Genomic DNA, 288,358 nt, shown 5'->3' on the forward strand with positions numbered 1-288,358 from the left:
TAAACCTTGAAAAATAGGTCAAGGTCACTCATCTTGGGTCAGTGAGTTTCTGTTGTCTGTGGCTACCAGCAGTTAAAATTTCATCCAAAACCAGAAACTTTTGGAAGAAAACAATAAACATCACCAAAAATACCAATCCAACAGTAACAGTTTGGGGGCTTCACCTGCAAAGGCACCATCTCCCCTGGGCTTCAACCTCGATTTTGGGACGCAACACCCAAAGCAACCGGTCAGTGACCTGAGTGACCTTGATGGGACATGTGGCTGTAAAAGGTCAGAGAGAGAGGGCGGAGCTCGCCCATTTAATGAGTTGTTTTTGGAAAATAAAAATGGATCCTAAACCCTACAGGGAGTCGGTGAAGGAAGGCCAGTACAGGACAAGTAAGAGCTGAAGCCCTCCAGAGCAGGAGCTTTAATGCCCACACAATGCTCCAGGCAGGAGATGAGGATGCTGTGGTCTACTGTGTCGAATGCAGCTGTGAGATGGAAAAGCATCAGAACGGCAGAATCCCTGGAGTCAGTAGCCAATAAAAGATGGTTCAAACTTTTAAAAGTGCAGATTCAGTGCTGTGAAGGACTTTAAAACCAGACTGGAACACCTCAAGAACGCCGTGTGGGTCTAAAAAAGATTGCAATTGTAAGAGCACAACTTTCTCCAGAATTTTTGAAAGTGAGTTTAGAAATTGGTGTAAAATCGGAGAGGACTGCGGAGTCCAGATGAGGTTTTGTGATCAGTGGTTGCACTACTGCAGGCTTCAAATGTACTGGAACAGCACCTGAGGAGAGACTGCTGTTCATAACCATTTGGATGTTTGGGCCAATAGTTTCCAAAATCTCTTGAAAAAGGCGAGGGGGGACAACATCTGTGGGACAAGCTGAAGATTTCATCTGACCAATAATTTCCTTTCAGAGAGAAAGAGACACAGGCTCAAAGTGGGTAAAAGCAGCAGAGCGAGTGACAGTGATAGACGGCTCATAAGAAGGGGGTGAGATGATGCTCTAAGGCTCGCAATCTTGTCCAAAAAGAAGTGGAGGAATTTTTCACAGGTTTCTGGGGAAACATCAGGACGAGCAGATTGGGGGGAATTAAGAACAGTGTTAATGGCACTAAAAAGAATGTGAGCTTTATGACAGTTATTTCAAATAATATCAGAAAAATATTTTGTCTTTTCAGCTTTGACAATTTTCTGGTATCTGCACCAGCTGTCCTTTAAAATCTCAAAACACACCTGCAACTCGTCTTTTTTCCGCCTGTGTTCAGCTCTCCTGTGAATGTTTTCCTGTACAGGTGCATCTCTCTCTCTCTCTCTCTCTGTGTGTGTGTGTGTGTGTGTGTGTGTCTCATGACCATGCTGCTCTCCTCTAACAGGAAGTCTCCTCTCTGAAGAACAGCATTCTGGGTATGAGCATGTGGATGATGAGCTTCTCTCAGGTAAAAAAGCCCAGAGTGTGAGTTTGTCGAACTCCATGAACTGAACGAGATTAGAATTGCAATTAAAAATCAGAAATGACTAAACGTGTCCTTTCTGAGACGTGATTATGATGTATTGTATGGAAGAATTACAGGAACTCCAGTGTTTTAATGCTGACACATGACATCTCACAATCAACCTGATCTTACTTTAAGCTTCTGAAATCCCTCTTATCAAATTGATCAAAGCTTCTTTGGATGAGGATTTTATTGAGTATAAATGTGTTTAAAAACCCCAAACAAACAAATGGTTCTTTTTACAGTCAAGTCTGGGATCAGAGAAAAGGCGGCGTATTATGATATCATCGACACCAGTGACTTCATAAGTGGGTGCAGTTGTGAACTGATCCCATAAATTTAGTGACTTGACATGAAACCATGAGGTCAGAATGTGATGGAGCTGTTTGTACAGACCCTCTGCTTTTATTTCATTTAGGTGATACAGGAAGAGTCGAAGTGACATTCCATGTCCCAACAGCTAGCCGCTGTGTTTGGGGATCAGGTCATCGAGGCCCCTGCCTTCAACTGCTGCCCAATCCACAAACCTTGGATCCAGGAGGAACAATGCGGTTTTTGTCCTGGTCGTGGAACACTGGACCAGCTCTGTACCCTTCATAGGGTGCTTGAGGGTTCATGGGAGTTTGCCCAACCAGTCCACATGTGCTTTGTGGATCTGGAGAAGGCATTTGACCGTGTTCCTCGTGGTATTCTGTGGGGGGTGCTTCGGGAGTATGGGGTTCGAGGCTCTTTGCTAAGGGCTGTCCAGTCCCTGTACGAACGAAGCAGGAGTCTGGTTCGCATTGCCGGCAGTAAGTCAGACCTGTTCCCAGTGCATGTTGGACTCCAGTAGGGCTGCCCTTTGTCACTGGTTCTGTTCATAATTTTTATGGACAGAATTTCTAGGCGCAGCCAGGGGCCGGAAGGAATCCTGTTTGGGAAACGCAGGATTTCATCTCTGCTTTTTGCGGATGATGTTGTCCTGTTGCTTTCTTCAAACCAGTACCTTCAGCATGCGCTGGGGCGGTTTGCAGTTGAGTGTGAAGTGGCTGGGATGAGAATCAGCACCTCCAAGTCTGAGGCCATGGTTCTCGACCGGAAAAGGGTGGCTTGCCCTCTCCAGGTTGGTGGAGAAGTCCTGCCTCAAGTGGAGGAGTTTAAGTATCTCGGGATCTTGTTCACGAGTGAGGGAAGGATAGAGCGTGAGATCGACAGGCAGATCGGTGCAGCCTCTGCAGTGATGTGATCACTTTACCTGTCCGTCCTGGTGAAGAAGGAGCTGAGCCAAAAGGCGAAGCTCTCAATTTACCGGTCGATCTACGTTCTGACTCTCACCTCTGGTCATGAGCTTGGGTAATGACCGAAAGAACAAGATCATGGATACAAGCGGCCGAAATGAGTTTCCTTCGCAGGGTGGCTGGGTGCTCCCTTAGAGATAGGGTGAGAAGCACAGTCACTCAGGAGGAGCTCGGAGTAGAGCCGCTGCTCCTCCACATCGAGAGGAATCAGCTGAGGTGGCTCGGGCATCTCTTTCAAATGCCTTCTGGATGCCTGCCTGGGGAGGTGTTCCAGGCATGTCCCCCCGGGAGGAGGCCCCAGGGAAGACCCAGGACACGCTGGAGGGACTGTGTCTCTCAGCTTGCCTGGGAACGCCTCGGTGTTCTTCCCGAGGAGCTGGCCGAGGTGTCTGGGGAGAAGGAAGTTTGGGCTTCCATGCTCAGACTGCTGCCTCCGCAACCCAGCCCCAGATCAAGTCAAGTCAAGTTTATTTGTATAGCGCTTTTAATAATAAAAATTGTTGCAAAGCAGCTTTACAGAATTTGAATGACTTAAAACTTAAGCTAATTTTGTCCCTAATCTATCCCCAATGAGCAAGCCTGTGGCGACAGTGGCAAGGAAAAACTCCCTCAGACGACACGAGGAAGAAACCTCGAGAGGAACCAGACTCAAAAGGGAACCCATCCTCATTTGGGCAACAACAGACAGCATGACTATAACATTAACAATTTTAACATGAAGACAGTTTCGTTGATGTTATAAACTCTTCATTGATGGAAACTTGAGTGCAAAACTGTTCATGATAACTGCAGTCCTAAAGTTAGCAAGTCAACTGTAGTCCTCAGCCATAAAAGCATTACTGTAAGAGTCCAGAGCGTCCTCCAGGTGTGACTTTCAACTGTCCTCATGGCCGTCCTCCACAGGAGCAATGTGATAAAAGATAAGCAGATAAAAATGAGACGAGGAAGAGTCGAGCCACCAGAGGACTACGATGATGCCGTCACTACTGGGCCGATCCCTGATAACGTGGAGGGTGTGGTTCTGTTTGGGGATTTGTTTTAGAAAGCAGTAGAAATTAAACACACACACTGCACATCAGTTTGTTTCTTGCTTTGTGTGTCGTGACATTTTTGACATGTATACGATGTCATTTTGCATCGCGTCATCAAATACACAGTGTACAAACTGCCACTTCAGTAAACTTTAACTCTCTTTAAATATCTGTGTTTTGGTGTAGAGGATGAAGCGGAGGATTATGATGACGCCATTCCAGCTGATCAGAAGTCAGTTATACTGACAGGTATGATAATAATGTGACAGTGTCGCATCCACAAGCATCCAAACCATCATTAATGACATTCATGTGGATTTAATAGCTTTTATCTCCACATTCTGACAGAGGACGTGTCCGAGAACTACGATGATGCGGTTACCATGGAAACAAACCCAATCATCATCACAGGTCAGTTTTTATCTGGAAATAAACAAAAAAGAAAAGAAAAGCTGCTGAGGGAACCACTGTTTATAGCTGCGATGACTTCAGTGAGCAAAGGAACAAACTTATTTTTCCAAAGATATACAACATTATCTGTAACTATAAATGGATGAAAAGTACAAGATCTAATTCTTTACTCAGTGAAAAACTGCAATTGTTGGCAAATTCCCATGGTCTAAGAGGAATAAACCACTTGGGGACATGCTGTTGTAGGTAAATGATCAACGTTAGGGTGGTAGCAGTAACTCAGCTTCATCACACCACCCTGTAACTCAGTATTTTACTAGAACAGCAACACACACAGGGGTTTATTACTGATTCATTGATTTCTTCAGGAGACGGTCCAGAAGATTATGATGATGTCATCACAGGATGGTGGAAAAACAGAAAGTGAGTGAGTTGTTTATTCTGGTAATGTACGTGAGTGCAAAGGCAGCGAAGTTAAAGCGTGACTCTATTCTATACCATATATAATATAAATATCAGCTTTCTGTTCTGTAATCTCCATTCTGTCATTGAACAAGTGCCGTCATATTTATTACACAGTTTAGATAAGACCTATATTTATGTCTCATTTACTTCCACATCTTATACACATGGCCTGTGTTCATATTAAGAAAGCTGAACTGATAAATCTCCTTTTTTCTCTTTTTTATTGATAGAATATTAAAGACATTCCCACATCGTGCATCACTGACTGTATTTTTAAGCTTTTACATCCCGATTAATACAATACACAGGATCTATTAAAGAGGTCGATGTATTTATTTTACAGAATATGATGACGTGGAGGAGAAATCTCAGAAAGACAGGGACCATGTGACTGAGACACGCCACCAAAGGCCTTTTCTCAGGAAATTACATTTCAACTTTTATAAACACAAAAAATGATTTTATTATCCTTCCAATAATGTCATGTTTCCTGAACTGTGTTCATTTTCCCCGAGTTATTAGCAAATAGAGGAGGAGAGTTAAATCACCTTTCATATTCCCTAATGCAATGTCTCCAGCTTTTCTTTTACAACACTTTTAATGCTATAAGTCAGCTTCAATATCACTGACACACCACACCTCATTTATCTCACCAATTATTTCAGCTCAACTCATATAATATTCATCTTCATCTTTTACATTTATCAACCTGTTATTCACTCTTTTACAAATGTCTTAGTAACTATAAGCCACTTGGCAAAAGAGCACAAATCTTTGGATTCCTTAAAACTGTGTGTTTTTACATTTTTAAAGACACATTTACCTTTATGTTCAATGCTGTGCTTTTAACTGTAAAACATCTCATTGAGACGGATTCGAGAATTCCTTTATGAAATATTCAGACCATGACGTGCTCATTAGATCGCTTGCTATATTGCGTTTTTGCTGTCATTTTTATTCGGTAGCTGGCGATGTTACAAGCCAGATATAGTCTATGCAAGTATCATAAATATATATACAGGTTTCATTACGCATTCTCAGATTCTCATTTTAAATTCTCAGGTTTGTTTCCTTATTCTCAGGATTTTGTTTTATATTCTCAGTTTTCATTGAATATTCTCAGATGTTTGTTTTATAATCTCAGCTTTAATTCAATATTCTCACTTTTTAAATGAGTGATGGCCAGTTCATTTTAATATTACATCTTCATCAACAATATACAAGTTAATGTGACTTTTTATCTTTCCACAATGAGAACAAGTCAATATTTTACATTCTGCAGAGTTTTATTGGCTCTTTTTCATATTGTGTAACAATCATCTATTTTTATCCATTCAATGAAATAAAAGTGCTTTGATTATTTTGAGTATAATGTGATGATGTGTGTTGGAGTTGAGTGAGCGGCTCTTGTAGTGATGAATCTGTGGTCGATGCCCTTATAGAGATCTTGCAGTCACGTGACCGGAAAGTACACAACCGCCATCTTGTCGGTCAAAAACACCGCTGAATACTGCTGCACTCATGTACAGAATGGATCAATTTCAACCGACGGACTACACGGCTCATTTTTCTAATGAACAGATAACTAGATATATGTCTAAAATAAACGATCTACAGATTGGTACCCTTATGGCTTACCGGACGGAGTTTTCACGACCGGATTTTGAACTGCCAGCAGAATACCCGGACGTGTATAATTACCTCATTAACTTTCCCTCGCTGTTCAGTGGTGAAGCACTGCGTGCTTATAAATCTCTGGACAGTTATCTTTACAGAAATTCAGGATTTGTCAGCGACTCAGATGTGGCATCTTGTAAACAAGAATCCTCATTGGATGGGTAAGTCACTTAAGTATTGAGTATAGCACTGACCAGCCGATTATAGAATAGAATAAGGTAATTCCAGCTGTAATTCCAAATCATCCGTCTTGTTTACATGGATCTGGCATTGGAGAGGTAAAGGCTTAGCAGTGGAGGTTTGAGTGGCTGTTTTCTGAGCTTAGTCAACAGGCCGGTGTACCCTCCTGGATTTCGCACATGCACAGTAGGCTTGGTAGGACAAATCCAAGAGATAGGATAACTTTACAGAACACCGGCTCTGCAGCCTCGCTTTTGCTTCCGCCCCCGGCGCCGCCTCCTTCGCTTTGCTTCCGATAACAATCCACGGAGACCCTGCTGGTCTCGCTATCTCGTCCGGAATGTTGTGCATGCGATGGAAATCGCTACAAACCATCATTTTCTGCTGGAAACCAATGTCCAGTAAGTCCATATGGTTGTAGTGGATATTGAAGTCTGGTACAGACGAACAACACGCAAAAATACACACAAAAAACATAAAAAACGTGCACAGGTAGGGAGAGCTTGTAGCCGCAGCCGTTGTAGTAGAATTGTATATAGTAGGGTTTTCCAGAAGAAAAGGTAGAAGTAAAAGCAGAAGTAGAAATAGAAGGCGGAATATGGCGTTTGACCGACAAGATGGCGTCTGTCACAATCTGGATCAGCTGTGACGTCACATGCAAGTGCTCCATAGAACATCTCAGGCAGTAAAAAATAAATCAGTATTTATCGACTGATCAGAAGGTTGTGAGTTCAAATCCCAGCACCACCTTGAGCTCGACCTTTAACCCTCGGCATCTCCACTGGATCATAAAAGCTTCAGCTAAATGAATAAATGTAAACACACACACACGCGTTAGTCTTCCTGTCCTTCTGAGGACCTTCCACTGACATCATTATTAATGCACTTAATTAATGCTGTGACTGCAGCTGAACCGAACCCCAACCTCAACCTCAAGAATGAAAAGGACACGTTTTGCCTCTTTGATTTATTTATTGTCCAAAACAACAACAACAACAACACTTTCCTTATGGGGACCATCGAGTTCTGATTTGACAGAAGTTGATGAAGTGCTGCTGTGGTTTGATTTGGACTGAAACCCGGCTGAAGCCCGTGATCCACGATTTTATTTTTATTATGATCTTTTGTTTTCTATAATATTTAAGTTTTGACAATAATAATAATAATAATAATGATAATAATAATAATAATAATAATAATAATAATAATCCAGCAGCATCCTAACAGCGCCCTCAGCAGGTCAGTTCAGAGAAAAACACATTTCACTCACCAGTAATCTCAGGTTGGAAGCGCTTTACTGCCATCTAGTGGACGGAAAAATTGTCCTGTTATTAATAATAACACTAATAATTTATTTTTAGTTATTAATGTGTATGAATCTGAAACATGTATCGAGTCTCTGTGTGTGCTGTAAAAATATCTAATAATTTATTTCAAAGCATTTCAGAGTCTCAATTCTCTAGCAATAAAAATCATGATGTGAGCAAATAATAAATTAACAATAAAAGCAAATGTAAATTGGTGTTTACATGTATTAAATATTATGAAAACAATTTAACTGAAATGAAGATTAGTATTCAAATAATAATAATAATAATAATAATAATAATAATAATGTTGTAAAAGTAATGTCTCTAGTCCAGTCTTGAAGGTTCCATCTGAATCAGCTTTATGAAGGAACTACAGGAGCTTATTCCACAGTCTTGGTCCAGCTGATGAAAATGCTCTATCACCGTAACTTTTGGTGTTGGTCCTTGGAGCAGCCAGGAGCTTCTTCCCATTCCACCTCAGTATGTGAGGTTTGGAATCTACGCACAACAGTTCCTCTCAGTATGTCAGAGTGACTCCATGTAATGATTTGTAGACCAGCATCAATAACTTATACTCGATGCAGGCATTATACTCGATGCAGGCATTATACTCGATGCGGCATTATACTCGATGCAGCATTATACTCGATGCAGGCATTAATTGGCAGCCAGTGTCGCCGCTTCAAGACATTGGTGACGTTTTCACCATGTTGAGGTCATGCTACACCTCTGGCAGCTGAATTTAGGACACATTGGAGTTTCTTGAGCTTGTACTCCACAGACTGTAAAGCAGGCTGTTACAGTAATCCAGCCTTGATGGAACAAAGGCATGGACCAACCTCTCAGCAGGTGGCTGATCCAGGCCCTTTTGAATCTTGCTAATTTGACTCAGAGCCAGAAAGGAGGACTTGCAGCAATTGTTGATTTGTTGTGTGTAGAACAAGTTGTGGTCAATCCAAGATTACCAGCTTCTGGTTTTAGTAATATTTCTGAGCCTCCCAATTGTACTTTCGAGATTGCAGAAACAGACGGTGAGAACTTAGAATAGATCAGTTGCAGTTCGGTTTTGTCATTGTTTAGAACTAGTTTATTGTTTAGGCACCAGGTCTTTATATCAGTGAAACAGTTCTGTAGCACATGAACAGTGTTATCCTCACAGTAAAATGCCATGATCACTGGTGTCAACGGCTGCCGAAAAATTGAAAAGTACAAGTAAAGCCTCAAAACCCTTGTCTACAGCTCTGAGCAGATCATCATGGACCTGAAGCAGTGCAGTCTCAGGTCTGTGGTGTTGACGAGAGGCTGATTTGTATCTTAGGATACAGACTGTTTACAGCAAAGTGGTGAGATAACTGAGGTGCAACAGCACGTTCCAGAACTTTTGATAGGAAGCTGAGATTGGGGTCTGGTCTATAATGGTTCAGAACATCCAGATCTAAAGATGATTTCTTTATAAGAGGTCTTAATTGGGCAGTCTTGAAGATACTAGGAACTGTCACAGACGAAAAGGACAGGTTAACAATGTTCATAATGACTGGAAGTAAGCAGTCGAGGCACTTCTTAAGTTGACCTGTTGGTATGGGATCAAAACTCTTTAGTTTGTGAAACATTGAGCTTCATATTGTTATTTGTTGTCCACTCACTGATCTTGTCAATTTCTTGCTGCAGAACTGAAAGTTCAGACGATGAGATCGATATTACCTCAAAAACAGTACAATCGTCCACATACTTGTACATGGGAAGCTCAGAGCGTAGATCATTAACCATAGTTAATGATAGTCGGCGTACAGGTCAGAGGTTAAACACCTTGCTGCTTGGTGTGCGGACAACAACCTGCTCCTTAACACCAACAAAACAAAAGAAATCATTGTGGACTTTAGGAAGGAGAAGGGAGGCACCCACACACCCCTCCACATCAATGGCATGGAGGTGGAACGTGTCTCCAGCTTCAAATTCCTGGGGACCCACATCTCAGAGAACCTGACCTGGTCTACCAACACCTCCCACCTCATCAAGAAGGCCCATCAGTGTCTCTTCTTCCTAAGAACACTGAAGAGAAACCACCTGTCTGCTGTCATCCTGGGCAACTTCTACCGCTGTGCAGTAGAGAGTATCCTGACTAACTGTGTTACAGTGTGGTATGGAAACTGCTCTGCTGCTAGACCGCAAAGCACTCCAGAAGGTGGTGAAAACTGCCCAATGCATTATAGGTGCTCCACTTCTGGACATTGAGGGAGTCTACAAGAAGAGATGCGTGCGCCGGGCACGTAGCATCCTCAGAGACTCTTCCCACCCAGCCAAAAGACTCTTTCAGCTCCTCCCGTCCAGGAGGCGATTCAGGAGTCTGCAGACCAAAACATGCAGATACAGCTGCATTCATCTATACATATTGCTTATCTGCACATACTGTATTTATTTGTATTATACTGCATTTCTGCTATTTGCACTTCTGATTAGATGCTAACTGCATTTCGTTACCCTGTATTTATACTGAGTAATGACAAAGTTTAATCTAATCTAATCTAATCTAATCTAATAACCAGGAAGAATAAAGGCTTTGTTCCTTGTGGTACGCTGGCATGAATCAGTTTCCAACTAGATGTAAAGTTACCAAGTTTAACACGTTGCTGGCGATTCTGCAGAAAATTAGCGACCAATTTAATAAAATTGGAGGAACATTAAGCAAACGAAGCTTACGTAACAAAATGTTATGGCCGATCCTGTCCAAGGCTTTCGAGAAATCAATCAGACAGGATCGAACCACAGTTCGAGGAGTTTCAGTTGCAGCGAGCCATTGGTGAATTAGATGGACCAGAGCATGCATAGGTGACTTCTTAACACAACCAAACTGGAAAGGATCAATGTATGGAATCACAATAGTAGCAAGCCAATCAAAAACAAAACCTTCAAGCACTTTGTTAAGAATGGCAGTCAAAGATATTGGCCTAAGGTCACTGTCAATAGAACGTGGTTGGGGAACTTTTGCCAAAGGAATGACATTAGCACACTTCCACAGCGAAGGAACATGACCTTGAGAAATAGAAGAATTGAAAATAGAACATACAGGACGGCTGATAACAGATGAAAAGTTCTTCAGTACCCGGTTAGGAATTTCATCCGGTCCATTTGACTTGTGTTCTTCGATGGCCAATAATGAGTGTTCGACGGCTTCTGGGCTGATGGGGTACTCATCCGGAGTATGGGTTACCGGGAAAGGTGCAAATTCCAGAGGTTGAAGATCGTTTGCAACTTGACTGAAGGAGTCGTTGATGGCCTCGACGAGATCGGTGTCCCTCAAAACTGATCCTTCTGCAGTAATACTTGATAAAGGGACTGATTTAGAGAGGCCAGACAAAAGTTTGATGTTATCCCACCACTTTTTTGGGTTGGTGACCCCTCACACACACACACACACACACACACACACACTACAGAAGATTAAAAAGTCACACTGAGGAGAGTTTAAGGAGAAATAATTTAAACACATGATCATATTCATTAATAACACATGAAATGCGTCCGTTTTCTTTTTGCATTTCACTAAATAATAAAGATGGTGATGAGGTCACGTAAAACCTGCTAATTATTTCATCTCATCACTGTCGATCACTTCCATGTGATTTCTCAATTACTGCAAAATCCGACATGCAGAACTCCAACTGCACACACGCTGCTGATTAGCACGACAAATTAATAAACACATTTTAGCAAAAATAAAACAGAATAAATACATAAGTGAAGCTGATGCTCTGTCAGGCCTACGAAGCCCCACCCATAACACTTCCTGACCACACCCACTTGGTCTTTACAGATCACAGCCACACCCACATGCTCATTAAATGCTATTGGCTCTCACACAATTGACAAAAAAGGTTTAAAAAAATAATTTAAAAATATATACAATCTTCAGTGCTTGGAGCCCTACATGCCACAATCTGAAGTAAACCTCAAGTCCCGCCTCCAAATAAGGACAGTTTCAAGCCACACCCATTCTCATTCTATCATGACTCTTCAAAAGCCACACCCACATTCCATGCCCACTTTCTCATCATTGTCTCCCTGCTGATGAGAAGCCACGCCCACATTCTCCTACACGGTGTTTTGTGTTTGAGCACAGACAGCTCACTTCCTGTCCATGCTGGCCACTTCCTGTCCATGCTGGCAACATGAACGAGGACAGCAGAGTTAAAGGGATGCGGTTTTCATCAAACTGGTGGCCAGAAACTTCCAGTAACTGTTAGCATTGATAATAATAATAATAATTTAATATTTATAATGCGCATATTTCATGTGAGGCGGCACGGTGGCGTAGTGGTTAGCGCTGTCGCCTCACAGCAAGAAGGTCCGGGTTCAAGCCCCGTGGCCGGCGAGGGCCTTTCTGTGCGGAGTTTGCATGTTCTCCCCGTGTCTGTGTGGGTTTCCTCCGGGTGCTCCGGTTTCCCCCACAGTCCAAAGACATGCAGGTTAGGTTAACTGGTGACTCTAAATTGAGCGTAGGTGTGAATGTGAGTGTGAATGGTTGTCTGTGTCTATGTGTCAGCCCTGTGATGACCTGGCGACTTGTCCAGGGTGAACCCCGCCTTTCACCCGTAGTCAGCTGGGATAGGCTCCAGCTTGCCTGCGACCCTGTAGAACAGGATAAAGCGGCTAGAGATAATGAGATGAGATGAATGAGATATTTCATGTGGATATGCTCACATGCGCACATGCTACTAAGATTAACAAATAAATAATAAGAACTAAATTTCACTATAACAAATACATATATAAAAATGGATAAAAACTAGATAAAAACTTGTAAAATATATATCCATATAAAAAATTCTAATCACGTTTATAAGCCAATTCAAAAAGATAAGTCTTAATATATGATTTAAACTTAGGTAAAGATTGTTCATTTCTGATTTCTATAGGAAGTGCATTCCAAAGCTTAGGGGCGGCAGACTGAAAAGCCCGATCACCCAATGTTAATTTACACTTTCCACTGGCTGGAACTAAGAAAGTACCCTTGTGATTACGTAGATTATATCCAGAAGCCTTAGAAACAGAAACTAATTCAGATAGACATTGTGGTGCCAGACCATGTAAACATTTAAAAGTTAACAATAAGATCTTAAAATGAATACGATACCTAATTGGCAGCCAGTATAGATCAAATAATCTCATCTCATTATCTCTAGCCGCTTTATCCTTCTACAGGGTCGCAGGCAAGCCGGAGCCTATCCCAGCTGACTACGGGCGAAAGGCGGGGTTCACCCTGGACAAGTCGCCAGGTCATCACAGGGCTGACACATAGACACAGACAACCATTCACACTCACATTCACACCTACGCTCAATTTAGAGTCACCAGTTAACCTAACCTGCATGTCTTTGGACTGTGGGGGAAACCGGAGCACCTGGAGGAAACCCACGCGGACACGGGGAGAACATGCAAACTCCACACAGAAAGGCCCTCGCCGGCCCTGGGGCTTGAATCCAGGACCTTCTTGCTGTGAGGCGACAGCGCTAACCACTACACCACCGTGCCGCCCTAGATCAAATAATATAGGTGTAATATGGCAAAAACGAGGAAGTCCAACAAGCCTGGCTGCAGCATTTTGTACTCTCTGTAATTTAGTAATATGTACATCAGGAAGGCCATATAATAAGCCATTGCAATAATCGAATTTACTTGTAATAAAAGCATGAACTAACGATTCTGTTGTATTACGAGATAAATACTTTCTAATTCTACGAATATTGTAGAGGTAGTAAAATGATGAACAACATGTTTTCTTGATATGTTCGTGCATGTTCAAGTGGGAGTCAAACCAGACTCCCAAGTTCTTTACAGCAGAAGATGAGTGGTCAATTATAGATTCTCCAATACACAGATTCGTGACAGTAACTTTCTCCAACTGAGGTTGAGTACCAATCAGCAAGAATTCTGTTTTATCAGTATTCAATTTGAGTTCATCAGACAACATCCATTTATGTATATCCAAAATACATGCTTCCATTGAAACTATAGCTGATTGTTCATCAGTGTCATCACCAGGCTTGAACGCCAGATACAACTGGGTATCATCTGCATATGAGTGGGCTCGAGGAAGATGGTTAGAAATGATTCTGAATAGTTTGCTTGAGTACAGTAGAAACAACAAAGGACCCAGGCAACTTCCTTGTGGAACGCCATACTTCAAGTCAAACATGTCAGAGAAGACACCTTCAGTGGTCACACATTGATGTCTATGTGAAAGATATGACTCAAACCAGCTTAATGCGATCTCTGATATGCCAAAGTCTGTTGAAAGGCGGTTAAGTAGAACACTGTGATCCACCGTGTCAAAGGCAGCACTAAGGTCTAGTAGAACCAATAAGGTAACACGTTGGTTATCCATGTTCATCAGAAGGTCATTCTTGACCTTGAGTAATGCAGTTTCCGTGCTATGTCTGGGACTGTAGGCAGATTGAAGAATTGGTAAAAACCCATTGTCCTCCATATAAATATACAGTTGATCAGCCACCGCTCGTTCAACAAGTTTTGATACAAACTGTAAGTTGCTGATTGGGCGGTAATTCTTGAAAACTGTATCAAGCCCATGCCGTTTCAAAGTTGGTGTAACGGCCAAAGTAGAATTCATATAGATGTGAATTACAATTTATGTTACATGGTATATATAATTTCATTTGAGTGTGTAATTTCATATAAGTAGTTTATTTCATGATTAAGATGATGAATAATATGTGGCAAGGTTAAAAGAATCAGAATTCATATGTTAAGAATTAGAACAAGAATTAGAACTGTCTCACACTTCTCAAGAATCAGAATTAGAAGTCATTCAGCTATATAAGAACGGTCTCGCGCTTCTCAGGGTAGATCTCGAGAAGCCGTGGAAGCGAACAGTTTTTCTTATCTGACACTCTGACACTCTGACTCTCTGACTCTCTGACTCTCTGACACTCTGATATTTACTCACCGACTCTCTGCATCTTAGAACCTTTGTAATAGTTAAACGAGGATTAAAGTTCAACTTTCAAGACGTTTCCAGTGGATTTATTGCAAGGCACACGGACACTGAGAGTGGAAACAGTTACTTTGGGACAGAGACTTCGTCAGCGTAAGCTATAGCACTTTTCTCAAGGTCTCACTACGAACGAGCCTCTACATTAGTAAGAAAAACTCGCTTGACATCAGATTACAAAACGCTGGAGAGGTTCGCTGAAACTGGAAAGAAGATTCATCGAGGGATTTACCGAGGGACTTCTGAACTTTCGCGATCGCGCGCTACACTCGTGGCTGGTGATTGACAAGTGGACGTGGCTGCAACGTGACTGTCGCAAGTGGAATCGGAACGAAAAACCGGACCGACGTTCAAAGCAACCATGACGGATGAAGAAGAAAAGACGGTAAGCCTTCCGAGGGAAAAACGTCAGCGTAAACCAACACCACGGTCATTGGAAAATAGTCTGCAGACAAGAATTGACTCCAGAAGAGCAAAGCTAAAGAAACTGACTGAGAAAAAAAATGAATTGCGTGAGTTGATGTATGATGATGCAAACGTGGAAAATATAACAAAGGAATTGTTAACCGAGTATGAAGAGCTGATAGAAGAATTCAGTAAGATAAATGCTGATGTCAAAGACCTGTACAGTCAACTTGGATACATAGAGAATATGAATACAGATCAAAGTGATTGGTTTCAGCCAAGATATGATAAGCAATGCAATTTTGTGCAAGAGGTTAGATCATGGATACAGGATGCAACGCATCGCATAGAAGAGTCTGAAAGAGTGAACAATGAGGTAAATCCTGAAGATAGCATTTCAGTTACATCCAGAAAGAGTAAAAAGACCAAGTCTGTCTCCTCTGCTTCTGTAGCATCATCGGTTCGCTCTGAGCGCTTAAAAGTTGAAATGGAGAAAGCCGCTTTGTTAACCGAGACAGCTGTGTTGAAACAGAAAAGGGCTTTGGAAAAGCAGGAGCTACGGCTCAAAGCTGAAAAGGAAGAGCAGGAGCTACGGCTCAAAGCTGAAAAGGAAGAGTTGGAGTTACAAGCAAAGCTCGCTGCATCGAATGCAAGATTAGCTGTGTTAAGAAAATATGGAGGCTCAGATGTGTCAAGCGGCTCTAAAGGCAGTAGGGTGGATTCACTGAGGGCTACTCGGAGACAACATGTCAGCTGCAATAGGAGCAGTGGGGCTAGTAATGTATCTCAGCATAGCCATAGTAGTGGAATAGCTGCCGATGCAACGCCTGTTGTGCGACAAGAGCCTGTTACTTCAAAGGGCAATTCTGCAAACACAGACAACCTGGCTTCTGTCATGCAACGCCAAAATGAGATAACTGAGAGTCTAATAAAGCAACAAAAGCTATCTACATTGCCTTCGCCGAATATTCCAGTTTTTAAAGGAGATCCAATGGAATACCATCTATTCATGAGAGCTTTCGAGCATCGCATAGAAAGCAAGACTGAAAACAGCAAAGATCGGCTTTATTATTTGGAACAGCACACATGTGGTCAGCCTAATGACTTAGTGCGCAGCTGTCTTCATATGGACCCTGAACGGGGCTACCCTCAAGCCAAGAAATTATTAAAGGAGCGCTTTGGTGACAAATATAAGATCTCGATGGCATACCTGGACAAGGCTTTAAATTGGCCTACTATCAAGTCGGACGACGCTAAGGCACTTGAAGCATATGCTCTGTTTCTGATCAACTGTAACAATGCAATGTCGGATCTAGAGTACTTGGATGAGATGGAGAATGCTGCGAACATGCGCACAGTCATCTCCAAGCTCCCATACAGGCTGAGGGAGAAATTCAGGAGCGTCGCCATTGACATTCAGAAGAAAGATCGGCGAACAAAGTTCCAAGACGTGGTGTCATTTGTAACCAAACAGGCTGAAATGGCAGCACACCCTGTGTTTGGTGAAATCTCAGGTCAAACAAAGCGCCAACCTGAAAAATCAGCTGGCAAGAAAACCATCATAACGCTAGCCACTGAAGCTAAAGAGCAGAAAGTAGTGAAAGATGTTGCTGGTGCCGAGAACAAGAAAGCTAAAGAGAAGAAACCAAACATGAACATGGCTTTCGTGAAACCGTGCATCTTCTGTCAGGGAGAGCATACCATGGAACAGTGCAAGAAACTTCAAAAAAGGCTGCACAAAGAAAAATTGGAATTCCTTAAGAGTAAAGGACTCTGCTACAGCTGTCTTATAGGAGGACACATGAGCAGTGCCTGTGAAGAAAAGAAGAGCTGTGAGATGTGTTCAGCTAAACACCCTACACTGTTACACATAAAGCAGAAACCTAAAGACATAACAAAAGAAGACACTTCAAGGGAGGAACCAAAAAAGGAGTCTTTACAGGAAGAACAAACTGTGGTCAGTGGATTCGTGGATGCAGGGGAAACTTGCTCTCAGATGGGGGCCGGGGGTGCAGGAACCGTCCTCGCCATTGTTCCAGTGAGAGTGAAGGCAAAGAAAGGCAACAAGGTGTTGACCTGTTATGCGTTTCTGGATCCAGGGAGCAACGCCTCCTTTTGCACTAACAAGCTAGCCAACAGCCTTAACCTGCAAGGAAAAAATGTGAACATCCTACTTACTACTATGGGAGACCAAAAGACCATCTCGTGCAAGGTGTTGCCAGACCTGGAAGTCAGCAGTCTGGAGGGGGATGACTTTGTCGGGCTCACTGGTGTGTTTACGCAAAGGGCCATACCTGCTAGTCAGGAGAATATCCCAACCCAAGAGGACGTGGATAGGTGGCCACACTTACGAGGTGTACGAATTCCATTGATCAAGGCGGATATCGATCTTCTTATTGGGACTGATGTCGCAAAGGCTTTAGAGCCAAAAGAGGTAATCTGCAGCGTGAAAGATGGACCGTATGCAGTACGTACAGTCTTGGGATGGACAGTGAACGGGCCGCTGCGTGAGAACATCGGAAGCTGGTCAAAGGACGGATACCCACAGATCCAAATTAATCGGATATCGGTGGCTCGACTTGAAGAATTGTGGACCCAGCAATTCAAATATGATTTTCCCGAGAATGCTCAAGGAGAGCAGCTTGAGATGTCAAAGGAAGATCAACTGTTTATGGACAGAGTCACCACATCCACAAAACTGGTTGACGGTCACTACTCTATCGGACTGCCATTGAAGAACAAAGATGTGAAAATGCCTAACAATAGAGCAATGACAGAGCAACGAGCGCTCAACATGAAAAAGAAGCTTCAGAGAAACCAGACGTTCCGAGAGGAATACGTCAGCTTCATGAACCAGGTCATAACCAAGGGATACGCCGTCAAGGTCCCAGACGAAGAGCTTAACAGGAGTGATGGAAAGGTGTGGTTTATTCCACATCATGCTGTCTACCACCCCAAGAAGCATAAACTTCGAGTGGTATTCGACTGCGGTGCTTCATATCAGGGAACCACACTTAACGAGCAACTACTGCAAGGGCCTGACATGACAAGCAATCTGGTTGGAGTCTTAACACGATTTCGTCAGGAGCCAATCGCAGTTATGGCAGATGTGGAGGCCATGTTCCACCAGGTCAAGGTCCCATCTGAAGACGCAGACCTTCTCAGGTTCTTATGGTGGCCTGATGGGGATATCTCAAAGGAGCTGCAGGAGTACAGAATGGAGGTACACTTGTTCGGAGCCACCTCTTCACCCAGCTGTGCGAACTATGCGCTGAGAAGATGTGCCGAGGACAACAGGAGTACTTTTGATGCGGCAGCTGTGGAGACAGTGTTGAACAATTTTTACGTCGACGATTGTCTAAAATCAGTTAACTCAGAACAGGAAGCGATCAAGCTACTCCACGACTTGACAGCCATTTGTCAAACAGGAGGCTTTAGACTGACAAAATGGACGACCAACAGTCGAAACGTGCTGTTAACCATTCCGCTTGAGGACCGAGCAACAGAAGTCAAAGATCTTGATCTCGACCAGGACTCACTCGCCATCAAGAGAGCTTTGGGAGTGCAATGGTGCATCCGGTCAGATCATTTCAAGTTTCAGGTGAACATCGAGCAAAAGCCTTTTACCAGGAGAGGAATCCTGTCTACAATGAGCTCTGTCTATGATCCACTAGGAATGTTGTCACCAGTCATACTACCTGCTAGAAACATCTTGCAAGAATTGTGTAGACTAAGAACAGCCTGGGATGACACTGTGCCAGAACACCTCGCACAACAATGGACCAAGTGGACTGAAGAACTCCAACAGCTCACTGATTTTGGAGTAACTCAATGCTTTAAGCCACCTGAATTTGGCAAAACTTCATCGATGAATCAGCCCCCAGAGGATCATGGCTAATGGGAAGAATCGTGAAGACTGTGGAAGACGAACATGGAGTCGTCCGCAAGGTTCGAGTCAAGACGAAGATGAATGAACTTGAGCGGCCGATCACCAAACTATGCCTGCTTCAAGAAGCAGAATGAAAAGGACTGTTAAGTACATTCAATGTTGTAATTGTTTCTAGGATAGAAAGCAATTAGGGGCCGGGTATGTAACGGCCAAAGTAGAATTCATATAGATGTGAATTACAATTTATGTTACATGGTATATATAATTTCATTTGAGTGTGTAATTTCATATAAGTAGTTTATTTCATGATTAAGATGATGAATAATATGTGGCAAGGTTAAAAGAATCAGAATTCATATGTTAAGAATTAGAACAAGAATTAGAACTGTCTCACACTTCTCAAGAATCAGAATTAGAAGTCATTCAGCTATATAAGAACGGTCTCGCGCTTCTCAGGGTAGATCTCGAGAAGCCGTGGAAGCGAACAGTTTTTCTTATCTGACACTCTGACACTCTGACTCTCTGACTCTCTGACTCTCTGACACTCTGATATTTACTCACCGACTCTCTGCATCTTAGAACCTTTGTAATAGTTAAACGAGGATTAAAGTTCAACTTTCAAGACGTTTCCAGTGGATTTATTGCAAGGCACACGGACACTGAGAGTGGAAACAGTTACTTTGGGACAGAGACTTCGTCAGCGTAAGCTATAGCACTTTTCTCAAGGTCTCACTACGAACGAGCCTCTACAGTTGGGTTGACAAGAGCCTCTTTCCATGAATCAGGAAATTCTCCAGTTTGTAAAGACAAGTTTAACATCTTAGTCAGAATTGGTAAAAGGTCTTCTAGACAGTCCTTCAATATAGATGTGGGTAGAGGATCAAGCCTTTGATAGCCATGCTAGCCTTGTAGCGCGAGTAGAACATTTTATTATTTCAATGACCAATCGTATCTTTACTCATGCTGATGGTGTTGATCTTTACTGAAACATAAATCACCCTCAGTATTGGTTAGCTTAGCTGTGCTAGCTAATACGCTAATGCTATGTCAGTAATGAGCTCCGTAACAACTGTAAAACATGAGTGAAGTGATAAAGGAATAAAGTGCAATAAAATTATTCTGTTCTGAAATTCACTGAAAAAAAATCACAATTTCAACGTAAAAGAAAATAACGGTATGTTTTAGCATTTAGCATGCAGCTCGCTCGCTCACACGTCACGTAATAAACCTCTTTCATTAAAGCACTGAGTGAATCTAAAACACAAGACTTCATAAACTCTCACTCAGGGAAAAGGTGATGAAACGATGCAGCACGAGATCACTGTATCGGCTCTAACAGCGCCTCACATTCCACAAATCATTCAGAAAGAAATACATTCAGGTCTAATCACATCTGTTGCGTCTGCGAAGCCCCGCCCCCAACTCATTTGAACACGTTTTCGCCACACCCTCTTCATCCGTGTTCCCTCCCTGCTCCTCATGAGACAAATCCTCATCATACCCATCTGTAGCCACGCCCACTTCATCATGGTTTTCCTTCATCTCCTCATCATACTCTGTAGCCACGCCCACTCCATCCTCAAGCTCCTCCTCCAGAGGCGGCATGCTGAGGTCGCTCTCCTGTCCACCGTCTCTCTGTCCAGCCGTCTGTGGTTTAGTGCTCGTTTCCATGGCGCTCAGTGACTCGATGAGGTTGTCAAGGTTATGCTCACACGATGCTTCTGAAAAACACAAACAGGACACAGGGTGATGTCTCGACCAATCAGTGGAATGGAGTTAAAGGCGGATCTGCAGTGTGTGATGACGATTTTAGTGTCTCTGAGTTTGGGCTGCACGTGATGCAGCAACACTTTGAGTTTTTCAATTCTAAAAGATGAAACCCAGTTTAACTCTGATGGAAGTGTATCAGTGCCACGCCCTAAAAAGAAAGCGGGCCGTATCACATTAGAGCAGGAGAAGGCTGACACGGTCGCATTATGAAATACAAACACTGCACTGTAACGAGAAATTTATCTTGTTATAACACTAACATCAGTTTCATCGAACAGACTTGCCGTGAGAACGATCCTGTTCCAGCAGGGAATCGCGTTAGAATCATTTATCAGCTTATAACACGATAAACAGAAAAGCTTTGTGTTAAAATGTGAAAAACGTCTCATTATCACGATAAACTTTTCATGTTATAAAGTGATTCTGATCCGTTTCTCTTTCTGCTGTCGCAGCAATTCACTTCTGTACAATACAGCACTAATACGTCTGCTCCTTTATTTCAACATGCTGATGTCGTTCTCTGGGGCCACGCCCACTCTGGGGCCACTCCCACTCTGGTGCCAGTCAACATCATCTCATGCGATTTGATTCAGTTTTTCTTTTCAGCTTTATCTGATTCCTTAACAAGCAGCTCGGTGTATTTCAGTGAGTCAGGAACTCAATCTCCGTGGCGTCTCATGGCAGACAATTGAAGAAGAAAAACAGCCATCGTCACTTTCATCGTTCTACTACAGCTCCATTAAACTCTGGAGAGTGTGTGTGTGTGTGTGTGTGTGTGTGTGTGTGTGTACCGCTTGGTGCATACTGCATCCCCCGTTTCTTCATCAGGTGTCGGATACACTGCAGCTGAGTCATGATCTCATTCTTCTGCTCCATTGCCACTGACTTCACACTACACACACACACACACACACACACACACACAATATCATCACTCACTGAACACACACTTATATGGCTGTGTGTGTGTGTGTGTGTGTGTGTGTGTGTGTGTGCACACTTACCAGTTAGTCAGAGGGTCGAGTTGTGTAAGGATGGAGTTCAGCATTTTCTCTGTCTGAGCCAAACGCTGTTCCAGCTCATTCAGCTGATTCTCTACACACACACACACACACACACACACACACACACACACACTCTTTGTGGGGACTCTCACTGCATAATGCATTCCTTCACTCCGTACCCGAACTGTAACCATCACAACTAAACACCTAACCCCGCCCCTTACCCTAACCCCGCCCCTTACCCTAATCTGAACCCTAAAACTGGGTCTTAACCCTCAAACAGCCCTCTGAGGAAGTGAGGACCAGATAAAATGTCCCCAACTCTGCTGGGAAAAACATATTCCAGTCCTCAATACGTAGCGCACACACACACCTGTCTCCTCAGACTTGCGGAGTCCTAGGGCGGTTCTCTCTTTCTGAGCGCGTGTGTCATCCGCAGACTGTTTATACACACACACACACACACACACACACACACACACACTATCAACACTGGTTTATCTTTCATTATTATTATTATTATTATTATTATTATTATGATGATGATGATGATGATGATGACCTCGCCCGGGACGGAGTCCACCAGGGGCCGAGGTAATATTTTCGGTTGCGTTTCTTTGTTTTTTTGTCAACAATGTTATGGGAAAACAGTTGGATCAATCTTCATGAATCTTTCAAGATAGATGCACATTGGTCTCAAATAGAAGCTCCAACATTTTGGAGGTCATCTGGCCAAAGTCAAGGTCATGGTGACCAAAAAGATAAATAAATAAATAAATAAATAAATGAGCATGCAAGCTCTGAGCTCAGACTGCAGGAGCGCTGCCTCGGAAAGACTCCTCCCACAAACACACTGATTGGATCACTACCTTCCTCATTTGCATACACAGAATTTTATACTGAATTGAATTGAATTGAATATAGAATTGAATTTTATACTGAATTTTACTTGAGGTGCCAGACCTCATACTTTTCATATAAATGCATCAAAAATAGCACTCACGAGTGAAAATTTAGTTTAAATTGGCATTTTTAAGATCAAATATTTGCCCAATGAATTTGTACATGTAACCTTGAAGAATATCCACATGATCTTTGGTACCCAAACAATAAATAACTGCATTTTCAAAGCTCTAGTTGCACTAATGACTATTTTAGGGCACTCTAAAGTTGTCAAAATCCTAGGCGAAAATTTGGTACAATATGTAAAATTATGATTTTTTTTAATTTTTGAATGCTTCATACAAGCTGTGAGTGTAAGCTAGAGGGTTGATTAAATTTTTGGGAGGTCTCTGGGTGCTAGTGAGTGGGTTTCTTTAGTTTCTCTGTTCTGTCTATAGTATTCACTGAGATACAAGGCCACAAAAACAAGAAAATCACAAGTTTGCCACTAAACTTGAATATTGTGAATTTTAAATTCCCTGTAGCTGGAAAACCACAAGAGATACACATCCAATATTTGGCACAGATATAGAGGGTTAGACACCCTTTCAGAATTTTGAAAGGGAGAAATGTAGATAAAACATTCGCAACAGCCTCTGGATGAGATCAGGAATTCTTTCCCAATTCTTGATTCAGTGAGATAGAAATGTTGCTTTATAAATCAATAAAAATGCATGTTGCTGTAATAAATAAATTCATATTTAAATAAAATGAAGAGCACAAAGCGTTAAGTAACCTGACACTATGTTTATTCCTCTTGGTAAAGATCATTGTGAACAGGACATGCAAACATAAAATAATTGCCTGTCCAAGTGTATCTTGAAGTTGTAAATGAGCACTAATGTCACACTGAACTTGACAAGTTTAAAATTGCACATACATTGAAATTTTAGGAACAAACTTGAACAGGCAAAACACTGGTTATGTGCCTCTTACAAATCTTGTAAAATGATTGTGACAAATGCATCCAAAAATGTCTTGAATTTGGATTATGTTGCACAACTCGTGCATTTTTCAAATGCATTTAAGGTCTTTGAATCAAAGAATTTAAGAATAAAACAATTGTAAAACTCCACCGCCTCTTGTTAACTGACATCCAACAATACCAAAAATGTATATTTCACAGGCAAACTGGAGTTGCATGCTTAAAATGACTGCACATACAAGATAGTGCATACACCAAAGTTTTACTTGCGCACTAACAACAAACATGAACAGTGGAAACACAGTATATGTACCTCTTGTGAACTGGCAGCTGACATCTCCAAAAGTTTCATGAATCTTTGTTTCAGAGGCAGAGATTTGCATGCTTAAAATGACTAGCTTACAGCAATAGCTTTGTTTTGAGAGACCTTATGCGCTGTGAGCATCGAGAGCCAAGCTCAAAAAAGATAGTCTGAAGTGCTTCAAAGGTAAATCTCATCTCCTTTGGATAATCAATGTTCATGGCATACAGAAGGCCAAAGAGATATGCAAAGGCAGTACTGAGGTTGAGTAGGTCATGGAGCACAATGGCCCCTTCCAACACAATAGCCACATCTCACACATTTGGTGAAATGGCAGCATCATTGTCAAGTATATTCATGCTTTCCTAATAATCCTGTTAGGACTAGGACTGTTTTGGCCTCTAGAGGCCGCTGTTATTTCCTTTTCATGTCGTGTTTATTTTGGCCTCTAGAGGCCGCCACTGTTCCTGTCTCGTCTCGTCTCGTCTCGTCTTCTTCCGCTTTATCCGGGACCGGGTCGCGGAGGCAGCAGTCTAAGCAGGGAAGCCCAAACTTCCCTTTCCCCAGACACCTCGGCCAGCTCCTCGGGAAGAACACCGAGGCGTTCCCAGGCCAGCCGAGAGACATAGTCCCTCCAGCGTGTCCTGGGTCTTCCCCGGGGCCTCCTCCCGGGGGGACATGCCTGGAACACCTCCCCAGGGAGGCGTCCAGGAGGCATCCGAAAAAGATGCCCGAGCCACCTCAGCTGATTCCTCTCGATGTGGAGCAGCAGCGGCTCTACTCCGAGCTCCTCCCGAGTGACTGTGCTTCTCACCCTATCTCTAAGGGAGCGCCCAGCCACCCTGCGAAGGAAACTCATTTCGGCCGCTTGTATCCGCGATCTTGTCCTTTCGGTCATTACCCAAAGCTCATGACCATAGGTGAGAGTCGGAACGTAGATCGACCGGTAAATTGAGAGCTTCGCCTTTTGGCTCAGCTCCTTCTTCACCACAACGGACCGGTAAAGCGACCGCATCACTGCGGAGGCTGCACCGATCCGCCTGTCGATCTCACGCTCCATCCTTCCCTCACTCGTGAACAAGATCCCGAGATACTTAAACTCCTCCACTTGAGGCAGAACTTCTCCACCAACCTGGAGAGGGCAAGCCACCCTTTTCCGGTCGAGAACCATGGCCTCGGACTTGGAGGTGCTGATTCTCATCCCAGCCGCTTCACACTCAACTGCAAACCGCCCCAGTGCATGCTGAAGGTCCTGGTTTGAAGAAGCCAACAGGACAACATCATCCGCAAAAAGCAGAGATGAAATCCTGTGGTTCCCAAACAGGATTCCTTCTGGCCCCTGGCTGCGCCTAGAAATTCTGTCCATAAAAATTATGAACAGAACCGGTGACAAAGGGCAGCCCTGCCGGAGTCCAACATGCACTGGGAACAGGTCTGACTTACTGCCGGCAATGCGAACCAGACTCCTGCTCCGTTCGTACAGGGACCGGACAGCCCTTAGCAAAGAGCCCCGAACCCCATACTCCCGAAGCACCCCCCACAGAATACTACGGGGGACACGGTCGAATGCCTTCTCCAGATCCACAAAGCACATGTGGACTGGTTGGGCAAACTCCCATGAACCCTCGAGCACCCTATGAAGGGTATAGAGCTGGTCCAGTGTTCCGCGACCAGGACGAAAACCGCATTGTTCCTCCTGGATCCGAGGTTCGACTATTGGTCGAATTCTCCTCTCCAGTACCCTGGAGTAAACCTTCCCTGGGAGGCTGAGAAGTGTGATTCCCCTATAATTGGGGCACACTCTCCGGTCCCCTTTCTTAAAAAGAGGGACCACCACCCCAGTCTGCCACTCCAGAGGCACTGTCCCTGACCGCCACGCGATGTTGCAGAGGCGTGTCAACCAAGACAGCCCCACAACATCCAGAGACTTGAGATACTCAGGGCGGATCTCATCCACCCCCGGTGCCTTGCCACCGAGGAGCTTGCAAACCACCTCAGTGACTTCGGCTTGGGTAATGGACGAGTCCACCTCTGAGTCATCAGCCTCAGTCTCCTCAGTGGAAGACATGACGGTGGGATTGAGGAGATCCTCAAAGTATTCCTTCCACCGCCCGACAATGTCCCCAGTCGAGGTCAACAGCTCCCCACCCGCACTGTAAACAGTGTTGGCAGAGTACTGCTTCCCCCTCCTGAGGCGCCGGACGGTTTGCCAGAATTTCTTTGAGGCCGACCGATAGTCCTTCTCCATGGCCTCCCCGAACTCCTCCCAGTTCCGAGTTTTTGCCTCCGCAACTGCCCGAGCTGCAGCACGCCTGGCCTGCCGATACCCGTCAGCTGCCTCGGGAGTCCTGGAGGTTAACATGGCCCGATAGGACTCCTTCTTCAGCTTGACGGCATCCCTTACTTCTGGTGTCCACCACCGGGTTCGGGGATTGCCGCCACGACAGGCACCGGAGACCTTGCGGCCACAGCTCTGAACAGCTGCGTCCACAATGGAGGTAGAGAACATGGTCCACTCAGACTCAATGTCCCCCGCCTCCCTCGGAAGCTGGGAAAAGCTCTCCCGGAGGTGGGAGTTGAAGACCTCCCCGACAGAGTGCTCGGCCAGACGTTCCCAGCAGACCCTCACCATACGTTTGGGCCTGCCAGGTCTGTCCAGCTTCCTCCTCCGCCAGCGGATCCAACTCACCACCAGGTGGTGATCAGTTGACAGCTCAGCCCCTCTCTTCACCCGAGTGTCCAAGACATAGGGCCGGAGATCAGATGAAACGACTACAAAGTCGATCATCGACCTCCGACCTAAGGTGTCCTGGTGCCACGTGCACTTATGGACACCCCTATGCTCGAACATGGTGTTCGTTATGGACAAACCGTGACTAGCACAGAAGTCCAATAACAAAACACCACTCGGGTTCAGATCGGGGAGGCCGTTCCTCCCAACCACGCCCCTCCAGGTGTCACTGTCATCTCCCACGTGAGCATTGAAGTCCCCCAGTAACACAATGGAGTCCCCAGTCTGAGCACTCCTCAGTACCTCTCCCAGGGACTCCAAGAAGGCCGGATACTCTATACTGCTATTTGGGCCATAGGCACAAACAACAGCAAGAGCCCTCTCCCCAATCCGAAGGCGCAGCGAGGCGACCCTCTCGTTCACTGGGGTAAACTCCAACACATGGCGGCTGAGCTGGGGAGCTATAAGCAAGCCCACACCAGCCCGCCGCCGCTCACCACGGGCGACTCCAGAGAAGTGGAGAGTCCAGCCCCTCTCGAGGAGCTGGGTTCCAGAGCCCAAGCTGTGCGTGGAGGTGAGCCCGACTATCTCTAGCCGGTACCTCTCAACCTCCCGCACAAGCTCAGGCTCTTTCCCCCCCAGCGAAGTGATATTCCATGTCCCAACAGCCAGCCGCTGTGTCCGGGGATCAGGTCGTCGAGGCCCCTGCCTTCGACTGCCACCCAATCCACATTGCACCAGTCCCCTACTGCTACCTCTGTGGGTGGTGAACCCACAGGAGGTCGGGCCCACGTCAGCTCTTCGGGCTGAGCCCGGCCGGGCCCCATGGGCAAAGGCCCGGCCACCAAGCGCTCGCATACGAGCCCCAACCCCGGGCCTGGCTCCAGGGTGGGGCCCCGGCTGCGTCATCCCGGGCGACGTCACGGTCCTCGGATTTCTCTCCATAGGGGTTTTGGTGAACTGCTCTTAGTCTGGCCTGTCACCTAGGACCTGTCTGCCTTGTTCCTGTGTTTTGTGTTTGTGTTAATTGCCTAATTATCTTCACCTGTGTCCTTAATTAGTTTGTCTATTTATACCCCTGAGTTCAGTCCTCTTGTCACGGAGTCTTTGTGCTGTTATGTTTATCTCCAGTTTCCTTTGTACTGTGTTTTTTGATCTTCTTAGCTTTTGAATTTTTGCACTTTGCTTTTCTTTTGGATTATACTCTTTGGTTTTTTTTTGTTTTTTGTTTTGCCCTGTATATAGTGTATATAGTTTAAATAAACCTTTTGATTCTTTTTCTACTTCCGCCTCACGCCTCTGCATTTGAGTCATCCCCCTGGTGGCCTAGTGGGGGTTTGCTGGATTATCACACCAACGAACCAGGTTCGAATCCCAGCAAAACCCTAACAAATCCTGGGCAAATATTTCATATTTTCAACAAAGGAAAGAGGCATGGATGGCCACGTCTTCTTTGGTTACTGAACACAGCAAGTGCTCAAGGTTTGCCAGTTGAAAAGCATGACAGGTTATTTTCCCTCAACTTATGAATGCTTTTAGCTTCAGGCACATCACTTACCTGTTCATCAAGGTTATCAAGGAGGTGTTCCATCTTCTGACCAAAGCCTCCCTGCCCTAGCCCGGTACAGTCTAAGCAGGCGAGGCGCACATTTGTCAAGGGATGTAGTGAAAGTCCCCAGGAGGTCTTTGCTGGTGATTCTATTAAATTCTTCAGATATATGAACACAAACAATAAAATAATATAATTGGACAATAATGATTCTGTTAGGGTTTTTTTCTTAACAGAAAATTCCTAGGAAGCTAGAATACAATTACTCTATAAAAATGTATATCATTTAGTTTTGGCAAAAAAGTTTCATTAAGTTTCACTGGCATCTGCAAAGACAAATCCCAAGGACTAACAATTAATTAACAATCTGACTATGACACATCAATTGTTTCCAATTTAAAAGTTGCATTAGGGGACCTGCTGTACTCCATGGGTGGACAAATTCTATGACGAATTGTGGGGCTGATAGTGTAGTGAGTTGGAGTGTGTGGAGTGGCCTGTAGTGGAGTGGTAGGGCAGGGTATAGTATAGCTTGCCAATATAGCTTATAACAGATTGCACATTTTGTCAGTTATAGTCAGTGTGGTAAAATTAGACCTACCCAATTACACACACTACATTGAGCATTTGAATAATAAAATGACTAAATAAATGAGCACAATCTTACCTCCTCAAAGGAAAACAGCGCAGGCCATCTCTCCTGGACCTCGGATACCATAGGCTGCCCCTCTACCACTGCTCTCCGCCTAAGGGAAAATATCAGCTCCATCTTGTGCCGCATCGTTGTCAGGTTATTTTTCTTCTTCTTCTTCATTTCATCAACCAGAGCAACTCGTTCTTCAAGAGTAAAATCATCAGGGTGTTGTGGATAATCTGGAACATGGTTGACCTCTCCATGTTTGGGCTTTTTCAGGGTGAACGGGCAGTCATCCTCATCTCCACCTTTTCTTTTCCTGTTCACATCCACCTCATTGCAGCCTGCCTGGTGCAGCTTTGACCTGTAGTTTCCAAGCTTGTACTGGATACTTGTTTTCCATCCTTCGTAGCCGGTGATGCTACCTGGCTCCTTAAGGCATGGATGCTTAAGAACCAGGGAAGAGGCAACTAATTGAAGTTCATCTTTGTCAGGGTAGCTTTTGATTTCAAAAACTGTCTGTGCAATTTTATCCAAAATGTCCATTTTAATGTCTCTTGTCACGTCAAGGCCCTTCTTTGACTTTTCGTACATCTCATTACCCTTACGCAATTTCAGATCAACATCATATGAGAACTTAGGAATCGGGAATGGAGAGGACCGCTCAGCAACATGCCTTAAATTGCTCTGGATAGAGTCTGAGCTAGATGTGAAATGCTCAGAGTGAACACTGGCTGTATCAAGAGAGGAGGCTGAACCAATTGAATGGTCACTGGATTGGTTAAGTAGAGATGAATTACAGTCCCACATAATCTGCAGGACGGCACACTCAGCTGGTAATTCAGACATTATTGTCAAGTTGCATAATGCATATTTCCAAAATCTGGATCATCAATCTGTAGTGAGAAATCACCTTCAAGTCCAAGTCTCTCTTTCAGTACATCAATCAGTTCACTGACAGATTCTGGTACAGCAAGCTGTATTCGTCTGGCTTCTTCGGAGGAGACAACCACCTGAAGTAACGAAGTCTGAAAATAAGAGCAAAATAAAGAGTGGGAAATAGTCAGACTTGGTTCAAAAACATTTGACAAAATAAAGCCAAAGTCTTAGGTGATCACAGCCCAGAGTGAGGTCTTCAAATTGCTTTCTTAATCTGAGCAGCAGCCAAAGTATTAATCTTATAATAAAAGGAAAAAAACCTTGACATCTCAGTGAAGCTAGTATAAGAAAATGTTTAGTATTTTAACTTGACAATTTTTATCAATTTTCAAAAGAATACATTAGTTTAATCTCAAATAATTGAGCAATTGCAGATACATGTATATGTATGAAAATATACATGTTCATGTTTTATCACTGATATGGTTCAGCATGAACTGAGAATGAAACATTTTTCCCACATGCATGGACAGTTAAATGGCTTAAATAAGACAATGTTCTGAGTAACTTAAATGGATTTCAATTTAAGCATAGTTTTGAACGATGAAAACAATCCTACAAAATCTTAAAATTTGGAATATTTTTCCTCACATTTCACACATGAAAAGGTTAAATAAGGTCTTTGTTGAATCAATCCTTTAGTGTAAACAGCTGGCACAAGGAAACATACCATTTTGAGTTACTTTAATGGAAATACTATCGATACTTTAGATCGATCCGCCCACCACTAGCATTTACATTCCTGCCGCAGCATCCATTCCGGAGGCACTGGGAAGACTGTGCTCTTCTCCTGGGCCAAAGTCTAACTACCTTCGAAGCCCCTTCACTTTAATCAGCGAGTTTCAAGCATGACACTATACATTGGGTTGGATCTTGCAGAATTGTAACATTTCTGACTGACAAATAGCCCAGCGTTTGCATTCACTGCGCGGCTACTGCTAACTGCATAACCAGGTCACCTGCCTCTCCCTCCACCGCACAATCCCTGCTCATGCAACAACTACTACCCCCCTCCCCTCCCGCCCCACCACGCCACGCCACGCCACCTTACCCAAGTGCTCATGTGGATCATTTTCTCCTCAAACAAAAGTACACCATAATTCAATTAAAAACACATTCTAAATACACACAGTGCATTACAACATATTAACATATTAACATTAACATAAAGTCGTGTTTGTGGAAGAATTCTTTTTAGGGTAACTAAGCTTGGAGTGCCGTCTGTAGCATAGCTAACAATGTTAACTTTGGTGGTCGGACAAAATGAACCCATATTTCATTTGAAACAGTAGACTGCGCTTAACTGTTAAAATTCCTAGTTTAGTAAAACAACACTTACCTGCTTAGCCAAATGTAAATGGTCAAAGTATTTTAAGAAACTCGCTTCCACATTGTCCCACAAGTTGAGTCGGAGTTCAAAATGTCCGACCAGCAAGTGACCCACACAGCTCATGTGGGCCACTATGGGGTTTCCATCAAGGGGCCAAATGAAACCTATCTCAACTCAGAAATCGTTGTTTACCTGTTATTAAAATGCATGTTAAGATAACAATAGGGAGAAGTTTGTTGGAGAGGCGAGTTTTTGGTAGTTGAAGATGCCAAGGCTTTATTTCTGAGTCAGATGAATTTGAAAACTTTTATGAGATCAACAATTAATAGTTATCATTTTTACAGTGTGGGGTAAAAAGCTGTTCCAGAACCTGGTGGTCCTGCACCGAATGCTGCAGAACCTCTTTCCAGAGGCCAGAGGGGAGAACAGTCCATAGTGAAGATGTGAGGGGTCACTGATGATGTTTCTGGCTCGGGACATGCAGCACCTAGGTGCAGTGTCCTGAATGGAGGGAAGAGAAGTCCCAATGATTTTCTCTGTTGTCCTCACCACTCTCCTCATAGTGTTCCAGTCAGAGGCACTGCAGCCTCCACACCACAAAGAGATGCAGCTGGTTAGAATGCTCTCTATGGTGCTTCTGTAGAATGTAGTGAGGATGGACAGGGGCAGGTGGGCTCTCCTCATCCTACACAGGAACTGCAGACATTGCTGTGCCTTCTTTACCAGTGACGCAGTGTTCACAGACCAGGTGAAGTTATCTGTGATGTGCACCCACAGGAACTTGGTGCTACTGACCACCTCCACGGCCGTGTTGTTGATGAGAATGGAGTGTGGCTGGGTTGGTTTTTCCTGAAGTCAACAATGATCTCTTTAGTTTTGTCCACATTCAGGATCAGGTTGTTTTCCCTGCACCAGCCCACCAGCTGCTCCACCTCCTCTCTATAGGCCAGGTCATTATCATCCCTGAGGAGGCCCACCACTGTTGCCTCTCAAAGCACTTCATCATAACGGGAGTGAGTGTGATGGGCCAGCAGTCATTGAGTGATGTGATGTCTTTTTGGCACTGGGATGATGGTGGCAGTCTTGAAGCATGATGGGACTTTGGCTTTATCCAGTGAGGTGTTGAAAATGTCCGTTAGAACATGAGCCAGCTGGTCTGCACATTCCCTGAGCACCCGACCAGGAATATTATCGGGGCCTGGGGCCTTCCATGTGTTGACTCTCCTCAGAGTCCTCTGCACTTCAGCTGTATCAAGACAGAGTGCCTTTTCATCTTGATAGGGAACAGCTTTCACTGCAGGAGTGTTATTTAGTGCCTCAAACCTCCCAAAGAAGTTATTAAGTTCATTGAGGAAGTCCGCATAATCATCACACTTGGGAGGGGCTATCCTGTAGGTTGTGATAGCCCATATGCCTTTCCACATATCCCTGGTGTTGGTGTCGTGGAAAAAGTCCTGGAGTTTTTGACTGTGAGCACGCTTTGCTAATCTGATGGCACAGTTCAAGTTGCCTCTCGCTGTTCTCAGTGCCTTCTCATCACCAGACTTGAAGGCTGAGTTCCGTGTCTTTAGCATTTTGCGTACTTCATATGGTAAGTCATCCAGGGCTTTTGGTTGGCCCGGGTGGTGATGATCTTTATATCGCTGACGTCCTCCATGCATTTGTTGATGTAGGCTGACACAGACATGGCATACTCATTCCCGTTAATCTAAGTGTCTGCTCTTTGTTGTTAAGGACATGAATTGTGACTGAATTCTAAAGTGAACATGAACCTCAATATGTTTGGCATACTTATACACAGCTGAACACACAATTTAACATTTTAACAAATTGTCAGTCATGCAGAGATGTTTAAGGTGTTAATTCCTCATACTGAATCCCTTGTTGCTGTGTTTACACAGGGGACTCCAGACAAGAAGCAGCAGTCCAGTGGTTTGGCCAGCTGTGCAGCAGAGGATGGAACAGAGAAGGTGAATGCCTGGGAGGTGCATCTCTCTAACCTGGAGAGTTATAGACTATGTGAGACCAAGTAATTGAATTGAAAATGCTGCTGATATTCAGAAACTTATTTCTTCCTTTGTAAAGCTGAGCAAATGTGTTCTGTGTACAGGAAGACCTGACCTGTCAATGTCCATCATCACCTCAGTACATACTGTCTGAAATTAGGTGTTTAATGATCATACCTTTTCCTTTGTTCCCCACAAGATTTCAACTGAGATCCTCAGCTAAGACTGACTGACAGTTGTCAACAGGTGAGTTATTGACCACTGAATGATACAGAAGTTAAAATTTGCCCACAGAAAAATATGGATACACAGTCCTCACAAAACCTGTACCTGAGAGCTCCAGACACACTGAGGACTGTGCATGTGTACTGAGGAGTGGGGATACACTGGATTGGATGGGTGTGTGTGTTTTTTGCTTAATCCGGTGAAATGTAATTTGATTTTCATAATATAATCTTATCACCATTATTTTTGTCAACAGAACTGTAAACATGCCGTGGTCTCCTCAGTAGTGTCAAGCTTGGATAAATGTGCCACCTGTAGTGGACCCTTTACTGGCTTTAGGTGGATTGCTGTGAGATGTAAGGGGATTTTATTTTGATAAACATGACATTTTTCCATAAATGGTTTTCCATATTAATTCAGATTATTACAGAAGTCTTTGTTTTTTCTGTTTCAATAAAGGTGGCAGTTTGACGTACCATTGTTTTGGTTCAATAATGTCCACTATTGGAATCTCTGCTCCAATATTACATCTACACAACGTAGAGAAACAAATAAACTTACTAAACTTGCATTCAAAGCAATTTCTACAAATGTATTATATTTAGAGGGCAACAACTGCCTTCTGGTGTTAATGGCTGCCTCTGAGACTCAAACATGTAATCACTTCACAGATTTTTAAGATAAGATATTTTATTTTTCAATAAAATGTTAAAAATCTGTCATTTTTCGGTTTTCTGAAACATATAATTTAAATGCATAAAATACTTGTAGAGGGAAGCACATGTACCAGCTTTAACTTTTCTGTACATAATATCCTCTGTCTAGTTTGCTCCTGCTTCTGGCACAGATCCTGTTCTGATAAAAATCTGAAGATCAGCCTTGAATCTCTACCATCAGTAAGTATATTTGTGGAATTAAGCTTAAAGTTATATACTCTTTGAAGACAAAATATAGCAATTACTTTTTTCTTTTTTAGAATTCTGAAGAACAAATTTAAAGTGAGGAGAGACGGTCAGATGTGGACTATGTACCTGATTCTTACAGTCATTCAAGCAGTTCAGAAGAAGACACATCAGAGCCTTCAGAATATGCTAACCATCTCTTACAAGTACAAGATATTGAAGAGCATTTCAATGAGTCGACCTCAGAAATTCAGAAAAGCAGACACTGCCAAGAAAGGCTCACTTGTAAAGCATCATCACCTAAAGATGCAGTCAGCACAGCACAGCTTGAAAAGCCCTGTAGGAAAGGGGAGGAAGTACAAGTACCAGAAGTCTCGTCTCGTCTCGTCTTCTTCCGCTTTATCCGGGACTGGGTCGTGGAGGCAGCAGTCTAAGCAGGGAAGCCCAAACTTCCCTTTCCCTAGACACCTCAGCCAGCTCCTCGGGAAGAACACCGAGGCGTTCCCAGGCCAGCCGAGAGACATAGTCCCTCCAGCGTGTCCTGGGTCTTCCCTGGGTCCTCCTCCCGGGGGGACATGCCTGGAACACCTCCCCAGGGAGGCGTCCAGGAGGCATCCGAAAAAGATGCCCGAGACACCTCAGCTGATTCCTCTCGATGTGGAGGAGCAGCAGCTCTACTCCGAGCTCCTCCTGAGTGACTGTGCTTCTCACCCTATCTCTAAGGGAGCGCCCAGCCACCCTGCGAAGGAAACTCATTTCGGCCGCTTGTATCCGCGATCTTGTTCTTTCGGTCATTACCCAAAGCTCATGACCATAGGTGAGAGTCAGAACGTAGATCGACTGGTAAATTGAGAGCTTCGCCTTTTGGCTCAGCTCCTTCTTCACCACAACGGACCGGTAAAGCGACCACACCACTGCGGAGGCTGCACCGATCCGCCTGTCGATCTCACGCTCCATCCTTCCCTCACTCGTGAACAAGATCCCGAGATACTTAAACTCCTCCACTTGAGGCAGGACTTCTCCACCAACCTGGAGAGGGCAAGCCACCCTTTTCCGGTCGAGAACCATGGCCTCGGACTTGGAGGTACTGATTCTCATCCCAGCCGCTTCACACTCGACTGCAAACTGCCCCAGTGCATGCTGAAGGTCCTGGTTTGAAGAAGCCAACAGGACAACATCATCCGCAAAAAGCAGAGATGAAATCCTGTGGTTCCCAAACAGGATTCCTTCTGGCCCCTGGCTGCACCTAGCAATTCTGTCCATAAAAATTATGAACAGAACCGGTGACAAAGGGCAGCCCTGCCAGAGTCCAACATGCACTGGGAACAGGTCTGACTTACTGCCGGCAATGCGAACCAGAATCCTGCTCCGTTCGTACAGGGACCGGACAGCCCTTAGCAAAGAGCCCCGAACCCCATACTCCCGAAGCACCCCCCACAGAATACCACAGGGGACACAGTCGAATGCCTTCTCCAGATCCACAAAGCACATGTGGACTGGTTGGGCAAACTCCCATGAACCCTCAAGCACCCTATGAAGGGTATAGAGCTGGTCCAGTGTTCCGCGACCAGGACGAAAACCGCATTGTTCCTCCTGGATCCGAGGTTCGACTATTGGTCGAATTCTCCTCTCCAGTACCCTGGAGTAAACCTTCCCTGGGAGGCTGAGAAGTGTGATTCCCCTATAATTGGAGCACATTCTCCGGTCCCCTTTCTTAAAAAGAGGGACCACCACCCCAGTCTGCCACTCCAGAGGCACTGTCCCCGACCGCCACACAATGTTGCAGAGGCATGTCAACCAAGACAGCCCCACAACATCCAGAGACTTGAGATACTCAGGGCGGATCTCATCCACCCCCGGTGCCTTGCCACCGAGGAGCTTGCAAACCACCTCAGTGACTTCGGCTTGGGTAATGGACGAGTCCACCTCTGAGTCATCAGCCTCAGTCTCCTCAGTGGAAGACATGACGGTGGGATTGAGGAGATCCTCAAAGTATTCCTTCCACCGCCCGACAATGTCCCCAGTTGAGGTCAACAGCTCCCCACCTGCACTGTAAACAGTGTTGGCAGAGTACTGCTTCCCCCTCCTGAGGCGCCGGACGGTTTGCCAGAATTTCTTCGAGGCCGACCGATAGTCCTTCTCCATGGCCTCCCCGAACTCCTCCCAGTTCCAAGTTTTTGCCTCCGCAACTGCCCGAGCTGCAGCACGCCTGGCCTGCCGATACCCGTCAGCTGCCTCAGGAGTCCTGGAGGTCAACATGGCCCGATAGGACTCCTTCTTCAGCTTGACGGCATCCCTTACTACTGGTGTCCACCACCGGGTTCGGGGATTGCCGCCACGACAGGCACCGGAGACCTTGCGGCCACAGTTCCGAACAGCTGCGTCCACAATGGAGGTAGAGAACATGGACCACTCAGACTCAATGTCCCCCGCCTCCCTCGGAAGCTGGGAAAAGCTCTCCCGGAGGTGGGAGTTAAAGACCTCCCCAACAGAGTGCTCGGCCAGACGTTCCCAGCAGACCCTCACCATACGTTTGGGCCTGCCAGGTCTGTCCAGCTTCCTCCTCTGCCAGTGGATCCAACTCACCACCAGATGGTGATCAGTTGACAGCTCAGCCCCTCTCTTCACCCGAGTGTCCAATACATAGGGCCGGAGATCAGATGAAACGACTACAAAGTCTATCATCGACCTCCGACCTAAGGTGTCCTGGTGCCACGTGCACTTATGGACACCCCATGCTCGAACATGGTGTTTGTTATGGACAAACCATGACTAGCACAGAAGTCCAATAACAAAACACCACTCGGGTTCAGATCGGGGAGGCCGTTCCTCCCAACCACGCCCCTCCAGGTGTCACTGTTGTCGCCCATGTGAGCATTGAAGTCCCCCAGTAGCACAATGCAGTCCCCAGTCTGAGCACCCCTCAGTACCTCTCCCAGGGACTCCAAGAAGGCTGGATACTCTATACTGCTATTTGGGCCGTAGGCACAAACAACAGCAAGAGCCCTCTCCCCAATCCGAAGGCACAGAGAGGCGACCCTCTCGTTCACTGGGGTAAACTCCAACACATGGCAGCTGAGCTGGGGAGCTATAAGCAAGCCCACACCAGCCCGCTGCCGCTCACCATGGGCGACTCCAGAGAAGTGGAGAGTCCAGCCCCTCTCGAGGAGCTGGGTTCCAGAGCCCAAGCTGTGCATGGAGGTGAGCCCGACTATCTCTAGCTGGTACCTCTCAACCTCCCACACAAGCTCAGGCTCTTTCCCCCCCCAGTGAAGTGACATTCCATGTCCCAACAGCCAGCCGCTGTGTCCGGGGATCAGGTCGTCGAGGCCCCTGCCTTTGACTGCCACCCAATCCACACTGCACCAGTCCCCTACTGCTACCTCTGTGGGTGGTGAACCTCCGACCTCCAAGTACCAGAAGTTCACGATAAAAATAGGATTGAGAGCACTGAAGACACATCTGTTAAGGACAGCGCAGGAGCTGGGGAAGATCCATGCATACAGTCTACAAACATATCCTCTTCAGTAAATAAGAAGAATTACTGCTACATTTGTGGAAAACCACAGTCAAAATTTACACATCACTTAAAAATCCATGAAAAGACTAATGTTGATGCTGCTCAGGTTTTTGCTCTTCCAAAACACTCCAAAGAATGCAAAAAAATGCGAGACAATCTACAGAACAAAGGCAACTACAAACACAATACAGATGTTTTAACAAGTGGGACTGGACTGCTAAAACCCAAACGCCAACCAAAGAAAAAGTATAGTTCAAAAGAGTATGTGCATTGTATGTATTGCCAGGCTCTGTATCTCCCGAGAGATGTTTGGCAAAAATGTCTCTCAAAATTAGTGGAAGTTGAAACAGTGGCAGGAAGAACTCGAGTCTTGTCTTTGGCCACAATGTCACAATCAGCACTGTCTCAGCAGATATCTCAGGGTGTTTGGAAGCTCTTAACTGGCTTGAAAGACGATGGCATCTCTGCTGCTGTGCACAGTGACTTCTGCATTCTTCAGCTGGCCCAGTCATTTTTCAATAAACATGGACAGGATCCCACCAAATATGAGTATATTCAACAGAAGCTCTGTGAAGTTGAAGACTTCTGCAGACACTACGCAAAGACTTTTCATTACATACCCTTGAGGATGCTGTAAAACCTGCAGATTTTCATGTGGTTATCCAAGCTATCAAGAAAGTGACACGGTTTGATGAAGAAAACCACTGCTTCCAAACTCCAAGCCTTGCTGTCAAGTTGGGCCACTCATTGCAAAAGATATGTGACATCATACACTGTAGAGCTCTAATGGCAGAAGATGATGAACTGATAAAGTCAACCCAGACTTTCAAAAAACTGTAAACTGCAAAGTGGTCTGAACTTGTTTCACACACAGCTTTGACCACTTTGAATGAAAGGCACTTTAACAAGCCATCCACCCTCCCTTTCACACAGGATGTGCAACGACTTCAACTGCATCTTGGAAAGATTGTAAGTTCAGCATTGGAGAACCTGAAAAAGATGCCATCAGCACAAGTCTATGGGGGAATTTTGCTGAGCAACTCTGGCAAAAATAATACTGTTCAACAGAAGATGTGGAGGAGAAGTTGCAAAGATGCCACTAAAAGTTTTCCTGGAGAGGGACAGGGCTGCCTTGCATAAGGATGTTGCAGTTGGCCTCTCAGAGTTTGAACAAAAACTTTGTGCTCATTTCAGTCGGGTGGAAATTAGAGGTAAAAGGGGACGGAAAGTTGCTGTTCTGCTATCAGCAGACATGGTTGATGCTTTAACACACCTCATAAGCAGAAGAAAAGAGTGTGGAGTCCCAGAGGAAAACACTTTCCTGTTTGCAAGACCCAACTGTTTGACTCCATACAGAGGACAGGACTGTCTGAGGATTTATGCAAATGAGCGTGGTGCTCAAAACCCTGAGCTCCTCAGATCAACACTGTTACGCAAACATGTTACAACTTTGTCACAGGTCCTGAATCTGAAAAACCATGAGATGGACCAAGTTGCTGACTTTCTGGGCCATGATATTCACATCCACAGAGAATTTTCCAGGCTTCCAGAGGCAACAGTCCAGCTGGCCAAAATATCTAAACTAGTTCTTGCAATGGAGAAAGAATCCCTTTCAAATCTCCTGGCAAAACACTTGAGATTGAAACTGAAGGTATTGCAGTATAAGACTGGAAAATCTGCTGTTTGGACTTGTCATGGCACGACCACAAAATCCATCTCTGAGTTATATCTTGAAAACTGAAACAACACATAAGAAAAGGACCAGCCAAATCACTTCAAAACATAATTATACAGCCTGCAGTTTTAAATGTCCCTCTGATGCTGAAAAGATCTTGCCAGCATTTGATAACATCTCCATAAGGGCATAGAACAGTTTGTATTTATGCAGGAATGAAGAGAGCTCGGCGACCTGTAGAGGAAGCTCCAGGAACCTCAGAAGGTCTGACCATCTACCTCAGTCCACCAGCATACCCATGGATGTTTGATTTATTACGTCTAAACCAAGCACTGCTACTGTTTGTTATGGTGTATTTCATATTTAATTTTCCATTCACAGATGATGACTCTGCCCTCGAAGGCAAATCTCAAGGTATGACAAGAAAAGCTTAACTATTAAGTTATATTTAAAGATATTTAATGTGAGTTAACATTTACAGCAAGTAATTGTGAAAGTAGAACGGGAACCATTAGTCATCATTATTTTTACAGTATCTTGTAGGATCTATAAAGTTTGATCTTCCTTCTTGGATGATTTCAAATATCTTCAGTCTCTAAAGCTATTAAATTGAAACGCAAGTTTAATAGTTCTGGGGATGTAGATTAATAATATCCTGTAAATGACATCACAATTGAAGTGAAGATTAAATATTAACTTTAATATTAAGATTGACGTTTTTTATTTTTTCCCTCTCAGCAATGAATGAAAAGACTGGTGGGAAGGACAGAGTGTGCAGCAGAGAGGAAGTGTGTGAACAATCTGGTAAAAGCACACACACACGCAAAGGAGATTCTACCACTGAATCATGTTTTCAGAATGGAGGCTTACCTCGTTGCAGATGTTGTAGGAATGGCATCAACAAAGTTTTATCCCTGCATGAGGCAGGCCACTGAAATGACGAGATAAGAGTTGCAAAGTGGTCGGAGCTTTTTCAGGCACCCGATTTCCTGAAGTAAAATTCCAGTTGTTTTCCCCATAGACAGTGTTAGTCACTGAAAGGTCGAGCACTTTTATGACTTGGATTGGCATCAAATTGAATCAGCACATTAAAAGAGGAACAACTCTGTTAGACAGTATCTAGTGCTGTAAGAAAAAGCCTGTGGACATAAAGGCTTTGGTGTAGAAGTTGGCTATGAAGCGTTCGTTTTTAATTTTCCATTCACAGATGCTGACTCTGTACTAGAAGACACATCTCAAGGTAAGAAATAAGGGTTTTAACTATCAAGCTTCAGAAATATTCAGATCAACTTGATCCAGGCTGATAGGAAGTGAAAGAGGGTAATGTCATGTATCTTTAACAGATCAAGTAAAACACATTTTGTGTTTCCTCCAAATACAGGAATGAGTCCAGGTCTTGGATCACATTTTAAATGCAAAGAAGGGAAAGAATTGGCATCTGATCAGCACATTGAATGCAGAGCCATGACTTGGGATATCACAATCAGTATCAGGAGGAAAAAAAGTCGAACTTGTGTATCTGTTTACATTTCTTTGAAATTGTGAATTCAGTAAGTAACAGAACAGATGTAAAGACAATAAAATGTTGACTCTTTGGTTTTGGGAACGTTTTCCTCTTTTGTAGCGTTTCTTGAAAATGCTGTTGAAAGGGACAATACTAGGAGGAAACAAAAATGCCAGTGGCCTCCAACAGAGGTCAAAGCAGTGATGAGACATTTCAGAAACCACATTGTCAAGGGAAAACAAGACACAAAGACTGAATACCAACAGTGTTAAACTGCTGAGCATCCTGCGCTGGCTAGTCGTTCTCTTCAAAACATAAGAGACTTTGTCAGGAATCGCAGCTTAATGCTAAAAAAAAGGACAGCCACTGAATACTGAATCACTGTCTTTTTCTTGTTTATGTTCTTGTGTTGTCGGTTTTTTCTTCACATGACGTTAAACTGTTGCAATTGAAAAGTGAAGAATTAAACTTTGTTCCTTGTTCACCGACTTTGTAAAAACAGTCATATCACATCAATACCAGGTTCTTAAATGCACAGTATAAAGGAGTGGGTGCTCATTAGCATCACTTACAAAAATACTAACATTGCCTTTTAGCAAATACATACAGGAGTTCGCTATATTGTCTGATAGTCTGTCCCCATAGATAAGGTCTGTCTTTGAAATACACAATGCTGATATACTTTGTATTGTGTAGAACAATGTGTCCTCATATACAACCCTGATTCCAAAAAAGTTGGGACAAAGTACAAATTGTAAATAAAAATGGAATGCAATAATTTACAAATCTCAAAAACTGATATTGTATTCACAATAGAACATAGACAACATATCAAATGTCGAAAGTGAGACATTTTGAAATTTCATGCCAAATATTGGCTCATTTGAAATTTCATGACAACAACACATCTCAAAAAAGTTGGGACAGGGACAATAAGAGGCTGGAAAAGTTAAAGGTACAAAAAAGGAACAGCTGGAGGACCAAATTGCAACTCATTAGGTCAATTGGCAATAGGTCATTAACATGACTGGGTATAAAAAGAGCATCTTGGAGTGGCAGCGGCTCTCAGAAGTAAAGATGGGAAGAGGATCACCAATCCCCCTAATTCTGCGCCGACAAATAGTGGAGCAATATCAGAAAGGAGTTTGACAGTGTAAAATTGCAAAGAGTTTGAACATATCATCATCTACAGTGCATAATATCATCAAAAGATTCAGAGAATCTGGAAGAATCTCTGTGCGTAAGGGTCAAGGCCGGAAAACCATACCGGGTGCCCGTGATCTTCGGGCCCTTAGACGGCACTGCATCACATACAGGCATGCTTCTGTATTGGAAATCACAGAATGGGCTCAGGAATATTTCCAGAGAGCATTATCTGTGAACACAATTCACAGTGCCATCTGCCGTTGCCAGCTAAAACTCTATAGTTCAAAGTTCAAAGAAGAAGCCATATCTAAACATGATCCAGAAGCGCAGATGTCTTCTCTGGGCCAAGGCTCATTTAAAATGGACTGTGGCAAAGTGGAAAACTGTTCTGTGGTCAGACGAATCAAAATTTGAATGAAGTTCTTTATGGAAATCAGGGACGCCGTGTCATTCGGACTAAAGAGGAGAAGGACGACCCAAGTTGTTATCAGCGCTCAGTTCAGAAGCCTGCATCTCTGATGGTATGGGGTTGCATTAGTGCGTGTGGCATGGGCAGCTTACACATCTGGAAAGACACCATCAATGCTGAAAGGTATATCCAGGTTCTAGAGCAACATATGCTCCCATCCAGATGACGTCTCTTTCAGGGAAGACCTTGCATTTTCCAACATGACAATGCCAAACCACATACTGCATCAATTACAGCATCATGGCTGCGTAGAAGAAGGGTCCGGGTACTGAACTGGCCAGCCTGCAGTCCAGATCTTTCACCCACAGAAAACATTTGGCGCATCATAAAACGGAAGATACGACAAAAAAGACCTAAGACAGTTGAGCAACTAGAATCCTACATTAGACAAGAATGGGTTAACATTCCTCTCCCTAAACTTGAGCAACTTGTCTCCTCAGCCCCCAGACGTTTACAGACTGTTGTAAAGAGAAAAGGGGATGTCTCACAGTGGGAAACATGGCCTTGTCCCAACTTTTTTGAGATGTGTTGTCATGAAATTTAAAATCACCTAATTTTTCTCTTTAAAATGATACATTTTCTCAGTTTAAACATTTGATATGTCATCTATGTTCTATTCTGAATAAAATATGGAATTTTGAAACTTCCACATCATTGCATTCCGTTTTTATTTACAATTTGTACTTTGTCCCAACTTTTTTGGAATCGGGGTTGTATTAGGTGTGCCCTTTTAGTGCACAATGCATTCACTTTAGTGTGTGTGTGTGTGTGTGTGTGTTTAGCTATGTTCCATTTATTCATGTTTGACCCTTTAATACACATAAGTGACATTTTTGTGTGTTGTATAGCTGCTGTCCTTACAAATCATGTTAGTCCTTAGAATATGTTTTTGTGTCATGGGTGGGGTTTAGGTATCTAATTATCTATTGTCCTCCTAATGACGAATATTGTCAGGTTGTTAAATTTTGTGGTGTGTGTGTGTGTGTGTGTGTGTGTAAAAACTCTGAAGTGAGATCTGTGTTTGTGGCTCAAAAGAGATTTTTTTTTGTATCTACCATACCTCTGTAGAACATGTGGAAAGGGGTGTCCCCCTAATACACCAACAGACTGGTTTGGGGAAGAGTGTCCTTGTAGTACACAAAAAAGTGTGTGTGTGTGTGTGTGTGTGTGTGTGTGTGTGTGTGTGTGTGTGTGTGTGGTTGCATGCTCTAAAATCTCAGTTTAAAATGGCTCAATCATGTCCCATAATTATGGAGATCAGAGTTTTTAACAAAAACTCTAGTATATCTGTTTTCATTTGAAAAGTCGCGGGAAATGTTTTAGCCAAACAGAATTCTGTGTTTCAAATAAAGAAAGTCCTTTTCCAATTATTTTAATAAGAGCCACCATTTTGTTTTGGGGCAGTCCTGGGATGGTCCTCGGGCAGGTCTCCCAAAAAGGGACCTGACTTAAAAACTAATGGAAGAAATTCAAACCTCAGCGTTCTCCCGGGATTCACTCACTTGGATTGAGTCTGTGCAATAAAACCATTTAAGGCAACTTCTTTCATGTCAGTATATTTTTGGGCTACATTTGAGTTTCAGACTTCCATGACAGCAGCAAGCCTTTCCACTCCTTTGGCTCGAAAGGGGAGATTAGAGAAAGGTCTATAGTTGGAGAGAGAAGTTGGATTGAGCTCAGGTTTTTGAAGGGTAGGGGTTACTGCAGCAGTTTACAGGGCAGTCGGAACAAAGCCAGAGGAGAGACATGAATTTACAGCAATGGCAATAGGAGTGTTCAATACAGTTAAACAGGCCTTACGTAACGGAGTGGGGGCGGGGTCAAGCTGACAGGAGGAGAGATTACACAGAGAGATCAGAAATGGAGGAAGAGTCCACAGGAGTGAAACAGGTAAGTTTTGTGACTGAGGAAGGGAAATTAATAGGGCAGAGTGAATGAGAAGAGGAAGAAAAAGAGCGATAAATTTGGCTGATTTTGGATTCAAAGCAGTGCAGCGAAGAAGAAGAAGAAGCCTTTTATTTGTCACACATCCACTCAAGCACAGACTTCAGCACAGAGTAAAATTCCTCCTCTGCATTTAACCCATCTGAAGCAGTGAACACACACATGCACACACAAGTGAGCAATGAGCACACACACACACACAAACACACACACACACACACACACACACACACACACACACACACACACACACACACACAGAGCGGTGGGCAGCTATGCCTCAGTGCTTGGGGAACAGTTGGGGGTTAGGGGCCTTGCTCAAGGGCACCTCAGCCCAACATCATGCCATGGCTGCCCCAAGTTGTGCCACCTGGTGACACTGACAGAGTGAAAAGCCTGACACTGCTCAGCTGTCTTAGAGCAGGCTGGCACAGGAGCTTTAAGGAATTTGTTCGTCGTCCTGAAAAATGATTTTTGCCTCGATTTCAAAACATTTGGAGGAACAGTGGAACAGTTGGAGCAGGCAGCATTTAGGGCGTCCCTATACCCTCAGTGCTCAGTGTAAAGTAATAAGTGGAAAGTAAGGCCAGTTTTCTTATAAAGGTGCTCAAGACGCCAGCCAGTGGTCTTCATTACCCTAAGTTCAGGGGTGGACCAGGGACAGGAGCAAGTGGCTGGGACAGTCCAATGTTTTAGAGGAACAGCATCATGAAGCAAACCAGAGATTGTATCATTGTAAAGGGAAACCATACTGTCAGGGGAAGAAAGTTTATGGAGGTCAGACAGGGATGAGGACTGAAGAGAAGCAGCCAAAAGATTGTGATCAACAGAACTAACATCATGATAGGTGACAGACATTTTCCCGAAGGCTGGAGGAGGAGTTAAATAAAAACTGCACTCAATGAGCTTCTGATCAGAAATACCAGACATTAAGGTGGTGTTTACATTAGACCGTATCCGTCTCGTTTTCGTCGCGGATGCACTGTCCATTCACATTAAAATGCTGGGAAACGACTCCACAGGCGGAACAACTTGAATCCGCCAGGGCCCACGCATTCAATCCATTACGTATCTGATCCGGTGCTGTGTAAACATTGAGGAACGTGGATGCGCTGTGCTGAGCTCTAGCTGACGTCGTCATTGGACAACGTCACTGTGACATCCACCTTCCTGATTCGCTGGCGTTGGTCATGCCACGTTGGTCATGTGACGTGACTGCTGAAAAATGGCGCGGACTTTCACTTCCTGCTATTTGTCTCGAATCACTGCTCGTGCGCTTCACTTGTGCGCTCTGTGAGCTGCGCAGGGCCGGAGTGCGCACCCTCCAGAGGGCACTCGCTGTTCAGGGCGGAGTGATTTGGAGTGCAGGATGCCTGCGGAGCCGAGGGTATCCGTGTATTGGCGTTGCTGTGTGCACACGAATCATGTATTGGCGTTGCTGTGTGCACGCGAATCATTTTAAAAATGTTAATCTGATGATCCGCTGATACGGTCTAATGTAAACACCACCTACGACATCATTCAAACCAGTAGAACAGAGTCAATTAAGTGTATGACCATGAATGTGAGACAGAAAATCACCATGCTGTGTCATGTTAAAACATTCTAACGCTAAGATGAACTCAGATGTGTTAGATCACTTTATATCAACACCAACGTTAAAGTCACCAAGTACCGTTATGTTAGTGCAGAGGGATGAGATCATTTTGAGACGTTCATTAAATTCAGACAAGAAGCTCGCGGCAGGTTTAGGAGAACAATAGGTTAACAACAACAGCAGAGGAGGGGAGGAGGCAACCTTCAAGGCAACATATTCAAAGGTCATAACCTTGAATAATGAGAGTTGTTTGACAGTTAAATCAGAGTGGTAAACCACAGCCAGACCACCTCCTCTCCCTTGAACAGCACCATCTTCCTCCTGATCAACAACCTCTTCGCCGAGGGCCCATTTAGTGATGCCTTCAAGAAAGGTTCTGAAGTAAATCAATTTGGGCTTGTACCAGTCGAAGTGATCAGCTTCCCGTTCATATTGATCTTTTAATAAACACTGAACTGAGACTTGTCAATTCATAAACTCAGTCAGAAATCCATCAAATAACTTAATTTGTTTCATTACAGTTTCCTTCTCCTGTCCGGCTTCTATAAGGCTCTTAATTTCATTTCAGTTTCATGTTAAAACACCAAGCTTCCCCCTACGAGTAGCAATGAACTCAAACAGTTCCCTTTCTTCTGTAACTGCCTGCTCTTCAGGTTGTTCATCGGACATTTTCACATTTAACTCAAAAACTTATACACAAGAGTTTTGTTAAAACTAATTTCATTGACTTCCTTATGAGCTCCTCTTCCTCCATTTCAGAAAAAAAACCCTGTCATAATTGTTGGTAATGTGCTGGTGACACGCACCGGTAGGGCAGGTGGAATGGTCTCTCATCAGTGAGCCTGATGTGATGCATGAAATCTTTTACTTCGCCACAGTCTAATGCATGTTTGGAGAAAACTTCTTTGTACTTTTTGAGCAGCACAATCAACTTTTCTTTCCCCACTAGTCCAGTGTGGCACTAATCAGTATGAATGCCAGTGAGCCCGACCTGTTGTAACTGTTGCTGGAGATCTGCAGGATGAGCATGATCATGCTTTTTCTCCTGCTTGACATTTTCAGATTGGCTGGTCCCTTGGAAAACCCCAAAATCTTCCATTCCCAAGCAGGGAGACAAATCTGCTCGCTTACTGTTTCTCTTCAGGGTGATGGGCCAGCTTGGCATATTAATGACTTTCACTGGGACACACCTATCTCCCCACAATGGTGTGATGACACAACCTACCATGATGTTACGAGGCATTGCTTTGGATGAAGTGGGTTCGATGTGTTCGATGATGACTGTGTTGCCTGGTGACATGAGAACATTATTTAGCACTTCATCCCAGAGAGACCAGATGTTCTTGCCTCGCCAACAGAGTCACTGACTGCTGAAGCTGATCTTCTCTGGAAGCTCCTCACCCCTCCATCGAGATGAACTTGCCAGGATGTAAAGAACCTGTTCACACTCTGGAAGAAGATTGCCACTGAAACCAAGATGCTGATAGTCACTGACGCTTTTCAAGTCAAGTCAAGTGAACTTGGTTGTAAATTCTGCCATATGTACAGGACAGACAGGATTGAAATATAATTTCTCCCACACCCTCGGTGTAAACACAAATAAAGCAAGTATGTCTGTGTGTGTGTGTGTGTGTGTGTGTGTATATATATACAGAGAGAGAGAGAGAGAGAGAGAGAGTTCTGTACAAAACTTTTAGGCATCCTATTTTTTAATGAAATCTTTGTGATATATTTTTATTTTATGACTTCTGCATGATCCAGTCAGCATTTCTTTACACATGCCTACGACTTTTGCACAGTAGTGTGTGTGTGTGTGTGTGTGTGTGTGTGTGTGTACACTTCTGGTGACATCTAGAGCTGATTGTTACCAGTTGAACATGTTGGGGAAAAGGCGATATTTTACTTGTAATTTTACTGATTTCCCACCAGAAAAACAGAAATAAACCCCAATAGTAGTCGCCCTGATGTGGGTGGAGTCCTGAAGCACGACAGGCAGGAGATGATGTTCACACACACTTTATTTTTAAGACTATCACTTTTCAGCTTCATTCAGACAGACACACACACACACACACACACACACACACACACACACACACACAACATTAATTGACAACAGGTGCATTGACTTTGTCACTCACCTTCCCTGACCCCGCCCTCCATTCCCAAACTGATGCTTGGCCACGCCCCCACTGTGTTACAGGAGCTCTTCTGTGTGATGGGACGAGATGGTCTAGTCTTCGCTCCCCTCGTGCATCAGTGACCCTTGGGTGCCCATGACCCTCTCACCAGTTCACCAGTTTCCTTCTTTGGACCCCTTTTGGGAGAGACTCACCACTGCACACTGGGAACACCCCACAAGACCTGCCATTGTGGACATGCTCTGACCCAGTCATCCAGTAATCATAATTTTTGTGGCAAAAAAAGAAAGAAAAAAACGTGTATTATTTAAAAAAAATGTTTTCAAATATTTTTTAAAAATATTTTTTGTTTGAGAAAAAAATTAGTGGGTGGGGATTGATGGGGGAGGGGTGTGTGTTTGCCCAGGGTGCCATATATAGCCACACTGCCACTGCCTAATATACCCCGCCCCTTTACAGTTGCCATTGTTACAAGATAATGTTCTTCATTTCACCTCTCATCATCATCATCATCCAGCAACATTCTAACAGCGCCCTCAGCAGGTCAGTTCAGAGAAAAATACATTTCATGAAACACAATGTCAGTTTGAAAGTGTTTTACTGCCATCTAGTGGATGGAAAATTATAATAAATAATCAAACTAAAATGGGTTTTTATTATTCATAATATTAATCAGTGTGTGTGTGTGTGTGTGTGTGTGTGTGTGTGTGTGTGTGTATGTGCGCTCTGTAAAAATCTCACTGAAAATGGAACAATTTTTTTAAACATGCAAATCTGTCTAATATGTGTAATAATACTGAGTAAAAAAAATAAACTTCAGTTAAAAGTTTAGAAATTGTGAAATCATGGAATAATAATGTTATAATAGTGTAATACTTAAATTATTAAATATTTAATGTTTGGTCAGTTCCCACCCCAAGACAGGTCTCCTCTATCACATGACAGCTACCAATCAGGGACAGCAAAGACTCTCATGCGTGTCCTCCAAGGAACGTGACACCAGCCGACTGCATCTTTTTGATGCGGCTGCTGATGTAACATTAGGGGGCGGAGTAACACACTTAGAGGGAAACGGTCTCCGCCCATGAGCACAAGCTCACAGATGCCCATGATTGGCTATCGTCACTGTAATCAAATCAAATCAAATCAAATCAAGTTTATTTGTACAGCGCTTTTAACAATAAACATTGTCGCAAAGCAGCTTTACAGAATTTGAATGACTTAAAACATGAGCTAATTTTATCCCTAATCTATCCCCAATGAGCAAGCCTGTGGCGACGGTGGCAAGGAAAAACTCCCTCAGATGACATGAGGAAGAAACCTCGAGAGGAACCAGACTCAAAAGGGAACCCATCCTCATTTGGGCAACAACAGACAGCCTGACTATAATATTAACAGTTTTAACAGGTATAACCCTCAACTGTCCTCATGGGGCCGTCCTTCACAGGAGTGGGGCGATAAAACTCCGACCAGACACAGGGCACCAGGATGGATCAAGCAGGTCTGAGGGGCAGAAGAGGCCAGCATCTCAATCCCAGGATCAACATGTAACTCAGAGGGACAGATGGGGGGGGAAGAGAGAGAGAAAGAAAACACATTGTTAGGTATGCCCTAAAAATGACAAGTATTAAATCTGTGTGGTAGGCTCGCAGAGACGAGAGTCTTTACATCAGGCATAACACACAATGGCATGTTAATATGGTAAAAAAATATATCATGACCTGCTCTGGCTGGATGCTTGATTGGGTGATGGGAGCACACTCCTCAGCAATGATGAGATGCAGATGGGACCCTTTGGGCCTGGCCAAGACAATTTAGTTACATTTCACCAGGTCTGGGACATGCGACAGAATGTCTGACGGCCAATTCCCTGCAGGCTACGATAGCCAGTCGAGGTCCCCACCGTCTCCACCAAAAGATTTCCTGTTGACTCCATGTAACTCAGAGGGACAGATTTGGGGTGGGGGGGAGGGAAAGAAAACACAGGTGGTTAGGTATGCCCAATGTCACCTGAATAAGTAGGAACAGTATACATATTGCACCGAGTACAAGCAGGGACTCCGGCAGCTAACTATGACAGCATAACTAAAAGGAGAGAGCCAGAAGGTAACACAGGCATGAGGGAGCCCCGGGACATAAAGCAGCCAGCCACTACACCGTCAACAAACTCGAGTGAGCAAGCGAGTGGGGACTGACAGCATCCATACATCCCAGTTTACCAAAACACTCTATGTCTGAGGACCCTCCAGATCTACTCCTTTACCTCATAAACACCATTAACAAAAGGCTTGACTAAACAGATATGTTTTCAGCCTAGACTTAAATGCTGAGACTGTGTCTGATTCCCGAACATTACTTGGAAGGCTGTTCCATAACAGTGGGGCTTTGTAAGAAAAGGCTCTGCCCCCTGATGTAGCCTTCACTATACGAGGTACCAGCAGATAGCCTGCACCTTTTGATCTAAGTAGGCGTGGCGGATCATAGAGGAGCAGAAACGTCTAACTGGCAGAGGAGGAGGCGTTGCGGTTATTTATAACGATTATCTAGGTGTAGTAATAGACAGGGGTCAGAGAGTACACCACCCCTCCCTCCCTGAGAGCACGGAGCTCTTGGGCTTCCGGCCACAGATGGCTATGACATCATCAGGATCTGAACTAGTGACCTCCAGATGACGGGGCAAATACTTTTCTGTTGTGGCCCTCAGGAGCCCAGTTAATTATCATTATTTGGAATGTCGCCAAAAAGAGTCTTCAGTTGAAAGAGAAAAAAAGGCCAAAATGTGGCCCTAAAAGATGAAATGGGCCGACAGTGACGTGTCAGATCTAATGAATAATGTTAATGGTGATGTGAATGAGAAAGGGATTTATTTTTGCTGTTTTTGTGCCTGTGTTGTGCTGAATTCTGACTCCCTGCAGAATCTGACTCCCCTTCATGTGCACATGCAGACGGACCTGATTTCTGCTGTTTCTCTTCTCTTGGTAGATTGCAGTTCATTTTTAATTGTCCTCCACAGTAACCACCAGAATAACGCAAAACATCCCAACAAAGAGCCTCACAGTGAAACTAAATGCATCTAATGACCTGAAGACTTTGTGAGTGCGCTGTTCAGAATCCAACTTCCCTTCACATGCATGCAGGCCTCATAGTGTCCTTTTCCTCACATCGCATGTTCTCAACAGAAACTGGAGGAAATATGCAGCTTCACTATACGGATTCTGTAACACACATGAAGAGCAGTCTGATTCTGCCAGGAGTCTGAATTGGACACGACACCGGCAAGCAATTCCCAAGCTCATGAATCAGCCATCAGGTCAGGATGATTATATCGTTTATCTCCAGATTTTAAAATCTCAATCACGGACAAGGAATAAATCAATATTGCACAAGCTGATACTGCACTATTGCCCTTTCACCTGCCCCTGACTACCTCTATAAGCTGCTGTACTGTTCTACAGCCCACATTCTCATCATTATATACATCCATATTTTTATTTCTAATTCTGGAAATTTTAGGACTTTTTTTTACTGCAACCCAAATGTGACTGTACCTGTACGATAACAATAAAGATTCTATTCTCAGGGACACAAACATCATCAATCATGAGTTTATACACATACATCATCTAATTTAGCCATGCCCACATCTCCACTACACTACTTGAATAAGATGGAGATAAATACATTTACATCATTTTAAAGAGAATGAGCCGTGTTCAGAGTTGAGTTAAATCCACAGAATGATGACTTCAGACTGAAATTACACACATCAGAACTCCACACACATACACTATTCACAAGGGGCACTGGGATTAGTTTTATTTGTTATATATATATATATATATATATATATATATATATATATATATATATATATATACACACACACACAATATATATATATATATATATATATATATATATATATATATATATATAAATCCCTTTTTTCATTTAATATTTTTATAATACTTTTTTGTATGTGTGTGTGTGTGTGTGTGTATAGCTGATGTATTTGCAGTGTGCTGCAGTGGTTTATCAGTGTGTGTATCTGATCTGTGCAGCTGTCAGGAATTAATGCTGTATGAGAGCCGAGTGCTTCCTCTCTCTGAAATCAGTGTGTGATGTGGTTGATTCTCATCAGTCACATGGCTCAGAGCCGGGAGGAGGAGCTCTGTTCATCAGTCACACCCCTCAGAGCCAGGAGGAGGAGCTCTGTTCATCAGTCACACCCCTCAGAGCCAGGAGGAGGAGCTCTGTTCATCAGTCACACACCTCAGAGCCGGGAGGAGGAGCTCTGTTCATCAGTCACACACCGCAGAGCCGGGAGGAGGAGCTCTGTTCATCAGTCTCACACCTCAGAGCTGGGAGGAGGAGCTCTGTTCATCAGTCTCACACCTCAGACCCAGGAGGAGGAGCTCTGTTCATCAGCGCTGATGTTATTTTGATATATATGGAGAAAGTGAAAGATGCCTCATCTGATTTGTTCTTGAGGCTGTGTGATGATTTCCTCTCATCTTTCTAATAAGGTAACAGTGAGTGTGATTGGTCTCTCTCTCTCTCTCTCTCTCTCTCTCTAGGGGCTGAGTGAGGGGACACACTTCTCTCAGTCTCTCTGGGTGAGTGGATGTGAACACATCGTGTACAGTGAGGAGGGAGATGGAAATCTGTCTTAGTTTTATGATTCTCTCTTCCACAATCAGTCTCTCCGCTGCAGGTAAGAACACACTGATTATTCACACTAAAACATCACACACTTCTCACTTTAACAGGAGGGATGATTTTTAATCATGAAATCTGAGAAAGTTTCCTGGAGCCATCATAACTTTATAAGCAGTGAAACTTTCATTGTTATAGAATTTAAAAAGCTGTAAATGAGCAAACACACACCATCCTCAGGGTTTTTTCTGAGGCATCAGTTATAAAATCAGCTCCAGATTAATGTTTAGAGTTTACACATGATTTATTGTGAGTAAAAACACCTGAACTAACACAAGGCTGTGTTCATGCATGAGTCTGAGAGAAGGAGTGTGTGTGTGAGAGAGAGAGAATTTTGAATTTCTTTATTCCCAAAAGTTTAAACACGACAGACATAAAAGAATCTCACTTTGTCATTTTGTTAAAAAAGATGTTTTTAAATAAACAAATAAATCAGCAAGTAAGTAAATAAAGAAATAACAGAGGAAACGAAACATGAATCAGTCGGTACAGAAAACTCTAATAAGTTCTGAAATTGTGCCTCATCTTCTATGATGATACACACAGCTCTTTTCTGAAACTAGATATTCTTGAAGGTTTCAAGGTCTTTCATTTCTTTATAGAGATGAAAATCAGTGAAAATCCTTGATTTTATCCAGGTTGTAAACACCATTACTCTGCTGTACCCTGAACTGGGCTCCACTTTGTTCCTCCTGCTAACATATACAGCCATCTTAGCCTGCCCAATGATGGAATTCATCAGCTGACACTTATACCATAATTTCTCTCAATATTTACAACCAAAGATCAAAGTTTCCATTGAGACATTTTCATTAAAAAGACCAATCAGTTTCCGTAAAATGGAAAATAAAGGCTTCAGTCATACACACTGCATGAAAGCATGAAACACAGTTTCCCTTAGTGTGCAAAAAGGGCCTTCCTGCCTCACATCACAATTTACAACACTAATAAAAGAATTAACAGCAACTGCACCATGTAAAATCCTCCACTGTAAATCCCCAACCTTTTTAATGAATGGTGACTTGTAGAAACTCCCCACTGTGGTTTGACCACAGCACGCCAAGGTGTGTCAGCTCTGTTCTCAAGACACTTCTTATTTAGCGATTTCACACAATTTGTAAAGAGCCTTTCCAGAGGCTAAATTGGGACCCACAAAAGCTAAATGCTCTTTCTTCAAAAACCAAAAGAAACTTTTGAAGACACACTAACATTAGGTCCTGGATCTCACTCATTTGGATGGATTTAGACCCCTTGAATAATGAACCAACATTCTTAAACCCCCTTCTGTCAAAAAAGAATGCAATTCCTAACGGAACTTTGTGACCCCACAGATGGATCTGGTCCTGCTAACTTCAGGAGGACCATGACCATGACTCCAGCCTTGGAAAACACTTCTGTAAGTGCAGGAAAATGCTTCTCTCATGTGAGATCCAGGATTGAACCATAGATCAGTGGCTCCCACAGGAGCCAATAGAGAGAACTTATGTTCTGAACTCTCGATACTGTTAAAAGAGTCCATCCTTTAAAAAACATTGTGATAAAACACAGGGAGTTTGTTAAGGTTCATTAGAGTTGGATTCATCCAGAAAAGGGTCCTATCCAGACACAAGCCCATGAAGGTCCTGAGACTAGCACATGCCACAGCTTTCCAGCTGGAGTCTACAGGTCTGTTCAAAAGATGAAAAGCTGCTATCATATCTGTGAAGATACTCAGTCAACCAGGTACATAGTAATCTGTGGTTGGTAGAAGAGAGCAACTGGACTTGCTTGAAAAGTCTTGAAGAGACTTCCAGAAAACTGGCAGACATCTTAGCCAGAGAGGATCGTTCATTTTTGTCAACCTGGAACGACCATCACTGAACAGAGGTGGGTGTCTATGACATCTATCAGCCACCTACAATGCAGCCATCAGCATTCTGATTCGGATTCTATGATGATCCATGAGAGGATAAATACTTGATACTCCCTATTAGACAGACAGAACTGAGGATGCCTTTCGGATGAGAGGCGAAACGTCTTCAAGACTTTTCAAGCAAGTCCAGTTGCTCTCTTCTACCAACCATAAAAGCTGCTATCCTACTCAGCAGGTGAACCAGGTGTCCACCTTCATCTTTGGGCAGGGAAGGGACACTCTGTGGGACCCAGTGCAGACTGTCCCAAAAGAATTAAACTCATACTCTTTGTATTTTGAACAATACATGTGCTGGAGGGGCGGCATGGTGGTTTAGTGGTTTGCATTGTTGCATCACAGCAAGAAGGTTCTGGGTTCGAGCCCAATGGCTGATGGGGGCCTTTCTGTGTGGAGTTTGCATGTTCTCCCCATGTCCACGTGGGTTTCTTCTGGGTGCTCCGGTTTCCCCCACAGTCCAAAGACATGCAGGTTAGGTTAACTGGTGACTCTAAATTGAGTGTAGGTGTGAATGTGAGTGTGAATGGTTGTCTGTGTCTATGTGTCAGCCCTGTGATGACCTGGTGACTTGTCCAGGGTGAACTCGCCTCTCACCCATAGTCAGCTGGGATAGGCTCCAGCCTGTGACCCTGTACAGGATAATTGCTTATGGATATTGGATGAATGGATGGATGGATGGATGTGCTTGATGGTCGATATAGGCAAGTCTGTGCCAAAGGGATGATGCCATCAAGTTATTGATTATAAGAACACCCCCCCCCCCCGTAGGACATATTTTTAACTAAAAAACTCTATTTGTCAAGATGGCCCTTAAGCTTCTCAATGATCCTCTCAAAATTTTTCTGTATAAAATTCTTATCCCCAAGGAAAAAAACAAACAAATATTTAAAACCCTCCCTGGACCAAATTAAACCACCTGGGAGGCTTGGTGTTCCATCGGACCAGTTTCCAACTAACAAAGCCACACTTTTTCCCCAGTTAACCTTGGCAGAGGATAAAAAATTAAAATCATTAAACACTTCCAACATGATGTCCACATCCCTTTGGCTTCCAATGAGTATGGCCATGTCATCCGCATAAGCCGATAACTTGAAAGAGGATTTACATTCTGGAAGAGTTACACCTTGCAATTTAGCTCTCAGTCGCACTAAAAGAGGCTCAATAACTAAGGAGTATAACATACCAGACAAGGGGCATCATTATCGAATCCCCCGATTAACCTTAAAGGGAGCACACAAATCACCATTCATTTTCAGAATACTCTCATTGTCACGGTACAGAGCTCTTATTTTATTTATAACATCAGGATTCAAACCAAAAGCAGTCAAGACGCTCCAAAGATAATTATCCTCAACCCTATCAAACACCTTTTCTTGATGAACTGAGACAAGGCCAAGACACAAATGTAAAAGTTCTCCAGTTTCTACACTGTGTGTAATAAATAAGAAATATGATCATGGCTGAGCCTGCCCACACACAATAGGTCTGGTCAGGATGGATCACTTCTCATAAATGCCCCTAAGCAATCTTATGCCTGGTGGCATTTACACAAAAAGTGCAAAGTGCCATACTGTGATCAGAGAACCCTACTGGTAGGATAAAACAACTTCTAAAGGAACTGAGCTGATGTTTAAAACCATAAAATCTGTCTAGTCTTGCCAAAGATAACATATTATTATTGAAATGAACCCATGCATATTGTTTTTGGTTCAAATGAAAATTTCTCCATCAGTCAGCAAGATGATGGGAATTAATGAACTCAGTGAGTCTTCTGCGTGATGGTGTATGAGGCTCGACATGATTTCTATCTAAACCCAGCTCAGTACAATTCAAATCCCCAGCAGAAATCAAATCTCTTCAGAATCACACTTTAACACATCATCCAAGATATTTAAAAAATCATTCAGGGGAGAGAGAGAGAGAGAGAGAGAGAGAGAGAGTGTCCTCATAAACCATACCATCAAATAAAACCTCTCTCTCTCTCTCTCTCTCTCTCTCTCTCAGGCAGTGTGAGGTTGGTGAATGGTGGGAGTCGCTGTGCTGGGAGAGTGGAGGTTCTTCAGGATGCTCAGTGGGGAACAGTGTGTGGTGATGACTGGGATCTGGTCGATGCTGCAGTGGTGTGTAGAGAGCTGCGCTGTGGGGACGCTGTAAATGCACTGCCTGCTGCTTATTTTGGAGAAGGATCAGGACCAATCTGGATGGATGAAGTGGCGTGTGGAGGATCAGAGTCGACACTGAAGAACTGTACATCAGATGGGTGGGGTGTAAATGACTGTGATCATAGAGAAGATGCTGGAGTCACCTGCTCAGGTAAACTCATTTATTTACAAAATAGATTCCAATATTTTTGTAATTATATTTTTAACATCATTAATTTCACTTATTTAATTACATAATTACATTGATTTTAATTAAATGTTGAGAGAGTCCTTATAAAACATAAAATAAAACCTCTCTCTCTCTCTCTCTCTCTCTCTCTCTCTCACACACACACACACACACACACACACACACACACTCTCTCTCTCTCTCTCTCACTCACACACACACACACACACACACACACACACACACACACTCTCTCTCACACACACACACACACACACACACACACACACACACACACACACACACACACACACTCTCTCTCTCTCACACACACACACACACACACACACACACACACACACACACACTCTCTCTCTCTCTCTCTCTCTCTCTCTCTCTCTCTCTCTCAGGCAGTGTGAGTGTGAGGTTGGTGAATGGTGGGAGTCGCTGTGCTGGGAGAGTGGAGCTTCTTCAGGATGCTCAGTGGGGAACAGTGTGTGGTGTTAGCTGGGATCTGGTCGATGCTGCAGTGGTGTGTAGAGAGCTGCGCTGTGGGGACGCTGTAGATGCACCACAATATGGTCACTTTGGAGAAGGATCAGGACCAATCTGGATGGCTGGTGTGGAGTGTAATGGATCAGAGTCGACACTGAAGAACTGTACATCAGGAGGAAGGGGGAAACATAACTGTAGTCATGGTGAAGATGCTGGAGTCACCTGCTCAGGTAAACTCATTTATTTACAAAAAAATGGATTACAGCTCATGAAATTATTAATATGATTAATTTCAGTAAGTATGTCATAACATTAAGTTTAATCAAATGTTGAGAGAGAGAGAGAGAGAGAGAGTGTGTGTGTGTGTGTGTGTGTGTGTGTGTGTGTGTATGAGAGAGAAAGAGAGAGAGAGAGAGAGTATGTGTGTGTGAGAGAGAGAAAGAGAGAGTGTGTGTGTGTGAGAGAGTGTGTGTGTATGAGAGAGAAAGAGAGAGAGTGTGTGTGTGTGTGTGTGTGTGTGTGTGTGTGTGAGAGAGAGACACACACACACACACACACACACACACACACACACACACACACACACACACTCTCTCTCTGAGAGAGAGAGAGAGAGAGAGTGTGTGTGTGTGTGTCTCTCTCTCTCTCTCTCTCTCTCTCTCACACACACACACACACACACACTCTCTCACACTCTCTCTCTCTCTCTCTCTCTCTCTCTCTCAGGCAGTGTGAGGTTGGTGAATGGTGGGAGTCGCTGTGCTGGGAGAGTGGAGCTTCTTCAGGATGCTCAGTGGGGAACAGTGTGTGGTGGTGGCTGGGATCTGAAAGATGCTGCAGTGGTGTGTAGAGAGCTGCGCTGTGGGGACGCTGTAAGTGCACCAAAATATGGTCATTTTGGCCCGGGATCAGGACCAATCTGGATGGTTGGTGTGGCGTGTAGAGGATCAGAGTCGACACTGAAGATCTGTCGATCAGATGGGAGGGGGGAACAATACTGTAATCACGGTAATGATGCTGGAGTCACCTGTTCAGGTAAACTGCTGTATTTATGAAAAAATATTACAAATAGTAAAATTATTATTTTTATTGATTCAACTAATTTAAATTATACAAATAATTTATCTCAATTAATTTTAAATTTTATTTGATTGAAAAATTTTGCAACTCCATTGAAATGATTTATTGATATTCTGACTGAAAATGTGTCCAATATTTACACACTGAAATCAAACCCAGGTCACAGAAAGCCGAGACTCTCTGCTGGTCCTCACCGGTGCTCTGGGAGAGTGGAGGTGCTTCATGGAGGTTCCTGGTCCACAGTGTGTGATGCTGACTTTGACCAGCAGGATGCAGAGGTTGTGTGCAGAGAGCTGGGCTGTGGGATTCCTGTGGAGGTGCTGGGATCAGCTGCTTTTGGCCGAGGGGAGGGTCAGGTGTGGACAGAGGAGCGTCAGTGTAGAGGAACCGAATCTGAGATTTACTTCTGTCCAACAGCATCTTCACTCAAACACTCAACCTGCTCCCATGACAACGATGTGGGATTAAAATGTTCTGGTTAAGTATCATGATTTAACTTCTGTTTAAATAGAGACCACAAACCTGTCAATCAAACTTTAAGCTGCCTTTGTTAATTTTCCTCTTTCACCGAGCTCTCGGCTGTTTGTTCAGCTCACACAGGGGCGCGGCTGGTGAACGGATCGGACTCCTGTTCCGGTCGAGTGGAGCTCCAGTACCTCAGTGAGTGGGGCACAGTTTGTGCTGTAAGCTGGGATAGGAGAGCTGCAGATGTTCTCTGTGCACAGCTGGATTGTGGGAGTGCTGTGGCTGTGGTGGAGGTCGACTGGTTTGGGGAGGGGCGTGGCCACATCTGGGCTGATGTGTTTGATTGTCAGGGGAATGAGACACACCTCTCACAATGTGGCGTCTCATCATGGAGTCGAGCTGCATGCTCTCATCAACACGATGCTGGAGTCATCTGTAATGGTGAGATATTAACGTCACGTACACCACGTTAGTGAATAAAGTCAGTGTTCATTAGAATATTTAAACCATGTTCTTCTGCTTCAGGCTCATCCGTGGCGTTTCATGAGGGGCGAGTGCGGTTGTCTGGAGGGAGCGAGTGTCAGGGGGAGGTGGAGATTTATTTCAGGCAGGACTGGAGGAGAGTTCTCCTGGACTCGTGGAGTCTGTCTGAGGCGTCTGTGCTCTGCAGACAGCTGGGCTGTGGCTCCGTGCTGAACTACCGCTCCTCTCCATCCACCACTGAACACAAACACATGTGTGTAACGGGTTTCAGCTGCTCTGGGACTGAAGCTCATCTGGGGAACTGCAGCAGAGCACAAAATGTCAGCTGCAGCTCCGGGGAACAGCTGTACATCACCTGCTCAGGTAAGCAGCACAACACCGACCAATGAGCAGCGATTAACAACAGGAATCAATGTTTTATCATTCTAAAGTGTTCCATTAAATACACAGAATAATCACATAGTCTACAAAAGTCTAAAAATTAAATAAATCTTTAACTCAGACCCCAGGTCCATCAGGCTGGTTGGTTCTGGTGGAGACTGTGCAGGAAGGCTGGAGGTTTTCCACAGCGGCTCATGGGGGACAGTGTGTGATGACTCGTGGGATATTGAGGATGCGCAGGTGGTGTGCAGACAGCTGCAGTGTGGAGAGGCCCTCAGTACCCGCATACCAGCCTGGTTTGGTCCTGGAACTGGGTCCATATGGCTGAATGAGGTGGAGTGTGAGGGGAACGAGACGTCCCTGTGGAACTGCAGATTTCAGCGGTGTGAAGAGGGTGAATGTGGACACCAGGAGGACGTAGGAGTCGTGTGCTCAGGTACAGTGTGATGACTGAGATTAAACCTGTTAAATATGGACATGTCTGTGTTTCAAAACTCAGCTCCAAAGTTCCTGAAATTCAACATGAGAGTATGGAGCTGTTTATAAATGTCATCCATGTTGAATATCTTTTTACAGAAAGATAATATTACACATCTTTAACTGAGTCAATAAAACAGGATTTTTACAAATGAAGTCGAAGTCGTTCTTCTTCCAGCAGAGTTTAAAGAGATCCGACTCACGGAGGGCTGTGAGGGGAATCTGGAAGTGTTCTACAATGGAACCTGGGGTAATGTGTGTCACAATCAGATGGAGCAGGAGTTCGAAACAGCAGACATGGTGTGTCGAGAGCTGAACTGTGGAAGACGTGGCAGTCTGTCAAACACTGCAGCGAGAATAAAATCTGCTCCGAACTGGCTGGATCATATGAAGTGTAGGAAACACGACTCTAATCTGTTGCAGTGTCCATCTTCACCCTGGGGACAGAACAGCTGTGATAATGATGATGAGGTGGTTCATATTACCTGTACAGGTGGGTGGATTCAGACTTTTCTGCTTCTGTCCGTTGCCATAAACTGCAGTGTGTCATTGTGAATAGTGTATAACTAATGTTGCTGAAATATAAAGTGTATTTGGTAAAAAATCCTGTGAAAAGTCTGAGGAAAGTCTGCTCTGAGAGATAAACCTGCATGTGAAACCTTTTCATTAATGCATGGATTTTAATCCTGCAGATGATGGAAAGTCTCTCCATCCACGAGAAAAGTGCTCTTCATTTCCCTCTCAGAAACATTGCTCAAGTAAGGATGGATAAGGAAAAGCTTTTTGTACTGTTCTTCATTTGCATTTGTTCGTGACAGAAGATATTTCCTCATGTGTTTATAAAATCATTTTCTGAGGACTTGAATGGATTTCCTCATAGAACCATCCTGAGGGCATCAGTCTTCCTCACACTTCATGAAAATTCAACCAAAAGAGATCAAATCAGGAAACAGAACCCAAAGCTGATCTTACTGCTTTACACGATTTCATTCAGCAGCAATTCATTCCTTTATTTATGAATAACACATCAAAGTAAACACCTGGATATGGAGTTGGTCTGAGATTCTTTTTCAGAAGACCTCAGAAAGTGTTTTTGGTAAACGAGCCCATGTTGAGTGTAATATAAGGTTGTATTATCATTGTGTTGTAGTGAGCTGTGTGACTGGAGCTGTTCTTCAGCGTGGGTGTGTTTCCTCATGTGTGATGTGTGTGATGTAGAGCGCTGGTCTCTCAGGCTGAGGGGAGATAAGGGAAGCTGCTCTGGGAGGTTGGAGGTGTATCATAACGCTACGTGGGGCTCCGTTTGTGATGATCAGTGGAACATCAGGAACGCTCAGGTGGTGTGCAGACAGCTGGGCTGTGGGTCGGCGCTGAGAGCTGAGAGGAATGTTCCTGGTCCTGGTGAAGGGACGATCTGGCTGAACAGAGTGAAGTGTCGAGGGGATGAGATTCACCTGTGGGACTGTCATCATTCCCTGAAGAAACACACTGACTGCTCTCATGCTGGAGTCACCTGTGCAGGTCAGAGGGGTGCACTAACTTTTCAGCTTTCTGTCTCCGCTCATTACACTTTTCTCCCAGTGTTAAAACTTGCTGACTTTTATTTATAATCTTCGATGGAATCTTGAAAGCTCAGATCTGAAACAATAATTCACTCATCAGCATCTCATAAACCTTATTGAGTGAGAGTTTATTTTTATTGGAGGATAGAAATGTTTTTTTCTTTTTGTAAATACAGACATATCCACTGTGTCCACGGCGACACCCACCACCACCACCACCACCACCACCGCCGCCGCCACCACCACATCAGGTCTGTATATTTGTTCCAGTACAATAATTGCTCCTGTTCAGTATTTTTCTAAATATTTATGATTACAGTGTCGTATTGAGATCCTCTTCTGTGTTTCTGACTTCAGTAACAGCCACTCCAACTCCTCCATCCATCCCTCCACTGGTTCTCTTTGTGTTGGGAACGCTGCTCTTCCTGGCCTTAGTGCTTCTGCTGCTCCTGTTTTACCAGAACAGAGCGCTCAGGAGAGGTACGGCACATTCACACATTTTCTTTTCTCTACAACACCAACTCTATTGTTGGATTATATTATTTACAATCGCTCACTTTATTCAAAATTGGTATTCAGAATTATTCACAAATACAAACTCATTATTATTATTATTATTATTATTCTCCACTCCCAGATGTCTCTAAGACGAGGCGTAAGACTCAGCCTGAGGCAGTCTATGAGGAGATCAACCACAGATCCATCACTAGAAGAAGCAGGAGCTCCACTCAAAGAAGTGAGTGAGATGTGAACTGATCTCCATCACACTGAGGGCCCGGTCCCACAACACCCATAACTATAACTCTACCTATAACTCCAACTCTGACTCTCCCTCTGCCTGAGTTTAGTTCCAGTCTGGAGCAGAAACACCACAACTATAATCCCCACTATAATATCGCTTGGTCCTGACCCTCAGGGAAATAAATATTCATGATTGTTGGTTTAAACAATGAGCTGATTGGTCAGATGTTTGATGGGATCAGGTCCAGGCCTGGAAACATCGCTCCAGAAGCAGCGATACGGATAAACCCAGGCCTGGGCTATAGGGATCCATATCGCTCTGGTGTGAGCACCGACCACATACACTGCAGGGGACCCAGTTATTTATAGTTAGAGTTAGAGTTATTGTGGGAGCGGCCCTTCAAACAATATTTTCCCCCAAATCCACTGAGATTTATTTCTTTACAACAAATCAATAAAAATGAATAAAAATAAGTGTGTGAGAGGAAGTGTGCAGTTGGAGTCCATGTGGTGTCGAGACAGAATTCTGCTGATAAACATCAATTAAAGCTTCTGATTTAGTGCAAGTGTGTGTGTGTGTGTGTGTGTGTGTGTTCCTGTACAGGTGCATTACTCTCTCCCTCCGTGTGTGTGTGTGTGTGTGTGTGTGTGTGTGTGTGTGTGTGTGTGTGTGTGTGTGATTTACCAAAAATGAATAAAAATAAGTGTGTGTGAGAGGAAGTGTGCAGTTGGAGTCCATGTGGTGTCGAGACAGAATTCTGCTGATAAACATCTATTAAAGCTTCTGATTTGCTGCGTTTGAACATCGAGTCGAGTCAAATTTATTTATAAAGCAAATTTAAAAACACCAGCAGTTGAGCAAAGTGCTGTACAATCATCACAACACACACCATAAAACACCACAATAACACACAAACACCAAGTTAAGAGACAAATCACACCATCAAATAATAATAATAATAATAATAATAATAATCTGAAAATGTCACTGATAATTTCGAATCTTCATCTGTTTCAAACGTAAACTGACAATGTTAATGTTAACAGTCTCGCACCATTTGCTTCACACCGAGCGACATTCACCTCGCGGCTCACTCCAGACAGTTCCCCCCCCCCCCCCCCCCCCACACACACACACACACACAGAGTTGTGTAATGTGACTCTTCTTACGATGCATTTACACTCCATCCAATCTACACTTTCACTGCACTGTTCACCAGTTACACTTTTTAAAAGCCTGACGATGATTTCTCTTCTTACACACTGACACACAAACCTCATCCACTTCTCTTTTTAAACACAACTTTCCTCTTCTGGATCATTTTATACAAACTCCATCTGTTTGTGTTTTATTTCCATTACAATCTGCACTGAAGATTGTGTTTACTCCCTAAAGTATCTGTCCATGGAAACAGCTGACGCAATTAGTGCATTAAAAACTGAACATCACCGACCCGACCTCGCAAAGGAGCTCAAAGGGCAAATCTGACAGTTGATTCAGGGAGAATGGGTGGATATTTGGGGTCGTTTACTGTCACATGTTCTCAGCGAAAAACTTTATTTCATGGTGAAAATGACATTTTTGTCTCTTTTGATAGATTTCAGACTTTAGAGCTGAAAATATCAGAGAAACCTGTGATTTGACAGAACAAACAGAAAGAGCAGATGTAAATTATACACAGTGAATAATACATTTCATTTATGTCGAGGTCAGAGTTTCGGGTAAAAGTGGAGAAAACACCGACGCAAAGTTTTCAGTGATCACCATCACACTGGGGAATTTCTGCCATTTTTATCTCCAGCTTTTGATAAAATATATCAGTTTGTCAATAATCTACAAAAGAATCTGCACTAAAGAAAAAATACAAGGTCATTGTCTGTAAATATGAAACTATTTTTATGATTTTTTGAAAATAGTACAGTCAGAAACAGAAAATGACCTTTTTGACCTCTCACAGTAGGTCAAAGGTCAGATTAGACACTTGATTCTGGTAGAACGGGTCGGTGTTTGGGGTCGTTTACTGGAACATATTAGAAGCCAAAATCAATATTTCATGGTGAAATGGCGAGAGTGACCATTTTTGCGAACGCCAAAATACATTAAATTCAATTTTTCAAAAACTGATAAAGAATTCTTGACCAAAGAAGAACCTGCACTGGTCCAGAGCAAATCATAACTTTTGGCACCATTGGTGTTTATGAACATGTTGTGGTTTTGGCTGTTGAGGAACCCCTCCTAGAACTGCCACCTTATTGTGGTGGAGGGGTTTGTGTGCTTGAATGATCCTAGGAGCTATGTTGTCGGGGGCATTATGCCCCTGTCAGGGTTTCCCAAGGCAGACAGGTCCTAGGTGACAGGTCAGACCAAGAGCAGTTCACCAAAACCCCTATGGAAAAAAAATCAAGGACCGTGATGTCGCCTGGTATGATGCAGCCGGGGCCCCACCCTGGAGCCAGGCCTGGGGTTGGGGCTCATATGCGAGCGCTTGGTGGCCGGGCCTTTGCCCATGGGGCCCGGCCGGGCTCAGCCCGAAGAGGTGATGTGGGCCTAACCTCCTGTGGGTTCACCACCCACAGAGGTAGCAGTAGGGGATTGGTGCAGTGTGGATTGGGTGGCAGTCGAAGGCAGGGGCCTCAACGACCTGATCCCCGGACACAGCAGCTGGCTGTTGGGACATGGAATGTCACTTCGCTGGGGGGGAAGAGCCTGAGCTTGTGCGGGAGGTTCAGAGGTACTGGCTAGAGATAGTCGGGCTCACCTCCACGCACAGCTTGGGCTCTGGAACCCAGCTCCTTGAGAGGGGCTGGACTCTCCACTTCTCTGGAGTTGCCCGTGGTGAGCGGTGGCGGGCTGGTGTGGGCTTGCTTATAGCTCCCCAGCTCAGCCGCCATGTGTTGAAGTTTACCCCAGTGAACGAGAGGGCCTTTTCTGCGCCTTCGGATTGGGGAGAGGGCTCTTGCTGTTGTTTGTGCCTACGGCCCAAATAGCAGTATAGAGTATCCAGCCTTCTTGGAGTCCCTGGGAGAGGTACTGACGGGTGCTCAGACTGGGGACTCCATTGTGCTACTGGGGGACTTCAATGCTCATGTGGGCGATGACAGTGACACCTGGAGGGGCGTGGTTGGGAGGAACGGCCTCCCCGATCTGAACCCGAGTGGTGTTTTGTTATTGGACTTCTGTGCTAGTCACGGTTTGTCCATAATGAACACCATGTTCGAGCATAGGGGTGTCCATAAGTGCACGTGGCACCAGGACACCTTAGGTCGGAGGTCAATGATAGACTTTGTAGTCGTTTCATCTGATCTCCGGCCCTATGTCTTGGACACTCGGGTGAAGAGAGGGACTGAGCTGTCAACTGATCACCACCTGGTGGTGAGTTGGATCTGCTGGCAGAGGAGGAAGCTGGACAGACCTGGCAGGCCCAAACGTGTGGTGAGGGTCTGCTGGGAATGTCTGGCCGAGCACTCTGTTGGGGAGGTCTTTAACTCCCACCTCCGGGAGAGCTTTTCCCAGCTTCCGAGGGAGGCGGGGGACATTGAGTCTGAGTGGACCATGTTCTCTACCTCCATTGTGGACGCAGCTGTTCGGAGCTGTGGCCGCAAGGTCTCCGGTGCCTGTCGTGGCGGCAATCCCCGAACCCGGTGGTGGACACCAGAAGTAAGGGATGCCATCAAGCTGAAGAAGGAGTCCTATCAGGCCATGTTGACCTCCGGGACTCCTGAGGCAGCTGACGGGTATTGGCAGGCCAGGCGTGCTGCAGCTCGGGCAGTTGCGGAGGCAAAAACTCGGAACTGGGAGGAGTTTGGGGAGGCCATGGAGAAGGACTATCGGTCGGCCTCGAAGAAATTCTGGCAAACCATCCAGCACCTCAGGAGGGGGAAGCAGTACTCTGCCAACACTGTTTACAGTGCGGGTGGGGAGCTGTTGACCTCGACTGGGGACATTGTCGGGCGGTGGAAGGAATACTTTGAGGATCTCCTCAATCCCACCGTCATGTCTTCCACTGAGGAGACTGAGGCTGATGACTCAGAGGTGGACTCGTCCATTACCCAAGCCGAAGTCACTGAGGTGGTTTGCAAGCTCCTCGGTGGCAAGGCACCGGGGGTGGATGAGATCTGCCCTGAGTATCTCAAGTCTCTGGATGTTGTGGGGCTGTCTTGGTTGACACGCCTCTGCAACATTGCATGGCGGTCGGGGACAGTGCCTCTGGAGTGGCAGACTGGGGTGGTGGTCCCTCTTTTTAAGAAAGGGGACCGGAGAATGTGCTCCAATTATAGGGGAATCACACTTCTCAGCCTCCCAGGGAAGGTTTACTCCAGGGTACTGGAGAGGAGAATTCGACCAATAGTCAAACCTCGGATCCAGGAGGAACAATGCGGTTTTTGTCCTGGTCGTGGAACACTGGACCAGCTCTATACCCTTCATAGGGTGCTTGAGGGTTCATGGGAGTTTGCCCAACCAGTCCACATGTGATTTGTGGATCTGGAGAAGGCATTCGACCGTGTCCCCTGTGGTATTCTGTGGGGGGTGCTTCGGGAGTATGGGGTTCGGGGCTCTTTGCTAAGGGCTGTCCAGTCCCTGTACGAATGGAGCAGGAGTCTGGTTCGCATTGCTGGCAGTAAGTCAGACCTGTTCCCAGTGCATGTTGGACTCCGGCAGGGCTGCCCTTTGTCACTGGTTCTGTTCATAATTTTTATGGACAGAATTTCTAGGCGCAGCCAGGGGCTGGAAGGAATCCTGTTTGGGAACCACAGGATTTCATCTCTGCTTTTTGCGGATGATGTTGTCCTTTTGGCTTCTTCAAACCAGGACCTTCAGCATGCACTGGGGTGGTTTGCAGTCGAGTGTGAAGTGGCTGGGATGAGAATCAGCACCTCCATGTCCAAGGCCATGGTTCTCGACCGGAAAAGGGTGGCTTGCCCTCTCCAGGTTGGTGGAGAAGTCCTGCCTCAAGTGGAGGAGTTTAAGTATCTCAGGATCTTGTTCATGAGTGAGGGAAGGATGGAGCGTGAGACCGACAGGCGGATCGGTGCAGCCTCCGCAGTGATGCGGTCGCTTTAACAGTCCGTCGTGGTGAAGAAGGAGCTGAGCCAAAAGGCGAAGCTCTCAATTTACCGGTCGATCTACGTTCCGACTCTCACCTATGGTCATGAGCTTTGGGTAATGACCGAAAGAACAAGATCGCGGATACAAGCGGCCGAAATGAGTTTCCTTCGCAGGGTGGCTGGGCGCTCCCTTAGAGATAGGGTGAGAAGCACAGTCACTCGAGAGGAGCTCGGAGTACAGCCGCTGCTCCTCCACATCGAGAGGAATCAGCTGAGGTGGCTCGGGCATCTTTTTCGGATGCCTCCTGGACGCCTCCCTGGGGAGGTGTTCCAGGCATGTCCCCCTGGGAGGAGGCCCCGGGGAAGACCCAGGACACGCTGGAGGGACTATGTCTCTCGGCTGGCCTGGGAACGCCTCGGTGTTCATCCCGAGGAGCTGGCCGAGGTGTCTGGGGAAAGGGAAGTTTGGGCTTCCATGCTTAGACTGCTGCCTCCACGACCCGGTCCCGGATAAGTGGAAGAAGACGAGATGAGACGAGACGAGGGGAAACAAACTGTTTTCGAACGCAGTCCAGAAGCGTCGAAGCTTTTTGCGCAGGAAATGATCTCATCATTTATTTACATAAAATCCAGGGGGAAATCCTGATATCTTTAGGAGAAACTGGAATAAATAAAATGACATTTTCAACAAAAAACACATAAAATGTGCTCTGTGACCTTGAAAAATAGGTCAAGGTCACTCATCTTGGGTCAGTGAGTTTCCATTGTCTGTGGCTACCAGCAGTTAAAATTTCATCGAAAACCAAAAACTTTTGGAAGAAAACAATAAACATCACCAAAAATACCAATCCAACGGTAACAGTTTGGGGGCGACAACTGCAAAGGCACCATCTCCCCTGGGCTTCAACCTCGATTTTGGGACACGACACCCAAAGCAACCGGTCAGTGACCTGAGTGACCTTGATGGGACGTGTGGTTGTAAAAGGTCAGAGAGAGAGGGCGGAGCTAGCACATTTAATGAGTTGTTTTTGGAAAATAAAAATGGATCCTAAACCCTACAGGGAGTCAGTGAAGGAAGGCCAGTACAGGACAAGTAAGAGCTGAAGCCCTCCAGAGCAGGAGCTTTAATGCCCACACAATGCTCCAGGCAGGAGATGAGGATGCTGTGGTCTACTGTGTCGAATGCAGCTGTGAGATGGAAAAGCATCAGAACGGCAGAATCCCTGGAGTCAGTAGCCAATAAAAGATGGTTCAAACGTTTAAAAGTGCAGATTCAGTGCTGTGAAGGACTTTAAAACCAGACTGGAACACCTCAAGAACGCCGTGTGGGTCTAAAAAAGATTGCAATTGTAAGAGCACAACTTTCTCCAGAATTTTTGAAAGCCAGTTTAGAAATTGGTGTAAAATCGGAGAGGACTGCGGAGTCCAGATGAGGTTTTGTGATCAGTGGTTGCACTACTGCAGGCTTCAAATGTACTGGAACAGCACCTGAGGAGAGACTGCTGTTCATAACCATTTGGATGTTTGGGCCAATAGTTTCCAAAATCTCTTGAAAAAGGCGAGGGGGGACAACATCTGTGGGACAAGCTGAAGATTTCATCTGACCAATAATTTGCTTTCAGAGAGAAAGAGACACAGGCTCAAAGTGGGTAAAAGCAGCAGAGCGAGTGACAGTGATAGACGGCTCATAAGAAGGGGGTGAGATGATGCTCTAAGGCTCGCAATCTTGTCCACAAAGAAGTGGAGGAATTTTTCACAGGTTTCTGGGGAAACATCAGGACGAGCAGATTGGGGGGAATTAAGAACAGTGTTAATGGCACTAAAAAGAACGTGAGCTTTATGACAGTTATTTCAAATAATATCAGAAAAATATTTTGTCTTTTCAGCTTTGACAATTTTCTGGTATCTGCACCAGCTGTCCTTTAAAATCTCAAAACACACCTGCAACTCGTCTTTTTTCCGCCTGTGTTCAGCTCTCCTGTGAATGTTTTCCTGTACAGGTGCATCTCTCTCTCTCTCTCTCTGTGTGTGTGTGTCTCATGACCGTGCTGCTCTCCTCTAACAGGAAGTCTCCTCTCTGAAGAACAGCATTCTGGGTATGAGCATGTGGATGATGAGCTTCTCTCAGGTAAAAAAGCCCAGAGTGTGAGTTTGTCGAACTCCATGAACTGAACGAGATTAGAATTGCAATTAAAAATCAGAAATGACTAAACGTGTCCTTTCTGAGACGTGATTATGATGTATTGTATCGAAGAATTACAGGAACTCCAGTGTTTTAATGCTGACACATGACATCTCACAATCAACCTGATCTTACTTTAAGCTTCTGAAATCCCTCTTATCAAATTGATCAAAGCTTCTTTGGATGAGGATTTTATTGAGTATAAATGTGTTTAAAAACCCCAAACAAACAAATGGTTCTTTTTACAGTCAAGTCTGGGATCGGAGAAAAGGCGGCGTATTATGATGACGTCATCGACACCAGTGACTTCATAAGTGGGTGCAGTTGTGAACTGATCCCATAAATTTAGTGACTTGACATGAAACCATGAGGTCAGAATGTGATGGAGCTGTTTGTACAGACCCTCTGCTTTTATTTCATTTAGGTGATGCAGGAAGAGTCGAGCCACCAGAGGACTACGATGATGCCGTCACTGCTGGACCAATCCCTGATAACGTGGAGGGTGTGGTTCTGTTTGGGGATTTGTTTTAGAAAGCAGTAGAAATTAAACACACACACTGCACATCAGTTTGTTTCTTGCTTTGTGTGTCGTGACATTTTTGACATGTATACGATGTCATTTTGCATTGCGTCATCAAATACACAGTGTACAAACTGCCACTTCAGTAAACTTTAACTCTCTTTAAATATCTGTGTTTTGGTGTAGAGGATGAAGCAGAGAATTATGATGACGCCATTCCAGCTGATCAGAAGTCAGTTATACTGACAGGTATGATAATAATGTGACAGTGTCGCATCCATAAGCATCCAAACCATCATTAATGACATTCATGTGGATTTAATAGCTTTTATCTCCACATTCTGACAGAGGACGTGTCCGAGAACTACGATGATGCGGTTACCACGGAAACAAACCCAATCATCGTAACAGGTCAGTTTTTTTTTTCTGGAAATAAACAAAAAAGAAAAGAAAAGCTGCTGAGGGAACCACTGTTTATAGCTGCGATGACATCAGTGAGCAAAGGAACAAACTTATTTTTCCAAAGATATACAACATTATCTGTAACTATAAATGGATGAAAAGTACAAGATCTAATTCTTTACTCAGTGAAAAACTGCAATTGTTGGCAAATTCCCATGGTCTAAGAGGAATAAACCACTTGGGGACATGCTGTTGTAGGTAAATGATCAACGTTAGGGTGGTAGCAGTAACTCAGCTTCATCACACCACCCTGTAACTCAGTATTTTACTAGAACAGCAACACACACAGGGGTTTATTACTGATTCATTGATTTCTTCAGGAGACGGTCCAGAAGATTATGATGATGTCATCACTGAGGAACAGGATGGAGGAGAGACAGAAAGTGAGTGAGTTGTTTATTCTGGTAATGTACGTGAGTGCAAAGGCAGCAAAGTTAAAGCGTGACTCTATTCTATACCATATATAATATAAATATCAGCTTTCTGTTCTGTAATCTCCATTCTGTCATTGAACAAGTGCCGTCATATTTATTACACAGTTTAGATAAGACCTATATTTATGTCTCATTTACTTCCACATCTTATACACATGGCCTGTGTTCATATTAAGAAAGCTGAACTGATAAATCTCCTTTTTTCTCTTTTTTATTGATAGAATATTAAAGACATTCCCACATCGTGCATCACTGACTGTATTTTTAAGCTTTTACATCCTGATTAATACAATACACAGGATCTATTAAAGAGGTCGATGTATTTATTTTACAGAATATGATGACGTGGAGGAGAAATCTCAGAAAGACAGGGACCATGTGACTGAGACACGCCACCAAAGGCCTTTTCTCAGGAAATTACATTTCAACTTTTATAAACACACAAAATGATTTTATTATCCTTCCAATAATGTCATGTTTCCTGAGCTGTGTTCATTTTCCCCGAGTTATTAGCAAATAGAGGAGGAGAGTTAAATCACCTTTCATATTCCCTAATGCAATGTCTCCAGCTTTTCTTTTACAACACTTTTAATGCTATAAGTCAGCTTCAATATCACTGACACACCACACCTCATTTATCTCACCAATTATTTCAGCTCAACTCATATAATATTCATCTTCATCTTTTACATTTATCAACCTGTTATTCACTCTTTTACAAATGTCTTAGTAACTATAAGCCACTTGGCAAAAGAACACAAATCTTTGGATTCCTTAAAACAATGTGTGTTTTTACATTTTTAAAGACACATTTACCTTTATGTTCAATGCTGTGCTTTTAACTGTAAAACATCTCATTGAGACGGATTCGAGAATTCCTTTATGAAATATTCAGACCATGACGTGCTCATTAGATCGCTTGCTATATTGCGTTTTTGCTGTCATTTTTATTCGGTAGCTGGCGATGTTACAAGCCAGATATAGTCTATGCAAGTATCATAAATATATATACAGGTTTCATTACGCATTCTCAGATTTTCATTTTAAATTCTCAGGTTTGTTTCCTTATTCTCAGGATTTTGTTTTATATTCTCAGTTTTCATTGAATATTCTCAGATGTTTGTTTTATAATCTCAGCTTTAATTCAATATTCTCACTTTTTAAATGAGTGATGGCCAGTTCATTTTAATATTACGTCTTCATCAACAATATACAAGTTAATGTGACTTTTTATCTTTAGACAATGAGAACAAGTCAATATTTTACATTCTGCAGAGTTTTATTGGCTCTTTTTCATATTGTGTAACAATCATCTATTTTTATCCATTCAATGAAATAAAAGTGCTTTGATTATTTTGAGTATAATGTGATGATGTGTGTTGGAGTTGAGTGAGCGGCTCTTGTAGTGATGAATCTGTGGTCGATGCCCTTATAGAACATCTCAGGCAGTAAAAAATAAATCAGTATTTATCGACTGATCAGAAGGTTGTGAGTTCAAATCCCAGCACCACCTTGAGCTCGACCCTTAACCCTCGGCATCTCCACTGGATCATAAAAGCTTCAGCTAAATGAATAAATGTAAACACACACACACACACACATTAGTCTTCCTGTCCTTCTGAGGACCTTCCACTGACATCATTATTAATGCACTTAATTAATGCTGTGACTGCAGCTGAACCGAACCCCAACCCCAACCTCAGGAATGAAAAGGACACGTTTTGCCTCTTTGATTTATTTATTGTCCAAAACAACAACAACAACAACAACACTTTCCTTATGGGGACCATCGAGTTCTGATTTGACAGAAGTTGATGAAGTGCTGCTGTGGTTTGATTTGGACTGAAACCCGGCTGAAGCCCGTGATCCCCGATTTCATTTTTATTATGATCTTTTGTTTTCTATAATATTTAGGTTTTGATAATAATAATAATAATAATAATAATAATAATAATAATAATCCAGCAAGCCCTGTGATGACCTGGCGACTTGTCCAGGGTGTACCCCGCCTTTCGCCCGTAGTCAGCTGGGATAGGCTCCAGCTTGCCTGCGACCCTGTAGAACAGGATAAAGCGGCTAGAGATAATGAGATGAGATGAGATAATCCAGCAGCATCCTAACAGCGCCCTCAGCAGGACAGTTCAGAGAAAAACACATTTCACTCAACAGTAATCTCAGGTTGGAAGCGCTTTACTGCCATCTAGTGGAGGGAAAAATTGTCCTGTTATTAATAATAACACTAATAATTTATTTTTAGTTATTAATGTGTATGAATCTGAAACATGTATCGAGTCTCTGTGTGTGCTGTAAAAATATCTAATTTATTTCAAAGCATTTTAGAGTCTCAATTCTCTAACAATAAAAATCATGATGTGAGCAAATAATAAATTAACAATAAAAGCAAATGTAAATTAGTGTTTACATGTATTAAATATTATGAAAACAATTTAAATGAAATGAAGATTAGTATTCAAATCATAGGTAATAATAATAATAATAATAATAATAATAATAATAATAATAATAATAATGTTGTAAAAGTAATGTATCTAGCTCAGTCTTGAAGGTTCCATCTGAATCAGCTTTATGAAGGAACTACAGGAGCTTATTCCACAGTCTTGGTCCAGCTGATGAAAATGCTCCATCACCGTAACTTTTGTTGTTGGTCCTTGGAGCAGCCAGGAGCTTCTTCCCATTCGACCTCAGTCTGTGAGGTTTGGAATCTACGCACAACAGTTCCTCTCAGTATGTCAGAGTGAGTCCATGTAATGTTTTGTAGACCAGCATCAATAACTTAATTCAGTTCAATTCAATTCAAAACACTTTATTTGTCCCCTTGGGGCAGTTTAAAGGCACACAGAGAAGCACAGTTAAACTAATAATAATAATAATAATAATAATCATGCATTAAACATAAAAATATGACAGTATGCAAGGTGGCAGTATGTGGATAAATAACTACAGTATGTATAAATATGATCATTTTAAAACAGTGGCGGCTGGTAGTCTTTCAAACAGGGGAGGCTGGTCGGTTACGATATTCCCAGATTTTAAAAGAAAGAAAAAACACATCAATTTTGCCCATACTCTTGCCTCTGATCTGGCTGATTGTTGGCAGCGTCACAAACTGAAATAACAGGTTCTTTTGGCCCATTAGCCTACTGTCCAATATACATGATGGTGGTGTTGGGGGGGAGGGGTATATTTTAACATTTTATATTTTAAAATTGTGGCATGTTGTTTAAAAATTGATCATTATTGAAAGCAGCTCTTTGTCAGGAACCTCAGCAGTAACAGCAGAGTGTTCTGGAATAGGCACAAGCACTGACCTTGGGGAGCCAAACATAGAGCTGGGTGCCACACATTTCATTCAATGACTCTTTCCCTATATTTTACTTATTTTGACTGAGAAATGTTTTATTGACAATTTTGATAACCCTTCACTTTTAATCCAGGTCTGTAGTGTGAAATGTTTTCGGCTGTGTTTTTGTTTAAAAATGTTTTCCAAATTGTAGCTGTGTTTAATTCATATCCAGAAAAATATATATTCCAATATAATATACTCAGCATAAACATTTTAAATAGATTCTATATTTTTGGTCCATCCATGACATATTACTAAAGTAGCCTATTTACTGTTGTTGATGTGGGTCACTTGCTGTTAGCCAATTCACTTTCTCGTACCAGGAGAGCTGAAAGGAACGAGTATTATTCCCGACCTTTTTTACCAAGTCAATTTGAGGCGTTGGTCTACCCTGCTCTTTAATTTTAATTTTTTCCTCGAAAGGAAGACTGGCAAATGGCTTCGCCAAAATTAAATCAGCAATGCTTGGCATCCGTGCGCAGCTTTCTTGCTAGCTGACTAGCCCCCTCAAGTTCAAGTTCAGCCACTCAAATAAACGAAATTTCTGGAACTAAGATAGCAAACTTGACAACACTATATTTACACTTTATTTACAATGAAAATATAAACAAATTAAAAAAGCTGGTAGAAACCGTATGTAATGAATGAAATCGAAATGTAAGCTGATCTCTTACAATACACCACAGCACTAGCGAATCCGCATGGGACTGAACTGAAATTCACCGCTGCCTGTCTATATTTGAAACGAGCTGTCAATCAAAGAAAATATCCAGCCGCTTTCACCAATCACCAGTCTCCTCGCGGAAAGCTTTGCCATATCCCTCCCACTGTGAGGCTGGGAGTCCAGTGGGCGGGCGTTTTCGCAGTATTTGTCCAATAACCGTCTTGCATTTTGATATTGAAAGCGCATCACTCCCAAATGCCATTGAAGTCCACTGAGGCTGGGAGTCCGTGAGACTCCGTGGGCGGGCGTTTTCACAGAATGTGTCCAATAACTGTCTTGCATTTTAAGATTGACAAGCGCATAGCTCCCAAATGCCATTGAAGTCCACTGAGGCTGGGAGTCCGTGAGACTCCGTGGGCGGGCGTTTTCACAGTATTTGTCCAATAATCGTCTTGCATTTTGATATTGAAAAGCGCATAGCTCCCAAATGCCATTGAAGTGCACTGAGGCTGGGAGTCCGTGAGACTCCGTGGGCGGGCGTTGTCGCAGTATTTGTCCAATAATCGTCTTGCATTTTGAGATTGAAAAGCGCAGAGCTCCCAAATGCCATTGAAGTGCACTGAGGCTGGGCTGCATCGCGCTGTCACGAGGGGGAAAAACTCACGCGCACACTAGGCGAACTGGGGAAAGTTATAACGGAATGATTTCGCACTGTAGTTGGGTTGAGCACATATATTTCTATGATTCTTGATCTGAAATAGCAAATGTTATAAGGTTGGCTATAACATAAGCCTAGCGCAATTCATCCTACACGATGTTCGTCATTTTTAGAGGAGGCTGAGCCTCCCTCGTTGTCTTAGAGTAATCGCCCATGTTTTAAAATCAGTATCTACAAAAATATGGTGTGGTGCAATCTGCTTGTGAGGGAGAAGGATCAATCGCAGCAGAGACGATATTTAAAGTGGTGTGTGTACAGAGGGGGTGGTTAATGCACCAGACAGGTTCGAGTGCATGTGAAGAAGGGGGAAGGGGCTGGAGGGGTGAGGAGAGGGACAAGGATGGCAGAGAGTTGAGGAGCTGAACCTCTCTGGGGACAAAGTTTGCTCTTCTCCTCTGTGTTCATCAGCTCAGACAACGCAGCCGGCGTCCTGAGGGGACGCACTCAAATGCAGGGAACTGGACATGTGAAGGGTCCTGAAGAATCCTGCTCACTGAGTTTACTGTCTGCTGCTCACAAGTGTCCTTACTAGGACTAGAAAATGTGACCACATCACGCCTGTCTTATCCACACTGCATTGGCTCCCAATCAAATTTCGTATTGATTATAAAATACTACTATTGACCTTTAAAGCACTAAATGGTCTCGCACCACAGTACCTGAGTGAACTTCTGCTCCTCTATGACCCGCCACGCCTACTTAGATCAAAAGGTGCAGGCTATCTGCTGGTACCTCGTATAGTGAAGGCTACATCAGGGGGCAGAGCCTTTTCTTACAAAGCCCCACAGTTATGGAACAGCCTTCCAAGTAATGTTCGGGAATCAGACACAGTCTCAGCATTTAAGTCTAGGCTGAAAACATATCTGTTTAGTCAAGCCTTTTGTTAATGGTGTTTATGAGGTAAAGGAGTAGATCTGGAGGGTCCTCAGACATAGAGTGTTTTGGTAAACTGGGATGTATGGATGCTGTCAGTCCCCACTCGCTTGCTCACTCGAGTTTGTTGACGGTGCAGTGGCTGGCTGCTTTATGTCCCGGGGCTCCCTCATGCCTGTGTTACCTTCTGGCTCTCTCCTTTTAGTTATGCTGTCATAGTTAGTTGACGGAGTCCCTGCTTGTACTCGGTGCAATATGTATACTGTTCCTACTTATTCAGGTGACATTGGGCATACCTAACCACCTGTGTTTTCTTTCTCTCCCCCCCCACCCCAAATCTGTCCCTCTGAGTTACATGGAGTCAACAAGAAATCTTTTGGTGGAGACGGTGGGGACCTCGACTGGCTATCGTAGCCTGCAGGGAAACGGCCGTCAGACATTCTGTCGCATGTCCCAGACCCAGTGAAATGTAACTGAATTGTCTTGGCCAGGCCTAAGGGTCCCATCTGCATCTCATCATTGCTGACGAGTGTGCTCCCATCACCCAATCAAGCATCCAGCCAGAGCAGGTCATGATATATTTTTTTACCATATTAACATGCCATTGTGTGTCATGCCTGATGTAAAGACTCCGTCTCTGCGAGCCTACCACACAGATTTAATACTTGTCATTTTTAGGGCATACCTAACAACATGTTTTCTTTCTCTCTCTCTCTCTCTTCCCCCCCATCTGTCCCTCTGAGTTACATGTTGATCCTGGGATTGAGATGCTGGCCTCTTCTGCCCCTCGGACCTGCTTGATCCATCCTGGTGCCCTGTGTCTGGTCGGAGTTTTATCGCCCCACTCCTGTGAAGGACGGCCCCATGAGGACAGTTGAGGGTTATACCTGTTAAAACTGTTAATATTATAGTCAGGCTGTCTGTTGTTGCCCAAATGAGGATGGGTTCCCTTTTGAGTCTGGTTCCTCTCGAGGTTTCTTCCTCATGTCGTCTGAGGGAGTTTTTCCTTGCCACCGTCGCCACAGGCTTGCTCATTGGGGATAGATTAGGGATAAAATTAGCTCATATTTTAAGTCGTTCAAATTCTGTAAAGCTGCTTTGCGACAATGTTTATTGTTAAAAGCGCTGTACAAATAAACTTGATTTGATTTGATTTGAAGTGTTGAGAGTGACCTGGGGGGGGGGGGAATAATTTTAGAGCACACCTTGACTGTGCTCTGCATTTTTGTACTGAAGGCTAAGGGAGTGGAATGAGCAGGTTATGGGAAACGACATTCTACTCTCAATGAAGGAGTAGTAGAAAGTAGTCAGAATGTCCTTGCTGACCCCAAAGGACTTAAACTTCCTCAGGAGGTACTGTCGCTGTTGGCACTTTCTGAGGATCTCCTCTGGGTTGGAGGAAAATCTGAGTTTATTATCAAAGATTGTGCCCAAGTACTTGTACTCCTCAACCATCTCCACTGCCTTCCCATGAATGGTGGTGATGACAGCAGCATTATACTCGATGCAGGCATTAATTGGCAGCCAGTGTCGCCTCTTCAAGACATTGGTGACATCATCATGTTGCGGTCATGCTACACCTCTGGCGGCTGAATTTAGGACACGTTGGAGTTTCTTGAGCTTGTACTCCAGCAGAATGTAAAGCAGGCTGTTACAGTAATCCAGCCTTAATGGAACAAAGGCATGGACCAACCTCTCAGCAGGTGGCTGATCCAGGCCCTTTTGAATCTTGCTAATTTGACTCTGAGCCAGAAAGGAGGACTTGCAGCAACTGTTGATCTGTTGAGTGAAGGACAAGTTGTGGTCAAAAAATAAACAAAGATTATGAGCTTCAGGCATTGGTGAGATTTCTGAGCCTCCAAATCGTACTTTGGAGATTGCAGAAACAGACGGCAAGAACTTGGACTGGATCAGTCGCAGTTCGGTTCTGTCATTGTTTAGAACTAGTTTATTGTTTAGGCACCAGGTCTTTATATCATTCAAACAGTTCTGTATCACATGAACAGTGTTATCATGGCTGCCCTTCTCAATGATGTACAATTGTGTATCATCCACATACGTCATGGCAGATAACCCATGAGTAGCCAGTAGGTCCACTGGCTATTCATGGGTAGCCAGTGGACGTACTGGCAAAAGAAGATAGGACCAGGGACAGAGCCTTGGTGGACGCCACAATCAAGTTTGTATGTAGATGAGGTCAAGTTCATAACACTGACAAACTGGTGTCGATCCTCAAAGTAAGATTGGATCCAAGCCAGTATGAGGCCAGAGAAGCCACACCTTTCTTCAAGTCTTCACAGCAAAATGCCATGATCACTAGTGTCAAAGGCTGACAAAAAATCTAAAAGTACAAGCAAAGCCTCAAAACCCTTGTCTACAGCTCTGAGCAGATCATCATGGACACGAAGCAGTGCAGTCTCGGGTCTGTGGTGTTGACAATAGGTTGACTGTATTTTAGGAAACAAATTGTTTCCAGCAAAGTGGTGATATAACTGAGGTGCAACAGCACGTTTCAGAACTTTTGATAGGAAGCTGAGATTGGAGTCTGGTCTATAATGGTTCAGAACATCCAGATCTAAAGATGGATATTAAATGGTCCTATAAGGTTCACAGTTTTCAAGTAAACACCACTCAGGAGGTCATCTGTACAGATGCGCTGTCACCACTTTTCTCGCCATTGTTTATCCTGTCTCTCAGCAGGAACGGAAGGGAAGCAGGAAACACTTTCTTTGTTCCGATTCAATCAATCTGAACGCCGTAAAGCGCACGCAAACAGACCATACTGCCAACTTAAACGCTTCTGATTAAACCACAACTGTTTGTCCTCTTGACGACGGTTGTTAAGGAGCTGAAACCGCTCTGTATGCATTCAGCTATTTATTTAATATTAAGAACCAACTTTAGTTTACGTTAAGGTGAATAAATAAAAATAACAGTGTAAAACTCCCTGAAATCACCTCTACACACAAAATATATGAACTGAATTCACTCTTTATATTACACCTGTGTACACTAAAACCACATGAACTAAAATCCATAAGCTGATGCTGTGGCTGTTTTTATTAACCGCGGCTTTAATAAATCGCGTTTCTTTGACCCGGACAGGCGCCGTTTGGCCCCTCGCAGCTCCCGTCACTCTGTTTCCTTGGCAACACGTCAACATTCCATAAAATTCTAAAGCGGATCCAGACGAATTAGAACCGACCAGGAAAATTCTCTCTTAAACAGCCTCTAGTGTAGATTTATTATTGTTAAAAGGGTTATAAATATGTATAATATGTGTTTTAATAATCTTGAGAGCTTTTATTTCGGCCAGCTGGGATTTCCGGCTTTAACGGAAGTGACGAAAAGAAAGATGGCGGCGCCTCAGAAGCGCTAAACACACGATTAGTTTTTTAATTAACCCTCATGATAAAACTCATCCCGTGTACCGACACAACCACAGAGTCAGGGAACTGATTTAATTATACATTATTAATGACAGAAACACCACACACTGGGCTAACCGCGAAGCTAAACGCGAAGCTAACCGAGCCGCACGAGCTGTTGAGCTGAAGCTATTGTTAGCATTGTGTCCGCTGTGCTAAGCTAACGGCTTCTCCTCAGACCTTCACACGGCCTCCAGAATCCGGACCGAATTCAGCCATCCTCTTAAACATAGTCCCCACAGAGGGAACCCGTCCTCTTAAACACAGTCCCCACAGAGGGAACCCGTCCTCTTAAACACAGTCCCCACAGAGGGAACCCGGATCAGTTTCCAGAGAAACAAGCCAGGGTTTAATAACTGATGTGGATTACAGTGTGAAGCTGCCATGAAGCGCAGCCGGAGAGTCGCATCAGCGGGAGGAGTGTGAAGTGTGCGATGATAAGCGTCCACACACACACACACACACAGAGAGAGAGAGAGAGAATAAAAGTCTCAGTGTCCCTGACACGATTTCGAAGTCTGAATCTTTATTCCATGAAATTTTAACAAAATAAAAAAAGTCTAAATCTGCTGACACTGTAACTGAAAATAACATCACATGCCATTTGGTTGTAATTTATATTTATGGTATTTGGCAGAAGTGTTTATCCATCTGACAGTGAGTGTGGCCTGACTGGAGAAACATTTCCACAGGAATAACTTGATATTTTTATTGTATTTATCCTTTATTTAGGATCCGTAATCGTACGGGGCCGAGTACAATCAAGGATTAATTTCACGAGTGATTTCGAAGTTTTGAAAAGTTTGAAATCACGAGTGAAATTGCTCCTTAATTTTACTGGGCCCCATACGATTACTTGTTTATAATATCGAGGGCCAAATTCATACTTGGGAAGCCGTTCAAGTTCACAACATTTCTCATTCATGCTTTCTGAACCAATCAGGGCGCGAGACTGTCTTGCACGTTTGAATCAGTTTCTAAAGCGTCTTTCACCATGACACGGCGACACGACATGAGGATTTTGGACAGGATTTTAACATCTTTCAGGACTGATCCCGGATATTTCTCTCGTCTCCGATGCCGATCCAGTGCTGCCTGCATTACTTTAAGAGAGTCTGGCTCGTAGTTTTCCCCGTTTTCTTTCCTCGCTTCTGCATAAAACTGCGACAGCACCTTGTCTAACTCACAGCATTCATACGCCACTACAGAGTCGCTTATTTGTCTTTCTGCGGCCTGTTTCTTAAACACGGAAAGTCATTTTTGTAACCGTAACCAAGCAACAAACTAGCCAATAGCATTTCAGAAATACGGCCCCGTGTGAAGGAAAAAAAGCCCTCCTTGATTGACCAATCAGAATTGAGTAATTTGGCCCTATGTATTATAAACCAGGATAAATCACAATGAGACAGTAGTCTCTTTTTCAAGTGAGCCCTGGCCAAGAAAGGGCAGCACCGAGCTAGAATATAAAACATACAAACATAAAAAAACCCCACAATACAACATCGAAAGGAAATAAGGAAGTGAAGAAAATAATGAAAATATAACCGCGACAGTCTAAAAGCATTCACAGTGATCATTCAGAGTGTTCGCAACACAAAGTTTAAAATCAGAACGGGAAATGAGTACGGCCCAATCCCAATTCTAATTTCTACCCCTACCCCTCCCCCTTCCCCTCCCCCTTCCCCTTGGCCCTTCCCCTTGAAACTGAGCTACAAGGGATAGGGCTTGAAATTCAACCCTTACGTATTGGGATAGCCCTTCAACGATCGCATACGTCATCGCGTACCTCCGTCAGCGTTTACGTTAGCAAAACGTGACCAAATGCGTCATTGGCTGCGACCAGCCGCTACAGTCAGAGCCAGAACCAGAAATTTCTGCTAGCAGGGTGTGATTTGTTAACTAACACCACTGAATGGGATATCTTTGGCGCTTCGTGCACCACATCTGACAGAATGAGGTGTCAGAACACTCATGTAAACAATAAAAGCGAGAATAACAGAACAAAACGTACGCAGTCAAGCAACCGAAAACAATACTCACTCCCAAAGCTTTTTAGCAGCAGCTTGGATTTCAGAAATCGCTGCTCATTCTCAGCTCGAAAGCGAATCAAGCGGCGTGTTTCCTCTGGATAACAACTTAAAACACGTAAATAATGGAGAAAATACATTTATGACAATCTTTCGCCGCGGGAACCGCCATCTTTCTGAAATCCGCATGAAATCTCGCTGAAATCCGCATGGCATTGTGGGAAAATCACTCAAACCCCTTCGTTCGGAGTCAGCTCCAGGAAAATCTCCGTTTGGAGGGGTACAGAAGCCCTACCCCTTCCCCTACCCCTCCGCGTTAACTGGGATTGGGATACCCCTACCCCTTCACGTGAACATGCAAAATGGAGGGGAAGGGCCAAGGGGTTGGTCCAAGGGGTGAAATGGGATTCGGCCTACGTCACATTTTAACTGTTTCTGAAGTGCATTCCATGACGAAGGGGCATTGAACCGAAAAGCTGTTTTACCACATTCGGATTTCACAGTCGGTAGATTAAAAAGGATGATATTGTTAGATCTGAGGTTATAACTATTGTTAGTTGTCTGTGAAAAAAAAAAGATGGGAACAAATCAACAACTGCTTTATAAATGAAAATGAGCCAATGAAGCTGTCTCCGTATTGACGGTGGAGTCCGACCCGATAAACTGTATGAACTGCAGTGGTGAGTGGAAACCCAGCCTTAGTTACAAAGTGTAGCGCTGAATGATAAACAGAGTCCAGTGAGCGCAACACAGTCTTTGCAGCACGTGGATACAGAATGTCACCATCATCTAAAACAGATCAAAAAGTGGCTGCAACAAGTTCTTTTCTGGCTTTTAATTTAAAACAAGCCTTATTTCTAAAATAGAAACCCAGCTTTACTTTAAGCTGCTTTACCAAGTGAGCAACATAGGAATTAAAAGAAAGATTTAGCTGAGACACTAAAGGAGCTCGAGGAGAAGATCCTGCTGTGGAAGAACAGCCTGGAGTCTAAAGGACTGAGAGTGAATAGGGCCAAAACCAAAGCGTTGATATCTGGTCCAAACCTTAACACCTTAACGTAGGGTGACCAGATTTCCCGAGTCTGAAACCGGGACACTTTTGCGCGCGACCATGCTCGTGCAAGCACACCTTTTTTTTTTTATGTAAACGTGACACTCAGAGAGGTGCTCTTATTGTGTTGAAGCTCACATTTATCAACATCTCACATGAAATAAAACAAACAGGCATGTTGTTATCTAGTAGCATAGTGGGATACAGATCAGTTAAATTATGGTCAGACAACAGATTTTGTAATGGCTGAGAATAGGCCAGGCTATGTTATGTCCCCAAATTGTCTAGGGGAAAAAATGAGGACATAGACAAAAGTGGTAAAAATAAGCGACAGACTTCTCACAGAACACTTAAGGGGAGGTTTATTTACATAAAAGAAAATAAGGAAATGAATACAAAAAAAAACCAAAACACAAACAAGCTAAAGCTCTCTCTCCCCCCCGGGTGACGTCACCGCCGGTGGCTTTTGAAGGCTGAGCACCAAATACCAGCCAATCCTGTGCTGCTCTCACCAGACTCCAGGTGGTGGTAATTTGGGCCCATCAGCCACCCACGGGATCTGCAAGAGTAAAACACAAAACAAATCAAACAAGAAAAATATGGGGTCGGAACACCCCCACCACCAAAAATCAACATCTATGTTGATTACAAAAAATAACAGCTCATTCACAAAAAGCTTGTGACAAAGTGTCTGCCAAAATATTTTCACTACCCCTCTTGTACTTAATCTCTAGGTTGAAGCCTCCTCCACCCCCAATTCGAGATGCCAGCTAAAACTCGGCACATCAAGCGTTGGAATGTGGCGGGAGCATTCCTCAGCCCAAATGGCATGACTCGATATTGCATGAAACAATCTGGAGTAACAAAAGCGGAAAACTCAGCAGCGCGAGATGTAAGCGGGACCTGCCAATAACCTTTAAGAAGGTCGAGCTTGGTAACAAACTTGGCAGAGCCAACTCGATCCACACAAGCCTCCATCCGGGGGAGTGGAAACGAGTCAGGCTTTATAACCGCGTTGACTTTTCTGAAGTCGGTACAAAATCTAAATGTTCCGTCAGATTTCGGAACCAAGATACATGGGGAGCTCCATGGACTAGAGCTAGGCTCAGCTAACCCATGATCAACCAAATACTCAACCTCAGAAATCATCGCCACCCTCTTTACCGGATTAACACGATATGCGTGCTGTTTGATTGGAAGATGATTATTCACATCAATATCGTGACTAAGGACGCGAGTCTGCGAAGGGACATCTGAAAATAAATCAGAGTAACACTCAATCAGTTGCTGGATATCCTTAGCACGATCATCTGGCAAATCTGAAAGAAAATTGGTGAGATTAGTCAACAACTCAAAATTCTTAAGACGTGGAAAAGACACTGGAACATCACAAAAACTCAGCCCATCCTCCTCTGGGGAATAAGAGGAGAGCACAGGAGCACACGAAGCAACAGATACAAGAGACGCAGACTCAGATACTTCACTCCCCACCACCTCACAAGACACATATTGCTTTAACATTCACATGACAGACGTGAGTCTTACACTTCCTTTCAGGTGTATGGATCACATAGTCTGTCTCACGCAATTTAGACAATTTCGTAGGGCCCAGAAAATTTGGCCTGTAACGCGGATCCCACCATTGGCAGCAACACTAAAACTTTATCCGCCACCTGAAAGGAGCGCAGAACTGACTTACGGTCAAAATGAATCTTCATTTTTGACTGAGCAGAAGACAGGGCTTTCTGAGCACAGGCACAAGCATTGTGCAAACGCTCACGAAACAAATATAATCCAAAAGGTTCTTCTGCTGAGGAGCTGTGGTCTCACACCCCAACTGCTCTCTAAGCAGCTTCAACGGACCTCTCACAGTGTGGCCGAACACCAGGTCAGCAGGACTGAAACCTAGTGACTCTTGGGTTGTTTCACACACAGCAAACAAAAGCAGTGGGAGACCTTCATCCCACTCCTTTACAGAGTCATGACAATAAGTGCGAAACATGGGCTTCAGTGTCTGATGGAATCTTTCCAGAGCTCCTTGCGACTCTGGATGATATGCACTAGATGTAATGTGCATAATGGACAACTGCTGTAACACCTGTGTGAACAAACGTGACAGGAAATTTAATCCCTGATCAGTTTGCACCACTTTTGGTAGCCCGAAGATTGAAAAAAAATGAATAAGTGCTTTAATTACGGGCTTTGCTTTTAGTGAACGCAGTGGAATAGCCTCAGGGTAGCAAGTAGCTGCACACATGATTGTCAAGAGAAACTTATGGCCAGATCTAGTCTTGGGCAAGGGGCCAACACAATCCAAAATTATGCGCTCAAATGGCTCACCAATTACTGGAATAGGGCGAAGAGGAGCAAGCGGGACAACTTGATTTGGTTTTCCTGCCATCCGACAGCGATGGCACGAACGGCAATATCTCACAATGTCAGACTTTAAACCGGGCCAAAAAAAAATAATGAAGAATACGATTGTAACTCCTCTTAATGCCTAAATGACCAGCAACGTCATGATCATGGCACGAAGTCAAAACATGTGGTCGAAATTTGGCAGAAACAACCACCTGGTAAACAGTGTTCCACTGTGAATCTTGATTTAATGGTGTCCACTTTATCAACACGCCACCTTCCCAATAATAAGCCACCATTTTACTTGCCATTTTCCCCTTCCCATTAGCTATAGCACGACACTTAAGGCCAATTTATGCTGACAACCCAGTCCTCGCAGATAGCGTTGCAGACAGTGTCTGCGTAGCTCCCCCACCTTCGCAGACGCTCTGCGCGCACCTCCCAAAAATTGTGACCACCACAGAAGCCTCGCAGACAGCGTCGCAGACAAGAGGGCTCTGATTGGTCCACTCTACATCCGCTGTACACGCACTTCCGCTTCCCTACTTTCCCGGTTTGGTTTGTTTTCACGACCGGCATTTTTAAAAACACAAGCGAAGATGGAGCAGCATGAAGAGCGGTTGATTGAGGAAGTACGGACATCTATACGACTCCAGTTCTAGTCATTATAAAAAAAAAAAGTTCTAGTCATTATAAGTAACCGGAGGATAAACACTCCACTAACCACACCCACCAACTACTCCTAGCGACTTCGCGCCCCCTTGCGTTGTGGCGGTGAATAACATCGCGCACGCCTTTACTCCCCGCTCAACGATAAATTACAACTGTCTGCGAAAAGCTATCTGCGAAAGCCTTGTCGCAAGAGCATGCAGAGGCCTTTACCCAGTGATGGATCTTTTCTTTGCTCACTCTTAAGTAACTCACGATCAACAGGTAGCGACAACACATGAACATTTTCTGCGGACACGGTCACCGACTTCGGGGCATCAGCACTACTGGCCGTGGACAACGACCGATGCGCTGAGCTACTTTGAGAGTCGGGACACAGTGCAACTGGATTCTCAAATGACATGAATGTATCACAGAGATCAGTAGGGTGAGATTGACGTGCTTGAGCTTTCGTTACAACACTCACTGGAAATACATCAAATAACTCTGGGCTTACCTCACTGTTCTCTGATGGAATCAAAGATACTTCAGGGAGAGAAAACACTTTCCCCACATAAATCATTCCCCACGAGAAACTGAATACCTTTCATCAGTAACTGGGAACAAACAGACACTAACAGTCCCAGATACTAAATTACTTTTAACAAATAGTATGCAAAGGGACTTTTAAATATCCCATCTCAATCCCTTGCACCAACACATCCGTTCCACAATAACTACTGTCAGAAAATGGTAAAACAGAAGACAAAACAAAACTCTGAACAGAGCCTGTATCACGTAATATTCTAACAGATACGCCATCTGCCTCACGCCCTGTAAATGATACTTTCCCTTCAGAAACAAACGGATCATAAACAGAGTCAACTTCACAGTAAAAAATGGAGTGTCAATATTGCAGTGTAAACCTATTTTCCTCTGGATAGAGTAGTTATAACACTATGCAGAGTAAAATCGTCTAAATGGTAGTGTCAAAAGTGAGAGTTAATTCCCACTTGCACACAACGACAAAATCTACTCTGCAGGGTGATGATTCCCCGCGAAAATTCTAGAACCGGAGCTCGAGCTGGCATCGCATGTTGGAAGTCGTCTCTCTCCCTGCGTGGTAAGTTTGTTTGAATATTTTTAAGTTTTTGCCGTCTATATAGGTATTTTACCATTTACGACCAACGTTTTGCAATACATTGATGCTGATGCTGATGATAGACGATTGTAGGTGTATTAAGTTAAATTAGGCATGCATAGATGTAGGCTAGTTAGCTAATCAATATTTCTCACAGACTTAAAATCCAGATGCATTCGACTGCAATACTACGTCAAGATTTTGGAAGTAATGAATAGTTGATTTAAATGAAAACAAAATCCGACTGCATTTGCTTGTTGACGCCGTGCGATATGGTGAGAATTTAAGTTGTTCAGTCGTGTTGGTGAAGTTGGGTTAACATACCAAAATGTAAGCTAGCTAGCTTGACAATGTGGTTTCTGCCCAATGCCATATTAAAATAGCATTAGCATTGCAACGGTTCACAAGTTCACTTGACAACGTGCCCAATGATTTGCAAAGTGTTATGTTCTCGTGCTTAATTTGTGCCTCTGAAACCAGAAATAGTCGAGTGATGTCAACATAATGACGAAGAAAGTTATTAAGACAATCTGTGGTTGGTAGAAGAGAGCAACTGGACTTGCTTGAAAAGTCTTGAAGACGTTTCGCCTCTCGTCCGAAAGGCATCATCAGTTCTGTCTGTCTAATAGGGAGTATCAAGTATTTATCCTCTCATGGATCATAATAGAATCCAAATCAGAATGCTGATGGCTGCATTGAAGGTGGCTGATAGATGTCATAGACACCCACCTCTGTTCAGTGATGGTCGTTCCAGGCTGACAAAATTGAACGATCCTCTCTGGCTAAGATGTCTGCCAGTTTTCTGGAAGTCCTCTCATACTCCCGCACTAGTCGAAGGGAACTCATCCCAAAGTGTGTAGAAACATATCTGTGAAGATACTCAGTCGTCCAGGTACATAGTAATCTGTGGTTGGTAGAAGAGAGCAACTGGACTTGCTTGAAAAGTCTTGAAGACGTTTCGCCTCTCGTCCGAAAGGCATCATCAGTTCATCAGACCTGATGATGCCTTTTGGACGAGAGGCGAAACGTCTTCAAGACTTTTCAAGCAAGTCCAGTTGCTCTCTTCTACCAACCACAGATTACTATGTACCTGGACGACTGAGTATCTTCACAGATATTATTAAGACAATGTTAGTTTTGGGAATCGGTTACAGTGAAGTGTTGCTGAGTTTTATGGTAATTTGTAGATTTGAGAGTTTCATCTAAGTGCACATCATTCTCATACAGATTAGCATGCTAAGCGGAGAATTAGCATGCTAATCTGTATGAGAACGATGTGCACTTAGGGCATGATAAAAGAAAGAAGCGAATGCATGATAATGAACAACGCGAGCAGCAGTCAGGTAGGCAAGGCACCTTAACTGCTCTCACTGACCTGATTCATTTCGAACAGGAGTGAGAAACTTGCTAAACACTGCCGAGTTAAAGCGTGCCCAAGTCTTTGATGTTGTCAGTACACATGCGTTGTAAACTAGGGTTTACTGTCAACAGTTAACTGTTGTTTTTGAATCATTCAGTAGTTGAGAACCTTCAGGTGCTGACTAGCGCTTCGCTTAGCCGGTGCAACTTTCGTCAGTGCTATCGAATCAACAGAGGAGAAAATGTGAGTGGGAGATGAAGAGGTGCTTTGTTGTCAACGCTTTACAGTTGGTTTGAAAAGTTGTAGAAGTTGAGAGCCATCTGCTGATTAGCGTAGTTTTTCCAGTGCAAGTTTGGTCAGTGCAATCCAATCAGTTGAGGAGGGGAGGGAGAGTATGAGAGAGGAAAGGGTGTCGGCTCGCGCTGTTGTGTTTGTGTGGGACTGCTTGCCTGTGAGGCTGTTTGAATGTAGTTGGACTTGATGAGAGTTTTGTTTAGCCGGTGCAGCTGTGTGTGTGAGTGTGTGTGTGTGTGTGTGTGAGAGAGAGAGCCTGTGATTGGATGCTGCAATTAGGAGCAATCTGTCTGTCTCCCCATGTTTTGCTGAATAATGTTATAAATGCAATCACTTATTACAATAATATGGAGCTTAACCCAGCCATGTATCAATTATTTTAAGGTTTACATTAAAAAAAAATCAGAGGGCTGTGAATCAGATGGGATTTGCCATTATTCACCCTAAAATTGCTTAGAATGCAGAAATACAAAATCTTATGGGGGACTTTGCACAGTTCTGTTTAATAACATAAAACATTCATTATCTCTGTTGTTGGTTGTGTCTGAGTTTAAATATCTTTTGACAAGGCCCTCCAACTGTGTGCGAGTGTGTGTGTGAATACGTTGATGGGTATTAACAGTTATTCGACCTTTCTCAAATTTAACAGAAAATGCTGCTGCGTGTCTCATTTGGTGGAGTGCAGAAGTACATCAAGACGCCTGAACTGACGTTTGGTGATTTCTTGAGAGAAGGTTAGTCACGTAATTTGGATTGAAAGTAGCTTAATGTGTTCAAGTGGTGGCATACTGCAATTATTTCTCATCAGAACATTTTGTGCACTGTTTATTTTTTACTCTAGTGAGTCTGAAATTTAACATCCCCGAAGACAGACGGTTGGACCTCAAAGTTTATGACCAGTCTAACACAGAGGTAGACTGTGAGGTTTTTGAGGAGCTCATAAAAGAGTTCCATGGACCTTTCCTAGTTTCATTGGCCAATGAAGCACCTGGTAATTGTTGCCTACTTGCATATGATTTACACACACATCATTTAGGTGGAAGTGTTGAACTATGTAATAATTGTGTTAATATTTTCCAATGCTCAGGTAACCCTCAGTTCACATCATCTCCACAGTCTACTGCATTTGACGACACAGTGATCCTCAACTCCTCCCAGCTTGACCCAGCTGAGGAACCCATTGCAGCCCAAGGCAGTCAACCTAAAGGCCTTGCCACATCAACTATGAAGCAAAAGCTGTGAGTTTGTGGGTGTGGGTGGATAGGGGGTTTAATTTGCATACAGTGCATCATGTTTGTTTCAGAATTACCAAGTGTTTTTCAAAATACATTACTGCACATGTTATCTTTTAGCTGATTGAAAAAATCCTGACTGCAAAGCCTGGAGGTGACCGTATCATGGAGGAGTATGCAAAAACAAAATCAATCACAGATTCAACCAGAAGACAGCTCATCAACATACTTACCGCAGAAATGATGGAAACACATGGGTAAGTATGGGTCAAATGTGTTATCATGAGACATTTAAACATTATTGCAATTATTGTTTCGGTTATGTTGTTCAATGTTATCTAATAATGTTGATTATTGAATACACCAGGACCTCGCCGCCCCGGAGTGTGAAAGTGATGTATGCACAGGGGATTATCGCTCTGTTTCCATATCTTGAAGACCCATATTCACAGAATGGCTATGTAAGTAAAGGTTTTACGATCTATTTGCCCTTCAAACTGTTGCTCGTATGAATGTATGTACACATCATACTGTGCATACATTATACATAAGAACACTACTACGATCCGGAAAGTGGTTCAGGATACATTGCATGGCGGTTGAAGACCATTCAACGAAAAGCTTCAGAGGAAAGAGGTCCAGCAGTTAGATCTCCTAAAGGTAATATTTATCATGAGGGTGAATTATCAACCTGTGAAATGTGTTTAAAGGAGGATATAAAACTGTGTAGTTCTAAACAGCAACAACAAAATTGTTTTGTTCTAAAGTTGGTGGGCCAGGCCATGGACGTACTAGACCCTTTACGGCCGAAGTCCTGACTGATGAGGAAGTGGAATCCGCTATCACTGTGTTGAGACATTCTGCTGATGAGGAAACCATCCGTCAAAAGATGAAAATCACCTTCAGTTATCGCCACGCGATAGTCAATGATCCTGACAAATCAGCAGAGGTCTTCTCAGTTTTTCCACGGTTCCTGGACACACCAGGACTGGTAAGACATCTACATTCATTGAAGAGTGAGACGTATTGTAAAATGTAGCACAAGGTACCAACTCCAGTTGTCCTCCTTTTCTTCTTTTTTTCTTTTTCAAATTACAGGTAGAGCAGGACTTCAGACTGATGTTTGGCGAGCAGACTGCCAATAAGTTCCTGGAGAGATGGCCTACCACTTTCAAAGCAAGAGTCATTAAGGAAAGCCATGGACTGGTCCCCTCCACAGACCTTCTTGATTTGATGCACAATGCTGAGACATCCACTGAAGTTGAAAATGGTAAGTCTTTGAATGTGGAGAAGTGTGTTGCTAAATATATTGAGGACGGTGGAAAATTATGGCTCAATGTTAACATGATACTTGTTGGCCTTTCGGCTGGGACAGTGACATGTCTGCCATCATACTGCTGCTACATCTGCTACCACCATCCGCACAGGGACGAAAGAGGCCAGGTTTAGATATCAGCATCTAATGCAGTAGATCACCTCATCAAATTCCAAAAGGTACACTAGACTAATATTTGATAATCAACCCATCATCCATCCCACCACCCCTCCACCCTATCAACAACACTTCATACCCCATACATCACACCACCCCTCACCCCACCCTTGCCAACAACACCACATACCCTCAAACATCACCCCACTATCCCCCACCCCACCATTTAACACCACACCCTCTCAAACATCACACCACTGTACAGCCCACAGACACACCTCAAACACCACCTCACCTCACATTTATCACTACCCCCCCCAACCCACACACGCACAGCCTCAAACATTAATCCACTATCGAGCCCACATCTTCAAACATTACTCCTCTACCCTTACACTTTCTAACATCATTTTACACCCGGTCACCCTCACTGTACTACCTCAGGCCAACACCACTCCACATCACACCCTCAAACCTGAGTCCACCGCTAGTAATTCTATGCATGTGACATAACATTCTTAAATCCTTAAATTATTTAGAGTTGAGAGTGATGTCATGTTATTGTTCTAATAAATAGTGTTGTTGAATGTGTTTTGTCATAGACGGGAACAAGCCTGCAGCAGCATCTAGACAACATCACTCAAAGCCGTCAGCCCTACCTCCTTGCACAGGGACCCACAAAAAGCAGCATTCACTCCTTCATTGCCATCGACAAGCACGCACTTCCATGCCAAGCCACCACCTCAGTCGGAGCCCTGGATGAACTCAAGGCCCACTTTGTCTTTGGTACATCTTACAGTCCTGTCTTGAACAACTTTTTCACTTTTCTCCAAACTTCCATTTACAACATTGACGTAGGGGAAACTAAGGAAACGCCAAGAATTGCAGAGTTGCGAGCTAGAATGGTGTGTTAGATTCAATTAAACAATGAGGTGCTTTCTTTGCAGTAATGATCTTGGTGAAGCAAGCAATCTTGTAAAGCATCTCAAAGTAATACATGGACTCTGTATGGGAAGGACTCTTTATCTTCAATGTGGCCAAGTGGGATGCTCACGTTTTTTTCAAAAGTTTTTCTGGTTTTAGGAAGCATCTGAATAAGTGCCATGTGAATAGTGCGTGTGATGTTATTGCTGATGCTGAACCACCACACTGTCAAAGTGTTTGGGATAGTGGTAATGCAAATCCAGCAGAAGTGCCATACGGGGCAGAGGTTGAGTCAGAGCCAGCATTATCCTCACAGCACCTTGTAAATAGTTGTGCCTCTGTCATTTCAGATCTAAAGGCAGCAGGTGTTGCCCAGTCTGTTGTTAATTCTGTTGTGACTTCTTTGGAGGATATTGTGCAGGACATTCATGAGCATGCAAAAGAGTCAGTCATCCAGTGTGTATTTCGCGATCAAAGAGAAACTGAAACATGCAAAAATGTTGAGGAATGTCTTAACCAATTAGAGAATCCGTTTACAGCTCTTAATTCAGAATACAAACAGTCAAAATTTATGACCAGCAAGTGGGAAACTGTGGAACCAGTAGAGCTTGTAATTGGCTCAAGATTTGACTTGAGGCTGAACAAAAAGACAGGAACATATGACCAAGTAGTAGTTAAAGACACATTTATGTATATTCCAATTTTATTGACATTAAAATCAATATTCAAAAGTGAACACGCCAGAGAAATGCTCAGAAGTCCACATATTAGTGATTCAAAACTCAGAGATATTTGTGATGGATCTTTCTTCAACACTCATCCTCTATTTTCATCAGAGAGACACACTATACAGATACAAATGTTTTATGACGACTTTGAGATTGCCAACCCCTTGGGTTCCAAGAGGGGAGTTCATAAAATGGGTGGAATCTATTTTACTTTGAGGAATTTCTCACCAAAGTGGAATTCCATTTTGGCCAATATACATCTTTGTGCCTTGTTTCATGCGGCAGATGTAAAGCGTTACAGTTTTAGTGCAGTTTTAGATCCTATTGTTCGTGATCTCAAACAGTTAGAGAGTGATGGCATTGATATTCCATTGTATGGTGGTTGTGTTTGTGGCAGTGTTATACAGGTCACTGGAGAGAATTTAGGCCTACATAGTTTGTTTGGTCTGGTTGAGAGTTTCAGTGCAAGGTATTGCTGTAGATTTTGTTTAGCTGAAAAAGAGGACTTCCAAACTGAATTCTCCAAAGAGGCTCCAAAAATTGTGTTGCGCACCGAAGAGGCCCACAGTGCTCACTGCCAAGAAATGGCAAATAGGCCCTCTCTTCCTTATGTATTTGGTGTCAAGAGATCATGCTTACTGAATTCACTTACATATTTTCACACAACTGAGAACTACTCAGTTGATGTTATTCATGGTCTGTTAGAAGGTGTCATACAGTTTGAATTAAAACAGCTGTTTTTGTATTTGGAAGAACATATTACACCGGCAGAACTGAATTTAAGAATATTAAGTTTTGATTATGGTTTCACCAAGAGATGTAATAGGCCAGTGGCTGTGAATTTAAGTGCAGAGTCTAATGATTTGGGACTAAACGCAATTCAGTCATGGTGCTTGCTGAGGAATGTTCCCCTTTTATTTGGAGATTTGGTAGCCTCTACAAACCAAAACTGGACCCTGCTTATTTTGTTATTACAGATAGTAAACATTGTATTCTCTCCGACGTTATCTCAAGGCCTGTGTGTGTTTTTGAAACATTTGATCGTTGAACATCACAAACTGTTTAAAGGAGGTATATCCTCAGAAAAAACTTTTACCAAAGCACCATTTCCTGATACATTATCCTTGTTGCATTCAGAAAATAGGACCTGTACTCCATAGCTGGTGCATGCGTTATGAAGGTAAACAATTTTTTCAAGAAACAGCTGAAGTCCTTTAAAAATGTCAAAAACGTTGGCCAAAAAGCACCAAAATCATATGGCACACAAGTGGCAATCCTCAACAACCTTTATTCGCTTGGACATTAGGTCCAGGAAAAAGTGTGCCTTTAAATATGATCAATGGTGGTTCAGTGATTGCTATGCAGATGAAAATGTCCAATTGTGATAAGGTAATTAAAGTAACGTGGGCTAAGCACAATGGGTATGTATACCGCCAACACCTAGTCATTTGTGGTGAAGTTCTTAATGAAATGCCTCTGTTTTATCAGATTGAATCAGTTGTGATCATACAGGACAAACCGGTGCTGCTCACCATACCTTTATTTACAGTAGCTTTTCAAGAACATTTCTTTGCTTATGAAGTGACTCGGACAAAGAAAGATTTTGTTGCTTTTCATGTTGATGATCTTCCTTATCCAAGACCTTTTGATATACAAATGTCATGTGGAGAGAATGACACCACTATGTACATTGTCCCATATTGTTATCTCTGAGGAGTTATTAGGAAATAAATGGTGCTACAGTACTTTGATTGTCTGTATTGTCTTATTATAGCAGTTAAAAACATTACTATTTCAATAATATAAAATGAAATAAATATACACTATAGTGTATTAAGAATGGAAACTACTCTATGTAGTGAAATAAATTTACTCTGGCAGTGTACAGAGAAGTGTTTTTACACATTTCATTGTTAATTTTGACACAATATAGAGTCAGATTAACTCTAAAAATCTTACACTGGCTATAGAGTAAATTTTACACTGATTTTGAGTGGGACCAAATGTTATCTGACAGAGTTAAATTCGACTCTTAAAGAGTAAAATCGACACTATGATTTTTACTGTGTTCATCATGACAATTACCATGCTGAACAAAACCAGAACTTTTAGGTGACTTTCGTTTTGGAGAGCCTGACTTGGGGGAGCCCTGCTTGAATGAGCCTCGCTTGGGGGAACCTGGCTTGGGGAAGCTTCCGTATTTTCGTTTATACACAGGACATGATGCAATGAAATGACCAGCTTTGTGACAATAGAAACATTTGCGTGAATCATTTGACGGAGACTGGTCAGACTTTTGATTTCGAAAGCTTGAATGAGAGTTGGGAAGTTGCACAGTCATAGTGAGAGGAGGATAAACGAAAAGAACATTTATGCGTAAGGACATATCGGTCAGCACAAACAGCAGCATTCGCAAGAGTTGCAACCTTTTGGTCATTTAAATACATCGCCACGTCGGTAGACAATTTTTGAACTCTTCGAGTAACATCAACTCTCTTCGTTGGACTCGGGTGTGCGCGTGTTCTGATGTGCGCCACCTATCGAACGCATTCTCCTTCTCTCGTGCAAACTCTACAAATGTGGTTCTATCATTTTTACGAAGACCACGGAACTTTTGCCTATAGGCCTCCGGGACCAACTCATAGGCGGTTAGTATTGCATTTTTCACAATCTGGTAATCAGAGCCCTGCTGCACAGTTAATGCAGAATACACAGATTGCGCCTTACCACTCAATACAGTTTGCAATAATAATGTCCAAATGTCTACCGGCCACTTAAGCGTTAATGCTACCCTCTCAAAATGAGCAAAATATTTATCAACTTCTCGTTCATTGAAAGGGGAACCATACGAACATAACGACTAATCAATGGTGGGTCAAGCAGTGAGTGTCCCATCGAAACGGGAGCATTTACATTAGTGCGGTTGGGAACCGGCAACGGGGTCATGACTGGAACATACGAGCCGGAGTCTACACTTACTAATGGGATGGCATGTGAGGACACAATATTATGTCCACTCATCAGAGGAAGTGAATCAGAATCCACAACATTTACGGTCTCAGGATCCCGAACAGTTGAAGTGTGTTTATCGCTGGAAATAGCAGCAGAGGGCCGAACAGGAGAGGGAGGCTGTGAACTGAAAGCAGGAACCGCGGCAACATCCGACTGGGATATAGTGAGTTTCTTTACTGCCAACTCAAGCTCCAGTCTTCAGTTCAAACTCATGCTGCTCTCGCTGATATTCACAGTCAATCACGAGCTGCAAACTCCAATTTTTTAACTCCAACTCATGCTGTAATTCAAACTTTCAACTCGAGTTCTTTATCCACCTCGCCTTCTTTCACTGCGCGACTCACAGTGCGCTCCGCTCTCTCAGAAAACTGCTTCAGTTTAAATTCCTGAGCGAAAATATTGCTCACCCAACGACACTGACGTCGGAGATACTAAACCTTCACCAATAGAGATGATCTCTTTCAGCTAAGCCTGCTCGAACAGCTGTAAACAAAGAACTTTAAAGTTTCTTTTCCTCAGTTGAAACACTAAGTGAATAACGCTCTGCTACATCAATTAATTGGTCCTTAGTACAGCGAACCAAAATCATTTCTGAACATATCTGTGAAGATACTCAGTCGTCCAGGTACATAGTAATCTGTGGTTGGTAGAAGAGAGCAACTGGACTTGCTTGAAAAGTCTTGAAGACGTTTCGCCTCTCGTCCGAAAGGCATCATCAGTTCTGTCTGTCTAATAGGGAGTATCAAGTATTTATCCTCTCATGGATCATAATAGAATCCAAATCAGAATGCTGATGGCTGCATTGAAGGTGGCTGATAGATGTCATAGACAACCACCTCTGTTCAGTGATGGTCGTTCCAGGCTGACAAAATTGAACGATACTCTCTGGCTAAGATGTCTGCCAGTTTTCTGGAAGTCCTCTCATACTCCCGCACTAGTCGAAGGGTACTCATCCCAAAGTGTGTAGAAACACTAGTGCGGGAGTATGAGAGGACTTCCAGAAAACTGGCAGACATCTTAGCCAGAGAGGATCGTTCAATTTTGTCAGCCTGGAACGACCATCACTGAACAGAGGTGGTTGTCTATGACATCTATCAGCCACCTTCAATGCAGCCATCAGCATTCTGATTTGGATTCTATTATGATCCATGAGAGGATAAATACTTGATACTCCCTATTAGACAGACAGAACTGATGATGCCTTTCGGACGAGAGGCGAAACGTCTTCAAGACTTTTCAAGCAAGTCCAGTTGCACTCTTCTACCAACCACAGATAATCATTTCTGAAGGATTCTTAACAAATTCTTCTACCAGCGACATGATTATTAACTAAAGCGCTCTTCCGAAACAGTGAATGTGACTTACCTCCCAAACTAATCCATAACCTCGGTCAGGCAGGCAATCCATAATGCGCTAAACCTTCCCCCTCCACCCCCAAAATGCTGCTCCGTAGCACAGCACAAAAATAGAAAAGATGGGAGGAAGAAAAAACACCAGAAAAATTCCATGGGCAAGTTAGGTCACCCAAGAAAAAACTTGAGTCAAGCGCAACAGGTGCGCACAGGTAAAAAGAAGTGCAGCAGGAGAAAAAAAAAACACTTCTAACCAAAAAAAAAAAAAAAAAAAATATATATATATATATATATATATATATATATATATATATATATATATATATATTATGGCATGCCGTTCAGGAAATTAATCTTTGAATATATGGAATGAATCCCCGAATATATTGAATGAAACGTTGAATATATGGAATGAAACTCTGAATATATGGAATGAATCCCCGAATATATTGAATGAAACTCTGAATATATGGAATGAATCCCTGAATATATTGAATGAAACTTTGAATATATGGAATGAATCCCAAAATATATTGAATGAAACTCTGAATATATGGAATTAATCCCTGAATATATTGAATGAAACTTTGAATATATGGAATGAAACTCTGAATATATTGAATAAAACTCTGAATATATGGAATTAATCCCTGAATATATTGAATGAAACTTTGAATATATGGAATGAATCCCAAAATATATTGAATAAAACTCTGAATATATGGAATGAATCCCCGAATATATTGAATGAAACTCTGAATACATGGAATGAAACTCTGAATATATGGAATGAATCCCCGAATATATTGAATGAAACTCTGAATATATGGAATGAAACTCTGAATATATTGAATGAAACTCTGAATATATGGAATGAAACTCTGAATATATGGAATGAAACTTTGAATATATTGAATGAAACTTTGAATATATGGAATGAAACTCTGAATATATGGAATGAAACTCTGAATATATGGAATGAAACTCTGAATATATGGAATGAAACTCTGAATATATGGAATGAAACTTTGAATATATGGAATGAAACTTTGAATATATTGAATGAAACTTTGAATATATGGAATGAAACTCTGAATATATGGAATGAAACTCTGAATATATTGAATGAAACTCTGAATATATGGAATGAATCCCTGAATATATTGAATGAAACTTTGAATATATGGAATGAATCCCAAAATATATTGAATGAAACTCTGAATATATGGAATTAATCCCTGAATATATTGAATGAAACTTTGAATATATGGAATGAATCCCAAAATATATTGAATGAAACTCTGAATATATGGAATTAATCCCTGAATATATTGAATGAAACTTTGAATATATGGAATGAATCCCCGAATATATGGAATGAAACTCTGAATATATGGAATGAATCCCCGAATATATTGAATGAAACTCTGAATATATGGAATGAATCCCCGAATATATTGAATGAAACTTTGAATATATGGAATGAATCCCCGAATATATTGAATGAAACTCTGAATATATGGAATGAATCCCTGAATATACTGAATTAAACTTTGAATATATGGAATTAATCCCTGAATATATTGAATGAAACTTTGAATATATTGAATGAAACTCTGAATATATGGAATGAATCCCTGAATATATTGAATGAAACTTTGAATATATGGAATGAATCCCCGAATATATTGAATGAAACTTTGAATATATGGAATGAAACTCTGAATATATGGAATGAATCCCCGAATATACTGAATGAAACTCTGAATATATGGAATGAAACTCTGAATATATTGAATGAAACTTTGAATATATGGAATGAAACTCTGAATATATTGAATGAAACTTTGAATATATGGAATGAAACTCTGAATATATGGAATGAATCCCCGAATATACTGAATGAAACTCTGAATATATGGAATGAATCCCTGAATATATTGAATGAAACTTTGAATATATGGAATGAAACTCTGAATATATGGAATGAAACTCTGAATATATGGAATGAATCCCCGAATATATTGAATGAAACTTTGAATATATGGAATGAAACTCTGAATATATGGAATGAAACTCTGAATATATGGAATGAATCCCCGAATATATGGAATGAAACTCTGAATATATGGAATGAAACTCTGAATATATTGAATGAAACTCTGAATATATTGAATGAATCCCCGAATATATTGAATGATACTCTGAATATATGGAATGAAACTCTGAATATATTGAATGAAACTCTGAATATATGGAATGAATCCCAAAATATATTGAATGAAACTCTGAATATATGGAATTAATCCCTGAATATATTGAATGAAACTTTGAATATATGGAATGAAACTCTGAATATATGGAATGAAACTCTGAATATATGGAATGAATCCCCGAATATATGGAATGAAACTCTGAATATATGGAATGAAACTCTGAATATATTGAATGAAACTCTGAATATATGGAATTAATCCCTGAATATATTGAATGAAACTTTGAATATATGGAATGAATCCCCGAATATATTGAATGAAACTTTGAATATATGGAATGAAACTCTGAATATATGGAATGAAACTCTGAATATATTGAATGATACTCTGAATATATGGAATGAATCCCCGAATATATGGAATGAAACTCTGAATATATGGAATGAAACTCTGAATATATTGAATGATACTCTGAATATATGGAATGAATCCCCGAATATATGGAATGAAACTCTGAATATATGGAATGAAACTCTGAATATATTGAATGATACTCTGAATATATGGAATGAATCCCCGAATATATGGAATGAAACTCTGAATATATGGAATGAAACTCTGAATATATTGAATGAAACTCTGAATATATTGAATGAAACTCTGAATATATGGAATGAAACTCTGAATATATTGAATGATACTCTGAATATATGGAATGAATCCCTGAATATATTGAATGAAACTTTGAATATATGGAATGAATCCCCGAATATATTGAATGAAACTTTGAATATATGGAATGAAACTCTGAATATATGGAATGAAACTCTGAATATATGGAATGAATCCCCGAATATATGGAATGAAACTCTGAATATATGGAATGAAACTCTGAATATATTGAATGAAACTCTGAATATATGGAATGAAACTCTGAATATATGGAATGAAACTCTGAATATATTGAATGAAACTTTGAATATATGGAATGAATCCCCGAATATATGGAATGAAACTCTGAATATATGGAATGAAACTCTGAATATATTGAATGAAACTCTGAATATATTGAATGAAACTCTGAATATATGGAATGAAACTCTGAATATATTGAATGATACTCTGAATATATGGAATGAATCCCTGAATATATTGAATGAAACTTTGAATATATGGAATGAATCCCCGAATATATTGAATGAAACTTTGAATATATGGAATGAAACTCTGAATATATGGAATGAAACTCTGAATATATTGAATGATACTCTGAATATATGGAATGAATCCCCGAATATATGGAATGAAACTCTGAATATATGGAATGAAACTCTGAATATATTGAATGATACTCTGAATATATGGAATGAATCCCCGAATATATGGAATGAAACTCTGAATATATGGAATGAAACTCTGAATATATTGAATGAAACTCTGAATATATGGAATGAAACTCTGAATATATGGAATGAAACTCTGAATATATGGAATGAAACTCTGAATATATGGAATGAAACTCTGAATATATGGAATTAATCCCTGAATATATTGAATGAAACTTTGAATATATGGAATGAATCCCCGAATATATGGAATGAAACTCTGAATATATGGAATGAAACTCTGAATATATGGAATGAAACTCTGAATATATGGAATGAATCCCCGAATATATGGAATGAAACTCTGAATATATGGAATGAATCCCCGAATATATTGAATGAAACTCTGAATATATTGAATGAATCCCCGAATATATTGAATGAAACTTTGAATATATGGAATGAAACTCTGAATATATGGAATGAATCCCCGAATATATGGAATGAAACTCTGAATATATGGAATGAAACTCTGAATATATTGAATGAAACTTTGAATATATGGAATGAAACTCTGAATATATGGAATGAATCCCCGAATATATGGAATGAAACTCTGAATATATGGAATGAAACTCTGAATATATTGAATGAAACTTTGAATATATGGAATGAAACTCTGAATATATGGAATGAAACTCTGAATATATGGAATGAATCCCCGAATATATGGAATGAAACTCTGAATATATGGAATGAAACTCTGAATATATGGAATGAATCCCCGAATATATTGAATGAAACTTTGAATATATGGAATGAAACTCTGAATATATGGAATGAATCCCCGAATATATGGAATGAAACTCTGAATATATGGAATGAAACTCTGAATATATTGAATGAAACTCTGAATATATGGAATGAATCCCTGAATATATTGAATGAAACTTTGAATATATGGAATAAATCCCTGAATATATTGAATGAAACTTTGAATATATGGAATGAATCCCTGAATATATTGAATGAAACTCTGAATATATTGAATGAAACTCTGAATATATGGAATGAATCCCTGAATATGTTGAATGAAACTTTGAATATATGGAATGAAACTCTGAATATATGGAATGAAACTCTCAATATATGGAATGAAACTCTGAATATATGGAATGAATCCCTGAATATATGGAATGAATCCCCGAATATATTGAATGAAACTTTGAATATATGGAATGAAACTCTGAATATATGGAATGAAACTCTGAATATATTGAATGATACTCTGAATATATGGAATGAATCCCTGAATATATTGAATGAAACTTTGAATATATGGAATGAATCCCCGAATATATTGAATGAAACTTTGAATATATGGAATGAAACTCTGAATATATGGAATGAATCCCCGAATATATGGAATGAAACTCTGAATATATGGAATGAAACTCTGAATATATGGAATGAAACTCTGAATATATTGAATGAAACTTTGAATATATGGAATGAATCCCCGAATATATTGAATGAATCCCCGAATATATGGAATGAAACTCTGAATATATGGAATGAAACTCTGAATATATTGAATGATACTCTGAATATATGGAATGAATCCCTGAATATATTGAATGAAACTTTGAATATATGGAATGAAACTCTGAATATATTGAATGAAACTTTGAATATATGGAATGAATCCCCGAATATATTGAATGAATCCCCGAATATATGGAATGAAACTCTGAATATATGGAATGAAACTCTGAATATATGGAATGAATCCCCGAATATATTGAATGAATCTCTGAATATATGGAATGAATCCCTGAATATATTGAATGAAACTTTGAATATATGGAATGAATCCCTGAATATATTGAATGAAACTTTGAATATATGGAATGAATCCCCGAATATATTGAATGAAACTTTGAATATATGGAATGAATCCCCGAATATATGGAATGAAACTTTGAATATATGGAATGAAACTCTGAATATATTGAATGAAACTTTGAATATATGGAATGAATCCCCGAATATATTGAATGAATCTCTGAATATATGGAATGAAACTCTGAATATATTGAATGAAACTCTGAATATATGGAATGAATCCCTGAATATATTGAATGAAACTCTGAATATATTGAATGAAACTTTGAATATATGGAATGAATCCCTGAATATATTGAATGAAACTTTGAATATATGGAATGAAACTCTGAATATATTGAATGAAACTTTGAATATATGGAATGAATCCCTGAATATATTGAATGAAACTTTGAATATATGGAATGAATCCCCGAATATATTGAATGAAACTTTGAATATATGGAATGAATCCCCGAATATATGGAATGAAACTTTGAATATATGGAATGAAACTCTGAATATATTGAATGAAACTTTGAATATATGGAATGAATCCCCGAATATATTGAATGAATCCCCGAATATATGGAATGAAACTCTGAATATATGGAATGAAACTCTGAATATATGGAATGAATCCCCGAATATATTGAATGAATCTCTGAATATATGGAATGAATCCCTGAATATATTGAATGAAACTTTGAATATATGGAATGAATCCCTGAATATATTGAATGAAACTTTGAATATATGGAATGAATCCCCGAATATATTGAATGAAACTTTGAATATATGGAATGAAACTCTGAATATATTGAATGAAACTCTGAATATATGGAATGAATCCCTGAATATATTGAATGAAACTTTGAATATATGGAATAAATCCCTGAATATATTGAATGAAACTTTGAATATATGGAATGAATCCCCGAATATATTGAATGAAACTCTGAATATATGGAATGAAACTCTGAATATATGGAATGAATCCCTGAATATATGGAATGAAACTCTGAATATATTGAATGAAACTCTGAATATATGGAATGAATCCCTGAATATATTGAATGAAACTTTGAATATATGGAATGAATCCCTGAATATATTGAATGAAACTTTGAATATATGGAATGAATCCCCGAATATATTGAATGAAACTTTGAATATATGGAATGAAACTCTGAATATATGGAATGAAACTCTGAATATATTGAATGATACTCTGAATATATGGAATGAATCCCTGAATATATTGAATGAAACTTTGAATATATGGAATGAATCCCCGAATATATGGAATGAAACTTTGAATATATGGAATGAATCCCCGAATATATTGAATGAAACTTTGAATATATGGAATGAAACTCTGAATATATGGAATGAATCCCCGAATATATGGAATGAAACTCTGAATATATGGAATGAAACTCTGAATATATGGAATGAAACTCTGAATATATGGAATGAATCCCCGAATATATTGAATGAAACTCTGAATATATGGAATGAATCCCTGAATATATTGAATGAAACTTTGAATATATGGAATGAATCCCTGAATATATTGAATGAAACTTTGAATATATGGAATGAATCCCCGAATATATTGAATGAAACTTTGAATATATGGAATGAATCCCTGAATATATTGAATGAAACTTTGAATATATGGAATGAATCCCTGAATATATTGAATGAAACTTTGAATATATGGAATGAATCCCCAAATATATTGAATGAAACTTTGAATATATGGAATGAATCCCCGAATATATGGAATGAAACTTTGAATATATGGAATGAAACTCTGAATATATTGAATGAAACTTTGAATATATGGAATGAATCCCCGAATATATTGAATGAATCCCCGAATATATGGAATGAAACTCTGAATATATGGAATGAAACTCTGAATATATGGAATGAATCCCCGAATATATTGAATGAAACTCTGAATATATGGAATGAATCCCTGAATATATTGAATGAAACTTTGAATATATGGAATGAATCCCTGAATATATTGAATGAAACTTTGAATATATGGAATGAATCCCCGAATATATTGAATGAAACTTTGAATATATTGAATGAAACTTTGAATATATGGAATGAAACTCTGAATATATTGAATGAAACTCTGAATATATGGAATGAATCCCTGAATATATTGAATGAAACTTTGAATATATGGAATAAATCCCTGAATATATTGAATGAAACTTTGAATATATTGAATGAATCCCCGAATATATTGAATGAAACTCTGAATATATGGAATGAAACTCTGAATATATGGAATGAATCCCTGAATATATGGAATGAAACTCTGAATATATTGAATGAAACTCTGAATATATGGAATGAATCCCTGAATATATTGAATGAAACTTTGAATATATGGAATGAATCCCTGAATATATTGAATGAAACTTTGAATATATGGAATGAATCCCTGAATATATTGAATGAAACTTTGAATATATGGAATGAATCCCCGAATATATTGAATGAAACTTTGAATATATGGAATGAATCCCCGAATATATGGAATGAAACTTTGAATATATGGAATGAAACTCTGAATATATTGAATGAAACTTTGAATATATGGAATGAATCCCCGAATATATTGAATGAATCCCCGAATATATGGAATGAAACTCTGAATATATGGAATGAAACTCTGAATATATGGAATGAATCCCCGAATATATTGAATGAAACTCTGAATATATGGAATGAATCCCTGAATATATTGAATGAAACTTTGAATATATGGAATGAATCCCTGAATATATTGAATGAAACTTTGAATATATGGAATGAATCCCCGAATATATTGAATGAAACTTTGAATATATGGAATGAAACTCTGAATATATTGAATGAAACTTTGAATATATGGAATAAATCCCTGAATATATTGAATGAAACTTTGAATATATGGAATAAATCCCTGAATATATTGAATGAAACTTTGAATATATGGAATGAATCCCCGAATATATTGAATGAAACTCTGAATATATGGAATGAAACTCTGAATATATGGAATGAATCCCTGAATATATTGAATGAAACTCTGAATATATGGAATGAATCCCTGAATATATTGAATGAAACTTTGAATATATGGAATGAATCCCTGAATATATTGAATGAAACTTTGAATATATGGAATGAATCCCCGAATATATGGAATGAAACTCTGAATATATGGAATGAATCCCTGAATATATTGAATGAAACTTTGAATATATGGAATGAAACTCTGAATATATGGAATGAAACTTTGAATATATGGAATGAAACTCTGAATATATGGAATGAAACTCTGAATATATTGAATGAAACTTTGAATATATGGAATGAATCCCTGAATATATTGAATGAAACTTTGAATATATGGAATGAATCCCCGAATATATGGAATGAAACTTTGAATATATGGAATGAAACTCTGAATATATTGAATGAAACTTTGAATATATGGAATGAATCCCCGAATATATGGAATGAAACTTTGAATATATGGAATGAAACTCTGAATATATTGAATGAAACTTTGAATATATGGAATGAATCCCCGAATATATGGAATGAAACTTTGAATATATGGAATGAAACTCTGAATATATTGAATGAAACTTTGAATATATGGAATGAATCCCCGAATATATTGAATGAAACTTTGAATATATGGAATGAATCCCCGAATATATGGAATGAAACTTTGAATATATGGAATGAAACTCTGAATATATTGAATGAAACTTTGAATATATGGAATAAATCCCCGAATATATGGAATGAAACTTTGAATATATGGAATGAATCCCCGAATATATGGAATGAAACTTTGAATATATGGAATGAAACTCTGAATATATTGAATGAAACTTTGAATATATGGAATGAATCCCCGAATATATGGAATGAAACTTTGAATATATGGAATGAATCCCCGAATATATTGAATGAATCCCCGAATATATTGAATGAATCCCCGAATATATGGAATGAAACTCTGAATATATGGAATGAAACTTGGCTGACGTCATGAAGGCACTGCCGCCGTCCTGCAGCAGTAATGAGTCAGTCAGCTCGGGATTTGGTTGCGGCTATTTTAAACAATAAAGACATTGTTAACACTCTGGCGAATGCTTGTGGTTTTATTAGTGTTTACTTCTTTTATGTGCAACGAAGCTATGGTGACAAAGTCATTTCCCTCGTGGATCATATTTGTATAACGGTATTTTCTGTATATAAAACTAATTTGTAAATTTTGTTTGTCGACTTTTACAGCGTTTCTCAATATACTCTAATACTCTCCTCTGAGTCAGAGTTTTTCTTGGGACCTGTTGTCTGTCTGCCGAGCTGCGGGAGCAGAATATAAAGTTTCATCCCATATATTCAGGGATTCATTCAATATATTCAAAGATTAAACTTCCTGAACGGCATGCCATAATTTTATATTTATATATATATATATATATATATATATATATATATATATATATATATATATATATATGAGAGAGAGAGTGTGTCAACTCAAATAATTAAAAAAAAGATTATAAAACAAAAAGTGCTAACTTCCACAATGCGGAAGCAACGCTGCGACTCTGGTCCCGAGTTAAATTCACAAAAACTAAATAAACCTCAAATATCTTCGAAGCGCACCAACTGAAGGCCCCTTTAAACACTGAACGCAGAGAAGTTGACCTGTCAGTAGTGAAACTTCCTGCAGTGTACCTCCCCCCGGGGTTGCTTCAGTAAACCCACTTCCCCAAATCACAAAAACAATCCAAACGCTAAACTCACCAGAGACGCTGTCCAACAGCGCGCCCCGAACTAATGCGGGTCTCTAAGAAAAAACACGCAAGGCAAGAATAAAACTACGGCCCAAAAAAATTAGACAAGCCCCCAATTGTTATGTCCCCAAATTGTCTAGGGGAAAAAATGAGGACATAGACAAAAGTGGTAAAAAATAAGCGACAGACTTCACAGAACATTTAAGGGGAGATTTATTTATATAAAAGAAAATAAGGAAATGAAACCCACAAACAAGCTAAAGCTCTCTCTCCCCCCCCGGGTGACGTCACCGCCGGTGGCTTTTGAAGGCTGAGCACCAAATACCAGCCAATCCTGTGCTGCTCTCACCAGACTCCAGGTGGTGGTAATTTGGGCCCATCAGCCACCCACGGGATCTGCAAGAGTAAAACACAACAAATCAAACAAGAAAAATATGGGGTCGGAACAATGTCCATAGGCCAAATTTACACTGATTTATTTCCCCTGTTTGTGAGAACACCAAGAAGAATGCATATGCACATGTAGGCTATAGCTCTAAAATTGTATGCACTATAGCATGAACTTAAAAAGTAGATATGTGACCTCAACATAGCCTCGGTCAGAATCAACCTTACTAACCATTCCCCACAACTGAATGAATAAAGCAAGAAGATGTGGACAAAAGTGAACACTTTAATGGAAGGTGCAACAAGCTGTTCAACACAGCAATATGGCCAAACTGTCAGAATGGTATGTTAAACAGAAACAAATAAAGAGACAAGTGATTTGAGAATATATACTACGGAAGCCGAGAGAGGCCCTTCATATAATCCTTTTTTTTATTCACCTTGTTATCCCAAGATAACGACATAATTAATTCAGGATCTCGAGAAAACAAAACCGTTATTCCGAGATCTCGAGAAAACAAAACAATTATTTCATGATCTCGAGTAAACAGCTGAGAAATGGTTCATTCAGGTGCGCTGAGAGACTTGTGATATGCTGACTTTGGAGCCATTTCTCATTCTGTATAGACGCAACTTTGGTCATTAGAATGTCTGGAATAATCGATCACCTAATAAGGCAATATTTTGATCAGGGGTTGACACAGGGAGAGATTGCATTAAGTCTTTTAATAAGGGGTAATTTCAAAATTAGTCCGCGGCACCTCCGCAGAAGACTGGCCCGGCTTCATCTCTACCGACGGAGATACAGTGATCCAGCTGAGATCATGAAATAATTGTTTTGTTTTCTCGAGATCACGGAATAATTGTTTTGTTTTCTCGAGATCTCGGAATAACGGTTTTGTTTTCTCGAGATCTCGAATTAGTTGTGTTGTTTTCTCGAGATCCTGAATTAATTATGTCGTTATCTCAGGATAACAAGGTGAATAAAAAAAGATTATATGAAGGGCCTCTCGCGGCTTCCGTAAATATACACTCAAACAAAACAGCAGTAAAGGAGGAGAGGGGCGACAGCCCGAGGAAAGCCCCCACAGGAGCGCACAGCATTTGCAACACAGGCTACCCAACTCAGTACAAGAACAAAACACTTACAGTGTGTGCAGTCGGCTTCGTGTGCATTGTTCTGCACCTCTCGGAGGAAGGGGTAGGTGCCCTGTAAATCTTTGGAAAAGGTACATTTCCTTTTCTGCATAATTGCTGCGGCATTACTGCTGCTAGCTGCTAGACAAAGAACATTCCTGCCAGTTAATGTTTATTTTATTGTTGCATGGCAACACGTTCTGTTGTCTGGAATAATGTGGCTAAATAAACACCCATGCCACAGGGCCAGGGGGCAGTAACCAGGAAAGTTTGCGATTCCTGTCAATTCATCAAAATAGTAAATGCAGACATTTCTCCGCTAATGATTCCCATGCTGCTCAGTCGCAAACGTCGCGAGTGGCGAAAACCGGGACATATCCGTGTCCCGACAGACTTTTGTCGGGACTCGGGACACCCCCAAATCGGGACTGTCCCGGTAAAACCGGGACGTCTGGTCACCCTACAGTACCTTAACGGACTCTGGTCAATGTGCTGTCTGCAGGAAAGGCGAAGGCTGCAACTCCATCTTCTGTAATGGTTGTCTACGCTGGGTGCACAAGAAGTGTCCCAGCATCGGAACAGAATGTCAGGGTCTCCTGTATCAAAGGCCTTAGAAAGATCAACAAACAGCGCTGCACATGAGTTTTTACAATCAATAGCACCGACAATATCATCAATCAGTTTGATGGCTGCTGTGATGGTGCTGTGTCTCTTCCTGAAGCCTGATTGGAAAGGGATAAGAATATTGTTGCAAGTTAAAAACTCTTTCAACTGATCACTGACTAGAAACTCAAAGATTTTAGCCGACACTCAAAGAAAAAACCCTCAGAATTTCTGAGATTAAAGTCGTACACTGAAGTAGTCTTTTTTAATTTTAATCTCAAAAATCCTGAGGTTTTTTTTTTTTTTTTTTTTAATATTACCCCCCTCCCTCCACGCTGGACATACAGTACTGTGCAAAAGTCTTCGGCACTTTATTATTATTATTATTATTATTATTATTATTATTATTATTCATACAAACTTTGTTATAGATTCACAAACATTTTAGAGTCCAAAGTTCGTTTTTTTTCCAGCACAAAATTAAACGTTACAGAAAAAATGTTGGTCTCCGAGCAGCGTATTCCATAAGAGAGCACTTATCAGATGGAAAAAGAAACCATAATGAAGGCTGCTGGGTTTGGGTGTAAAATGAAGAAGTGAGTGTGACAGTCAAAGTGTGCAGAAGAACTGTGGCTGGTTCTGTAAGATGCTCAGTAAAACCTGCAGCTCATTTCCGCATCAAACTGACCTCACTGGCCCGGAGCCGGATGTTTATGGAAGCAGCATGAAAAATCAGCTCCCTCATGCTCTCTGTGGGATTGAGGCAGTTACAGTAAGCCTCCAGTAGGGGGCAGTGTCCCCCCGCTAGTGTTGTTTTCCCCGTGAGCCGAGCTCAGGTATCGAACTTGAGAAGCGCTGCTGGAGGAAAGCCATCCTCGAGTTTCACACGAGTTTAACGGTGTTTTGAAAAATATCAGCTTATATGACGGTTTTTTGATGTTTTTTTTTTTGGTGGAATTATGGACGAGTGTAGTGGTGGTGGGGGAGAGGACGAGGCATTTCGAGAACAACTGGATAGCCTGTGGATTAACTCTAGGACGAATGCTAACCAGAAGCAGGGACAGGGGAAAAGATCTTTAGAATCGGATGAGGGAAACAGGGTTGTGAGAAGGAGAGTGTGGCAGGAGAATGAATTCAAAGTAGTTGTAAGGTTCAAGGAAGGGTATGACATTGGTAAAGTTGGTTTGATTTCTTTAACAAATGGATTGAAGAAGGTGTTGGGAGAAATAGAGAGGGCGTATCCAGTGTGGGGTGGGAGACTGCTCATCCAGTGTAAAAATAGTGGCCAGAGGGATAAGGCGCTGAAATTACAGTCAATTTGCAAGTTGGATGTGAGCGAGGTGAGGGTGTTTGGAGAGCAGGGAGCGAAAGGGGTTATATCAGAGATTCCCCTGGGCGAGAAATTGGATGACCTTAAGAAAGCCATTAAAGGAGGGACGGTATTGAGCTTGAAAAGATTACAAGCAAAGCGAAATGGTGAAAAGGTGGACAGCACGACTGTCCTCCTGGAGTTTAAGGAGAGAGTGCTACCGGAGAGAGTAATGGTGGGATACATGAGTTTTTACGTGCGGGAATATGTCCCTCCTCCAGTCAGGTGCTACAAATGTCAGAGATATGGGCACATAGCAAAAGTCTGTAAAAGTAAGCTGCGATGTGGGAAGTGTGGAGGTGAGCATGAATACGGACAATGTGGGGATAGTGAAATCAGGAAATGCTGTAACTGTGGGGGGACCATGCGGCAGCGTATGGTGGATGCCCAGTCAGGAAAAAGGCAGCAGTAATTCAACAGGTGCGATCCTTTAGGAACCTGTCGTATGCTGAAGCGGTTAAGGTCGTTCACAGTGAGGGGAAAGAGGGAAGTCAGAAGGAAGCGCATGCGCAGGGTATGTTAAAAGGATCAGAAGGAAAGAGTAAGGGGGGGGGGTGATATCCCCTGAGGAATCGATACTGTTTATAGCATATGTGGTTAACTGCTCTGACGATTTGAAAAGCAAGACAGATAAAATTAAGATGATACGTAAAGCTGCTTCCAAATTCCTTAATATAGGGAACGTATCTTGGGAAAGAATACAAGCAGCATTGGCTCAGAGTGAGATGAATGAACAGTCACAACCATTACTGTAATATCTTTTTTAATATTCCAGTGGAACGCTAGAAGTCTTGTGGCAAATGGACAGGAGTTAAAAGGATTCATACAGGATATGGAGCATAAGCCAGACATTATATGCATACAAGAAACGTGGTTGAAGCCGTCGCTGGAATTTGTTATCAAAGGGTATACAAGTGTGAGAAGAGACAGGGGGGAAGGTAATGGAGGTGGATGTGCTACATTTGTGAGAAGAGGAATGCAGTATAGAGAGTTGAAGAAGGGTGATGAACAAGAATACATCATAGAAGAAGTATGGACAGGAATGGGCAGTGTTAAGGTCATAAACTTCTATAACCCATGCAGGCAGCTGAAGGTGGAACAGCTAGAGGAAATCTGGGAAAATGTAGATGGTAAGGTGATATGATGTGGGGATTTTAATGCACATAGTGCAATCTGGGGAAATAGGGATGACCATAATGGTAGGGTGGTGGAAAGTTTTATGGAGGACAGGGGGCTGGTGTGTCTCAATGATGGTACAGGCACAAGGATAGATGTGGTGAGGGGCTCAGACACAGCGATAGACTTAACCATAGTCACGAGTGCAATAGCACATAAATTTAGTTGGCAGGTGCACACGGAAAGTGGTATAGGTAGTGACCACTTCCCTATAATGGTCAGTGCGGTTCTGGAGGTGGAGAGGGTAGATGAAGTAAGAGATGGGAAGTGGGTCTTAGGAAAAGCAGACTGGGACAAATTTGGGGAGTTAAGTGATCAAGGGCTGGTAAATATTGATATGCGCCAAAGTGTTGAAGGGTTATGTCTTAGTATTTGTGGCAGTATTATAGGTGCAGCACAAAGGGCTATTCCTATGACAAAGCCAAAAGGTCTGACTAAAATAGTGCCATGGTGGACTAAGGAATGCAGTGAAGCCATTAAACAAAGAAACAAGGCTTTTAGAATTTTAAAAAAGACACATAATTACCAGTGTCTGATAGAGTATAAGAAGTCTCAAGCCCAGGTAAGAATAGTGATTAAGATGACAAAGAAGGAGTATTGGAGACAGTTCTGCAGTTCTCTTGGGCGCACAACTCCTATTGAACAAGTGTGGGAAATGATTAAGAAGATGAGGGGTAACAGAAGGGAATATGAATACCCAGTAATGGTGGAAGAAGGGAAGGTTATGATAAACAGTAAAGACAAGGCAGAGGCAATTGTGAAGACCTTAGTTAAAGTACATAGTTCAGGAAACCTAAGCCTGGAGGAGGTAAGGACTAGACAGAGTACAATGGCAAAGTATGAAATGCAGGAGAATGTAGGGGAAGAAGGAGTGTTGAATGGGTTATTTACAATTCAGGAGTTAAACAGTGCTCTGCAGAAGGTAGGTAGGTCTACTCCAGGAAGGGATAGAATATCTATGCTAGAACACCTGAGTGACGAGGGTAAAGGAGTTTTGCTTCACTTATATAATAAGGTGTGGGAAGAGGGAGTACTCCCCCAATCATGGAAGGAGTCTATCATTATTCCAATACGGAAACCTGGAAAGTACCCTAAAAATCCTGGCAGCTATAGGCCAATAGCATTGACTTCCCAGATGGGGAAAACACTTGAAAGAATGGTCAATGATAGAATGGTATATTTCCTAGAGACCAGAGGGTTGATATAGAAATATCAGTCTGGTTTTAGGAAGGGCAGAAGCACAATGGACCCAACAATAGCATTGGAGGATGTCATAAGAAAGGCACAAGTTAATAAAGAGACTGTTGTAGCAGTGTACTTTGACATTGAGAAGGCGTATGATATGTTGTGGAAGGAGGGATTGCTTGTTAAACTGTCTCAGCTTGGTATAAGAGGCAGAATATGGCAATGGGTTAGAAATTTCCTATCAGACAGGAAAATCAAAGTCAGAATCAATGGTGTTTTTAGCAATGAATATGAGGTTGATAATGGAACCCCACAAGGTAGCATAATAAGCCCATTATTGTTTACAGTAATGATAAATGATGTTTTTTAAGAATATAGACAAGTCCATAGATGTTGCTTTATTTGCTGATGATGGTGCTATGTGGAAAAGAGGAAGGAACATAGATCATATTGTACATAAAATGCAGCAAGCAGTGGATATGGTACAAAAATGGGCTCTTGAATGGGGCTTTAGGATATCTGTGGAAAAGACAAAAGTTATGTTCTTCACAAGGAGAGCAATACATCAGGACTTGAGAGTAACAATGGGGGTAAAGAGTTGGAGAGGGTGAACCACTTTAAGTACCTTGGTATATGGTTTGATAAACAGTTAACCTGGGCAGTGCACATCCAGAAAATTATAGAAAAGTGTAAAAGAGTATTAAATGTTATGCGATGTCTGAAAGGTATAGAGTGGGGGGGCTGATAGGCAGGCATTGAAGTCCTTTATACAGGGTTAATAAGGTCAGTGATTGATTATGGGTGCATTGTGTATAGGTCTGCTGCTGAGTCTACACTAAATAAGCTAGACATTGTACAGTATCAAGCCCTACGACTGTGTATGGGAGCTATGAAAACCTCACCTGTGGCAGCCTTACAGGTGGAGATGGGGGAGATGCCTTTACACCTGCGGAGAGATCAGTTGTCACTGGTATACTGGGCTAATCTTAAGGGTCACCAGGAGGGTAACATAGGCCTAAATACACTGTTGAATTGTCAAGAGAGAGGAAATGAGAGAGTCAGAAGCTTTGGTTGGATTAGTGAAGAGAAGGCAAGAGAAATGGAGATCAACAACCTAAACGTTTGTCCTACAGGATCATATTCTGCAGTTCCTTTGTGGACCTTAGAGATGGCTGCAGTTGACCTAGGCCTCCTGGAGGCAAGAGAGGAGATAGAAGTAGACAAATTTTATGTTGCATGGTATATTCAGAGCCGGTATGGGGGTAGATCTATTATATATACAGATGCATCTAAGAGAGAGGATAATCAAGTAGGGGCTGCATTTGACATCCCTATGATAAAAGTTGCTGTTATGAAAAGACTGAGCGACAACTTGGCTGTATATACAGCGGAACTAGTGGCTATTTTATTAGCTCTATCCTGGGTGGAAAGTAATAGGTTAAGGCCACTGAATATTGTTATTGCCTCAGATTCAACTTCAGCATTGTACAGTATTAAGAATGTACAATCACAGTCTAGACGAGATATTGTAATAGAAATAGTCCAACTGGTCAGCAGTCTGCAGAGGTCAGGAGTCAGAGTAACACTCTTGTGGGTGCCAGCACACATCGGAGTGGTAGGGAATGAGCTAGCAGACCAGCATGCCAAGGAAGCTGCAGATCGACCGAGTGTAGACATGAACATTAAGTACAGTAAGTCAGAACTTAAGAGCATTATTAAAGATAAACTGAGGCAAAAGTGGCAGGATCTGTGGGACAGTGGGCAAACTGGTAGACACCTTTATAGTATCCAGAAGACAGTGGGGTGGGGCAGAATGACACACAGAAGCACTCAGGAAGAAGACATGGTTTCAAGAATGAGGATAGGCCACACAGGATTGAACAGCACATTGTTTTTAATGAAGAAACATGTAGGTGGCAACTGTAGTACCTGTAAAACCCTAGAAACCACTGAGCATGTCATTGAATCCTGTGTTAAATATCAGAGTGAGAGACAAGAGCTACTCAGAGGCCTTGAAGGAGAGAAAGTTAAAGTGCCCCTAAGGTTTAAAGAACTACTCCAAAGGCAATCAGGGGAGCCATGTTTTAGTCACTTATTCCATTTCATATGGGAAACTGGACTTCTTTGGAGAATATAGTCTACAACCCCCTTCCTTTTTTTTTTTTTAAAGTCTAGAGTAGGTATAGCTAATCCAGACCCACACTCCATTTCAGAAGGTGGCGGTAATGCACACCAATTGTTGCTTGCCAACCGCCAATAAAGAAGAAGAAGAAGAGCTCAGGTATCGCGTGAAGTGCGCACCTGCGAGCAGATGCCGTTTTTCTCTCAGACCCGAGGCAGCAGAGCAGACCGGACCGAGAGAGTCGGAGCAGGAAACAAAGAAAGCCCGAGGCAGAGTGTGTGAGGCAGCCGCGGATAAAGGCAGAGAAGTCCGCAGGCAGAGCCGGTGGTCACAGGCGAATCCAGGTTTGATGCTGATAAGCTGTGAGCCGAGGAGAAAAAGCCCTTTGTAAGAGGAAATGCTTGAGACTCCGGGGAGTTAGCACACAGTAGCCGCTCATTCGATGCCGCTCACAAGGAAAACATGCATTTATTGCGCTATTAACTTGGGGTAAGTTGGTCTGTGGGGCTTAAAATATGCCATAAGATGCTTTCCAATGTTTTTTCTGTGGCTTTTGTGCTCTTTATACCGCAGTTTATTGTTTGGAAAAAGATCGCTAGTTAATGCTAATGCTAATAGCGACCGCGATATGCTAATCGCTAGGCCCAAATGCTAATTTCGCTATTGTTTATGCTAATTGCTATGCTAATCGCTAATTTCTCTATTGTTTATGCTAATCGCTAAGCTAAAGCTAAGTTGCATGCATTTTGCATTGGGAAGATGCAGTTTATTTATTTTTATGCCGTTTGAGCTGCTCATTTTGTGTTATTAGCCGCTGCAATGGGTAACAGGACCAGTTAAGGTGCGGTATATTTCATTCTTGATTAAGAAATTGCATTTTAGTGAATAAAACTGTAATTCATCTGTTAAAGAGTTAAATATTAAAAAGGTGAATTAAAATAGTTAAAAATTGATAGAGGTTAAAAAGGATGCATACATTATGTGTCTGTTAAAAATAGTATTTTTGTTGTGATAATTCATGAATAATTGAGTACATTTATGGTTAAAACTAATAGTTTAAATTCATAATTCATTTATTGTGTGTTTCTGTATTTCCTCGATTTTTGGAGATATATTTCATGCTTTGAACTGAGAAAATGATGAGATCTCATAAGAAAATCATAAGAAACTGATCAGAAGCTGAGACAGAATCAGATGAAGTTCCTTACAACTGTGCACCTTCTGCGTAGATTTTTTATTTATTTTTTGCGAGTCTGATCTCCTGTCAGAGAAATAGAGAGAAGCGATTAAGATGGCGAGCCCAGCCCAGCGATTCTGAGAGAGAGTTGGAGATGCAGTGTGGCCAGCTGCAGAACCGACCTTGACAACTCCAGATCATCTGAATCTCTCACTCTGAGAACAGATAAGACACACACACTCCTCACCTACCCGGGTAGTAGTTTATAGGAATTGAGGACAAAGAAACTGAATGGACATTGATACACTGAACACATACACACACCCACATTGGATCTTTCTTCTTGAACTGAACCGACCAGAATATCGAGCAGGAGAGCTCCAGTTCTGTGGACTTTTTTTGTTTTGTGGCGCCTTATTTTGGTAAATAAAAATACAGCCAAGCTGTTGATGTTATTTGTTTTGCATTTATATTAAAATATCACCTGTTCAAATGCCAACACCCACTCCTTTTTGTGAGTCACTTCCTGGTGCGACTCCTACCGGACCGAGAGCGATGTGAGGATCTCTTTAACCTCAAAGTCACGACTAAAGGTGCTACATTTATATTTTTAAAGCAAAGGGTCGTCTCACACCAAATACTGACTGTTTCATTTATAATGGCTCACTGATTACTGTTTATAGTATTTTTTTAATGTTGAAACATTTCATTTTGTTATTTTTGAAGTGATTTTTGGTTGACAGCATTTCTTTACACGTGCCTCAGACTTTTGCACAGAACTGTATGTACACAGTGGATATAAAAAGTGTACACACCCGTGAAAATCTCTCGTATTCTCCATATGTCTGGACTATGAGGTAGGGTTGCAAGATGGAAGTCTTTTCTTACAAAGAAAAACATCCAGGCCCGGCGAAATTTTGCAAAACAGTACATCAACTCTCCCAAAAGCACGAGGGAAAATGTGTTCTGGTCTGATGAAACCAAGGTTGAACTTTTTGGCCACAATTCCAAAAGGTATGTTTGGAGCAAAAACAACACTGCGCATCACCAAAAGAACCCCATACCCACGGTGAAGCATGGTGGTGGCAGCATCGTGTTTTGGGGTTGTTTTTCTTCAGCTGGAACAGGGGCTTTAGTCAAGGTGGAGGGAATTATGAACGGTTCTAAATACCAGTCAATTTTGGCCTAAAACCTTCAGGTGTCTGCTGGAAAGCTGATGAAGAGGAATTTTATCTTTCAGCATGACAATGACCCCAAAAATATTTGGAACGGCCCAGCCGGAGCCCAGACCTAAATCCAATTAAAGATCTGTGGGGTGGCCTGAAGAGGGCTGTGCATAAGAGACGCCCTCGCAATCTGACAGGTTTGGAGCGCTTTTGCAAGGAAGAGTGGGCGAATATTGCCAAGTCTAGATGTGGCAGGCTGATCGACTCCGACCCAAAAAGACTGAATGCTGTAATTAAATCAAAAGATGCTTCAACAAAGTATGTTAGTTAGTATTAGCCAGCAGAAATTGTCGGGTGGCAGTAGGTTTAATGAACAGATCAGTATGGAAAGTACCTTCACTATCAAGTTTAACATAAATATGCAGAAAATTGACTAACAGGAGAATAATCCGCAGTAAACCTGATAGACGGGTGGATCTGTTTTAAAAATCAAGGAAGGCTGAAAGGGCCTCCTCACCATGAGTCCAAACACAAAAGATGTGGTCAATAAAACGCCACCAAATGAACAGGGAAACAGGGTTCTGGAGAATAAGTGTCTCAACTGCATGCATAAAGATAATAGCATAGGGGGGTGCCATCCTCGTACCAATGGCAGGAGCTGAAATCTGGAAAAAATAACTGGTTGTTAAATTCAAAAACTTATGAGTAAGACCAAATGAGCAAGTTCTATAATGTCAGCGCGTCGAGTATCAGGAAAACCGTGCGCATTTAAAAAGTCAGACAGAGCTTGTAGGCCATCCCTCATGTGGGATGCTAGGGTGCAGAGCTATAACATCTAAAGTGATGAGGGTTAGGGTGGTACAGGACCTAAGTTTCTCAGCTTATTCAAAAGAGTCTTTCAGGTAGGAAGTAACACAAGGCATAAGGGGTTTCAAAAACCAGTCCACAAGCTGGGAAGCTTTCTCCATAAGCGAGCCACAGCCGGAAATCACTGGGCCACCTGGAACTCCAGCTTTGTGGACTTTAGGCAAAAAAGTCTATCTCCTGCCAAAAGTCATTTAAATACAGTGCGTGAAGAAGATCCCCATGTGGGATTGAAAATTTGTGATCAGAAACCGGCTTTTTGTTCGTGTGTATGTACAAGTTCCCCCCAGGATTCTGCGGGCCTTTTTTGTGATTGTTGCAGGCTAAAATGTCTGATGTTGCGGGGTTTTTTTCCAAAAAATTACGATGAAAGTTGCGGTGTTCTTTAGGTTTTTGTTGCGATTACATTGCGGGAGGAAGTGAAAGTTGTGAGAAATTGTTGCGATTTTCTCTTTTTGTGATTAAAATTGAGTGATATGTTAAATATTAAGTTATTACTGAAACTATTGATTAAAAAAACAAAGACACTGAGAAATGGTCCTATAAACAACTTTACCAATATAAAAGATTACCAGGACTACAAAAATGCAGAAAAATAGGCTTTACTTATCCAAATGCACCTGTTGGTTCAAAAGTTAAAGTGCATAGAACCTCACAGCACAACATGGAGTTACCTTAAAATATAATATAAATGCCTCAGCTTTCATGTAAGGAAAAAATCTATTAATACTAGTACTGTGTGCAGGCAGTCTCTCCTGAAGACTAAATTAAACAATAATTATAAACTAATAAAATAAATGGCTCAGGCTTCATAGAAGGAAAAAAAAACAATTTGAACAGAATCTCACAGTATGATGCTGAAGCTGCCTAAACAATGGAAAATAAAATACCATTTTGGCAAAAATGTTGGCATCCATTAATTTCTTGTATTAAGTAAAAAATAAAGTGCACACAGTCCTTCACTGTAAACATAACACACTTTCAGTAACAGAATTTAAGCCTATATAAACACTGACTCGCACATGCAGTGTTGCCAGATACTGCTGACGTTTTTCAGCCCAAAATATGTTCAAAACCCGCCAAAATGCACTTAAAACCACCCAATCTGGCAACACTGCGCACATGCTGCTTCTCTTGAACGTATACACGGAAGTAAGGCGGAAGGTAGTTTGTCGACATCACCTCAAGACGACGGCAACGATTGGTCAAATTTGCAGGAAAGTTGCGGTGATTGGATGTAATTGCACACCGCCCTGAATTCATGGGGATATATACATTTTTATTTATGTATTAGGGTGGTCTTTATTTTGTGATATTTTTAATTATCCACTCTCGCCCCATCAATATGTTCCAATAAATTAAATTGTTTAAAACTTTAAGGGAATATATAAACATTTAGAAATTGCTCAATGACCTTGAAATTTAAAATTGATAGATTGATAGTCATTCACAATGCGTTCTTTTAATGGCAGTATTGACACTGATTTAACTAAAATTAAAATAAATAAACATCTCCATGACAACCACTGTGTCTGTGAAATCGATCAACACTAAAGAATTAGAAAAGATCTGATCTCAGTTGCACAGACAGGACTGTTAGATGCCACTGATTAACCTGTGACTGCACAATGGCTGACTTGGCAATTGCAACTAGAAGTAAATCTTCTTTGTGGTTACTTAGCAGTGTGGACAGTGAAATAACTGGAAGCAAACTGCCTTCAAAGAAGCAAGTTCTAAGTGTGTTCTTTCACCATCACAAGATCTTAAAGAAGACCATCCAGGCAAGTGCAGTAGCTCCCACTGAACAAGCTTCTTTGAGGCTGATCCAGAACCGCGGGGCAACCGAGACGACGACAAGGCAGCATTTACAACTGTGCAACATCTGAAGGTCGTTAATGATGCAGCAGAACGAGGGCTGGCTCTGATCGAAGAATACAATACACTCATTACCACCAATGAAGAGCAGAAACAGTATTTGCTTCAAGTTGTCCAAGACCACCGAGAAAAATTCCCCAATGTGAATAAAGCGACGCTGATGCAGTGACTGAAAATCTGAGAAAACCTGGACTTTATGTTGCCTTGCCACTCCAGAAAACTCAATGACTTTGTACATTATTCAGAATGTTTTGTTGTGTACCATATTTTTTTCAAGTAAAATAAACAAACATGATTTACTTATGACAAACATTTATTCTTTACACCTGCATTGCGAACAGGGCGATGTATTGATAATTTGACATGCTGTTGTCCAATATTTCAGAAGGCTTGAGCAACCTCGAATAATTATTCAAAATGTTCCAAATTTAGGCAAATTCGTTTTCTTTCATAACCAAACAAATCTGAAGGGTGAGAGTTTCAGAATTAATAATGTGAAAATTTACCCCATCTAAGGCCCACCCTAATATATATATATATATATATATATATATATATATATATATATATATATATATATACACACACACACCGTTCGAACTACGGGGGTACTCGGGGGATCCGAGATCCCCTGAAACAGACATGAGATCCCTTGAAAACATGATTTGGGAAATGTTGGGGGGTCTCTAAAATACTGGCAAAATGATGTTTATTGACATAGCAATCGTGTGTAACGGGAAGCATTTGCATATCCGAAGTGAGCGTGCGATGGAGATCCGTGCTCTGAGACAAGCGCAAGCACAAACCCCCCCCCCCCCCCCCCCCCCAGGGAAAAAGGGACCCCCCGAAAATATCGGCATAGTTCGAACACTGGTTGTACCAATGTTTGTTTGTTTTTTTTATTGCAGAGCATAACACGTCTTGTCACAGGCACTGCAAAGTGGGGCTGGAGCCGCCGATGGGAAAACGAAACCTAAGCCGAGCACCGTGGCTCTTCGGGGGAGGGCAGAGGACTCTGGCTGTGTGGGGCGTGGCATCATGTCACAGAGCGTTAATCTCGCGATAAAAAAAAATTATCGCCGTTAAAATTGAGTCAAGTTAACGCGTTAATAACGCGACATTTTTGACAGCACTAATATATATATATATATAGACCTACTGTTATGCCGCCGTAGTGAGAAATGAAACTGTAAAACACAGACCAGAGAACACAGCAGTATTTCTGAAGTAATATGGAGTCTGTGGTTTTTCTGAATGTGTGCTTTATGACTGACTCAGTCAGAATCTAACAAACTGCCACCCTGGTATATGTACAGATATGCACATCAGATATATTTAAGGCAAAAATGTACACAAATCTTCTGAACATTAATTTTCCTGAACCCAGTGTTCAAACCGCGGATGCATTCAGAGTTCAGCACTCAGTTCGGATTTAATACTGAAATGACTCCCATCAGGACTCAGAGCTCAGACGGAACTCCGGACTGAAGCGCTGTTCACAAGTTACGTGAGAGTTACACATGTGGGGGCGGAGTTTATCTAAAATGGAGGCGTGTCCCAGTTACGTGTGATTCTGATCTTGAACTTAAGCACATGGGTCCTGTGTAATCTCGGCTCGAGTGAGGCGCACACACACACACACACTGGAACGCCATTCAAGAACAATATTTAATCTATAATTATGACAAAATTGAGGACCTCGGAGGAGGCGCATCTAAATCCGAGACATCTCTCATCTCAGGGAGTAAATTTTTTCAATCAAATGATGAATGAAGTGAACTCCATGAATGTTTTCTTCACAGCAGAGCTCACTGAATTAACACCAACACTGACTTTATTTTATTTATTCTACAAATCAACACTGTGAATTAAAAGCGTGATCAAATCTCCTCCGTCCTGCACACACACACACACACACACACTACCATTTCATCACCTCGATTTAGTGACCTGCGGCTTCAGTAATTTGCGCTTGAGTATCTGTCAGAGCTCGATATAAAAATATAAAATGCTCCATAACAGTGTGCGCTGGATCCAGTGCTATTCTCTGAGCTGCTGAATAATGCGAGCGGAAGGCGTTGTGTGAAATGAAGCCAGTGATTAATGATCATTCCAGCTCACTCTGCTCATGCAGTGATAGATTCGTGATATACGAGACTCCTGTGAGATTGACTTCAACACTCGGCATCGGCTCATTCAGATATCACCGTATTAGTCTTTTTATTTTACAGTTTAAACTGTCTCTCGTCTTTATGTCGCATTGTATTCCATTTAATAGCAATGAAATCTGTTTCCTTCTTCAGTCTGTATTTTCTCTCCCGGAGTTTTTCTGGGTTTAAAGCCGAGTGTTTTGTCTTTAAAGACAGTGGATTAGACGTGAGGGTAAAACTCCGTCTCAGACGCTTCAACTCAAGAAAATCTGCCAAACTCGGAGGTGTGAACTACACACAGGTGATTTTAATAATCTCATACCTGCCAACCTGTACGCATCTTGCGTAGCCACTACGAATTTTTACCTCATTGTACGACTGTACGTTTTCACATTAAAAAGTACGCATATCGTCCGAACTCGCATTTCAGTCAAGTTCTCGCTGAAGTTGATACCGCTGATCTGTGAGAAAACTCAAAGCCAGAATGGAACGCTTTGCCCAATCTCCCTGCCCCTCTTCCAGAGCCACGGGCGCAGATAGAGGGGGGGACGGGGGGGATTCGTCCCACCCAGATTTAAATTCACCTAGTTCGGTCCCCCCCACTTATAGGGAGGAAAAAACGTTTATGCTGTCTTTCTTTGCATAAGGCAAACCTCACGGAAAAATCAAAAGACTAATTACCATTCGGTTTATTGAGGTGCACAGCAGTACAGACGTAGTTGCAACTGCGCAGACTGCACAGGTTGCGAGCTCGAGCTTGGTTGCTATGGTTACCCACAACAAGTTTGACAGGCATATCGGGGACAGCGCCTCCTAGTTCAGGACCCCAACACGGCATGATGAAGGGTGCCAAAAGGCAGAAAACGATTGCATCGTTTTTTCAAAAAAAATAAAATAAAACGACTGTAAGTAAACTGTGCCTTACTTTATCATATCACCTTGCAATTTTTTGATAGTCTGTTCAAAGTAATGTCGTAGTGAAAGTAAAATCGTACGGAGTAGAGATGCCTTTCTGGTAGCCTCCTTCTTTCGGTGGCAGCCTGTAGATACAGTGCTCAGAAGGCAGGTTTAATGTTTAATCTGGCGTTCCCTGCCATAATTTCAGCGAGCATATTGTTTCATAAGGAAACTTTGCGAAGAGTTGTTGACTGACTGCTGCTCATGCAACACACAGGCATAGTTAGAAAGTCAGGATGCACTGGTTTACACTTTACACACACACACATAGCCCAGCCTCTCGCTATGGTTAACATTTGGAACTTAGCAGTTTTAAAACTAGTTTTGCAGTTTTGCAATTTCTGTGCGTGATGATAATGTGTAAACTTTGGATTTCCATAGGCTATGTTAAAATGTTATCATTGTCCTGGCCTGCAGGTAGTTCCTGGTGATGGCAGTGAGGGAGGTGAAATAACATGTATACACACTACCGTTCAAATGTTTGGGGTCACCCAGACAATTTTGTGTTTTCCATGAAAAGTCACACTTTTATTTCCCACCATAAGTTGTAAAATGAATAGAAAATATAGTCAAGACATTTTTCTGGCCATTTTGAGCATTTAATCGACCCCACAAATGTGATGCTCCAGAAACTCAATCTGCTCAAAGGAAGGTCAGTTTTATAGCTTCTCTAAAGAGCTAAACTGTTTTCAGCTGTGCTAACATGATTGTACAAGGGTTTTCTAATCATCCATTAGCCTTCTGAGGCAATGAGCAAACACATTGTACCATTAGAACACTGGAGTGAGAGTTGCTGGAAATGGGCCTCTATACACCTATGGAGATATTGCACCAAAAACCAGACATTTGCAGCTAGAATAGTCATTTACCACATTAGCAATGTATAGAGTGGATTTCTGATTAGTTTAAAGTGATCTTCATTGAAAAGAACAGTGCTTTTCTTTCAAAAATAAGGACATTTCAAAGTGACCCCAAACTTTTGAACGGTAGTGTGTGTATATATATATGCACATATACATGCATACACAAAATGGAATCATTTGCTGACAGCTCAGTCCCCCCCAGTTCAAAAATCCTATCTGCGCCCCTGTCCAGAGCGTGTGGCTCAGCCCTCTTCACCCCTCCCCTTCCTCCTTCGTGTCTCTGACTTGAGTGCAGCGGTGCAGCCAGGTGGCTAGAGCGAGTCGGGGATTGAAACGTCGGTTAGAGACGTCGTTTTTATATTTGTAACAAAACCGGTTGTGTTTCACGTGTACTCGAGCTTCCTAGCCGTTATTTTGTGCATTTACAACACCAACAGTACAGGCTAGTTCTTCATTTAACTTCGAAGCCGTCACTTGAGGTCGCATATTCGATGCGGTAACCAACGAAACCTGATTACAATTCCTCTCGCGCTCTCATTGAATCACTATAAGTGCCACTTTATTGATGTGCTCAACAAAACGTAGCGTGTTGTATATTTTAAGGGCAGTCGGTAACTTCTGTCAGTGGTAGCCTAGAATGTTTGCAGATGATGTGAAGTCGAAAACTGCTCATCCCTCTTATGAAAAAACCTGCGTGGTACTGCAGTATCAAATGCTTTTTTATACAGTATTACTGCAGTAAATGCAATATTTCGAATGCAAATGCAATAGTTTGCACATGAAAAAGGCGTACTAAAAAATACTGCAGTGTACTGTATAATGCAATATTTTTACTGTATAATGCAATATACAGTTGTGCTCATAAGTTTACATACCCTGGCAGAATTTTTGCTTTCTTGGCCTTTTTTCAGAGAATATGAATGATAACACACAAACTTTTTTCCCCACTCATGGTTAGTGGTTGGGTGAAGCCATTTATTGATAAACAACTATGTTTTCTATTTTTAAATCATAATGACAACAAAAAACATCCAAATGACCCTGATCAAAAGTTTACATACCCCAGTTCTTAATACCGTGTATTGCCCCCTCTAACATCAATGACAGCCTGAAGTCTTTTGTGGTCGTTGTGGATGAGGCTCTTTATTTTCTCAGATGGTAAAGCTGCCCATTCTTCTTGGCAAAAAGCCTCCAGTTCCTGTAAATTCCTGGGCTGTCTTGCATGAACTGCGCGCTTGAGATCTCCCCAGAGTGGCTCGATGATATTGCGGTCAGGAGACTGAGATGGCCACTCCAGAACCTTCACTTTGTTCTGCTGTAGCCAATGACAGGTCGACTTGGCCTTGTGTTTTGGATCGTTGTCATGTCGGAACATCCAGGTACATCCCATGCGCAGCTTCCGGGCTGTTGAGTGTAAATTTGCCTCCAGTATTTGCTGATAACGTGCTGCATTCATCTTTCCTTCAACTCTGACCAAGTTTCCTGTGCCTTTGTAGCTCACACTTCCCCAAAACATCAGCGATCCACCTCCGTGCTTTACAGTAGGAATGGTGTTCCTTTCATCATAGGCCTTGTTGACGCCTCTCCAAATGTAACGTTTATGGTTGTGGCTAAAAAGTTCAATTTTGGTCTCATCGCTCCAAATTACCTTGTTCCAGAAGTTTTGAGGCTTGTCTCTGTGCTGTTTGGTGTAAATTTTTGTTGGTCTACCTGACCGTGGTTTGGTTTTAATAGAGCCCCTGATTTTCCATTTGTTAATCACAGTTTGAACACTGCTGACTGGCATTATCAATTCCGTGGATCTCTTTTTGTATCCCTTTCCTGTTTTATACAGTTCAACTACCTTTTTCCGTAGATCCGTTGATGATTCTTTTGCTTTCCCCATGACTCAGAATCCAGAAACGTCAGTGGCTGGATGAAAGATGCAAGAGTCTGTTTGGATCCCAGAAACTCACTCAGCTTTTATGCGCGCACACTGATTACAAGCAAACAGATCACAGGTGAGGATGTTACGGTACCTTTAGTAGCCATTCAAACCCATTTGTGTCAACTTCTGCGCATGTTATCAGGCCAAAATCACCAGGGTATGTGAACTTTTGATCAGGGTCATTTGGGTAGTTTCTGTTGTCATTATGATTTAAAAAGAGAAAACACAGTCGTTTGACAATAAATGGTTTCACCCAACCACTAAGCATGAGCGGAAAAGATGTTTGTGTTATCATTCATATTCTCTGAAAAATGGTCAAAGAATCATAGATTCTGCCAGGGTATGTAAACTTATGAGCACAACTGTACTTCCAACGTGTTAAAAAATGCAAAAGTCTAAACCTATTGCATGGGAAATTTGTGCATACCATGTTTTGTGTTGAAAGTGCCTTTTTTACATACTGTATTAATTTAATGTGTTATTTATTTTGAAAGAGTGGCTCTGGTTTAATTTCATTTGCACATTTATTTAATGTTTGTTGTGCTTTTCAAAACGGAAGGAAGTTCCCAAGAGCCATCAATAACAGTTTCCCAAAGTCTATCAATAGGAATGTTTTACAAAACTGGACTATGTTCCCAAGGTCAATCAATAAAACTGGATTGAAAGTGTGTTTTTGGTCTGCTGGTTGTGGTCTGTGGGGGTGCATGCGTGCCGGGTTGGGGTGCGGTTGACGCGAGGGGGGGGGTACTCATGAAATTGTAAAATTGTACTCAAAATTTTTTCAAGGTTGGCAGGTATGTAATCTGAATGTGCAGCTCAGAAAATCCCCTCACACAGCCATGTATCCGACTCTCAACACCAACAACTTCCCTCTCTCAACTTTTTACACTTTTTTCAGTAACTCTCAGCGCACTAAACACTAAAGTAACACAAAATATACAACAAATAAACACCTATTAACTTTGGCTTGTCCACCAGACCAGGATCTCAAACGTGTAGATTTTTTTATGGTGAAAAAAAGTCATAAATTACATCATGATTTTAATGACAAAGTGTTTCTCTTTTCCCAAAACAGCAATAAACTTAAATTCATAGACTATGAAAATAAATTCAGGCAAGCAGTTTGTGCATAAAGCTTTTCGCTTGGTGCTTTTTCTAAAATTTTGCTTATTTTCATTTCAAACAATCTTACAGATACACTCAGTGGCCACTTTATTAGGAACACCCCTCCCCCACCTGCTGTTCTCTGCGGTTCTGTAATCAGCCGATCCCTCGCCAGCAGCACGATGCATCAAATCACGCAGATACAAACCAAGAGCTTCAGTTAATGTTCACAATGTTCAAACATCAGAACGGGAAACACTGTGATCTCACAGTGTGACTTTCTCTCACTGTGGTCTGGGTGTTGGTTTGATCCAGATGGACTGGTTTGAGTATTTCAGAAGCTGCTGATCTCCTGGGGTTTTCACACACAACAGTCTCTAGAGTTTACACAGAATGGTGCAGAAAACAAAAAACACTGAGTGAGTGAGCGACAGTTCTGTGGGTGGAAACAAACGCCTTGTTGATAAGAGAGGCTCAGAGGGAAATGGACAGATTGGTTCAAGCGTTTTTGCCAGGAAGGATATAGTAACTCATATAATCACTCTTTACAACCGTGGTGAGCAGAAAAGCATCTCAGCATGCAACAGCAGAAGAACACATTGGGTTCCACTCCTGCAGCCGAGAACAGGGATCTTAGACTCAACAACAAGTTCCTATTAAAGTGGCCGTTGAGTGTATAAAAGAAATGCATATTTATCATTCAAGCATCTATTTCCATCACACACACTATATATACAAGTTTGTAGCCTGAACACTGAAGATTTTAAACAATAATGATTTTTTTTTATTCGTGTTCATGTTTACGAGGTTTAACTTGTGCATAAATGCCTTCAGCTCCGTCTGAGTGTCCGAGCTGTTCTGATGCTCTTTCTTTCGCCTCTTTAGTTTCTTTACATTTTTTACTTCCATCATCACCTTCATCTAAATTGACCTGAGTTTGCTTCACTGTTGGCTTATGTTTGATGTTTCCGTACGTTACCTCCTCTTCAACAGAGTTTTGCATCATTACACTGTCCATATTCATCACGTTTTCTTCCTGGACCTCCTCGATTGCTGCTTCTCCAGTTTCTCCTTTGCTTTGTGGTCCAGCGCCGTGGTGGATGGTGGCATATTTGGCAGTGAGAGAAGAAAGACCTCGGATTTCACTTCCTTCTCTATTTGGAAACTTGATAATGGAGTAATGAAGGGACTCTGATAAAACTGTTTTGTTCGCATACACAGACTCTTCATCTTCCTCCTGTAAAACGGGCTTGTAAACCAACAGGAAATACAATTCTTTACTCTCAAAATTAATATCAAGGGCCACTAATATGATTGTGTGTGTGTGTAATTTCACACTAACCATGTTGTTTAAAACTAGTCCTGCTGTATCTTCCTGTCCTGAAGGACTCACTGTATCTCCTTTTCTTGAAGGGTTTATTGTCCTGAAAATATAAAAGGTAATTAAGTTTGTGTTGATTGTGTTGATTAAATTACATTAAATCTTCCATGTGCCTAAAAATGTAGAGTTAAATTTAGCAGTAATTTTTGGTTAACTCGATTCCCGAGCATAAAAGTAAACATTTTGTAGAATAAACACATCTTACACACAGGAATACTCCACACATCGTCGTCATCATCATCATTACTGAAACTCCAACAGCAGCACCAATCAGCACGGAGGAAATATTCAGCCCTGAACATAAAATAACCAAACGGTAAATAATACCTTCAGGATCGAATTAAATCTGTTTTAAGTCTAAACCACAGTGGAATATATCAGCGCTTGTAGATTATACATTTCAGATGTTTTATCTCCAGACACGATGTTGTTGAAACAAATAAATAAGAAGTATGCATGTTCTATCATGTTGTATAATCATAAACCCTTCATTCTTCCAGAGGCCAGAGTGTTTCAGCACTTTGATACCTTCCTGAGTGCATGTACACACCTGTCGAAACCTTTCACACAAAATCACACAGTGCCTTTCAAATGTATTCAGTAATTTGGAGCTTTCTCACTGAGTTTGGCTTCGATTCTGAGTGATAGAGGACCCTGGCAGGCATCCAGAGTTCCTCAAGGTGGACACATCTCAGCAACACATCTTCTTGGTGGAAGGCCATCAGAACCCTTCCTCCAAGTACGGCTGTACTCCGCTGTTTCTGGCCCTCAGAGACAGGTCTACTTTCCTACACCATCTACTCCAGACCTGGGCATTTTACGGCCCGCGGGCCGCATCCGGCCCTTTGGTTCATTCTGACCGGCCCGCGTAAGGTTAATTAGAAATTACAAAATAAATGTATTTTCTAATTTTACCTCATGCATGGACTGAATGTGCATTGCTTTTATTTTGAAGTTGTGTTCAACAAAAACGCAGTGCGCGCGACATGAACATGACATGAAATCCCACGAAACCTACTCCCGCGATAACTACTTCCGTAATTTGTCCAGACCAACCACAAACTTGTACGTCATCCTTCAAACGGTCCAGCCAATCACATAGTGTGACGTCACCAGCAGGCGCCGGAGCCCGAGCCGATCTGTAGATCTGATACCTACACCGAATCGACGTTGTTGCGAGCAGGTCACAAGAAGACTTTCGCCCTCAAAATGTCCGCAAAAAGAAGAAAGGTAGATGCCGAATGCAGGGCTTTCAACAAACATGAGGAGACATGCTCAGAAGATGTTTGTTCTCTTTGGCTCTACCTACATTTGTGAACAAACATTTTCAGTGATGAAGTTTAACAAATCCAGGTATAGATCCTCTCTCACCGATGATCATCTGTCAGCTGTGCTTCGCATCTCCACCTCAGACATTCAACCTGACTTTGATGCACTCGTTAAAGACCAACAGAGACGAGATTTCTCTCACTGAAGAAATAAAAAACTGAAAAACACCAAATGAGGTGATTAGACTACAAACGTGGGCATCATTATTATAATATGATGTATCTTGCTTGATATTTGGAGGAGAAAGACAATATTGTGATGTCTTTATTGTGTTTTGGGGTGAATGTGACTGAAAAAAAAAGGTACAAACGTTCACATTTTGTTAACCCTTTGATGCAAAACATATGCACACCCCTTCTAATGCACAACATGGGTCAGAAATGGCCCGCATTCATTTTCCAGGTTATTTCATGCTGACTGAGTTTTTCTTTGCTCTATCTTTTGAAATCAATTTATTTTATGATTGAATATTCCAAGTATTCTTTAAATATCTTGTTTTTAATTACCACAAATCATTAATTTAATTTTTCTTTCCTACTTTATGAACAAAAATACTTTTTATATTACTACACATGGGTCATCCAAGTGTGATTTAAAATTAAATGTCTTAATACTATAATAATAATTTGTTTCAAGTAATTACTTTAGCAGTGAATGGGGCCAGTTATTTATTTATTAACTATGTTGTTAGCTAAGCCAACTACAATAAAATTAGCTAACTAAAGTAGAATATGTCGACAGCTCGGTAGCTAATAGTAATTACTGTAACTTTCTGACAAGTAATCTACTCACTCTCAAGGGAACCTAAACATCATCAATTTTTTTTCTAAGGTAATGTTAGAACAATTGAAAAACATTCCTTCCATGTATTAGATGGGCAAAGGGCGCTGTGCTGAGCTGTGAAATGTCTGACACAAGCACAATTCACAGTTCCCACCAAACGCTGGAGTAAATGCATGCGGGTCGGTTCTGACCCATGTGTGTAAACTTGATGTAGAATTACAAAAGCTGTGCTTGTTCATAACTTAAGAAAGGAAAACTTAAAATGATGATTTGTGCTAAACAAAAACAAGATATTTACTGCATATTTGGAAAAGTAAATGACAAAATGAATTTATTTCAAAAGTATATGATAGAAACACTCAGCCATACATGAAATAACCTGGAAAACGAATGCAGGTTGTTTTTGATCCATGTTGTGCATTAGAAGGGTAGTGATACAAAAAGGGTTTTTATTCAAAAAGTAAGAAAGGAAAAAATAAAATAAGGATGTATGATGATCAAAAACAAGTTAATTGAGGAATACCTTGAATACTGAATGATGGAATTAATTTATTGCAAAGATATAGAAGATAAAAACTCAGCCGGGTCACTTTTGACCCATGTTTTGCATCAAAGGGTTAACCATTGTTTTGGGAAATTTGATTGAATAAATGACATTTTTTGTAAGGCAACCTTGTTTTTTCCCATACTCTTACCAGTCTTAGCAGCTTGTAAAAACAATGTTATTTACTGCTTTATATAAAGAAATACAATTAATATTATGCAGAATTTAGTTCAGCCTTTTGGTCTGGCCCTCCACAAAATTTTCTGTTTCTCATGTGGCCCCATGGAAAAAATAATTGCCCACCCCTGATCTACTCGATAAAGAAATTGGAGGGTCAGACATGGGTTTGAAATGCCTGTTAATGAAAAGCAAACCAAAAAGTGGACTGTGTCCCAGAGTCATCAGCGTATGAATGGTGAAACACCCAGGTCTACTGAAGTGACCCAATCTAACAGATGGGCTTTACAGACTCAGATGAGGATCATTTGTATTTCTGGAAACATGTGAAGTAGAATCCCTCATTCTAAACCTGGGATCTTTCTGATTCTACTTCTGGAGATCTTTCTGAAACATTTGGTTTCTCTGACTTTTGATTCATGTGTTTTATTCCTTATATGACTCTTTTTGGTTGTAGGGCAACAGAGCAGCCTTGTTTCAGCTTTTTCAGGTTTTATCACACGCTCTTCAGCATGGACTGTGCTAACAATACCTGGGAGCACCCATACACCAGTTTGATGGGGATTCGACCTGCATTCTTTTCTAGGTGTCTCACTGCCAAGAGTTACCAGAGTGAAGATCAGCTTTTCTCATAGAGAGGTCACTGGCTGCAGAATGAGGTAATCATTCCAATACAAGCAGCTGTAGGTAAATTCCCATGTGTGCCATGTGCAAGGAGTGTTATAAGATCTCACCCAGATGACAGCTGTAGGTATCATGCCGCCATCTTGTGTCAGAACTACAATTCCCAGTCCACTTCTGTGTGACCTATGTCACACGTGGGCGGGATCATCTACGTCATCATACAAGGAAACATAAAACAGTGGGACAACGCTTCCATCTTTGTCTCTCACGTCTGGCTTCCGATGAATCTGGACGTATAAAGAGGCGCTCTCCATCAAAAAGACGTCTTCTTTCTTGCAAGATCCATCACTCATCGCGATTTTCTCACTTACCCTTGGCAAAGGTAAACTCTAGAGTCGCGCGATCTTTAAACTCAACCTGAGTTACAACCGGTTTACTTGCATTAGAAGTGACGTCACGACTGCAGCCCAGGCAGTTAAAAGTTAAGAAGCGATTGAATCCTTTTTAACTCAAAAGTGCTGTGCATCTTATTCTGATCAGAGACTTTTCCTCACGAACGCTGAGGTTCGGACCAAGAACCCTCTGCTTTCCACGGGAACCACCCAAGTGCTCCGCTGGACCCGAAAGTTTTCTACGCCTCCATCACGAGCGGCTCACGTGCTCCCACGGCGAGGCCCGAAACTACACTGGCGAATAGTTCTTCATATCTTGCTAAAGGCAGGATTAAGTAAGATTTTGGCATTTGGGCATAATTAAGATAGTCTTAGGAATTTGCTTTTATTTGAAATAGTGTGAATTTAAACCCAGGTTTATTCATTACACTATTAGACACGCAGCGTGTTTTATTTTGGTTCTATGTTCTCTCAAGTGTTTAATAGATAGGCTGCGCATGCTTCTCTCTCTCTCTTATTCTGACTAACACTAATTTCTTTATCATACATTTTGACCTTATCAAGGTTTCAGTGAGTTTGGTAATGTTATGAGTGTGGAATCTTTTTGTTACTGAGAGAACACGTGCTCACCAGGCCTGATACACTTTAGATAGCTTCCCTTTGTCTTTAGCAACACATGCTCAGTAGGCCTCATAAGGCCTAACAAACACACTTTAGCTAGGCCATAGGGCCTTTAGCAAACACACACTAGCAACACAAGGCTAAGCTAGGCCTCCACCACGTGTAGTTAGCTACACGAGGCTAAACACATGGTCAAGTCCTACACACACACACACACACAAGTAAAGATTAGCAACAGAGCTAACCTATTGTTCTACTTGGATAACATTCCTTTGTTTTAGCTAGCAACAAGCTAGGCCGTACACACACCACACAAACACACATGTATATACACCTCACTGCTTGTATATATTGATTATCCATTTTTTATCTTTGTATAATAAATTCATTTATTATCAAAGCTGTGTTTATTTGTGTGAACAACAATATGTGAAGTCCCCAATCTTCTCAAAGAATTCAAAAGGGTGCATATAAAAGTTATGTAATATGGTAAGTGATCGTAATAATTTGGAAATATACCATAATCTAGCTGTTTGGTAATTTATCCAGGATTAATGGTATGATTCATTAAACGATTCACTAAATGATTCACTAAATGATTCATTGAATGATTCACTGAATGATTCACTTCAAATGAGACTGATTCTATGGTATGATTCACTTCAAGTGAGTCAAAGTAAATGATTCAATGGGATTGATTCATTTTAATTATTAACCTTCAAAATTTAATGAGACTGATTTAACGAGATTGATCACTTAATTTCAATAATTAACTGATTGCACCCACAACAGCAGTTTGGTGTTTTGGTCTCATGTGCCTCATCATAGCACTTCATGCAGCCACCAGTGATGGGCTGCGAGCAACAATGACCAATACACATTCAGGACAGGCTGCTTGTAAGAATGTGGCATGAGCTCAGATGCAGTGCAGCAGAGCATCACCCACCTCCTTGCAGTACTGAAGCACAGAGTGTTTGGAACCTGCCAGCAGTCTCTGTGGCTGGTTCGGCATAATGCAGTTCACTCCAAGCTGACCTGAGCCACCTATGATGCCAGAATATCCATCTCCCCATTGATGGCTGATTCTCAGAAACAATTCTCTGCTGGTCTTTGCCACTTTGAAATTGGCTTCTATGGCAGTGGTAGATCCGTGCTCAAGACATTGAACTACCCGTAAGCGGGCGCAGAGGACGATGAACCGGGATGAGGGAGCGTACGTGCTGTCGCACACCTGGAGCGCCGTCCTGGAGGAGCGACCTGACAGCAGGAGGCTTGAACTACCTGTCAAATTGGGCGGGACATTCACGCCTCCATAACGCAACATCAGCTGATAAGGCACGTCACCACTCGACATCTGGTGACTGTTTCTGAAGAAGGCGGGAGATTCTCGCCGAAACTGTTAACGAGGTAACAAGCTTAAAAAAAAATCCTTGTCTAAGAAACGAACTTAAAATATCTGTAATAGTTAGACATAATGAACATCCACTACGTATTAAAAATAAGTTATGGAGAAGATTGTGCCAAAGAGGTACGCTACCTGGAAAAGCTAGGAAAAAAATTGGCGCGACAAAGAAACCATCTCCGCTTCAATCTCCGCTGCTGAGACGAAGGCGTCATTCCAGCAAGCCTCTACATAAAAAATCCAATACCAACAAGAAACGCGGAAAGGACCATCGAAAAAGCACGAATGACTCTGGTAAGAGAAAGAATCAGATGCACGACTAACAAAATCAACAATTTAAACACAGAAATAGCACAAAGAAAACAAGAATTCAAACACCGGTTCAAATTCAGCAGTGACATGGAAAAAAATATGGAAGAACATCTGAATGCAATACAAGAACAAGAGTTTTCAAAAACAAAAACACGCCATATTAAAAAAACTGAACAGACTTATCAATAAGAAACAAAATAAATGCAAGGACAAGCAAACAAACGAAAAATGGATTTGCAACCTGTCTAAACACACACTAACAACAGCAGAACGCACTATACTCTCACGGGGACTAAACTATGCCATCACACCAAATAAAATCCCGAATGAAGAGTTCATATTAGCCACGGAACTAGCGTGCAATATGATACAGGACCAAGGACAGAAAGCCGCATTAAGGAACGAAATAGCAGGTATCCTCACCTCAGCTAAACTGCCACCCAGGAACACAACTAAACAGGAAATGGAAGCCATCAGAACACTTACAAAGAACAAGAAAATAACAATATTACCGGCTGATAAAGGGAGGACCACGGTTATCCTGGACACTAATCAATATGAAAAACAAATGAATGAAATGCTCACGGACCCAAACACATATGAAGTATTAAAAAAAGACCCGACGGAGGAAAAGAAAAAAAGACTAAAGCTATTACTCAAACCGTTACTGGATGACAACAAAATCGATAAACAAACATACAACCACTTCATCCCCACAGCAAACATCACCCCCCGGATATACGGCACACCGAAAATTCATAAACCCGGAGCACCACTAAGACCCATAGTAGACAGTATAGGATCAGTTACTTACAACCTTTCCAAGACACTGGCAGACATAATTAAACCACTCCTCGGACTCACGGAATACCACTGCAAAAACTCAAAACAACTGGCGAAAGAACTAAAGGAAATCAAGATAAAAAAGGATGAAATGTTTGTATCGCATGACGTCATATCCCTCTTTACAAAAACACCGGTCACAAACACTCTCAACATAGTAGAAAACCGGTTAAAAGCAGACAGAACCCTGAAAAAACGTACAAAACTTACAGCACAGGACATAACAAAACTATTACATTTCATTTCCACTTCCACATATTTCCAATTTAGAGGCATAATCTATAGACAAAAAGAGGGATTTGCAATGGGGGACCCGCTATCTGCCACTCTGTGTAACTTTTTTATGGAGGATCTGGAAACCCGAGCCATAGAAACAGCACCGGACGACTGCAAACCCATTTTCTGAAAACGATATGTTGATGACATTCTCGAAATAACCAAAACAGGCCACACACAACAACTCACGGATCATTTAAACTCCATAGACAAGACAGGCAACATCAAATTCACACACGAAGAGGAAACGGACAAGACAATAGCTTTTTTGGACTTAAAAATACACCACACAGAAGAAGGGAACATTAGAATCACAACATACAGAAAACCTACAAACACCGACCAATATCTTCTCTGGACATCTGAACATCCCATCGCACACAAAATGTCAGTAATCAGAACACTATACGACCGAGCACAGAACATCACAGAGGAGAAAGACAGACAGGAGGAGGAACAACACATCCAACAGGCATTAAAAAACTGCCAATATCCACCGTGGGCAATCCGAAAAGGAAAATTACAGACACAAATAAAAGAAAAAAACAAACAAGAAAAAACACCGAAAAAACAAACCGGGGCTTTGTCACACTACCATACATAAAAGGAGTTACAGAACGCATCCAACGATCCATGAGGAAATACCACATCAACACCCCGGTCAAACCATACAAGAACCTCCGACAGCTGCTAGTTCACCCCAAAGATAAAATACAACTGGACAATAAATGCAATATCATATATGAAATCCCTTGCCGTTCATGCAATAAAGTCTATATTGGTGAAACGGGCAGATGCTTCCATACTCGAAGGAAAGAACACCAAATAGAGTGTGAAAAAGAAACAACAAAAAGACTCACAAGATCCGAAAAAGAAAAAGCAAACCAAGAAAACCTAAAATCAGCCATTTCAGACCACTGCAAACGACAAAATCACATAATGAATTGGGAAGAGGCCAGAGTCATTCGCGCTGAAGAGAATAGATATCAGCGTTGGATTTTAGAGGCAGTGGAGATACGTAAGCGGGCGCAGAGGATGATGAACCGGGATGAGGGAGCGTACGCGCTGTCGCACACCTGGAGCGCAGTCCTGGAGGAACGACCTGACAGCAGGAGGTGTGAACTACCTGTCAAATTGGGCGGGACGTTCACGCCTCCGTAATGCAACATCAGCTGATAAGGCACGTCACCACTCGACATCTGGTGACTGTTTCTGAAGAAGGCGGGAGATTCTCGCCGAAACTGTTAACGAGGTAACAAGCTTAAAAAAAAAAAATCCTTGTCTAAGAAACGAACTTAAAATATCTGTAATAGTTAGACATAATGAACATCCACTACACATTGAACTACCGATTGGAAGATCCCACTGCTGCCAGGCTGCCCAGTTCTGCTCAGTTCTATAAATCAGATAAATGTCCGTCACTCTGAATAAGTCTGCCAAATGCTTCGAATGTAAATAGCCAGTGCAAAGCCTCTGTCCTTCGAGGCGAACTCTGATTTGCTGCCAAAGATGCATTGCTATGACTCAGATCAACAATTTCCTTCCAGATGCTGCCAAAGATACTCAGTTGTGATCAGAAGTTTACATACAGGGACATGAATGTCATGGTAATATTGGGCTTTCACTGATTTCCTTTAATTATTCCTTTGGGTTAAATTCAATTTGGGTTTTTGGAAATCAACACAGGGTCAAAAGCATACATACAGGATCAAAAATACACACATACCCACTTATATTATTAATGCAGTGGTGCTGAAAGTTCCAAAATGGCTTTTAACTGGCCAAGACCATGGCCTCTTAACTTCCTGTTACGTGATCATAATTGTCTACAGCTGGTAGCGTCTCTGTGCACAACATAAAAAAGGGTTTGATTGACACTCACTGGATTGACCAACACACAGTAGAATGGGAAAGTCCAAGGAGCTCAGTGCAGTTCTGAGAAAGAGGATCATAGATTTACACATTCAGGAATGTCTCTTGAAGATGTTTCTAAACATCTGCAGATTCCAAGATCATCAGTTCAAACAGTTGTATGTAAGTACAAGTTATTGGGAGGTGAAGCCACTTTACTGGAAGAAGAACCAAACTGTCACCCTCAGCTGAAAGAAAATTGGTTCAGATGGTCAGGAACAACCCAGGAACCACCAAGGCACAGGCCTGCCATGAACTGGAAGCTCCTGGAGCACTGTCTACAGTCAGGTGAGTTTTACATCACCATGGACTGAAGGCTGCAATCCAAGGAAGAAGTTTTGCTATGACAATTGACACGTTCAAGCTCAAATAAAGTTTCCGGTGGACTACATGGACAACAGAAAAGCCTTCATCAGGAAATCTTTATGGGTAGATGAGATACCATAAACCTCTGGTCAAGGTGAAACTGGCTAAGGGACATTTAACAAAATATTGCAGGTGCTGTTCTTATATATTTGACCATGCATGTAGACAGTGTCTTACAAAAATATTCATTCAAATTGTTGTTTTATTGTGACAAACAATAATTAAGATGAAAAAAACCCCCAGAAATCTACCTATGCACACTCCAGATTTCTGTTTTTCCATCTTAATTATTATTTGTGTCACAATAAAAGAATTTTCACCTTTAAAGTGGTCGGCATGTTGTGTAAATCAAATGGTGCTAACCCTCCAAAAATCAATTTTAATTCCAGCTTGTAATGCAGCAATTGAGGTATTTCACCTGACATCACAGGGTCACGTGACGCCCCAGTGTCCGCCATTTTGGACAGCAAGCTAGCTAATGTCAACAACAGTAGCTGGTATGTTACTGTAGCAATGTTTACGTTCAGTCATTTGGATGACTGTTAAAACCTTTCAGTCTCAAGTTTTTCCTTTACTGGATTTACTAGTTTACTGAGCTAGCGCGCGCCAGCCGGCAGGCAGGCAGGCTAGCGTGCGCTAGCCAGCCAGGCTCCCGGCAGGCAGGCAGGCTAGCGCGCACTAGCCAGCCAGGCTCCCGGCAGGGAGGCAGGCAGGCTCGCGCGCGCTAGCCAGCCAGGCTCCCGGCAGGCAGGCAGGCTAGCGCGCGCTAGCTCCCAGCTTGCCCAAGCGCGCTAGCTCAGTAAACTAGTAAATCCAGTAAAGGAAAAACTTGAGACTGAAAGGTTTTAACAGTCATCCAAATGACTGAACGTAAACATTGCTACAGTAACATACCAGCTATGATGTTGTTTACATTAGCTAGTGCTAACAACTAGTTGCTAATACACTGCTACAACTACACCGACCCTAATAATACAGTTCTTGGTCATTGCCTGGTAACAGCAAATTTATAACGGGCCATGTCTCAACAGACTAAGAAGTTATTTCAATGACATTTAATAACATTTTGTTTATCCTGAGGACCGAAAGTAAATGAAAATGTGAACAAACCTTAGCTGTAATAAGATGGCGACCACCGGCTCCAGGGACGACCCGCTGATGTAGGCATGTTACCCAGCCTGACACAAAATATTTGTAGGTATCCAAACTCTTATACGCTTTCAGATCAATACCTGTGTATGGCGATGGGTTTTTAACGACATAGGTATACAGATCATGTGGGCCGAAGTCAGGTAAAGACGAGGGCTTCGTGTACTTCCATACGTCAGTGAACAATCCTGGTGGAAGCAGGTAAACGTCGTTCTCTAAGCCTGCTAACCTCAATTTTTGCAAATACCTTTCCCTCTGCTCGCCCTGTAAATGCCCTACGTCGCTGGATAGTGAAGGTGTTTTCTGCATCTCTCTCCTTTTTCTTTTATGTTTTTTGTTTGTCGCCTTCCTCGCATTCAAACTGATTCCAGCCGTGCCGTCCAAAATGGCAGCATCACATGACTTGGTCATGTGAGTGAAATACCTCAATACAGGACAAACACCAAGGGGGATGAATACTTTTGCAAGATACTATAAATCCTTGGAGTGCCAGAAAGGTGTGTGAGAAGCCCATGAGTGTCGAGTACATTCATAATCCTGAGTCATGAAGGGTGGGGGAATGGTGTTGTCCTCGTCATTCCATGTCCATAACCTTGAGTTGTGAAACATGATTGATTGCTGTTGCTCTTGTAATTTTACTCTCACACTGCTGAGCCATGAAGCAGGGTTAATCGAGTCCCCAAGCTTCCAAGCTTCAGTCCTAGCTGATCTACTGCATCAAGAGATTTTCAGCAGCATCTTTCGTGAGTTTATTCTGTGGTTTGCACAGAAATGCAACCTATCACATTGGTCCACTCCAGAGTGAGTCGTAACTCTGTGATTCTTCTTTTGCACTGAATGGCTGAGTAGGGTTGCCCTATGAATAAGGCTTTTAGTGGTGAGTCGCAGAATTACAGACCCCACTGTTACAGTACACTGTGCTGTTATATCTCTTCAGTGTCACGTTTCCAAGAGGGTCGATGTTGAAAGAGAGCTCCTAGTGGTGAATCGAAGGACTGCAATCCCTTGATTGTCAGCTTGGCACTCAAAAGGAAAGTAATGGTGATAAAGCAATGTGGGATGATGTCCAAACCTTTAACATGGAAACAGACGCGACAATGGAGTGACACCTCATGGCTGTTGGCAGAATGTAATAAAGAGGAGTGATTTCTCATCATATGAAGAGGATGATCCATCCATCCATCCATCCATCCATTATCTGTAACCACTTATCCTGTGCAGGGTCACGGGCAAGCTGGAGCCTATCCCAGCTGACTACACTGCCAGAAATAGGGGTACAGTAGGAGTCCATTTCTGTCCCCCAAGGTACAATCTACACTAACGTACCCCCTAAGGCTCATTATTGGACCTCAAGGTAACTATGTGTACCTTTATAGGGCTATAAAGGTACATATATGTTCCCAAGCAGTCTATAAATGGTATAAATAAGTACCTTAGAGGGTACTGCTCCAGTGACAAGCTGCTGGACCCCTAAAGGTACAGTAATGTACTTTATTTTCTGAGAGTGTATGGGCGAGAGGCAGGGTACACCCTGGACAAGTCAATAGATCATCACAGGGCTGACACATAGATACAGACAACCATTCACATCTACAGTCAATTTAGAGTCACCAGTTAACCTAACCTGCATGTCTTTGGACTGTGGGGGAAACTGGAGCACCCGGAGGAAACCCACGCGGACACGGGGAGAACATGCAAACTCCACACAGAAAGGCCCTCGCCGGCCACGGGGCTCGAACCCGGACCTTCTTGCTGTGAGGTGACAGCGCCAACCACTGCACCACCATGCCACCAAGGGTGGTATGATATGAATGACATCATGGACATGAATATCATGGCAATATTGGGCTTTCAACACTTTCTTTGAGCTGTTCTTTTTCTGTGGCAAAATGACTGTACAACATATATTTAATAGAAAAAAAGAATTTGCTGCACAAGTTTTAATTTATTTTGGGTTTTCTGAAATCAACATAGGATCAAAATTACAGTATCTTCCAAAAGTATTCATCCCCCTTGGTGTTTGTCCTGTTTTGTTGCATTACAAGCTGGAATTAAAATGGATTTTTGGAGGGTTAGCACCATTTGATTTACACAACATGCCGACCACTTTAAAGCTGCAAGTTGTTGTTTTATTGTGACACAAACAATAATTAAGATTAAAAAAACAGAAATCTAGAGTGTGCATAGGTATTCACCCCCCCCCCCCCCCCAAAAAAAAAAGTCACTTGAAAAGGCAGTTTTTTCTGCAATTCCAGCTGCAATACTATTGGGGTATGTCTCTATTAGCTGAGCACATCTAGCCACTTGGATTTTTGCCCATTCCTCAAGACAAATCTGCTCCAACTCCTTCAAGTTAGATGGGTTGCATTGATGTACAGCAATCTTCAAATTATACCACAGATCCTCAATTGGATCGAGGTCTGGGCTTTATTTGGCCATTCCAAGACATTTAAACATTTCCCTTTAAACCACTCCAGTGTAGCTTTCACAGTATGTTTAGGGTCATTGTCCTGCTGGAACGTGAACCTTTGTCCCAGTTTCAAACCTTTGGCCGACTCAAACAGGTTTCCCTCCAGAATTGCCCTGAATCTAGTGCCATCCATCTTTCCTTCAGTCCTGACCAGTGTTCCTGTCCCTGTAGATGAAAAACATCCTCACAATCTTCTTCCATGTGTTTGGGGAGTCTGTGACATGCTGTTGGGCAAACTCCAAGCATGTTTTCTGAAGCAATTACTTTTTTTCTGGCCACTCTTCCATAAAGCCCTGCTCTGTGGAGTGTAGGGCTTAAAGTGGTCCTATGGACAGATACTCCCATCTCCGCTGTGGATCTCTGCAGCTCCTTCAGTGTTATCTTTGGTGTCTTTGTTGCATCTCTGATTCATGCCCTCCTTGCCCAGTCTGTGAGATTTGGTGGGTGGCCTTTTCTTGTCGGGTTTGTAGTGGTGCCATATTCTTTCCATTTTGCTATAATGGATTTAATGGAGCTCTGTGGGATATTCAAAGTTTGGGATATTTTTATAACCCAACCCTGATCTATACTTCTCCACAACTTTGTCTCTGACCTGTTTGGAGGCTCCTTGGTTTTCATGTTGTTTGCTTAGTAGTGTTGCAGAGTCAGGGTCCTTCCAGAACAGGTTGATTTATACATACGTCATGTGACAGATCATGTGACACTTTGATTGCACACAGGTGGATCTTAATCAACTAATTTTGTGACTTATGAAGTGAATTGGTTGGACCAGGTCTTATTTCGGGATTTCATACGAAAGGGGGTGAATACTTACAGTATGCGCACTCCAGATTTCTGTTTTTTCATCTTAATTATTGTTTGTGTCACAATAAAACAACAATTTTTCACCTTTAAAGTGGTCGGCGTGTTGTGTAAATCAAATGGTGCTAACCCTCCAAAAATCCATTTTAATTCCAGCTTGTAATGCAACAAAACAGGACAAACACCAAGGGGGATGAATACTTTTGTAAGACACTGAAATTGTGAGATACATGTCGCTTAGATTAAACTAAAACAGTACCTCCTGAAAGTATTGGAACAGCAAGACCAATTCTTTGTTTTTTTTAGCTATACACTGAAGACATTTGGGTTTGAGGTCAGGAGATTAATATGAGATGATAGATCAAAATTTCAGCTTTCATTTCCTAATATTTACATCCAGATGTGTTAAAACTTGGCCCCTTTTGAGTCAGACCACCAACACCTCCTGTTTTTTTTTGTTAGTTGACCTTTTCCATGTCTGGTTCTTAGTACATCAGTGGTTCCTTTCTTTTTCAGGACATCCCAAATCATTGTATTGGCAATACCCAATGCTTGTGCAATGGGTCTGATCAATTTTCCCTTTTTTCCTCGCTTGAAAATGACTTTCTTTTCTCTCATAGACAGCTCTCTGGTGTTCATATTAGTTTATCCTTTTTGAACAACAACAACAACAACAAACAATGCACTCTTCACAGGTGAAACTCAGGGCTCTAACCAAGACTCAGTCAGTCACATGAATTTCCCAATACGGAAGTTATTTCCTGTTATTGATTATGTTATAGTGACGAGATACAGTCATTCCATCACACTTCTATTGTTTTTATTCTCTTTGAAATTTAATTATTTTAAAAAATGAGCTTAGCATCTTACTGAGAACCTGGAAAGCTCGAACTCCTTTGTCCTGAAGACTCGAGCCTCACGGTCATTCCATGACATTAGAGAGTTAAAACGTGCAATGCGTCATTCATAAATAAATTGAAAATTATAATTGTTGGTGAATTGCTTAAAAACTACTCAACATACTCAATGATAAAGTTCCTTATTATTATTATTATTATTATTATTATTATTATTATTATTGCTATGATTTCCTTCACAGTACGTATGTACTTGTGAGTCCTGTTCTGGTCACAACAAGTAGCCTCAGCAATCCAGGGCCCTACGGAGGATCCTCGCTGAGCCAAGCAAAATCATCTTCTACATAGTAAAGGGTTTCACCCCGACATGGATGTTGCTCAAATATCCTTCTCGTCTATCAGTGAAGCTACCCAGCACTCCTATAACCATTGGGCTGATCTGATCTCATCTCATCTCATCTCATCTCATTATCTCTAACCGCTTTATCCTGTTCGACAGGGTCGCAGGCGAGCTGGAGCCTATCCCAGCTGAGTACGGGCGAAAGGCAGGGTACACCCTGGACAAGTCGCCAGGTCATCACAGGGCTGACACATAGACACAGACAACCATTCACACTCACATTCACACCTACGCTCAATTTAGAGTCACCAGTTAACCTAACCTGCATGTCTTTGGACTGTGGGGGAAACCAGAGCACCCGGAGGAAACCCACGCGGACACGGGTGTTGGTAACTCGCCAGCGCCCCCTATAACGATCCCACAATTCCTTGCGCGCTCCACCCGGATGTGATGTAAAGTGGAACTGCTTTAACTGTATCGAGAGCGCCTCGATTCGTCCTCTCGTGTTCTGACTACTGGAGTGGTCGGACGGACTGTAGGCACGCTCGCCTACAGTGTTGAGACTAACCGCTATTGTCTGAGAACAGCCTGTTCAAATTAGTTTCGGCCGAACTTTTGAACGACCCGCTAAGTTTCAGCGATATAGTGGTTTTGATTCCAAACCTTTGCAAAGTTTAACTACAGTTAAGTAGTTTTCCACGCTAAGAGGCATTTGCGGACAGCTTCGCTCCTCTCAGCTTTTTCTCGTCGACGCATCACCAGAGGTTTCTCCTGAAGCACCGTGGGCCAGCTAGGCCTCCATCTCCCTGCTTCGTTAGCCGCGGTTGGACGCAACGCGCCGCTAACCTCCTCTCCTCGGACTGCGACCCTCAGCGCGGACATCGGAGAAAGAACTTCCATCGCATTGAGTAGGCACTTGGGCAAAATTTTAATTTGTAGCTTATTCAGATGGTTGTTAGGGTCATGTTTAAGCTTTGAGCTATTTAGCATACCCACTCAGACACGGAAGGTGTTTGTTTTTATTGTTTGTTTGTTTGTTTTTATTGTTTGTTATGGTTCTGTTTTTTTTTTCTTTCTTTGAACTTGTTAGACAGGGTATCTTGCATGATATCTTTCCTTAACTCCATTGCTAGCTTCCCTATCTGATTAGCAGCGCAGCGACAAGTTTGTTATTTTAAACTCCGAGGCTAGACCGCTACAAGGCCTAGTTCTCTCCATCCAACACATATACACACTCTCTCACTCTCTCTCTCTCTCTCGCGTTGAGTTCTTTGCCTAGATAGTCTGTTGGAAATTGTTGTTAAGTGCAGTGTTTGGATCCAGCTGTAGCGTGGTCAGATTCTCCTTAGCAACTTATTGCTAGCTACCTCAGGGTGATACGCTAGCTCGTAGGCTTGTGTTCTCAACTAGGCCTGCCGGCGCCATATTTCCCGACGCCATTTTGTTACCTCCCTCATTGAGTTACCTGTGATACGACACCTAGGCACTGACCGCCATTTTGTTTAAGCATTGCTAAAGTGGCTAGTCATTAGCATCTGCCCACAGATACCTACACAAAGCACACATTAGCCACAGAGCTAATCCTTTGTTCTATTTAGCTAACATTCCTTTGTTTTAGCTAACATTCCTTTGTTTTAGCTAACGACAAGCTAGGTCACACACACACACACACACACACACCTCCACACACACGCACACACAAGGGATTCTCTTCTTCTCTCTCTTTCCCTCAACTTTATAGTCCAGGTGTAATTGTTCCATTGTTTTGTCTTGTTATTACCTTTGCCGACATTGAATGTATTTTGAGATTATTATTATTAGTGAGTAGTAGACAAATAAAAGCTAATAAAATTGAATTGCATTTTACTTGTTCTTGTTGTTTATTCACAAGGTCAACTATTTAGAACTCCTTTTTCCTTCAGAATTTAGCTTTTGTATACAACTGGGTTTCCCATCTAATACAGAGCTACCATTAATCTTGAATGTAACCATTCACGGTGAGTATTAAGATTAATAATTTAAGATTTTATGAGACTGATCTTTATTTATAAATTGATTAATTTAATTATCAATTATTACATAATTTATAATTTAATTAATCCCAATTCAACCTACATTAAAGTGGTGCCCCGTGTGAGGCATAGTTTAATGACCTTGTGAATTTCTCAACAATAACTTGTAAACTGCTGTATACCCAAAATCAACTGCCAAGGTATAACACAGATGACTTTAATGGTGAATCATTAACAGTGTGTTGATCACAGAACTGAAATTCAGCTGCCAACCACAGTTAGCTGATAAACTGGTTTAATTGATTAGTACATTAGAGTAATATCTAATTCAAGTACTTAATTAATATTATTAATAATAATAATCATTATTGTTAACTAATATTATTAATTGAGCTAATTAATACAAGTGAAACATTAGTGAAAACAAAGTAGCTAAGAAACCACATCAATTATTTAGCAACTTGGATTAAATTAAATTCTAACCTAATCAACACCTAGTATTAATTTCCTTTAAGTTAATTAATACATTTCGAACAAAATGTCGCGTTCCCCATCAAGGGAGTCAGAAGGGCCCCTCCTCTCTCTCTTCGACGTTGTAGGCGATTTAGGCCAAGTCCCGGAGGATAGGAGAAATTACTTCTGTGATCTGGACCAAAAGGCTCGCTTTGATGAGATACACATAGCTGTTAGGGAACTTAAGGAGCGTACTATGACTCTCCCAGAAGGGCTACCCAAATTGTTCATGATTTACTATAAGGAAATGGAACGTGTGTGTATGACCCTCGAACAAGAGAAAAGAACACTAAAACGACAACTGGCCGAAGCTCAAAGGAGAGCAGAAAGCGCGGAGAGTAGCCTCGTGGGCCTGAGAGCCACACAAGATGAACTAAAGCGCGAAATAGAATACCTCAGAGAAGAAGTGACGCAAGCACGTCGCTCAGATGAGGGATCGGCCAAACCCTCCCAAGAACAGAGTTCCGCTCTGGAGGAGGAAGAACCTGAGCTTAGAACGGTAGATCAGACACCGCACTCAAGCTCAACTCGCGTGAAAGCCGCACGATCGCCACCTCGTGGCGCTGGGAGTTTGTACTTTACTCCCCACTACACCCCCTCGCGCTTCAATATCGCTGCAGCCTCTAGCCCGCAGAAAACGCCGCGCTACGTACCCTCAGACTCCTCTGACGGAGAGGCCGCCTACAAGCCGAAACGCAGACATAGGCGATATGAGAGCAGCTCAAATAGCGAAGACAGCGAGGACCCCTACGGGTCAAAATCAAAACGCCTCGTCGCAGAACGCAAAACTAGGATCCGCCAAATCGACGTCCTTGCGAAAGACATAGAGCGTTTTGAGCCGGAAAATCATAGACACCGAAGCGTGAATGATTATTTCCGGGAAATCGAGCGTAGCCTCCTGGACCTGCCAGAGGCTACGTCGCATGAAAAGGCCAGACTAGTCTGGAAAACTTTAGGTAGTGGCGTACGAGCATTCGTTGAGACCTTACCGCAGTCAGTCCTCGACAACTACAAGAAAATACGTAAGTACTTGAAAGAGGAATACTCGTTGTACGAGGACGAGACTGCTGCGACGATGGGTGCTATTCTGATCAGACAGAAACGAAGCGAACACCCTCGCGAGTACTACCATCGGCTCCGTGCAGCGTACTTTCAGGGCAGAAGCGAGCCCGGGCTAGAGGAAGATCGCAACTTCAAGTCCCTCTTCCTCCATAACCTTCACCCGTGCATCCGTAACCAAGTAACACTCGCGTGTCGCCAGCGCCCCCATACTATGAGAGAAATGCGTCGCACCGCACAACTAACGTGGGAGACGTTCGTCCGACCCACAGACCGCCACGAGGACGATCCCAGAGTCCTCAGCCTATATGAGCAGGAAGGTCAGTCCTTAGGCCTAGAAGGGGGTGAAGCCCCAAACCGTGGGCCCCCTTGGGCGAACCCAAACCCCGGCCACCAGACGTCGAGTCAACCCAAAGGTAACTGGAAAGTTCGACAAGCTGGAGCCAAGGGGGAACAGGGCCCCAACGCCAAAGGGCAAGGTAACCGCAAACCTGGCAGTCACGGCCCTAAATCTCAGAATAGCGGACAGTCAAGGCCCCATCGCAACTCCTCTCGAAGGGAGCGGAGCCCTAAGCTAGCTACCGCTAAACAAGCCAACCAAGAGCCGCTTGGGATGGCAGAACTGAGGGCTGAATTAGCACGGATTAAACAAGCCAACCAAGAGCCGCTTGGGATGGCAGAACTGAGGACCGAATTAGCACGAGTTAAACAACTGCTGAGCAATAAGAACAGGAAGGGTAAGCCGAGCAGGGACAGGGACGAACCGTCAGCATGACTAGGCCGGGACCCATCCCCACCACCACTGCGTGTCTACCTCGTGGGGTGGGGAAAGGACCCCTGCCCAATAGGCAGCGATGAGTTGAAACCACCCCCTCCGTTAGTGAAGCCTGACCCGCAGGATGCACCCCTGACGCAGTTTCTTGGAGATTTGGTTAGGAAAGGCAACGCCAAGCGTATCTATACCCCAGTTGTGGTAGAAGGCAACGTTTCCCTCCAAGCTCTCTTGGATACCGGGTCGGAAATCACCCTGATGTGTTCTAAAGTCTTCACAGAGGTTTCTGATGCGCGGCGCGCGCAAGGTAGACCCATCAGAACCGAACGTTGTGACGTCAACTTGGTTAGCTTCACCCAGAATCAAGCCCCAGTAATAACCATTGCATGGTTAGAACTCACCTTCCAGGGCATGTCCATCACTCACCCCACTTACATCTGCTCTGTTGGGGTAGAACCGTTCCTCATTGGCCAAGACCTACTAGATAGGCTAGCGCCCCTCATTGACTGTTGTCGTGGGCAACTGTGGGCCCAGGTCGCGTCCCCACAGACCCCAGATCCTCGTCGTCATGATCGAGCCCGTTGCAATGAAGTTAGCGTGGATGCTACTCCACCGATAGCTGAGTCAGGGCAGGTCCCCGAGAACCTCGAGACCACTCCGCTCCACCCTGAGCCGAGTCAAGACGCACCAAACTCAACCGACACTCTTCTCAACCGCAACGCGCTTGATGGCCACCCGTCTTTCCTTTGCTTTCTTGGCGAATCTGCCCCAACCAGGTACTACCCCTGGATATCTGGCAACATTACTGTCAACGGCGTCACGGCACCTGGCGTCAGGTTAGCGCTTTGGTCAGAGAAGTCAGCCATCAGCCAAACGTGGTTTGACATAGTGCGTCAGAGCACTCCTTCCCCTGTCTTTGTGCAGAAGAGCCACCGGCTACTGTCAGCCGAACAACCCCAGAGCCCCATCAAAGCCACGGGCGTCTGCGCCGTGTCGCTCGCCATCGGTCAGAGAGAATTCCTTCATTTCTTGAGTGTCGTCCCCGGACTTCCTGACCCACTGGTCATTGGGGCAGACATCTTGGTCAGACTGGGAGCCCAACTGGACCTAGTCAACCGGGTCATGTGGACCCAAGCCGACGCTGCTAAGCACCCGTTCCAAGCTGACCCGGAACAAATGCGGTCAGGACAAACGATTCCCCAAGCCTGCCATGTCGCTAGCGAATTTGACATCGTCATTCCCGCTAGGACTGCTGGTTCCCCTCTTAAGCTGGTCATCATGAAAGACCAACAGTTTCGTAGCTCCCAGGCGTTCTTCCAGCCTCTCAGATTCTTCATGGAGCTTGACTTAGCCGTGTGTGGGACTCCGCTGCTTGAAGTGAGTCATCGTTCCGCTTACCTCCTGGTTCAAAACTCCACGCGGGACGCCATCACGATCCCCGCCCGTCGGCCTTTAGGCCTTCTGATAGACCAGGCATTCCATGACTTTGAACTCACCATTCCAGTCATTGGTGAGCTGCCAACGCCGGACACTCATTCCGATCCAGTGGAACCTCCCTGGATCACTCTTCCTTTCCACATGATCCGCGTCGAACCTCACGACATGCTTCGCGACGAGCGCATAGTCATGACCAAAACTGACACCCCGAAACACATGCTGGTGTACGCTCTTGCCACGCAATCGAGCAACGACACCCCTGCAACTGAGGTCGTCGATTCAGCTCTAGGTGAACCGTACCCAGGCTTCGAACGAGAAGTTCAACAACAGCTGGTGAAAGCTGACAGCCTGACCACGGACGCCCAGAGACGACAGCTCCGTGAACTGTTCTACGACTTCAAGGCGATCTGGGCGCGAGATTCTAATGACTGCGGAGTCACGGACATCCACACCGTCCGAATCCCAACAGATCCGAACGCTCCACCGACGTTCGTGCGGCAATACAAAATCCCGTTAGCCGCATACGACTCAATACAAGAAACACTGGACACTCTGCTGGAAAAGCAGATCATTCGCGAGTGTAACTCGACTTACAACTCCCCCTTGTGGCCGGTGCTGAAACCGAACGGCAAGTGGCGTCTCACCATTGACTATAGGCAGCTGAACAAGCAAGTGCCCTTGTCAAGATGGCCCATGATCCATCTGGATCAAGAACTTGCCAAGGTGAAGGGTGCAAAGTTCTTCTCCACCGCCGACGTGGCGAGTGGATTCTGGACCATGCGCGTGGATCCAGCTGACCAACACAAGCTGGCCTTTTCCTTTGGGAACCGCCAGCTAACTTTCAACCGATGTCCGTTCGGCTACGTGAACTCCCCCGCTGAATTCAACATCTTCTTGCATAAGGCAATGAGCGATGCCGCAGCTCGTGGCAACTTGATCTATGTCGATGACATCCTCATTAGGTCACAGACTTTTGATGCACACCTCGAAGAGATACGCCATGTTCTGTCTCAGCTGTCCAGAGCAGGAGCGAAGCTCTCTGTCACCAAAGGGCAGTGGTGTCGCACCAAAGTCGAATACGTTGGGCTGTGCGTTGGGCCAGATGGCATTGAACCCCAGTCAGGGAGGGTGCGGGCTATCCAAGACATCAAAGCCCCATCCAACGTACCCGAACTCAGGAGCTTCTTAGGGGTCTGCAACTACTCCCGACAGTTCATCGAGGACTACGCGGAGATAGCACGACCGCTCACCGAGCTCCTCCGAAAGGATAAACCCTTCCAGTGGAGTGAGTCTCAAGAACTCGCGTTCAAGAGCATGAAGCAGAAGCTCTGCTCTGCTCCCTGCCTCGCGTATCCCGACAAAGACAAACCGTTCTTCTTGGAGGCTAGTTTCTCCACCCACTGCCTGAGCGCTGCACTGTCACAGCAGCATGACAAAGATCGCCGTGTCGTAGCATACGCCAGTCGGCCCCTCAGTGCTGTGGAGTTTAAATTTTCAGACTGCGAAAAAGCCCTGCTGGCCACGGTCTGGGCCGTTGAACACTTTCGCAGTTACATTGGTGGCCAGAAGGTGGTGATAGAGACCAATCATCAACCGGTCTCGTTCTTGAACAGCCAGAGGCTGAGAGAGGGAAGAGTTTCGAATAGTCGCATCGCAGCTTGGATGATGGCATTACAGGGCTACGACGTCGAGGTGAAGTACGCCCAGAACCACAAGATGGCGCTTGGCCGAGGCCTGGCGGAATGCCAGCATTGTGACTGCGAGAATAGTCCAGATCAAACCGAACTAACAACCGTACCTGCTCTCCCCTCCGACCACCACTACTATGACGAGAACGTCTGCAAAGACCTCCCCACCACTTACATAGATGGATGCTCATTCCATCATGAACGCAAAGTGCAAGCCGGTGTCGGTATCGTATGGGCGAACGGCCCTATACAAGGGAAATACCAACATCGACTCGGGGCTAAGACTAGCCAATATGCGGAGGTAGCAGCCGTGCTCATCGTCCTGCAACAAGCTGCCCGTGAGAACATCAAGCGGTTAGTCCTCTGCTCTGATTCAAATTATGCCAGGCATAGCTTCGTCTCACACTTTCCCTCGTGGAAGGTGCAGGACATGAAAAACGCAAGGGGCAAGGAAGTGAAACACTCCGAACTCTTCCTAGCATGCGATCGACTCGTAACCGAACAGGGAATGTGCGTCTATTGGAAGAAGGTGAAGGGACATTCTCAAGTCCCAGGACCTGACAAAGTCGGTAACGATGAGGCAGATGGCCTCGCCAAAGCGGGAGCCGTAGACGGCCCCCTTTGGGAATTCCAGCCGTCATGGCTTCCCGAGACGCCACGCCATAACGTAACCGCGATTACTCACCGACAGGCTAGAGCAGGTCAAACTGACGCAGTACCCCAAGCAGGAACAGTGCAACTCGGCAGACTGCCCCAGGATGCCGACCTGGTGTCTATGCAGGAAAGGGATCCCGTGATCCACCAAATCCGTAAGTTCCTTGCGGACCCCATGGCATCCCCAATTTCCCCACAAGAGTTGCAACAGTCCCGAGACTTAAATCACCTTCACAATCTCAAAAACGGCTTAAAACTCGAGAAAGGACTCCTGGTGTACACACCACGCAACCAGGGACCTCCCCGGTGGGTCGTGCCCACAGATCATAGGGGGGTCATGTTGCAGTACGCTCACGACAGCCCGTGCGGGGGCCATAGGAACGCTCAGGCGACCTACCAGACACTCCAACAGATTGTCTATTGGCCCTTCATGATTCAGGACGTTACTGAGTATGTCAAAGGGTGCTTGATTTGCTGCCAATTCCGACCAGCCCAACCGTTGAACCGCGCCCCACTGCAAAGCAAAGGCATCTCATTCCCCTGGTCTAATCTCCAGATAGACTGGGTTGGACCGGTGCCGAAATCGGCTCGAGGTAATAAGTACCTCCTGACAGTCACTTGCGCGTTCACGAAGTGGGTGGAATGCGTGCCCTCCCCGAACGAAACCGCAGAGACCACCGCTCTCCTTCTTATGAACCATGTGTTCAGCCGTTGGGGCTTGCCCCTATCCATTGATTCCGACCAAGGTACTCATTTCACCGCAGAGGTCATGAGAGTGTTGTGGGAGATGCTCGGAGTCGAGGCAAAATTCCACATCGCGCATCATCCTCAGTCTTCCGGTCAGGTCGAACGCGCCAACCAAACCATCGTGAGCATGCTTCGCAAGTATGTTAGTGTTAAGATTGCGCTGCGTGCTGTTCAGATGCGTTACCAGGAGATCTCCGAGGACAAGAAGAGAGCGAACCACATGAGTTAAATCAATCTGGTTTATTCTCGGCGTGTCCTGACACACAACTGCGTCAGGGCGTTTATATACACTTCATAGGGAGTATCAGCAGTGGAAAGTTATGGAATGTGTTTTGCACACTCAGTATCAAGGTCACACAGGAGTTATGCACAGTTCAACAAGATGTTTCACACAAAAACATAGACAAAATCAGAATATGAAACGGGAACAGAACATGTGAAAAGTACAAAATGTACAGAGCAGCGCGTATTATCTCTGGCCTAAAGTTAACCCTAAACTGCTACACTACACGACAGTCACCCTTGGGCCGCGCATTTACAAGAGTAGGTTTAGGAGTATTCAGGATTATATTCTTACAATCCCCTCTTTAATACTCTGACGCAAGCCCAGAGTATTATTCACACCCCAGTGCATTGACAACCTTACCTCTGGGTCTGTATTGTCTGTCAGGAAAACCTTAGTTTGAGTATACGAGGGCCACAGGCTGAGCCATGTCATATTAACCTTAGAGTAGTTAGATGGGGCTATTCGGACCGGAAAAGGATCGCTGCTGTCATGGGGTAACAAAGAACACACATAACAAGGTATACTCATATTCATTGATGTTTTTACAGTGAAGTTTACATATTTCTAAAACTCGTTATCCCTTGGGTCCCGGTGTATTGCTTGTGCGGGTAACCCTGCCCCAAGCGTTGAGATCAGCACGATGATGAAGAAAGTCATACTGGTCACTGACTTTGTTCTCTAATGCTCACAGGGTGCAGACGGCGAAAAATATCACAGGCTCCCGTGCTTTTCAGACTCTTCAGCCCAGAACTTTGCAAGACTCACCAACCATCCCCTCTTTGTAGATCAGCCGAAACTGGATTGCTCCAGATGCTGGAAGGGGATCCCTGAAAAGGCCGTCAGCTATTGTCACAGCAACTTTCTGAAACACAAAAGTCTGTTAAGCATCAACAATATAGATTTCTATTACATTGGAGCCTTCTTTATTCTGCTGGCATGGATCCACTGTGGAAAAAGGTCCGTTAGTACAGCCGTGCGAGTTACAGCGAGTACATCGGTGGGCCCACTGTAGGGTGACTCCTCCATGGGAGCATTTAGTTTAGCGAATCTCTTTACTAAAACTCTGTCCCCTACCTCAAAGGGGTGAGTGTGTGCCTCTGGAATGGGAGGCTTTTTGGAATTTACTCTCGCCCAATACTCATCCAGCACCCGCATGAGACCCACCGCGTACTCGCTGAGATGTACTTCAAGATCACCCGTTCCTATAACCTGCATGCCTCTACGCCAAGGGACAGGAAAGGGGCGTCCCATGACGAGCTCGTACGGAGATAAATTGTCGAGAGCGACCTGAGCAGTCATGCGCATATCAGCGAGGACCAATGGTAAAACTTGGACCCAATTTTTCGTGCCTGCGTCTTGCATAGCCTTACGCAACTTACCCTTAATTGTTCTATTCGCGCGCTCCACAATGCCAGAGGACTGTGGATGGTATGGGATATGAAAATGCCAATTGATCTTGAGGTCTTTACATAGCTCCTGCGTTACCTTAGAGGTGAACGGCGTTCCCTTATCAGAGTCAATTCCTACCGGAAGACCGTAACGTGGGATAATTTCCTGTGTAAGTTTGTTCACTGCTGTTCGGGCGTTCTCTTTGCTACACGGGAAAGCCTCAATCCACCGTGAAAATTTGTCAATCATGACCAAAAGGTATTTGAACGGGCCCTGCTTTGGCATGTGAGTGAAGTCGATCTGCCATTCTTGGAAAGGCGTATCGGGTATGGGAAGGTGCTGATGTACCGCGCCTGGTTTAGATAGATTATTCTGGGCGCACGTTAAACACTTGTCCAGAATGTTGTGTGCGTCTGTGTGCAAATTATTGATGCAGAATGTTCTGTTCATATCCTCCACTACCCCTCTTCGGCCGCGATGAGTGGGACCATGGAACTCGCGGACGAGAAAGGGAGTACAGTGACGAGGTAAACAAAGACGGCCCTGTGCGTCAAGCAAAACGCCACTCTTCTCTGTCGCGCCCTGGGCGTCCCAGAACTGTGTATCTGCCACAGAGGCCGAGGCCTGGATAGAAATGAGATCTATGTCAGGTAAGACAGCGCTAACCATGCGATCAGTAGAAACTAAAGCGCAATTAAAGCCTGGAGGCAGGACACCGGATGCGGCTGCAGCTTTAGCGACTCGATCAGCGAATGAATTGCCCTTTACTTCAAATGAGTCCCCTCTTGTGTGCGCGCGTGTCTTAACAATGGCCAACGTGCACGGAAGGAGACAGGCGGTGATTAAATCAGTAACAAGTGAAGAATGAGAAATGGGCTTACCGTCGGCTGTCGTAAACCCCCGAGACGCCCAAATGCGGCCGAAGTCGTGCGCCATGCCGAAAGCGTAGCGTGAGTCGGTGTAAATAGTAACGTCTGTGTCTTGAGCCAAAATACATGCGCGAGTCAAAGCATAGAGCTCCGCAGCCTGAGCAGAAGAAAAAGGCAAAGAATGAGCTTCAACAATTTCATCAGGGAGGCGACAAACAGAGTAACCACACAGGAACACACCATCCGCAGGGCGGGAACAGGAACCATCTACAAAAAGAGAATCGCCTGTGGAAAGAGGGGTGGAGTGTAAGTCTGGGCGGATGCTAGTCTCAAAAACGATATTAGAAAGACAGTCATGTGAGTCAAACGCAACATCGTCATCCTGTGAGTTAAGAAGACGCTGAAGAGCGTGGGCGACAGAATCAAACGACGAGGAGGGCTTAACAGTGAGATGCTCTGTGGCCAAAAGAATAAACTCATAGCCAGAGCGACGCTGAGCAGACAAATGCTGAGTGCTAAGATTCCGCAGAATGTACACGACGTCATGTGAAGTGTGTAAAATGAGCGGATGCGACAAAACAAGTTTTTCAGCGTCCGTGACCATGAGAGCACACGCGGCAACAGCCCTAAGACAGCCAGGAAGCCCTTGTGCCACAGCGTCAAGAGTTTTAGACAGAAACGCGCAAGGTCGCATGCCCCCCCCGTGCTCCTGAGCCAGCACCCCAGAGGCGGTCCCCTTCTGATTGCACACATACAGGTGAAACGGCAAACGATAGTTCGGCAGCCCGAGAGCAGGGGCGGAGCACAAAGCTTGCTTCAGAGCCTTGAAGGCCGTTAGCATGTCCTCAGTCCAGACCAGGGGCTGAGTCAAAGGATCTGAGTGACTTATAGCTGAACGCAAACACTTGTCATAGATTGAACAGTCAGGGATCCATTGACGACAGTAATTGATGAGGCCCAGAAATGCCATGAGAGCGTGCTTGGTTGCAGGTACCTGAGTGTCCACAATGACTTGAACGCGTTCCGGGCTAAGCCTCCTGGAACCCTGGGAGAGGTCATGTCCCAAGTAGCGAACAGTTGTGAGGCAAAACTGCAACTTCGTGCGGGAGACCTTGAAACCCTTCTGCGCCAGGAGTGTGAGGAGAGACAATGTGGCGGCAGCACAAGCGTCTTGATCCTCCGCCGTTACCAGAAGATCATCCGCGTACTGGAGCACCGTGGAGCCCCGGGGAAGACAGAGATCAGCCAGCGCGTCCCGCAATACGGCAGTGAAGACCGCCGGTGAATCAATGAAACCCTGTGGCAACCGCGTCCACGTGTATTGTCTTCCCCTGTGTGTGAAAGCAAACAGGGGCTGAGTCTCATGGCCCACAGGAACACTGAAAAAGGCAGAGCACAAATCAATCACAGAGAAATAAGCATGGTCACACGGAATAGAAGACATAAGAGAAGGAACGTCAGGGACCACTGGAGCCACGGGAACGATGAGTTCATTTATTTTACGTAGATCTTGAGTGAGGCGCCATGTGCCATCCGGTTTTGGGACCGGGTTCACTGGGGTGTTATACGGGCTGACACAAGGAACCACGACACCTTGCTGCAAAAGAGATTGTAGAATATTGTCAATACCATCGAGCTTACTAGGAGACAGAGGGTATTGTTTAACATAAACAGGTGTAGAGTGTTTAATAACAGCTTCATACGGAGAGCAGCTCACAGAGCCCACATCGTCCTTATGATCCGCCCACAGGGTGTTAGGAAGAGCAGAGAGAACAGGGGAAAGAGCTTGGGACGTACAAGCAGCGTTCAGAATGTTATGTGGCAGCACAGAACTGGATAGAGCAAAAACATCAGGCGGAGCACCGTCCGGAGTATCAACAATCATGTGTGAGCCGCTAAAGGAGATCGAGAGTCTGAGAAGACTCATGAGGTCGCGACCTAAAAGATTAAAAGGGCACTCTGGCATAAAAATGAAAGAGTGTGAAAAACGCAATGAAGGGTCCAGAGTGCAGATGACAGGTAAGGGTGGTGTACAACTAGAGTCAAAAGGAACCCCTTCTATCCCCACAGAGCTAACAAACCGTGTAGATAAAGGACCCTCATAATCCCTCCCTACTGAGGACATAGTGGCCCCAGTATCAAGTATAAACGGATACTCCCTTCCTGCCAAACACAGAGGCACAAGAGGGAGCTCCGCATTACGAGGAGAGCTAAAAGAGAGATTTAACATGGCAACGGCTGTGGATTCCGTACCCTGGGGGCAGCCCTATAGCGGGGCGTGATAGCGCTGGTCCTGTCCGTTATTCTGCCGATAGCCCTTAGGTCCGGGATTCTGGCCTTGCAACACATCCCCTAATTCTCCCGTCCTACTCTGCTCATCCCTCCGCCGCGCATAGCATTCCCTCATCCAGTGGCCCTCCTTTCCACAATAGTGGCACCTGCCTGTTTTCTTCCGGTTCCCACCCGACCATGTGCGAGGCCCGGTGCGTGTTTTGTCATTATTATGACGATACGACCCGGGGCCCTGTGGGGCCACAGATAAACATGCTTTATTAGTCTTACAATCTAACAACCCATCACTTTCCATTGTCCTCAACCGTTCACCCGCTTGGCGAAGGACCAAATGAGTCCTATCGCTCAAGTGATGTTTCAAAACGTTCTGAACCTCAGGGCGGCAGTTAGATAAAAAGGTGGACAGGAACATTGGATTGGGTTGAGTCATGTCCAATTCTAACCCACCCAGGTGCTGCCAAACTTCACCAAAACGTTTCCAAAAGGCCGACGTCACTTCTGACTTTTCCTGTTTACAGTTAGTAACCTGCGACAAATCACGGTTCGCTTGTTTCATAGCCAGTAAATACCTAGTTAACTGCTCACGCAGGAGCTGCAAAGCATTCGGTGTGTCCCTCCAAAAAAATGTCGACACGGTGCGCTGACGCGGACGGCCACCTTCCTGAGCCGGAGCTATTTCTTCCTTTATATTCATAGCGACGTCATTTCTAGGTTGCAACACATCGACTATTTCGAGCAAACGCTCCTCATCATATAATCTGTGTCAACTGATGAGGTGTTCAAATGTGCGAGCTGATCTGAACAGAGCTGCCAGACATACACATACAGAGGGCTTCCAAACCCATACTGCACACCGCACATTTCACTTACTTCAATAGTTAGTCCATCTGGAGTGGATGTGAGATTTACTTCTAATTTGCACATTAAATCATGTGCTAACAAATTTACTGGACATGTATATGAGATGAGGAATGAGTGGGACGTAACTATTCCTCCCTCGCTTTACATGGGAGGTTAACTGAGAAAGTTTTGGTTTTAGAATAGCCTTTAAAACAGGTCTCGGGGTGTAAACACCCTTTGATTTATCCCATACCTTCTTCATGTCAAACCATTTCTCATACCCTGCGCGCATATAAGGGCGGTCCCAATCCGGATCGCCTAAGCTTTCATAAATCATACGGTGCGCTGAAGCAAGGAAGCCTGGATTAAACGTCCCATCACGGGGATACGATGGAATCTGAGGATTTGCCTCCGTCCACCCAGCCAAATTGTCCAGCCACGGCGTAACGTAATAGCCTAAACCACACTTATTCATCCATTCCGCCGGGGTGTCTGTGACCTCAGGTTTAGGATACGAGCCCCCCATCGTACAGTAAAGCAAACGGATCTGAACAGAAACAAACAGCAGATATTTATCTAAATTTCTATAGCACGCTCTTCCTGGACTCGAACCAGGGAAAACAAAGCCCTCCTTAGGGCACTACACAAATTTCTATAGCGCGCTCTTCCTGGACTCGAACCAGGGAAAACAAAGCCCTCCTTAGGGCACTACGGAACTACTTCCAACCAGGTAGTCAATCAAACATGTCTTACCTGATTGAGAGTATCACGTCGGGGTCACCAAATTGTTAAGATTGCGCTGCGTGCTGTTCAGATGCGTTACCAGGAGATCTCCGAGGACAAGAAGAGAGCGAACCACATGAGTTAAATCAATCTGGTTTATTCTCGGCGTGTCCTGACACACAACTGCGTCAGGGCGTTTATATACACTTCATAGGGAGTATCAGCAGTGGAAAGTTATGGAATGTGTTTTGCACACTCAGTATCAAGGTCACACAGGAGTTATGCACAGTTCAACAAGATGTTTCACACAAAAACATAGACAAAATCAGAATATGAAACGGGAACAGAACATGTGAAAAGTACAAAATGTACAGAGCAGCGCGTATTATCTCTGGCCTAAAGTTAACCCTAAACTGCTACACTACACGACAGTCACCCTTGGGCCGCGCATTTACAAGAGTAGGTTTAGGAGTATTCAGGATTATATTCTTACAGTTAGCCACCATGGCAAAGATTGGGACATCAAACTCCCTCTGGTGCTGATGGCCATTCGGTCCACTCCTCACCGCACCACCGGAGTCACCCCGTTCGAAATGATGACTGGCCTTGAAATGGTTCTTCCCTTACACCTCCTCTACCGACCAGAGGACCTAAGCGTTGCCACTGCGTACACCGCACACCAGTACGTCACCGACTTGCAACGCCACTTGCAGGCCACATTTGCGTGGGCCCAGGAACACCTCGAAAAGAGTGCGAAAGGACAGAAAGCTTACTACGACAGAAAGGCGACACACCGTGAGTACGAAGTAGGCGACAGAGTCCTATACTTCAATTTCACCAAACCGGTAGGAGTAGCCAGAAAATTCTTACCCCGTTGGTCCGGTCCTTTCAAAATCGTCGGTAAACTGTCCCCCGTCGCCTACCGCATCAAAACTTCGAAGCCCAGCCAGGCGCCTTCGTATAGATGGGTCCATAGCAACCAAATAAAGCTTTTTGAGCAGTCCACACTCCATAGGGGGGTGGACAAACAATAAGTTATAGCCTCCCCAACTTAGTTGCATGCCTCTCAATCCATAAGCGTGCATCTATAAGTAACCACCCTTGTTACCACTCAAATCGGAATAACAAACTCCTGTATGTTGCAGAATGGCCCCTCTCTGGATCCTCGGCATCTTCCTAGTCCTGCAGACCACATTGGCCGGTAACATAGTGGAACCAGGTCCGCCGAGTGGCATTGTTCTCCAAGATGCCCCAGGACTGCTCCTCACCAATTGCCGCGTCCATACCCAGCGCGTGTACACCCGCCTCGATCCTTGGGACGTGTACCGTAAGCATTTTAGATCGCCCACACAAATAAACCTCAAAACCGGGCCTGACTCCGAGATTGGGTCCAACATCGAACACGCCAAGCGTACCACAGTTCACATGCTCGAACAGTTACAGAAGTTCATAGTCACTGAGGAGGAACTCAGCGGCAAAACACGCCCTAAACGGTTCCTCGGAGGACTACTTACTGCTGCATCCGCCATTGGCTCTCTGTTCTCAATGGGCCTCTCTGCCATTAACACCGTTAGCCTGACCGCGGTCAAACGAGAAATGAACATTCTTAAGGAAGAAATGCCAGAAATCCAGGGTAGACTACTAACTCAACAGGAGGAGCTGCAGGGCCTAGGCAAAACCCTGCAGGGAACCATACTAACCGTTAACATGCATTCTACATTAATCAAGAACACAGTACATGCCGTAGACAGGCTAGCAGCAATCATGAGAAGCGAAGTCAAGTATGTCCGAGTAATCCGAGACCTAATGCAGGACCTGATGAGAGAAGTAAGTAGCTCTCTCAGCACCCTGAGTGGAGGTAAAATCCCACCATATTTGATACCCCTCAGCATGGTTGACAGCATACTCCGATCTACTACCACGACTAACGTTTACTCATCACAGATTCATCTGGCTTATAGTCTTGGCAGTGCTATCCCCATTTTTGTGAACCCTCAAAACCTAGAAATAGGCTTCATCCTCAATCTCCCCGTTATTGAATGGCAAAACATATACAGAATCAAATCTGTCCTTAATGTAGGTTTCTGGAACGACGACGTACACGTACGTTTGCAGACACCTCCCACCATAGCCTATCACGATGACAACCCCTCTATCTACCTCGTCCCTAACTTAGACATGTGCACCTCTACCAAAGATATCCACTGGGTCTGCCCCAGCAATCCCTTTATCCGAGACACCACAGACCGTCTCTGTGGATTGACAAAAGTCCCCGAGCAGAAGTGTGCAGGCAAATTGTCTATTAAAGATGAAGGAATAGGAACTAGAGTAGAAAGAGCTGGTAATCGGTGGCTAATCAACACTCCCCAAACTGAGATTCTGGTATCATATGATCAACATAACACTGCCACTAGAATGAAGATCCCTAACGAAACCTCTCTCCTAAGTGTCCCACTAGCAGCCACTGTTCACGTGGGTGACATCACCCTCCATCACCTTAGCGCTGACCAGTATGAGACCGAGATAGAAATGCCCGATGCCTTCCCAGGTCACGAACTTGAGGTAAACTCCACCCTCCAAGCACAACTACTGCTGGAAGGGACCAAAACCGTGCAATTCGATCTTAAGCCCACTGGCATCGCTACCACTTTCTTGAATAACCGCGCAAACCCTTCGTCCGATCAAGGATCTTTAATAAGCCGAATTGCGCTGGGATTTCTAGCTAGCGGTTGGGTTATCACAGTCTTCATAGCCATCACTCTACACAGGTACATACTGACACTACACCGCAAACTGGACAAAACGATCTACGCACCTGAGAAATTAGATCGTGGCATTGTCCGATTCTCCATCAGGCCTAAGGCCTCCACTAACTTTCTTGAAGAGTAGGCTTGCTAACACGCTAACTAACCCCTCTTTTCCATTTTCCTTTATGGAGTTTTGATTTTTTTCATTTGCTGTGTGAAATATTGTATGTAGAAGGTAGTTAAGTAGCCATAGTGTAATTGTTTTCATGTCCAAGTGCCTATGCTTTCATGCCCAAGTGCCTATGCATCTTATGGACTGTATGAAATGAATTGAACTGTTGAACTGTGTCTGAAAGACTTTTCACAGAAAGGACCCTTGGAACTACCTCATTGTGGAACTACCTCATTGTGGAACTACCTCATTGTGGAACTACCTCATTGTGGATTACTAGGGACCGTGGGTCGCAGACTAAACACCATGTGCCCATAGGGTATCACTCCTTTCAGCGCCTATGGCCAAGGGGGGAATGTTGGTAACTCGCCAGCGCCCCCTATAACGATCCCACAATTCCTTGCGCGCTCCACCCGGATGTGATGTAAAGTGGAACTGCTTTAACTGTATCGAGAGCGCCTCGATTCGTCCTCTCGTGTTCTGACTACTGGAGTGGTTGGACGGACTGTAGGCACGCTCGCCTACAGTGTTGAGACTAACCGCTATTGTCTGAGAACAGCCTGTTCAAATTAGTTTCGGCCGAACTTTTGAACGACCCGCTAAGTTTCAGCGATATAGTGGTTTTGATTCCAAACCTTTGCAAAGTTTAACTACAGTTAAGTAGTTTTCCACGCTAAGAGGCATTTGCGGACAGCTTCGCTCCTCTCAGCTTTTTCTCGTCGACGCATCACCGGAGGTTTCTCCTGAAGCACCGTGGGCCAGCTAGGCCTCCATCTCCCTGCTTCGTTAGCCGCGGTTGGACGCAACGCGCCGCTAACCTCCTCTCCTCGGACTGCGACCCTCAGCGCGGACATCGGAGAAAGAACTTCCATCGCATTGAGTAGGCACTTGGGCAAAATTTTAATTTGTAGCTTATTCAGATGGTTGTTAGGGTCATGTTTAAGCTTTGAGCTATTTAGCATACCCGCTCAGACACGGAAGGTGTTTGTTTTTATTGTTTGTTTGTTTGTTTTTGTTTGTTTTGGTTCTGTTTTTTTTTTCTTTCTTTGAACTTGTTAGACAGGGTATCTTGCATGATATCTTTCCTTAACTCCATTGCTAGCTTCCCTATCTGATTAGCAGCGCAGCGACAAGTTTGTTATTTTAAACTCCGAGGCTAGACCGCTACAAGGCCTAGTTCTCTCCATCCAACACATATACACACTCTCTCACTCTCTCTCTCTCTCTCGCGTTGAGTTCTTTGCCTAGATAGTCTGTTGGAAATTGTTGTTAAGTGCAGTGTTTGGATCCAGCTGTAGCGTGGTCAGATTCTCCTTAGCAACTTATTGCTAGCTACCTCAGGGTGATACGCTAGCTCGTAGGCTTGTGTTCTCGACTAGGCCTGCCGGCGCCATATTTCCCGACGCCATTTTGTTACCTCCCTCATTGAGTTACCTGTGATACGACACCTAGGCACTGACCGCCATTTTGTTTAAGCATTGCCAAAGTGGCTAGTCATTAGCATCTGCCCACAGATACCTACACAAAGCACACATTAGCCACAGAGCTAATCCTTTGTTCTATTTAGCTAACATTCCTTTGTTTTAGCTAACATTCCTTTGTTTTAGCTAACGACAAGCTAGGTCACACACACACACACACACACACACCTCCACACACACGCACACACAAGGGATTCTCTTCTTCTCTCTCTTTCCCTCAACTTTATAGTCCAGGTGTAATTGTTCCATTGTTTTGTCTTGTTATTACCTTTGCCGACATTGAATGTATTTTGAGATTATTATTATTAGTGAGTAGTAGACAAATAAAAGCTAATAAAATTGAATTGCATTTTACTTGTTCCTGTTGTTTATTCACAAGGTCAACTATTTAGAACTCCTTTTTCCTTCAGAATTTAGCTTTTGTATACAACTGGGTTTCCCATCTAATACAGAGCTACCATTAATCTTGAATGTAACCATTCACGGTGAGTATTAAGATTAATAATTTAAGATTTTATGAGACTGATCTTTATTTATAAATTGATTAATTTAATTATCAATTATTACATAATTTATAATTTAATTAATCCCAATTCAACCTACACGGGGAGAACATGCAAACTCCGCACAGAAAGGCCCTCGCCGGCCACGGGGCTCGAACCCGGACCTTCTTGCTGTGAGGTGACAGCGCTAACCACTACACCACCGTGCCACCCCTATTATTATTATTATTATTATTATTATTAACTCATGATATTGACTTAGTTGCTGATTAGTTTGACTTAGAAACTTGTTTCAACAAGGATTTTCTAAATATGAATCAAGTAGAAAGAGTCATGTGACATGGTAAGTGTTATGATCAGATGTGCAGTGGCTGATAGGGATTGTAGTTCTGCCCTGTATTCGGCACAACCATGACACTAATACTAGACATGAGTAGTTATATCAAAATAAATAGTCATTAAGTCAAAATAATGAGATGAAATCTTAAAATAATGGCGTAAGTCACAATAACGAGTAATGAACAAAACACACTGAATAGATTTTGTTCTAACCTTCAGCAGGGTACTGAGTGTTTGATGTAAAGAAGAAGGCCTGAGAGGCCATGCCCAGATTATTGGAGCCAACACAGTGCAGAGTGGGCGTGTCCTTATGTGATTGACGGATGGAAAACAAAATAAATTTTCTTAAACTCGTATTGCCTCCAGACTCCACTTGGATGGGCGTGGCTTCTGAATGTTGGGCAGTTTGATTGGAGACATGCCACTCCAGTTTAGGAGGTGGATTTCCATGAACCTCACAGTAACACATGATCAAATCCTGAGTGGTGTTACAGCTGGAGGAGGGACAGACCTGAGGAGCATCTGAGAAAGAGAGAGAGAGAGAGATATCATAAGATTAGAACAAATTAGAAATGTCATCAGAAACGAAAGTTCTAAAGTAATAAATGGATGATGAGTTTGGTCTTTCAGTTGAGCAACACATCTCCACCATCCTCAGATTCAGTTCCCCTAAAGCACTGCGCAATTCCAATCAGGAATAAGTTGTGATTCAGAAAATTCTCAATTCTTATTTAAAAAAGCTCTTGCTTCCCTCCTCACCAGGGAGGCTCAACTGGCCTACTTCAGCCTCCCGCCGGCTGTGGCAGATGATTACATGCTCCTGAAAGAGCAGATCTTGGGGTGCTGCAGGTTCTATATTATATCAATCTGCTGAACCACTGTGTTGAGCCCCTTCCTCTGCTCTCAGCCCACACCCTTGTATCCCCAGGTCCTCCAGGGCATGCACTGGTCCACCTTGGAGAAGAGCTCTCCGGATGACAGCGCCAAGAGCTAGGAGAGCTGCTGGACCAGTACGCAGATGTGTTCATAGCAGAGCCAGGCTGGACCCACCTGATTCAGCATGACATCCAGACCGCCCTCCCCCGGTGGTAAATCGCCAATGCTTCTATAGCATCCCAGAGACATAAGATAACTTTATCAGTGTTATCCCTGTCTCAGAATCAGAATTACTTTATTAATCCCCAGAGGGAAATTCAAATTTGCTACAAAGCTCCTGAATCAGAGAAGAAGTAAACTTATCTAAAAATAGAAGATAAAATTGTCTGAAAAAAGAATAAAAATAAAATAAAAGGGAGCGCCCAGCCACCCTGTGAAGTCGAGTGTGAAGCGGCTGGGATGAGAATCCTGGAGGGTGAGAAGCACAGTCACTCAGGAGGAGCTCGGAGTAGAGCCGCTGCTCCTCCACATCGAGAGGAATCAGCTGAGGTGCCTCGGGCATCTCTTTCGGATGCCTCCTGGATGCCTCCCTGGGGAGGTGTTCCAGGCATGTCCCCCGGGGAAGACCCAGGACACGCTGGAGGGACCATGTTTCTTGGCTGGCCTGGGAACGCCTCGGTGTTCTTCCCGAGGAGCTGGCCGAGGTGTCTGGGAAGAGGGAAGTTTGGGCTTCCATGCTCAGACTGCTGCCTCCGTGACCTGGCCCCGGATAAGCAGATGAAAATGAGATGAGATGAGATAAAATAAAATAAAATAAATTTACATAAGTTCAATAACTTCAAATAAAACCAAAATGAAGTGATTCTATATTCAATGATTCCTATATACATATATTGCACCCGAGATAAGGATACAGTATACATGGTAAGAGTGTAGCACAGTTGTACAGTGGCATTGTACAGCTTGACTGCAGCAGGTAGGAATGATTTCCTGGGTCTCTCAGTTGTGCAGCGTGGAAGAATCAGCCGTTTACTGAACATGCTCCTGTGGCTAATCAGCTCCTCATGGAGAGAGTGGGAAGGACAGCCTAAGATTGTTTTTATTTTGGACAGTGTCCTCTTCTCCAACACCACTGTCAGAGAGTCCAGTTCCTCGCCTACAACATGGCCGGCCTTCCTGATGATCTTATTGAGTCTGTTAGCGTCCTTCACCCTCAAGCCGCTGCCCCAGCAGACGACAGTGTAGGATGGCACTGGCCACTACAGACTCATAGAACATCCACAGCATTGTTCAGCAGATGTTGAAGGACCTCAGCCGTCTCAGAAAATAGAGACGGCTCTGGCCCTTTTTTCTGTGTCCACGTTTTTGGACCAGTCCAGTTTATTATCCAAGTACACCCCCAGGTACTTATATTCCTCCACCATGTCCACACTGACCCACTGGATGTTAACAGGGTTCACCGAAGCCCTGATTCTCTTCAGATCAATCACCAGTTCTTTCGTCTTCGTCACGCTGAGCTGTAGGTGGTTCTTCCTGTGCCACGTGACTTATGGCCCTTTTCCACTACCCTTTTTCAGCTCACTTCAGCTCGCTTCAGCTCACTTCAGCCCGACACGGCTCGCGTTTCGACTACCAAAAACCAGCACGACTCAGCTCGTTTCAGCCCTGCTTAGCCCCTAAAACTCGCACCGTTTTGGAGTGGGGCTGAAGCGAGCCAAACCGTGCCGACTGAGGTTGGGGGCGTGAGCAGACACTCCCCTGTGCACTGATTGGTGAGGAGGCGTGTCCTCACATGCCCACACACGCCCCGCGAGCGCGCTGGGATCTGTAAACACCGTAAACCCGGAAGAAGAAGAATTACGAATTACGAGAATTTCTGAAGCCTTATGCGCCTCGCCTCATCTATACGCTCCTGCCAGTATCTGTCCACGTTGTCGGTGACAACAAGCCACAGCACCAAGACCAGCAACACTAACGACTCCATGTCCTCCATGTTTATTGTTTACTATCCGGGTCGTGAGACTACCGCTTAAAAGCTCACTGAATCAGTGACATACAGAGCATCGTGGACGAGTTCGCGGAGCGCAAGGCTCGTCGTATGCCCTTCAAATAATGCGCGCAGTAGGCTATTGATGTTTTATTATGAGCCATGTACAGTATGTCGCCTAATGTTTTTTTGTTTGAGTTACTTGTTCGTTTGAAGGACTTAATGTACAAAATAACATAGTTGCACCCCGTAGTGTTGAAATTGGTAAACACAGTGCATTCAGTGAGGTTTGCACCGCCCTCCTTTTATTTCTGACTCTTCCTGTCACCGTTGCAGCCTCTGAGCGCTCATTCGTATGCCCTTCAAATAATGTGCGCAGTATAGGCTATTGATGTTTTATTATGAGCCATGTACAGTATCCTAATGTTTTTTGTTTCTGAGTTACATGTTCGTTTGAAGGACTTGATGTACTAAATAACATAGTTGCACCCGGTAGTGTTGAAATTGGTAAACACCGCAGTTGCGGACATTTTGTAGCCTAAAATGATGTTATGATAAGCTTTAATAAAGGGCCCGGTCATTTGCCCCGCCCCGGCTCTGACTTGTTCCGCCACTGTCACTGATGTCACTGTTTGCGCTGCTTAACGACATCACGTGACGTCCACCCACTTTCGCTAACTCCACCCAATGTGTCCACCCACTTCCAGCCAGCACGGTTCAGCGCGGTTGTAGTCGAAATGCAACTCCAACAGCCCCGCTCAGCTCGACTCAGCTCGACTCGGCACGGCATGGCTCAGCCGCGTTTGTAGTGGAAAAGCGGCAAAAGTTGTCCCAGTGGGGAGAGGGGGGAGGAGCTGTAAGCGTCTTTAATGTTAGCATACAACAGGTCTATTGTTCTTCCCTCTCTGGTAGGACAGTTCACAAATTGGGTGAAAGTGGAAAGTGTTTTGTTCAAATTAACATGATTAAAGTCACCTGAGACAGCAATGAATGCACTCGGGTGTTGAGTGTGTAGCCGGGCTATTGCAGAGTGAATAGTGTCACAGGCAGTGTTCAGGTTTGCAGAGGGGAGGGGGGGGGACATAAACAGCCACAATGATGACATTAGAAAACTCCCTGGGCAGATAATATGGATGAAGTCCGACAGCACACAGTTCAACATCCGGGCTGCAGATGCACTCCTTCATGGTGATGTGAGCTGGGTTACACCACCGGTTGTTCACAAAAATGGCAAGCTCTCCCCCTTTGCGCTTACCGCTCCTGGCGCAGTCTCTGTCCGCACGCACCGTGTGGAAGCCCTTGATTGTAGCGTTGTTGTCGGGAACATCCTGGTGCAGCCATGTCTCCATGAAGCGCATTAAACTGCACTCCCGATGCTCCGTCTGACTCTGGGCCAGTGCCGTCAGCTCGTCCACTTTATTCCCGAGGGACCTCACGTTCCCCATGATGATAGAGGGGAGACACGGCTTATAAGATTTTTCAATAAGCTTCCGTTGTCTCAAAGCCACCCTCTTCCTCCGTAGCTTCTTATTTCCTCTGCATCCTCTGTGTGTTTTCCCCAAAATTACCACAGGGATCTCCTCCGGTCTTGTTGCTAGAGCAGCCGGCTTCAGTTCGATCAGCTGATCCCTGGTCTAAACAATGCGGGCAGTGTGGAGTTTTTGCATCGCTGCACTGAAAAAAAGTTTTGCGACTGCGAGCAAAATCACCAAAACTCTTGCAACCCTCATGGTGGCTTGATTACAGTGTTATGGTAATGGAGAAAAAAAAAGCAAAGATAAGACAAGTAGGAAAAATAGAGAAAAGGGATCAGGAGCGTTCGTCGCAGGCTGCACGTGAGCTGGCGCATGCGCACTAAAAATCACGGAGATTTGTAGTTTTTCCGGATAATAAAACTCATCCAACCTCAGTCCTATCTCAGGCGAGCATGAAAATAAATTCATCTCACACCAAAGCGTTTGTTCAGTCTTTGTCAATCTCATGTCAAACATGCCTTGAAAGCTTGTAAGTTTGCAAACCTCTCTCATATAGCTTGTAATAAATGACACCGCCTGATGAACTTTATGTGCAGTAAGAGTCGATATCATGTCGATTCCGCACAAACTCCTCATTCACACACAAACACGGTGTCTCAGCAAAACTAAAACTTTGTTCTTCTTCTTTTTATGTTAGTGATCATCTCCGATGTCACAATAAATATAACTATGTAATATTCGTGTAAAATCCTGTAATATTCCTCTGTTTTGTCAGTCGACATGGTTCTTTGGCTTCTGCGGTTCCGTATCCTTGAGTGTGAACACAAACTCACGTGTCCAGCTGTTCATGAGGGGCTCAAAGCCTGACGACGCATTTTCTCAGTGGAGTAAAAGTGAATTACACTCCACAACTGTAGGTGGAGCCTGAGAGCAGAAAATACCAATTCATACATAATGTGGCTTTAAATATAGTAGCTTTGAATATGAGAATTTTAGAATTGTAATGAGAATAGACTGAATATAAACTGACTGCTGATTGTAGGCTCATTTTAGTGATGTTTGTACACTGTAAAAAATGATTTGTTGTTTTAACTTAAAAAAGTTAGTGCAAGGGCTGCCTTAAAATTTTGAGTTAACTGAAATTAAAATAGTAAGTTCACAACAATTTAACTTACTATGTGAATTCCAGTGAACTCAAAATTTTAAGGCAGCCCTTGCACTAACTTTTTTAAGTTAAAACAACAAATATTTTTTTTACAGTGTACATGATCTGAGGTAAGAACCAATGGGAAGACAGTGTGAATATTTGCATATGACCTGAATCTCTGGACACTGATTTTATGATACTCAAATAAACGCTCAGTTAATGGCTCCCTATAAACTTTCTCATGTGTTCTCATGCATCGCTTGTTCCTGAAATGAAGGCTCTTTTTTATGCTAAACTCTAAAAGTATGAGAGGCAAGTACTCACACTGAACATCCAGGTACACAGATGAGTTGTGATCTCCGTGCTGGTTTTGAGCTCTACAGTAGTATAAACCCCTGTGTGTAGAATCAGTGGTGCTGATGGTGAGATGGTTCCCGGTTCCAATCTGCTCTCTGTTCTCTCTGTACCAGGTGTAGTTCAGCACTGCTGGGTTTCCATCACTGCTGCAATGCAGAGACACTGAACTGCCCAAAAGCACTGAAGCAGATGGAGACGCTGATACTGATGTGTTTCTAGGACCATCTAAAGGAGGAAGAACAGGATTTAAGAGACTCCATCAATGATTAAAAGTGGAGTGAGTGTGAAGCGATTAATCAGCACTTACACAGAACATGTAGAGTGAGAGAGCTGTGTGCTGATTTGTTCTTGTTCTGGAGCTGGTAGGTGGCAGTGCAGGTGAAACCGAGTCCATGATGCAGGTGAGTAGCGCTGAAGTTCAGCTGAGAGGAGCTGAAGCTGGTGTTGTGGTTCTGCTCCTGTCTTCTCTCCTCAGGCAGGAAGTTCCAGCTAAAAGTGGGTGGCTTTAAGAGACATGGAGGAGCTGGAGCAGAGCAAACGAGACTCACTGAAGTTCCCTCCACCACCTCATTTTGGTCCTCCACCTCCCCCTGATCCTCCTTATACAGTGTTATTGAGGGATTGATTGGAGAGTCTGAGATAAACACACAGTATCACATTAGAGATGAGTTTTAAATGTGTTCCAGTGCATCATTAGTGTAATTACAGTTACACTGTACACACACACTGCTGCAGCTCTCACCTCCCACTCTTAGAGATACTGATGGAGAAGTGAAAGTGTATTTCAGTCCTCCTGGAGTTTCTATTCTAAAGTAATATTCTCCACTGTCCCTCTGTGTGATGTTGTAGAAGACGGTGGTGCAGTTCTTCATGAGGAGGTCTCCGATTAGTTTCCCTTTAATCTTGTTCTCTTTAGTTACTTTCGAGTTAAAGACTTTGTTATTGTTAAGATCAGTGCCATCTTTTAACCAGATTCCTGTAGGATCTCCCTGGAGTTCTGCATCATAGACTCCATTAATCTCAAAACTGCAGGGGATGAGAACACAGAGTCCTCTCACAGCTTCTACACTCTCTGGGAGCGTGACGGAGAAATCTCCACACAAAACAGCTGCAAACACACACACACACACACACACACACACACACACACACACACACACACACACACACACACCATTAATCTATAGTGTGTAGAAATATTTCCTCCAAACTGCAGTTGTGTTACAGAATCACACCAAACTGATTGAGTTCCTGCCCGAGTTTAACACACTTACATTATCAGGTCACACATTAAATATCAATTCTACACAAACCTTCAAACAGAAAACAAAAGAGGATGAGTTTCTCTGCTGATTTCATCTCTCTGTTCAGGAAAGATCACCTGGAGAACACACACACACACACACACACACACACACACACACACACACACACACACACACACACCATTAATCTAAAGTGTGTAGAAATATTTCCTCCAAACTGCAGTTGTGTTACAGAATCACACCAAACTGATTGAGTTCCTGCCCGAGTTTAACACACTTACATTATCAGGTCACACATTAAATATCAATTCTACACAAACCTTCAAACAGAACACAAAAGAGGATGAGTTTCTCTGCTGATTTCATCTCTCTGTTCAGGAAAGCTCACCTGGAGAACACACACACACACACACACACACACACACACACACACACACACACACACAGACGGATCAGTGTGTGAATGTGAAATCAGAGTAATGTGGATCAGTTGATAAAGTACAGATTGAGTCTGAAATGAATCATGTTTCGTCTCAATGTTCCCAAACGTTCCTGATGTAATTTATCATCAGATCTGAGTTTTGTTCAGGGCTCAGTTTCATTATTTATTCTTTTATTGACTCTCTTTTCAGTTTGCTGCTGTTTTTCTCCACTGAGCTTCAGACATGTGAAAATAGTTTTTCCTCTCAGCTCATTTATTCAGGGGGACTTTAATATTCATGAGACGCAGAGAGATGAAGATTAGAGAAGTGAAAGTCAGAGGAACCCTCAGAGAAACAGGACGTCTGAGACCCTCTCTGTATTTAGAGATGATGTTTATTCCTCTCAGCTCTTCAGGGTTTTAGAGATGGTCTGAACACACTTCATGTTTGTGCATTGTGAAAGCAAAGTGTCTCAGAGTCTTCACATCGTGCTTCATGGAGAAAGAGTTTGTGGGTTTCTGTAGATACAACAAAGCTCCAGTTTTCTGTCACTTCACAGAAATGAAATGAACTTCCTGTGGGGTCATGTGATCTCACAACAAAGTCAGCAGTGTTCAGTCGCATCATGGCAGAAAACGCAACGTGTCAGTGACAGGAACGATACGGACTGTACATTACTGTTCTACAGTGTTGGACACTCCAGAGGAACGTAGCTAAAGCAAGCACAAAAACCTGATAGATGTCATTTGATGATGTCACAGACTAATTTGCATATTAATTTAACCCTCCTGATGGCTTTGTTTTCTGTATAGAGGATGTGCAGTCACGTGACCCGCACGTGTGCACTCCGCCCACTCCGCCATATTGGACGGCATCAGGATAGTTTACCTTGCGCGAGCGTAATGGATCCAGGCAGTAATCTCCAAGAAAATTCGGAAAATACCCCATCTACATCGCGCGATTACTTGTCTAAGTTTGTTCAGCATCTTGAAGGTGACGTGAGGCAGCGTTACGTGGAAAAGTGTTCCAGGTTGGGGATTGCAGATCCGTACAACTTGCCGCAATCCTTGTTCAGGGAAATTCGGAGCTGCGGTGCCGGCGATTTGCCCGATCTGGCCTACCACGACATTTACAATTTTCTCGTTAATCGTGAATCGTGTTACACTGGCAAAGCCCTCAAAGCTTACAAGAGCCTGGAAGCTTATAAATATTTTGTTGCAGGATGCGTATCTCAACTATACCTCTGGAAGGTTCCGAAGAAGGAAGTCTACTTGATAACCTCACAGGTAAGTGGCATTAAGACGTTTATCATAAAGAGACTATGCAGGACGTTTTATCGTAAGAATGTTCGAAATCTAAACTCAGTTCCAGATAATGACAGGGTTGTAAATATGTATGTTTTTGTCTGAAAAACAGTAAATCAGAAATGCTGTGCACGTTTGCACGGAAGCTGCGCAAATGTGCGCAGCTTTCTGAATTACTGTTTTCTTCTCATACTAATACTGCCTATGTTTCATGGACTGTAACGGCATTTGTTCATTTAGTAATTTTAATACATAATTTACTTTGATGAAATTATTCAGACACTCCAACGCCCCCCCCCCCCCCCAAAAAAAAAAAAAATTGGATCTGCGTGATTCAGCCGTGAAAAAGGCGCATCCGCCGTTTGCATCCCTGTTTAAACTCCTAGGTTAACCGACTTTAACCGGCTAATGAGGCTCGGTGGTCGGTCAAGATTTTTTTTTTGTTTTTGCATCCCTACTATGGATTGGCCTTTCAAAGGCATATATGAGCCAAAAAGATAAAAGATTGTCATAGACTAGGCCAGGGTAGTAGGGCTCGGCATAGCCATTTTAAACGTTAGAGACTGTCTAGTTTCTAAGTATGCAGCTATCATTCAATCTGAAAATCAACTTAACAGATGTACTAGGAGTATTGAATTAGAAGATCACACCTACCTGATATGAAGTGTTCACTACAAATTCGGCTGGTAGAACTGGGGTTCCAGTTTTCTCTTCGCACAGCGGACACCCATTTTGCGCGTCTCTCCGCGTCTGCGGGGAATCTATAAAATGACACGCCCTCCTTTTGGCCCTGTCTATTGGTACAACCAAATGCTGAACAAGATATAACCATTCTCGAAAGATCTACTCCCACACACTTGATAATTAGAACAGGTTCGTCTAAGTTCTATGCGTGACCTTGCCGTCCAAAATGGCGGATAAACAAATATCACGTGACCTCATGACGTCACGTGCACGCTCTCTATACACCCCTTGTCCTCCGGGTCAAAATGACCCCTCCTCACTTAAGATCTGAAATAAACCAATTTAATTTCATTTTAAGTGCCAAATCTATTTTGCAGGAAGAAACAACTTGTCATTCATCAGAAACTGTGTGAATATCAGAGTTTTCCCTTTTTACAGTGCAGAAACACTGCATTCGTTCAGTGGACAGCACTCGTTTTTATTACAACACAGCTGTAATATATGTTTTCTTTACTAAAGCAGATTATTATTATTTTTATTTCTTAAAGTACTGCAAAGGTGGTAAACAATTTTTTTATCAAGATATAGTACTTATAGTACTTATATAACCGAAGAAGCTGAAGAAAGTATCACAAATGCGCAGAAAGTAGTTCTCATCTCATCTCATTATCTGTAGCTGCTTTATCCTGTTCTACAGGGTCGCAGGCGAGCTGGATCCTATCCCAGCTGACTACGGGCGAAAGGCGGGGTTCACCCTGGACAAGTCGCCAGGTCATCACAGGGCTGACACATAGACACAGACAACCATTCACACTCACATTCACACCTACGCTCAATTTAGAGTCACCAGTTAACCTAACCTGCATGTCTTTGGACTGTGGGGGAAACCGGAGCACCCGGAGGAAACCCACGCGGACACGGGGAGAACATGCAAACTCCACACAGAAAGGCCCTCGCCGGCCACGGGGCTCGAACCCGGACCTTCTTGCTGTGAGGCGACAGCGCTAGCCACTACACCACCATGCCGCCCGCAGAAAGTAGTTTTGAATGCAATTTACTGAAGGCACTTCCAATGATAGTCAAATGTGAACAATCTGAGAGGGCAATCATGACCAACACAGGAGAACAAGCGAATAACAGACCACTCCCTAAACACGTCCCCTATGAAACACACACACCATCTCAATATCTCAAGTCAGTCAGTGAGCACATGTCGGGCAGTAAGCAACTGTGTGTGCCTGGACTTTGCAGATATATTTCTCACATTGGCAGCACACAGTCTGAGAAAATCAGCTCTACGGCCTGTTCAGCACTGTAACGTGCACTCACGGCTTCATCACAGAGAGAACTGAGGGTCCTGTTATCTGCAGCACATTTAGAGACTCTGAATGTAGAAGTATTGGTCGACAATGCCTTGATGGTTGTGTCTGAAATCGTCTGAACTTTGATCTTTGAAAGTTGTGTATGGGGTCGCGGAAAGGTGGCGGTGCACCTGCACGAGAAAGTTTTAGTTCTGTCTAAGATCAATCAGCAGTGTGTGTGTGTGTGTGTGTGTGTGTGTGTGTTTTGTTGTCTGTAACTGACTCTGTGACTGTGTTTTAGCCTCTATGGAAAAATGAATAAACAAAATATTTCCCTTTTTCTAATATTAGGGTCATTTTAGGAAAAGTCATAAAATTTCAAGTTGAAAAAACAACATTAAAGGGGTTTTCTCTGCTGTTAAACACAGTTTCGGGTCATTTTTGACCTGAAGACATCAGGAGGGTTAATCATCATGATCATTTGAATACCAAAATATAATTGAGGGGTGGCACGGTGGTGTAGTGGTTAGCGCTGTCGCCTCACAGCAAGAAGGTCCTGGGTTCGAGCCCCGTGGCCGGCGAGGGCCTTTCTGTGTGGAGTTTGCATGTTCTCCCCGTGTCCGCGTGGGTTTCCTCCGGGTGCTCCGGTTTCCCCCACAGTCCAAAGACATGCAGGTTAGGTTAACTGGTGACTCTAAATTGAGCGTAGGTGTGAATGTGAGTGTGAATGGTTGTCTGTGTCTATGTGTCAGCCCTGTGATGACCTGGAGACTTGTCCAGGGTGAACCCCGCCTTTCACCCGTAGTCAGCTGGGATAGGATCCAGCTCGCCTGCGACCCTGTAGAACAGGATAAAGCGGCTACAGATAATGAGATGAGATGAGAAATATAATTGATGGTCTATGAGAAGTAAAATTTTCTGAAGACACTTAGAAGAGAAAAGAATTTTGTGTGTCCCCAGTCTGTGAGTTCCCCAGTCTGTGAGTTCCCCAGTCTGTGAGTTCCGCAGACTGTGAGTTCTCTAGTCTGTGAGTTCTGCAGTCTGTGAGTTCTGCAGTCTGTGAGTTCCCCAGTCTGTGAGTTCCGCAGACTGTGAGTTCTCTAGTCTGTGAGTTCCCCAGTCTGTGAGTTCCGCAGTCTGTGAGTTCCGCAGACTGTGAGTTCTCTAGTCTGTGAGTTCTGCAGTCTGTGAGTTCCCCAGTCTGTGAGTTCCGCAGTCTGTGAGTTCCCCAGTCTGTGAGTTCCGCAGACTGTGAGTTCTCTAGTCTGTGAGTTCTGCAGTCTGTGAGTTCCCCAGTCTGTGAGTTCCGCAGTCTGTGAGTTCCCCAGTCTGTGTGTTCCGCAGACTGTGAGTTCTCTAGTCTGTGAGTTCCACAGTCTGTGAGTTCTGCAGCTCTCAGATGAGCAGCTTCACTCAACACGCATGGATTTATTGTGGTTGGGGATTTCTTTGAATCCTTTCCTTCACATATTCCAGCTTGTTAGGAAGTTGGGGTCAGAGTGCAGGGTCAGCCATGATACAGCGCCCCCTAGAGCAGAGAGGGTTAAGAGCCTCGCTCAAGGGCCCGACAGTGGCCCCTGAGCCACTGCACACAGTAAAAGCCATTTGCAGACATACAAATCATATAGATATTTAGTCAGAGCCTAAAAGTGGAGCTCCTTATGACTTCGGACTAATCCCCATGCACCTGTTCCTGATCAGAGCTCACTCACAGCACAGACATTTATATAAGGACTCTCAGTAACACACAGACTTTGTGAAAGCCTTGTACTGTGTGTCACTTTTCTGGTTTTGACCCTGTTTGTGTTTTTGGACTGGGAGTATTGTATTCCCTCTGATATCCTGTCTGTGTCTCACTCCACCACTGCCTGCTTTTCCACTCGGCCTTTGTCTCCGTTTTGGATCTGTTTGCGAGCATGTTTTCAGTAAAACTCTTCCTGCGATTACATCTGTCTCTCGCCTTTATATGACACAAACTGTCACCTGTCCAACAAGCGAGTGGATGAATAAAACTGTTTTAACTCGTTTTATATGAAACTGCCATTAATATTTTCTGTAAATATGTGAGTAAATAATCCCAAGTTATTTTTTAAAAATCAAATTCAAAGTAAGTCCTGGATAAAAACCCATCTATCTGATGGAAATAAAGATACAGATTTCGTTTTCCGGTGGTCGAGTGTTTATGAGATACGTTGCCTTGAACTTCCGTTCGGGTTCCCTGTGGTGCGACACGTTCGTATGGACGGAGGTCGTATGGTCAAAGCCCATCAAAAATCAGGTCGATGCTTTACCATATTCTCTGAAGTACGGAGCTCCGCTTCACGCACAAAACTCAAACTGAACTGAATTGAAATGGAACATTTAAATCCCCTCATCACTATCAGCTCAGTAAATAGTGTATTTGAGTCGACTGTTCTCAAACAGAAATGTCATTGCGTTTTTCAGCATGTTGTTGGTAACTCGCCAGCGCCCCCTATAACGATCCCACAATTCCTTGCGCGTTCCACCCGGATGTGACATGAAGTGGAACTGCTTTAACTGTATCGAGAGCGCCTCGATTCGCTCTCTCATGTTCTGACTACTGGAGTGGTCGGACGGACTGTAGGCACGCTCGCCTACAGTGTTGAGACTAACCGCTATTGTCTGAGAACAGCCTGTTCAAATTAGTTTCGGCCGAACTTTTGAACGACCCGCTAAGTTTCAGCGATATAGTGGTTTTGATTCTAAACCTTTGCAAAGTTTAACTACAGTTAAGTAGTTTTCCACGCTAAGAGGCATTTGCGGACAGCTTCGCTCCTCTCAGCCTTTTCCTCGTCGACGCATCACCGGAGGTTTCTCCTGAAGCACCGTGGGCCAGCTAGACCTTCATCTCCCTGCTTCGTTAGCCGCGGTTGGACGCAACGCGCCGCTAACCTCCTCTCCTCGGACTGCGACCCTCAGCGCGGACATCGGAGAAAGAACTTCCATCGCATTGAGTAGGCACTTGGGCAAATTTTTAATTTGTAGCTTATTCAGATGGTTGTTAGGGTCATGTTTAAGCTTTGAGCTATTTAGCATACCCGCTCAGACACGGAAGTTGTTTGTTTTTATTGTTTGTTTGTTTGTTTTTATTGTTTGTTTTGGTTCTGTTTTTTTCTTTGAACTTGTTAGACAGGGTATCTTGCATGATATCTTTCCTTAACTCCATTGCTAGCTTCCCTATCTGATTAGCAGCGCAGCGACAAGTTTGTTATTTTAAGCTCCGAGGCTAGACCGCTACAAGGCCTAGTTCTCTCCATCCAACACCTATTACACACACACTCACACACTCTCTCTCTCTCTCTCTCTCTCTCTCTCGCGTTGAGTTCTTTGCCTAGATAGTCTGTTGGAAATTGTTAAGTGCAGTGTTTGGATCCAGCTGTAGCGTGGTCAGATTCTCCTTAGCAACTTATTGCTAGCTACCTCAGGGTGATACGCTAGCTCGTAGGCTTGTGTTCTTGACTAGGCCTGCAGGCGCCATTTTTCCGACGCCATTTTGATACCTTCCTCATTGAGTTACCTGTGATACGACACCTAGGCACTGACCGCCATTTTGTTTAAGCATTGCCAGAGTGGCTAGTCATTAGCATCTGCCCACAGATACCTACACAAAACACACATTAGCCACAGAGCTAATCCTTTGTTCTATTTAGCTAACATTCCTTTGTTTTAGCTAACATTCCTTTGTTTTAGCTAACGACAAGCTAGGTCACACACACACACACACACACACACACGCACACACAAGGGATTCTCTTCTTCTATCTCTTTCTCTCTCTCTTTCCCTCAACTTTATAGTCCAGGTGTAATTGTTCCATTGTTTTGTCTTGTTATTACCTTTGCTGACATTGAATGTATTTTGAGTTTATTATTATTAGTGAGTAGTAGACAAATAAAAGCTAATAAAATTGAATTGCATTTTACTTGTTCCTGTTGTTTATTCACAAGGTCAACTATTTAGAACTCCCTTTTTCCTTCAGAATTTAGCTTTTGTATACAACTGGGTTTCCCATCTAATACAGAGCTACCATTAATCTTGAATGTAACCATTCACGGTGAGTATTAAGATTAATAATTTAAGATTTTATGAGACTGATCTTTATTTATAAATTGATTAATTTAATTATCAATTATTACATAATTTATAATTAAATTAATCCCAATTCAACCTACATTAAAGTGGTGCCCCGTGTGAGGCATAGTTTAATGACCTTGTGAATTTCTCAACAATAACTTGTAAACTGCTGTATACCCAAAATCAACTGCCAAGGTATAACACAGATGACTTTAATGGTGAATCATTAACAGTGTGTTAATCACAGAACTGAAATTCAGCTGCCAACCACAGTTAGCTGATAAACTGGTTTAATTGATTAGTACATTAGAGTAATATCTAATCCAAGTACTTAATTATTATTAATAATAATAATCATTATTGTTAACTAATATTATTAATTGAGCTAATTAATACAAGTGAAACATTAGTGAAAACAAAGTAGCTAAGAAACCACATCAATTATTTAGCAACTTGGATTAAATTAAATTCTAACCTAATCAACACCTAGTATTAATTTCCTTTAAGTTAATTAATACATTTCGAACAAAATGTCGCGTTCCCCATCAAGGGAGTCAGAAGGGCCCCTCCTCTCTCTCTTCGACGTTGTAGGCGATTTAGGCCAAGTCCCGGAGGATAGGAGAAATTACTTCTGTGATCTGGACCAAAAGGCTCACTTTGATGAAATACACATAGCCGTTAGGGAACTTAAGGAGCGTACTATGACTCTCCCAGAAGGGCTACCCAAATTGTTCATGATCTACTATAAGGAAATGGAACATGTGTGTATGACCCTCGAACAAGAGAAAAGAACACTAAAACGACAACTGGCCGAAGCTCAAAGGAGAGCAGAAAGCGCGGAGAGTAGCCTCGTGGGCCTGAGAGCCACACAAGATGAACTAAAGCGCGAAATAGAATACCTCAGAGAAGAAGTGACGCAAGCACGTCGCTCAGATGAGGGATCGGCCAAACCCTCCCAAGAACAGAGTTCCGCTCTGGAGGAGGAAGAACCTGAGCTTAGAACGGTAGATCAGACACCGCACTCAGGCTCAACTCGCGTGAAAGTCGCGCGATCGCCACCTCGTGGCGCTGGGAGTTTTTACTTTACTCCCCACTACACCCCCTCACGCTTCAATATCGCTGCAGCCTCTAGCCCGCAGAAAACGCCGCGCTACGTACCGTCAGACTCCTCTGACGGAGAGGCCGCCTACAAGCCGAAACGCAGACATAGGCGATATGAGAGCAGCTCAAATAGCGAAGACAGCGAGGACCCCTACGGGTCAAAATCAAAACGCCTCGTCGCAGAACGCAAAACTAGGATCCGCCAAATCGACGTCCTTGCGAAAGACATAGAGCGTTTTGAGCCGGAAAATCATAGACACCGAAGCGTGAATGATTATTTCCGGGAAATCGAGCGTAGCCTCCTGGACCTGCCAGAGGCTACGTCGCATGAAAAGGCCAGACTAGTCTGGAAAACTTTAGGTAGTGGCGTACGAGCATTCGTTGAGACCTTACCGCAGTCAGTCCTCGACAACTACAAGAAGATACGCAAGTACTTGAAAGAGGAATACTCGTTGTACGAGGACGAGACTGCTGCGACGATGGGTGCCATTGTGATCAGACAGAAACGAAGCGAACACCCTCGCGAGTACTACCGTCGGCTCCGCGCAGCGTACTTTCAGGGCAGAAGTGAGCCCGGGCTAGAGGAAGATCGCAACTTCAAGTCCCTCTTCCTCCATAACCTTCACCCGTGCATCCGTAACCAAGTAACACTCGCGTGTCGCCAGCGCCCCCATACTATGAGAGAAATGCGTCGCACCGCACAACTAACGTGGGAGACGTTCGTCCGACCCACAGACCGCCACGAGGATGATCCCAGAGTCCTCGGCCTATATGAGCAGGAAGGTCAGTCCTTAGGCCTAGAAGGGGGTGAAGCCCCAAACCGCGGGCCCCCTTGGGCGAACCCAAACCCCGGCCACCAGACGTCGAGTCAACCCAAAGGTAACTGGAAAGTTCGACAAGCTGGAGCCAAGGGGGAACAGGGCCCCAACGCCCACGGGCAAGGTAACCGCAAACCTGGCAGTCACGGCCCTAAATCTCAGAATAGCGGACAGTCAAGGCCCCATCGCAACTCCTCTCGAAGGGAGCGGAGCCCTAAGCTAGCTACCGCTAAACAAGCCAACCAAGAGCCGCTTGGGATGGCAGAACTGAGGGCTGAATTAGCACGGATTAAACAAGCCAACCAAGAGCCGCTTGGGATGGCAGAACTGAGGACCGAATTAGCACGAGTTAAACAACTGCTGAGCAATAAGAGCAGGAAGGGTAAGCCGAGCAAGGACAGGGACGAACCGTCAGCATGACTAGGCCGGGACCCATCCCCACCACCACCGCGTGTCTACCTCGTGGGGTGGGGAAAGGACCCCTGCCCAATAGGCAGCGATGAGTTGAAACCACCCCCTCCGTTAGTGAAGCCTGACCCGCAGGATGCATTTCTGACGCAGTTTCTTGGAGATTTGGTTAGGAAAGGCAACGCCAAGCGTATCTATACCCCAGTTGTGGTAGAAGGCAACGTTTCCCTCCAAGCTCTCTTGGATACCGGGTCGGAAATCACCCTGATGTGTTCTAAAGTCTTCACAGAGGTTTCTGATGCACGGCGCGCGCAAGGTAGACCCATCAGAACCGAACGTTGTGACGTCAACTTGGTTAGCTTCACCCAGAATCAAGCCCCAGTAACAACCATTGCATGGTTAGAACTCACCTTCCAGGGCATGTCCGTCACTCACCCCACTTACATCTGCTCTGTTGGGGTAGAACCGTTCCTCATTGGCCAAGACCTACTAGATAGGCTAGCGCCCCTCATTGACTGTCGTCGTGGGCAACTGTGGGCCCAGGTCGCGTCCCCACAGACCCCAGATCCTCGTCGTCACGATCGAGCCTGTTGCGATGAAGTTAGCGTGGAGGCTACTCCACCGATAGCTGAGTCAGGGCAGGTCCCCGAGAACCTCGAGACCACTCCGCTCCACCCTGAGCCGAGTCAAGACGCACCAAACTCAACCGACACTCTTCTCAACCGCAACGCGCTTGATGGCCACCCGTCTTTCCTTTGCTTTCTTGGCGAATCTGCCCCAACCAGGTACTACCCCTGGATATCTGGCAACATTGCTGTCAACGGCGTCACGGCACCTGCCATCAGGTTAGCGCTTTGGTCAGAGAAGTCAGCCATCAGCCAAACGTGGTTCGACATAGTGCGTCAGAGCACTCCTTCCCCTGTCTTTGTGCAGAAGAGCCACCGGCTACTGTCAGCCGAACAACCCCAGAGCCCCATCAAAGCCACGGGCGTCTGCACCGTGTCGCTCGCTATCGGTCAGAGAGAATTCCTTCATTTCTTGAGTGTCGTCCCCGGACTTCCTGACCCACTGGTCATTGGGGCAGACATCTTGGTCAGACTGGGAGCCCAACTGGACCTAGTCAACCGGGTCATCTGGACCCAAGCTGATGCTGCTAAGCACCCGTTCCAAGCTGACCCGGAACAAATGCGGTCAGGACAAACGATTCCCCAAGCCTGCCATGTCGCTAGCGAATTTGACATTGTCATTCCCGCTAGGACTGCTGGTTCCCCTCTTAAGCTGGTCATCATGAAAGACCAACAGTTTCGTAGCTCCCAGGCGTTCTTCCAGCCTCTCAGATTCTTCATGGAGCTTGACTTAGCCGTGTGTGGGACTCCGCTGCTTGAAGTGAGTCATCGTTCCGCTTACCTCCTGGTTCAAAACTCCACGCGGGACGCCATCACGATCCCCGCCCGTCGGCCTTTAGGCCTTCTGATAGACCAGGCATTCCATGACTTTGAACTCACCATTCCAGTCATTGGTGAGCTGCCAACGCCGGACACTCATTCCGATCCAGTGGAACCTCCCTGGATCACTCTTCCTTTCCACATGATCCGCGTCGAACCTCACGACATGCTTCGCGACGAGCGCATAGTCATGACCAAAACTGACACCCCGAAACACATGCTGGTGTACGCTCTTGCCACGCAATCGAGCAACAACACCCCTGCAACTGAGGTCGTCGATTCAGCTCTAGGTGAACCGTACCCAGGCTTTGAACGAGAAGTTCAACAACAGCTGGTGAAAGCTGACAGCCTGACCACGGACGCCCAGAGACGACAGCTCCGTGAACTGTTCTACGACTTCAAGGCGATCTGGGCGCGGGATTCTAATGACTGCGGAGTCACAGACATCCACACCGTCCGAATTCCAACAGATCCGAATGCTCCACCGACGTTCGTGCGGCAATACAAAATCCCGTTAGCCGCATACGACTCAATACAAGAAACACTGGACACTCTGCTGGAAAAGCAGATCATTCGTGAGTGTAACTCAACTTACAACTCCCCCTTGTGGCCGGTGCTGAAACCGAACGGCAAGTGGCGTCTCACCATTGACTATAGGCAGCTGAACAAGCAAGTGCCCTTGTCAAGATGGCCCATGATCCATCTGGATCAAGAACTTGCCAAGGTGAAGGGTGCAAAGTTCTTCTCCACCGCCGACGTGGCGAGTGGATTCTGGACCATGCGCGTGGATCCAGCTGACCAACACAAGCTGGCCTTTTCCTTTGGGAACCGCCAGCTAACTTTCAACCGATGTCCGTTCGGCTACGCGAACTCCCCCGCTGAATTCAACATCTTCTTGCATAAGGCAATGAGCGATGCCGCAGCTCGTGGCAACTTGATCTATGTCGATGACATCCTCATTAGGTCACAGACTTTTGATGCACACCTCGAAGAGATACGCCATGTTCTGTCCCAGCTGTCCAGAGCAGGAGCGAAGCTCTCTGTCACCAAAGGGCAGTGGTGTCGCACCAAAGTCGAATACGTTGGACTGTGCGTTGGGCCAGATGGCATTGAACCCCAGTCGGGGAGGGTGCGGGCTATCCAAGACATCAAAGCCCCATCCAACGTACCTGAACTCAGGAGCTTCTTAGGGGTCTGCAACTACTCCCGACAGTTCATCGAGGACTACGCGGAGATAGCACGACCGCTCACCGAGCTCCTCTGAAAGGATAAACCCTTCCAGTGGAGTGAGCCTCAAGAACTCGCGTTCAAGAGCATGAAGCAGAAGCTCTGCTCCGCTCCCTGCCTCGCGTATCCCGACAAAGACAAACCGTTCTTCTTGGAGGCTAGTTTCTCCACCCACTGCCTGAGCGCTGCACTGTCACAGCAGCATGACAAAGATCGCCGTGTCGTAGCATACGCCAGTCGGCCCCTCAGTGCTGTGGAGTTTAAATTTTCAGACTGCGAAAAAGCCCTGCTGGCCACGGTCTGGGCCGTTGAACACTTTCGCAGTTACATTGGTGGCCAGAAGGTGGTGATAGAGACCAATCATCAACCGGTCTCGTTCTTGAACAGCCAGAGGCTGAGAGAGGGAAGAGTTTCGAATAGTCGCATCGCAGCTTGGATGATGGCACTACAGGGCTACAACGTCGAGGTGAAGTACGCCCAGAACCACAAGATGGCGCTTGGCCGAGGCCTGGCGGAATGCCAGCATTGCGACTGCGAGAATAGTCCGGATCAAACTGAACTAACAACCGTACCTGCTCTCCCCTCTGACCACCACTACTATGACGAGAACGTCTGCAAAGACCTCCCCACCGCTTACATAGATGGATGCTCATTCCATCATGAACGCAAAGTCCAAGCCGGTGTCGGTATCGTATGGGCGAACGGCCCTATACAAGGGAAATACCAACATCGACTCGGGGCTAAGACTAGCCAATATGCGGAGGTAGCAGCCGTGCTCATCGTCCTGCAACAAGCTGCCCGTGAGAACATCAAGCGGTTAGTCCTCTGCTCTGATTCAAATTATGCCAGGCATAGCTTCGTCTCACACTTTCCCTCGTGGAAGGTGCAGGACATGAAAAACGCAAGGGGCAAGGAAGTGAAACACTCCGAACTCTTCCTAGCATGCGATCGACTCGTAACTGAACAGGGAATGTGCGTCTATTGGAAGAAGGTGAAGGGACATTCTCAAGTCCCAGGACCTGACAAAGTCGGTAACGATGAGGCAGATGGCCTCGCCAAAGCGGGAGCCGTAGACGGCCCCCTTTGGGAATTCCAGCCGTCATGGCTTCCCGAGACGCCACACCATAACGTAACCGCGATTACTCGCCGACAGGCTAGAGCAGGTCAAACTGACGCAGTACCCCAAGCAGGAACAGTGCAACTCGGCCGACTGCCCCAGGACGCCGACCTGGTGTCTATGCAGGAAAGGGATCCCGTGATCCACCAAATCCGTAAGTTCCTTGCGGACCCCGTGGTGTCCCCAATTTCCCCACAAGAGTTGCAACAGTCCCGAGACTTAAATCACCTTCACAATATCAAAAACGGCTTAAAACTCGAGAAAGGACTCCTGGTGTACACACCACGCAACCAGGGACCTCCCCGGTGGGTCGTGCCCACAGATCATAGGGGGGTCATGTTGCAGTACGCTCACGACAGCCCGTGCGGGGGCCATAGGAATGCTCAGGCGACCTACCAGACACTCCAACAGATTGTCTATTGGCCCTTCATGATTCAGGACGTTACCGAGTATGTCAAAGGGTGCTTGATTTGCTGCCAATTCCGACCAGCCCAACCGTTGAACCGCGCCCCACTGCAAAGCAAAGGCATCTCATTCCCCTGGTCTAATCTCCAGATAGACTGGGTTGGACCGGTGCCGAAATCGGCTCGAGGTAATAAGTACCTCCTGACTGTCACTTGCGCGTTCACGAAGTGGGTGGAATGCTTGCCCACCCCAAACGAAACCGCAGAGACCACTGCTCTCCTTCTTATGAACCATGTGTTCAGCCGTTGGGGCTTGCCCCTATCCATTGATTCCGACCGAGGTACTCATTTCACCGCAGAGGTCATGAGAGTGTTGTGGGAGATGCTCGGAGTCGAGGCAAAATTCCACATCGCGTATCATCCTCAGTCTTCCGGTCAGGTCGAACGTGCCAACCAAACCATCGTGAGCATGCTTCGCAAGTATGTTAGCCACCATGGCAAAGATTGGGACATCAAACTCCCTCTGGTGCTGATGGCCATTCGGTCCACTCCTCACCGCACCACCGGAGTCACTCCGTTCGAAATGATGACTGGGCGTGAAATGGTTCTTCCCTTACACCTCCTCTACCGACCAGAGGACCTAAGCGTTGCCACTGCGTACACCGCACACCAGTACGTCACCGACTTGCAACGCCACTTGCAGGCCACGTTTGCGTGGGCCCAGGAACACCTCGAAAAGAGTGCGAAAGGACAGAAAGCTTACTACGACAGAAAGGCGACACACCGTGAGTACGAAGTAGGCGACAGAGTCCTATACTTCAATTTCACCAAACCGGTAGGAGTAGCCAGAAAATTCTTACCCCGTTGGTCCGGTCCTTTCGAAATCGTCGGTAAACTGTCCCCCGTCGCCTACCGCATCAAAACTTCGAAGCCTAGCCAGGCGCCTTCGTATAGGTGGGTCCATAGCAACCAAATAAAGCTTTTTGAGCAGTCCACACTCCATAGGGGGGTGGACAAACAATAAGTTATAGCCTGCCCAACTTAGTTGCATGCCTCTCAATCCATAAGCGTGCATCTATAAGTAACCACCCTTGTTACCACTCAAATCGGAATAACAAACTCCTGTATGTTGCAGAAATCCAGGGTAGACTACTAACTCAACAGGAGGAGCTGCAGGGCCTAGGCAAAACCCTGCAGGGAACCATACTAACCGTTAACATGCATTCTACATTAATCAAGAACACAGTACATGCCGTAGACAGGCTAGCAGCAATCATGAGAAGCGAAGTCAAGTACGTCCGAGTAATCCGAGACCTAATGCAGGACCTGATGAGAGAAGTAAGTAGCTCTCTCAGCACCCTGAGTGGAGGTAAAATCCCACCATATTTGATATCCCTCAGCATGGTTGACAGCATACTCCGATCTACTACCACGACTAACGTTTACTCATCACAGATTCATCTGGCTTATAGTCTTGGCAGTGCTATCCCCATTTTTGTGAACCCTCAAAACCTAGAAATAGGCTTCATCCTCAATCTCCCCGTTATTGAACGGCAAAACATATACAGAATCAAATCTGTCCTTAATGTAGGTTTCTGGAACAACGACGTACACGTACGTTTGCAGACACCTCCCACCATAGCCTATCACGATGACAACCCCTCTATCTACCTCGTCCCTAATTTAGACATGTGCACCTCTACCAAAGATATCCACTGGGTCTGCCCCAGCAATCCCTTTATCCGAGACACCACAGACCGTCTCTGTGGATTGACAAAAGTCCCCGATCAGAAGTGTGCAGGTAAATTGTCTATTAAAGATGAAGGAATAGGAACTAGAGTAGAAAGAGCTGGTAATCGGTGGCTAATCAACACTCCCCAAACTGAGATTCTGGTATCATATGATCAACATAACACTGCCACTAGAATGAAGATCCCTAACGAAACCTCTCTCCTAAGTGTCCCACTAGGAGCCACTGTTCACGTGGGTGACATCACCCTCCATCACCTTAGCGCTGACCAGTATGAGACCGAGATAGAAATGCCCGATGCCTTCCCAGGTCACGAACTTGAGATAAACTCCACCCTCCAAGCACAACTACTGCTGGAAGGGACCAAAACCGTGCAATTCGATCTTAAGCCCACTGGCATCGCTACCACTTTCTTGAATAACCGCGCAAACCCTTCGTCCGATCAAGGATCTTTAATAAGCCGAATTGCGCTGGGATTTCTAGCTGGCGGTTGGGTTATCACAGTCTTCATAGCCATCACTCTACATAGGTACATACTGACACTACACCGCAAACTGGACAAAACGATCTACGCACCTGAGAAATTAGATCGTGGCATTGTCCGATTCTCCATCAGGCCTAAGGCCTCCACTAACTTTCTTGAAGAGTAGGCTTGCTAACACGCTAACTAACCCCTCTTTTCCATTTTCCTTTATGGAGTTTTGATTCTTTTTGTTTGCTGTGTGAAATATTGTATGTAGAAGGCAGTTAAGTAGCCATAGTGTAATTGTTTTCATGTCCAAGTGCCTATGCTTTCATGCCCAAGTGCCTATGCATCTTATGGACTGTATGAAATGAATTGAACTGTTGAACTGTGTCTGAAAGACTTTTCACAGAAAGGACCCTTGGAACTACCTCATTGTGGAACTACCTCTTTGTGGAACTACCTCATTGTGGATTACTAGGGACCGTGGGTCGCAGACTAAACACCATGTGCCCATAGGGTATCACTCCTTTCAGCGCCTATGGCCAAGGGGGGAATGTTGGTAACTCACCAGCGCCCCCTATAACGATCCCACAATTCCTTGCACGTTCCACCCGGATGTGACATGAAGTGGAACTGCTTTAACTGTATCGAGAGCGCCTCGATTCGCTCTCTCATGTTCTGACTACTGGAGTGGTCGGACGGACTGTAGGCACGCTCGCCTACAGTGTTGAGACTAACCGCTATTGTCTGAGAACAGCCTGTTCAAATTAGTTTCGGCCGAACTTTTGAACGACCCGCTAAGTTTCAGCGATATAGTGGTTTTGATTCTAAACCTTTGCAAAGTTTAACTACAGTTAAGTAGTTTTCCACGCTAAGAGGCATTTGCGGACAGCTTCGCTCCTCTCAGCCTTTTCCTCGTCGACGCATCACCGGAGGTTTCTCCTGAAGCACCGTGGGCCAGCTAGGCCTTCATCTCCCTGCTTCGTTAGCCGCGGTTGGACGCAACGCGCCGCTAACCTCCTCTCCTCGGACTGCGACCCTCAGCGCGGACATCGGAGAAAGAACTTCCATCGCATTGAGTAGGCACTTGGGCAAATTTTTAATTTGTAGCTTATTCAGATGGTTGTTAGGGTCATGTTTAAGCTTTGAGCTATTTAGCATACCCGCTCAGACACGGAAGTTGTTTGTTTTTATTGTTTGTTTGTTTGTTTTTATTGTTTGTTTTGGTTCTGTTTTTTTCTTTGAACTTGTTAGACAGGGTATCTTGCATGATATCTTTCCTTAACTCCATTGCTAGCTTCCCTATCTGATTAGCAGCGCAGCGACAAGTTTGTTATTTTAAGCTCCGAGGCTAGACCGCTACAAGGCCTAGTTCTCTCCATCCAACACCTATTACACACACACTCACACACTCTCTCTCTCTCTCTCTCTCTCTCTCTCTCTCGCGTTGAGTTCTTTGCCTAGATAGTCTGTTGGAAATTGTTAAGTGCAGTGTTTGGATCCAGCTGTAGCGTGGTCAGATTCTCCTTAGCAACTTATTGCTAGCTACCTCAGGGTGATACGCTAGCTCGTAGGCTTGTGTTCTTGACTAGGCCTGCAGGCGCCATTTTTCCGACGCCATTTTGATACCTTCCTCATTGAGTTACCTGTGATACGACACCTAGGCACTGACCGCCATTTTGTTTAAGCATTGCCAGAGTGGCTAGTCATTAGCATCTGCCCACAGATACCTACACAAAACACACATTAGCCACAGAGCTAATCCTTTGTTCTATTTAGCTAACATTCCTTTGTTTTAGCTAACGACAAGCTAGGTCACACACACACACACACACCTCCACACACACGCACACACAAGGGATTCTCATCTTCTATCTCTTTCTCTCTCTCTTTCCCTCAACTTTATAGTCCAGGTGTAATTGTTCCATTGTTTTGTCTTGTTATTACCTTTGCTGACATTGAATGTATTTTGAGTTTATTATTATTAGTGAGTAGTAGACAAATAAAAGCTAATAAAATTGAATTGCATTTTACTTGTTCCTGTTGTTTATTCACAAGGTCAACTATTTAGAACTCCCTTTTTCCTTCAGAATTTAGCTTTTGTATACAACTGGGTTTCCCATCTAATACAGAGCTACCATTAATCTTGAATGTAACCATTCACGGTGAGTATTAAGATTAATAACTTAAGATTTTATGAGACTGATCTTTATTTATAAATTGATTAATTTAATTATCAATTATTACATAATTTATAATTTAATTAATCCCAATTCAACCTACAATGTTAACCACACACACACACACACACACACACACACACACACACACTTCTGCTCACACTCACCATGCCTGAGCCTCACACACACACACACACACACACACACACACACACACACACACACACACACACACTTCTGCTCACACTCCCCATGCCTGAGCCTCACACACAGGAAGTGTATATGATTGCAGTCCACTCTGAAGTGTGTCTGAGCTGTGTGTGAGTTACACAATCTCCATGTGCTGGATGTTAATAGTGTTATAAACTACATGGTAAAAATCACTCAACACTGCAGTGACATTAAAGCTGCATCCATGATTAGAATCTCTTTGGGTCATTTCTCTTGTTTCCAACAGATGAATAAAAGCTACAAAAGCCGACGGATTATAAACACACTGTATTCAGGGAGTAACACAACGCCACGGTCTTTTCTTCACAGCTGCCTGCAAAATCCTCTCATTTTCTACAGCATCAACATTGACCTGGACGCTTTTACATCTTAAAGTTGGTCCTGTAAAAATCTCCCTGATGACATTGTTAGTTGTCGCGCTGCTATATCGAGCTGCATGGCACAAGGCCCCTGTTCCTGCCTCAAAGATGAGCTACACAACTTTAGTTCAATGTGGAGCACATGTCACTTCACCACCAGTGGCGGCTGGTAGTCTTTAAACAGGGGAGGCTGGTCGGTTACGATATTTCCAGATTTTAAAAGAAAAAGCACATCAATTTTGCCCATACTCTTGCCTCTGATCTGGCTGATTGTTGGCAGGGTCACAAACTGTGAAATAACAGGTTCTTTTGGCCCATTAGCCTACTGTCCAATATACATGATGGTGGTGTTGGGGGGGGGGTATATTTTAACATTTTATATTTTAAAATTGTGGCATGTTGTTTAAAAATTGATCATTATTGAAAGCAGCTCTTTGTCAGGAACCTCAGCAGTAACAGCAGAGTGTTCTGGAATAGGCACAAGCACTGACCTTGGGGAGCCAAACATAGAGCTGGGGGCCACACATTTCATTCAATGACACTTTCCCTATATTTTACTTATTTTGACTGAGAAATGTTTTATTGACAATTTTGATAACCCTTCACTTTTAATCCAGGTCTGTAGTGTGAAATGTTCTCGGCTGTGTTTTTGTTTAAAAATGTTTTCCAAATTGTAGCTGTGTTTAATTCATATCCAAAAAATATATATTCCAATATAATATACTCAGCATAAACATTTTAAATAGATTCTATATTTTTGGTCCATCCATGACATATTACTAAAGTAGCCTATTTACTGTTGTTGATGTGGGTCACTTGCTGTTAGCCAATTCACTTTCTCGTACCAGGAGAGCTGAAAGGAACGAGTATTATTCCCTACCTTTTTCACCAAGTCAGTTTGAGGCGTTGGTCTACCCTGCTCTTTAATTTTAATTTTTTCCTCGAAAGGAAGACTGGCAAATGGCTTCGCCAAAATTAAATCAGCAATGCTTGGCATCCGTGCGCAGCTTTCTTGCTAGCTGACTAGCCCCCTCAAGTTCAAGTTCAGTCACTCAAATAAACGACATTTCTGGAACTAAGATAGCAAACTTGACAACACTATATTTACACTTTAATTACAATGAAAATATATACAAACTAAAAAAGCTGGTAGAAACCGTATGTAATGAATGAAATCGAAATGTAAGCTGATCTCTTACAATACACCACAGCACTTGTGAATCCGCATGGGACTGAACTGAAATTCACCGCTGCCTGTCTATATTTGAAACGAGCTGTCAATCAAAGAAAATATCCGGCCGCTTTCACCAATCACCAGTCTCCTCGCGGAAAGCTTTGCCATGTCCCTCCCACTGTGAGGCTGGGAGTCCGTGGGCGGGCGTTTTCGCAGTATTTGTCCAATAACCGTCTTGCATTTTGAGATTGAAAAGCGCAGAGCTCCCAAATGCCATTGAAGTCCACTGAGGCTGGGCTGCATCGCGCTGTCACGAGGGGGAGAAACTCACGCACACATTAAAGTTATAACGGAATGATTTCGCACTGTAGTGGGTTGAGCACATATATTTCTATGATTCTGGATCTGAAATAGCAATGTTATAAGGTCGGCTATAACATAAGCCTAGCGCAATTCATCCTACACGATGGTCATCATTTTTAGAGAAGGCTGAGCCTCCCTCGCTGTCTTAGAGCAATCGCCCGTGTTCACCACAGAAGTCAGGGTGTTCATATTAAAATGCTGGACTTCCTGTCTGTTCCACTCCAACAGCACAATGTTCATTGCAGCTTCTTGTGTTCCGTTCAGATAAATCTGCATGGCCTGGTTGTGCAGTGTCATTAGCACACACTCGTCTGTGAGCAAATATGTTGAGCAACGAAGTCTCTGTCCAAACTCAGACTCAGCAACAGGAATGAAATATGCTTGCAAAATAAAAATATAAATAAATAAAAAACTAAAATTAAACAGCGGCTGTAGCGCAAGTGAAGCATTTGATGAAGAATGTAAAAACATGTTCATATTTAATATCTACTGAAGAAAAAAGTCAATCTGAAGTTAAAAAGTTTGGATGCTGTTGCTGCAGCTGATAAATTGATGTTGATAAAATGACAGTTTTATTTTCCTTCAGTAAAATAATGCAATATTTTCCAGCTGAATCTCATCAACTCAACTGTTCCTGTTCCAGATAGAGCGGTTCTTACCTGAGTGTGTTCGCGTCTCCAGTTCTCGAGCTGAAGTGATGAGCATCACATTTACAGTAACAGTTTCACTGCCTCTCACTCTCACCAGCCTGAGTGTCGCACACTAACAAACAGGAAGTTTGTGTTTGTGTCTTATTTAAAAAGTTCTGAGGAATCACACGATTAAACTCACACACCAGATTAAATTTGTCGAAGCGTGAACACAGTGCTAGTGCTGATGCGTTTGTGTGTGTCGCTGGGGGACGGTTTTTATATTCAGTCACTAAACACCATGTTCATGTGAAATGGACAAATGTGACGGATCAAACACTTTCAGAGGTGAAAGGTGATTTTTGAGCATCTGACAGAAAGGATACAGATATCAGTCCGTATGGTGTAGCACAGTAATACAGTCAACTGGAATACAGTACCAATTACTGTAATGGGCTAATATATAAACTGCAAATCACTTGCACATATTCATAGCGCAGTTGTTTCACTCTCTGAGTTTCTCTCAAATGGCACTCTGTACAGCTGTTTCATCCGGATTTGATGGCGCTTCAGTCGACGGCCCAGGGTGGATAAACTTACCCTGTCGATGCTGTTGAATGTTGTGTTGTCATTAATGATGTGGCGGAGCAGTTGTCTCAAAAGTATATTGTTGTTTGCAATGACCATGTTGATAATCTGTTGTTCCTGTTCTTGTGTGAACAAGCGATTTCTTCCTCCTGCAGGGGGTCGCCTTGCAATTCTACAAACACAGTGTGAAAAAGTTTATGCTCTAACATGTCCTAATGAAATAGTGTAAAATCACATGTTACAGTAAATCATACGAGGTTCGGATTTCTTACCTGTTCTCATTTCGAAAAGTCCTGATGATACCTGCTGCAGTGGAGCAGCTCAAATTAGGTCGGACCCTCTGACCAGCCTCCTGCAGACTCAACCCATGGTTGATAACAGGGTCACTTAGAGTTGCCCGGATCGCATTTGTGATGGAGCTGTTTGTACAGACCCTCTGCTTTTATTTCATTTAGGTGATACAGGAAGAGTCGAGCCACCAGAGGACTACGATGATGCCGTCACTGCTGGACCGATCCCTGATAATGTGGAGGGTGTGGTTCTGTTTGGGGATTTGTTTTAGAAAGCAGTAGAAATTAAACACACACACTGCACATCAGTTTGTTTCTTGCTTTGTGTGTCGTGACATTTTTGACATGTAGACGATGTCATTTTGCATTGCGTCATCAAATACACAGTGTACAAACTGCCACGTCAGTAAACTTTAACTCTCTTTAAATATCTGTGTTTTGGTGTAGAGGATGAAGCGGAGAATTATGATGACGCCATTCCAGCTGATCAGAAGTCAGTTATACTGACAGGTATGATAATAATGTGACAGTGTCGCATCCACAAGCGTCCAAACCATCATTAATGACATTCATGTGGATTTAATAGCTTTTATCTCCACATTCTGACAGAGGACGTGTCCGAGAACTACGATGATGCGGTTACCATGGAAACAAACCCAATCATCGTCACAGGTCAGTTTTTATCTGGAAATAAACAAAAAAGAAATGAAAAAAGCTGCTGAGGGAACCACTGTTTATAGCTGCGATGACATCAGTGAGCAAAGGAACAAACTTATTTTTCCAAAGATATACAACATTATCTGTAACTATAAATGGATGAAAAGTACAAGATCTAATTCTTTACTCAGTGAAAAACTGCAATTGTTGGCAAATTCCCATGGTCTAAGAGGAATAAACCACTTGGGGACATGTTGTTGTAGGTAAATGATCAACGTTAGGGTGGTAGCAGTAACTCAGCTTCATCACACCACCCTGTAACTCAGTATTTTACTAGAACAGCAACACACACAGGGGTTTATTACTGATTCATTGATTTCTTCAGGAGACGGTCCAGAAGATTATGATGATGTCATCACTGAGGAACAGGATGGAGGAGAGACAGAAAGTGAGTGAGTTGTTTATTCTGGTAATGTACGTGAGTGCAAAGGCAGCAAAGTTAAAGCGTGACTCTATTCTATACCATATATAATATAAATATCAGCTTTCTGTTCTGTAATCTCCATTCTGTCATTGAACAAGTGCCGTCATATTTATTCCACAGTTTAGATAAGACCTATATTTATGTCTCATTTACTTCCACATCTTATACACATGGCCTGTGTTCATATTAAGAAAGCTGAACTGATAAATCTCCTTTTTTCTCTTTTTTATTGATAGAATATTAAAGACATTCCCACATCGTGCATCACTGACTGTATTTTTAAGCTTTTACATCCCGATTAATACAATACACAGGATCTATTAAAGAGGTCGATGTATTTATTTTACAGAATATGATGACGTGGAGGAGAAATCTCAGAAAGACAGGGACCATGTGACTGAGACACGCCACCAAAGGCCTTTTCTCAGGAAATTACATTTCAACTTTTATAAACACAAAAAATGATTTTATTATCCTTCCAATAATGTCATGTTTCCTGAACTGTGTTCATTTTCCCCGAGTTATTAGCAAATAGAGGAGGAGAGTTAAATCACCTTTCATATTCCCTAATGCAATGTCTCCAGCTTTTCTTTTACAACACTTTTAATGCTATAAGTCAGCTTCAATATCACTGACACACCACACCTCATTTATCTCACCAATTATTTCAGCTCAACTCATATAATATTCATCTTCATCTTTTACATTTATCAACCTGTTATTCACTCTTTTACAAATGTCTTAGTAACTATAAGCCACTTGGCAAAAGAGCACAAATCTTTGGATTCCTTAAAACAACATGTTTTTACATTTTTAAAGACACATTTACCTTTATGTTCAATGCTGTGCTTTTAACTGTAAAACATCTCATTGAGACGGATTCGAGAATTCCTTTATGAAATATTCAGACCATGACGTGCTCATTAGATCGCTTGCTATATTGCGTTTTTGCTGTCATTTTTATTCGGTAGCTGGCGATGTTACAAGCCAGATATAGTCTATGCAAGTATCATAAATATATATACAGGTTTCATTACGCATTCTCAGATTCTCATTTTAAATTCTCAGGTTTGTTTCCTTATTCTCAGGATTGTGTTTTATATTCTCAGTTTTCATTGAATATTCTCAGATGTTTGTTTTATAATCTCAGCTTTAATTCAATATTCTCACTTTTTAAATGAGTGATGGCCAGTTCATTTTAATATTACATCTTCATCAACAATATACAAGTTAATGTGACTTTTTATCTTTCCACAATGAGAACAAGTCAATATTTTACATTCTGCAGAGTTTTATTGGCTCTTTTTCATATTGTGTAACAATCATCTATTTTTATCCATTCAATGAAATAAAAGTGCTTTGATTATTTTGAGTATAATGTGATGATGTGTGTTGGAGTTGAGTGAGCGGCTCTTGTAGTGATGAATCTGTGGTCGATGCCCTTATAGAACATCTCAGGCAGTAAAAAATAAATCAGTATTTATCGACTGATCAGAAGGTTGAGAGTTCAAATCCCAGCACCACCTTGAGCTCGACCCTTAACCCTCGGCATCTCCACTGGATCATAAAAGCTTCAGCTAAATGAATAAATGTAAACACACACACACACACACGTTAGTCTTCCTGTCCTTCTGAGGACCTTCCACTGACATCATTATTAATGCACTTAATTAATGCTGTGACTGCAGCTGAACCGAACCCCAACCTCAACCTCAGGAATGAAAAGGACACGTTTTGCCTCTTTGATTTATTTATTGTTCAAACAACAACAACAACAACACTTTCCTTATGGGGACCATCGAGTTCTGATTTGACAGAAGTTGATGAAGTGCTGCTGTGGTTTGATTTGGACTGAAACCCGGCTGAAGCCCGTGATCCCCGATTTTATTTTTATTATGTTCTTTTGTTTTCTATAATATTTAGATTTTGCCAATAATAATAATAATAATGGCGGCACGGTGGTGTAGTGGTTAGCGCTGTCGCCTCACAGCAAGAAGGTCCTGGGTTCGAGCCCCAGGGCTGGCGAGGGCCTTTCTGTGTGGAGTTTGCATGTTCTCCCGGTGTCCGCGTGGGTTTCCTCCGGGTGCTCCGGTTTCCCCCACAGTCCAAAGACATGCAGGTTAGGTTAACTGGTGACTCTAAATTGAGCGTAGGTGTGAATGTGAGTGTGAATGGTTGTCTGTGTCTATGTGTCAGCCCTGTGATGACCTGGCGACTTGTCCAGGGTGAACCCCGCCTTTCACCCGTAGTCAGCTGGGATAGGCTCCAGCTCGCCTGTGACCCTGTAGAAGGATAAAGCGGCTACAGATAATGAGATGAGATGAGATAATAATAATCCAGCAGCATCCTAACAGCGCCCTCAGCAGGTCGGTTCAGAGAAAAACACATTTCACTCAACAGTAATCTCAGGTTGGAAGCGCTTTACTGCCATCTAGTGGAGGGAAAAATTTTCCTGTTATTAATAATAACACCTCATCTCATCTCATCTCATTACCTGTAGCCGCTTTATCCTGGTCTACAGGGTCGCAGGCGAGCTGGATCCTATCCCAGCTGACTACGGGCGAAAGGCGGGGTTCACCCTGGACAAGTCGCCAGGTCATCACAGGGCTGACACATAGACACAGACAACCATTCACACTCACATTCACACCTACGCTCAATTTAGAGTCACCAGTTAACCTAACCTGCATGTCTTTGGACTGTGGGGGAAACCGGAGCACCCGGAGGAAACCCACGCGGACACGGGGAGAACATGCAAACTCCACACAGAAAGGCCCTCGCCGGCCCCGGGGCTCAAACCCAGAACCTTCTTGCTGTGAGGTGACAGCGCGAACCACTACACCACCGTGCTGCCCCAATAATAACATTAATAATTTATTTTTAGTTATTAATGTGTATGAATCTGAAACATGTATCGAGTCTCTGTGTGTGCTGTAAAAATATCTAATAATTTATTTCAAAGCATTTCAGAGTCTCAATTCTCTAACAATAAAAATCATGATGTGAGCAAATAATAAATTAACAATAAAAGCAAATGTAAATTAGTGTTTACATGTATTAAATAGGGTGGCACGGTGGTGTAGTGGTTAGCGCTGTCGCCTCACAGCAAGAAGGTCCGGGTTCGAGCCCTGTGGCCGGCGAGGGCCTTTCTGTGCGGAGTTTGCATGTTCTCCCCGTGTCCGCGTGGGTTTCCTCCGCCTTTCGCGCGTAGTCAGTTGGGATAGGCTCCAGCTTGCCTGCGACCCTGTAGAACAGGATAAAGCGGCTAGAGATAATGAGATGAGATCATCATCATCATCATCCATTAAACATAAAAATATGTTAAACAAGTTGTTTCAAGCAAAGTGGTGATATAACTGAGGTGCAACAGCACGTTTCAGAACTTTTGATAGGAAGCTGAGATTGGAGTCTGGTCTATAATGGTTCAGAACATCCAGATCTAAAGATGGATATTAAATGGTCCTATAAGGTTCACAGTTTTCAAGTAAACACCACTCAGGAGGTCATCTGTACAGATGCGCTGTCACCACTTTTCTCGCCATTGTTTATCCTGTCTCTCAGCAGGAACGGAAGGGAAGCAGGAAACACTTTCTTTGTTCCGATTCAATCAATCTGAACGCCGTAAAGCGCACGCAAACGGACCATACTGCCAACTTAAACGCTTCTGATTAAACCACAACTGTTTGTCCTCTTGACGACGGTTGTTAAGGAGCTGAAACCGCTCTGTATGCATTCAGCTATTTATTTAATATTAAGAACCAACTTTAGTTTATGTTAAGGTGAATAAATAAAAATAACAGTGTAAAACTCCCTGAAATCACCTCTACACACAAAATATATGAACTGAATTCACTCTTTATATTACACCTGTGTACACTAAAACCACATGAACTCAAATCCATAAGCTGATGCTGTGGCTGTTTTTATTAACAGCGGCTTTAATAAATCGCGTTTCTTTGACCCGGACAGGCGCCGTTTGGCCCCTCGCGGCTCCCGTCACTCTGTTTCCTTGGCAACACGTCAACTTTCCATCAAACTCTAAAGCGGATCCAGACGAATTAGAACCGAGCAGGAAAATTCTCTCTCTTAAACAGCCTCTAGTGTAGATTTATTATTGTTAAAAGGGTTATAAATATGTATAATATGTGTTTTAATAATCTTGAGAGCTTTTATTTCGGCCAGCTGGGATTTCCGGCTTTAACGGAAGTGACGAAAAGAAAGATGGCGGCGCCTCAGAAGCGCTAAACACACGATTAGTTTTTTAATGAACCCTCATGATAAAACTCATCCCGTGTACCGACACAACCACAGAGTCAGGGAACTGATTTAATTATACATTATTAATTACAGAAACACCACACACTGGGCTAACCATGAAGCTAAACACGAAGCTAACTGTGAAGCTAACTGTGAAGCTGACTGAAGCTAACTGTGAAGCTAACTGAGCCGCACGAGCTGTTGAGCTGAAGCTATTGTTAGCATTGTGTCCGCTGTGCTAAGCTAACGGCTTCTCCTCAGACCTTCACACGGCCTCCAGAATCCGGACCGAATTCAGCCATCCTCTTAAACATAGTCCCCACAGAGGGAACCCGGAACCCGTCCTCTTAAACACAGTCCCCACAGAGGGAACCCGGAACCCGTCCTCTTAAACACAGTCCCCACAGAGGGAACCCGGAACCCATCCTCTTAAACATAGTCCCCACAGAGGGAACCCGGAACCCGTCCTCTTAAACACAGTCCCCACAGAGGGAACCCGGAACCCGTCCTCTTAAACACAGTCCCCACAGAGGGAACCCGGAACCCATCCTCTTAAACATAGTCCCCACAGAGGGAACCCGGAACCCGTCCTCTTAAGCATAGTCCCCACAGAGGGAACCCGGAACCCGTCCTCTTAAGCATAGTCCCCACAGAGGGAACCCGTCCTCTTAAACATAGTCCCCACAGAGGGAACCCGTCCTCTTAAACATAGTCCCCACAGAGGAAACCCGTCCTCTTAAACATAGTCCCCACAGAGGGAACCCGTCCTCTTAAACATAGTCCCCACAGAGGGAACCCGTCCTCTTAAACATAGTCCCCACAGAGGGAACCCGTCCTCTTAAACATAGTCCCCACAGAGGGAACCCGTCCTCTTAAGCATAGTCCCCACAGAGGGAACCCGGAACCCGTCCTCTTAAGCATAGTCCCCTCAGAGGGAACCCGTCCTCTTAAACATAGTCCCCACAGAGGAAACCCGTCCTCTTAAACATAGTCCCCACAGAGGGAACCCGTCCTCTTAAACATAGTCCCCACAGAGGGAACCCGTCCTCTTAAACATAGTCCCCACAGAGGGAACCCGTCCTCTTAAACATAGTCCCCACAGAGGGAACCCGTCCTCTTAAACATAGTCCCCACAGAGGGAACCCGGAACCCGTCCTCTTAAACATAGTCCCCACAGAGGGAACCCATCCTCTTAAACATAGTCCACCCAAGCCCGTATTACACCAAATACAGAAAGAGATGCTGTGGCGGGGTGCGAACGTACTCTCGAGCAGATCAGCAACAAATTAAAGAAGCTGAAGAAAGACTTGGGACCAAAAAAAGGAGCTCGGTCGAAGCGGCAACGGGCGGCCGAGGAAGAACCCCCACTTTGACATTGTGGACTCAGTCCTCGGCGATAGACCGGCAAATAACGCCACCGGAGCCTTAAACTGAGCGACGGCGATGCTGGAGGACACACTGCCACAATCACAGCCTGGCAACTTTCTTTTCAAACATTTTCGCCTTGCATTAAGTTTTTAAGTGAGTGACCGTTACCAGCTACTTCAGTTAATGTTTGTTTGTCGAATGTTATAATGAAATCTGACGCATAGTTTCATTCATTCACTAGCTCATTTTTGTAACTGAACTTAGTTCAGAATTGTTCATTATGAACTGAACGAGCTCATTTTAAAATTTGTTCACTAAACTTTGAAATAGTTCATGTAGAAAGTGAACTTTCCCAACACTGGCTGTTTTTATGTGGTTTATAGAGTTGTCCACCATCGGGGACGAGGACCTGATGTCTCCACTCCACTGCAGCTCTCCTGCACCATCCAGCAGCTCAGGACAATCGCAGCAGACCAGACCTGGTAAGTTGTTGTGCTGAGTATCCAGTAGTCTGTCTCACCGGATACTATGCAAACATGGATATATACCTAATAGTGTGACTTTATAATATAAATACATGCTGTAATAAGTGACCAGTCATTCATATAAAATCCCCCACCAACCGTAAACAGTTAACTAATGCTCTTATTGCTGAGCCGACATGTTTCTTATATTGTATTGCTGAACCTGTGTTAATCTACTTATGACTTAATAAAAACTTTTAAACTCATTATTCTGTTCTTGTACACAGCTAAGAGGAAGCGAGACAGCAACACTGAGCTCCTGGACTACCTCGAGCGGGCGGACGAGAGGTTCCTGCAGCACAGCAAGGAAACGAACGATGCCTTGCTGCACAAGCTGGAGGCAGACAACAGTGCGTTCCTCAGTATGATGGGGTGCATGGTGTCTGTAATGGAGGTGCAAGCCAGAAAATAATCACACCACTTTTCTTGTTCTGCACCTTTGCACTGTTCACGTCACTTTATGTTGTGTTTCTACGCACTATGTAAATAAATGTTTTTTTCTAAAGAGACATGTCTGCTTGTATATGTTTTCACTCGTGATGTAAAATTATTTTAACTGTGTAATAAGTACAAGTAAAGCTGTTTAGAGCTTGTGAAAACAAGTAATGAAAGAACTCAACAAGCTACCTTTTATAACACAGATGCTGTCAGTCACTTTATTTACAAATAAATGACTCATTTCTATGAACTTATCAAACTGAACAATTAAACAACATTGACATGAAGTAAATAGCAAAATAACCAAACAAATTACTCGTTCCCTCTGTTAAAGTAGGCCATTAAAGCGGCTCTAATGTCAGCCCCTTCTTGACTGCCATGTTCAGGTAATGCCTGAAGAGGAGGCTGGATGTTGGCATGTCTGTCTTGGTGCTCCTCAGTGAAATTGTCGCTATGTTCCTCACAGATGTTATGAAGGACACAGCAGGTCAGCGCCATTTTCTTGCACAGTTCCAGCTTGCAGTCATTTCTTTTTAGTAGGCACCTCCACCGTCCTTTCAATCTCCCAAATGCCATTTCCACAACCGATCGTGCACTGCTGAGGCTGTAATTGTAGGTGTGTTGTTCAGGGGTCAATCTGCCAGTGTCAGAAAAGGGTTTCATCAGCCAGTTCTGCATGGGGTAGGCTGGATCACCATCAGGTAATGTCCAACCTCACAGCCAGAGATGGTCACTTTGCTTTGACCTAGAAGTTCCCCGTCACTTAGGACTTCCCACAAATGTGACTGTTTTAGGACTCTTGCGTCATGCACACTCCCTGGAAAGCCAACACACACATCCCAGCAAAGACTTCTGCCATCTACAACTGCTTGCAGAACAACCGAATGCCATCCCTTCCAGTTGCAGTAGTTTTGGGGATACTCTTCTGGTGCTATAATGGGAATGTGGCTTCCATCTATTGCACCAACACACTGTGGCACTCTCCAACGACTCTGAAAGAGAGCAGCCATTTCCGCTAACCTCTCAGCAAATGGTAATTTGTGTTCCTTCTCCCCAAGACATGCCTCACCCGACTGCAGATATACTCAAACGACTCTCGGGACACACGGAGATTCTGCATGAACTGGTGAGAGGTGAAATCAGGAACAATTGTGTCCCACCAGTAGCGAGATCTTGGGTGTGCCAAGACAACATGTGATCTCTGCCTTGCCATCAGTCGCAAGATTACCTGTAAAGAGAAAAATGTGTAGGTAAATAAACATGTGTGGAGAGTCATCAATACTCAAACAAATATTCATCATGGTACTTAACCCTTGTGCCTCTTTTTCCCCTTAGATTAGAGTGGGATGTGTACTGAGAAATAAACGTGAATGTGTGACTGTTGGAAACCTAACAATTGTTACATTTACTTGTGGAGTTAATGTACAGCACATTTGCCGTACTTTATATTCTGTTGACCTTATTATATTTCTATCTGTATGAACAGTCAAAATAATAAAGAAAATTAACAACTGACAAGCCAAGAATGTCCTTAGTGAGGCATAAGGGTTAAAGAAACGAGGTTAAACATAAATCATTCACTTGTATTTCCATGCAGTTTGTTTACATTCACTTCAGTAAGTGAAGTTCATTACAGAGCTAAGCATCCTCATATCTACCGCTGTGGTAGATATGAGCAGCGACTTAAAAATCGCCAGTAATATGTTTGTGAATTTGTGATGATTCCAGCAGGGACATAACATTGGCTAATGTTAGCTCATAACAAAGGCTAACATAACCATCTCATGTTCAGTGTAAGTAAGAGTCAAAACGTTATTAGGTTATTACCTGTCTCCGAGAACGTAATCGCCGTCCACTCAAAACCTGTCGATCAACACAAAGATATTGGATCTGCTGTTTGCTGATCCCAATGAAGCACCGTAAAGCCAGAAGCAGCAGCTGTACAAACGCGAAGTCATCCATTATTGTTGTTGTTGCTGCTGCTTCTTCTTCTTCTGCCTGTTGTTGTTGCTTCGATGTTTGCGCCAAGGTTTATGCAAATGCAGCGATGTAACTGACGTATACAGTGACGTAATGATGTGGCTCCCCTTAGCACCCCGAGCTATGGAAAAGCAAACTGGTTCTCAGCTGGCTCGCAAGTTGAACGAGTTGTGAACCAGCACCAGCACTGGCCCTGAACCAGCCCTGGAACTGATTTGGTGGAAAAGGGGTATGAGTGCACTTGGCAGCCATCTTAAGGGTGGTTTTATTAAGTTATTGACAGAAGTGTATGAAGTCAAATTGTTTGTTTGTGTTATGGGGTGGCAAGAAGGTTCTGGGTTCGAGCCCAGTGGCATGACTGGGGCCTCTCTGTGTGGAGTTTGTATGCTGTCCCTGTGTCTGTGTGGGTTTCCTCTGGGTGCTCTGGTTTCCCCCACAGTCCAAAGACATGCAGGTTAGGATAATTTGTGGCTCTAAATTGACCGTAGGTGTGAATGTGAGTGTGAATGGTTGTGTGTCACCCTGTGATGACCTGGCGACTTGTCCAGGGTGAACCCTGCCTCTCACCCATAGCCAGCTGGGATAGACTCCAGCTTGCCTGTGACCCTGGAGAACAGGATAAGTGGCTACAGATAATGGATGGATGGATGGAATAAAAGGAGTTCAATTTAAACTCCTTAGGTACACACAGATTAAAACCTCTCTCTCTCTCTCTCTCTCTCTCTCTCTCTGCACACATATAAGAGAGAGCATTGCCCCTTAGCATTGTGGATAAGAGCTGAAATAATCCTGACTGTATGTTTGTATAACAGTGAAATGAGCGGCACGAGGAAAACATTTACTTCATTCTTTACTTTATTATTTGCTCATTCTTTCTTGTGAACAATTATTCATTTCATTAAAAAACATGCTTGGAATTCAAAAAAATATTGTTCAAAATGTAAAATATATATGTTATTTACCAGCTGGGAGGTCCGTATCGTGAAATACTGTGACCGAGGTCTTGAAAGTACTGACCGAGGCCCTCTAGGCCGAGGTCAGTATTCAAGGCCGAGGTCACGGTATTTCACCATACGGACCGACCGTAAGCTGGTAAATAATATATTTATTTTTTTCTTTACCAAATTCTAACAGAAAATGAGAGTGCCCGAAAGGGAAAACCGAGCCGAGCTGCCATTTTGAATCCTCATTCATGGCTGTAACGCAAATTGTTTCCTCCTTGGCATACAAGTACACTTCCATGGCAGGGGAAAAAAAATACATTTTGCTGCCTATGTCGTCCCCTATTTATACAAAATTGAGTCATTCAGGATTCAGCCATGTTTTTGCTTAGCTTTAGCAAGTTAGAGGTTTTTAGCTTTCTCCTGAAATGTTTTCTTTTATTTCTTCTTCCTCAGGGTAGTAAAACTCGCTTTCGCTGTGAAGACTGTCGTTATCGCTATCCATGCTGTAAAATGAATGCTATTATGCTGAGACATGCTGGCAAAAATTTATAAGATTTTTGATAAAAATCTTATAAATAAATCTTATAAAAAAGATAAATGTTGACAAAAATTGCCACAATGTTTGTTGTTGTTGTGAACAAGCAAGTCGCCAGAGGTCCGTAACTGGGATCCATAACTGGGGTCCATACCATAGGATACGGACTTGCTCACCAGCCAATCAGAGTGCAGGATTTGATGGAAACCACACCGCGAAAAAAATTAATTGAATTACCACGTTATATATGTAATGCGAAATGACAATACAGTATTTTAACATATTTTAAACACCTTATAGTTCATTGTTTTTTGGTAAAAAAAAAAGAATGTCGTGATCTCATCAACTGGATTTAGCAACTACTAATGCCTATATCAGGAACGCACATTGCAAATACGCTCTTCTGTTGCTATTAAGCCTCCTGATGAGTGATTCCGGGAAAACCACGTACAGAGACAATGTTCATTACTGAAGAGATTCTCTCAACTCTCTCTTCAGCCCTAAAGGGCAATGTTATTGGGAAACTGACCCCAGAACAGCAGGCAAAATCATAAAACGGTGAAACAGGCAATAGGCCAAGCAAGGCACAAACAGGTTATCGTAGACTCAACAGAATCAAAGACAAGAAACAGGAAATCAGGGATCAGGATCAGTTTGCACACTTTTCCTGCGTTTCATCTGGCTAATCTTCTGGCTTGTACTCAGTGCAATATGTATACTGTTCCTGCTTATGCAGGTGACATTGGGCATAACAACCAGTGTTTTTTTTCTCTCTCTCTCTCTCTCTCTCTCTCTCTCTCCCCCTCCCCCCCAAAAAAAATTTGTCCCTTTTGAGTTGCATGTCGGTCCTGGGATCGAGATGCTGACCTCTTCTGCTCCTCAGACCTCCCTGATCCATCCTGGTGCCCTGTGTCTGGTTGGAGTCTCATCGCATCGCTCCTGTGGAGGACGGACCCATGTGGACAGTTGAAAGTCACACCTGGAGGACGCTCTGGACTCTTACAGTAATGCTTTTATGACTGAGGACTACAGTTGACTTGCTAACTTTAGGACTGCAGTTGTCATGAACAGTTTTGCACTCAAGTTTCCATCAATGAAGAGTGTAAAAGACCCTGATGTGGGTGGAGCACAGAAGCACAGCAGGGGGTTGTTTGTGTCTTGGTTATTTGCTTTATTGCTGCTTTTCAGCACAAAACTCAAAAAACTCTCTCTCACACATGCACATACACACACAGGCTACAAGCAAGCCCTCGGCGCTGACCTCCCCTTCTCACTCTCCTTTTATCAGGTGCGGTCAATGGAGGAGACACACAAACACACATTAATTGACAACAGGTGTAGTGACACGACCACTCACCTTCCCTGACTCCGCCCTCCATTCACAGACTGACGCTCGGCCACGCTCCCGCCGCCACAAAGAGTTTATAACATCAACGAAACTGACCATGTTAAAACTGTTAATGTTATAGTCATGCTGTCTGTTGTTGCCCAAATGAGAATGGGTTCCCTTCTGAGTCTGGTTTCTCTTGAGGTTTCTTCCTCATGTTGCCTGAGGGAGTTTTTCCTTGCCACCGTTGCCACAGGCTTACTCATTGGGGATAAATTGGGGATAAAATTAGCTCATGTTTTAAGTCGTTCAAATTCTGTAAAGCTGCTTTGCGACAATGTTTATTGTTAAAAGCGCTATACAAATAAACTTGACTTGACTTGACTAATCGGCTGGCATGGATTGAATCCCTTTTCCGTGGATGGTGTTGGAATATTGTTGGCACAGTATTGGGTTTGAGTGGAACACGACCTGTGTAGCCCAAAAGTTCGGCCTTTTAGGTTCCTTTCAAAGCAATTAGGTTCAAAATGCTCGTCACAAACAGAATTTCTCCCAGAGGAGAGAGTTTGTTTCTAAAGTGTGACCTGTTCCCATGTTGTGTAGCTGCTGTCAAGAAGTTTACGTCGCTCAGTTGTCGGCAATGGAACACAGAAAAAAAGTTTTTCCTTTGTTTATTGTTTTTGCAGCCACAGGCTTTACACTCTGCGATTTCTCAACAATGTTTTGTACATCCAGCTCCATCACAGTTTCAGGAGCAGTGAGCCAATCAAGACACAGGAAACCTATCAACAATTCTACATCATGCTGACCTTTGACTCGTCTCGTCTCATCTCGTCTTCTTCCGCTTATCCGGGACCGGGTCGCGGAGGCAGCAGTCTAAGCATGGAAGCCCAAACTTCCCTTTCCCCAGACACCTCGGCCAGCTCCTCGGGAAGAACACTGAGGCGTTCCCAGGCCAGCCGAGAGACATAGTCCCTCCAGTGTGTCCTGGGTCTTCCCCGGGGCCTCCTCCCGGGGGGACATGCCTGGAACACCTCCCCAGGGAGGCATCCAGGAGGCATCCGAAAAAGATGCCCGAGCCACCTCAGCTGGTTCCTCTCGATGTGGAGGAGCAGCGGCTCTACTCCGAGCTCCTCCCGAGTGACTGTGCTTTTCACCCTATCTCTAAGGGAGCGCCCAGCCACCCTGCGAAGGAAACTCATTTCAGCCACTTGTATCCATGATCTTGTTCTTTCTGTCATTACCCAAAGCTCATGACCATAGGTGAACAAGATCCTGAGATACTTAAACTCCTCCACTTGAGGCAGGACTTCTCCACCAACCTGGAGAGGGCAAGCCACCCTTTTCCGGTCGAGAACCATGGCCTCGGACTTGGAGGTGCTGATTCTCATCCCAGCCGCTTCACACTCGACTGCAAACCGCCCCAGTGCATGCTGAAGGTCCTGGTTTGAAGAAGCCAACAGGACAACATCATCTGCAAAAAGCAGAGATGAAATCCTGTGGTTCCCAAACAGGATTCCTTCCAGCCCCTGGCTGCGCCTAGAAATTCTGTCCATAAAAATTATGAACAGAACCGGTGACAAAGGGCAGCCCTGCCGGAGTCCAACATGCACTGGGAACAGGTCTGACTTACTGCCGGCAATGCGAACCAGACTCCTGCTCCATTTGTACAGGGACCGGACAGCCCTTAGCAAAGAGCCCCGAACCCCATACTCCCGAAGCACCCCCCACAGAATACCATGGGGGACACGGTTGAATGCCTTCTCCAGATCCACAAAGCACATGTGGACTGGTTGGGCAAACTCCCATGAACCCTCAAGCACCCTATGAAGGGTATAGAGCTGGTCCAGTGTTCCGCAACCAGGACGAAAACCACATTGTTCCTCCTGGATCCGAGGTTCAACTATTGGTCGAATTCTCCTCTCCAGTACCCTGGAGTAAACTTTCCCTGGGAGGCTGAGAAGTGTGATTCCCCTATAATTGGAGCACACTCTCCGGTCCCCTTTCTTAAAAAGAGGGACCACCACCCCAGTCTGCCATTCCAGAGGCACTGTCCCCGACCGCCACGCGATGTTGCAGAGGCGTGTCAACCAGGACAGCCCCACAACATCCAGAGACTTGAGATACTCAGGGCGGATCTCATCCACCCCCAGTGCCTTGCCACTGAGGAACTTGCAAACCACCTCAGTGACTTCGGCTTGGGTAATGGACGAGTCCACCTCTGAGTCATCAGCCTCAGTCTCCTCAGTGGAAGACATGACGGTGGGATTGAGGAGATCCTCAAAATATTCCTTCCACCGCCTGACAATGTCCCCAGTCGAGGTCAACAGCTCCCCACCCGCACTGTAAACAGTGTTGGCAGAGTACTGCTACCCCCTCCTGAGGCGCCGGACGGTTTGCCAGAATTTCTTTGAGGCCGACCGATAGTCCTTCTCCATGGCCTCCCCGAACTCCTCCCAGTTCCGAGTTTTTGCCTCCGCAACTGCCCGAGCTGCAGCACGCCTGGCCTGCCGATACCCGTCGGCTGCCTCAGGAGTCCCGGAGGTCAACATGGCCCGATAGGACTCCTTCTTCAGCTTGACAGCATCCCTTACTTCCGGTGTCCACCACCGGGTTTGGGGATTGCCGCCACGACAGGCACCGGAGACATTGCAGCCATAGCTCCGAACAGCTGCGTCCACAATGGAGGTAGAGAACATGGTCCACTCAGGCTCAATGTCCCCCGCCTCCCTCGGAAGCTGGGAAAAGCTCTCCCGGAGGTGGGAGTTAAAGACCTCCCCAACAGAGTGCTCGGCCAGACGTTCCCAGCAGACCCTCACCATACGTTTGGGCCTGCCAGGTCTGTCCAGCTTCCTCCTCCGCCAGCGGATCCAACTCACCATCAGGTGGTGATCAGTTGACAGCTCAGCCCCTCTCTTCACCCGAGTGTCCAAGACATAGGGCCAGAGATCAGATGAAACGACTACAAAGTCGATCATCGACCTCCGACCTAAGGTGTACTGGTGCCACGTGCACTTATGGACACCCCTATGCTCGAACATGGTGTTTGTTATGGACAAACCGTGACTAGCACAGAAGTCCAATAACAAAACACCACTCGGGTTCAGATTGGGGAGGCCGTTCCTCCCAACCATGCCCCTCCAGGTGTCACTGTCGTCGCCCACGTGAGCATTGAAGTCCCCCAGTAGCACAATGGAGTCCCCAGTCTGAGCACCCCTCAGTACCTCTCCCAGGGACTCCAAGAAGGCTGGATACTCTGTACTGCTATTTGGCCAATAGGCACAAACAACAGCAAGAGCCCTCTCCCCAATCCGAAGGCGCAGAGAGGCGACCCTCTCGTTCACTGGGGTAAACTCCAACTCATGGCGGCTGAGCTGGGGAGCTATAAGCAAGCCCACACCAGCCCGCCGCCGCTCACCACGGGCGACTCCAGAGAAGTGGAAAGTCCAGCCCCTCTCGAGGAGCTGGGTTCTAGAGCCCAAGCTGTGCGTGGAGGTGAGCCCGACTATCTCTAGCCGGTACCTCTCAACCTCCCGCACAAGCTCAGGCTCTTTCCCCCCCAGCGAAGTGACATTCCATGTCCCAACAGCCAGCCGCTGTGTCCAGGGATCAGGTCGTCGAGGCCCCTGCCTTTGACTGCCACCCAATCCACACTGCACCAAACCCCTACTGCTACCTCTGTGGGTGGTGAACCCACAGGAGGTCGGGCCCACGTCACCTCTTCGGGCTGAGCCTGGCCGGGCCCCATGGGCAAAGCCACCAAGTGCTCGCATACGAGCCCCAACCCCGGGCCTGGCTCCAGGGTGGGGCCCCGGCTGCGTCCTACCGGGCGACGTCACGGTCCTGGATTTTTTCTCCATAGGGGGTTTTTGGTGAACTGCTCTTGGTTTGGCCTGTCACCTAGGATCTGTCTGCCTTGGGAAACCCTAACAGGGGCATAATGCCCCCGACAACATAGCTCCTAGGATCATTCAAGCACACAAACCCCTCCACCACAATAAGGTGGCAGTTCTAGGAGGGGGACCTTTGACTCCACCCACAAAATGGCAATTGGCTGCACACTGAAGTGGAATTTAAGTGAGCGGGAATATAAAATAATTTTAAAGCACTGCTTTAGGTGACACAGTGTAACAATACAGGGGAGTCAAAATGCATTTGTGCAAAATGTGTAACATTTCTATCATACGTTTATTTTTTTTGGTGCAGGTTCATTTACTTTTCACTGAGGTGACATCATAAAGGTTTTGTGTGATTGTATTGACAAGGTCCTGAGCTCAGTTAGGGGAATTTACAATGCTGTACGCTAACTTAAAAAATATCTATATTATGCTGATATTTTGTGATATATTGACTCTTTTTGGTGTCTTATGCCTAGAAGAAGGTTGTAGGATTAATTTGGTTTCTTTTTATTTAATAAATTGTGCATGCGGTGGTGTAGTGGTTAGCGCTGTCGCCTCATAGCAAGAAGGTCCGGGTTCGAGCCCCGTGGCCGGCGAGAGCCTTTCTGTGCGGAGTTTGCATGTTCTCCCCGTGTCCGCGTGGGTTTCCTCCGGGTGCTCCGGTTTCCCCCACAGTCCAAAGACATGCAGGTTAGGTTAACTGGTGACTCTAAATTGACCGTAGGTGTGAATGTGAGTGTAAATGGTTGTCTGTGTCTATGTGTCAGCCCTGTGATGACCTGGCGACTTGTCCAGGGTGTACCCCGCCTTTCGCCCGTAGTCAGCTGGGATAGGCTCCAGCTTGCCTGCGACCCTGTAGAAGGATAAAGCGGCTAGAGATAATGAGATGAGATGAAATTGTGCATGATGATGTAGATTTGGCGAGGCACTGCCCGAACTGATTATCACATCATCAGTTTTTCTTTGGCTAATCAGACACAAGGTATGCCAACTCTCTCGCTGGAGGGGTTTGGGTTTCGGTGCCTTGCTCAAGGGCATTTCAACCAGTTCTGTTGGTCCAGGGAATCAGACCAGAAAAAAGCTGGGTCTAAAGCTGCTTCTCTAACCATTAGGTCAGGGCTTCTCCTGCATAATCACACATCACATCACATTATCTCTAGCCGCTTTATCCTTCTACAGGGTCGCAGGCAAGCTGGAGCCTATCCCAGCTGACTACGGGCGAAAGGCGGGGTACACCCTGGACAAGTCGCCAGGTCATCACAGGGCTGACACATAGACACAGACAACCATTCACACTCACATTCACACCTACGGTCAATTTAGAGTCACCAGTTAACCTAACCTGCATGTCTTTGGACTGTGGGGGAAACCGGAGCACCCGGAGGAAACCCACGCGGACACGGGGAGAACATGCAAACTCCACACAGAAAGGCCCTCGCCGGCCCCGGGGCTCGAACCCAGGACCTTCTTGCTGTGAGGCGACAGCGCTAACCACTACACCACCGTGCCGCTCTCCTGCATAATGACCTGAATATTTAATTGTGTAATAACTGTATTTAGGGACCAGATTCAGATACTGTATTTTAATGCAAATACAGGAGCACGTCTGAAATATTTTGAAGCACCCTATGAGTCTTCTTTTTGTCCATACCTTTTTATATTTAGATAGTTTTAAATATTATTGTCAGTCCTGCGCGCCTTGGCACCTGCACATGAAGGCGTGCCTCGGGCTGCACACGCGCCAAATGAGCTCCGTGCCGGTGCATGGGTGCACCTTGTTCGAGTGCCATGAACAAGGTGCACCTGTCCTCAATCAGTAAATGATGTTGGGCTATTTAAGGACTGCGCTTGTGGTAATGTGACATGAAGTATTAGACCACGTTATTGTGCTTTACCAAGCCTTGTTTCCCATCCTTGTGATATTCCTGGTTTCTCGACTCCTGTTCCTGGTTCTAGTTCTCGTCCTCGTTTTGCCTCTGATTTCCTGTTTGCACCTCAATCAACCTCTTGTCTGTTATCCTGTTTATGACCTTGCCTGCTGATTCGGACTGTTTGCCATTGTCTGTGTTTCACGCACTCTTTGTATAGATCGCACTGTATTGTAACAAACATTTCTGCACTTATATCCGACTCTCTCGCCACCTGACAGAATTCTTCGCCAAAAATGGATGTAGCAGATGTTTATCAATACGCAATTCCAAGCTGCTTCCGGGTTTCCCTGTCCCTGCCGCTAACTGCCTATTTCCACCAATGTACCGATGCTCACCCTCCTACGCCCTATGAAGGAGATTATCACCTGGTTGGATTCTGCATCCAGTGTGAGGTTCTTTATGAAGACTTCCTAGAGCCCAAGCCACCTGAACCCATCTGGGTGAGCTTCATCCTCATGTTCACTGCTGTACGAGCATGCAGATTGCTGGACTATCTAATTCGGGTGAAATGCTCATGCCTTGGTAACTCTCAGACTTTCTTTGCCATGCTCAAGTTTATATACAAATCTTTAGTAAAGGAGGAACCCTTTGAAAATTTTTGGGAAGGGGCAATCAGGCCAGTGATTGACACAGTGGAGGAGGCCGTTGCTCTAGAGCACCTCCTAAAGACAGCCATTCCTGAGGCTAACTCAGCTGAGGAGACCATTGCCCCAGAGCTCCTCCCAGTGGAAGATATAGAAACAGCAGAGGAGGCTGTCTCATTTGAGCTGGTTCCTCAGCCTGTTCCTGCAGCTGTTCCTGTTTCCATGCCTGCAGATCTTCCTGTTTCTGTGCCAGCACCTGTTCCTGTTCCAGCACCTGCTCCTGAGCCAGAGGCGGAGCCAGTGTCTGCTCCAATGCCAGAGCTAGCATCCACTCCCATGCCAGAGCCAGCATCCGCTCCCATGCCATAGCCCACTCCAGAGCCTGCACCGTAGCCAGCATCAAAGCCTGTTCCAGAGCCCCAAACGGATCCAGTTCCCGCTCCAGAGCCCTCTACAGATCCAGTTCCCACTCCAGTGCCCTCGTAACGTTATATCTAGGTTATATTTAGGTTATGGTTCTGAGAACGTTCTCAGGACGTTTTTATAACATTTTCAATCTCAGGCTCATGGAAATCAATTTTCCCAATGGCCAAGTCAAGTTAATCAAAATACCTTTGGGAATTATTTTTCCACTGTATCCCAACTTCTTGTAAGGTTAATGATTCTTTTCTAAGTATTCTGTTATAACGTTCTAATAACGTTCTGGGAACGTTGTATGTAGGTTATTCATGTGACCTAATGCACAACGTGCCAAGGATGATTTTATAATGTTTTCAGCATTTTAGTGTGAATTTAGTTATTGTCCACATTAAATCAAATGTTTTTCAAAACAACATGGCTCGTTTTTGCTCATTCTCAATCAGTTAATATCACACACACACATCACATTATCTCTAGCTGCTTTATCCTTCTACAGGGTCGCAGGCGAGCTGGATCCTATCCCAGCTGACTACGGGCGAAAGGCGGGGTACACCCTGGACAAGTCGCCAGGTCATCACAGGGCTGACACATAGACACAGACAACCATTCACACTCACATTCACACCTACGGTCAATCAGTTAATAGTTTACATAAAAACCCAAAAGAAAGACATCTATGTTTTCATTTCAATGAAGATTGACTAAAGTTTTTATTTAAAGACTTTATATTTGTAAATGTGTACTTTCACAGTTATCATTATGTATTTTAAAGTTGAAAGTATTTTTAAAGTTGATAAATTTGAACTGGCCCAGTTGTTTTGCAACGTTTTAAGAATGTTCTAGTAACGTTATGTGGAGGTTATAGGTTTACGTTCTACTAACGTCCTGGGGACGTTGTGTATAGGTTATTCATGAACTGATCCAAGTATCTTTGTAGGATTTTTATAACATTCTCAGCATTGGAGTATGAATAAGTCATAAAGTTCTGCATGAATTGAATCCAATGTTCTTCAAAATATAGCACTAGGAGCCTTTATTTATTCCCAATATAAAGTTTATGGAGTACATATAAATTTACTTTAAAGTGACACATTTGTTTAGCCTCAAAATTGTAAAAAGAAACGATAAAATTTGATTTATATGTTAATATAAATGCCATTACTACTTGTGAAGCAGTTGTAGTTTCAATATCATAAAATTGATTCATTTTATATATAATTCGTTGTCACTCTGAACTGTCTGGGTGTTTTGTGTAAAACGTTCTAAGAACGTTCTAGTAACGTTATGTGGAGGTTATAGGTAACATTCTACAAACGTCCTGGGGACGTTGTGTGTAGGTTAGTCATGTGAACTGATTCAAGAATTATTTGTTATAACGTTTTAAGAATTAAAGTATCAAGAAGTCATTTTCTGTATTTGATTAAATCAAATGTTCTTCAACACATAGTCAAATTTCTCTTCCTGTTCCCAAGCACCAAGTGCCTACCTCTCTCATTGACCCCTGGCTAAATTTCCTTCTGATTGCCCCTTGCCCTAAGGTTCTTGTGTGGCATCCCCACCCCCTCCCCCTCAGCACCAGCGTATGTTTATGGATATGACGACCCCTACCCCACCCCCACCCCGGCACCAGCTTATGGGGAAGAACCCCCGCCATCCCCTTCCCCAGGGTTATAGGTAACGTTCTATTAACGTCCTGGGGACGTTGTGTGTAGGTTATTCATTTATATTTTGTTTTTGTTTTTTTTCTGTTATATTTTGACCAGTTTGGAGTATGAAGTCTTTTTCGTTTATGAAATCTTGCTTTAATATAAAATTGAGCGTGTTTCATTATTTATTTTCAGCCTTTCGAGTGCTTAAGATCTACATTCAACCTTAAAGTACATTAAAATCCCATATCAAGGCTGGAAGCTGGGTTAAAATCCCAAAAGTTTTGATGAAAAGTGTTTCCTGTTAACCCATAATCACAGATTTGTATAGGCAATGCGCCTGTTTCCCAATTGCAAATAAAAATATGTTTAAACTAATCACTTTTTTAAAAAAAATTGAGTTCCCAAGAATCTTGGGAAGAAAACCCCGTACATCTAGGCTAAATAACCCACTTGCCACTGTCAATCTATATCACTATTGACATGTTTTTATATGTAAACCGATATCCATGTTTCTCGGATGTTTTCTCGGACCACTCTTTGTTTTATTACTGCATGCGAGCTTACATACTAAAAATAGCGCTATCTTTTTAAAAGACAAATCTTGTTCTCGTTGGCCATGCGGATGTGACGTCATTCCTGTTTGTGCAAGCAAGAAGTCAACGGTCGAAGCTATTTCAGACGTGTGGAAAAATCTACTCCTAAAAGGTAGCTAAATCATACCATCCACATAAACTATATCACAGTTTGAACGAAGCATCAAAGAAATTCTTAGTGTTATTTGTTGTTCAAGTTATGCTGTTAACACGGTTTATTTGGACGCACATGAAGTGTAGATTTGCTATCAAGTATCATTAATGCCATGCCAGGCCGGGTCTCTGCCTGGCACTCTGTTTTATCGATTGGCCTGCAGTTAAAAAGTAAAGGTGTTATAGTCTTATAGATACTGGCATTAAATTACAGTACATCCATAGGGCCATAGCACTGTATAGGCATAATAGGAAAAGCAGCTGGGCCCACTTAGGCCTACACAGTAACACTCATACATGGGCACTCAGTGTACACTGTACACAGTACAGTGTCAAACTGGTCCCATATATAAATCGTTTTCCTGGTATATATCTACAACTTTTGAGAGACTGATCGATTTGATGTCTGTTTGTTTGTTTATGTTGCACTGATGCCTTTATCCCGGCGGCGAGTCATAAGACCCAGCTAGTGCACCCACAGCTCCCCTCCCCTCTCCTGCTATCCCTCTGGCGCACCCCAGCTGGCGTCACAAACACGCCTTGCCCCCTCTTGGGGCTCTTACCCTCCTAGACACTGTGTCAAACTTACCCTGTATATAATACTTTAGCTGCGCCGATTACTGACCTATTGGCAACCAATGCCGCACAGATGCTGAATTTTTGGCACTCTGTGATCGTCTGAAGGACGAAAAGTTGAAGAAAAAACTTGTAAGTCCCTCTAATATAGCGCAAGAAAAAAATTTACTGGAAAATGGATATCCTAGGTTTGAATGTCTATATGATAAAAAAAAATGTGCTCAAATTACACTTTTCACAATAAAATGTTTACATGACGTAGTTTTTTTCTGAAAACAAATAACAACTCAACAGTGTTATTCATAAAGTTGTTCTGGATACTGTCCCACAGGTCTGGCACCTCAGCTCATTAGGAGGTGCTGATGCAGGCAACCAAGTGCGTTGCATGCTCAGGCGAATTGCCACAAATGAAGTCCTGGCTGCCTACAGCATGAAGGGCATGAAGAAGAAAAAGAACTTCAGAGATCTGGCCATATGCAGCGTGCTGATCAGTAAGTGAACTGAAGTCACATTGATTTTTTTAAATGTGAGGGAAGAAAGTGTTCGGACAGGGAGAAAGCTGGCACTGGGCAAATATTTCATTGTTAACTTTACCCCTCTTACAAGTATAACTTATAAGTAAAAGATTACATAAAGATATGCTGTCAAGTTGCCTTGAAAGCTGGCGAAATTGCCTTGACAGATAAATTGAATTCTGACAAAATAATATATTTTTCTTGCAGAAGCCTGCATGCGGCTCTTCAAGGTCAAGGTGTTTGAGGTGGAGGAGCTGATAGCTCAAACCCTAAAATATGCGCCTCATCGTGGAAAGAAAACTGTCAAGGTAAGTTCATTTGTCATAAGTATAGTTATATACTCTGTGAATCTTACGAATTGTACGGTTGGATAGATCATTGAGACTTGACATTCTGAAGCACATTAAAAATAGTTCTGGGCTCTGTAACAGAATCAAAATACATCCTTATCAATTCTTAATGCAAACTTCTGTTATAAACCCTGAGAGAAGATATGCAATGTGGAATGAGACTTACTTTTCAAATTCAGGTTTTCATGAGATTTATATACTTTTGGAATACATGCATAGGTTTTCATGATAATAATTTCATGATGTCCTGTCACTCATAGTTTCATTATAATGTTTAATGATGTCCTATCCATAACATTTTTGCTTTAGGAGCCCATTGCTGTAGAAAGTCCTGCAGAAGAAGACGGAACATCGGAAGAAGACACTCCAGTTGAATGAAAATAATAGTAAAACGATGGTCATCGATGATTGGATGATTGGATGGATGCATGGGTCAGATGACCCTTAACAAGACTGTCACACTTTATATATATATATATATCTCATCTCATTATCTCTAGCCGCTTTATCCTTCTACAGGGTCGCAGGCAAGCTGGAGCCTATCCCAGCTGACTACGGGCGAAAGGCGGGGTACACCCTGGACAAGTCGCCAGGTCATCACAGGGCTGACACATAGACACAGACAACCATTCACACTCACACCTACTGTCAATTTAGAGTCACCAGTTAACCTAACCTGCATGTCTTTGGACTGTGGGGGAAACCGGAGCACCCGGAGGAAACCCACGCGGACACGGGGAGAACATGCAAACTCCACAGTTTCCTGGATAAAATAATTATAATGTATTTTATGAGAAACAGTTGCAGAACGAGGATCTTAAGTTCATCAGCATTCAATAAAAGTTGCATGAATGTAGCATTTCTTTTTATGTTTTATATGGATTGAAAGAAGGTTAGCAAATAACGTTCTAAGAACTTTTACAAAACTTTCCTAAATAACGTTCTTAGAACGTTATTGACAATGTTCTTAGAACGTTACTGTACTAACGTTACACTAACATTATGATGTAACGTTCTTAGAATGTTATATACTAACATTATACTAATGTTATGATGTAACGTTCTTAGAACGTTACACACTAACATTATTGTGTAACGTTCTAAGAACTAAATAAAAACTTTCCTAAATAACGTTCTCAGAACATTACCAAATAATGTTCCCGTAACATTTGAATAACGTTCTTAGAATGTTCTCAGAACATAATTTTGTTAGCTGGGCTCTACGGATCCAGTTCCCACTCCAGAGTCCTCTACAGAGCCCTCTGAAATGCCTGAACCCAGTCCAGAGCCCTCTATGATGCCTGAGCCCAGTCCAGAGCCCTCTATGATGCCTGAGCACAGTCCAGAGCCCTCTACGGAGTCTGAGCCCTCTGCAGAGTCTGAGCCCAGTCCTGAGACCTCTACGAAGTCTATACCTGAGCCGTCTCCAGAGCCCGAGTCTGTACTCGAGCCATCTCCAGAGCCAGAGCCAGAGCCCAAGCCATCTCCAGAGCCCGAGCTGTCTCCCAAGCCTGAGCCATCTCCCGAGCTGGATTCTGAACTGTCTTCAGAGCCTGAGTCCAATCCAGAGTCCTCATTGTCCACAAAACCAGAGTCTGAGTCCCTGTCATCTTCAGAGATTGATTCCAGTCCAGAATCCACATCAAGTCCCAAGGTCAAGCTTACTCCTAACCTAGAACCCAAGTCATGTCCAGAGCCTAAGCCTGAACCCCCACCGGGGCCAAGTATTATGGGTTTTTGCTCCCGGAGGGAGCTCTTTGGGAGGGGGTTCTGTCAGTCCTGCATGCCTTGGACCGTGCACATGAAGGCACACCTCAGGCTGCACATGCACCAAACGAGATCCGGCATGCGTGGCATGAACAAGGCGCAGCTATCCTCAATCGGTGAACTATGTTGGGCTATTTAAGGACTGCGCTTGTGGTAATGTGGCACAAAGTATTCCGCCACGTTAGTGTGCATTACCAAGGCTTGTTTCCCATCCTTGTGATATTCCTGGTTTCTCGACTCCTGTTCCTGGTTCTTGTTCTCGTCCTCGTTTTGCCTCTGATTTCCTGTTTGTGCCTCGATCGACCTCTTGCCTGTTATCCTGTTTATGACCTTGCCTACTGATTTGGACTGTTTGCTGTTGTGTGTGTTTCATGCTCTCTTTAATAGATCGCACTGTACTGTATTAAAAATTTCAGCACTTACATACACCTCTCTTGCACACCTGACAATTATGATTAGTTATTTGTGACTTGTGTTGTTACAAATGTCTGAATATAAATCACAGTTAGTGCAGAATGGTGCTCTTTTGAAAAAAAAAAAAAGACAATTGTTGAGATGGGCTGATTGAAGGGGGGTTGCCCAGAGTGCCATACAAGCTAAAACCATCACTGCATAATGTATCCCACCCTTTGACAGTTGCCACTGGAACAAGAAATTCAATGTTATTCACTTCACCTGTCAACAACAACATCATCATCATCATCATCATCATCATCATCATCATTCATCCAGCAGCATCCTAACAGCACCCTCAGCAGGTCAGTTTTTAATGTTATTTATAGTCTTTCTTTTATTTATTGAACGGTACGGAGAGAGTGCCAAGGCACATTGTTTTTCATTGCTGTGGTACTCTCTACTAATATGCATATGAAAAATAAACCTGAATTGAATTTAATTGAATTGAATTAAGAGAAATACACATTTCACTCCACAGAAATCTCAGGTTGGAAGTGTTTTACTGCCATCTAGTGGATGGAAAAATGTCCTGTTATTATTTTCTTAAACAATCGTTTTTACACTTGTCTCAATACCATGTCCAATTTTTCAATGTTATGTCCAAACACCCAGCAGTCATTGCACCTAAAAGGGACATCTGGTCAGGTGGGCAGTGATCATAAACCTTCCATCTCCATGCAGAAAAACATTCTTCAATGGGGTTCAGGTCATGAGAATGTGGTGGCAGGAATAATGACATCATCCTGGGATGGGCTATAAACCCTCTGTGACCTGGTGGGAATGATGAAAGGCCACATTGTCTCATACAATTACAAACATTGGTAAATTCTTCCTCTCTGCTGAAAGTCTTTCATTAGTTCATTGCATCCTCCTGTTGAGGCATAAATATTCACCCCCTTCCCCCTGTGGGAGGGAACCGCTGTGTCCTACAGTAGTGAGCCAAAGACATGGTGTCAAATCACAGTACTACTCCTGTATACATATCTATACATCAATCAGACGCCTTCAGTCAGAATCCTGTTGAGTACCTGTTGGTTTGTCTGAAAATCCTCACCACTGATGCCCCTGTGGATGAAGGTCAGTTTGGTTGAACCCTCAGACCTGCATCCCTCAAGGACAGACCATGATATACCACATGGTCCATTATTGTGGTTCTGATTTCATCAGAAATTACAGTTCTAGCTCTTCTGCATTGACATCTTCTTTCTCTGCACCTTGTTACATCCATTTTACTCACATACACTGCTGCATCAGGACAGCAAATGGCAATCCAAAGATGGCTCCTTTTGTATCTGTGGTAACAGGACACAAACAAAAACACCTGGGGAGGTCATTAGCTGAAACGGCTCAAACATCCACTGACTTTTGAGTAAAAATGTTATGAATTTCACATGTGCAAATATGAAATATACTGTAATCATCACCACTTGTACAGATAATAGCAAGGTTGCAAATAAACAGAATTAACTTTCAGCTCATATCAGAATAATGTGACAGTAATTCATGCTTTTACAGCAGTTTCACTTGTTGAACTGTAGCATATTTCCATCAAAAGTGATTTAAATTTTATTAGCTTTTGAGCTGAAAGTGAACTGTTTTGAACAGAGGATCTAACTGTTGGCAAAAATTGTTGTAATTGTAGAGAATTTTGTTGGTGGTGAAAACTGACTGAGAGAGAGATTTGAGTTTTGGAAGAAGTTCTCCCTGAAGGCATTTTGTATGAAAACAATGCAAACATATTCTCAGTTTAGCTCACAGAGTCTACGGATATGGTGAATGTGTTAAGTGTTTTGAAAAAGTGAACATGATACTGAGACAAGTGTGAAAATGATTGTAAAAAACTGTAATAATATGAATAATTTATTTTATTTTCAGTTATTAATGTGTCTGAATCTAAGCACATAGTTAGTCTGTGTGTGTGTGTGTGTGTGTAGCTGATGTATTTGCAGTGTGCTGCAGTGGTTTATCAGTGTGTGTATCTGCTCTGTGCAGCTGTCAGGAATTAATGCTGTATGAGAGCCGAGTGCTTCCTCTCTCTGAAATCAGTGTGTGATGTGGTCGACTCTCATCAGTCACACAGCTCAGAGCTGGGAGGAGGAGCTCTGTTCATCAGTCACACACCTCAGAGCCGGGAGGAGGAGCTCTGTTCATCAGTCACACACCTCAGAGCCAGGAGGAGGAGCTCTGTTCATCAGTCACACCCCTCAGAGCCGGGAGGAGGAGCTCTGTTCATCAGTCACACACCTCAGAGCCGGGAGGAGGAGCTCTGTTCATCAGTCACACACCTCAGAGCTGGGAGGAGGAGCTCTGTTCATCAGCACTGATGTTATTTTGATATATATGGAGAAAGTGAAAGATGCATCGTCTGATTTGTTCTTGAGGCTGTGTGATGATTTCCTCTCATCTTTCTAATAAGGTAACAGTGAGTGTGATTGGTCTCTCTCTCTCTCTCTCTCTCTCTCTGTAGGGGCTGAGTGAGGGGACACACTTCTCTCAGTCTCTCTGGATGAGTGGAGGTGAACACATCATGTACAGCGAGGAGGGAGATGGAAATCTGTCTTAGTTTTATGATTCTCTCTTCCACATTCTGTCTCTCTTCTGCAGGTAAGAACACACTGATTATTCACACTAAAACATCACACACTTCTCACTTTAACAGGAGGGATGATTTTTAATCATGAAATCTGAGAAAGTCTCATGGATCCATCGTAACTTTATCAACAGTGAAACTTTCATTGTAATAGAATTTAAAAAGCTGTAGATGAGCAAACACACACCATCTTCAGGGTTTTTTTCTGAGGCATCAGTTATAAAATCAGCTCCAGATTAATGTTTAGAGTTTACACATGATTTATTGTGAGTAAAAACACCTTAACTAACACAAGGCTCTGTGTGTGTGTGTGTGTGTGTGTGTGTGTGTGTGTGTGTGTGTGTGTGTGTGTGTAAGGGAGAGAGAGAGAGAGAGAGAGTTCTCATAAACCACAACATAAAATGAAATTTCTCTCTCTCATTTCCTTTTGTAATGCTTTCTTGTATAAAGAATATAATATACATAATAATCAAACAGTAATATTGTAAACTGATAATATGAAAGTTAAATAATAAAGGAAAATGTTTCATTGAAACTGTAACATTTACTAAACTCAGTAATTTATATTAAATACTGTATTTCATAAATAAAGTCTTCATCCTTCTCTCTTGTCTCTCTTTGTCGTATATTTTCCCGGTTTCTCTGGCTGCAGAATTTCACTGTGATCAGGGATATCTTCTCTACGGGGATTACTGCTATCACTTCAACAGTGAATCAGATAAAACATGGCAGGATGCTGAAAACTATTGCAGCTCCCAGAACGGACACCTGGCCAGCGTCCACAACCAGGAGACAGTCAGATTCATCACAGGTGAGTGACAGACAGCTGCTCATTTCTCACTCAGACATGTTATTCATCATTAATCAGATTATTCTCTGAGGCAAGTGTGAGTCTTGGGAATGAACTGGTTTTCATGAGGATGTGTTCACTCTTTACATCTCTTCGTAGCTTCATGTAGTAGGTGGGATTTGAATATTACTGTGTTTTTGTTTTTTTTCTCTCAAGCTTACATTCCCAGAGCTTCCTGGATTGGACTTAATGACCGACTACATGAGGGAAACTTTGTCTGGTCTGATGGAACGCCTTCCGTATGTAACACTCCCTCAATATCCTTCAACATGTACTTGAAGTAAAGGCTCTCATATTAACCCTAAAGCATCATTTTAAAATGACTTTAAATAGTTTGTCCATGTTCAGTTGTTGGTTTGTTTACAAAAATATGTATTTGAGCCACTTTTTATTGTATATCTCTTCTCTATACAATATTTATTCTGATGAAATAAAATATGAAGACATCTTCAATAAATTCTCTGACACCACAGCGCTGATGGATTCTCAATTCTGATTGGTCAGAAGGTGTTGATTAATTTTCTATAACATCAACTAAAACAAAAGTGTAGCTCTATATCATAGGTTTATATTAATGCTCTCGTTCTTGTATGTTGTTTCGATAGCAACAGCTCATTCAGAGGGACTTTTGCAGTCGATGCAGATAAGCAAATGAAAAATAATTCTTTTCTCCAGGATCAGAAGATGTTTATTTAACATTATGGAAGGAGTCTCCAGTGTCAGTGCTTTGTAATAGTCAAAGGGAAAACTGAAACTTTTTCCCAGATGGCTGGAGGTTGTTGCATTTCATGCATTACAGTTTTTATTAACTCCATGAGAAAGTGAGGGAATGACCGATTATAGCAGATATAACATAAAAGATAACAGGAACTTACTTGTTCTGCAGATGTTCCACAACATTGACTGGAACTTTAAGTGAAAAAAGTATTACATGTGTTTTTTTTTTAAATTTTATTATTTTTTTTACAAATTTAAATCTCTGGCACATTGTTGTGGTATAAGAGGAATAAAACACATCAGGACATATTTTTACAGGATAATAATCAACCTTAGTGTGGTGAGATTAACTCTGCTTCATCACTCCACCCTGTAATTGATTATCTAACAATAACAGTATGTCCTGTCATATTGTCATTATTTTCTTTCATGATTTCTGGTTTGCTGTTTCCAGGACCTCTTGCCGTGGGCCCCGGGTGAGCCGAATAACTCGAACAACAATGAGCACTGCACACAAATCCTCAGCACGGCGACCTCTGCAATGGGACAATTCAATGATGTAAAATGCTCGAGCAACGAACCGTTCATCTGCCAGAAAGGTGAAACCTGAGCTCGGTTCTGAGGTGGAAAGTTGTGCTCAGGTCATGTGTAAACATTATTTTATGATCAGAGCATCTCCATCAGTCAGAGGCAATGACCTTCGACCTTATAGTCTGCTTCTTTCTGCTGTCATCTACTGTATATATCCTCTTTTCAAAAGGATGATGTTCATTCTCTTTCTTTTATTAATTATACAAATTTATCTGTATTTACACATTTAATTAAAGAGTGGAAACATATCATGATTTGCAGAACTTTCAGCTTTCTGGTCGAGTTTTATTCTATTATTAAATATCAGTTTTATAATATTCAGATTAATGTGATGTTTTGATGTTTTCAGGAAAAAATGTTGGTCCTCCACCAGTTCCACCCACTGCCCTACCAGGTATCAGTTTCTTTCTCTCTCTCTCTCTGTATGTTGCATGCTGGGAGTGTGTGAGTGAGTGTGTGAGGATTCACAGTGAGAACGCAATTGTTTGGGTATAGTTAGGTTTTTTTTTTTTCTTTTTTATCAGACATCTAATTTTTGGGTTTGTTTACCTGACATGTTTCGACGTACAACTTCCGTCTTCCTCAGAGTGTCACCGGATGTTAATTGGTGACGCATCTTTTATCAGCTGCTGTTTCTGAAGGCGTGGCCTTCCTGTCTGGTTTGACAGGTCGGTCACGCCTTATACTGTCTGTTCGTCCCCTGCAAGATGTCACTCCAGGTATGGGAGAGCATGTATGCTCCCTCATCCCGGTTGATGGTCCTCGGGCTTCGCTTACGGATCTCTATGGCCTCCCTGATCCAGCGCTGATGTTTGTTATCTTCTGTGGATCAGGGAGGCCATAGAGATCCGTAAGCGAAGCCCGAGGACCATCAACCGGGATGAGGGAGCATACATGCTCTCCCATACCTGGAGTGACATCTTGCAGGGGACGAACAGACAGTATAAGGCGTGACCGACCTGTCAAACCAGACAGGAAGGCCACGCCTTCAGAAACAGCAGCTGATAAAAGATGCGTCACCAATTAACATCCGGTGACACTCTGAGGAAGACGGAAGTTGTACGTCGAAACATGTCAGGTAAACAAACCCAAAAATTAGATGTCTGATAAAAAAGGGAAAAAAAAAAAAAAACTAACTATATTCAATATAAGACATAATGAACGTAATCGAAAGAGCAATTGTTTGGGGTTTATCCTTTTCTTTTTTATGCTTTTTTTCTTGCTTTAAGCATTAAAATAACTTTCAGTTTCGCGTTATCTAAGAATTTGTGTGAATTGTTGATTTAGTTTTGTTCGGAGGAAATTGGTGACGTGGCGGGGTGTAGGAATGGCGTCTCACCTGGTTGGGTGTGGCCCTTCCCTTTCACTCCACCACAGAATCAGGTGTGTCCCTGAAGCGGGATCGAGTGTGGAGGATGTGCTGCTTGCAGTCGGTAAACAGGTCGGATATGAAAATATCGCTTGAGCATCTAGGATGAATAAAGCAGTGGTAATATTTTTTTAAAGAACAATGGCTGGTGAATCATCTTGTTGAGACCGGGGTGTGGATAAATGAAGTGTTTGTGCCAATTATGCCACGAGTTTTGCCCACAGTTAAATTCCCCCTTTTATCCCGAACAGTGACATCAAGCGCAAGCTCTCAAGGTTCGGGAAATTCACCAGCACAATGAGAGTGATTCCACTGGGCTGTAAGAACGAAGCCCTGAAACATGTGCTGTCTTTTCAGCGGCAGGTCTTCGTGTTCCTTGAGTCTCCAACATTAAATGTTTCTTTTCATGTTTAACACAGGAATAAATCCTACATGTTGTATGTAACTACGGGGAGCATGCAGTGTTTTGAATGAGGCGATATCGGCCATAAAAAGTTTGCATGCTCAGGCCGATGAGGGTGAAGGGACCAGTGATGGTTTGGTTGTGGTCCGAAAGGGACCCAAAGAAAAAGAGAAACAAATGGAGATTTATGACTCGAGCGTCCCGGCTGCGGAAGAACCAGCAGGACAAAAAATCAGTGATGATAACTTTTCAATGGGAAACACAGCGGATAAAACCAAAACAGAAACTGATACGCTAACTGACGCAGTCAGTGGATCAGAACCCTGCAGTAGTGAATGATGGGGAAGGCACTGATCTGGGGTCAGATAGTAGGGCAGAGACCATCACTCCAGAGCCTGTTACTGACCCACCTGTCACAGACATCACTGTACTGAACACCGGAGAGCCACCGGCAGAAGAAGGGGGTGATGAGGTGACGGGGAATGAGGATGCTCTGTCTGATATCTCCAGCCTGTCTGATCTGGGCTCACAGGCAATGGATGAACAGCTCGACTCTTGAGAGGAAATTAACACACTTTTAGATCAAACATTTGGGAAAACAGTAAAGGCAAATGATTACTTCTCCAATTTGGATAAGTTTATTGTGTCAGTGGTTATGTTACAGCGGACAGTCGGTTATGATGTACTGTGTTGGAAAAAGAGTTTCAGACTTAAGAAAATGTTGGCAAAATTATGGAGGAGCAAGACCCCTGTCACTCGGAAAAAAATGATAGTCACGTGGTGAAGCCTATCCTCCTGTTTTCCTCTCTGTTACTTCTGATCCTGCTCTTTTTCTCATTTCCTAATCAGCTAAAATTTGCTTTGGGTACCAATTTGATGGCCAGTTTTACAAGAAAATAAAAGTCAACTTAGATGCATCAAACTATGTTTAAAATATTGTTTAATGTTCTCCAAAACAGACACAATGAATTTCAACACAGCATGAGCTCGACATTTTGGAAAATATGATTTTAGCACATATGATCTATATGTTGTTGGTGGATGAATGTGACAAAATAGAGATGTACTTAAATTGAATTAGTATAAATTGCAATATGCATGTGAAAGATGTAGAGCAATGTGAGAAATAGCTTGAACATTTACACTGGAATACAATTATATCTGTCAAAAGACTTTATTCAATAAATTCATCAAAGAAATCAGCACACAAACATACAGCTCAAAAAGACTGCAACGAAAAACTTTGTACATTTCCTATTAAGGTGCTTACAGTCTATTTAGAATGAAATTGAGCTCTGTGCTATATCATTGGAAAATAACAAGAAACTATATTTAGGGGAGCCATCTGCATTGGTTTGAAGTCTCGTCTCATCTTGTCTTCCTCCGCTTATCCGGGGCCGGGTCGCGGAGGCAGCAGTCTGAGCATGGAAGCCCAAACTTCCCTTTCCCCAGACACCTCGGCCAGCTCCTCGGGAAGAACACCGAGGCGTTCCCAGGCCAGCCGAGAGACATAGTCCCTCCAGCATGTCCTTGGTCTTCCCCGGGGCCTCCTCCCAGGGGGACATGCCTGGAACACCTTCACAGGGAGGCATCCAGGAGGTATCTGAAAAAGATGCCCGAGCCACCTCAACTGATTCCTTTCGATGTGGAGGAGCAGTGGCTCTACTCCAAGCTCCTCCCGAGTGACTGTGCTTCTCACCCTATCTCTAAGGGAGCACCCAGCCACCCTGTGAAGGAAACTCATTTCGGCCGCTTGTATCCGCGATCTTGTTCTTTCGGTCATTACCCAAAGCTCATGACCATAGGTGAGAGTCGGAACGTAGATCGACTGGTAAATCGAGAGCTTCGCCTTTTGGCTCAGCTCCTTCTTCACCACGACGGACCGGTAAAGCGACTGCATCACTGCAGAGGCTGCACCGACCCACCTGTTGATCTCACGCTCTATCCTTCCCTCACTCGTGAACAAGATCCCAAGATACTTAAACTCCTCCACTTGAGGCAGGACTTCTCCACCAACCTGGAGAGGGCAAGCCACCCTTTTCCGGTCGAGAACCATGGCCTCGGACTTGGAGGTGCTGATTCTCATCCCAGCTGCTTCACACTCGACTGCAAACCGCCCCAGTGCATGCTGAAGGTCCTGCTTTGAAGAAGCCAACAGGACAACATCATCCGCAAAAAGCAGAGATGAAATCCTGTGGTTCCCAAACAGGATTCCTTCCGGCCCCTGGCTGCGCCTAGAAATTCTGTCCATAAAAATTATGAACAGAACTGGTGACAAAAGGCAGCCCTACCGGAGTCCAACATGCACTAGGAACAGGTCTGACTTACTGCCGGCAATGCGAACCAGACTCCTGCTCCATTCGTGCAGGGACCGGACAGCTCTTAGCAAAGAGCCCCGAACCCCATACTCCTGAAGCACCCCCCACAGAATACCATGAGGCACATGGTCGAATGCCTTCTCCAGATCCACAAAGCACATGTGGACTGGTTGGGCAAACTCCCATGAACCCTCAAGCACCCTATGAAGGGTATATAGCTGGTCCAGTGTTCCATGACCAGGACAAAAACTGCATTGTTCCTCCTGGATCTGAGGTTCGACTATTGGTCGAATTCTCCTCTCCAGTACCCTGGTTTGATCTGAGGCCTGTGATGGCCTGGCGACGTGTCCAGGGTGAACCCCGCCTCTCGCCCATAGTCAGCTGGGATAGGCTCCAGCCCGTGACCCTGTACAGGATAAGCGGCTACAGTTAATGGACGAATATTTTGATTTGCATTACTTTCAGTTTCTGGGAGTTTTATTACCTTATTAAATATACATTTTATAATATTCAGATTAATGTGATGTTTTGATGTCTTCAGGTCAAAGTGTTGGTCCTGCACCAGTTCCACCCACCGCCGTACCAGGTATCAGTCTCTCTCTCTCTCTCTCTCTCTCTCTTCCCTTTGTCATGCTTTATTGTATAGAATACATAATAATCACACAGTAATATTCTAAACTAATAACATGAAAGTTAAATAATAAAGGAAAATGCTTCCATGAAACTGTAACATTTAGTAAACTAAGTAATTTATACTAAATCCTGTATTTTGTAAACAAAGTCTTCATCCTTTTCTCTTGTCTCTCTTTGTCGGATATTATCCCGGTTTCTCTGGCTGCAGAATTTCACTGTGATCAGGGATATCATCTCTATGGGGATTACTGCTATCACTTCAACGGTGAATCACTTAAAACGTGGCAGGATGCTGAAAACTATTGCAGCTCCAAGAACGGACACCTGGCCAGCGTCCACAACCAGGAGACATTCAGATTCATAACAGGTGAGTGACAGACAGCTGCTCATTTCTCACTCAGTCATGTTATTCATCATTAATCAGATTATTCTCTGAAGCAAGCGTGAGTCTTGGGAATGAACTGGTTTTCATGAGCATGTGTTCACTCTTTACGAACATCTCTTAGTAGCTTCATGTAGTAGGTGGGATTTGAATATGACTGTGTTTATGTTTTTTCTTTCTCAAGCTTACATTCCCAGTTCTTCCTGGATTGGACTTAATGACCGACTACATGAGGGAAACTTTGTCTGGTCTGATGGAACGCCTTCCGTATGTAACACTCCCTCAATATCCTTCAACATGTACTTGAAAAAAAAGTATTACAAGTGTTTTGTTTTTTTACTGAATACAAATTTAAATCTCTGGCACATTGTTGTGGTATAAGAGGAGTAAAACACATCAGGACATAATTTTACAGGATAATAATCAACTTTAGTGTGATGAGATTAACTCTGCTTCATCACTTCGCCCTGTAATTGATTATCTAACAATAACAGTATGTCCTGTCATATTGTCATTATTTTCTTTCATGATTTCTGGTTTGCTGTCTCCAGGACTTCTTGCCGTGGGCCCCGAGTCAGCCGGATAACTGGAAGGGTGATGAGCACTGCGTAAATATCCGCGGCACAGAGACCTCTAATACGGGAAAATTCAATGACATACATTGCTCTAACACCTACACATTCATCTGCCAGAAAGGTGAAACCTGAGCTCGGTTCTGAGGTGGAAAGTTGTGCTCAGGTCATGTGTAAACATTATTTTATGATCAGAGCATCTCCATCAGTCAGAGGCGATGACCTTCGACCTTATAGTCTGCTTCTTTCTGCTGTCATCTTTATATCCTCTTTTCTAAAGGATGATGTTCATTTATCTTTCTTTTATTAATGATACAAATTTATCTGTATTTACAAATTTAAGTAAAGAGTGGAAATATATGATGATTTGCAGAACTTTCAGCTTTCTGGTCGAGTTTTATTCTATTATTAAATATCAGTGTTATAATATTCAGATTAATGTGATGTTTTGATGTCTTCAGGAAAAAATGTTGGTCATCCACCAGTTCCACCCACCGCCGTACCAGGTATCAGTTTCTCTCTCTCTCTCTCTCTCTCTCTCGCACACACACACACACACACACACACACACACACTTGCACTAAATCAGAAGCTTTAATAGATGTTTTTCAGCAGAATTCTGTCTCGACACCACATGGACTCCAACTGCACACTTCCTCTCACACACACTTATTTTTATTCATTTTTATTGATTTGTTGTAAAGAAATAAATCTCAGTGGATTTGGGGGAAAATATTGTTTGAAGGGCCGCTCCCACAATAACTCTAACTATAAATAACTGGGTCCCCTGCAGTGTATGTGGTCAGTGCTCACACACACACACACACACACACACACACACACACACACACTCTCTCTCTCTCTCTCTCTCTCTCTCTCTCTCAGGCAGTGTGAGGTTGGTGAATGGTGGGAGTCGCTGTGCTGGGAGAGTGGAGCTTCTTCAGGATGCTCAGTGGGGAACAGTGTGTGGTTATAACTGGGATATGAAAGATGCTGCAGTGGTGTGTGGAGAGCTGCGCTGTGGGGACGCTGTAAATGCACCACCATACGGTCACTTTGGCCTGGGATCAGGACCAATCTGGATGGTTGGTGTGCAGTGTAGAGGATCAGAGTCGACACTGAAGAACTGTAGATCAGGTGGGAGGTGGGATTCCTGTAATCACCGTCGTGATGCTGGAGTCACCTGTTCAGGTAAACTTCTGTATTGAGGAAAAAATATTTCCACTATTAAAATTGTTTTGATAGATTTGCCTATATTTTGCAACTCCATTGAAATGATTTATTGATATTCTGACTGAAAATGTGCACAATATTTACACTGAAATCAAACCCAGCTCACAAAATGCCGAGACTCTCTGCTGGTCCTCACCGGTGCTCTGGGAGAGTGGAGGTGCTTCATGGAGGTTCCTGGTCCACAGTGTGTGATGCTGACTTTGACCAGAAGGATGCAGAGGTTGTGTGCAGAGAGCTGGGCTGTGGGATTCCTGTGGAGGTGCTGGGATCAGCTGCTTTTGGCCGAGGGGAGGGTCAGGTGTGGACAGAGGAGCTTCAGTGTAGAGGAAACGAATCTGAGATTACCTTCTGTCCAACATCATCTTCACTCAAACACTCAACCTGCTCCCATGACAACGATGTGGGATTAAAATGTTCTGGTTAAGTATCATGATTTAACTTCTGTTAAAATAGAGACCACAAACCTGTCAATCAAACTTTAAGGTGCCTTTGTTAATTTTCCTCTTTCACCGAGCTCTCGGCTGTTTGTTCAGCTCACACAGGGGCGCGGCTGGTGAACGGATCGGATTCCTGTTCCGGTCGAGTGGAGCTCCAGTACCTCAGTGAGTGGGGCACAGTTTGTGCTGTAAGCTGGGATAGGAGAGCTGCAGATGTTCTCTGTGCACAGCTGGATTGTGGGAGTGCTGTGGCTGTGGTGGAGGTCGACTGGTTTGGGAACGGGAGTGGCCGCATCTGGGCTGATGTGTTTGATTGTCAGGGGAATGAGACACACCTCTCACAATGTGGCGTCTCATCATGGAGTCGAGCTGCATGCTCTCATCAACACGATGCTGGAGTCATCTGTAATGGTGAGATATTAACGTCACGTACACCACGTTAGTGAATAAAGTCAGTGTTCATTAGAATATTTAAACCATGTTCTTCTGCTTCAGGATCATCCGTGGCATTTCATGAGGGGCGAGTGCGGTTGTCTGGAGGGAGCGAGTGTCAGGGGGAGGTGGAGATTTATTTCAGGCAGGACTGGAGGAGAGTTCTCCTGGACTCGTGGAGTCTGTCTGAGGCGTCTGTGCTCTGCAGACAGCTGGGCTGTGGCTCGGTGCTGAACTACCGCTCCTCTCCATCCACCACTGAACACAAACACATGTGTGTAACGGGTTTCAGCTGCTCTGGGACTGAAGCTCATCTGGGGAACTGCAGCAGAGCACAAAATGTCAGCTGCAGCTCCGGGGAACAGCTGTACATCACCTGCTCAGGTAAGCAGCACAACACCGACCAATGAGCAGTGATTAACAACAGGAATCAATGTTTTATCATTCTAAAGGGTTCCATTAAATACACAGAATAATCACATAGTCTACAAAGGGATATTAGTTTTATATACTTTATTAAATTAAATAAATCTTTAACTCAGACCCCAGGTCCATCAGGCTGGTTGGTTCTGGTGGAGACTGTGCAGGAAGGCTGGAGGTTTTCCACAGCGGCTCGTGGGGGACAGTGTGTGATGACTCGTGGGATATTGAGGATGCGCAGGTGGTGTGCAGACAGCTGCAGTGTGGAGAGGCCCTCAGTACCCACATACCAGCCTGGTTTGGTCCTGGAACTGGGTCCATATGGCTGAATGAGGTGGAGTGTGAGGGGAACGAGACGTCCCTGTGGAACTGCAGATTTCAGCGGTGTGAAGAGGGTGAATGTGGACACCAGGAGGACGTAGGAGTCGTGTGCTCAGGTACAGTGTGATGACAGATTAAACCTGTTAAATATGGACATGTCTGTGTTTCAAAACTCAGCTCCAAAGATCCTGAAATTCAACATGAGAGTATGGAGCTGTTTATAAATGTCATCCATGTTGAATATCTTTTTACAGAAAGATAATATTACACATCTTTAACTGAGTCAATAAAACAGGATTTTTACAAATGAAGTCGAAGTCGTTCTTCTTCCAGCAGAGTTTAAAGAGATCCGACTCACGGAGGGCTGTGAGGGGAATCTGGAAGTGTTCTACAATGGAACCTGGGGTAATGTGTGTCACAATCAGATGGCTGATGAGACAGGAAACATGGTGTGTCGAGAGCTGAACTGTGGAAGACGTGGCAGTCTGTCAAACACTGCAGCGAGAGTAAAATCTGCTCCGAACTGGCTGGATTATCTGAAGTGTAGGAAACACGACTCTAATCTGTTGCAGTGTCCATCTTCACCCTGGGGACAGAACCGCTGTGATAATGGTGATGAGGTGGTTCGTATTACCTGTACAGGTGGGTGGATTCAGACTTTTCTGCTTCTGTCCGTTGCCATAAACTGCAGTGTTTCATTGTGAATAGTGTATAACTAATGTTGCTGAAATATAAAGTGTATTTGGTAAAAAATCCGGTGGAAAGTCTGAGGAAAGTCTGCTCTGAGAGATAAACCTGCATGTGAAACCTTTTCATTAATGCATGGATTTTATTCCTGCAGATGATGGAAAGTCTCTCCATCCACGAGAAAAGTGCTCTTCATTTCCCTCTCAGAAACATTGCTCAAGTAAGGATGGATAAGGAAAAGCTTTTTGGACTGTTCTTCATTTGCATTTGTTCGTGACAGAAGATATTTCCTCATGTGTTTATAAAATCATTTTCTGAGGACTTGAATGGATTTCCTCATAGAACCATCCTGAGGGCATCAGTCTTCCTCACACTTCATGAAAATTCAACCAACAGAGATCAAATCAGGAAACAGAACCCAAAGCTGATCTTACTGCTTTACACGATTTCATTCAGCAGCAATTCATTCCTTTATTTATGAATAACACATCAAAGTAAACACCTGGATATGGAGTTGGTCTGAGATTCTTTTTCAGAAGACCTCAGAAAGTGTTTTTGGTAAACGAGCCCATGTTGAGTGTAATATAAGGTTGTATTATCATTGTGTTGTAGTGAGCTGTGTGACTGGAGCTGTTCTTCAGCGTGGGTGTGTTTCCTCATGTGTGATGTGTGTGATGTAGAGCGCTGGTCTCTCAGGCTGAGGGGAGATAAGGGAAGCTGCTCTGGGAGGTTGGAGGTGTATCATAACGCTACGTGGGGCTCCGTTTGTGATGATCAGTGGGACATCAGGAACGCTCAGGTGGTGTGCAGACAGCTGGGCTGTGGGTCGGCGCTGAGAGCTGAGAGGAATGTTACTGGTCCTGGTGAAGGGACGATCTGGCTGAACAGAGTGAAGTGTCGAGGGGATGAGATTCACCTGTGGGACTGTCATCATTCCCTGAAGAACCACACTGACTGCTCTCATGCTGGAGTCACCTGTGCAGGTCAGAGGGGTGCACTAACTTTTCAGCTTTCTGTCTCCGCTCATTACACTTTTCTCCCAGTGTTAAAACTTGCTGACTTTTATTTATAATCTTCGATGGAATCTTGAAAGCTCAGATCTGAAACAGTAATTCACTCATCAGCGTCTCATAAACCTTATTGAGTGAGAGTTTATTTTTATTGGAGGATAGAAATGTTTGTTTTTTCTTTTTGTAAATACAGACATATCCACTGTGTCCACGGCGACACCCACCACCACCACCACCACCACCACCAGCAGCACCACATCAGGTCTGTATATTTGTTCCAGTACAATAATTGCTCCTGTTCAGTATTTTTCTAAATATTTATGATTACAGTGTCGTATCGAGATCCTCTTCTGTGTTTCTGACTTCAGGAAGAGCCACTCCAACTCCTCCATCCATCCCTCCACTGGTTCTCTTTGTGTTGGGAACGCTGCTCTTCCTGGCCTTAGTGCTTCTGCTGCTCCTGTTTTACCAGAACAGAGCGCTCAGGAGAGGTACGACACATTCACACAGTTTCTTTTCTCTACAACACCAGCTCTATTATTGGATTATATTATTTACAATCTCACACTTTATTCAAAACTGGTATTCAGAATTATTCACAAATACAAACTCATTATCATTATTATTATTCTCCACTCCCAGATGTCTCTAAGACGAGGCGTAAGACTCAGCCTGAGGCAGTCTATGAGGAGATCAACCACAGATACATCACTAGAAGAAGCAGGAGCTCCACTCAAAGAGGTGAGTGAGATGTGAACTGATCTCCATCACACTGAGGGCCCGGTCCCACAACACCCATAACTATAACTCTACCTATAACTCCAACTCTGACTCTCCCTCTGCCTGAGTTTAGTTCCAGTCTGGAGCAGAAACACCACAACTATAATCCCCACTATAATATCGCTTGGTCCTGACCCTCAGGGAAATAAATATTCATGATTGTTGGTTTAAACAATGAGCTGATTGGTCAGATGTTTGATGGGATCAGGTCCAGGCCTGGAAACATCGCTCCAGAAGCAGCGATACGGATAAACCCAGGCCTGGGCTATAGGGATCCATATCGCTCTGGTGTGAGCACCGACCACATACACTGCAGGGGACCCAGTTATTTATAGTTAGAGTTAGAGTTATTGTGGGAGCGGCCCTTCAAACAATATTTTCCCCCAAATCCACTGAGATTTATTTCTTTACAACAAATCAATAAAAATGAATAAAAATAAGTGTGTGTGAGAGGAAGTGTGCAGTTGGAGTCCATGTGGTGTCGAGACAGAATTCTGCTGATAAACATCTATTAAAGCTTCTGATTTAGTGCAAGTGTGTGTGTGTGTGTGTGTGTGTGTGTGTGTGTGTGTGTGTGTGTTTGTTTCCTGAGCCCTCAACCCCCCGTATGTTTTCCTGTACCCGCCCCCTCTCCCTATGTGTGTGTCTGTGTGAGAGAGACTGAAACACCAGCAGTTGAGCAAAGTGCTGTACAATCATCACAACACACACCATAAAACACCACAATAACACACCAACACCAAGTTAAGAGACAAATCACACCATCAAATAATAATAATAATAATAATAATAATAATAATAATAATCTGAAAATGTCACTGATAATTTCGAATCTTCATCTGTTTCAAACGTAAACTGACAATGTTAATGTTAACAGTCTCGCACCATTTGCTTCACACCGAGCGACATTCACCTCGCGGCTCACTCCAGTCAGTTCCCCCTACACACACACACACACACACACACACACACACACACACACACACATACACACACAGAGTTGTGTAATGTGACTCTTCTTACGATGCATTTACACTCCATCCAATCTACACTTTCACTGCACTGTTCACCAGTTACACTTTTTAAAAGCCTGACGATGATTTCTCTTCTTACACACTGACACACAAACCTCATCCACTTCTCTTTTTAAACACAACTTTCCTCTTCTGGATCATTTTATACAAACTCCATCTGTTTGTGTTTTATTTCCATTACAATCTGCACTGAAGATTGTGTTTACTCCCTAAAGTATCTGTCCATGGAAACAGCTGACGCAATTAGTGCATTAAAAACTGAACATCACCGACCCGACCTCGCAAAGGAGCTCAAAGGGCAAATCTGACAGTTGATTCAGGGAGAATGGGTGGATATTTGGGGTCGTTTACTGTCACATGTTCTCAGCCAAAAACTTTATTTCAGGGTGAAAATGACATTTTTGTCTCTTTTGATAGTTTTTCAGACTTTAGAGCTGAAAATATCAGAGAAACCTGTGATTTGACAGAACGAACAGAAAGAGCAGATGTAAATTATACACAGTGAATAATACATTTCATTTATGTCGAGGTCAGAGTTTCGGGTAAAAGTGGAGAAAACACCGACGCAAAGTTTTCAGTGATCACCATCACACTGGGGAATTTCTGCCATTTTTATCTCCAGCTTTTGATAAAATATATCAGTTTGTCAATAATCTACAAAAGAATCTGCACTAAAGAAAAAATACAAGGTCATTGTCTGTAAATATGAAACTATTTTTATGATTTTTTGAAAATAGTACAATCAGAAACAGAAAATGACCTTTTTGACCTCTCACAGTAGGTCAAAGGTCAGATTTGACATGTGATTCTGGTAGAACGGGTCGGTGTTTGGGGTCGTTTACTGGAACATATTAGAAGCCAAAATCAATATTTCATGGTGAAATGGCGATAGTGACCATTTTTGCGAGCGCCAAAATACATTAAATTCAATTTTTCAAAAACTGATAAAGAATTCTTGACCAAAGAAGAACCTGCACTGGTCCAGAGCAAATCATAACTTTTGGCCCCATTGGTGTTTATGAACATGTTGTGGTTTTGGCTGTTGAGGAAACAAACCGTTTTCGACCGCAGTCCAGAACGCGTCACTTTCCACTTGACTGGCGTCGAAGCTTTTTGCGCAGGAAATGAGCTCATCATTTATTTCCATAAAATCCAGGGGGAAATCCTGATATCTTTAGGAGATACTGGAATAAATGAAATGACATTTTCAACAAAAACCACATAAAATGTGCTCTGTGACCTTGAAAAATAGGTCAAGGTCACTCATCTTGGGTCAGTGAGTTTCTGTTGTCTGTGGCTACCAGCAGTTAAAATTTCATCCAAAACCAAAAACTTTGGGAAGAAAAAAATAAACATCACCAAAAATACCAATCCAACAGTAACAGTTTGGGGGCGACAACTGCAAAGGCACCATCTCCCCTGGGCTTCAACCTCGATTTTGGGACGCGACACCCAAAGCAACCGGTCAGTGACCTGAGTGACCTTGATGGGACGTGTGGCTGTAAAAGGTCAGAGAGAGAGGGCGGAGCTCGCCCATTTAATGAGTTGTTTTTGGAAAATAAAAATGGATCCTAAACCCTACAGGGAGTCGGTGAAGGAAGGCCAGTACAGGACAAGTAAGAGCTGAAGCCCTCCAGAGCAGGAGCTTTAATGCCCACACAATGCTCCAGGCAGGAGATGAGGATGCTGTGGTCTACTGTGTCGAATGCAGCTGTGAGATGGAAAAGCATCAGAACGGCAGAATCCCTGGAGTCAGTAGCCAATAAAAGATGGTTCAAACTTTTAAAAGTGCAGATTCAATGCTGTGAAGGACTTTAAAACCAGACTGGAACACCTCAAGCACGCCATGTGGGTCTAAACAAGATTGCAATTGTAAGAGCACAACTTTCTCCAGAATTTTTGAAAGCGAGTTTAGAAATTGGTGTAAAATCGGAGAGGACTGCGGAGTCCAGATGAGGTTTTGTGATCAGTGGTTGCACTACTGCAGGCTTCAAATGTACTGGAACAGCACCTGAGGAGAGACTGCTGTTCATAACCATTTGGATGTTTGGGCCAATAGTTTCCAAAATCTCTTGAAAAAGGCGAGGGGGGACAACATCTGTGGGACAAGCTGAAGATTTCATCTGACCAATAATTTCCTTTCAGAGAGAAAGAGACACAGGCTCAAAGTGGGTAAAAGCAGCAGAGCGAGTGACAGTGATAGACGGCTCATAAGAAGGGGGTGAGATGATGCTCTAAGGCTCGCAATCTTGTCCACAAAGAAGTGGAGGAATTTTTCACAGGTTTCTGGGGAAACATCAGGACGAGCAGATTGGGGGGAATTAAGAACAGTGTTAATGGCACTAAAAAGAACGTGAGCTTTATGACAGTTATTTCAAATAATATCAGAAAAATATTTTGTCTTTTCAGCTTTGACAATTTTCTGGTATCTGCACCAGCTGTCCTTTAAAATCTCAAAACACACCTGCAACTCGTCTTTTTTCCGCCTGTGTTCAGCTCTCCTGTGAATGTTTTCCTGTACAGGTGCATCTCTCTCTCTCTCTCTCTCTCTCTGTGTGTGTGTGTGTCTCATGACCGTGCTGCTCTCCTCTAACAGGAAGTCTCCTCTCTGAAGAACAGCATTCTGGGTATGAGCATGTGGATGATGAGCTTCTCTCAGGTAAAAAAGCCCAGAGTGTGAGTTTGTCGAACTCCATGAACTGAACGAGATTAGAATTGCAATTAAAAATCAGAAATGACTAAACGTGTCCTTTCTGAGACGTGATTATGATGTATTGTATCGAAGAATTACAGGAACTCCAGTGTTTTAATGCTGACACATGACATCTCACAATCAACCTGATCTTACTTTAAGCTTCTGAAATCCCTCTTATCAAATTGATCAAAGCTTCTTTGGATGAGGATTTTATTGAGTATAAATGTGTTTAAAAGCCCCAAACAAACAAATGGTTCTTTTTACAGTCAAGTCTGGGATCGGAGAAAAGGCGGAGTATTATGATGACGTCATCGACACCAGTGACTTCATAAGTGGGTGCAGTTGTGAACTGATCCCATAAATTTAGTGACTTGACATGAAACCATGAGGTCAGAATGTGATGGAGCTGTTTGTACAGACCCTCTGCTTTTATTTCATTTAGGTGATACAGGAAGAGTCGAGCCACCAGAGGACTACGATGATGCCGTCACTGCTGGACCGATCCCTGATAACGTGGAGGGTGTGGTTCTGTTTGGGGATTTGTTTTAGAAAGCAGTAGAAATTAAACACACACACTGCACATCAGTTTGTTTCTTGCTTTGTGTGTCGTGACATTTTTGACATGTATACGATGTCATTTTGCATTGTGTCATCAAATACACAGTGTACAAACTGCCACTTCAGTAAACTTTAACTCTCTTTAAATATCTGTGTTTTGGTGTAGAGGATGAAGCGGAGAATTATGATGACGCCATTCCAGCTGATCAGAAGTCAGTTATACTGACAGGTATGATAATAATGTGACAGTGTCGCATCCACAAGCGTCCAAACCATCATTAATGACATTCATGTGGATTTAATAGCTTTTATCTCCACATTCTGACAGAGGACGTGTCCGAGAACTACGATGATGCGGTTACCATGGAAACAAACCCAATCATCGTCACAGGTCAGTTTTTATCTGGAAATAAACAAAAAAGAAAAGAAAAGCTGCTGAGGGAACCACTGTTTATAGCTGCTGTGACATCAGTGAGCAAAGGAACAAACTTATTTTTCCAAAGATATACAACATTATCTGTAACTATAAATGGATGAAAAGTACAAGATCTAATTCTTTACTCAGTGAAAAACTGCAATTGTTGGCAAATTCCCATGGTCTAAGAGGAATAAACCACTTGGGGACATGCTGTTGTAGGTAAATGATCAACGTTAGGGTGGTAGCAGTAACTCAGCTTCATCACACCACCCTGTAACTCAGTATTTTACTAGAACAGCAACACACACAGGGGTTTATTACTGATTCATTGATTTCTTCAGGAGACGGTCCAGAAGATTATGATGATGTCATCACTGAGGAACAGGATGGAGGAGAGACAGAAAGTGAGTGAGTTGTTTATTCTGGTAATGTACGTGAGTGCAAAGGCAGCAAAGTTAAAGCGTGACTCTATTCTATACCATATATAATATAAATATCAGCTTTCTGTTCTGTAATCTCCATTCTGTCATTGAACAAGTGCCGTCATATTTATTACACAGTTTAGATAAGACCTATATTTATGTCTCATTTACTTCCACATCTTATACACATGGCCTGTGTTCATATTAAGAAAGCTGAACTGATAAATCTCCTTTTTTCTCTTTTTTATTGATAGAATATTAAAGACATTCCCACATCGTGCATCACTGACTGTATTTTTAAGCTTTTACATCCTGATTAATACAATACACAGGATCTATTAAAGAGGTCGATGTATTTATTTTACAGAATATGATGACGTGGAGGAGAAATCTCAGAAAGACAGGGACCATGTGACTGAGACACGCCACCAAAGGCCTTTTCTCAGGAAATTACATTTCAACTTTTATAAACACAAAAAATGATTTTATTATCCTTCCAATAATGTCATGTTTCCTGAACTGTGTTCATTTTCCCCGAGTTATTAGCAAATAGAGGAGGAGAGTTAAATCACCTTTCATATTCCCTAATGCAATGTCTCCAGCTTTTCTTTTACAACACTTTTAATGCTATAAGTCAGCTTCAATATCACTGACACACCACACCTCATTTATCTCACCAATTATTTCAGCTCAACTCATATAATATTCATCTTCATCTTTTACATTTATCAACCTGTTATTCACTCTTTTACAAATGTCTTAGTAACTATAAGCCACTTGGCAAAAGAGCACAAATCTTTGGATTCCTTAAAACAATGTGTGTTTTTACATTTTTAAAGACACATTTACCTTTATGTTCAATGCTGTGCTTTTAACTGTAAAACATCTCATTGAGACGGATTCGAGAATTCCTTTATGAAATATTCAGACCATGACGTGCTCATTAGATCGCTTGCTATATTGCGTTTTTGCTGTCATTTTTATTCGGTAGCTGGCGATGTTACAAGCCAGATATAGTCTATGCAAGTATCATAAATATATATACAGGTTTCATTACGCATTCTCAGATTTTCGTTTTAATTTCTCAGGTTTGTTTCCTTATTCTCAGGATTGTGTTTTATATTCTCAGTTTTCATTGAATATTCTCAGATGTTTGTTTTATAATCTCAGCTTTAATTCAATATTCTCACTTTTTAAATGAGTGATGGCCAGTTCATTTTAATATTACATCTTCATCAACAATATACAAGTTAATGTGACTTTTTATCTTTCCACAATGAGAACAAGTCAATATTTTACATTCTGCAGAGTTTTATTGGCTCTTTTTCATATTGTGTAACAATCATCTATTTTTATCCATTCAGTGAAATAAAAGTGCTTTGATTATTTTGAGTATAATGTGATGATGTGTGTTGGAGTTGAGTGAGCGGCTCTTGTAGTGATGAATCTGTGGTCGATGCCCTTATAGAACATCTCAGGCAGTAAAAAATAAATCAGTATTTATCGACTGATCAGAAGGTTGTGAGTTCAAATCCCAGCACCACCTTGAGCTCGACCCTTAACCCTCGGCATCTCCACTGGATCATAAAAGCTTCAGCTAAATGAATAAATGTAAACACACACACACGTTAGTCTTCCTGTCCTTCTGAGGACCTTCCACTGACATCATTATTAATGCACTTAATTAATGCTGTGACTGCAGCTGAACCGAACCCCAACCTCAACCTCAGGAATGAAAAGGACACGTTTTGCCTCTTTGATTTATTTATTGTTCCAACAACAACAACAACAACACTTTCCTTATGGGGACCATCGAGTTCTGATTTGACAGAAGTTGATGAAGTGCTGCTGTGGTTTGATTTGGACTGAAACCCGGCTGAAGCCCGTGATCCCCGATTTTATTTTTATTATGATCTTTTGTTTTCTATAATATTTAGATTTTGCCAATAATAATAATAATAATAATAATAATAATAATAATCCAGCAGCATCCTAACAGCGCCCTCAGCAGGTCAGTTCAGAGAAAAACACATTTCACTCAACAGTAATCTCAGGTTGGAAGCGCTTTACTGCCATCTAGTGGAGGGAAAAATTGTCCTGTTATTAATAATAACACTAATAATTTATTTTTAGTTATTAATGTGTATGAATCTGAAACATGTATCGAGTCTCTGTGTGTGCTGTAAAAATATCTAATAATTTATTTCAAAGCATTTCAGAGTCTCAATTCTCTAACAATAAAAATCATGATGTGAGCAAATAATAAATTAACAATAAAAGCAAATGTAAATTAGTGTTTACATGTATTAAATAGGGCGGCACGGTGGTGTAGTGGTTAGCGCTGTCGCCTCACAGCAAGAAGGTCCGGGTTCGAGCCCTGTGGCCGGTGAGGGCCTTTCTGTGCGGAGTTTGCATGTTCTCCCCGTGTCCGCGTGGGTTTCCTTCGCCTTTCACGCGTAGTCAGCTGGGATAGGCTCCAGCTTGCCTGCGACCCTGTAGAACAGGATAAAGCGGCTGCAGATAATGAGATGAGATAATCATCATCCATTAAACATAAAAATATGTTAAACAAGTTGTTTCCAGCAAAGTGGTGATATAACTGAGGTGCAACAGCACGTTTCAGAACTTTTGATAGGAAGCTGAGATTGGAGTCTGGTCTATAATGGTTCAGAACATCCAGATCTAAAGATGGATATTAAATGGTCCTATAAGGTTTACAGTTTTCAAGTAAACACCACTCAGGAGGTCATCTGTACAGATGCGCTGTCACCACTTTTCTCGCCATTGTTTATCCTGTCTCTCAGCAGGAACGGAAGGGAAGCAGGAAACACTTTCTTTGCTCCGATTCAATCAATCTGAACGCCGTAAAGCGCACACAAACGGACCATACTGCCAACTTAAACGCTTCTGATTAAACCACAACTGTTTGTCCTCTTGACGACGGTTGTTAAGGAGCTGAAACCGCTCTGTATGCATTCAGCTATTTATTTAATATTAAGAACCAACTTTAGTTTACGTTAAGGTGAATAAATAAAAATAACAGTGCAAAACTCCCTGAAATCACCTCTACACACAAAATATATGAACTGAATTCACTCTTTATATTACACCTGTGTACACTAAAACCACATGAACTCAAATCCATAAGCTGATGCTGTGGCTGTTTTTATTAACAGCGGCTTTAATAAATCGCGTTTCTTTGACCCGGACAGGCGCCGTTTGGCCCCTCGCGGCTCCCGTCACTCTGTTTCCTTGGCAACACGTCAACTTTCCATAAAACTCTAAAGCGGATCCAGACGAATTAGAACCGAGCAGGAAAATTCTCTCTCTTAAACAGCCTCTAGTGTAGATTTATTATTGTTAAAAGGGTTATAAATATGTATAATATGTGTTTTAATAATCTTGAGAGCTTTTATTTCGGCCAGCTGGGATTTCCGGCTTTAACGGAAGTGACGAAAAGAAAGATGGCGGACCAGTATGGTTTGAAGGAATTAACATACAGCCCTGCATTAGCTTTAAGTGGTGTCTCTCCATGGATTCTGCCTCCTCCTGAGGTTAATATAGAACTGCTAGAGGTAAAGAAAGATTATCCAAATCAAAAGAGTTTTGCATTATTTTGCAAACAATACTTGACTTCTTCATTCTATGGATATCTCCAAATTTATACTGATGGATCAAAAGATGCATTAAGTGGTAAATGTAGCATTGGAATTTATATTCCAGAATTCAAAAAAACATATGGCTATAGACTGAATAATTTCCTATCAGTTTACTCAATTGAAATGGCTGGAATTCTTTCTGCATTAAGATGGATTGAAGAAATCAAACCACTCAAGTCAGTTATATGTACAGATTCAATGTCAGTTTTACAGTTTTTTATCAGGTAACTCAACAAGGGAAGACTTAGTAATTGAAGTTAAACATCTCTTAGCTCACATAAGGAATATGGGACTTACTATTGAGTTTTGTTGGATGCCAGCCCATATAGGAATTAAAGGCAATGAAATAGCAGACCACATAGCCAAAGAATCCATTGATAAAGAACAGATAGACATTCATATTCCACTGGGAAAAGGAGAAGCTAAAGCTTTAATTAAAACAGAGATTATGAAAAGATGGCAAAACGAGTGGGAAACAGAACCCAAAGGTAGACAATACTTTAATATGCAGAGTCAGGTAGGAGGGAAAAGAATAACATCAATGGGATTTAACAGAAATGAGGAGGTAGTATATACAAGATTAAGACTGGGACACACAGGTCTTAACGCAACATTACAGATATTAGGTAAAAGTGATGGTCTTTGTCAAGGATGTAGAGTTAAGGAAGATGTTGAGCATGTTTTATTTCATTGTAGTAAATACAGTTATCAAAGACAGAAATGGTTGGAGCTTGAAGCAGGTTCAGACATTCACAACATACTAAAGGAAGAAGGAATACAGCGAAATAGAATTAAAGCACTAATCAGTTATCTTAATGATACAGGTCTAATGAAAAGAATATAATTTTTTTTTTTTTTTAAGCCTAGTAATCTGACATAGAATCTGTCCAGTCCCTTCACACACTCCTGTACAGTAGGTGGCGGTATACACAGATTGTGATAATCTGCCATTAAAAAGAAGAAGAAGAAAGATGGCGGTGCCTCAGAAGCGCTAAACACACGATTAGTTTTTTAATTAACCCTCATGATAAAACTCATCCCGTGTACCGACACAACCACAGAGTCAGGGAACTGATTTAATTATACATTATTAATTACAGAAACACCACACACTGGGCTAACCGTGAAGCTAACTGTGAAGCTAACTGAGCCGCACGAGCTGTTGAGCTGAAGCTATTGTTAGCATTGTGTCCACTGTGCTAAGCTAACGGCTTCTCCTCAGACCTTCACACGGCCTCCAGAATCCGGACCGAATTCAGCCATCCTCTTAAACATAGTCCCCACAGAGGGAACCCAGAACCCGTCCTCTTAAACACAGTCCCCACAGAGGGAACCCGGAACCCGTCCTCTTAAACATAGTCCCCACAGAGGGAACCCGTCCTCTTAAACACAGTCCCCACAGAGGGAACCCGTCCTCTTAAACACAGTCCCCACAGAGGGAACCCGTCCTCTTAAACACAGTCCCCACAGAGGGAACCCGTCCTCTTAAACACAGTCCCCACAGAGGGAACCCGTCCTCTTAAACACAGTCCCCACAGAGGGAACCCGGAACCCATCCTCTTAAACATAGTCCCCACAGAGGGAACCCGGAACCCATCCTCTTAAACATAGTCCCCACAGAGGGAACCCGTCCTCTTAAACACAGTCCCCACAGAGGGAACCCGGAACCCATCCTCTTAAACATAGTCCCCACAGAGGGAACCCGTCCTCTTAAACACAGTCCCCACAGAGGGAACCCGGAACCCATCCTCTTAAACATAGTCCCCACAGAGGGAACCCGTCCTCTTAAACACAGTCCCCACAGAGGGAACCCGGAACCCATCCTCTTAAACATAGTCCCCACAGAGGGAACCCGGAACCCATCCTCTTAAACATAGTCCCCACAGAGGGAACCCATCCTCTTAAACATAGTCCCCACAGAGGGAACCCGGAACCCATCCTCTTAAACATAGTCCCCACAGAGGGAACCCATCCTCTTAAACATAGTCCCCACAGAGGGAACCCGGAACCCGTCCTCTAAAACATAGTCCCCACAGAGGGAACCCGGAACCCATCCTCTTAAACATAGTCCCCACAGAGGGAACCCGGAACCCATCCTCTTAAACATAGTCCCCACAGAGGGAACCCGTCCTCTGAAACATAGTCCCCACAGAGGGAACCCGGAACCCGTCCTCTTAAACATAGTCCCCACAGAGGGAACCCGGAACCCGTCCTCTTAAACATAGTCCCCACAGAGGGAACCCGTCCTCTTAAACATAGTCCCCACAGAGGGAACCCGTCCTCTTAAACATAGTCCCCACAGAGGGAACCCGTCCTCTTAAACATAGTCCCCACAGAGGGAACCCGTCCTCTTAAACATAGTCCCCACAGAGGGAACCCGTCCTCTTAAACATAGTCCCCACAGAGGGAACCCGTCCTCTTAAACATAGTCCCCACAGAGGGAACCCGGAACCCGTCCTCTTAAACATAGTCCCCACAGAGGGAACCCATCCTCTTAAACATAGTCCCCACAGAGGGAACCCGTCCTCTTAAACATCATCCCCACAGAGGGAACCCGTCCTCTTAAACATAGTCCCCACAGAGGGAACCCGTCCTCTTAAACATAGTCCCCACAGAGGGAACCCGTCCTCTTAAACATAGTCCCCACAGAGGGAACCCGTCCTCTTAAACATAGTCCCCACAGAGGGAACCCGGAACCCGTCCTCTTAAACATAGTCCCCACAGAGGGAACCCGTCCTCTTAAACATAGTCCCCACAGAGGGAACCCGGAACCCATCCTCTTAAACATAGTCCCCACAGAGGGAACCCGTCCTCTTAAACACAGTCCCCACAGAGGGAACCCGTCCTCTTAAACACAGTCCCCACAGAGGGAACCCGTCCTCTTAAACACAGTCCCCACAGAGGGAACCCGTCCTCTTAAACACAGTCCCCACAGAGGGAACCCGTCCTCTTAAACACAGTCCCCACAGAGGGAACCCGTCCTCTTAAACACAGTCCCCACAGAGGGAACCCGTCCTCTTAAACACAGTCCCCACAGAGGGAACCCGTCCTCTTAAACACAGTCCCCACAGAGGGAACCCGTCCTCTTAAACACAGTCCCCACAGAGGGAACCCGTCCTCTTAAACACAGTCCCCACAGAGGGAACCCGTCCTCTTAAACACAGTCCCCACAGAGGGAACCCGTCCTCTTAAACACAGTCCCCACAGAGGGAACCCGTCCTCTTAAACACAGTCCCCACAGAGGGAACCCGTCCTCTTAAACACAGTCCCCACAGAGGGAACCCGTCCTCTTAAACACAGTCCCCACAGAGGGAACCCGTCCTCTTAAACACAGTCCCCACAGAGGGAACCCGTCCTCTTAAACACAGTCCCCACAGAGGGAACCCGTCCTCTTAAACACAGTCCCCACAGAGGGAACCCGTCCTCTTAAACACAGTCCCCACAGAGGGAACCCGTCCTCTTAAACACAGTCCCCACAGAGGGAACCCGTCCTCTTAAACACAGTCCCCACAGAGGGAACCCGTCCTCTTAAACACAGTCCCCACAGAGGGAACCCGTCCTCTTAAACACAGTCCCCACAGAGGGAACCCGTCCTCTTAAACACAGTCCCCACAGAGGGAACCCGTCCTCTTAAACACAGTCCCCACAGAGGGAACCCGTCCTCTTAAACACAGTCCCCACAGAGGGAACCCGTCCTCTTAAACACAGTCCCCACAGAGGGAACCCGTCCTCTTAAACACAGTCCCCACAGAGGGAACCCGTCCTCTTAAACACAGTCCCCACAGAGGGAACCCGTCCTCTTAAACATGGTCCACCCAAGCCCGTATTACACCAAATACAGAAAGGGATGCTGTGGCGGGGTGTGAACGTACTCTCGAGCAGATCAGCGACAAATTCAAGTAGCTGAAGAAATACTTGGGACCAAAAAAAGGAGCTCGGTCGAAGCGGCACCGGTCGGCCGAGGAAGAACCCCCACTTTGATATTGTGGGCTCGGTCCTCGGCGATAGACCGGCAAATAACGCCACCGGAGCCTTAACCTGCGCGACGGCGATGCTGGAGGACACACTGCCGCAATCACAGCCTGGCAACTTTCTTTTCAAACATTTTCACCTTGCATTCAGTTTTTTAGTCATACATGAAAATCCCTCACCTTTCGGCGAAATTCACCGTTTTGAAACCAAAATGGGTGACCTACGTGAATCGTGTAGATCCGATGAGAAAAAAAATTGGGGGGGTTGATATTGACCCAAAGGGCAAGGAGGTCGCTTCGCACCCATAGACAGTTTGTGCGGTTTGCGCCTCCTCCTCCTGCTTGGATATTGACGCCATAGCGACGAGTACATCTCGCTGCGAAGGGCAAGCAGCATCATTTCGCGCCTCTTCTCCTGCTGGCCAGGGCGTGCACACATCAGTCAGAGTGCAGACCAGACCGCCGGAAGCTGGATTGAGTCATCGGACTGAATTTGGCGAGTAGTGGTTTCATTCATTTTTCTGGTGCGTCTAAGTTCCCCAGGATCTTTGTTGACATATGCGTAGTTAACTACCTACAGCTTGATGAATTCAGTCATTGAACACAGCGAGAGAGCACAATATTAACTTCTAGCCAACTAAAGCTCCGGTGGAAAAAAATATTAGCTAATGCTACTGTTAGCAAGATAGATATTGTTACTGAAGTTAGCTTCGAGCTTGTATAGCTAACGGTACAGCTAACGGTGAATCACTGAAACAGAAACACTGGCTATAGTGCTTCTTTCTAAGAGCTCTATAACTGTTTTTTCAGAATGTGTGGATGATATTGAGGTGAGAGGACTGAAGGCAGAAGGTGAGGTGGTCAACCGTTTTCTCTCGAGAACACCTTAGTAGATACTATAACCTATCCTCTGAAGCCTTTCATGACACAATAAAAGCTACAGTGTATTGAACCCTGATGTGTTCTTCAATACTAATAGAAGTCTTGGGTGGTATTTATTGATTCATTAAATGGAGTATAAAATCGTGAAAGCTGAGCGTTGCGCGCTCCTAGAGGGTGCGCTCCATCCACTGACAGCCAGGGCGCCATTTCTTCCTGCGGGACAATCCGCGTGCGAGAAGACGACGGGGGAGAGATCCACAACTACATTTCTTGGTGTTTATGTGCATGGATGCAAACGGCGCGCCTTTTGGCGGATGCCGCCTTTTTCACATCTTCCTATGTTTCATGGACTGTAACGGCATTTGCTTATTTAGTAATTTTAATACAGAATTTACTTTGATGAAATTATAATCAGACATTCCAACGCCCCCCCCCCAAAAAAAAAAAAAAACCTCATCGGATCTGCACGATTCACACAAGTCCCCCAGACAGCCGTGAAAAAGGCGGCATCCGCCAAAAGGCGCGCCGTTTGCAATGTGTCACGAAAGGCTTAAGAGGGTGGGTTACAGTTAATATTAAAATACATTACGGACGTTAACATTAATACAAACATTATTTTTGCAGAATGAGTGTGTTGGGGGAGGAGGATGCTGCTCTAGTTAAACAGCTGGATGCTGGGCTAAAATGCAGCTGGAACTGGTCGTGGCTAAAGCTGGAGGGCAAGGTGTTAGTAAAAGGGCAAGAGGTGTCCTTTCATCTAGGGGAAGTGTTCAAAAAAATCAACAGGCAGGGATTTGCCAGATGTGTTCTCTGCCACAAAGACATCAACTATGCGAACAAAGGCAGCCATGCCCTGCAGGCTCACTGTCAGACAGAGATACACAAGAAGAAGGTGGAGATGATCGCCTCCACACACAGTGTTGCCAGAACCTTCCTTCCAGCATCATCTTGCCAGAGTCAAGCGAGCCAAGGCCCAGAAACAATCAGGCAGCAGTGCCAGGGAAAGATACCGGTGCCTGTTAGAAACCGCATAGCAAATGCAGAGGTAGGTGGTGTAGGTCTGTTAGTTAGTACAGGCAGCATAGACAGAGTACACTAGCACTTTGAGATTGTTTGTTTATTAAATGAAAATGTATTACTATTTTTTTATTATTCACAATCATACACTATCTTTACATTAATTGCATAATTTGTGTTTTAGGCAATGGTCCTTGGAACCTTGGCAGAGCATTCAATCCCCTTTTCTATAGCTCCTGTAATTGTTGACCTTGCCCAGACCCTTTCCTTGGATAAACCAGCTTTGCAGGGAATGAAGCTGTCACGGACGGCAGCTTCATACAAGATGATCCATGGTTTAGGTAGTTACGTTTTGTCTTCCTTACCTACTATTTCAGTGTTTTAATTTCCATCTCGGTGAACTTCACACATGTTGTTACCATGTTGCCATATATACTGCTATGTTGCCAGAATGACTTGTATGATTTATATTGAATCAATTAGATTACCCATGTGATGTGACAATTCTGTCCGACTTTGCGTAGGGCGGACCTACTCTGAGAGGATCTTTTCCAACATGAGGAGATTTCCGTTTTCATTAAATGTAGATGAGAGCACCTCCAACAACAACAAAAAGGTTGGTCTCATATTACTACTGCCATCAAAGTCCTTATGTTTTTGCTTCAGTGTATGCCCTGTAAAATGTTGCATGGCTAATAATAAACCTTTTTGTTTTGAAGATCCTCTCCATGCTGGTTTGCTATTATCATGCAGACTTGAGGAAGGTGATGGTGGAGCATTTGGGGTCCTTGGAGATTTTGAACGTTAATGCTGCTTCATTGGAGAAGGTGCTCTGTGAATTCTTTCTGAAAAACAACATCCCGTGGCAGAACCTTGTGAGTATGTTGATGGACTCATGTGCTGTGATGAGGGGCAGCAAGACCGGCCTCGAGACCAGGATCCACCAATATTGTCCCAACCTGCTGGATGTTGATTAGTCTGGTTAACACCAGACCATATCACAAGTGAAATATGGTCTGGAATCCGCCTATTGAATTTCTCGTAGGGGAGGTGTGGTTTACGATTGTCAACGGCCGTTTATTGGACGTTGCGAATGTCTATCATTTGGCGTATACGTAGCCCATGGCCAATCATGGCAGTTGTACCCGGTGACGTAGTTAGAGCGACGAAGAGGCGAAGAAGAGAAGGAAAGAGTTTTTTAAAACAAACTTTCTCTCTAAACTATTCAGAACAGTGTCTAAAGCTTGATCGAAAGTTTGGTTCGTATCGCTCGCCGCCATGTTAAATGTGATCCGTAAACAGTCCCAAATAAACTACAAGCTTCCGTTTGTCGAGTAGTACGCGTCACCGTCTTTCCACCCCTCCCCACTCTCTGATTGGCTCCCTAACTCAGGCGAGCCTTTAGACCATAGTTTCCATGCTGTCTTTTCAGATCGGAACGATTATGCAAAGCAGCATGGGATTTCCCAGGCTAGATGTTGATGGAGACTCCTGCCGTCATATTCACAATGCTGCAAAAAAATTCTCAGAGCCCTTTGACAGCTACTTGGAGAAGCTGTTCAGTGATCTCCAGGTTGACCATCAGTGGAGTCCAGACCAGGTAAACAAAATGCTAAGCAAATTTGACACTACAACGCTTTGCCGTCCTCTAACACTGCATCCATGTGAATTTGGTACAACCTGAATTTGTCAGCTCTAGTCTAGACCACAGCTGCTGACCCTGCTGTAATGTACTGTGATGAAACTATGGAATGTGTAGAATGTCTTTGTTTCTTTCAAAATCTTTTTCTGCCTTTTGTCAGGTAATGTACCTCGAGGAGATAGCCATGATATTAAATCTCCCCGCCTCCAGCCCACAGAGGGGCTTTGTTCCTCATCGCTGGCTGTCTGCATATGATGCCAGTGTGGCAACCCATGCCATGATGCCTGCGTACAAAGTCCTCTATTATGGATACCTCTCCACTGCGGATAAGGAGCTGTATAGGGAGCCTTTGGAATTGATGTACACCAAGTACCATGTCAATCTGACTGCAAGAGCCAGAATCAAGATGGTTCAGGAGAAACTCAACAGGAAAGGTGATGAGACTTGATGTTCCAATCCCTTATAATAATTAGCACAATACTTGTTATGAAGTTCCTAATCAGTAGGAGTATGTATTGTGGTTTTCACTTACATTAATTCATCTTTCACAGGCATGACCCCACAAGGCCGTGAGAGAAAAAGGAGGGTATGTCAGAAGTTGTGGCATGAGGAGACAACAGTCCTACGGCTCAGCATCTACATGGGTGTTCTTGCTATTCTCAAGGAGTATGTCATGGTTTTCCAGGTGGGTCATAGTTGTACTAGGAATTACTGCAACTTGACTGCATGTGCATGCACATCCAATGTTAGCAGTTAATCAATTTTATAAGAATTTGTTTTACATACACACAGGGTAGCCAGACATTGGTGCACAAACTTCATGATCGGCAGCTTGAGCTGTTCCTGGCCTACTTGGCTTGCTTTGTGAAGGCCGAACAGATTACTGAGGTAATTAATTTCTTCTTACACCCACTCTGCCTACATTAGTTGATCGATTTTATCCATAATTTTTTACTTTTCTGTTGTCTGTGCCATCAGTTGAATGTTTCCTCTTTCCTCCGGAACCTGGGGTCTTTTGAAAGTTATTACTCCCATTTATTTCTTCCCTTACACAGCTGTCTCCCAGGGCTCTTAGGGAGTTGGTCCTGGAGGATCATATGCTGCTGCCCTCCAGGGATGTATATGGGGGACAGGAAGCTGATAAGTTCAGAAGCCAGAATCCCAAACATGCTGTAAGGCACCCTGCATCACCTGCATGACTTTTTTTCTCAATTGTTTGAAAAAAAAAAAGAACTAATGGTCTTTTTTATTACTGGTGTTTTGTGTCAGCTGTTGGTGCCATTCCTAGCTGAAGTTAGAAAAGCCTACATAACCACTGCAGTGTACCTTCAGAAGAAGCTCCCCTTGGCCAGTCCGACCTAGGGATGGCGAAAACTAAAAAAAATCTTGACCGACCACTGAGCCTCATTAGCTGGTTAAAGTCGGTTAACCTATGAGTTAGGGATGCAAACGGCGCGCCTTTTGGCGGATGCCGCCTTTTTCACGACTGAATCGTGTAGATCCGATTTTTTTTTTTTTTAGGGGGGGCGTTGGAGTGTCTGATTATAATTTCATCAGAGTAAATTCTGTATTAAAATTACTAAATAAGCAAATGCCGTTACAGTCCATGAAACATAGGAAGTATAAGTATGAGAAGAAAACAGTAAATCAGAAAGCTGCGCACGTTTTCGCGGAAGCTGCGCAAATGTGCACAGCTTTCTGATTTACTATTTTCTTCTCATACTTCCTATGTTTCATGGACTGTAACGGCATTTGCTTATTTAGTAATTTTAATACAGAATTTACTCTGATGAAATTATTCAGACACCCCAACGGCCCCCCCCCCCCCCCCCCCCAAAAAAAATCAGATCTGCACAATTCAGCCGTGAAAAAGGCGGCATCCGCCAAAAGGCGCGCAGTTTGCATCCCTGTTTAAAATTCTAGAATTGGAATTATTAGAATCTATTCTAAATCTAACCGGGAGCATCCGCACATTCAGTCCCAGTCGCTGCCCTCCACTCACATTACCTTTTCTACAGCGCGAAACATTTAGTCAAACGCGGCACTGATGTCGAGGGGTTTGTATTGGAGCGGAGGACAAATGGCTCCAGCTTAGAGACAGTTTCAGTTGGCCATGATGGCGTTGAAAATAAAGTCAAGTGCTAGAAGAAGTACATAACATTCTGTGATGGGAATAACGGCGTTAATATAAAGGCTGTTATAACGCCGGGTAATCTAATTAATTAGCTACAATCATTATAACGCCGTTACCAATATCAACACGCCATTACTGCATGGTATTGAAGTTGCTCTGAAGCCGTCACCGACTTGGCTCACAGACATAAAAGCTGCGTTTGTCACTCCCCCTCAGACACCGCTGTCATTTCATTCTCTCCCCTTCCCTCCAAAAGTTGGCATCTGCGCCTTTAGTTTGTGTGGAGAGATGTGATCTGCAATAACATGCATTGTTGGCTACAGACCGAAACATACTTTCAGAATGCACTGGCCAAGGCAGGACTAAACTCCATGTGCCTCCTAATAATAATTAAAAAAAAAAAAAACAGAATAGTAATTTGTAAGCTAAAAAGCCTGTGTCTACACTTTTCTTTCGCCGAGTGTCAGCTGTCTTCAACTGGGGCGGGAGGGCAGGACATGACTGAATGGGTGTTTCTGATTTGTCACCTGTCTTCAACTGGGGCGGGACATGACTGAATGGGTGCTTCTGATTTGTCAGCTGTCGTCCTTACACCGCATGGCATGCCCCAAGCGTTTACAACACAGAATTCCAGGTTCTCCGCTCCAAAATCGGCAGCTTCAAAACGATTGATTTCTTTTTTTTAACCGACAACCAAAAAAAAATTAACCGGTTGATGTTGATTCGGTCAACCACCGGTCAAATGGTCATCGGTTAACATCCCTAGTCCGACCCTGACAGCCCTGTCTGCTCTGGACCCTCTTCTGAGAGGCCACTCACAGGCAGTGATCCAGTTTAAGAGGTAAGAATAACATTTAAAGGTTTTTTTTTTTTTTGCCATATTACCAGGTGCTTTGGGATTTTTGTTACTCATGTCTTTGCACTGATTTCAAATTCTCATCCATATCTCGGCAGGCTGAGTGGTATGCTGGGGCACCTCTTGCCAGCAGACCAGGATATCCAGAGGGAACTTGTGTGGTTCAGTGTTGACCTGACCATCCCCAGCTTCAAGGAGGGAGAGAGCATTGTGGAGTGGTGGGGTCATGTCTTCAACAAACCAGACAAGTACCCCTCCCTGGGTGCACTGGTTAAGTGTTGCCTCTCCATCTTTCATGGACCTAGAGTCGAGTCCTCATTTAGTCTGATGAATGATGTAATTGATCAAAGGAGTGGCAACATGAATGTGGAAACATTTAATGCAATACAGACGGTCAAGTACACGCTGATGTCCAGGGGGAAGACAGCTATGCAGCTCTTTAGAAGGGAGGACGTGAAGTTTGGGGAAGTGGACAGAACATTAACTCTGCAGCAGCCGCATACAAACACCAGCAGAGGGTGAACAAGGAGGAAAAGCAGCAGCAGAGCAAGTATGGCTCTCAAGCAACTTGCAGTGCTCAGCAGGCCAAGAAACCGACTGCTGAAGGAGAGAAGCGGGCAAGGCTGAAACATGTGGCAACTCGGCGAAAGCGGGCCATGGAGACACTGGTGGTCCAGGCAAATAAAAGGAAAAAATGATCACTATTCCTTGTGTGTTCCACTTTCTTCGTTCTATTATTCACATTTTTTTCCAGGGCATAATTTCACTATAACTACATGTATTTGAATTTGTACTGTATGTCCTTGTGCAAATGTCAATACAGTGTACTTAGTAAGGAGGCTATAATATTTATTCTGAGGGAGGACCCCCCAAACAAAATAAAACAACACCAGAACCCACATCACCACTCGCACACCCTTCTCACCTTTTTCACCCCTGACCCGTTTTCATGCCTGTTAGTGAGTGACCGTTACCAGCTACTTCAGTTAATGTTTGTTTGTAGAATGTTTTAATGAAATCTGACGCATAGTTTCATTCACTAGTTCATTTCTGTAACTGTGAACTTAGTTCAGAATTGTTCATTATGAACTGAACGAGCTCATTTTAACGTTTGTTCACTGAACTTTGAAATAGTTCATGTAGAAAGTGAACTTTCCCAACACTGGCTGTTTTTATGTGGTTTATAGAGTTGTCCACCATCGGGGACGAGGACCTGATGTCTCCACTCCACTGCAGCTCTCCTGCACCATCCAGCAGCTCAGGACAATCGCAGCAGACCAGACCTGGTAAGTTGTTGTGCTGAGTATCCAGTAGTCTGTCTCACCGGATACTATGCAAACATGGATATTTACCTAATAGTGTGACTTTATAATATAAATACATGCTGTAATAAGTGACCAGTCATTCATATAAAATCCCCCACCAACCGTAAACAGTTAACTAATGCTCTTATTGCTGAGCCGACATGTTTCTTATATTGTATTGCTGAACCTGTGTTAATCTACTTATGACTTAATAAAAACTTTTAAACTCATTATTCTGTTCTTGTACACAGCTAAGAGGAAGCGAGACAGCAACACTGAGCTCCTGGACTACCTCGAGCGGGCGGACGAGAGGTTCCTGCAGCACAGCAAGGAAACGAACGATGCCTTGCTGCACAAGCTGGAGGCAGACAACAGTGCGGTCCTCAGTATGATGGGGCGCATGGTGTCTGTAATGGAGGCGCAAGCCAGAAAATAATCACACCACTTTTCTTGTTCTGCACCTTTGCACTGTTCACGTCACTTTATGTTGTGTTTCTACGCACTATGTAAATAAATGTTTTTTCTAAAGAGACATGTCTGCTTGTATATGTTTTCACTAGTGATGTGAAATTATTTTAACTGTGTAATAAGTACAAGTAAAGCTGGTTAGAGCTTGTGAAAACAAGTAATGAAAGAACTCAACAAGCTACCTTTTATAACACAGATGCTGTCAGTCACTTTATTTACAAATAAATGACTCATTTCTATGAACTTATCGAACTGAACAATTAAACAACATTGACATGAAGTAAATAGCAAAATAACCAAACAAATTACTCGTTCCCTCTGTTAAAGTAGGCCATTAAAGCGGCTCTAATGTCGGCCCCTTCTTGACTGCCATGTTCAGGTAATGCCTGAAGAGGAGGCTGGATGTTGGCATGTCTGTCTTGGTGCTCCTCAGTGAAATTGTCGCCATGTTCCTCACAGATGTTATGAAGGACACAGCAGGTCAGCGCCATTTTCTTGCACAGTTCCAGCTTGCAGTCATTTCTTTTTAGTAGGCACCTCCACCGTCCTTTCAATCTCCCAAATGCCATTTCCACAACCGATCGTGCACTGCTGAGGCTGTAATTGTAGGTGTGTTGTTCAGGGGTCAATCTGCCAGTGTCAGAAAAGGGTTTCATCAGCCAGTTCTGCATGGGGTAGGCTGGATCACCTGTCAGGTAATGTCCAACCTCACAGCCAGAGATGGTCACTTTGCTTTGACCTAGAAATTCCCCGTCACTTAGGACTTCCCACAAATGTGACTGTTTTAGGACTCTTGCGTCATGCACACTCCCTCAAAAGCCAACACACACATCCCAGCAAAGACCTCTGCCATCTACAACTGCTTGCAGAACAACCGAATGCCATCCCTTTCGGCTGTAGAAGTCTCGGGGATACTCTTCTGGTGCTATAATTGGAATGTGGCTTCCATCTATTGCACCAACACACTGTGGCACTCTCCAACGACTCTGAAAGAGAGCAGCCATTTCCGCTAACCTCTCAGCAAACGGTAATTTGTGTTCCTTCTCCCCAAGACATGCCTCACCCGACTGCAGATATACTCAAATGACTCTCAGGACACACGGAGATTCTGCATGAACTGGTGAGAGGTGAAATCAGGAACAATTGTGTCCCACCAGTAGCGAGATCTTGGGTGTGCCAAGACAATATGTGATCTCCGTCTTGCCATCAGTCGCAAGATTACCTGTAAAGAGAAAAATGTATAGGTAAATAAACGTGTGGAGAGTCATCAATACTTAAACAAATATTCATCATGGTACTTAACCCTTGTGCCTCTTTTTCCCCTTAGATTAGAGTGGGATGTGTACTGAGAAATAAATGTGCATGTGTGAGTGTCGGAAACATAAGTGTTACATTTACTTGTGGAGTTAATGTACAGCACATTTGCCGTACTTTATATTCTGTTGACCTTATTATATTTCTATATGTATGAACAGTCAAAATAATAAAGAAAATTAACAACTGACAAGCCAAGAATGTCCTTCGTGAGGCATAAGGGTTAAAGAAACGAGGTTAAACATAAATCATTCACTTGTATGTCCATGCAGTTTGTTTACATTCACTTCAGTAAGTGAAGTTCATTACAGAGCTAAGCATCCTCATATCTACCACTGTGGTAGATATGAGCGACGACTTAAAAATCGCCAGTAATACGTTTGTGAATTCGTGACGATTCCAGCAGGGACATAACACTGGCTAACGTTAGCTCATAACAAAGGCTAACATAACCATCTCACGTTCAGTGTAAGTAAGAGTCGAAACGTTATTAGGTTATTACCTGTCTCCTAGAACGTAATCGCCGTCCACTCAAAACCTGTCCATCAACACAGATATTGGATCTGCTGTTTTCTGATCCCAGTGAAGCACCGTAAAGCCACACTCAAAAAAATAAAACGTTGGATTTACTTAACCGAGTTATGGCAACCGGTCCCACGAAACTGTGTTAATTTAGATGTATTGAATACAGTTATGTTGAGTTTATTCAACAGGGTTATGTTAGATTTACTACACACAGTTGCATGGACGGTATTAAATAAAGCCATGTTGGATTTAGCTGACAGAGTTATGTTGGATTTAATTAACAACGTCACGTTGCATTTGGTGAACAGAGTTCTCATCTCATCTCATTATCTGTAGCCGCTTTATCCTGTTCTACAGGGTCGCAGGCGAGCTGGAGCCTATCCCAGCTGACTACGGGCGAAAGGCGGGGTTCACCCTGGACAAGTCGCCAGGTCATCACAGGGCTGTGAACAGAGTTATGTTGGATTTAATTAACAGCGTCACGTTGCATTTGGTGAACAGAGTTATGTTGGATTTATTTAATAAACTTGTTTAATTTACATTTCGGCGTTCTGTACTGTCTGCATTTGTTCCAACAATATCTACTTAAAAGTACCGTAAACAACACAAAATAACTATTTAACTCAGTTTTATTTGTTTGCCCAAGTGCATCTTTCAATTTGAAAAACTAAACATTTGGCAAAAAAATAGAAAGGTGATTCAAGTTACTTTAAAGAAAAAAAAGCCTTTGTTGTAAAGTGCACGGGCATCTTTAAGTGCATAAAAAAACCTTAGGCTATCTATAAACACAAAACATTTGGCAGCATTACCAATGCAAACAAAAAGTCTAACAGCATAAAAAAAAACAAGCTGAAGACTTCAGTCGGGGAAAGTTATGTAACCCTCCACAGCTTTGTTCTTAACAAATTGACCACTGTGCCAAGTAAAAAACTCAAAATAAAATGACAACATAATGAATATCATATATTGGGTGCTGGGCGGCACGGTGGTGTAGTGGTTAGCGCTGTCGCCTCACAGCAAGAAGGTCCGGGTTCGAGCCCCGTGGCCGGCGAGGGCCTTTCTGTGCGGAGTTTGCATGTTCTCCCCGTGTCCGCGTGGGTTTCCTCCGGGTGCTCCGGTTTCCCCCACAGTCCAAAGACATGCAGGTTAGGTTAACTGGTGACTCTAAATTGAGCGTAGGTGTGAATGTGAGTGTGAATGGTTGTCTGTGTCTATGTGTCAGCCCTGTGATGACCTGGCGACTTGTCCAGGGTGAACCCCGCCTTTCGCCCGTAGTCAGCTGGGATAGGCTCCAGCTCGCCTGCGACCCTGTAGAACAGGATAAAGCGGCTACAGATAATGAGATGAGATATTGGGTGCTTTTGTACAATCGTTATACTTCAGACAACAGTAAAATGATAAACTAAGCTCCTTGCTCAAAAATATTGTCTGATCCAGCATGTGAAGTGAGGACTGACAAGAACAATGTGGTCTTTTTTATACAATCTAACAAAAATATAATCAAGCCAACAATCACAAACCAGTACCACCTACTGGGACTCCCAAGATTTCAGTGCAATACCCAACAAGTCCCTTAATTCAACCAATGTTTCGTCTGTAAAGCCAAGGACGTTTTTTAAATCCAACAATGCAAGCAGTCCGCCACTCTGACTCATTCCCATGCCTTGCAGCAAAGTCCTGTGTTGACTAAAGGAGTTATAGGCTGTTTTTTACAGGTCTCTTTTCCAGGTATGAGCCATCCTCTTCTGAGCAATGAAACACGGCTTGAGTCACAGAGTGTCATTCATTGGTTAACGTTCCTTCATGGCGTTCCATTCAATTTCACCCCATTACACATAGTCACCCTCATCTCCAATTCAAATGATCAGCAATGCTGTATGTGAGAGACAATACGTATGCGTGTGTGTGTGTGTTATCCAACTAGCACTGCATATGTTGAGAGGACACAAGTTGAAAAGATCACTGGAGGAGCCGGTTTTTAAGGACTTGCACCTTTGTGGAGAGTCGGCTGCCATCCAACTCCATAATTACTTTCTGCAGAAATTCAAATGTGCTCTTCAACTCTTTCGGGTAACTTAAATTCAGGCAGTAAATGAGGCCGAGCAGCAGCGCACATGCATTTGCAGTGTTCCTCAGACCGTGCAGAACTTCCACCCCTTCTATGACGATTCCAACATCTTCAGGATCCTCGTCGGGCTCTGCTCCCTCATGTATTATGACGTAGATCCCCATGATGATGGCCTCCATCCCATGGGTTGCCTCAGGATCAACATCCTGACAATGACATGAAACATACAATTGGTTTTCTCTCACACTTAAAATAAACAAACCATTACAATTACAGAGTTCACTTGTTAGTCAGTATACAGGTGCTGGTATTATAATTAGAATATCATGAAAAAGTTGTTTTTGTCCCTCATTTCAAGTCCAGCTATTGTATAGATGTGTTACACACTCAATGAAATATTCTTTGCAATTATTTCTTGATATTTGGCTCATAGATGTTGAAAAACCAAAAAATTAGTGTCCCAGAAAATAACATTGCAGAGGATCAATAATAAAGGGTGTTTTAAACAGAAAATGTTTAAAGGCTTCTGAAAAAGTATGTTAATTTCACTGGCCAGCAAACTCTCCTGATCAGAACCCTATAGAGAATGTGTGGGGTATTATTAAGAGGAAAATGAGAGACATCAGAGCCAAAAATGCAGATGACCACAAGCATGCAATTAAAGCATCCAGGACCTCCACTACACCTGAACAGTGCCCACAGGCTGATCATCGATGCAGTTATAACATATAAAAGGAGGTTCAACCAAGTGCTGACCACATAGAAATGAGAATACTTTTCAGAAGCTCAACATTTTCTGTTTAAATTAATTATTGATCCTCTGTAATATTCTTATTTTCTGAGATGCTAAATTTTGCATTTTCATCATCTGTGAGCCACTATCATAAAACATCAAGAAATTAAGGCTTGCAATGTTTGACTCCATGTGTAACAAATCTATACAATAGATGGGTTTTACTTTCTGAAATCAGTGACAAAGAATATTCAACTTTTTCATGATATTCTAATTATATGACCTGCACCTGCACAAACTAACAAAATCAGCAGGGGATCAAATCGTCATTTCCTCCACCGTAGCCTCAATTTCAATCTGGCAAAAAGTAGTGTGTTAACATCAGTGACTATTACTAAGGTAAGGTCCATACTCTTAGGCCAAGTTTACATTAGACCGTATCTGTCTCGTTTTCTTCGCGGATGCACTGTCCGTTTACATTAAAACGCCTGGAAACGCCGGGAAACGGGAATCCGCCAGCGTCCACGTATTCAATCCAGATCGTGTCTGGTCCGGTGCTGTGTAAACATTGAGGATACGCGGATACGCTGTGCTGAGCTCTAGCTGGCGTCGTCATTGGACAACGTCACTGTGACATCCACCTTCCTGATTCGCTGGCGTTGGTCATGTGACGCGACTGCTGAAAAACGGCGCGGACTTCCGCCTTGTATCACCTTTCATTAAAGAGTATAAAAGTATGAAAATACTGCAAATACTGATGCAAATACTGCCCATTGTGTAGTTATGATTGTCTTTAGGCTTGCCATCCTTCCACTTGCAAGTGGTAAGTGACGCGCATGCCCGACATGCACTGAGATCACACACACAGCGGCTCAGTCCCGAATCACTGCTCGTGCGCTCCACTCGCGCGCTCTGTGAGCTGCGCAGGGCCGGAGTGCGCACCCTCCAGAGGGCACTCGCTGTTCAGGGCGGAGTGATTTGGAGCGCAGGATGCCTGCGGAGCCGAGCGTATCCGTGTATTGGCGTTGCTGTGTGCACGCGAATCGTGTATTGGCGTTGCTGTGTGCACATTAATCATTTTAAAAACGTTAATCTGATGATCCGCTGATACGGTCTAATGTAAACCCCACCTTAATTACAGCTTACCAGGTAGGTCCTTACTAGGCTTTCAGGCTGTTCATTTAGGTAGATGCATCGCCCTTTGAGGACACATTCTCTGCGAATCTGAACACTGGGATTCTGGGGGGGGGGGGGGGGGGGGGGGGGGTAGAGAATTTCAAAAATGATTGAATATAAAGCAGGGGTCTCCAACTTTTCTGGGACCAATGGTTACCTGAAGGATTGGAATACTTAAATGAGAGTCAATGTCCGGTTCAAATAACAGTTAAGTATGATCGTTACCTTTAAAATAATGAAACAAAAAACATTAGAACACAAAGAAAGAAAGAAAGAAAGAAAGAAAGAAAGAAAGAAAGAAAGAAAGAAGCCCTTACAGTACCTCAGGCTTATGGCAGTCACTACATTGGGGACCCCCCCCTCAATGTTTCTATTACTCACATACAATTTGAGGCAAGATAAATAAACAGGATTGGCAAGGTACAGATTAAAAACAAGTGTAATCAGAGATGGCAATCTGCCTCCCCTTGCCAACACTGTAGGTATATCATGTATATCATGCGACACATAGATGCACGTGCGCGTGTTTGTCTAAAGCCCTATTCGCACGGGATTAGTATTACCCGTCAACCTATAGTCATTTGTAAATTCCCACCCAACCTCTGTCTTAAATCCCTTGCATTCGCACGGGATAAGCAAAGTCCGTAATTTACTCAATTAACAGACATCACAACCGGATATGTCGTAACATCCTGTACTTCAGAAACACCCATTCAGTCATGTCCCGCCCTCCCGCCACAGTTAAAGACAGCTGACAAATCAGAAACACCCATTCAGTCATATCCCGCCCTTCCGCTGCCACTCAGCGAAAGAAGAAAGTGTAGACACAGGCTTTTTAGCTTACAAATTACTATTCTTTTTTTTTAATTATTATTAGAAGGCACATGGAGTTTAGTCCTGCCTTGGCCAGTGCATTCTGAAAGTATGTTTCGGTCTGTAGCCAACAATGCATGTTATTGCAGATCACATCTCTCCACACAAACTAAAGGCGCAGATGCCGACTTTTTCACGGCTTTTTCATGGACTGTAAGGCATTTGCTTCTGTAGTAATTTTAATAGGCGGCACGGTGGTGTAGTGGTTAGCGCTGTCGCCTCACAGCAAGAAGGTCCGGGTTCGAGCCCCAGGGCCGGTGAGGGCCTTTCTGTGTGGAGTTTGCATGTTCTCCCCGTGTCCGCGTGGGTTTCCTCCGGGTGCTCCGGTTTCCCCCACAGTCCAAAGACATGCAGGTTAGGTTAACTGGTGACTCTAAATTGAGCGTAGGTGTGAATGTGAGTGTGAATGGTTGTCTGTGTCTATGTGTCAGCCCTGTGATGACCTGGTGACTTGTCCAGGGTGAACCCCGCCTTTCACCCGTAGTCAGCTGGGATAGGATCCAGCTTGCCTGCAACCCTGTAGAAGGATAAAGCGGCTAGAGATAATGAGATGAGATGAGTAATTTTAATACAGAATTTACTCTGATGAAATTATTCAGACACTCCAAGGCCCCCCCTAAAAAAAAAATCGGATCTGCACGAGCCGTGAAAAAGGCGCGCCGTTTGCATCCCTGTTTAAACTCATAGGTTAACCGACTTTAACCGGCTAATGAGGCTCGGTGGTCGGTCAAGAGTTTTTTTAGTTTTCGCATTAGCCTACTCACAGTAACCGGAAAAGATATTAAATGCGTGCAATTACAATAACAAACACGGACATGCGTATTCGCACGGGACTAGTATTGTCACTGGACGTCTGTGTTTGACAAAATATAGTAGGTAATTTGCGGCGGAATTATTACTTTACAAATTACAGACATGGCGCATTCGCACGGGACCAACATCTCAGACATTCTCTGCAATTATTACAAATCGCCAGAGGTTCACAGGTAATACTAATCCCGTGCGAATAGGGCTTAAGACAAGTGTGTGTATGACCGCACGTGTTCGGCTCTACTTGCAGGCGACACAACAGGCAGACAGTCGCACGCACAGACAGACAGACAGACAGACAGACATCACTGCCATATGTATCATATCTAGATGGTGTGTGCGGCACTGTTGACTGAGTGAAAAGGGCACCCAAGTTGAGCCGGTTGACCGTGTCTGATCAACAGACATCAGGCCAATCATCTACAGTCAGAGGATGCCAAAACTCTGTGCATTATGACTGCAAAATGCAGCGAGCTGGAGAGGCAGGAAATGTTAGTTCACGATTAAGTTTAAAAATTCAGCTTTCTGGAAGACTGTCACTGAGGCTTTCAGTTTCATCATAGCCACAGCAACAGGTGTCAAACTCAAGGCCCAGGGACCAAATACGGCCCGCCGTGTCATTGTACTTGGCCCGCGAGATCATTTTAAATGTGTATTGCCGTTGGCCCACATACACCATTAATATTTAGTAATATGACTTGAAAACAACATGTTGTGCATCACACAAGATTTATGAATAAGCCCAGGCCTAGTAATAGTGATATCTCCCATTCACAGCACAGAACAGAACAGGATTACATATGTAGCCTATACTGTATGTGTGTAGGCACATTTGAACTACCATGATGGGAGTGTTTGTGAGATTTTTCTAGTTTTAAGTGCATGCACACACAATTTCGGTCAATTTTTGAGTAAATACTGACTTTGGCCCGTGACTTAGTCTCTGATTTTGACCCACTGTGAATTTCAGTTTGTATGCACCTTGTCAACATCAACTATTTAAGAGTTAGTGTCAATATAATTAATAACAAAAACTGTTGTTTTTTATCTCTCTCTTCCGGCTGGTACTGCATCTAGATTCTGCCTAGGGGGCAATCACAGGCAAGTGCAGAGTGAATGGAAGTCAACGGAGCAACGACCCTTCATGACCCGACCCATATGGCGGTGCCATAGCCAAATTGCCCCCAATAGTAAGGAATAGGCAATACACTATGTAGGTATATGATATCTATGGTCACTGCAACACATGGCCCTCAGGTAGTAAAGGGGAAAGCAAGGTCAGATTTCTTAATGTGAAAAGGTCACATAATTCAACTATACCTTGTCCATGGCTGCCGTCATCAGTCTGATTTTGTGTCCTGCTTCACCCCCCTTATTTCTGAACACTTTCAGTAGGCGATCAGAGTAGCCATCTAGCTGGGACATGAATTTTGGCAGAAGTGGTACAGTCGTGATGCGGGTAAATTCGGCATTTACCTAAAACAGAACACAAGACAGACAAAAATCATTCAAAAGGAAATGAAACCATTGTTGATATTCCCCCTTTGACAGAATGTTTGACTGTTTGAAATCAGATGTGGACAACCTGGGACAAAAGCCTTAACAATATAGTGTTTAGTCTGTGTTGTGAAAAGTTCTCAGGCATACCATTATCCCTGCAGGGAAGACAGGACCTTGACCCACTGTTAAGAAAAAAAAAAAAGCTTCAGCTGAAGTTAACCACTACATCAACATCCCCATAGAGTTATTCAGCAGAATGAAGCATGAAGTTCACTGATCGGCTACAAATGTCACATTCCTCATATTACTCTGTAAAGTTCTAATTTTCTGAGACACTGAATTTTGCGTTATCATCTGTGAGCCACTATCATAAAACATCAAGAAATTAAAGCTTGCAATGTTTCACTCCATGTGTAACAAATCTATACAATAGATGGGTTTCACTTTCTGAAATCAGTGACAAAGAATATTCAACTTTTTCATGATATTCTAATTATATGACCTGCACCTGTATATGCAGAACAAAGATGCACAACAAGGACACAATCTACATTACCTCACTCTCAGAAAAAAGAGCTGGCCATCTGCGTTTGAGCTCGGTGATGAAGGGCATGTCCTGGACGATTTCCTGCCTTCTGTAGGCAAATGTTTTTTCCATTTTAATTTTTACTTGTTGCTGGTTTTTCTTCTGCACCTCCAAAAGAAGCGTTTTCCGTTCCTCTTCAAGACTCTCTTTCAGTGCACCCGCAGGATAGGCAGGACAGTAATTAACTTCTGCTTTGCGTGGCTTTTTCACCTGGTTGGGGCTTCGTTGGTTTGGGTTACGTTTTCCCTTCATCGAATTTGTGCTAAGTTCTGGGCAACCAGTGCTCCTCAGTTTGGTTCTGTAGTTGCCCATTTTATATTTTAAACTAATTTTCCACCCATAGTAGCCACATGCAGACCCTTGCTCCTTCAAGCATGGGTGTTTGTTACTAGAGCCTCAGCCACTGTATCAAACTCTGCGCTTGTAGGGTACACCTTGTACTTCATAATTTCAGACACTAAAGCTTCCAGGATGTCGGACTTGAGTTTGAACCCTGGAGTAAGAAGAGTGCCACTGCTGCAGTATGCACTGTTGGCCCTTTCCAGCTGAACCTCAACTTCATAAGAAAATTGTGGAATTTGGAAGGTTTGGGGCCACGGCTTGGAGCGAAGAGATGAACTTGATGTAGATGCGGGGGAAGAAAGTATCTGTGTGTCTGCCCATGACGGCGATGGTGAAACGCAGGCCACATCATCCAGTCCTTGAGAAAGAGGAGCTGCATCAGGGTGAGGGCTAATGTCAGACTCATTTGTTAGGTATATCACTTTTACTGTGCTCTTGTCTTGGAGATCTGAAGTAGATGACAAGTTCACAAACTCATTGTCAAAGTCAATGTCTTTGTACTGTAGTCTAAACTTAACGGTTCCTGACAAACTGCACTGTCTTGCAATTTCTGTTTTCAGGTCCTCGACTGAATCCGGTATTCCGGATGGAAGAATCAATTTGCTGGCGTTGTCTGTGCCAAGGACGACCCTTAGGGTTGCAGCCATCTTGAATTCAGTCTGAAAATTAAAGCACGTTTCCGTAACAAGAGTAATTAGGATCAGGTGATACATATTATTACAGCAATGATGCAAAGTATTGTGCTTTTCACATTTTTTCTTTCATATTTTTTGTATTCTGAATGATGATTTGAAGTGATTCTGAATTGAGTATTGAAACTTTAACCCATTTATGCCTAAAACGCCTGCAGAAAACACCTGTTAAAAGTAGAGTATGTAGGATGGTGGCCAGAGTAGGCATTGCAACTATGCTGCCCATTCCAAAATTTGATCTTTTCATGAATATTTACCAAGTAATAAACTAATATTTACTGGTCTGACCAAAGTACTGTAAGTTTCGCAGCTAAAGATGTCTATTATTGGTCTTTCAGCTCTAACATATCAACATTTTTAAATTTAATAAAATCTCAGATGGGTAATGAAAAATACATGTTACATAATTATTTCATATAACTAATAACATTTTAATAAATCATGCCAACACACAGACCAAGTGATCTAACACATAGAATAAGACACCTTGATATGACAGAGGTGGGAAACTTGGTATGAGAGAGGGGTGGAAATTTTTAACCTTTGGTTGGCTTGTAAAGGTGATTAACTTGAAAAAAAATTACATACTGTACTTTTAATAAGTGAGAAATTAAAATGTTACATTACCGGCCACATGCTCAAATCTCTTCAGTGTGACCATTCGTACGGATCCTGTTTTGTAGTCTGCCAAGGGGAACCGGTCAGCAAGTTCCTTGACATCCAGAAATTCAAGCTGACTTGTCGGAATCAACTCAAAGGCTCGGTAGTGTTCCCTATACCATGAGCACAGTTTTCTTACAATGAGGCTCAGGCAATCACAGAAAACACACAACTGAATTATCTCTGAGAATTCTGGAAGTTCCCCACATGATCCATGCACTACTATCATGCCCTTTCTGTAATTAATGCCATTAATGGTTACACTATGAGCAAGGTTTACAGCAGTGATCCCCGGGTACTTCTGAGTAAGGGAATTCAAAACATCGTTGTTTAAGACATCAATGGGGACCTTTGAGACTTGGGTTACCTCCAAGGAAGATTTTTCAGCATCAGATGTATGCATGTGATGGCTCACCATTAGCTGATGTTTTCTGGCCAATGACAAAGTTACGTTTCAGAAGTTCTTTGCATGTCTAACAATCTGCTTAAAAAAGCTATGCTTTGCTTCGAACCGCATGGTCCACAGCGCAACAAGGGGACCATAACATCTAATCAGCTCTGGATAATGCTCCAGAAAATGATGTTTTGGCGACAGGTTTTGACCAGGAAACACCTCCTGATAAAGCTTTCTGTGCTCTGAGATTTTGCTCTCCAAATATCCCAATGACTCTGCACTGTGAATAGGAGCAACAACTAACTCCACAATGTCCTTTAAAGTCAAAATCACCTGCCACGCAGGTTCACCAATGGGAACTAGAGCACCAACCATCAAAGGAAGTAATCTCAGGAAGCACCAATTCTCATGGGCATTGCCACCTATACTTTGTTTCCTTTGGAATGCTTGGGGTAACATGTGAGGGCGATTAGTCTTATCCCCCCACTTGTATGGAAACAAACGAATAACATCATTAATGTGATTGAGAGTGAAGTATTTCTTCAAGAGAAGCACACCAATGCAACGTGCCAGTTCACCAGGGACTATGCCCTCAAAGAGATCATGCACAGTATCTGGGGGGTAACCTCTAAGTACATTAAAGTGTGTTAGACTATCCGTTAAAACACAAGATCTCTTTACACCAAAGTAATTCACTTGGCCTTCCTGAGCCGTTCTGATGTGTAGCTCATGATTCTCTTTGCTTCTGAGCTGGAAGGCTCCCGATTTGACTTCTTGTGACTGGATATCACTAAGCTGAGCAGTGCAAAATCGACAGAAGTACTTCCCGGAAAAACTTTCCACAAAACCCGCAAGCCCATGTGCCCCAAGATTATCGGCAATAACACACTGCACTGTGCCCTTCACAATTGCTCCCAACTGTGGAATAAACAACCCTTGCTGCTCCAAGATCACCAAGTCATTCAAAAGGGGCTCAAATATCTTTGGGAAACCAAATTCTTTCACATAAACACTTTTGCACAGCAATGCTAAGTAAATGGAGGACAAGGCTGAACAACTACCAGGAGGTAAATTACCCAAGACCCAGTACACTGCACAGAGTTTATGTTTCTTTCGTGATGTTCCCAATGGATTACAGAGTTCAAAGTCATCTATATACAACCATATGCAGATTCTTAAATCCTCCGATGAAAAAAAGGAATTGTTCTTGTAATGTGTTCCATCTCTGAATGACAGAAATTTCTGCGGATCTACTGGATGTACTGCATGAGCATCAACAACCTTTTCAACTATATCATTGCGACTGAGAAGTTGTTGTAGAGACCTGAGAAAGGGAATATACTGAAAGGTTTTCTTTGACCTTGCATCAAGTACATACTCAATAGGTTCCACAACCTTAAAGTGCTCCTTGTAGTATTGGTTTCGTTTATAAGATGTAGCTAATTGACCATCTGTAGCTATTGCTTTTACCAAAGGATTCTGAGAAGAAATTGCAGTGCTCAGTTCATCAATTATTGACTGATCAATGTGAAGGTCATGCTTTTTGAAAATATCAACCGTAATACTGTTTGATGCAGGCAATACAGCAGAATTGAAAAGAAAGTGCAATTCTGCAAGGAGCTCATCAATTGCTGAACTTGGTACATGTGAGTAAATCTCCAATTTCAGAAGAACAGATGCCAATTTCTGAATAATTGTGTCTTGTAGATTCTCATTTACTATGTCTGACTCAATTAAACCTTGACTAGGACCTGGTTCTGCTATATCAATTACGTCAAATTGCTGATCAAGTTCTTCAGATAACTGTTCACTTGTTTTAGTAACTTTCACCACTCCATCCTTAAAGTCTTTTACTGTGCAAGTGGCATGTTTCCTATTCTTGTGAGATTTGAAGGTAGCACAAATGAACAATTTCGAAACATACAACTGACAGTTTCATAGTTTTTCAAATGATTGTTGATATGGGTAAAGTACTGTGCACTAGATGATAGGACACTTCCTGGACACAAAACACATGTAAATGTTACAACCTCTGTACTTGCTTCAGATGAAACATTGACATGATACCTACTCAAATGAGTTTTAAGGGCACTCCATGTTTTAAATGAACACGGGCAATCATAGTACGTGCATGGATATGAGTGGCCCTGACCAAAATGACAGTGATTTAATTTGTAATGTTTTAGTAATTGGTACCTTGTAGGTACAGTTTCAGTGCACTGCTTGCATCTCCACATTTAGAACCTAAAAGACAGAAAATATACATAAATGAACAACATTGCACTTTTTAGAAAATTGCAGGAACAGGTCTTCTCTCAGTTCATGCCCCCTCCCCCTCATCCAAAAGAAAACAATAGAGTGCTTCGAGGTCAGCGCGCACCCAGCGGCGGCCATATTGGAAGTCAAAGGTCGCTGTGTCAGTGCATTGTTGTTGTCCAGCGAAGCAAAAAGGGGTGACAATGCCGAATACGTGCGTCATTGTTGGCTGTAGTAGCCGGGGGGAAAAGGGTGGCAAAAGCTTCCACAGACTCCCCAAAGTCGTGACTAACCCGGGAATTGCAGCACAGGAGAAAAGCGAGCGGAGGAGACGACAGTGGCTGGCTGCCATTAACCCATCAAATTTAGGACAACTTGACTGTATCCGGATTTGTTCTGATCACTTTGTGACAGGTAGGTTAATATTGTCTTGAATTTCATAGTTACTAAAATAGTTATTTTAATTTCATAGTTACCGGTAGCATCCAGTATGCCGGCTGTTGTGTGACCGTCGTTCTTTCCCTCAGTCTCGTGGCCGCTTCAACATAAAACAACAGGGAAGCAACATGGGAGCAACATTCCCCAAGTCCAGCAATGCAGTTGCAATGTGCACACAAAATAGCATGTCTCTTGTCAACTATTATCCAGGGGTGTAGACTAGGCTGGGATAGACTCTGCGAGTGTAACACTTTCCCTCTGATCACTTCTGTCTCTCCGTCTTCAGCAGTAAACACCGACACATCGCGGACCCAACCGGACACAAATCTATCGTATGCTTCCATACTCTTGTAGTTCTGGAAATCCTTTAGTTCACAAAATGGACTTGGGTGAAACACTAGATAGTTCACAAGATCGATGCATGTCACATGCGGCAACAAGCTGGGGTCTGATGTGTGTGCGCGTGTCTGTGTGTGTACGAGAGTGCGCAAGAGACCACTGAAAAGTGTCAAAATAAAAAGAGTTATGGAACTCAGTTCTGGCCTGCTGTCTTCTGTGCTCCTCCCCCTCCTACAAACTGCCACAAAGAGCAATAAATATCCCAGCGACATATTTATCATCTATAGAGTTACTGATTTCTTCAATGGATTCCATTAGTGCCAGCTCTGTTGATCTATTTGCTCTAAATCCATATTGACCCTGGGCATAGCGGACGCAGGGTACACAGGGGACATGTCCCCCGCACTTCCCGTATTTGTGCCCTCTGTCCCCCGCACTTCCCGTATTTGTGCCCTCTGTCCCCCGCACTTCCCGTATTTGTGCCCTCTGTCCCCCGCACTTCCCGTATTTGTGTCCTCTGTCCCCCGCACTTCCCGTATTTGTGTCCTCTGTCCCCCGCACTTCCCGCATTTGTGTCCTCTGTCCCCCGCACTTCCCGCATTTGTGCCGTCTGTCCCCTGCACTTACCGTATTTGTGTCCTCTGTCCCCTGCACTTCCCGTATTTGTGTCCTCTGTCCCCTGCACTTCCCGTATTTGTGCCCTCTGTCCCCCGCACTTCCCGTATTTGTGCCCTCTGTCCCCCGCACTTCCCGTATTTGTGCCCTCTGTCCCCCGCACTTCCCGTATTTGTGCCCTCTGTCCCCCGCACTTCCCGTATTTGTGTCCTCTGTCCCCTGCACTTCCCGTATTTGTGTCCTCTGTCCCCTGCACTTCCCATATTTGCGCCCTCTGTCCCCCGCACTTTTTACAGCCATTACAATCACTCAATTCATGTTTAACATATGGAAACGCGTTTTTCCGAGCCGCCTCTAAACACATCATGAGCAGGCGGAATTCAGGTGGCAAACAAATCCCGCTGTCGTGTGTGATCAGAGACGCTTTACAAAATATTGTATGAGTATCTTTGGTGTGATTCAGATCTGGGCAGCGCTTCTGTATGTTCAGTAAACCAGCCAAGAGGCTAAAGACTTTACACAGTTTTTTCCAAACAAACCGTGTACCGTAAGTTGAGTAATGCTGTTGAATGTAGATAACGTTTAGCTAAAAGATGACAAATAGATGTCAGTTTAGTTAGTTAAGCAAGCTAGCTAACTTAGAGGCGGTAGTAACTAGTTACATTTACTCCGTTACATTTACTTGAGTAACTTTTTGGATAAATTGTACTCTTAAGAGTTGTTTTGTTGCAAAATACATTTTCCTTTTACTTGAGTAATATTATTCTAAAGCAGTGGTGGCTGGTAGTCTTTCAAACAGGGGAGGCTGGTCGGTTACGATATTTCCAGATTTTAAAAGAAAAAACATCAATTTTGCCCATACTCTTGCCTCTGATCTGGCTGATTGTTGGCAGGGTCACAAACTGTGAAATAACAGGTTCTTTTGGCCCATTAGCCTACTGTCCAATATACATGATGGTGGTGTTGGGGGGGGGGGGTATATTTTAACGTTTTATATTTAAAAATTGTGGCATGTTGTTTAAAAATTGATCATTATTGAAAGCAGCTCTTTGTCAGGAACCTCAGCAGTAACAGCAGAGTGTTCTGGAATAGGCACAAGCACTGACCTTGGGGAGCCAAACATAGAGCTGGGGGCCACACATTTCATTCAATGACACTTTCCCTATATTTTACTTATTTTGACTGAGAAATGTTTTATCGACAATTTTGATAACCCTTCACTTTTAATCCAGGTCTGTAGTGTGAAATGTTCTCGGCTGTGTTTTTGTTTAAAAATGTTTTCCAAATTGTAGCTGTGTTTAATTCATATCCAGAAAAATATATATTCCAATATAATATACTCAGCATAAACATTTTAAATAGATTCTATATTTTTGGTCGATCCATGACATATTACTAAAGTAGCCTATTTACTAGGGGTGTAACGGTATACAAAAATCACGGTTCGGTACGTACCTCGGTTTTGAGGTCACGGTTCGGTTCATTTTCGGCACAGTATGGGAACAAAATGCAAAACCATTTTCTTCCTCAGCACGTTGTTTATTAAACCACAAAATTGTCAATATACAAAAAGAAACAGTAAATAAATTCAAAGTGCTGCTTGGTACCAGTAAATTAAATGAAATATTCTCAAATGATTAACCAATGTTTGAAATTAAAAATAATGAATTCCTTTTGAACAGTAAACAAAAGTTTTCAACATGTAAAGTGCAGCACTCAGTTCCAGTATTCCAATAAGCAATTTTACTCCATCTACTCAACAACTGAATACGGTCTTAGATCCGATGCTATAAAGACGCCAATGGATGCTGTTATGGCTTTAGCCCGATCTGAATTGCCAGGGAGAGGGTGCTTGAATACAGAAATCAGCTGCGTTTGCACTACGGTGTTTTTTTCCTTGTCGCGGTAATCTTAACACTTGGGTGGTGCTGTTTCAGGTGAGTTAGCATGTTTGACGTGTTGCCCGAAAAATAGCCAACCCCAGTAAAACAGTGTCGACATACTGCCTTCGTTTTGTCCACTTGTCTTTCTCCGTTGCAGTATTTCACTGGGAAACCGAAGTGTTCCCAAACGGGAGATTTTAAAGACAGGGGAGGATCTTCTAGCTCCGGTTGGTCGCTAGCAGTAGCCATAATGTCAAATCAGATACACCATTCTCTGATACAACACAAGCCGGCACCTCGCTAAAGTTTTTTGAAGAGTGGTTGGGAAAGGCTCGTCTGATTGGTTCGCCGTGTGAAGTGACCTCCACATGGTCACAAGAGCACGAATCACGAACGAGTTTCTTTATAAATATTAAAGAGTCTTCCCTTTACTACTCCACTCACGTACAGGTATCCTCATGAATATTAAAGAGCCAGATGTAGTGGCAGCATATAAAAACCACATATAAACTGACTGTACTCATTCGGTACAGCACTGTACCGTACCGAAGGTTTGTTTTCCAACGGTCCGGTACGAATACATGTACCGTTACAGGCCTACTATTTACTGTTGTTGATGTGGGTCACTTGCTGTTAGCCAATTCACTTTCTCGTACCAGGAGAGCTGAAAGGAACGAGTATTATTCCCTACCTTTTTCACCAAGTCAGTTTGAGGCGTTGGTCTACCCTGCTCTTTAATTTTAATTTTTTCCTCGAAAGGAAGACTGGCAAATGGCTTCGCCAAAATTAAATCAGCAATGCTTGGCATCCGTGCGCAGCTTTCTTGCTAGCTGACTAGCCCCCTCAAGTTCAAGTTCAGTCACTCAAATAAACGAAATTTCTGGAACTAAGATAGCAAACTTGACAACACTATATTTACACTTTATTTACAATGAAAATATATACAAACTATAAAAGCTGGTAGAAACCGTATGTAATGAATGAAATCGAAATGTAAGCTGATCTCTTACAATACACCACAGCACTTGCGAATCCGCATGGGACTGAACTGAGATTCACCGCTGCCTGTCTATATTTGAAACGAGCTATCAATCAAAGAAAATATCCGGCCGCTTTCACCAATCACCAGTCTCCTCGCGGAAACTGCCATGTCCCTCCCACTGTGAGGCTCGGAGTCCGTGGGCGGGCGTTTTCGCAGTATTTGTCCAATAACCGTCTTGCATTTTGATATTGAAAAGCGCAGAGCTCCCAAATGCCACTGAAGTGCACTGAGGCTGGGCTGCATCGCGCTGTCACGAGGGGGAAAAACTCACGCACACATTAGGCGAACTGGGGAAAGTTATAACGGAATGATTTCACACTGTAGTGGGTTGAGCACATATATTTCTATGATTCTGGATCTGAAATAGCAATGTTATAAGGTCGGCTATAACATAAGCCTAGCGCAATTCATCCTACACGATGTTCGTCATTTTTAGAGGAGGCTGAGCCTCCCTCACTGTCTTAGAGCAATCGCCCGTGTCCTAAAGTAACAATACTCTTACTTGAGTAACGTTACTATTTTGGCTACTCTAAGATTACTCACTTCTGGGTAGAAAATAAGAATATAAATGTATTTGTGTTCCTTTGACTGTTATTTTTGTAAAGATTTAATTTATTTTGTGGTAGTTAAAGTTTAAAGTACATGAGTTTGCTGATTATTATTACTGTATTCCTAATTCTATTTCAAAACATTGCTTTCCACATATTTTTTAATCTTTATTGCCACAATAGAAAGAGCAGGGTGAGAGAGGAGACAGTGGACCAGAGGCCAACAGGGATGATTATGCAGGGTCACAGGTGAGAAGAGAATATAACGAGCTATGTCACTACTATTCTTAATTCTATTTATACATTTTACTTTGCACATTTACTATCTATATTATTGCAGGAGAAATTGTAACTGGCTAAAGAAATGTATATAGGATAAGAGTGACTCTAAGATTAGCATTTCCACTGCTATTTCAGAACGAGTATTATTTATACTAAATGTTTTTTGTCTGTGTTGCAATAGGCAGCACAGGGAGAAGGTCATGGGTCGGGGAGAGACCAGGCTGCAGCATTGACAGGCAGGGAGAGGCTTCAGACAGAGATACAGCAGAGGATGGAGCTTCTGTGGCCACTTTAAAACCACATCAGCCAGATCCTAAGACCATTGTGTCTCAGAAGTTGGCAGACAAAACTCTACGGTTTCAGAGACAATGGTATCAGGTTCCCTGGTGCTGTGCTGTTTGTGGTTATGTGGTTCTTTAGCTGCTAAGGAGAGGTTTAATTGAATGCGAGAGGATGATAAATCACTCAATAGACCTCTGAACAATTTGTCCCCCTCACTTCTAAAATGATGGCTACGCCCCTGATATTGACCATCACTGAGTAGTTTGTATTTTTCAATGAATTTATCAAATCTGTTATTGAGTTTCTCAAGAATGTTGGAGAATTGAGGAAGTAAAGAAACAGGTGTGTAATTTGTGAAGTTGTGTTTGTCCCCAGATTTATACAATGGAATTACTTTTGCTGTTTTCAAACTGCTTGGAAATGTACCGGTTTGAAATGACAAATTACAGATGTTTGTTAATGGTTTAGAAATCCCCAATAATAGTTTTCACTAGTTTCATATCAATATCATTACAATCTGTGGATATTTTATTACTACATTTATTAACTAGATCAATAATTTCCCTCTCATCTACTGGTGTAAGAAACATAGAACAAGAATTCCTCTTTATAATATTATCTATACAATCATCATTTGTTACCGGATCAGAGATATTTTGAGCTAATCTTGGTCCAACATTAACAAAAAAATTATTAAAACTATTAGCAACTACATCCATGTTATAATTTTCGATACCTTTGTCATTAAAGTATTTAGGGTAATGTATTTGTCCAGAGCCATCTTTAATAATACTATTATTCCATATTCCTTTAATATTATTTTTGCTATTATATATTAATTTACCATAATAATCCTTCCTACATCTCCTTATGATACTCGTTAACTTTTTATATTTTTTATATTTATTTTCTCCCTCTTTTGTTCTTAATTCAATAAATTCTCTATATAGAGTGTTTTTCTTCTTACAGGCATTTTGTAATCCCTTAGTAATCCAAGGTTGCTCATTATAGTTTTGTTTTGTACTATATCACTTCAGTGGGCAATTTTTATCATATAATAATTTGAATATACTTAAAAAGTTATCATATGCTCCATCAATGCTATTCTCTATATAAACTGATTCCCAGTCTTGCAGTAATAAATCATTATTTAATGCAAACATGGCTTCCTCTGTCCTAACTCTTCTGTACTTAAGTTTATGGTCTGTCACATTTCTCTTACAATCCCATCTCATCTCATTATCTGTAGCCGCTTTATCCTGTTCTACAGGGTCGCAGGCGAGCTGGAGCCTATCCCAGCTGACTACGGGTGAAAGGCGGGGTTCACCCTGGACAAGTCGCCAGGTCATCACAGGGCTGACACATAGACACAGACAACCATTCACACTCACATTCACACCTACGCTCAATTTAGAGTCACCAGTTAACCTAACCTGCATGTCTTTGGACTGTGGGGGAAACCGGAGCACCCGGAGGAAACCCACACGGACACGGGGAGAACATGCAAACTCCGCACAGAAAGGCCCTCGCCGGCCACGGGGCTCGAACCCAGAACCTTCTTGCTGTGAGGGGACAGCGCTAACCACTACACCACCGTGCCGCCCCCATGCAGAAGTCATCTCATCTCATCTCATTATCTCTAGCCGCTTTATCCTTCTACAGGGTCGCAGGCAAGCTGGAGCCTATCCCAGCTGACTACGGGCGAAAGGCGGGGTACACCCTGGACAAGTCGCCAGGTCATCACAGGGCTGACACATAGACACAGACAACCATTCACACTCACATTCACACCTACGGTCAATTTAGAGTCACCAGTTAACCTAACCTGCATGTCTTTGGACTGTGGGGGAAACCGGAGCACCCGGAGGAAACCCACGCGGACACGGGGAGAACATGCAAACTCCGCACAGAAAGGCCCTCGCCGGCCCCGGGGCTCGAACCCAGGACCTTCTTGCTGTGAGGCGACAGCGCTAACCACTACACCACCGTGCCGCCCCCATGCAGAAGTCATAAAATAAAAATCTATCACAAAGATTTCATTAAAAAATAGGATGCCTAAAAGTTTTGTACAGAACTCTCTCTCTCTGTATATATATATATATACACACAGACATACTTGCTTTATTTGTGTTTACACCGAGGGTGTGGGAGAAACGCTATTTCAATCCTGTCTGTCCTGTACATATGGCAGAATTTACAATCAAGTTCACTTGACTTGAAAAGCGCCAGTGACTATCAGCATCTTGTTTTCAGTGGCAATCTTCTTCCAGTGTGAACAGGTTCTTTACATCCCAGCAAACACATACGTATATACGACGTAGTGGTTAGGTAGTGGTCTGGTAATGTCAGGGAAATACGTCGTAGTTATGTAGTAGGCACGTCCTAATAAAACGTCGTGCCAATATGTAATGACAACATAGTGGAAATATATAATGACACCGTCATAACAACAACATAGTGGTAATACGTAACGACAACGTACAGTAGTGGTAATACGTAACGACACCATAGTAACGACAACGTAGTGGTAATACATAACGACAACGTACAGTAGTGGTCAGTGTTGTGCATGAACGCGTTCAAAAGAATGTGTTCACTGAACACGCTCGTTTTTCCATGAACTTTGAACTGAACACAACAACTTTGTAATGAAAGAACTTGAACGTGAATTCGTTCAAATTATGCGACATGAACGACAAACATGAAGATGAACGAAACATGAAACCTGATGAATCGAGTGGCACGTCTACTTGCAAGATATTTTACGTTCTACTACTTCACTGTCAGTCTGATGTTGTTGTCACTCACTGCCCTGAGGTGCCGCGTGTGTGCAATGCATCATGGATAACGTAGTGTGAAGCCGGAGATAGTGGATGGCTCTATGATTTGGCTCCATACTACGTTACCCATGATGCAGCAGAGCAGAGTAGGCGTAACCCAGCGTTCCCTAGCTACAGGCAGCAGACAGCGCGCACACCACAGCCGGCGCACACTCACAGCAACATGGCCAGTGAAAGTTCAAGTAGCGGCACGGAGAACACAGATGAGTACAATGCCAAATAATTTTAGAAATTTGATTGTTGTGTGCATACACAGATGTGTACTGAAGAATGAGGCTATCTGAAGTTTTCCTGTTTTGTATTTTGAGAAATAAAAAGCCCTTGAGCATGCATCCCTCTGTCTGATCAATATGGTTGATATGGTCAATGCTGTTGATATGGATCTTAAAATAGCACTCCTTCAGTGTATATACATATTGGCAGTCATCTTTTTAGAAACACACACATTTATGAGGAAGTCTAGTTGTCGTTTATTAGAAGTTACTGTTAGTTGAAACTGAAAGCATTTGTTTGAAGTCACATGTAATGTTTTGGTAGCAGTGGTTGAGTCAGTGAAGAAATCAAAATATTTTGTCCTTTTTTCCATATATAGTATGTACAATAACTTCCATTTTGTGTGATAGAATATAATATCTAGAATATGTGAGTAGTTTTGAGCTAGAATGTAGCATATGATTTTAGTCTTTATTTTCATATCCCACCTAAAAGTAAAATGAACTGAACTTTGAACTAGTTCAGAATTAAAACTGTGAACTATGAAAGTGAACAGTTCACTTTTAACATGTTTGAACTGAACTTGAACTAGTTCAAAAAAAGTGTGAACTTGCACAACACTGGTAGTGGTAATACATAACGACACCATAGTAACGACAACATAGTGGTAATACGTAATGACAACGTAGTGGTAATATGTAACGGACACGTTATCCAGCGACCATCCAGTAACGTATGTCCTAGTCTACATGTTGTGTGTATTTTCTATTTGATGATCGATGTATTAATAATTTGCTTTTGTACATTTTGTTGTATGTCTCTATGAATAACATTAACAATGTGATCTTGGTCTATTGATGAATTGATCGTGATTTATTTAACTTTAAAATAGCGCTGGGCGGCACGGTGGTGTAGTGGTTAGCGCTGTCGCCTCACAGCAAGAAGGTCCGGGTTCGAGCCCCGGGGCCGGCGAGGGCCTTTCTGTGTGGAGTTTGCATGTTCTCCCCGTGTCCGCGTGGGTTTCCTCCGGGTGCTCCGGTTTCCCCCACAGTCCAAAGACATGCAGGTTAGGTTAACTGGTGACTCTAAATTGAGCGTAGGTGTGAATGTGAGTGTGAATAGTTGTCTGTGTCTATGTGTCAGCCCTGTGATGACCTGGCGACTTGTCCAGGGTGAACCCCGCCTTTCGTCCGTAGTCAGCTGGGATAGGATCCAGCTCGCCTGCGACCCTGTAGAACAGGATAAAGCGGCTAGAGATAATGAGATGAGATGAGAAAATAGCGCTGAATGAGGCCATTTCAATGAAATAAAAGTTCATAGATTCATGATTTTGCAGTTTGTCTGATCAGTTTATCTGCATTGTAACCCTCGAATATAACTATTAGTGGTATTTTTTTAATCCCAAATCATGTTCGGTACACGCAAAACTTTAACTGAAGGGGAGGACTTTCACATGACCCATGATTGCCAATTTCCATGACCCGTGATTTGAGCCTGTTTCTATTCCTGTGATGTGTGATTGAGAATTTTTATTTTTGTGATCCCCCAGTGGCGGATCCGTAACCCCCCACCCCCCTTCAGCGACCAGGGGAGGGGGGGAGGTATAAAAGAGTAAACACAACAGAAAGCTTGAAGCAAGCAAAAATATTCAAAATATGCTCAAATTCACTGAATGAACATGTACATTTTCATTTTCCAGGGCGCTGCCTTCGGGCCATTCGTCGACGCTTTTCATAGAAATGATCAATATCCCCCCACTTTTTTTCCAAAGCCAATACCCGCCCCTATCCCGTGACCCCCTCCACCACCCCACTTCACCCTGTTAACGTGGCGGGAAAAGGGCATGCTGAATGTCCCGAACTTTGGGCTGACCTCTATCCCATCATGCTTTGCGGCTCCGGATCGCGTCGGTCTTTCAAAACCCGTTGGATCGACTTCCGTCCCGTTTTTTTTTTTATTCGTGTGAAGGGAAGGTGTTTCGTTATAATCGGAGAGCTGTGATCGACAGAATCTTTCAAGGTAAGAATAGTAGCTGTGAATGTAAGGTGATTAAGTCTGACGATATATTAGATGCAAATGTTATCGTTAAATGTTTATTTTAACGAATTTTAGTGTATGAGTATCCACCGCAGGAAAGCGCGCCGCAGCACCATTTTTAAATCTTACTTGAGTGTCAACCCTGTTACTGAATGTTAGTGTGGATCCTTTATGGGGAATTTCATTCACTTTTTTAAACCATGGTTTAAAGCTGTGAAGGTTTAACTACCTCCTGATTTCAATCAAAAGATGACTTTGGTCAGTTATTTCGTATTGTTACAATATAAACTGATAAACATGCATCCGAATATGAATGTTTGGTGAAATTTAAAAACTAAATTGTTTCACAAAATTTACTCTGTAACAACACATGTCGACTACTTATTGGGGTGTTTGGAATGTTTCATAACGCCGTTCCACACTATTTCAGTTTGTTTTACTGTTACATGCATTTATTATGCAATCTATAGAAAAATTCACTTAGGTGGAATTTCTTTTCATCTCTTGGGAATATCATTCATCTCCAAGGTTTGCATATTACATTCATTAAAAACAAACAGTACAATCTGACCATTAGCTTAATTAATTCCATTCGTTCTGCAAGATATTAACTGGTTTGCAAATTTGTCTCCGAGACAGAGGACCTTGAAGAGCTGTTCAGGCCGAGGAGTGCAGATCCACGGCAAAATACCAGATCAGACAGGGAGTTCTATTCTTACTTACAAAAGAGACATGCTAGCGTACACATTTTATGAAAAGATAGAAACACTACTTGAATAAATGACTTCCATTTGTGATCTGTCAGTCTGAATATCTGTGTAGTGACATCCAGTACTAATAATATTACTTATTGATGTGTGGCATTTTATCATAAAATCCAACCTTTTTTTTTATTTATGTCTTTAATTCATAAATGCATAATGCTCACTCATTTTTATGTGACCCATGACACTAACCGTTTCCTTTTTATGTGTTTTTATAGATTATCAGAGAAAGGTTCTGATGCGCCTAGATGAAATTGTGCAGAATCAGAAGGTTCAGATGAATCTTTTGAAACAAATCCTGGCAAAAGGTTCAGCAGCAGGGCCTGATGTTGATGTTATTGAAGACGTGTTGGAGGATCGTCTAACATCAGCTGAAGAGTTAGACAGGTTCTGTGAAAAGCTGGCAAAGTGTGATAAATAAAGTTGTTGTTCTTCATCTTAAAAATGATTGAATGACAGTAAAGAAAGCAGCAGATTACAGAAAAGATCATTTTCAGGAAAAAAAAAAGAAGGCTGCTGAGTTTTCTGCAAAAATAAGAAACAAGTGTGACAGTAAAAACCTCCAGAAGAACTGTGGCTGGTTCTGCAAGACTTTCACTAAAACTTATCTTTGAAGGTGTCTTTGTTCTCCAGCATTTCTTTACACATGCCCAAGACTTTTGCACAGTAGTGTGTGTGTGTGTGTGTGTGTGTGTGTGTGTGTGTGTGTGTGTGTGTGTGTGTGTGTGTGTGTGTGTATACACACTTCTGGTGACATCTAGAGCTGATTGTTACCAGTTGAACATGTTGGGGAAAAGGCGATATTTTACTTGTAATTTTACTGATTTCCCACCAGAAAAACAGAAATAAACCCCAATAGTAGTCACCCTGATGTGGGTGGAGTCCTGAAGCACGACAGGCAGGAGATGATGTTCACACACACTTTATTTTTAACACTATCACTTTTCAGCTTCATTCATTCACTCACAACTCTCACACACGACAATTTTTCCATCCACTAGATGGCAGAAAAGCGCTTCCAAACTGAGAATACTCATCTCATCTCATTATCTCCAGCCACTTTATCCTGTCCTACAGGTTCACGGACTGGAGCCTATCCCAGCTGACTACAGGCGAAAGGGGGGGTTCACCCTGGACAAGTCACCAGGTCATCACAGGGCTGACACACAGAGACACACAACCATTCACACTCACATTCACACCTACGCTCAATTTAGAGTCACCAGTTAACCTAACCTGCATGTCTTTGGACTGTGGGGGAAACCGGAGCACCCGGAGGAAACCCACGCGGACACGGGGAGAACATGCAAACTCCGCACAGAAAGGCCCTCGCCGGCCACGGGGCTCGAACCCGGACCTTCTTGCTGTGAGGTGACAGTGTGAACCACTACACCACCATGCCGCCCAGGTAGGGAGATGGTACATGGTAATCTACATGAATTTGAGGACCCAAGGTTTCCCAGCAGAACATTGCCCAGAGCATCACACTGCCTCCTCCGGCTTGCCTTCTTCCCATAGTGCATCCTGGTGCCATCTCTTCTCCAGGTAAGCGACACATACACACCTGGCCATCCACATGATATAAAAGAAAATGTGATTGATCAGACCAGGCCACCTTCTTCCTTTCCTCTTTGGTCCAGTTCTGATGCTCATGTCCCCATTGTAGGTCTTTTGGCAGTGGACAGGGGTCAGCATGGGCACTCTGACCGCTCTGCGGCTACACAGCCCCAAACACAGCAAGCTGCAATGCACTGTGTGTTCTGACTCCTTTCTATCACAGCCAGCAGGAACTTTTTCAGCAGGTTGTGTTACAGGAGCTCTTCTGTGTGATGGGACGAGATGGTCGAGCCTTCGCTCCCCTCGTGCATCAGTGAGTCTTGGGTGCCCATGACCCTCTCACCAGTTCACCAGTTTCCTTCTTTGGACCCCTTTTGGGAGAGACTCACCACTGCACACTGGGAACGCCCCACAAGACCTGCCATCGTGGAGATGATCTGACCCAGTCATCCAGTAATCATAATTTTTGTGGCCAAAAAAGAAAGAAAGGAAACAAACAAAAAAAGTTCTCTTCAAATTTTTTTCAAATAATTTTTGTTTTAGAAAACAAACACAAACAAACAAAAATTAGTGGGTGGGGATTGATGGGGGGAGGGGTGTGTGTTTGCCCAGGGTGCCATATATAGCTCGCACTGCCACTGCCTAATATACCCCGCCCCTTTTGTAGGATATAATGATGAGGAAAGTACTGGTCGTACACCCGCTGGCCTAATTCTTCGGTCAGAAAGAACGCAGCTGTTCTAGAGGTTGTATCTTGCCATTTATTAATTGTCTCTGTGCATATATGCATCTGTGTCAAAGGTTCTGAAGTTGTGTTGTGACAAAAGTTGTGACAACAGTTGTGGTTGTGGTTTCTAAGACAAAGAAAGAAATAAAGGGAAAATACTTAACATGAGAATGCTAAAGTTATTCCCATAACAAACATGTCCTATTTAACTTGAAGGTAATAATTGCAAGAAATATACTGAACACACAGTAATAAAGATATGGTGATTAACCGTACTAAAATGTCATAAAACAACATAGGAAATTCGTACTGCCTTATCTCCATTATGTGCAAACATAAAACACGGTGTAGGATTGCTAACACAATATTGCTGAGTCCCAGAACATGCTAGACATTTCAAATGGCAAAGAAAGATTGTCTGGCTGAAATACAAACTTATAAATGGCTATACCAACAAAATAAAGTCTAACAAAGGAAAATAAGGGCACTTACATTTACGCACAATAGCACCGAGAGACCTTCAAACGAGCCATGAGACTCCGAGAATGTGACGGCATGGAAGAGAACCGTCCGGGCCTGTTTATATAACGCAGCTCCTTAAAAGGGCGGTACCGCATTTTCTTTAAGGCAAAGTATTTTACATGGAACAACAGGAATTTACACAGAAGAAGGCAGGGAATTTTGTACACCTTTACAGTTGCCATTGTTACAAGATAATCAATGTTCTTCATTTCACCTCTCATCATCATCATCATCATCATCCAGCAACATTCTAACAGCGCCCTCAGCAGGTCAGTTCAGAGAAAAATACATTTCATGAAACACAATCAGGGACAGCAAAGACTCTCATGCGTGTCCTCCAAGGAATGTAACACCAGCCGACTGCATCTTTTTGATGCGGCTGCTGATGTAACATTAGGGGCGGAGTAACACACTCAGAGGGAAACAGTCTCCGCCCATGAGCACGAGCTCACAGATGCCCATGATTGGCTATCGTCACTGTAATAGCCAGGGGTCAGAGAGTACACCACCTCTCCCTCCCTGAGAGCACAGAGCTCTTGGGCTTCCGGCCACAGATGGCTATGACATCATCAGGATCTGAACTAGTGACCTCCAGATGATGGGGCAAATACTTTTCTGTTGTGGCCCTCAGGAGCCCAGTTAATTATCATTATTTGGAATGTTGCCAAAAAGAGTCTTCAGCTGAAAGAGAAAAAAAGACCAAAATGTTGCCCTAAAAGATGAAATGGGCTGACAGTGACGTGTCAGATCTAATGAATAATGTTAATGGTGATGTGAATTAGAAAGGGATTTATTTTTGCTGTTTTTGTGCCTGTGTTGTGCTGAATTCTGACTCCCTGCAGAATCTGACTCCCCTTCATGTGCACATGCAGATGGACCTGATTTCTGCTGTTTCTCTTCTCCTGGTAGATTGCAGTTCGTTTTTAATTGTCCTCCACAGTAACCACCAGAATAACGCAAAACATCCCAACAAAGAGCCTCACAGTGAAACTAAATGCATCTAATGACCTGAAGACTTTGTGAGAGCGCTGTTCAGAATCCAACTTCCCTTCACATGCATGCAGGCCTCATAGTGTCCTTTTCCTCACATCGCATGTTCTCAACAGAAACTGGAGGAAATATGCAGCTTCACTATACGGATTCTGTAACACACATGAAGAGCAGTCTGATTCTGCCGGGAGTCTGAATTGGACACGACATCAGCAAGCGATTCCCAAGCTCATGAATCGGCCGTCAGTTCAGGATGATTATATCGTTTATCTCCAGATTTAAAAATCTCAATCATGGACAAGGAATAAATCAATATTGCACAAGCTGATACTGCACTATTGCCCTTTCACCTGCCCCTGACTACCTCTATAAGCTGCTGTACCGTTCTACAGCCCACATTCTCATCATTATATACATCCATATTTTTATTTCTAATTCTGGACATTTTAGGACTTTTATTTTACTGCAACCCAAATGTGACTGTACCTGTACGATAACAATAAAGATTCTATTCTCAGGAACACAAACATCATCAATCATGAGTTTATACACATATATCACCAAATTTAGGCACGCCAACATAGTTTTATTTGTTTTATATATATATATATATATATATATATATATATATATATATATATATATATATATATATATATATATAATATTAAATGAAAAAAACATCTACTGTATATATTGTGTGTGTGTGTGTGTGTGTGTGTGTGTGTGTGTGTGTGTGTAGCTGATGTATTTGCAGTGTGCTGCAGTGGTTTATCAGTGTGTGTATCTGCTCTGTGCAGCTGTCAGGAATTAATGCTGTATGAGAGCCGAGTGCTTCCTCTCTCTGAAATCAGTGTGTGATGTGGTCGACTCTCATCAGTCACACAGCTCAGAGCCAGGAGGAGGAGCTCTGTTCATCAGTCACACACCTCAGAGCCGGGAGGAGGAGCTCTGTTCATCAGTCACACACCTCAGAGCCGGGAGGGGGAGCTCTGTTCATCAGTCACACACCTCAGAGCCGGGAGGGGGAGCTCTGTTCATCAGTCACACAGCTCAGAGCCAGGAGGAGCTCTGTTCATCAGTCACACCCCTCAGAGCCAGGAGGAGGAGCTCTGTTCATCAGTCACACACCTCAGGGCCAGGAGGAGGAGCTCTGTTCATCAGTCACACACCTCAGAGCCGGGAGGAGGAGCTCTGTTCATCAGCGCTGATGTTATTTTGATATATATGGAGAAAGTGTAAGATGCCTCTTCTGATTTGTTCTTGAGGCTGTGTGATGATTTCCTCTCATCTTTCTAATAAGGTAACAGTGAGTGTGATTGGTCTCTCTCTCTCTCTCTCTCTCTGTCTCTCTCTTTCTCTGTAGGGGATGAGTGAGGGGACACACTTCTCTCAGTCTCTCTGGGTGAGTGGAGGTGAACACATCGTGTACAGCGAGGAGGGAGATGGAAATCTGTCTTCGTTTTATGATTATCTCTTCCACAATCAGTCTCTCCATTGCAGGTAAGAACACACTGATTATTCACAGTAAAACATCACACACTTCTCACTTTAACAGGAGGGATGATTTTTAATCATGAAATCTGAGAAAGTTTCCTGGAGCCATCGTAACTTTATAAACAGTGAAACTTTCATTGTTATAGAGTTTAAAAAGCTGTAGATGAGCAAACACACACCATCCTCAGGTTTTTTTTCTGAGGCATCAGTTATAAAATCAGCTCCAGATTAATGTTTAGAGTTTACACATGATTTATTGTGAGTAAAAAGACCTGAACTAACACAAGGCTGTGTTCATGCATGGGTCTGAGAGAAGGAGTGTGTGTGTGTGTGTGTGTGTGTGTGTGTGTGTGTGTGTGTGTGTGTGTGTGTGTGAGAGAGAGAGAGAGAGAGAGAGAGTGAATTTTGAATTTCCAAATTCCTTTATTACCAAAAGTTTAAACACGACAGACATAAAAGAATCTCACTTTGTCAT

The 288,358-nt window shown here is 43.3% G+C and overlaps 4 protein-coding genes and 1 pseudogene across 14 annotated transcripts in view; 4 read left to right on the top strand and 1 right to left on the bottom strand.

The window, feature by feature from the left end:
* The window catches only part of LOC132870179 (uncharacterized), a 22,676-nt gene extending 20,571 nt beyond the window's left edge, over positions 1-2,105 (top strand). Inside the window, exon 8 of the mRNA XM_060903765.1 lies at positions 1,370-2,105. Coding sequence (XP_060759748.1) covers positions 1,370-1,476 — 107 coding nt within the window. The 3' untranslated portion in view covers positions 1,477-2,105. The remainder of the gene's footprint in view (positions 1-1,369) is intronic.
* A 50,945-nt stretch (positions 2,106-53,050) lies between these two features.
* Positions 53,051-236,797, top strand: LOC132870170 (deleted in malignant brain tumors 1 protein-like; annotated as a pseudogene).
* Positions 154,317-160,952, bottom strand: LOC132870182 (protein NYNRIN-like). The gene is made up of 3 exons (XM_060903769.1): positions 160,494-160,952; positions 156,621-157,939; positions 154,317-155,212 (listed from the first exon to the last, which is right to left on the bottom strand). Exons 2-3 carry the CDS (start codon positions 157,576-157,578, stop codon positions 155,190-155,192), a joined length of 981 nt encoding a protein of 326 aa, XP_060759752.1. The 5' UTR covers positions 157,579-157,939; positions 160,494-160,952; the 3' UTR covers positions 154,317-155,189.
* On the top strand, positions 223,095-231,019 carry LOC132870187 (snaclec 2-like). Its single transcript, XM_060903774.1, has 3 exons — positions 223,095-223,177; positions 223,816-223,974; positions 230,978-231,019. The coding sequence occupies exons 1-3, from the start codon at positions 223,120-223,122 to the stop codon at positions 231,010-231,012; spliced, it is 252 nt and encodes an 83-aa protein (XP_060759757.1). The 5' UTR covers positions 223,095-223,119; the 3' UTR covers positions 231,013-231,019.
* Positions 236,798-244,901: 8,104 nt separating the features above from the next.
* Positions 244,902-267,890, top strand: LOC132870173 (uncharacterized). 11 transcript variants are annotated; one of them, XR_009651070.1, is made up of 16 exons: positions 244,952-245,020; positions 249,886-249,927; positions 250,582-251,002; positions 251,159-251,315; positions 251,499-251,590; positions 251,694-251,849; positions 252,407-252,574; positions 252,777-253,050; positions 253,168-253,301; positions 253,409-253,504; positions 253,672-253,788; positions 253,886-253,974; positions 255,523-255,591; positions 255,705-255,876; positions 256,794-256,892; positions 257,162-257,442. XR_009651070.1 is itself a non-coding variant. In XM_060903755.1 (15 exons), the coding sequence occupies exons 3-15, from the start codon at positions 250,583-250,585 to the stop codon at positions 257,163-257,165; spliced, it is 1,875 nt and encodes a 624-aa protein (XP_060759738.1). In that variant the 5' UTR covers positions 248,846-249,599; positions 249,886-249,927; position 250,582; the 3' UTR covers positions 257,166-257,442. The 11 variants fall into 11 exon arrangements, 1 of the variants encoding a protein (XP_060759738.1); XR_009651071.1 differs by lacking the exons at positions 244,952-245,020; positions 257,162-257,442 and adding exons at positions 248,846-249,599; positions 267,866-267,890; XR_009651067.1 differs by lacking the exon at positions 244,952-245,020 and adding an exon at positions 248,846-249,599.
* The last annotated feature ends 20,468 nt before the right edge of the window (positions 267,891-288,358 follow it).

The sequence above is a fragment of the Neoarius graeffei genome, chromosome 21 (genome assembly GCF_027579695.1).
Source record: "Neoarius graeffei isolate fNeoGra1 chromosome 21, fNeoGra1.pri, whole genome shotgun sequence".
Taxonomy (NCBI): Eukaryota; Metazoa; Chordata; class Actinopteri; order Siluriformes; family Ariidae; genus Neoarius; species Neoarius graeffei.

Excerpts from the sequence above, each read along its gene's own strand:
- LOC132870182 (XM_060903769.1), bottom strand. The coding sequence starts at position 157,578 with ATGGCATTTCTGGGCCTCATCAATTACTGTCGTCAATGGATCCCTGAC. Across the intron at positions 155,213-156,620 it reads GGGGTTTACGACAGCCGACG|AAAGTTGCTGTGACAATAGC; the intron begins GTAAGCCCATTT and ends TTTGTGTTTCAG.
- LOC132870187 (XM_060903774.1), top strand. The coding sequence starts at position 223,120 with ATGGAAATCTGTCTTAGTTTTATGATTCTCTCTTCCACATTCTGTCTC. Across the intron at positions 223,178-223,815 it reads ATTCTGTCTCTCTTCTGCAG|AATTTCACTGTGATCAGGGA; the intron begins GTAAGAACACAC and ends CTCTGGCTGCAG. Across the intron at positions 223,975-230,977 it reads GACAGTCAGATTCATCACAG|GACTTCTTGCCGTGGGCCCC; the intron begins GTGAGTGACAGA and ends TGCTGTCTCCAG.
- LOC132870173 (XM_060903755.1), top strand. The coding sequence starts at position 250,583 with ATGAGTGTGTTGGGGGAGGAGGATGCTGCTCTAGTTAAACAGCTGGAT. Across the intron at positions 251,591-251,693 it reads CCTCCAACAACAACAAAAAG|ATCCTCTCCATGCTGGTTTG; the intron begins GTTGGTCTCATA and ends TTTGTTTTGAAG. Across the intron at positions 251,850-252,406 it reads ACATCCCGTGGCAGAACCTT|ATCGGAACGATTATGCAAAG; the intron begins GTGAGTATGTTG and ends CTGTCTTTTCAG.